We start from the raw sequence: 288,358 nt of genomic DNA on the forward strand, positions 1-288,358 counted from the left end.
TGAAAAAAGACTTTCCCAAGTGGAAGGAACTGAGTGAGCAGAAGTTCTGAGAGGAGAAACAGCCTTCCTTCTTCAGAGAGGTGGCTGGTATTTGACGGTGCCTTTCTCATGCACAGGAAACTGGATACTGGGGTGGGGGGCGGGGGAGGCAACCAGCCCACCTGCGGAAGGGCTTAAGTTCCATGCCAAAGATTCTGTACTATTTAGTCCACACGTGGCCATTGAAGGGCTTCAAGTAAAGAGAAGCTGGAAATAACCTGGTTTGGAATAGCAGAGCAAATTCTCCCCGAGGTAAATACATGAACCCAGTTAATGCACCTTCAGACACATAGAATTATCAGATTTAGTTCTCCCTTTTCCTTTGGTGCCAAACCTCATGCAATGGTTGCACTGTGGACCATTCTTTCTCTATAGCAAAGGTAGCAATTGAAAGCCTGAAAATTTCCCAGAGGACAAAGCTACACTTATAACTATATCTACTGTGCATCCAGTCAGTGAATAGGAAGTTATCAACACAAGGGATGGATTACCCTCAGCTCTTGTTACTTATTAGAAAGCAAATTCCTCCTATTAACCAGAAGGTGACCCTACATTTGTGAGGAAGATTTTCTTTTCCTTTTTTTTTTTTTTTTTTTTTGGTAGAGTCTTGGTCTACCCCAGGCTGATCTGGAATTCAGTATCTAGTCCCAAACTGGCCTTGAACTCACGCAGTCCTCCTTCCTCTGCCTCACGAGTGCTGGGATTAAAGGTGTGCACCACCATGCCTGGCCTGAGAAGGATTTTCTTAATGTGTATTGGTTACTGGGTCTCCCAGATGTTCATTCATTCACTCTTCCTCAGTGTAATTTTACTCACTACCTATGGTGTGGGAGGCAACACTGAGTATGCGATCACTTGTACACAAGACTGCAGACCCCAGTGTCTTTAGACTTTCATCCTGGAAAGGAGGTATAAGCATATAGGTCAATCTGTAAGAAGCTGTCAGGGAGTGATTAGTGTTATGAGGAAAAGGGACAGGGGAAATGGTAGAAAAGAAGGAGAGGAACCTCCTTGGTCAGGTGGTCTTGGGATGCAAATATGATGAAATCATGGATAGTCTCAGTTTTGAGAAATGACACGTTCACTTTGCATTCATTCTTGGTACCTCTGCAGTGGAAAGGAAGGGAATTTTGGGAAAGCAGTTGGTTAACTAATTCCTTTTCTTTTATTTAGGCTATTTAATTTAGTTTACACTTATATCTTTAAAAAGTGTCATATAAAATATATATTAATTTAGTAATGTACTCTTTTACTAATTATATGAAAGTTTGGTTTAAATTGTTCAATTTAATCTTCACTGTTGCTCCCTTTATCATTATCAGAATCTCTTTGTGACTCGTCCTGTGATAATGCTGGCCTTCTTTCCCTCAGCCAAGCCACAACTACTTTTTCCCTTAATGAGCTCAATTCATTGCATTTTCCAAAAGGTGTCTGCTGGTATGCAGTGTAACTGTATGTAGAGACTTGTAAAGTTAGCTTTGAAAGGCTACTTTGCAAAGATTCATCGATTGCAATACAAAAATAAAAAAAAAAAGTTGCAGTAAAAGTCTTTGGCTCTTTTCTAATCACTTCTTACGCACTACACTTTCCAAACGAATTGACTGGGGTGACTTCATGACTTCACCAATCCATTCTCAACGGAGTCCCAAGAAGAATTCATCTTCTTTTTAAGTTTAAGTAATTTCTAAATTCAGTATTTTGTAGGCATATAGTTGAAAGTCAAGGAGCTGCACAAAATTATGAAAAACAAGTGCAGCCAGAAGGTTTGTTGTGTCATTTTATCATTTTCACATAGTGGCTTTCCAGAAAAAGGTAAAATGGTGGTGACTTTTTTTGAGTATTTGCATATCTCTAAGGTTGTTTGTTTGTTTGTTTGTTTTTTTTTGGTTTTCTGAGGTAGGGTCTCACTCTAGCTCAGGCTGGCCTGGAATTCACTATGTAGTCTCAGGGTGGCCTTGAACTCATGGCAAGTGCGGGGATAAAAGGCGTGCACCACCACACCCAGCTTTTTTTTTTTCCATTTTGAGAAAAGTTCTCACATGGTAGCCCAGGCTGGCCTGGACTTCCCCTGAAATAAAGCAAGAAACAAATTAGTCTTCCTGACTCATCTTTCCAAGTGCTATAATTATAGACACAAGCCTTCATACCAGAGTGTATATGAAAATTTCAAAAACTAATTTTATTTTACTTTCCTACCCAACTGATGACTTGGAAAATCAGTAACTTTCTGCTTTCTTCAGAGATCAGTTTCCCTGCCATCTATAAACGGATAGAAAGTTAGAGGCCATTCATTGGGTGAGCTGACACGTGTGTGAGGAATCAGTCCTTGAAGCCCCAGGTCTCCACACCTCCATCGGTTATTCCACCAGGAAAGTCTCTAGGATGAAAGAAGGAAAATTGTCCTTCTGAAATCCATCCACAGTATTTTCTACTTAGATTTGCAGAGACATTTAGCATACCAATAACTGGGGACTAACTCCACAATGCACGACCCATTTACATCAACAAGGAGGGTCTAATGGGAAGGGGTAGATCATAGATGAGCCTAAACAATGGTACCAAACTGCCTGTATTTGATGAAAAGAAAACTAATAAATCAAATTAAAAAAAAAAAAAAAGCCAGGTGTGGAAGCAAGAGTTAAGAGGATCACCATGAGTTTGAAGCCTGAATTTCAGGTCAGCCTGGACTAGAGTGAAACTCTACCTCAAAAAACAAAAATAAAAACAAAACAAAAAAAAGACCCAAGCTAGGCGTGGCACATGACTTTAATCCTAGCTGTAAGTTTAAGGCCAGCCTAGGACTACATAGTGAATTCCAGGTCTGCCTGGGCTAGAGTAAGATCCTACCTTGAAACACAAAGCCAAACAAAAAGACCTTTTACAAAGGAAAAGTCATCAGAGACACATCTTGTGTATGAGGACAATCTACTTGGTGTAAATGTGTTCCTCCACTATGCCGATCAAATGATGGATCCATTCAGAGTAAAAATTAATTTCCGGGCCGGCCAGATGGCTTAGCGGTTAAGCGCACTTGCCTGTGAAGCCTAAGGACCCTGGTTCGAGGCTCGATTTCCCAGGGCCCACAGGATGCACAAGGGGGCGCATGCATCTGGAGTTCGTTTGCAGTGGGTGGAGGCCCTGGTGCACCCATTCTCTCTCTCTCCTCTCTGTCTCTTTCTGTCACTGTCTATTGCTCTCAAATAAATAAATATCCCGAAAAATTTTTAAAAAATTAATTTCCGTCATCTCTAATAAATTTTCTTATGTCATTTTTAAATAACTAACCACCCTATCTGTCAACCAGGAGTTAGGTTTTGGATATTGACTCCTGTACTGGTTCCCAAACATTCATATCCTTTTCATTCTTGTTACATCTTGAGGTTTTCTTTCTTTTGCTTCATTTAACTACTATAATATGACTTGGCTATCAAAAAGAAAAATTCACACAATCATCTCTATCGATACAAAGTGGCATTTAAGAAGATTTAATGAATTTTCTTGTTAAAAATAAAAATCAGGGCTGGAGAGATGGCTTAGCAGTTACGGCACTTGCCTGCGAAACCAAAGGACCCAGATTCTATTCCCCAGAACCCATGTAAGCCAGATGCACAAGGTAGCACATGCATCTGGGGTTTATTTGCAGTGGCTAGAAGCCCTGATATGCCTATTCTCTCTTTTTCTCTCTCCATCTCTCTTTCTCTCTCACAAATAAATAAATAAAATAAAAATTAGTAACAAAACACTCACTCAACAAACTAGAAGAAAACATCTGCAGCCTGATAAAGATCACTGTGAAAAATTCCTATCTTGTCTGGGTGTGGTGGCACATGCCTTTAATCCTAGCACTCTGGAGGCTGGAATCACCTTAAGTTCAAGGCCAGCCTGGGGCTCCATTGTATTCCAGGTCAGCCTGTGCTGGAGTGCTAGAGTGCTATCCTACCTTCAAAACAAAGCAAACATAAAACAAAATTAGGGCCTGGAGGAACGACTCAGTGATTAAAATGCTTGCTTGAAAAGCCTGATGGCCCAGGTTCCATTCCCTAGTACACACATAAAGCCAGATGCACAAAGTGGTACATGAATCGAGTTCATTTGCAGTAGCAAGAAGCCCTGGCATGCCAATCTGTCTCTGTCTTTCTTCCCCCTCTGTGAAATAAATGAACAAAGATTAAAAGAAGAGAAGAGAGAAGCTCACTTCTTCCATCATACTCACTGATGAAAGACTGGCCTCTTCCCATAGATCTGCAATAGGACAAGAATAACCGATCTTGTCCCTTTTAGCCAATGTTGTATTGGAGAGCCTGGCCATGGCAATTGGGCAAGAAAGTGAAATAAAGGAATCCAAACTGGAAAGAAAGAAATGAAACTATTTCTGCTTTCAGGTCCCATGATGATAAATCCACTGAAAATTACAAAGCAAAAACAAAAAAATAAGGAAATTACAAGATACAAAAGCAGAAATAGTGGCAGATGCCTTTAATCCCAGCACCCAGGAGGCAGGGGCAAGAGAGTCACTGGGAGTTCAAGGCTAGCCTGCAGCTGCTGAGTAAGTTCCAGGTTACCTTTGGGTTACAGTGAGCCCTACCTCAAAAAAGAAATGTATTATGATTCTATAAATTAGCAGTGAAGAAACCTGAAAATGAAATTATGAAACCAATTCCATTTACTATACCAACAAAGACTAACATATTTAGAAATTTTTAAAAGAAGTACAGAGCTGGGGTGGTGGCTTAATGGTTAAGACACTTGCCTGTGATGCCTAAGAACTCAGGTTCAGTTCCTCAGTACCCACGTAAGCCAAATGCACAAAGTAGCACATGCATCTGTAGTTTGTTTGCAGTGGCTAGAGGCCCTGGCATGCCCATTTTCTCTTTCTTCTCTCTCTCTGTCTTAAATAAATAAATATATTTTAAGATTATTTTATTTTGTTTATTCATTTGCAAGCAGAGAGATATAAATAGAGATAGGAGACAGACAGAGAGAATGGGTGTGTTAGGGCCTCCAGCTACTGCAAATGAACTCCAGGTGCGTGCACCCCCTTGTGCATCTGGCTTATGTGGGTTCTGGGGAATCGAACCTGGGTCCTTTCGCTTTGCAGACAAACACCTTAACTGCTAAGCCATCTCTCCATCACTAAATCAATCAATCTATCTATCTATCTATCTATGTATCTATTGGTTTTTTGAGATAGGGTTTCACTCTAGCCCTGGCTGATCTGGAATTCACTATGTAGTCTTAGGGTAGCCTCGAATTCATGGTGATCCTCCTACCTCTGCCTCCCAAGTGCTGGGATTAAAGGTGTGCGCCACCATGTCTGGCTTCTAAATCAATATTTTTAAAAGAAGTACAAACATATTCTTAAAACCACATAGGTTTTGTTTGTTTGTTTTGAGGTAGGGTCTTGCTCTAGCTCAGGCTGACCTGTGTAGTCTAAGGGTGGCCTTGAACTCACAGTGATCCTCCATATATATATATGATCTCCATATATATATATATATGATCTCTCTCTCTCTCTCTCTCTCTATATATATATATGTATATATATATATGTATATATATATTGCTGCTCTCAAATAAAATATTAAAAATATTTTTAAAACATTTAAAAATAATATTGAGGGTGTGGAGAAATTTGCAGCCTCATATTTCTAATGGGGTTTGTAGAGGTGCAAACACTCTGGAAAAGACGGGCAGCTAAATATAGAGTGACCACGTGATTCAGAAAGTCTACTGTTAGGTATAGACCCACAGGAAATGGAAACATACATATACATATACAATGTGCTTAGAAATATTCTTTTTTAAATTTTTTTTAATTTTAATTTTTATTTATTTATTAGAGAAAGAGAGAGATAGGCAAGTAGAGAGAGAGAATGGGCATACTAGGGCCTTGGGCCACTGCAAACAAACTCCAGATGCATCTGGCTTACGTCCTACGTGGATCCTAGGGAATCAAACTGAGGTCCTTTGCTTTAACCACTAAGCCATCTCTCCAGCCCTAGAAATATTCTTGACAATATTATTCCTAATAATCTAATATATAAATTAATGCCCAGCAAATGATGACTGTGTGAACAAAAGGTACATTTTCATTGAAAAATAAGGCAGGCATATAAAGGAATGATTTACAAAACATCCCAATCTTGAAAGCTTAAGGCTGAGTGAAAGTAGCTGGTGACAAAGACCATATGCCCTATGGTTCTGTTATGTGGACAATGCAGAGTGGGCAAGGCCATGGACAGAAGATCGGTGAGTTGGGGAGAAATGGGGCGTCATCTCAAGGGTATGAGCTTCTCTGTGTGGTGAGGAGAATGTTCTGGAAACGGTTATGGCGATGGTCACATAACTCATTGAAAGCTGCTGACCTATATACTTGAAGTGAGTGAATTGAATATATATTATATTTTGACAAAGGTGAAGTTTTTAAAGTTTCTAAAATGTTTTATTTATTTACAAGCAGAGAGAGAATGAGAGAGGGAAGGAGAGCACCGGGGCCTCCTACTCTGCAAACCACCTCCGTGCGCATGCCCCACTTTGTGCGTCTGGCTCTGCATGAGTCCTGGGGAAGCCGATCACTTTGCAAGCAAGAGCCTTTAACCACTGACATCTCTCCAGCCAAGAACAAGTTTGTACTGGTTCCTTTTGCTTTTCCGCCTGTTTTCTTTTGCACATTCCTAGAATTGTCACTGTCGCTTGCCTCTCGACCTTTGCCTTCCCTCGCTGCCCCACCTCGGAGACGGGATCTTGCTACGACTCTGCCTGGCTTTGTGCTCACCGCATGCCTACATGTCCCACAACACCCAACTGAAGCAATTGTTTGCTTGTACTCGTTTATTTACTCAAATATAGCCCACGCTAGCCTTGCATTCACAGCAATCCTCCTGCTTCAACCTCCTGAGCGCTGCAATGACAGACATGTATCACTATGCCCAGTTTATTATATTTTCAACTACTAAGTACATATCATCAATTTTGTGTGGCTAGGAGCTGGAGAATTTTGATATATATTTAAATACTTATTTTTTTAAAACTTTTTAATTTTTATTATTTATTTATTATTTATTTATTTGAGACAGAAAGGGGGAGAGGATGGGGGTGCCAGGGCCTCTAGCCACTGCAAATGAACTCCAGATGCATGTGCCCCCTTGTGCATCTGGCTTATATGGGACCTGGAGAATCAAACTTGGATCCTTAGGCTTCTCAGGCAAGTGCCTTAACCGCTAAGCCATCTCTCTAGGCCCCTTGATATGTACTTGAATAGCATCAGCCCAGTTGTATAAACTCCCGTTCCCTTCCTCCTCCCTCTCCTCCCCCTCCCCCTTCCCTCCCTCCCTTGTTGTAAATTTTAAAATGAGCTGTCACACTTCTGTCAGTTCATGTGCTGACATCAACATTGAATTTCTCAAGTAGTTATTTATGCAATGTTTAGACTGGCAAAATGAAATGGAGAGGTGAGGCAATTATCCATAGCTCCAACCCACACAAATCTGGTAAGTGCAGCAAAACGCTTTGGTCGTCCAGAACAATTGAGTTCTCTTGCCTCTGTCCTGAACATTTCATTGATTGCACAGTTCCCCATGTCCTTTAGCCTGTGTTCTGCTCACATCTGGCCTAGCCATTCTGTTCTGCACTCATTAGTTAACCATGAGGATTGGCTCAGAAAAATCAAGCTGTGAGGTTCTGTGTTCCTTGTAAAGTCTGAGCTCAGAAAAAAAAAAATTAAGGATGATTTCACCTGTGGCATTTTAATGGCCATGTGAGAGACGTCACAAGGCTAAAATCTCGCTTGGATGAAAAAGGGTTTATGCCATTTAGATTTGATATTGAAAGTGGGTATTAAACATTAAGCCCACCTGTACCACCAAGCTATCACATCGTGCGGGTCTTGTGTAGATAGTGTCAGTCACTGTGAGGTCATGAATCCCGCAGCCACTCTGTGTCTGGACACAGTGTACAAAGTACTCCTTCCCTGTCTCTGGCTCTTACGTTCTTTCCACCACTTCTGCAGTGGCCTCTGAACCCTGGGAGGGTGGCGGAGATGTCGCTCTCAGTGCTGCACCCACCACGGCTGCTGCTTCTCTGCACTTCGGCAAGTTTCCAGTCTCCCCAGTAGTATTACCCACCCCGCAGCAGTCACCAGTGGTCACCACCATCTGAAAAGAGAAGCTTTTGTAACCAAAAGTGAGAATAGCACTATACATGGCATAAACATGAACGTTTAGAGGGAAGTTTTGATGGTCATAATATATGCATTTAGCCAGACAACAGGAGTAGTTTTCCCCCTAGGGCTTATGACCTCCCCAGCCATAGGCTTTTCATTAGGTTCTCATTACCAGGCAGGAATTCCCTCCCATGAAGCAGGCATCAAATCCAGTCAGAGAGCAATTGGTTACTCTCATACCTCACCTGTGGGCCCTTCTGACCCGGCCAATAGTTTGTGTAGCTCTCAGGATCCACTGCTGGTTAAAACTGTTGGATGACTTGTCTCTGCCAGAAACCCGCCTACTTCTTTGGAGCAAAATGACAGTGAGCCAGCCGGGGGCCCTCAGCTCAGCTCCAGCTTAATTTCTCAGTGTCCTGCAACCAGAGCAGGTGACGTCTTCAGAAGTAGGATGTTAACAACTAGTTCTGATGGGCAGCCAAGAGCCTTGGCAGTAGCTTGTAATGTCTTAGGAGTACCAGGGTCCTCTCTGACCAGCAACCTACTGGGAGATATCCCACCTCTGGCACTAGGATTTTCTTTAACAACCTCTGGCTTCTGGGTGGAGCACTATCCACCCCACAGGGAACTTCTGCACGAGCCTCTCCCTGCCTCACTTTAGACCAGGCCGACCTGGAGCTCGCTCTGTAGCACCAAGCTAGCTTCAAACTCAATTCTCCTACGTCTGCCTCTCAAGTGCTAGGATTAAAGGCATGTGCCACCACTCCTGGCACTAAATTTTATATTTTAATTAGCTAACAAAGAAATAGGTTTCCATATGGCTTATTCATAATGAAAAGATAGGAGGAAGCTAGCTCCTTTTATACAGTTTCAGGTAGAGACTGAGGTCCGGAGAGAGCCGGGAGATTCCACCCCACATGACATCTCTCCCTGACACAAACTGAAATTCATGGTGCAAATGGAACTTGTGTCTGATCAAGATTGATCCGGCTGCCCTGGGGCTGCTTGAGCAGCCGTGAGTGCCAGGGCAAGAAACCCCAGGGAGAGGGCTTCAGAAAACAGCTCACCTATTTGTCAGGAGGATGGGTTAATAGCGCTTGTGAACGATCGGGAAGAGGTACGGGTCATAAGGGGATTGGTTAGTACAAAGGTCCAGCTGACGCCCAACTAGCATGTAGGGAGTTTCCGGGTGAGTGGGAAAGGATCACGTGGTCTAAGTGGCGGAAAAGGTATAGGGTGCGGGTCATACAGGGATTGGCTGAGAAGGCTTCTGGCTGATATCTTATTAGCATATAGGGACTTTCTGGACAAGCTGCAACAGGTCACAAGGCTCTGGGGAAAGTGAAACCTTCAGTCTTATCAGGATGTCCAGGCACCTTGGGCAGGGGGAGGGAGCAGCCTCATTCCTGCCCAAGATCTAGGCAACCTCCTGGGGAGCCTGCCGGTCTCCCCTGCTGCAAGCTCCCGGGCCTGGGGCCCTCAGCCTTGCTGGACAGCACCCCATGCTGACCACAGTCTAGCGTGCTACCTACATAGAGGGCCCAAATGGGCTAGCTCTGGGATCCGCCCTCCCAATCTACAAGCCAACTGGGTCTTTCCTTGCTTATAAGGGCTGCCCTCTTCTTCCTGAGGCTAGCTCACCCCCCACTCCTGCCCTCCCCTCTGCTTTCCTGGCTCTGCTCAGCATTGCCTGCCTCTCTTTGCTCTGGTCACAGGGGTATGGATACGAGTTAGTCTAGCTTCCCCCTTACCCAGCCTGCCTCAGTGGGAGGAGAGCATAACAGTTTCTTGGTCTGGGAGAACTTTTTGTTTGCCCATGCTTTATAGTTTGGAGTAACTTCTCACTTTGATCAGGATTTCCCTCTGGTCTCTGAATCTACCACATGCTACTTCCCTTCCACTCTTGATCTGTCACTGGGTGCTCTCACTAACTCTAGGCCTGCTTCCTGTGTGACTTCTTTAAACTTGGGGTAACCATGAGTGTAACTCTCTTCATTACTCTTTTCTCCTCTGAATTTCTTGGTCTCTGCTTCGATATTTTTCCTTGAGCCTCATGGGAAAGCACGTGGCAGATGCCATGCGTGTTCTAAGTCTCTCTACATATATACCTAAGTTCTGCCTTCCACATGCTTCAAGCTCTACTCTCATCTCTCCTTGAAAGCCTCAGTTTCTCTTAAATGGGCTTTATGCATTCCCCTCCACGTGCATCTGTATTCCAGTCTTTCCCAAAAATCCTCAATTTTTCTTAAAGGAACCTCGTAAACTATGTAGTGTGTTCCACATGAGAGTGTGATTCCTACTTCCCATGTGTTTGTGACCTTGCTCCAGCCTTCCTTCCTAGACCCCAATCTCCCTTAAACACACACACACACACACACACACACACACACACAAAGTTTGTGATTTCTCCTTCAATAAACTTAATAATTCATAATTTATCTTTCTTGAGTTTGTCTTTTTCAATTTTTTGTTAAAGGTAGGACAGAACCCAAACTTGGGTTTCATAAATTTGGAAGAACCTTCATGAAACCCCAAATCCTCCATCAATAACATAAATTCTTTAAAAAGATATTTATTTACTTACTTGTACATGTGTGTTGATTGGGGTGGGAGTTGTGTGCTGAAAAGGAACACCCATCTGGCTTTATGTGGTGGCTGAGGAAATGAACTTGGGCCAGTAGGCTTTGTAAGCAATTGCCTTTAACCACTGAGCTATCTCTCCAGCTCTATAAAATTATTTTTTAAAATTTTATATATATTTGCAATCAGAGAGAGATAAAGGGCACACTAGAGCCTCTAGCTGCTGCAGATGAACTCCAGATGCATGTGCCACTTTGAGCATCTGGCTTTTTGTGGGTACTGGGGAATTGAACCTGGATTGTTAAGCTTTGCAGGAAATGGCCTTAACCATTGAACAATCTCTCCAGCCACCCCCATATAAATTCTTAATATGTTTCTAAACAAATCTGAAGATACAAGTTTCATAATCCATCTCATAGTGTTCGTTATTGAATAATTGTTAGTCATGTACTAATGTCAGGTTTTACTTACTGATTCAGTCCTGCAAGAGACTTTGGAAGTAATAACTGAGTTTTACATTTCAACTTAGGAGAAGTTAATTCTTAATACTATAGCAGTTACCTGTTCATTGCTGGGACAAAACACCCCATCAAAAGCAGCTGGAAAGGATTTATTGCAGGCTTATAGTTTTGAAGGGAAATCTCATCATGTTGGAGAAAGCATGGCAGAGCAGAGGCTGGCCATCACATCTTTTTACATCAACTGGGAGATAGCAGTAAGCAAGTAAGTAAGCTTTGGCAAGGAGGGCTTGGGCTGTAACACTCCAAGGCCCCTTCCAAATGGCACACCTTCTCTAGCAAGGCTCCACTTCTCAAATTGCCACCATCTGAGAACTGAGTATGAGGCTTAATTGCAAACACATCAGGCTGTAAGTAACATTTCCATTCAAACCACCACAATCACTAAGGAGTAAGTTGCAAAATCATGCTAAAGGCCTCTTCGAATGTAAAACTAAGAGAAATGGAAATTATCCTTTTTACTATTGTTCTAAGGTTAAATTCCTAGATAAATGTTGGACAACTATGTAGAGAATGTCATTTCAGGAAGGTACGGAACTCTTACAGTTTCTGGCTTTGCAGTTTATGAAGTAGGGCTTGGGCCTTCATGACCTTTAATGTCCTTCCAATGCTAGGCTTTTGCAGTTCTAAGAATTGAATGTTAGCTGCCCTTTACTAAACTGCAGTACTAAGTAGTAGTGGTACTTCTCCTGTTTCCTCCTCCTTCTCTTCCTCCTCCTCCCCTTCTTCCTTCTCGTCCTCTTCATTGCTTTTACTTTTGTTTTTCTCCCTCTGCCTCCTCCTTTTCCTTTGTTCTTAACAATGGTATCAAACACAAAGCCTCAGGCAAGCAAAGCAAAAGACAAAAACTTAAAAAGGTAAAAGAACATGTTATGTTCTTGAATCGAGTGTTGAGCCAGGCGTGGTGGCGCACACCTTTAATCCCAGCACTCAAGAGACAGAGGTAGGAGTATCGCTTACAGTTCGAGGCCATCCTGAGACTACATAGTGAATTCCAGGTCAGCCTGAACTAGAATGAGACCCTACCTTGAAAAACCAAAAAAAAAAAAAACAAAAACTTGAAACTAGAGAGATGGTATTTGCTTGCAATGCCTAATTGTCTGGGTGCAATTATCCAGTACACACATAATCCAGATTCATAAAGTGGGACAGGTGTGGAGTTTGTTTACAGTGACAAGATACCCTCATATGCCCATAGTCTAACACCTTTCCCCCTGCCTTGCAAATAAATACATAAAAATATAGTTTAAAAGAATCTTAAAACATTCTTCTGGGAAAAATTAAGACTTCTGTGTGTACAAATGACCCAGAATTTTATCTCTATCCTCCAAAAGATATTATGTGTACAGTCAATATCTAAATATATGAATATCATTTCCATAATTTCATCTCATTTAAATTTCTGCATGCCCAGACTCAAAATGTCATACTAAGCCATTTCTCCAGCTTGAGACTGCCTCCAGGTTCAATTCCCCAGGACCCACATAAGCCAGATGCACAAGGGGGCGCACATGTCTGGAGTTTGTTCGCAGTGGCTGGAGGCCCTGGTGAGCCCTTTCTCTCTCTCAAATAAAATAAATTAAATATATTTTTTAAATTATAAAAAATGGGCTGCAGGGATGGCTTAGAGGTTAAGGCATTTGCCTGCAAAACCAAAGGACCCAGGTTCGATTCCCCAGGACCCACATTAGCCAGATGCACAAGTGGGCGCACGTGTCTGGAGTTCGTTTGCAGCGGCTGGAGGCCCGGGTGCACCCATTCTCTCTCTCTGCCTCTCTTTCTCTGCCAAATAAATAATTAAAAATAAAACATTGTTTTTTAAAGTGTAAAAAATAAACAAGGTATGATGGCACACACCTTTAAATCCAGAACTTGGGAGGCAAAGGTAGGAGGATACTGTGAGTCCAGCCAACCTGAGACAACATAGTGAATTCCAGTTCAGCCCGAGCTAGGGAGAGACCCTACCTCAAAATAAATAAATAAATAAATAAATAAAAATAAATAAATCCTCCTTACAAGAACTAATTAATTGTTTTAAGACATCTCATGTAACCCAGGCTGGCCTCAAACTCACTATGTAGTTGAGGATGACCTTGAACTTGTTCTCCTACCTCCAAGTCCTACGTGCTGGAGTTACAGACACATGCCACCACGACAAGACCTAACTGATTATAAAGAGCGTGCATCTTCAGTTCATTGCTGCAGGCTGCTCCATGTTGCTGGGGAAAACATACACCCAGACATAGTTTCTGGGAGGAAAGGTTCATTTCAGCTTGCAAACCCAGGAGAAACTGCACCCATGGTGGAAGAAGCTACAGAGAGAAAAACTGCTGCAAGTAAATACCAGCGAGCCAGCGTGAACCAGCGGCCAGAGTGCACACCGCTCTCCGCACACCTTTGGGCTGGAATCCAGATCAACCGCCAAGCCCGCCTTGGGGCTGGATTCCCCGGCCTGCTCCCAGTGACACCTCTGCCAGCGAAATGGCTGGAGACCCGAGTTACAGGTTTTCATTTTAATAAAACACCTGAGTTGGTGGGGCCCTGTATTCATACTATCACATTCAAACTACCACAACTGTCATCCTTCCAAAATGGCTTTCAAAGGAATTAACTTTATTCCTGTTCTTTTTTTTTTTTTTTTGATCTACAAATGACACAGGTCAAAGACAGTTTTCTTTCTTTCTCTCTTTCTTTCTTTCTTTCTTTCTTTCTTTCTTTCTTTCTTTCTTTCTTTCTTTCTTTCTTTTTTTTTTTTTTTTTTGGTTTTTCGAGGTAGGGTCTCACTCTAGCTCAGCCTGACCTGGAATTCATTATGGAGTCTCAGGGTGGCCTCGAACTCACGGCAATCCTCCTACCTCTGCCTCCCGAGCCACCACGCCCGACCAGTTTTCATTTTTATTTATCTATTTTTAATATTTTATTTATTTTTAAGGAGAGAGAGAGGGTGTTATAGTCACCTCCGAGTTGCTGGGACAAACTTGGAACCACACAGTTTAGGGGCGGGAGGGTTTATTTAAGCCTTCTAGACGTAGGGGCAGGAGAAGCTCTGCTTCCGCAGGTCCGAGCGGAGAAAAGGCAGCAGGCAGCACAGAGCAGCCACACGGCTGGAGAGCCCAGACCTGCCCGGCCCGCGCCGCTCTCTGCACGCCTTTGGGCGAGGGTCAGATCCTCACCAGGTAACACCCCCGGAGCAGGAATCCGCCTGCTAGTGGGCAAAGAAGAAAACTTAATGTTAATAAAACATATGCATCTATCGGACCATATATTTATATTATTACAGTCAAACTACCACAAAGGGAGAGAAAGAATGGGTGCGCCAAGGCCTCTTGCCGCTGTAAACCTACTCCAGATGCATGAGGCACTTTGTGCATCTGGCTTTACGTGCGTACTGAGGAATTAAACTCAGGCCATCGGGCTTTGCAAACAAGTGCCTTTAACCACTGAGCAACCTCCCCAGACCAAGTCTTCATTTTAAAATAGAACTTTATGTTCTAGTACCTTAAAGCAGCACCATTGATTAAAGAAGCTTACCATCTCTCATGCCAGGCTAATGCAGTTCGTAAGACCAAGTATCCTAAAGAATGGTTTAAACTAACATGACTGAGATAACCTGGAAAGTTGGTATGCAAAGTCTAGTTGGGGGTCTTTCTCCACAGCAGTAATCCGAATGTCAGTGAATAGGCCCCAGAAAACAAATTTAAAAGCTGCTCAAAGTATTCTTAAATTCTTTTTTTTTTTTTTTTTGGCTTTTTGAGGTAGGGTCTCACCTGGAATTCACTATGGAGTCTCAGGGTGGCCTCAAACTCACAGCATTCCTCCTACCTCTGCCTCCCAAGTGCTGGGGTTAAAGGTGTGCGTGCACCACCATGCCTGGCTCTTTCTTTCTTTCTTTCTTTCTTTTTGTTTTTGTTTTTTTTTCTTTGTTTGTTTTTGTTTTTTTGAGGTAGGGTCTCACTCTAGTCCAGGCTGACCTGGAATTCACTATGGAGTGTCAGGGTGGCCTCACACTCATGGCAATCCTCCTACCTCTGCCTCCCAAGTGCTGGGGTTAAAGGTGTGCGTGCACCACCATGCCTGGCTCTTTCTTTCTTTCTTTTTGTTTTTGTTTTTTTTTTCTTTGTTTGTTTTTGTTTTTTTGAGGTAGGGTCTCACTCTAGTCCAGGCTGACCTGGAATTCACTATGGAGTCTCAGGGTGGCCTCACACTCATGGCAATCCTCCTACCTCTGCCTCCCAAGTGCTGGGATTAAAGGCATGCGCCATCACGCCCGGCCCCCGGCTCTTTCTTAAACTCTTAAAATCTCAGAAGTGTTGTCTTAAATTTTACATTAATGCAGCATTGAAAGTCATAGCCAGGAGGCTGATAGTTGGTTGTAATATAATCCACTCAGCATTTAAGTGTCCCTGGGTCCTCAACACGCGCACGTGCACACGCACACACGCATGCGCGCGCGCACACACACACACACACACACACACACACACACAGTACCTTTTACATATTTTTAACATGTCTGGCTCTTTGGCAGGTTATACCTAGATGCAGAGCAGCAGTTCTTTTTGATAGTTCACTATCAACTAACCCAACCCAATTTCTTTCTTTTTTTTCACTTAAAAATGTTTTATATTTATTTATTTGTGTGTGAGAGAGTGAGCAAGAGAGACACAGACAGAAAGAGAGAAGAGATGTGCCAGAGCCACTAGCCACTGCAACAAACTCCAGATGCATGTGCTGCCATGTGCCTCTGGCTTTCATGGGATCTGGGGAATCAAACCTGGGTCCTATGCTTCACGGGCAAGTGCCTTAACTGCTCACTCGAGCCCTTTAACTTTTTTTATTGATAACTTCCACAATTAAAGACAATAAACCATGATAATTCCCTCCCCTCCCCCCACTTTCCCCTTCACAACACCACTCTCCATCAATTCCCCTCCCCCTCTCAAATGGTCTCTTTTATTTTGATGTCATCATCTTTTTCTCTGTTATAAGGTTCTTGTGAAGGTAGTACTAGGCACTGTGAGGTCATTGTTATTGAGACCAATTGTGTTTGGAAGAGTACATGGTAAGCAGTCCTATCTTTCCTTTGGCTCTTATATTCTTTCTGCCACCTCTTCCACAATGTAGCCTGAGCCTTGGAAGGTATGATCGAGATGTTCCAGTGCTGAACACTCCTCTGTCACTTTTCAGCATTATGGTGTCTTTGGGGTCAACCTAGTGGTTCACCACCATCTGAAAAGAGAAGTTTCCCTAACCAAAAGTGAGGGTAGCATTAATATATGGGTATGGATATTAAGAAAAGTGCTTACAGGGCAGTTCAGTGAGCATAATATATGCATTTAGCCAGACACCAGCAAATGTTACACTCCTAGCACTCATGAACTCCCATCATAGGCTTTTGACTAGGTTTTCAGGCCTTCAGTCCAATTAGAGAGCAGTTGGTTTTCCCCATAACAGACATGCCACTATTGCACCTCTTGGTCATTTGGCCTGGCTGGACAAACTTAAGTCATGCAGTGTCCATTGATGTTTATCACCACTGATGACTTCTCTCTTCCATAGGGCTGCATGCACTGTAGCTTTTTCCAGCTTTCTGTCAGCTGGTCTATAGGGCGGAGGATTTCAAATCATCTCCAGCAAGATTTCTCAGTGACTTTGCAGTCCAAGCATGTGGAGTCTTCAGCAATAGGGTCTTACCATCTATTTCTGTTGTTAAACCTTGGCAATGTCCTGTAATGTTTTGTGGGCATCAGAGATCTCACTGGCCAAAAACTCACTGGAAGATATCCCATCCCTGGTACTGAAATTTTTCTAGTAACAATCTATGGCTTCTGGGTGTGCCATTATACAAAAATTAGGTTTCTACGTGGCTTATTCATAACATCTTAAATTTTGGTTAAACTCTCCCCCCAATACACACACTCTTCCTTTACTCAATCTCTTGCCCTGATTTCACTTAGTCCTTTTCACCCCCAGTAATCTGTTCGTCTACTTACATATATGCAATACCCTTTTCTTTCTTTTCTTCTTTTTTTTTTTTGTTTGAGGTAGGGTCTCACTCTAGCTCAGGCTGACCTTGAATTCACTCTGTAGTCTCAGGGTGGCCTTGAACTCATGGCGATCCTCCTACCTCTGCCTCCCAAGTACTGAGATTAAAGGCATGCGCCACCACACCCAGCTCAAAACCCTTTTCTTATGTCCTTGCCTCTCCTCCCTCCTTTATAGCCCTTTTCTAGCTTACTGGCCTTTGTTACTGATTTTCACTCCAACTCACATATAAGTCTATACATTTGTAGCTAGGATCCACATATGAGAAAGAACATGCAGCATTTGGTTTTCTGGGCCTGGGTTACATTACTGAGTATAATCCTTTCCAGATCCATCCATTTCCCTGCAAATTTCATTTTTCTTTACTGTTGAATTAAGTTACTTATTTAGCATTTACGTATATGTGATAAACATGTGTATGGGCACTTGTGTGTTTGCAAGTATGTGTGTGGAGGCCAGAGGGCAACACTGGGGGTCTTCCTCAGTTGCTTTTCACCTTTTCGTTTTTGAAGTAGGGTCTCACCCTAGTCCAGGCTGACCTGGAATTCACTATGTATTCTTAGGGTGGCCTCGAGCTCATGGTGATCCTCCTACCTCTGCCTCCCAAGTAGTGGAATTAAAGGTGTGTACCACCACACCCCGCCTCCACCTTATTTTTTGAGACAGGTTCTCTCACTTATCCTAGAGCTCACTAATTCAGCAAGCTGTGGGTATCCTCCTGTGTCAATCTCCCCAGCACTTAGATTGCAGGTGCATACTACCATGCCTGGATTTTATGTGCACACTGACTATTACGACTCATGTCTCCATGCGTATATAGCAAGCGGTTTACTGGCTGTTCCATCTTCCCAGCCCTTCACCCCAATTTCTGCCTGTGTTTGAAATGTTTGTGTCCAGGGCTGGAGAGATGGCTTAGTGGTTAAGGCACTTGCCTGCAAAGCCAAAGGACCCAGGTTCCCACTTAAGCCAGGTGCACAAGGTGGTACATGCAACATGGAGTTCGTTTGCAGTGGCTGGAGGCCCTGGTGTGCCCATTCTTTCTCATCTGCCTCTCTTTCTCAAAATAAAAATAAGCCAAAGTTAAAAAAAAATCTTTGTGTTCTGTGTCCATCATCATCATCTTCTTCTGCATGTGACCAGTGCCCCTTAAAATAGTAGAGGCACATTTTTCCCCCAAATCATGTTGAAAGTAATTGCAAATGCAGTTTGTGGGCTACTTTTCACTTTCTATTTTGCTTGCATATTGTTCTAATAGCTCCCTCCCCTCAGCGCTAAGGAGGTAATGCTCTGAGTTTAGTTTGCAGAGAATAGCTTAGTTGGGTAGTTACCCTGAAATTATCTGGGGTTCATCTCAGGTGAGCCATCTCTTCCTCCCAGCACAGAAGTGACAGAAGAGTCTCAAAAGGTCAGCCTGCCCTTCTGTGGCTACATCTACAATGCATTTTGAAGTGCCTGTCAGCTATACTGGAAACTGTAAGGACGAGATGCAAAGAAATTTACAGCTCCCATTTCTCCCAAACAGACCACTACACTGAACCAGAATGGTAGTGTAGTCTTAGATGCACTTGTAGAGACAGGAAAACAGCAGCCCTAGCTAGTCCCAAATACTGCCAACCCAGAATGCCTCTCGTTATCTTAAGAAATGCCTTTACATTTTATAAATCACATAAAAATAATAGCCATGACATGTGTAGGACTGAGCCAGGAATTTTTTTTTTTTAAAGTAGACCTTTCCATGCACAAAAGAGAGAGGAGAGGTTTAAAATTCTCTTAAAAAAACTTTAATTAGGGCTGGAGAGATGGCTTAGTGGTTAAGCGCTTGCCTGTGAAGCCTAAGGACCCCGGTTTGAGGCTCGGTTCCCCAGGTCCCACGTTAGCCAGATGCACAAGGGGGCGCACGCGTCTGGAGTTCGTTTGCAGAGGCTGGAAGCCCTGGCGCACCCATTCTCTCTCTCTCCCTCTATCTGTCTTTCTCTCTGTGCCTGTCGCTCTCAAATAAATAAATTTTTTAAAAAAACTTTAATTATTTGCAGGTTTGTGTGTGTGTGTGTGTGTGCGTGCGCACACTCATGCATGCATGTATGTATGATGGGGTCTCTTGTTATTGTAGACAGACGCCAGGAACAGGCACCCCTTTGATGCCTCTGGTTTCATGTGAGTGCTGGGGAATTGAACCCTGGCTGTTGAGCTTTGCAAGCAAATGCCTTTAATTGCTGAGCCATCTCTCCAGCAGCCACTTTAAATTATTCAGTTTCTGGCATGTCAACATTACCAGATAACTGAATGTTTTTCAGTCATTTAGATATTCAGACAATCGTTAAAAATCCCATATATTCTGAAACCATGCTACTTTGTAAGACATGAAACATACTAAAAAAAATTATTAAAATAAATATATTGCCCTCAACTTTTACTACGTAATTGCTGAAATTGTTCTCTCTTTGGTCGTTTGATTTATCCAAGCCTAAAGACATGTTTTCTTTCACTTATGGAGATGATAATAAAGTTAAAACATGAAATTTAAGAGCATGCTTTTTGGGGGGTTTGCTCTGTATTGACTATTATTCTGAAACCATCAGGTCCACAGATTTAAAGGCTAAGCACTGTAAATCATTTCATTGCAAAGATATTTATGTATAACCATGCCCAAACAGTTATTCATAGACTTGGCTACAATATGTACATTGCCATTTAAATCTTATTAATAATCATAAAAACTCCATCCAGGCAGTTGCTTACAGATCCTTGTGGAGCCTGACCACTTTTGTTTGTTTGTTTTTTCTGAGTTCTAACTCAAAAAGTGTGAGTCCTTGTTGCCCTTAAAACAAAGAATCTACAAGGGGTAGACAAAAATCCCCCAAGAATTTGACACTTCAACCAATGACTCATTCACATCTCTGGAACCCAGACTGATTGTGGGCTCTTTTGGTTCCTCCCTTCCCCCAGGTAGGGTCTCGCTCTAGCCCAGGCTGACCTGGAATACACTATGTAGTCTCAGGCTGGCCTCAATCTCACAACAATCCTACCTCCGCCTCCTCAGTACTGGGCTTAAAGGCATGCGCCACCATTGTTCGTTTCTTCCAAATTTTTTTTAAAAACTTTATTTGCTTGCTAGAGATAGAGAGGGAGAGAGAGAAAGTGAGTGACTATGGGTGCGCCACAGCTCCTGCCCCTGCAAACAGGCTCCAGCTGCGTGCCCCACTTTGTGAGTCTGATTGGATGTGAGTACTGAGGAACTGAAGCCTGGTGGAAGGCTTTGCAAGCAAATGCGTTTAACGGTAGAGCCATCACTTCAACCCCAGACTCATTGTTCTTCAAAGTCCCAGAACCTGCTGTTATAATGGCTGTGACCCCTCAGGATCCACCCAGCAGAGTCTCTGAAGAAATTTGGGGCATATATTCTGTTTTCAGAGTCAGTACTGCCAAGTGATTATCTTTCTTTTCATTTTTTCTTTTGCCCTCATTACTATTCTCAGTCCTTGTCACTTTCCTGGAGGTCCTGTGTGAGGAGTAAAGTGGAAGAAAGAGACCACTTCTTTCAAAAGTTGAACTTGGATGCCGGGTGTGGTGGTGCACGCCTTTAATCCTAGCACTTGGGAGGCAGAGGTGGGAGGATCACCGTGAGTTTGAGGCCACCCTGAGACCACATAGTGAATTCCAGGTCAGCCTGAGATAGAGTGAGACCCCACCTCAAAAAAAAAAAAAAAGCTGAAGTTGGTATTTTAATCAACAAAAGGCTAAGACTATAAAGAACATTTAGTAATATGGTCACACCAAATGTTTGTGTTTAAATCAACTTAAGGTTTTGGAGTGCTCAGCAACACACATTGACAAAAAGAACAAACTAGCCTAATTATGAAGAGAAACTTTTATGTTTTTAGTGAGGAAACAAAATGAGAAAAGAATTGACCTTGATATTCCATTCCACTTCAAAACAGCTTTGACACCAGCCATGTGGTGTGTGCCTGTAAACTCTGGAGGCTGAGGAGAGAGGATTGCCATGAGCTGGAGGCCAACGTAATGCTGTCTTGATCACATGCAAAAAGACAAATAGGGCTGGAGAGATGGCTTAGTGGTTAAGCGCTTGCCTGTGAAGCCTAAGGACCCTGATTCGAGGTTCGATTCCCCAGGACCCACGTTAGCCAGATGCACAAGGGGGCACACGCATCTGGAGTTCGTTTGCAGTGGCTGGAGGCCCTGGCGTGCCCATTCTCTCCCTCCCTCCCTCTCTCTCTCTATCAGCCTTTCTCACTCTATCTGTCCCTCTCAAATAAATAAATAAAAAATGAACAAAAAAAGACAAACAAACAAAACCCAAGAAGTCTTTTAGCCTTAAAAACAGAACAGCAAACAAAATCCCAGGTGTGATGGCTCACATCTGTAATCCTAGCACTTGGGGGGCTGGGTCAGCCTGGACTACAGAGTACATGCCAGGTCAGCCTTGGCTGCCAAAAAAGAAAAGAAAAGGGGGCTGGAGAGAGGGCTTAGCAGTTGAGGCGTTTGCCTGCAAAGCCAAAGGATCCCAGTTTGATTCTCCATGACCCACGCAAGCCAGATGCACAAGAGGGCGCAAACATCTGGAGTTTCTTTATAATGGCTGGAGGCCCTGACGCACCCATTCTCTCTCTCACTCTCTCTCTGCCTCTTTCTTGCTCAAATAAATAAATAAAATATACTTAAAAGAAAAAATATAAAAAGAAAAGTTTATGTTACATATTAAACTTGGAATTAAATGCTTTTTAAATGCTATTAAAATTTCATCTTGGGGCTGGAGAGATGGCTTAATGGTTAAATGCTTGCTTGTGAAGCCTAAGGACCCCAGTTCGAGGCTCGATTCCCCAGGACCCACATTAACCAGATGCACAAGGGGGCGCACGCGTCTGGAGTTCATTTGCAGTGGCTGGAAGCCCTGGAACGCCCACTCTCTCCTCTCTCTCTCTCTCTCTCTCTCTCTCTCTCTCTCTGCCTCTTTCTCTGTCTGTTGCTCTCAAATAAATAAATAAAAACAAAAAAAAAATTAAAAAATTTTTCATCTTGGCTGCTGGTTCAAACATTTTTTTTAGGAAAACTTAACATAAATGGTAGTCTACACTGGCATTGTGTATTAATAGCAAACGGAGTCTTTGAATTGTCTTGAAATTTTGCTGAGTGGGCATTTGAGGGGCTATAAATAGTATTTGCCTTCTTTGCTCTTCTTTGCTCTATCCTCAGTGACACCAGTATGCAGTAGGTTTGGAACACTGCCTCAGGTGTGAGCACTGCTAAGACGCCACAGCTGGCCCTAAGAGGGTGGGCTGCCAAGCCCCCCTGGGCTGCAGGGCTGAGGTCAGGACCCACGCCTCCCATCCTGCTCTGGCTCATTGGTCTGCCTCTCTTTTGGACGGTTTATTGCATGTGCTGAATCTTCAGATGCACTGTAGACATGCATTCCCACACCATGATAACTGATTTTCCCCATCAGAGAAGGTTAGGAAAAGAAGACTAAAATCTGGGAGGTGAAATGCATATGGCTGGAATGTCCCCCCTGCCCCAGCTGTTAAAGATTGAAAGTTAGTTTCCTGCTGTCCTTGGTGTGGGGGATGGGGCGAGAGGGAATCCTATAGCTACAACTCTTTATATAGGCCAGGGCGGGCTCAAGCTTTCATCAGTCCTCCTGCCTCAGCCTCCTAAATCCTGGAATTACTGGCATGTACCACCATGTCTTAGTCTTCCAATAATTCATTTAACGATTTTTCTTTTAGGTAGGGTCTTAGCCATCACAGATTAACATTGAATTTGCTATGTGGTCAAGGATGACCTTGAACTCCAGATTCTTCTGCCTCCACCTCCTGATAGCTGGGGTTTCGGGGATGTACCACTGAGCCTTGTTTACGCAGGGCTGGGTATGCAACCCAGCGTTTCTGCTGTAGTTACCTTCTCACTGCTGGCACCAAGCTCCTATGGGAGGAGAGTGCTTATTTATTTACTTATTTATTTACTGGCTTGCAGTCCCTGTGGGAAGCTTCATGATGGCAGGGAAAAGCTTGGCATGAGCAGAGGCTGGACATCACCTCTGCCCCAGCGGGTGGACAACAGCAGCAGAGTGAGCTGAGTTCTGGCTATAACACCTCTAAGCTCTCCCTCAACAACACAGCTCCTCCAGTAAGAATCCAGTTCCCTAATTGCCACCAGCTGGGAACAAAACATTCAAAATACATAAGTATATGGGGGACCCCCAATTCAGACCACCCTAACCCACCCATTCCCCCCAAAGCCTGTTTCTTAGTCAAAACTTAGCAACTCATTTAGCACAAAGCCTGGTAATAGGAAATCTTTATTTATGTACTAGTAAATCTCTCTCTCTCTCTTTCTTTGCTTTTGTTTTGAGATGAGGTCTCAGTATGTAACCCAGGCTCCCAGGCTGGCATAGAAATTGCTACTATATAACCCAGACCAACCACAACCTCAGAATCAGCATCACCAGTGCTGGGACTGTATGCATGCTTTCCCTTTCTCTTCAGTACTCAGTAAAACTTGAGTAAACTCCTTTCCTCTGTGTGAGCTTTCCTTAGCTTGTTTAGGCCAATGATGTTTTTTATTTATATGTTCATTAATTTGCCCACTTCCATAAGAAATAGTGAGAGCTCACAAAGTACTCCCTGCCAGTTATTTTACATTTGATTTCTTTTTTGCTGTTGTGTTTTGTTTGTGAGATCTTACTATGCAATCCAGGCTGTCTTGAACCTAGAAATCCCTCTGCCTTTACCTCCAAGTTTGGGGGAGTGTAGGCCTGTGCCTTCATACCAGGCCATATATCTGATTTTTTTTTTTGTGCTATAAAAACAAACATCACAAGAATTTTCAAACAGCCTTTTCTATTTGGCATTCAGTAGCTTTTTCCCAGCAAAAAATAATTATTATCTTGATGGAGCCAAACCCCATTCAGATGTCTTTTGTCATGTGACACGTTAAGTCTGCCTAAACTTTTGATCTATAATGTAGTCATTAATGAACATAGGAAACACAGAGTCTTTAAAATGCAAAATCCTTGGCCTTATTTCTAAGAGATTCCAATGAACTTACTGGGAAAAGGGCCAGGTCTGCAGTCTTTTTTAGGCTCTCCCTCGAACTCTCTAACGCGTTGTCAAGGATGAGAGCCACGGGAAGGGAAGGAGTGCTCGAGGTCAGCACTCTACTTTGGTGTCAATAAACATTTAATGAGATTTCTGGCTGCGGAGTATTGTGGGAGGCAAAGAAAAACCTCCCCCCCTCCCCACCCAGCAGAAGGATGAGGTGATAAAAACTTCTTCATTTTCTTTCCAATTTAAAAGTTATAAAAGTAACATAGTCTTCTTGTAACAACTCCACAATATCATACAAGATGAGAATTCCATTTTCCTCTTATCTTACTCTATTCCCTTTCCTCCAGAAAGTGAGAACAGCTATCAGTTCACTGTGCATATGTCCAGTTTGTATTCTATTTAGTTGCATTTATAAGTATCCATACTTTGACACAATAGGTTGATTGTGAGTGCGCATTTGTAAGACATAAAAATACATTCACTGATAAACGGGAAGTTCAAGGGAAAGACATGGAAGTAGCAGAAAGGGTTAGAAGGTGAGTGAAAGGTAGCGCTTCAAATGCTGAGAAGTGAGCCACCTGGTGGTGCAGCCTGCAGGTGTACCTACCCAAGAGACGAAGGCTTGGGGATTGCAAGTTCAAAGCCAGCTTGGGCTACAGAGTGAGTTCAAGTTAGCCTGGACAACTTAGTGAGATCCCATCAAAATAACAAGCACAAACAGGGCTGAGGAGATATCTCAGCAATTAAAGGTTCTTGACTGCAATGCCTGATGGCCTGGGTTTGATTCTTCAGTACCCGCATAAAGCCAGGTGCACAAAGTGGTGTATGTCTAGAGTTTGTTTGCAGTGGCAAGAGGCCCTCCTGCACCCCTCCATTTTCATTCACTCTCTTTTCTCTCTCTCTCTCCTCCTCGATCAAATAAATGAATGATCAAATGCATGAATAAATAAATAAACACACACATATGTTTTAAAGAAGCACAAGAAGGCTTGGGAGATGGCTCAGAAGTTAAAGCTTAACAGCCAGGGTTCAATTCCCTAGTACCCATGTAAAGCCAGATGCACAATGGGGTGCATGCATCTGGAGTTTGTTTGCAGTAGCAGGAGGCCCTGACACACTCATACTTATTCTTTGTTTCCCAAATAAATAAATAAATAAAATTTTTTAAAAAATTTACAAAGAGGGCTGGGGATAAAGCTCAAGTAGAGCCCTTAGCTTAGCAGATAGGAAGTTTTTAGGTTTAATTCCTAGTATTTCAAAAAAGAGATGACAACGTATATTTTGCATTGGTTAATATTCTTTTCAAAAAATCTATTATTATGGGCTGGAGAGATGGCTTAGCAGTTAAGCGCTTGCCTGTGAAGCCTAAGGACCCCGGTTCGAGGCTCGGTTCCCCAGGTCCCATGTTAGCCAGATGCAGAAGGGGGCACACGCGTCTGGAGTTCGTTTGCAGAGGCTGAAAGCCCTGGCGCGCCCATTCTCTCTCTCTCCCTCTATCTGTCTTTCTCTCTGTGTCTGTCGCTCTCAAATAAATAAATAAATTAATTAATTAAAAAAAATCTATTATTATTATTGTTGTGCATGCATGCATGTGTGTGTGTGTGTATGCGTGCGTGCGTGTGTGTGTGTGTGTGTGTGCATGCATGTGTGTGTGTGTGTGTGTGCGCGTGTGCATGTACATGGGTGCTCCAGGATCTCTTGCCACTGCAAACAAACTTTACATAGGTGGCTAGGAAGTTGAACTGGGTTGGCAGGCTTTGCAAGCAAGTTCTTTTAATCACTGAGCATCTCCTCAGCCCCCAGCGAGTATTCTTTATGTTAAACTTCTCTTAATGCATGAAATGTAATAAAAAGTTATGTATTTATTTTTATTTTGTAAGTCTTAAATTTAGAAAAAAATGTAAAAGTTGTAGTTCTTATGCACCCTACATCAGTTTCCCCTATGATTTCATCTTACCTTAGCAGATACATTTGTCACAATTAATGAACCAATACATTATCATTAAATAAACCCTTGCTTGATTCAGAATTCTATAGTTTTTGTTTGTTTGTTTGTTTTGCTTGCTCTCTAGCCCAGGCTGACCTAGAATTCACTATGTAGTTTTAGAGTGGCCTTGAACTCGGCATGATCCACCTACCTCTGCCTCCCAAGTGCTGGGATTAAAAGTTTTTACCTAATGTCTTTTCTGTTCTAGGACTCCATGCACACTATTATATTATTACTATGTTTAGTCATTATGTCTTTTTTCCTTTTCCTTTTTTTTTTTTTTTTTTCAAGGAAGGGTCTCACTCTAGCTCAGGATGACCTGGAATTCACTCTGTAGTCTCAGTAGCCTCGAACTCATGGTGATCCCTCTGCCTCCTGAGTGCTGGGATTAAAGGCGTGTGTCACCACACCCAGCTGATTATATCTTCTTAATGGTTGTCTCCAACAGCAGCCCAGACTTTCCCTGTTTTGATGACCATGACAATTTAGAGAAGCACAAATCTTTGATGTCATTTTGTAGCATGTCCCTCAAGTAGGATTTGACTGATGTTGTTTGATGATTAGCCTGGGGTTATGAGTTTGGGGGAGGAAGAGCACAGAGATATATCATTCTCTTAAAGCCACAGGCTGTGATATTGTCCTTGGTCTCCTGGCTGAGGTAGTGTTTGTCAGGTTTCTCCATGGAAACTTTCCCTTTTCTTCTTTCTCCACTGGAAACTTTCCCCTTTTTCCTTTTTCTCATTCTTCTTCTTCTTCATTTTTCATTCTGTACTCTTTGGAAGTCTATATATATAGTGCACACTTAACGAGAGGAAGTTATGCCTTATATCTTTTTTTTTTTTTTTTTTAAATTTTTATTAACATTTTCCATGATTATAAAATATATCCCATGGTAATTCCCTCCCTCCCCACCCCCACACTTTCCCGTTTGAAATTCCATTCTCAATCATATTACCTCCCCATTACAATCATTGTAATTACATATATACAATATCAACCTATTAAGTATCCTCTTCCCTTCCTTTCTCCACCCTTTATGTCTCCTTTTCAACTTACTGGCCTCTGCTACTAAGTATTTTCATTCTCACACAGAAGCCCAGTCATCTGTAGCTAGGATCCCCATATGAGGGAGAACATGTGTATGCCTTATATCTTTATTTTGAATTCTTCTGCATGGAAGGACTCAGCAAACTGCCCCTAACTGTCAGTCCCAGCAGTATGCTGAGAATTCACTTCCCGATTTTCCAGAAAAGGAAGCAAGGCAGCGCTGTCACCCAGGGAGACAGGAGGGGGTTTGAGAGCTTAAGACTCAGATCAGGGTCTTGCTGAGCCTCGCGCGTGGCAGCTGCTTTAGCCAGTCTAGTCAAATCTGCAACATACAGCTATGGGTGTGGTATAGAGGGAGCGCTCCCAGCCACAGGGGAGGAATGAGCTAGCAACGAAAGATTACCTCAAAGGAAGACTGAAATCATCGTCTGGGCTCCAGCAAGCTTGAGAAGCCCCTTCGCCCTCTGACCCTGCCGCCTGTAGCACAGGCGATCTCTCTCTTGGGCCAGCCCCACTCTCTTCCTGAAGATTTCCTCGGGGCACACCCCCCAGTCCTGAGGACACTTAGGTTTCGAGTTCACAGTTCATCACAGTTCACTCAGGAGGTGCACACAGGCGATCGGACCTTGCTGCACATGGTTCGGCCTCAGCTGTTTTCCTGAACCTTGGTGCAAACCTCCATGAGCTCATAACTCTTGCATTTTGGATACCGACTCAGCACTACGTGGATGATGTCAGGCTCTGCTGCCGGCACCAGGGCGCCTCCAGCCGCTGCAGTTGAGCACCAGACGCGTGTGCCACTTTTGTGTGCATGTGCAACCTTGCACACGTGTGTCACTTTGTGCGTCTGGCTTATGTGGGGTCTGGAGAGTTGCACATGGGTCCTTAGGCTTCACAGGCAAGCACCTTAACTACCAAGCCATCTCTCCAGCCCCTAAAGTAGATTTTTAAAATTACTTGTTTCTTTATTTTTGTGTATGTGCATGTATGATATTGCACGCGTCTTCACGTGTGCCTATAGGCACAATGGGAAATCAGAGGACAACTTTTGGGTGTCTCCTCTCCCTTTCACTTCCTTTGAGGCAGAGTCTCTTTGATTCTTACTGTAGTTCTTTGATGGCCTTGCTGTGGGCTTCTGAACTTACCAGGAACTTTTTCTGTCTCTGCCTTCCTTCTCACATCAGTGTGCCACATGGCTTTTTGCTTTGTGACTTCCGGCCTGGGGATTAAACTGTTGTACTCAGGCTTGAGCAGCAAGCACTTTATCTGCTGCGCAAGCCGCCCAGCCCTGTCTTTCCCCGACCATCTCCTTACAAGTGACTTTTCATTCTTAGGCTCGGTAGCTTTTCATGGGCCACGTCTCACCCTCAAGGTGCCCCCTCTGTGTCGCACTTTAGTTGTGCTAATCCCTTGCGGTCACCTTGTCCTTAGCCGCTTTTTGCACACGTTTCCTTGCCAAACAGTGCCCTTTTCTCACCATTCTCGCCTTTCTGCTCTTTTACCATAAACCTACCAGCAGGGGGCAGTGGCCATGGCACACGCAGCCTGGATATTGTATCATCTTTAATTTCTTTCCACCAAACACTTTAGTCCATTACTTTTGAATTCATCCTCATTCAAATTTTCAGGGCATTGGCAAAAGAAAAGCACACTATTCTTTGCTAAAATGCAACACGAATGGCCAATAGCTCAGTTCCTGATAGAGCACTAGTCTTTTTTTAAAAAAAGTATTTATTTATTTGAGAGACAGAGAGAATGGGTGTGCCAGGCACTCCAGCCACTGCAAACAAACTCTATATGCATGCGCACCCTTGTGCATCTGCCTTACGTGGGCCCTGGGGAATTGAACCTGGATCTTTTGCCTTTGCAGGCAAGTGCCTTAACCACTAAGCCATCTTCTCCAGCCCAGAACACTGGTCTTTTGCAACTTCATGAGCGCAGTCCTCTCTTTCCACACTTCGGCTGTGTTCTGGTCTTCTGAACCAGCCATTACACTCTGCTTCTAGTATTCTAGGGCTTCTCTAGCCTTCAAACTCTCCCCAGTCACTCCACAAAGCAGTTTCACAGGCCTCCGGCTCATATGATCAGGTTTCGCACAGGAATGGCTCCACTCTTTGGCACCAGTTTTTTTTTTTTTTTTTAATTTAGTTATTCTTCTCCTACAGGTATGGATGGAGAGATGCCTCCCTCTACACTCCCTCCGATCGCAGTCACACAGCAGTGTTAGTTTCTGTGTTCCTCAGGGAGAAAAACTTCCACTAAGGCATACGTTGGGCAAGTAGCAAAAGTTTCTTTTTGGCAGGCAAAAGAGTGAAAGTGGAAAGTGGAAAGCGAAAGTGGAGAGCGCCCTGGGTCAAGCGACAACTCCAGGCTGTCGCCTCGCGGACCCATTATGTCCTGTCCGACACTCTTCCTGCCTTGCCACTCCCGAAGCAAAAAAAAAGGAGTTGAGCCCTTTCTTGAAATGGGTGGAGGGTTTTTTTTTTTTTTTTATAAATTTTTATTTATTTATTTATTTGAGAGCGACAGACACAGAGAGAAAGACAGAGAGGGAGAGAGAGAGAATGGGCGCGCCAGGGCTTCCAGCCTCTGCAAACGAACTCCAGACGCGTGCGCCCCCTTGTGCATCTGGCTAACGTGGGACCTGGGGAACCGAGCCTCGAACCGGGGTCCTTAGGCTTCACAGGCAAGCGCTTAACCGCTAAGCCATCTCTCCAGCTCAGGTGGAGGGTTTTTTAGAAGCCATCCTTACCTACAATTCAGTCTGTGACAATGAGGTCCATTAGGCACAAAACGATGTGCAGCAGCTTAACTCCCTTGAGGTTGAGAGGTCATGACGGCCAGGGCAGCGCTGCCCGGCCCGTGCGTCTCAGGGAGGGAGGGCTCTGGTGTTGTCCCCCTTCTGACCCAGTTACCTTAGCTGCTGCTCACACCAGCTAGAAATCTTCTTTTGTATCATCCTCAGTGTTCCCAGACGAGTCGTTTTAATCCCAACATTTGTCTTAACACTAACAATTACTGAGACAAAATACCCGATAGAAGCGATTTGTGGGAGGAAAGGGTTATTTAAGAGGATGCAGTCTTCATGGCAGGCTGGGCATGGCGGTACAGCGCCACGGTGGCCAGAGTGCAAGGTGACTGCTTCACATTGGGGCAGAATACATGATTTTATTACTTTTATTTTATTTATTTATTTATTCATTCATTCATTCATTCAACAGAGAAAGATCGAGCGCGCGCGCGAGAGAAACAGAGAAACGGACGCGCCAGGGCCTCCAGCCACTGCAGACGAATTCCAGCTGCTTGTTCCCGTTCCCCCTTGTGCATCTGGCTAACGTGGGTCCTGGAGAATCGGTCCTGGGTCCTTTGGCTTTGCATGCAAATGCCTTAACCGCTAAGCCTCCGGCCAGATTTCATTCTTTCTAATACTTAAAGGATTCATTGCATGTTATCTTTCATTGCTTCTGCTTTGATTATACCACCAGAGGGCACCACTTTCCTGGGATTTTTTTTCTGATTGTTGCCCATATTATTTAGTGAGTCAACCAAATCAAATATGAAATGATGTTCATTCAGGACGGCTTTTACTGCAAAACTGATTGATGCCTAATAAACTAAGCACTCCAGCACACCACGTATGTCACCGATTTAGCCTATTTTAAAATTTTTTATTTATTTGCAACAGCGATAGAGGGGAAGAGGGAGAGAGAAAGAGACAGAATGGGCACGCCAGGGCCTCCAGCCACTGCAACCGAATTCCAGATGCATGCCCCACCTTGTGCATCCGGATAATGTGGGTCCTGGTTAATTGAACCAAGGTCTTTTGGCTTTGCAGGTAAATGCCTTAATAGCTAAGCCATCTGCCTAGCCCCTCTTTTGTCTATTTTTAAAAATTGGGTCATTTTCTTTCTTTTAAAAAAAATTAATTAATTTACTTGAGAGAGCCAGAGAGGGAAAGAGGCAGAAAATGGGAGAGAGAGAGAGGGTGTATGTGTGCCAGGGCCTCCAGCCACTGTAAACCAACTCCAGATGCATGCACCACTTTGTGCATCTGGTTTATATGGGTCCTGGGGAATCGAACCAAGGTCCTTTGGCTTTGCAGGCAAATGCCTAAGTGCTAAGCCATCTCTCCAGTCCCTCATTTTCTTAATGTTGTGTTTTATCAGTGACTTGAAAAAACTATAGACTTCAGTTGGAGATATAGCTTAGCAATTAAGGTGCTTGCCAGCAAAGCCAATGGACTCAGGTTTGATTTCTCACTACCTATGTAAAGCCAGATGCACAAGGTTGCATATGGATCTGGAGTTCATTTGCAGTGGCTGGAAGCCCTGGCATGCCCATTCTCACTCTCTCTCTCTTTCTGTATCTACCTTTCTCTCTCAAATAAATAACTAAAAATATTTTTTTAAAAATAGACTTGAGCTGGAGAGATTTCTCAGTGGTTAAAGGTACTTAATTGCAAAGCCTAATGGCCTGGGATTGATTCCCAGTATCTAGGTAAATCCAGATGCACAAAGTGGCACATGTATCTGGAGTTTGTTTGCAGTTGCAAAAGACCCTGGCATACCCATTTTCTCTACTTGCAAATAAATAATACATTAAAGTTTAGAAACTACAGACTTTAATAAGTGCAGAAATGCATGGGGAAAGATGTAACAGCAATAACTAAAATATTTCGATTTTTGGATCTGTTTTTTGCATGCATGTACAAATATACCACTGCAATATATTTGAAATTAGTGGCATTCAGCGATAACTACCAAAACCCCAGTGGATCACAAATGGTCCCTGCAGAGTTGCTGTTTATAATATTCCATTCCAGATGCTTCCCTTAAATTTCTTTGTTTCAAACTATGCTGGCCTTTCCCCTGTGCCTGTATGCATTTCTTCCTTGAAAATTCACTATGATGTCAAGCAATGAAAATACTATATAGCAAGATTTTCTGAAAAGTCTATCAGTTTTATCAAAGATTTAAAAAAAGTATATCCAAAACTTCTTCTAATTTGTATGTGTCTTAATTACAGCTTGCTGTAGTTTTGGATTTTGGTAGTCACCAATAACTGTGTCTATGGATTATGTCTTTACATATTACCTGCTTATAGGCTTTTTTTTTTTTTTTTTACAAGGTAGGGTCTCACTCTAGATCCAGGCTGGCCATGAACCCACAGTGATCCTATCTTTGCCTTTTGAATGCTGGGATTACGGTATACACCACCATACTCAGCCTGATTGTTTTGTTTTTCTTTCCACCCCCTCCTTCCCAAGATTCCCTGAGCCTTGGTGCCTGTGCTTGGTGGATGTCCAGCTCTCAGCAGCTTCTGGATTTCCCCTTTGGTGCATTTGCATGTCCTCAGGGTCTGTCTCCATCACCCTGGCCCAGGTTGTCAGGCTCACCATGGAAGCAGCTCTCTTGCTCATCTCATCAGTTCCTTTGGTTTCATCTGGGCCCTGGCTGATGCACGAGGGATGGCTCATCTCCTGCCAGGGAGTCAGCTCTCCTTGTCTTGTTGAGAGATTTTGGTTGTCCTCAGTTCTCATCATTTTCTGAAAAAGAAAAGCAGATTAATGGCATTCGCAAGACCTTGCTCCAAGCCTCTCTTGGGCTGGCCTTGCCCTCCCAGGCAGCCACCCAGGGATCTGCTTATAGTTTTTTGTGTTTTATTTTTAATCTTTATTTCTGTGTTTCTCAAATAAACCTGGCTAGAACTATGAAAAATTCCATGAAGTTGTTTGTCATCCTTGTGCCGGGACCAAGCTCAACTTTCCTGTATTGTTTCAATTTTAGTATGCATGCTGCTGAAGTGAGCAGCTGCCTGTAATTTTTTTTTTCTTTTTATTGACTATCTCCAGTCATATACACAATGCACCCAGATCACAGTTCTCTCCTAATTATCCTTCCTCCCATATTTTCTCTCCACGGAATCCCCTCCCCCCTTTTTTGAGGTAGGGTCTCACTCTAGCTCAGACTGACCTGGAATTCACTATATAGTCTCAGGATGGTCTTGAATTCATGGTGATCCTCCTACTTGTGCCTCCTGAGTGCTGAGATTAAAGGTGTGCGCCACCACACCTGGCTGTAGCCCCTCTTCTTTTGCAGGCATCCTTCTCCTCTCATATTTTGAGATCTTATGTAGGTAGTGTCAGCAACTGTGAGGTCATGAATTTTAAGGCTGATTTGTGTCTGGAAGATAGTGCTCCATTAATATTTTTAGGTGGATTTATATCATCTTGCTTTTTAGTGTTTCTTGTGTTATAATGTATATATTTTTGCATCTTGGATTAAGTTAATGCTTGGATTTTCTAGCTAGCTGGGTATTCTTAGCTGTATCAATTGATTTGATGTTAAATATTTTCAGGGTAGGAGCTTAAGGTGTTAGATGTGGCTCTTAAGACTCTGAGAGTATCTACAAAGATGTTCTTAGGGGTTGAGTTTCCCTGCTATGGGAGTATTCAAGTAGGCTGAGTGGAATAAAACATAGGTAGATTCTAAAAATTAACTAAACACTGTACCCATTCAGTCAAAAACAGCCCCAAGTATGTATGCCAGAGTAGTTATTATAACAACCAGATCCTCTATCAACACAGAGGTTAAGATTTCTGGTCTGTTGAGGGATCCCAGTCAGCTTGTGACCAAGTGAGACGCTTCCCTGGTGCAACCCCAGTTACCTTGGATGAGTTTGGTTTCAGTCAAGTTGCTGCCTGGGTCGTCAGGCTGCTGTTCTGATTTCTGGAGCTGGGCACTGGCTTTTCCTACGGGGCAAACCAAGCCTGGCAACTGTGGCCCTGTAGATCAGCACCCCCGCTGCTGGAACTGCTGCTGCTTCTGGGTCTGCCGCTGCTGCCACTCCTGGGTCTGCTGCTGCTGGGGCCGCTGTTACCAGTGCTGGAGCCGCTGATGTTGCTGCCGAACTCTGCTCCTGCTTGGGTCCCGCTGTTGGCGTGGCCGGGTCCCGGGCTGCTGTTCTGTTCGCCGGAGCTGGGCTCAGGCGGTGGGGGGGGGGGGGGGGAGCCGCGGCTGCTCTGGTTCTCTCGCTGCTCCACGTGTGCTTCTACCTCGCGGTCTGCTCCTCCGCTGCTCGCTGCCGCTCTCCCCTCACGTTTCCTGAGCTGCGGAGAGCGCGGTGTGAGGGGAAGCACCCGCACCTGGCTTTTCCTGCAGCTGGAGGCGAGTCTGGCAGCTTTCTGGTGCACCGCCACTGTGGCGGTTAGCGGAGCTGCCCGCGCTGCTTTTGCCGGCCTGTGCGGGCTCTGGATGCTCTGGATCTCTCCTACTTCTCCACTGTCGCTTCAGTTTCCTATATACCTCACTTTTTAGTAAAAATGTGTATTTTGCTGAGGTTTTTTGGTCTTTTTTCCCCCCAGGCTGCTTTGGCGTGGTACCTACGCCACCATCTTAACCGGAACGAAGATAGTGCTCCAAAGCACTTCTTCCTTTGGCTCTAGTTTCTTTCTGCCACTTCTTCTGCAATGGTCCCTGAGCCTTGGAAGCTGTGACAGACATGTCTCAGTGCTGAACACTCCACTGTCACTTCTTAGCACTTTGATGAGTTTTGAGTTTCCCCAGTTGTCACTACCACCTGAAAGACAAGCTTCTCTAAGCAAAAGTAACAGTATATGGTCATATTTATAAATAAATACTTAAAGGGCATTTTTGGTGGGCATCCTATATCCATTTAGCCAAACAACAGTAGTAGTTCTCTCCTAGGACTTATGACCACCTTGGCCATAGGCAATTTTTTTTTTTTTTTTTTTTTTTTGAGACAGGGTCTCATTCTGTGGCTCAGGCTGGCCTAGGGCTCAGAACTATAGGATTTTTATTAGGTTTTCAGTACTTTCCATGGAGCAGTCCTGAAATCCAGTCAGAAGACAGCTAGGTTCCCCCATAACAGACTTGCTACCATTGCACCAGTTGGCACATTTGGTTTGGGTGGCAAGCCATGTAGCTTCCAGAGTCCATTGCTGGTTAAGACTACTGATCACTCTTCTTGCAGCACCATGACAGCTAGTCAACAGGGAGGAGGCTTCCAGCCCGAGCGTGTGGCATCTTCAACAGAAGGGTCTTACTGTCTAGTTCTAGTGGGAAACCAAGGGCCTTGGCCATAACCTGTATTATTTGGAGGGGAGGGAGCATTAGGAGCCTAAACTCACTAGAAGGTATTCTACTGTTGGCAATGAAACTTTCTTGTAACAATCGATGGCTCTGGACATAGCATTATCCACCCTTATAGAATACTTCTGCCCAAATTCTCTCGCCTTTAAATTTATTTTTTAACTATCTTTGTTTATGCTTTAAAAGTATTTTTGTTTATGTATTTACTTGAGAAAGAGACATGGGGTAGGTCGGAGAGATGGATTTTGGGCATACCAGGGCCTCTTGCCACTGCAAATAAACTCCATGTTACAGTTGAGTTTTGATTGCTGGTAGAAATCACCTGACCAAGAACAGCTTGTGGGAAAAAGAGGGTTTATTTTGGCTTACAGGCTCGAGGGGGAAGCTCCACGATGGCAGGGGAAAATGATGGCCTGAGCAAAGGATGGACGTCACCCCCTGGCCAACGTAAGGGGGACAAAAACAGTGGGAGAGTATGCCAAACACTGGCAAGGGGAAACCAGCTATGACACCCATAAGCCCGCCCCCAGAAATACACTGCCTCCAGGAGGCATTAATTCCCAAATCTCCATCAGCTGGGAACCTAGCATTCAGAACATTTAAGTTTATGGGGTACACCTGAATCAAATCACCACACTCCATATGCATGCACCTTAGACTATTCCTACCCACCATGTGGCTCTTCAATCCTTTTATTTCTTGTTCCCTTACTTGGAGGTAGGGTTTCACTCTATCCCAAGCTGACCTGAAATTCACTCTGTAGTCCCAGGCTGGCCTCGAACTCACAGTGACCCACCTACCTCTGCCTCCCAAGTGCTAGGATTAAAGGTGTGCACCACCATGACCAGGTTACTTAGACAATTTAAAAATAGATGTTACGTATATATTTTCAAGGAGAGAGAGAAATGAATGGGGGCGCGCCAGGTCCTAGAGCCACGCAAATGAACTCCAGACATAGGCGCCACTTTGTGCATCTGGGTTTATGCAGGTACTGGGGGATTGAATCCAGGCTGTCAGACTTTGCCAGTGTCTCTAGCTGCTGAGCCCTCTCTCTAGCTCTGCCTCTTACCATCTTGCTGGTCCTTTATCCGCAATGTTCCCTGAGCCTTGGTGGGTATGTTAGAAGTTTAATTTAGTGTTGAGATCTCTGTAGCCTCTATTCAGCTTTGAAGAGTTTTCTTTTGGGGGAAGAGGGAGGGCCAAGGGTCTTTATTTGGGGAGAGGAATGTGGGAGGAATTCTCCAGGGTCTATTGTCACTGCAAGTGAATGCCAGCCACATGCACCACTTGCTTATTTACTTATTTGCAAACTGAGAGACAAAGAATGTGGGAGGGGGGAATGGGTACACCGCAATCTAGCTCTGGACACATGCGCCACTTTGTGCATCTGTCTTTTTGTGGGTACTCCAGGCAGGGTCTCACTCTAGCTCAGACTAGCCCTCACCCATCTATTTGTTGTTGTTGTTCTTTTCTAGTCCAGGCTATCCTGGAACTCACAAGGATCCTCCGAGGTTCCTCAGCCTCCTGAGTGCTGGGGTTAAAGGCATGTGCTCTGCTTTGATGGTTTTTGGGTGACCACAGTGTCTGTCACAATCTGCTTGGAGCTGGCTGGCAGGCCAGTAGCGACAGCGGTGCTTGTGTTAAAATCTCCGCCTCCTCTGCAACGTCTTCTGGGCCCCGGCAGATGCAGTGGAAGAGATGACATGTCTAGTGGTGAGCAGTCAGCTCCTTTTTTCTTGTCTTACTGATGGATCTTGGATCTCTTCAGAATTCTCTGCCATACACCATCATTTTTTGGGAGGAGGGTGTGTTGTGGTATCTTGTGCCCATCCCCCGCCCCATTTCTGAGAAGACTGTGAGAACACAAGAAAGGGCCCAGCATTGTGCCTGAGTAAAAACTCAATAATAAACGCATTTATGTTTGCTAATTACTTTCGGTTACCAGGGATCAAGCTGAATCAATTCTGAAAGCACTCTAGCCTTTCCTCTAAAACCATCATCTAGTTTTTGTATATATTTGAATGATTCCGTCATTCAGTTTCTCTCAAGACATGGCAAAGGGCCCTGCAGCTGTTGCTTGGGCTGGACTGCAGGCCCTCCTTATGTCCAGCAGAACTCCCAGCCTGCACACGCGCCAGAACTTCCAGCAGTGAGCACAAGGGGGTGTGTTCTAGCTTTCCCCTGGTCAGGCTCAATTCAGAAGCTTGGTTTTCCTTTCCTTTCCCTCCCTCCCTCCCTCCTTCCCTCCCCCTCCCCTTTTCCTTCTCTCCCATTATCTTTTCCCTCCATATTTCTTTTTTTTAAGTGTTTATTCTTTAAAATTTATTTTAGAGAGAGTGAGTGAGAGAGAAATCGGAAGGTAGACAGAGAGAGACAGAGAGAGAGAGAGAATGGGTGCACCAGGATCTCCAGCCATTGCAAAGGAACTCTAAATGCTTGCAACCCCTTGAACATCTGGCTTATGTGGGTTCTAAAGAATCAAACTGGGTTCTTTGGCTTTGTAGCTGAGTGTCTTAACCACTAAGCACTCTCTCCAGTCCTCTTTTTATTTTTTAATTAATTAATTAATGAAAAAAATTTTTTGAGGTAGTGTCTTGCTCTACCCTAGCCTGACCTGGAATTTACTATGTAGCCTCAGGCTGGCCACAAATTCACAGCAGTCCTATCTCTGGAGTGCTAGAATTAAAGGCATGTGCCACCACTCCTGGCCATATTGCTTTTAATTTTGTCATAGTGTGTATGTACTGTATTGTTACATAAAGATATTTCCATACAAGTATGTATTCTCTGTTAGGCACATTCTCTCCACACCCCCATTTTGCCCCCCCTTTTATCTTCTCTTTCCCCTTTAGTCCCTTTTGTTTCCCACAGATAGTTTTATTTCTACTTTCATATATATACAGACATGATTCTGATGCTGTCTAGGTGTGTTGGGTTCATATCTCTGTCATTTAAAGAATTAAAGAGGCCTGGAGAGATGGCTTAGTAGTTAAGGTGGTTGCCTGCAAAGCCTAATGACTGGAGTTCAGTTGTCTAGTTCCCACATAAAGCCAGATGCACAAGGTGGTGCATATATCTGGAGCTCATTTATAGGGGCTGGAGGCCCTAGCATGCCCATTCTATCTTTCTCTCTTCTCACTTTCTCTGTACTTACACATGAATAAATAAACATTTATTTGTTTCAAAAAAGAATTAAGGGGCAGGAAAGGGTTTAAAAGAATAAAGTTTATTTCAAAGTTAGAGATAAAGAAAGCAGAGAGAGAACACAGATTCCTCATGGAGGAAATTCCAGAGCTGGAAGATTTGCTGCCCCGGAGGGAGCTGGATATTTATTGAATGAAGGAAGCCCATTCACCCAGAGTCAGCTGGCCAGCTTAAGCCAAGATGAAGGTGCAGGTCCCAGAAAGGCTGCAAAACAAGCCTGCAGGCAGGAATGCTCACTTAGGCCAAGAAGTAGGAAGCTGGAATATCACCATCTGCTGAGGGCCCTGTGTCTCTGTCTGTATGCGTAACCAACAAAACTGTCTAGCTCCTACTGTGTATCAACTTTGTGTATCTATATAAATTATAAGAAACAGATCTAAGAGAAACCATAGCATACTGGGCTGAAGACATGGCTTAGTGGTAAAGCTTAAGGACCCACGTTCAATACTCCAGTACCCATATAAGCCAGACGCACAAGGTGGTGCATGGATCTGGAGTTTATTTGCAGTGGCTAGAGGCCCTGGGATGCCCATTCTCGTTCTCTCTCTCTCTCTGACTCTCACAAATAACTAAATAAAAAAATAATTTTTTAAAAGAAATCATAGCATATTTGTCTTTCTGAGACTGGCTTGATTTGCTTAATGATTATCTTCATTTGCATCCATTTTTTATTCCTTATATTTGAAAAAATCCATTGTTAGGTCAGGACAAAAATGGAATCACAGCTGGAGGGCAACAGAGACATAAAGAAGTGGGTCACCCACATTCCTTAAAGAACCACCCAGCCGTCATCCCTTCCTTGCGTAACAATGCCCCAGGTCTAGGTTTCCTGCCCCCTTCTCTCTCAGGTCACCTGGTCACTGTTCTGGTCTCACAGCCTAGCTATGTGAAATGGCTGATGTAAAGAACAAAGGAGTTCCTTTCCCTTCCTCACCTTCCCCCAGCTGAAGAAGTCTACATAGCCCACTACCTGTATCTCAAAGTTGACTGTGCTCAGCTCTTGTGAGTCAGTCCTGGCAGCTTGTGCTTTTCCCAGAATAAAAGCTTCCATCTTTGCCTCAGAGTGGTCTCTGTGGTCTTGGTCACTCCCGAAGCTTACATGTACCTTCTTTGATTTTTTTTGAATACACTTACTTATAATCATTCTTTTAAATGTTTGTCTGGGATTTCATATGCGATTGGTAATTTGGGGGAGTTATGTTGCCTTTGTTTCTTGAGTTTATGTGTTACTTGTGCATCTGAGGCTTGGTAGGATATTGAGTGAATAAACAGAAAATCATCCTTATTCTTTCAGGGGAAGCATTTACAATGTCCAAGAGGACTATAACAGAACAGAGGTGGGTTTTTACTCTGTAAAACTAGTGTTTGGGGTACCAGGCTCAGTCTCCAGTACTCCCCTGAGAGGAGAAGGCCGTCTAAAAAAGTAATCACTATCAAAGCCCACTATGAAAACACAGTAATAGTTAAATAAAAATAATCACCCTTTAAGCGCCAATCATTTTGGGAAGAAAAGGAACACGTTGTACTGTGAGCAGTGAGATAACTCCTGGGGATGAAAAGCTAAACGCAGATGAAGCTAGTAATTTGCATTTGGCTGATAGAGGAAAAGCAGAGGAGGGGAAGTAGATGGAAGTGTGGAGGACAGTAGAGATTTGGGGCAGGAGAGATGAGGGAGTTTGGGCTAAAAGTAAAATGAAAGGAAACAGGTAAAGAAATGTAATCAGAAAACCTGAAACCATCCCAACTCTCTCAAAAGGCTAAGACAAAGATACCTGGCTAACCAGGCCGGCCTGTTTTCCCTGGGGAAGCCTATCAAACGAAAACTGGGGCCGGGCGTGGTGGTGCATGCCTTTAATCCCAGCATTTGGGAGGCAGAGGTAGGAGGATTGCTGTGAGTTCGAGGCCACCCTGGGACTACAGAGTGAACTCCAGGTCAGCCTGAGCTAGAGTTTGACCCTACCTCAAAAAAACAAAAAGAAACAAACAAAACAAAACAACAACAACAAAAAAGAAAACTGGGGGGGGGGGAGAAAAGGATAGAGGGGAAGAAAAAGAAGAAGAAGAAGAGAGAGAAGACAAACATGCACTACAGAGTCAGGCTGCTAAATTGAGCTGAGTAGTGAGGAAGGAATACGTGAATGGGGGAGTGAGCTGAGTGGGGTTCAAACACAGTCTTGCTGCCTGCTGGTTCCAACCTGTACTCTGGGTTTCCTTCCCAGGCTCCCAGATACCTGTCACAGTGCTGAGCTGTCTTTTGGATGGGGGGGCGGGGTCACAGACACTGGTTGTCAGTGGTCAGTCTGTCACAAGTCAGGCCATAAATGCTGGCCATGCTTGTGGGTGGTTCTTCACAGGTCAGGTCACACCTCTGGGTGCTCCTTCAGGAGTCTGACTGCACATGCAGGCCTTGGTCCTGGGCAGTTAATCCTTCCTAGGAAGCTGTGTCTATGTTCCCACATGAACTCTGCCTCTGTCAAGAAGGAAATTGGTTTTCTAAGTACAATTTTTAAAGCCTGGTCTTGGCCCAGAAAGTGAGTTCTTTGTTCTTTTACATTAAGGCTTACTGTTTTTATTTCATCACAGCCTGGACCATGTTCTTTCTGACTAAATTAAAAAGAAATTTAAAGCATGATTATAGACATATTAAGAGGGTTTCAAATATGCTATTTAATCCAAACAGTTTCAATGGATTCTCTCAGTCACGTAACAAAAGATAATTGATTACAACTAGGACTTGAATGTGTTCCCGCTCAAACACCGATTTGCTCTGATAACCACTGTAGACCCTTTCCAGGAGTCACTGCTAGCCTGCGATACTCCATTCCACCAACACCAACTGCCTTCTAGACGTTAGGAGACCGAGTCTCAGAGCTTTCCGTTGGCAGACAGGTGTGGTCCTGAGTCATTATGGAGACTGAACCCACCCAGAGCTCTCATCCCGCAACACTTCCAGAAGAGAAGAGAGAGGGGAGGAGACAGTCCTTGCGGGGGCTCCACAGGTTTGAAGCATGAACTCGGATTAGTTAGCTCTGCGAAGATGGAAGGAGGCTTGGAGGGCACTAGAAGATATGTGGACGCTTAGAGGCGAGAACTGCCCTTACGGCAAGAACAGGTATCTAGTTTAAAGTCCACAGCTTCTCAGTTTAGCCCAGGATAGAATTCTCTTCTCTCTTAGTGTTAAAATTAACCCAATCCCCACCGGAATTTAGAAGACCGCTGAAGCCAATGATTGTTTTGGGGCCAGGAAGGTAGCGGCAGGGCTCAGGGCAAGGAAGAGAGGAGGCTCTGAACCACCTTGTACAAGAAAGGAAAGATCTTAAAGTCTTCTGGTGAGGGCTGGAGAAATGACTCAGTGGCTAAAGTTGCCTGCTTGCAAAGTCTGAAAGCCTGGGTTTGCTGTCCCATTCCCCACGTAGAGCCGGATGAGCAAAGTGGCAGCATGTATCTGCAGTTTGTTTGCAGTGGCAAGAGGCCCTGGCGTGCCCGTTTTCTCTCTCTCACTCTTTCTCTCCCCCCTTCTTTCTCTGCATCAACGAACTAAATAAATAATAAAATTAAAAAGGAGAAATAGGCATGGGAGGGGAGGGTCTTCTACTACATTGGATTAAGAGGGAATCTGGTGTCTTTGTCAGGCGGTGAGGGTGACTGGGCCCCCGACAGTATCCTGGCAGTCTCCACTTTGCTAGAGATCAAAGTATGATCTGACTTCTTATCTCTTCCCTAGGTCTGTTTGTCCACGAACAACCTGAGCCCTCCTGGGAGGAAGGTCTTCTTTCCCAGGATTTAATCTTAACATTATGGTTGGTCAAGTTCGGCCCCTACAATTTAGCATCATGGCCCGCCTCTTCCTGAGACGTTTACTGAGGGAAGCAGAGAAACAGGGAAGGAAAATGAATGCAGCCAATACGGTGAGCCTGGAAGAAACCTACAAAAGAGAGGTAGAGGGGAAAGAAAGGAAAGTACAGAGAGCTCCTGCCATGTGGAGGGCAGGGGAGGGCAGAGAGTCCTGTGGGAGTGGGGGTCAGGGAGAGACTCACTAGAACCTGAGGTCCATGAGCGACCGGCAGCCACAAGAGAGGCTGCCCTCCCGGGTTAAACGTGTTTATAGCCTTACGGTGGTGGGCCCTACCTTCTGGCTCAGGGGAGCCAGTAAGAGAGCAGATTAGTGTGGGCCAGGAGCTGCCTCAGGAAGAGGCGGGCCATGATGCTAAATTCTAGTCAGATCATACTTTGATCTCTAGCAAAGTGGTCTTCCAGCTCCTGCCTCCACATGGGCCTATATGCCTCTACCAGCCTCCTCCTGCATTTGTAATCTCCCCCTAGATAAACTTAACAATTCATCATTTATCCTTCTCAGTCTGATTACTTCAATTCTTTGTTAAAAATAGACAAGAATTCAAAAGTTGGGGTTCGTATGCCCTCCCTGAACTCCAGAATTCCCACATCAAGGGGGTTTCTGAAATCTTTACACACATCACCCATTGTCCTAAGGTCACCAAACAGGAAGAGCCACTCTGGAAATGTTGGCCAGTAGATAACACTGGTGAGTTAATGCACCTTGTTCTCCAACCTCCTCTCACACATCAAGTATCTCTTAAAAAACAAGCCTACTAGGGTAACTTGATAGTGAATAAGACAAGACAGCAGCATGAATGGCGACCAAGGCCACCGTCGAGTAAGGGCTCCTTCCTACCTGACCTTCCTCACAGTGTTTCCTTGGCCAACAAAAAGGCTGCCCTTCCTGAGCTGGGTTCTTCTAAGCCTCCTTCCTGCTAGATTTCGCCATCACACAATATAGCATGACCATCCTCAGGGCCTTCAGATGAGAAGTGAGGTGGCTGAGCTGGCCTTTCTTTGTTTTTCAAGGTAGGGTCTCACTCTAGCCCAGGCTGACCTGGAATTCACTATGGAGTCTCAGGGTGGCCTCGAACTCACGGCGGATCCTCCTACCTCTGCCTCCTTAGGGCTGGGATTAAAGGTGTGCGCCACCACGCCCAGCTCTTTGTGAGCTTTGAATAGAAGAATGATCAAGCAAGGCAGGGAAGATCTGAGACCCGATTGATCCACAGTGCACACATTTTGATTTTCTCATACTCCAGGCTAGCCTGGAATTTGCAATGTAATCTTGAACTCGTGATCTCCCCTGCCTCGGCCTCCTGAGTGCTGGGAGTAGAGGCGTGTATTGCTACCACTTGCAATGGATGAAGATTTTTTTTTTTTTTTTTTTTTGGTTTTTCGAGGTAGGGTCTCACTCTGGCTCAGGCTGACCTGGAATTCACTATGTAGTCTCAGGGTGGCCTAGAACTCTCGGAGATCCTCCTACCTCTGCCTCCCGAGTGCTGGGATTAAAGGCGTGTGCCACCACGCCCGGCTTTGGATGAAGATTTTTTAAATGCTTTGAGGATCAATCTAGGTTGGCCTGAAAGCTGAAGTTTGACTGGTAGTCAAAGAGTTTGATCTCTGACCTAATTCAACTCCTTAATTTTACAGATAAAGTGACAAACTCAGAGAAGCTAGCGATTTATCCTATCTTATCAAAGAATCTATGTTCTTTTCACTTAGTCATCGCATAGCTGCGAAAATCAAGGGGATATATACTACAGTTACTGAGACAAGCATTTTTAACTTTAGTTAACTTAGTATTGGAAGAGTGCTGTGCTACTTGGCAATGTAGATGCTGAAATGACTTGAAAGTATGTGGCTTATACAAACAATGATTGTATGGGAATATCTAATGTGGAAAATGATCCTTATCACAGAGGAGCTAATGAGAAAACAGAGGATGTGCTAGTGTGGTTGCCAGGGGTAACAAGCAGGCCCTATGACCAGTGCTATCAAATATGCATAACTACAAACACAATGGTGTATTGGAAAACAGCTACAGGATAATGTTGCAAGAAATTCTGGGCAAGTCAGAATTCTATTATTTTTAAATCTAATAAAAGAAATGCATATGGATTTTACTATTAAATTAAGAAAAATGGTTCACTGTGACACGGAAAAGCATTAAGTTTGTGGATATGAATGAGGGGATGAAGAAACAGCTAATTTAGTGGGGGCTGCAAATTTGGGGCTAGTCAAATGTATTTGATGATCATTTCATCAAACCAAGGACTGAAAATATGTTGGTAACACTTAAAAAGGTGCTATTTCTTTGAATGTCCACTACATAGACATTCATGACATGGCAACATTTTTTGTGTGTTAAACTGACAGCCCAAGAGGAGAGCCAAGTGCAGACAGAGGTAGATGTCTAGCTTATTCATTGTCATTCCTGGCTCCCTTCCTGGCATTCAGAAGGCTCTCAGTAACTGTTTGCATGGTTGGCTTGATTTGACTTAGCTTGAATTGAAAAATCTGGCAGACACAGGAGAGCTAATTCTTATCCACATCCAGTTATGTCCTTTCAAGCCTGAGATCATTCCCTCTTCTCATACCCCATTTCATTTATCTAGTTGTAAACAGAGGGAGGGAGGGAGGGAGAGAGAGAGAGAGAATGAGAATGGGTGCACCAGGGCCTCTAGTCACCTCCAACAAACTCCAGACATATGTGCCACGTTGTGCATCTGGCTTTATGTGAGTACTGGGGAAATCAAATCCAGGTTGTCAGGCTTTGCATGCAAGTGTCTTAAGTGCTGAGCCATTTCTCCAGCCAACACACAACAGCCCATTTCAGTGCATGATTGCAGAGCCAACTCTTATCATCCTAGACCTCTGCAGGTGGTGCTAAAAAAGAGAAAGATCTAATTTTGCTCAACATCTACAAGTTTATTATTGAGACAGATTCCTGTAACAAAAGACAGATTTAAAAAAAAAATCTTATTTAGTTTAATTTATTTACTTGCAAGCAGAGAGAAAGAGAGAGAAAAGAGAGAGAGAGAGAGACAGAGAAAATGGCCATGTCAGGGCCTCCAGACTCTGAAAATGAACTCCAGATGAATATTCCACTTTGTGTATCTGGCTTTACATGTGTATTGGGGAATCGAGCCTGGGTTGTTAGGCTTTGCAGGCAAGTGCCTTAACTGGTGATCTATTTTTCCATCTCAAAAGATAGATTTGTTAGAGAAAAACAAGCCTGGTGTGGTGGTGCACAGCTATAATTACTTAAGAGGATGAGGCAGGAAGATACGAGGTCAAGGACATCTTGGGTTATGCAGCAAAGCTATTGAGTGTGAGTACTTATTGTGCCATAGCAGTCGCTTGGTAAACTTGTATCATGCCATGTAGGAGTGAAACAACGGAAGGCCGGGCTAGGGTCTGGGGTTAAGCAGTGTTTTAGCAAAGAATGAGGCAGGAAAAAAAAAGGCAGGCATAGACTTTTGAGTCAGGTAAGTATAGGAAGGTAAATTTATGGGCAGAAAGTTTGCTGCGAGATATATCCAGTCCTGCTGCCCCTTCGCCGATGAACAAGCCCTCCGAGGAATACTTTACAGTCAGTGTGTAAGCGGGAATATGGAGGAAGAGGGGGGAGAGACCGCAAGTCTTTCTGACTCTCTTTTTCTTTTTTTTTTTCCAAGGAAAGGTTTCACTCTAGCCCAGGCTGACCTGGAATTCACTCTGTGGTCTCAGGGTGGCCTTGAATTCATGGTGATCCTCTTATTTGTAGCCTCCCGAGTGGTGGGATTAAAGGCGTGGGCCACCACACCTGGCTCTCTCTTGCCCTCGGTAAGCAAAGAGAGAAGGCAGAGCTTCCTCGCACTTTGGTTTTCTTCAGCTCAATAATCATTTATACTTTTCAGAGAAATATTTTGCTCTCCTTTAGGAGAGACTTTAGGGATTTTTTTTTTTTTTTTTTTTGAGTCTCATGCTCTACCAACCAAACTAGCTGGACCTAAAGCCTATACTTTTAAGTTCAGTTTTACTTTTTAAGTTTTTATTTATGTATGTATATATGTATGTATGTATGTATGTATGTGAGAGAGAGAGAGAAAGAGAGAGAGAGAAAGAGAGAGAGAGATAAAATGGGTACACCAGGTCCTCTTGCCCCTGCAAACAAATGCCAGATGCTTGCTCCACTTACATGAGTGGCTTGGCAATTGAACCCAGACCAACAGGCTTTGTAAGCAAGCATTGTAACTACTGAGTCATCTTCCCAGTCCCCCAAAGCCTACACATTTATGAGAAGGTTGCACAGGATTCATTTATTATGATTTTCATATAGCCATAACAAGTATTAATAATATGTGATTTATAGTTGGCTGGGATTTTTCCCCAAAGAGCTCAAATCTTTCTTATTTCTTGCTGTGATATATTTGCACTTAGAGATGAAACTAGTAAACCCAAATATGCAAAATGATAGCTCAAACCTTTGGTTCTAGCACTCTGGCGAATTGCCTTGAGTCTGAAGCCAGCCTGGGCTGCAGAATGAGTTCTGTATAGCCCTGGGCTGGAGTGAGACCTTGTCTTTAAACCAAACCAAACCAAAAAAAGAAGCAGAAGAGCTTTTATACCATGTCTTGTTAAAGATAAAAGGAGGTCAGATATGCCCTGTGTCCACACTTACTTCAAGACTGCTGTGACTGTTCTTGCTGTTCAATAACCAGATGCAGCAGTCAAAGTCAATGAGGACATTAGGCTAACAGGGAAGCCTGGTCAAGCAGGTCCCAAGAGACAACAGGACATTTCTAAGGGTCCTACAGCTTTGTTAAGTCTCCTGTCTTCTTGGTTAGAGAGGCCATGGTGACCCAGTGTTGGACTCAACCAATGTGTCAAAACAGAGGAAAAGATCCTCAGTGCTTCCGAGGGAAGACACAGGGCTTCCAGGCATGTCAACAGATGGCACAGATGGTGAAGCCATGGGCTTTTCTCAGTTCCCTGAAGTCTCTCCTAAAGAATTGCAACTGAATATATATGTGTGTGTGTGTGTGTGTGTGTATTTGGTCTTAAATCCCCAGATACCCAGCAGGAAAGTATAATCAGAGAGTAAAATATGACTTAAAATCTTTGGGTGGCATAGCCAAGAGAATTTCTCTTCTTCATTCCAAAGGCTCAAATGATAAGGGGGCAATGGTGTGGAGCTGTGTGACTTTCGACCTGCTCGTGGTGGCCCAGAGCAGCACCTGTGCCATTGGCGAGGCTAGCTACTGTTCATGTATTCTTGACAATTCGGCTAATGTCTCATCTGCTTTACAAGATGCACAAAGGCAGATCCAGATCACACCGGACATCACTGTTCTATCTGCTGCACAACTTTAGAAACACATTTTTGAATCTTCACTCAGCTTTAAGATGCCAGATCAGTCATCACCCCAATTCTTCAATGACAGTTAGGGTTACTTCTTCAGCAGGGCGGGGGGGGGGGGGATGAGGCAGTTTAGGGTTAACAGAGCCCCTGAAAGTAAACTAAAAGTGGATGAAGGTGAGAAAATGTCCCCCCCACCTTTATCTCTTTTTGTCTAAAGAACTTCCCTCTCTAGATCTCTGATTCCCTAAAGGAATTCTCTCTTCCTAGAAGAGATAAAATTATACTTTCTTGAAGGATTAAGATTCCTGAGAAGATTGCTCCTTTCCCAGAAAACCAGATCCCTTACCTAGAGAACTAGTATTGAGTCTGTACAGTTTAGCCCCTGTCCAGTTCATAAAAGAGCTCAATCTGGGTCTCTGGGTGTGCTCTTCCACTCCCCAGAAACCTGGTTCCTGCCCCTTCTTGGGCAGAAGCTCTGTATTCTTTTCTCTTCTTAAACCACTAATCTCTTTCTGTAATCTCTATAGTAAAATCTTTGTAAACTTAAAAAAGAAGATGCTAGTCAGGCATGGTGGCATATGCCTTTGATCCCAGCACTCGGGAGACAGAGGTAGGAGGATTGCTGTGAGTTTGAGGTCAGCCTGAGCTAGAGTGAAACCCTACCTGAAAAAAAACCAAAGCCAAAACAGAACAACAACAACAACAAAAAGATGTTGTATTAGTCAAGCTATTGTTGCTGAGACAAAATATCTGACAAAAATCAGTTTAAGGAAGGATGGGTTTATTTCATTTACAGCTCCAGGTTATGTCCGTCATAGTGCCAAAGGCATGGTGGCAAGAGCTGGTCACATTTGGTACAACTTAATGTCATTGTACTATTATCTACAATTACAAGAACTTATTATTGGCGCTGGAGCAATACCTCAGGCACTTGCTTGCAAAGCCTAATGGCCCAGATTCAATTCCTAGCACCCATGTAAAGCCAGGCACACAAAGTGGCACATGTGTCTGCAGTTCATTTGTAGGGGCAAGAACACCTGTCTTCTCTTTCTCTTCCCCCTGTCTTTCTCTAGTAAATAAATAAAAACCTATATATATATTTGGTTTTCTGAGGTAGGGTCTCATGCTAGCTCAGGCTGACCTAGAACTCACTATGTAGTCTCAGGGTGGCCTCGAACTCTCAGCGATACTCATACGTCTGCCTCCCATGTGCTAGGACTAAAGGTGTGCACCACCACACCTGGCTAAAATATTTTTTAAAAAAGAACTACATGTTTTTTTTTTAACATAACAGGCTGAGAGCTGGAGATACAGCTCAGTAGTTAAAAGTGCTTGCTTGCAAAGCCTAATGGCCCAAGTTTAGTTCCCCAGTACCTACATAAAGCCAGATGCACAAAGTAGTGCATGTGTCTAGAGTTTGATTACAGTGGCAAGAGGTCCTAACATGCCCATTTTTTCTCTCTCTTTTTTATTAGTTTTTCGACGTAGGGTCTCACCCCCAACTCAGGTTGACCTGGAATTGTCTATGTAGTCTCAGGGTGGCCTAGAACTTGTGGTGATCCTCCTACCTCTGCCTCCCGAGTGCTGGGATTAAAGGCATGCCCCACCATGCCCAGTCTCTCTCTCTTTTTCAAGGTAAGGTCTCCCTCTAGCCCAGGCTGACCTGACCTGGAATTCATTATGTTCTCTCATGATGGCTTTGAACTCTGGGCGATCTTTCTACCAATTGCCTCCTCAGTACTAGGATTAAAGGTGTGTGTCACCATGTCTCAATCTCTCTCTGCCTCTTTCTCTTTGCCTCTCTCTCTCAAATAGACAAGTAACTTAAATATTAAATAATAAAACAATCCAGACCGAAGCCGGGAGTGCTGGTGCACATCTCTAATCCCAGCTCTCGGGAAGCAGAGCTACTACGATCACCAAGCATTCGAGGCTAGGCTGGGCTACAGTGAGTTCCGGGTCAGCCTGGGCTAGAATGAGACCTAACCTGGAAGAAAACAAACAAACAAAAAAACTGAGTTACTTGTATGTATATTAAAGAAACTAATAGGAGATTTGGCTATTGTTCATTGGCCTAGATGTTTATTTCTTTCTTCTTTCCTTTTCTTTTTCTTTCCTCTCTCTCTCTCTCGCTATCTCTCTTTTGTTCTGTGGTTCAATCCCAGGAAGTTGCGCACGGTAGGCAAGTGCTCTATTACTGAGCTATATCTCATCCCTAGGTGTTGTTATTTATTTGAACTGACTTTTTAAGAAAACTTTCTATTGACAACCTCCATATTTATAGACAACGTACCACGATTATTTAGATTGACTTTATTCTAATCAAATGTTTTCTTTAATTTGAACTTTCTGAATTTATAAAAATGAAGTAAGGTGAAGCAGGAACTTGCTAGTTAATTCCTTAAGATCACCACAGAGAATGAGGAAGGTTAAATCACCCCAAAGAAAGCTGACGGTGTCCACTTTCCAAACAGACTTCACTGCGCATCTTTCCTTACAGGTGTGTGGTCCTGTGGGAACCACCCAATCCTTCTAATGACTTACAGGAGCCACTGGGTCTTGTAAGTGGGCTCTACTTGTCACCACTCTCTCTTCTCTTGAAAGAGAGAGCTTCCTCTCTGCGAGCACACCCTCCTCCCTTCTTATCACTGTGGAGCTCACGTGGCACTGGCTTCATTCTTGTTAGCTGTCCCCTGTGGCCTTCCTTATCTCCCCACTAGACATTGCTGGCATTCTCCAAGGGCCGGTTCTTGCCCCACTGCTCTGGCTTCGTTTTCCAATCAGCCACTGACAATTTTCAAACCATACCTCTAATATGGACTTTCCCCCCTGGCCCATGACCTGAATGTCCAGCCACTTGCTGGGTATTTTGCTCCCAGCTCAAGCGCCACATGTTTAATATTGAAAAGTTCACAAGCTATTAATGATCAACTTCCTTCTGGCTGGCTTCTCCCGTGTTTTCCACTCTGTATCTGTTCAGTCACTTTGTTCTATTGATTTTCTGTTCTCATCAACGTACTTATTTACTTGCTACCAAATACACCCTGCACTTTCCACTGTAAGTATTATCACCTATGGCAGGGCATTCCTGCCTGCTCAGTGAAATATTCCAACAATCAGCTTTCATCTTACTAAAGTCTCTCTCAAGCACTCTGCTTTTCTGAATTTTCCTAGCAAAGGTTGACTTTTTAAAAAAATCTATATTACCAAATACCTCAAAAAGTGAAACATGCATATTCTCTTTCAGATGTGATTCTTACCTTCAAATGTTTATTTTTTATTTTTTTCAATTTATTTATTTTAATTTATTTGACACACAGAAAGAGGGAGACACACACACACACACACACACAGAGAGAGAGAGAGAGAGAGAGAGAGAGAGAGAGAGAGAGGGAGAGAGAATGGACACAAGAGGGCCTTCAGCTGCTGCAAACGAACTGCAGTTGCATGTGCATCTGGCATACGTGGGTTCTGGGGAATCAAAACCTGGGTTCTTTGGCTTCGCAGGCAAGCACTTTAACTGCTAAGCCATTTCTACAACCCAAATACTTACATTTGTATGTGAGTTGGAATAAGAGTCAGTAACAGAGGCCAAAAAGCCAGAAAGGCCCACGAGGGAGAGGAGAGAGCTTAGGGGAGGATATAGTGGGTGTGTAAGTAATAGGGCAGAATACTGGGGATGAAATGGTCTAAGTGCAATCGGGGAGGGAATAGAGGAGAGGGGTGGTGGTTTGATTCAGGTGTCCCCCATAAACTTAGGTATTCTGAATGCTAGTCTCCCCAGATGATGGCAGTTGGAAATTAAGCAATGTATTGTTGGGGGCAGGCTTATGGGTGTTATAGCCAGTTTCCTCTTGCCAGTGTTTGACACACTCTCCTATTCCTGTTGTCCACCTGATGTTGGTTAGGGGTGATGTTCATCCTTTGCACATGCCATCATTTTCCCTGCCATCGTAGAGTGCCCCTTGAGTCTGTAAACCAAAATAAACCCTTGGACCCCCAAAGCTGCTCTTGGTCGGGTGATTTCTGCCAGCAATGCAAACCTGACTGCAACAAGAGGAGATAGTCGGAAGAGGGTTAATCAGAACTAAAGGTGTTATGAATAAGCCATATGGAAACCTGCTTTTTTCCTAGTTAAATACTATATATGCTCAAAAAGAAAGTGGGGGCAGAGTGGCATATGGAGTAGAGAGAGTGAAAATGCTGTGCCCAGAAGCCATAGAGTGTTTTAAGAAAATTTCATTGCCTGGGGTGGTATACCTTACAGCAAGTTGGTCAGAGGCCTCTGATGCCCACACAACATTACAAGTTATTGCCAGGCTTCTTGGTTTCCCACCAGGACTAGGTGGTAAGACTCTAATGTTGAAGGTACTACATGCTTGGGCAGAAGATCACTGAGAAATCAAGGTAGCGCTTAGCTGAAAGCCTTCTTGCTGCGGACTAGCTGGTAGGATTCTGGAAAGAGCTATGGATCCTGTTGGCTGAGAAAAGTCACCATTGGCTTAACCAGTAATGGACCTGCAAGCTCAACAACTGGCCAACCAGGCCAAATGTATCAACTGGTGCCATGGTGGCATGTCAGTCATATGGAAACCAGCTACTCTCTGATTGGATTTGAGGCCTATTCCATTCATGCCTGGTATTGAAAACCTAATCAAAAGCTCATGACTGAGGAGGTCATAAGCCCTAGGTGGGAAGCTTCTACTGTTGTCCAGCTAAATGAATATATTATACCCATCAAACTTTCCTCTGAATACTTATGTTTATGCTTGCTTATGGTGCTGCTGGTGGTATTTCTCTCTGTGTGGACCTGTGAAAGATGGCCAGCTTCTTTTGCCATTATGGAACTTTCCCTGGATCTCTAAGCCTGAAATAAATTCCTTTCCTCCTATAAACTGTGTCTGATCTGGAGGTTCCTCCTAGCAATGTGGAGCTGACTACGACACAATACCACAAAGGTAGTTCAGCTTGCAATTCTGTTACTCCTTAAATTGGCTCATTAGGCACAAATAATTTCCTTTTTCTTCTTCTTTTCTTTCTTTTTTTATTTTGTCTTTTCCAGGTAGGGTCACTATGTAGTCTCAGGGTAGCCTCGAACTCATGGTTATCCTCCTACCTCTGCCTCCCAGGTGCTGTGATTAAAGGCATGCGCCACCACACCCAGTTCCTTTTTCTTGTTTAAAATATATTTTATTTATTTATTTATTTATTTATTTATTTATTTATTTATTTGAGAGAGAGAGATTGAGAGAATGGGTGCACCAGGGCCTCCAGCCACTGCAAATAAACTCCAAATGCTTACGCCCCCTTGTGCATCTGGCTTACATGAGGTCCTGGAGACTTGAACTTGGATCCTTTAGCTTTGTGGGCAAACGCCTTAACTGCTAAGCCATCTCTCCAGCCTCGTTCTTTCTTTTTTTCTTTTTTGTTTTTTGAGAAGTGTCTTGCTCTAGCCCAGGCTGACCTGCAATTCCCTCTGTAGTCTCAGGGTGGCCTCGAACTCATAGCAATCCTTCTACCTCTGCCTCCCAGGTACTGGGATTAAAGGCGTGTGCCACCACGCCCGGCTGCTTTTTTTTTTTAATGGGCGTTTCATAATAGGGGCTTTAACTCTAGCTCACTTTGTAGGCCCAGGCTGGCCTTGAACTCAGAGCAATCCTTCTACCTCTGCCTCCCGAGTGCTGGGATCACAGCTGTGCCCCACCACACCCAACCCAATTCCCTTTTTCTTCTAATATATTTTGTATAAGATGTCTTTTCATCCTGAGTAATTGAACAAAAGCAATACAATAGCATGATAAATACAGGAAAGGAACCCTTTTTAAATATTTTTTTTTGTCTTGTTTATTTTTTACTTATTTGAGAGCAATAGAGAGAAAGAGGCAGATAGAGAGAGAGAGAGACAATGGGCATGCCAGGGCTTCCAGCCACTGCAAACAAACTCCAGATGCATGTGCCCCCTTGTGCATCTGGCTAACGTGGGTCCTGGGGAATCGAGCCTTGAACCGGGCGGGGTCTTAGGCTTCACAGGCAAGAGCTTAACCACTAAGCCATCTCTCCAGCCCCAGAAACCCTTTTAAAATATGGGTTTGCAAACACTTTTCTCTTTATGCTATCATAGGTATAGTTAAGGTCTGCAGGGTGTGTGACTGTATCTTTTGAGTAAGTGATGTTGCACAGCACACCACCGTGCCTCAGTGACTACGTCTGCACACGAGTGAGCAGTTGGGCGAGGAAGTTCTGCTGACCTTGGGCAGGTCTCGGTGGGCTCACTCGTGTACCTGCTGTCCGCTGCAGGGACAGCTGTGCTGATCTTGGCTGGCCTCACTCCACATCTGGGCCTCAGAGCAACTGGGCGGACTCAAGCTGGCCCCATGTGTTCTCTCGCTAGCCAGCAGGCCGGCTCAGGCTTGTTCTCTGGGCAACGCAGCATCCGAGTGAGAGCCAAGTGGGGACATGGCTGTTAAGATACACATACTCAGAATTGCCCAATTATCAATTTTCTTCTCAAGTGGCTAAAACAATCCCAAGATCTGTCACAATTTAAGGATCATAACAATAGGCCCCATCTTTTTGTGGATGAGCTACAAAGTCATCTTACAAAGGATATGGGAAAATGGATGGTGGGGAGGATCCTAGCACCCTTTGCTATTGCTCTATACCAGAGTTAGTCTGGGCTGCAGTGAGACCTTGCTTCTAAGTAAATATATACTTGTATGTTTTTACTTAGATGCTAATAGTGCTGGGATCAGCACTATTTACCAGTTGCACAATGTTGAACAATTTCTTCAACCACGCGGAACCACTTTTCCTCAACCGGAAAGTATGTATGGTGATGGGGGAATAAAGTCATATATACAAGGTCTGAAGGTGGGTCAGGCCAAGGGGAATTTGCCTCATTTTTTTTTTTCATATTCCACATTTGATTGGGAGATGAGACCACTAATATTTCCTGTTTCTCATTCTACATGCAAACTCGTGTTTCTCGTCTACGTATTTCTTCAAAAGGGTCTTAGATTTGTTTGACACTCACTCCTGAAGCTGAACGGCAGTGCCCAGCTCGGAAACCACAGATTTCACTGGCAGAGCAGGGTGAGAAGTGAGACTGTCGGGGCTCTACCGAGAATTGCTGATTCCTAGGGTGTAGCTCATATACACGGCTGGACAGATCTCCCGGAACACAAACAGCAGAGTGGTTGGTGACGGCGCTACATCACTAATACCGGACAACTCATTCTGCAAAGGTTTTTAACATTCCTCTTCAGTAGGCGTGGAGGAAGGGAAAAGAAGACAGAGGAACTTCCTCCTGGCCGGCAGCTTATGTCCGGGTGTTTGTATCTACTTTTTAGCTAAAATTTATTTAATATTATGCATCAACTACTGTGATCAGCACTTTGCAGCTATATGTGACACTTAATCTTCACAGCAGTCTTATGAGAGAGGAAAATAAATGAAGAAAGTGAAGTTTTGAGTTATGTGACTTGACCGAGGTCACCCAGCAAGCAAGTCATGGACCTGGGCTTTGAACTCAGATCTATTTGATGCCTAAGCTTGCTTTCTTAATGATTGTGGCTAATGTTGGGAAGGAGGGAGGTTTTGTGGAGAAATTAGGATGCTTATTTTTAATTTTAGCTTATTATTTTTTATTTTACTTTATAATTTTATCATGAAAATTTGAAACAGAAAAATATTGAAAGGATTATATTGTGTCCCGGTACCCAGGCGGTGAGGCAGGAGGATCACCATGAATTCAGAGTCAGTCTGGGCTGCAGAATAAGTTTGAGATGAGTCTGCGCTACAGTGAGACCCTGTTGCAAAATAAATATATAGTGAGTATTAATATGTTTTTACATAGATTCTAAGATGCTAATCTTACTATATTTGACTTATTTCATAACTACGTACCATACCTCTTTCTAACCATAAATTTTCTCCTTTTGTCTTGGATTTCAAAGGAATTTTCAGACTTTAATAGAAGTTAAAATTTTGAGTTCTTAAAGAAATTTTTATTGACAACTTCTAAACTTACAGACCATAAACCATAATATTTTCCTCCCCTCCTCCATTTCCCCTTCACAACTCTGCTCTCCACCATATCCCCTCCCTCTCTCTGTTAGTTTCTCTTTTTATTTTGATGTCATCATCTTTTTCTCCTATTAAGAGGTTCTTGTGAAGGTACATCTAGGCACTGCTAGGTCATGGATATGGAGGCCAATTTCTGTCTGGGCAGATGCATTGTAAGGAGAGGTGCCCTTCCTTTAGCTCTTACATTCTTTCTACCACCTCTTCTGTAATGGACCCTGAGCCTTGGAGGGTGTGATAGAAATGTTTAAGTGCTGAGCACTCCTCCATCATTTCTTCTCAGCACTATATTGCCTTTTGGGTCATCCCAGCGGTCATTGCCATCTGAAAAGAGAAGCTTCTCTAACCAGAAGCATTAATATGTGAATATGAACATTAAGTGTAGTGCTTTCAGAGCAGTTTGGCGAGAGTAACATGCATTTTTCCAGACAAGAGCAGGCTTTATACTCCTTAGGCACATGGCCTCCCCTACCATAGGCTTTTGATTAGGTTTTCAGTACCAGGTATGCATTCCCTCCCATGGAGTGGGCCTCCAATCCAGTTAAGAGAGCATTTGGTTTCCCCCAGAGCAGACATGCCACTATTGCACCCATTTGGTTATTTGGCCTGTCTTGCCAAAACGTGAGGCTTCCAGTGTCCACTGTTTTCACCACTGATGACTTATGTCTCCCATAGGGCTGCATGTAGTGCAACTTTTTCCGGCTTTCAGTTGGATGGTCTACAAGGAGACAGTTTTCTGCTCAGCACAACTTGATTTCTCAGTGATCTTGCTGCCCACACATATGAAGCCTTTAGCAATAGGGTCTTACCATCTGTTACTCGTGGGAAACCACGGGCCTTGGTAAAAGCCTATAATGTGTTTGAGGCAGCAGGGACCTTCCTGGCCAACAACTCACTGGTAGGTATCCCTGGCACTGAAAATTTTCTAGTAGCAATCTATGGCTTCTGGAGTGCCATTATCCAAAGAAGTAGGCTTTCATATGTCTTATTCAGAATATCTTGAATATTAAACAATCCTCCCCCACCCTTCTCTTATTCTCTTCCCCTGGCCTCACTTAAAAAAAAAAAAATATGTATATACATATATATATATATATATATATGTATATATATATATAATTTTATTTTTGTTGTTGTTGTTGTTTTGAGGTACAGTCTCACTCTAGCTCAGGCTGATCTGGAATTCACTATGTAGTCCCAGGCTAGTCTTGAACTCATGGTAATTCTCCTACCTCTGCCTCCTGAGTGCTGGGATTAAAGGTGTGTGCCACCATGCCCAGCACTTAAAATATTTTTAAAAATATTTTATTTATTTATTTGAGAGAGACGAGAGAGAGAGAGAGAAAGAGAGAAAGGGAATGGGTGCACCAGGGCCTCCAGCCACTGCAAACCAACTCCACATGCACGTACCTTGTGAATCTGGCTTGTGAGGGTCCTGGAGAATTGAACCTGGGTCCTGTGGCTTTGCAGGGAAGTGCCTTAACTGCTAAGCTATCTGTCCAGCTCAGAAGTTGAAATTTGGCTTGGGTGTTGAAATATGTTCTCAGATTTCCACAGACAAAGAGAGAGAGATAGAGAGAGAGGGAGACAGAAGAAGGGACCGTGTAGGCATGGAAACCGTTTGGGAGATATGACGCAAGATGATCTCATGGCACAAGAAGCCCGGGTCAAAGGCCGCAGCTCAGCAGCATGATGATGACTGGCGCATAGCATGGCTGGATGAAAGAGGGCTTTTCTGGCCGGAAAATGAGTTCTATTTCAGTGAAGCAAATGTGGATAAAGGGGAGCCAAATGTCATGTCACATGAATGCAATCTTAGCGTTTAGAGGGCCGAAGCAGGAGGATTGTGAGTTGAAGGGCAGCTACATAGCAAGAACCTGTCACAAAAAGCAAAAGCAGAGAAACAGAAACAACAGTTTCCCGTGGAAAGAATGCTAGGCAGAGACTGTCAGGAATGTTGTTTGTATAGACAGCGTGCAGGGAGAACAAAAGAAAAAAGTGGTGAAAACATGGCAGATCTAGTGGTCTATGCATGAGGAAAGATGAGGCTGGAGAACAGAGACAAGAAAAGGTAATAAAAGAATTTATTTATTTATTTATTTTTGGTTGTTCGAGGTAGGGTCTCACTCTGGCCCAGGCTGACCTGGAATTCACTATGTAGTCTCAGGGTGGCCTCTAATTCACGGAGATCATCCTACCTTTGCCTCCCAAGTGCTGGGATTAAAGGCGGGCGCCACCACGCCCAGTAGTTTTGTCTTGTTTAAATTCTAGCAACATGGGTTGGAGAGATTTCTTAGTGGTTAATGCACTTTTCTGTGAAGCCTAAGGACCCAGGTTTGATTCCCCAGTACCCACGCAAGCCAGATGCATGTACACATGCATCTGGAGTTCATTTCCAGTGGCCCCGGGGTGCTTTTTCTCTTTCTCTCGCTAATAAATAAGTAAAAATATCTTCAAATTCCACAAAAATATTTGCTAATCTAAAATTCAGGGTGAGAGACAGAGCTTCCAGAATGAGTGCACATTCATATTCTGCCAATGGTGACCTGGTTCAAAAATGTACCTGCCAAGTTAGAGAGATGGCTTAGAGGTTACAGTACTTGCCTGCAAAGTCTAAGAACCCAGGTTCAATTCCCCAGAACCCACATAAGCCAGTTGCACAAGGTGGCTCATGCATTTGGAGTTGGTTTGCAGTGGCTAGAGGCCCTGTGTGCCCATATTCTCCCTCACTCTCTCACTAATAAATATATAAAAATAAAATGTTTTTAAAAATGTACCTGCCACTTTGGGGTCATCAAGTTACGATGCAGCACCCACACAGTACAACCTCATGGCTCTCTCCCGTCTTCCTGTTCCTTCACAGGCATGTTTGACAATGTCTGTAGACAATCTGAGTGTCATGACTAGGCGGGTTACTATTGACACCTGTTGGGAAAAGCCGAGCTGCTGCTCAGTCCTCTGATATGCACAGGGCAGACTCACAACACAGACTTATCAGGACAAAATATCAGTAGTGCAGAGAGTTCGAGACTTACCTAATTAGCACAGGAGCTAGGACAAATTGCTGCTCAATATGTTTAAATTTTTTTTTTTAAGGTAGGTCTTACTCAAGTCCAGGATGACCTGGAATTCACAGCAATACTCTTACCTCTGCCTCCTGAGTGCTGGGATTAAAGGCACGTGCCACCAAGCCTAGAATTTTTTTTTTTTTCAGTGTATTGTGTACGTGGGTGCAGGCGTGCATGTGTGCAAATGCATGTATGTATGTGTGCATGTGGAGGTCAGAGGATATCCTTAGGTTCTGATCCTTAGGAAAGCCACCCTTTTTGGAGATGAACTCTCTCATTGGACTGGAGCTTGCCAATTGGGCTCTACCAGCAGGCTAGCAAGGCTCAGGGATCTTCTTGTCTCTTCCTCTCCAGCTCTCTGATTACAAGTGTGTGCCACCACTCCTGGCATTTTTGAAAAATTTTTTTGTTTTATTTTTATTTGAGAGTGACAGAGAGAGAAAGAGACAGAGAGAGAGAGAGAGAGAGAGAGGAAGAGAATGGGCTTGCCAGGGCCTCCAGCTATTGCAAACAAACTCCAGACGCATGTGACCCCTTGTGCATCTGGCTAACATGGGTCCTGGGAAATCGAGCCTTGAACTAGGGTCCTTAGGCTTTTCAGGTAAGCGCTTAACCACTAAGCCATCTCTCCAGCCCATTCCTGACATTTTTACATGGGTTTTGGGGACTGAACTCATATTTGCAAGGAAAGAACTTTACTGAGTGACCTATCGCCTAAAGGCCTCAATATGTCTTGTGAATGGTATTAATTACATCATTTAAAATTTTTAAATTTTATTTTATTTTATTTTCTATTGACAACTTCCATAGCTGTAAACAATATCCCATGGCAATTCCCTCCCTCCTCTCACTTTTCCCTTTGAAACTCCACTGTCCATCATATCCCCTCCCCCTCTCAATCAGTCTCTCTTTTATTTTGATGTAGTGATCTTTTCCTCCTATTACAATGGTCTTGTGTTAGTAGTGTCAGGCACTGTGAGGTATTTTGAGGTATTATATTTATGTGTGCGTGTGTGTGTGTGCGTGCACGTGTGCATGCATGCGCGTGTGTGTATGTGTGTGTGTGTGTAGGCCAGCGGTCAACGTTGGGTGTCTTCTTTCCTCATTCACTCTCCACTTTTATTTATTTATTTATTTATTTGGTTTTTTGGTTTTTCAAGGTAGGGTCTCACTCTGGTCCAGGCTGACCTAGAATTAACTATGTAGTCCCAGGGTGGCCTCGAACTCTCCGTGATCCTCCCACCTCTGCCTTCCCAAGTGCTGGGATTAAAGGCGTGCACCACCATGCCCGGCCACTCTCCACTTTTAAATAAAATGTTTTTTGCTTGTGTATGTATGTGGCATGCACACATGTTATATGGGTGTGGGGTGTATGGGAGTGCAGGTGCAGTGGAGGCCAGAGGTCAACTTTGGGGGTCTCCCTTTATTGCTGTGCTCTTATTTACTGAGAATGGGTCTCTCACTGAGCCCAGAGCTGACAGACTCAGCTAGTACTGCCAACCAGCTTACCCTGGGCACATGGGTCTGCCTTAACCCTGGGCATGTGTGTCTCTGCCTCTCATCCAGGCATGTGTGTGTCTGCCTCTAACCCTGGCATGTGTGTGTGTCTCTGCCTCTAACCCTGGCATGTGCGTGTGTCTGCCTCTAACCCTGGCATGTGCGTGTCTCTCTCTAACCCTGGCATGTGTGTCTCTGCCTCTAACCCTGGCATGTGTGTGTCTCCCTCTCACCCTGGCATGTGCGTGTGTCTGCCTCTCACCCTGGCATGTGTGTGTCTCTGCCTCTAACCCTGGCATGTGTGTATCTCTGCCTCTCCAGAGCAGAGATTTGGGGTACAAGCCACCATGCTTGGCATTTTACCTGGGTGTCTGGGGTTTTCGGTCAGGTCCTCATGTTTACACGGCAAGCACTTTTCCTATGGAGCCATTTCTCTATTCCCTATTTCCTCATTTTTATAAGAAATCTGAAGGGATAGGGCAAGAAAGTGTTCTAAATTTGTATCGCTACAAGGTGGTAGAAATAAATTTACTCCAAATTCAACATCTTTCAGTTATACCATGACTCCAGGAAGGAGAGAAATGGGTTTAGGTGGTTCCATGGTTTCAGGCCAGGCCAGGGTAAGCAAGAGGACCAGCATCAGGGACCAGGACGGGAAGGAAACACTTGAGAGCTGCCGGGAAGCCGAGAGAAAGTTGTGATAAGTGTTCTAAAACTTGAAGTGGTGAGGTGGGGAGGCCGCAAGTGAAAATATCCACTGGGTGTTTGGTGACAAGACCAGGAGTTCAGAGGAAGGTCACCACGGCAATGCCATGCTATTGACAGCAGGTGTCAGCTACAGTGATGAAAAGAGGGACGATGAGGGTTTGAGAAAGAACAGAGAAGCTGAACTCGAGGAAAATGCTTACAGAAAAGAAGTGAAGGGGGAAGGAAGGAATCAAGAAATACAGTGAAGGAAGCAGGATCTAATCGGGGAAGGTGATTCTTCAGGAAAGAATCTGAGAAGAATTTTACTATTTCCTTTTCCAGGTATTGTTCTAATTCTGTGTAGCTGATGGCAGCCAATGTTCACATTTCTCTTTGGTGAATCCACACATCCTTGTTTGATTTAGTGACAGGAACAAACAGTTCTTTCCATAATGGATATACCAAAAGCCACCATGCTTCTCAGAATTTCATCTGGAAATTAACTCCACCAAGTTGTGGGGCAGTATAATTTGTGTTAACACACTTGTTAATTATTGGCTACAAATGGTGAGAATTTGCCCAAATATTCTGTGCCTGCAGGCCAGAATAACTCAGACAATACTCAGCTTTGCAGAGGAAAGGAGAAAGTTGGATCACAGCTATTAATGGCAGCTGAATGTTTATAACAGCTGATCATATTAGCAGAAGGTCATTTAATTAGTAATGATATGATTATAGTGCCATGTCCCTTGTTAACAAAAAATAATCCAATAACCTTTGATAAGCCATGGTAAGGAAGAATTTTTTGTGTGTGTTGGAGGAAAGATCACTGACTGGTAGAGGGACCACTGTAATGGGGTCTTGAGCTGGGGAGAGAGATAGGGTTCAAGTGTGAATAGAACATGTATGCATTATATTTTTCTAGCCAAGGAACAGGGTGGGGTTCAGAGGATTGAAAATTACTAATAAGAAACATTGGGAGTAACGAGATTATGGCTAAGCCATCGGTATTAGTCAGAGTTCTCGAGAGGAACAAAGTGGATTGGATGAATATACATTATAAAGGGGATTGATTGGATTGGCTTATATAAGAACATGGACTGGGCAGTCTAGTAATGGCTGTCTGCAGGCTGGGGAGTCTGAGACCTCAGTGGCTGCCCAGTGCATGAGGCTGGAGGCCTCGGCAGTCTCAGTTTGGCACTGAGGGCCCAGAGGATTCCTGGAGAGCCAGTGGTCTTCAGTGCCTGGTGGAAGGCTGAAGAAGCTGGGCTCCAGTGTCTTCAAAGGGTAGATGTGCCCACCAACAAGCAGCCAGGGCAGCCAGGCAAAAGGAACACCCTTTTCCTGGAACCTCTTTATATGTAGGCTGTCTCCCAAGGGCTGCACATTCTGGGAGATGGCTTTTTTTTTTTTCCTTCAGATATTCCTTCTAGAAAAAATGTCCTCACAGACCAGCCTAGGCGGCAGGACTCTTACTTGATTCCCAATTCAATCAAGTTGATTTGATTAATCAAATTAAGTGTCATATCAACCTAACAGGATTCTTGCTGAAGACAGGCCTGAGTGATCAGAGGATAGTGGAGGATTGGTAGTCTGGTCAGATATGGGGAAGGAGGGATTTTTGCTCGACTGATTTAAAAAGTTCAGAAGTGAAGCCAGGCGTGGTGGTGCACGCCTTTAATTCCAGCACTCAGGAAGGCAGAGGTAGGAGGATCACCAAGAGCTTGAGGCCACCCTGAGACTACACAGTGAATTCCAGGTCTGCCTGAGCTAGAGTGAGACCCTACATCGAAAACACCAAAAAAAAAAAAAAAAAAAAAAAAAGTTCAGAAGTAACAATTAGTTAAGCCAATAATCTTTGTCACTACTTATAACAGTATGGATTAAGAATTTTTACATCTTTGGGGTTGGGAAGTGACTCAGTGAGTAAAGTGCTTGTTTTGGAAGCATGAGAACCTGATATTGGGCCTCCCCAGCACCAGGTAAAATAAAAGCCTGGGTGTGATGGTATGCAGCTGTAATCTCAATGCTGGGGATGTGGAGGCAGGGGACTCCTTGCTGGATAGCTTGTGGAATTGGTGAACTCCAGATTCAGTGAGAGACACTGTGTCAAACAACAGGGTGGCCCTGACTGTGGTTCTCATCCCAGTGCTCAGAAGTCTGAAGTAGGAGGACCAAAGCCAGCCTGGGCTACAGAGTTAGTTCCAGGTCAGCCTAGGCTAGAGAGACCTTTCCTCAAGACCCACAAAACATAAAGCAAAACGTGTGAAAAGTGATTGAGGAAGACATTTGATGGTGACCCCTGGCCTCTGTAGGTGTGCACACATGTACTCCTGCCCTTGCTTGCGCGCGCGCGTACACACACACACACACGCACACACAAACATGCATACACATACACACACACCACAGACAAGTACACATGTAAACACAAAAGAATTTGTGTGTGTTCCCCAGCTCTGAGGCATTGCAGTAAAGTGCTCTGATAGTCTCGGTTAAACCCTCACAAGGGTCCAGAGATGCCGGTTTCGTTGTCATCATCCCCACCGGCCTTTGTGCAGATGTTTAGGGTCAGGAAAGCTCCACATCTGGGCTTCCTTCCTCGGGGCAGCCCGCCCAGTCCCTCTTCCGCACTAGGCAGGGCCCAGCCACCAGTGCTTCCTCAGCCTTGGAGTGGGGGCACCCCACCTTTCCGAGGGGCCCCGTCCTATCTACTTTGCACTTACAAGCCTCAAATACTGAACTTTTGATGCTTTTAAAGACAGGGGCTTGCTCTGCAGTGTGGGCTGGTCTCAAAGTCACCATCCTCCTGCCTCAGCCTTTGGAACGCTGGGATTACAGGCCTACACCACCACGTTATCAGTTCCTGAACTCTTAAAGGTTGAAACTCCCGTCAGAGGGAACAGGCGGAGCGAATCTGAACCCTCATGACCGAAGCCACCTGGACATGCACTTGATGAAATCAACCAAATGTTTGCTTTGGGCGCTCTCTGTTCGCCGCCCTGAGGGTGGCTTATGCAAAAGCCGGGGAGAGGAGTTTGTCCATGCTTAAGACGTTTTAAAAGAATGGGTTGTCCTGTATTATTTAAATATTTATTTGCCACCGAAAACCGTGTTTAACTGGGAAATGTTTTTCTGGAACACTTTCCAAGCTTTTAAACCTAAAGACCTTCACAGCTGAGCATTCAGGGCTGGCCCTGCATTTACACAGGCTCATTATCGATGCTCATGAATTCATTCACACGGGAGGGCAAGGGGAGGGTGGAGACGCTGGAGCCAGAGGGCAAAATGAGAAAGGACTTTACTAGCCCTTTTGGGTTTTGTTCTGTTTGTGCAGTGTGGGGACCCCAGCATCCGGGCAATGTTACTGAAGCCCTGTATCATTGCGCCACACCCTCAGCTCCTCCAGTGTTTTGTATGTGTGTGTATTGGTGTGAGTGCACACGAACTCACTTGTGTGTGTGTGTGTGTGTGTGTGTGTGTGTGTAATCCCAACATCTAAAAGGTGGAGGCAGGAGGATTGGGAGTTGGAGGCCAGCCAGACAAAACAAAAACAACCAAATCTGATCCATGAGGTCTTATTCTCCAAATTTCCAAAAGCCTTATTTTCAAACCTTAAGGTGCATCAGAGCCACTAAGGATTCTTGTGAAAGTGAAAACTGTGAATTGGAGAGTTACATTTCTAATAGGTGCCTAGTGGGTCTGTTGCCTCGCAGGCCACCCTGAGTAGCAAGGGTGTAATGTTGAGTCCCAAGAAGTTGGAATTGGACGTTTTCTGTTCGGTGGCCTTGTTTCTGAGGGACAGAGCTTTCCCGGAAGGAAGGTTGGCCTGAGACCCTCCGCAGAGAGGCGGGTAGGCGCCCTGCCTTGCAGGTTTTAAGCCGACCAAGAATACTGGAGCCTGTACCTCCTCTTCCTTCTCTGAGCAGTACCTGCGGGCGCTACTGCTACCTTTTTTTTTTTTTTTTTAAAGATGAAACAAATGCTCAAAAAGTTAAACAGAGATCACTCAACGTCGTAGTGTGGGCTTTGCAGGAAAGTTGAGTCCAGGCCCATTAGGACGCTTGAAATCAGCGCACTCGCCCTTGGCTGAGCCGAGCAGTGGTCAGCTGGGACCTGGCGGGGTCGGGATCCCGGCCAGGCCCGCGGGAGGGAAGGAGTCCGCTCGCCTTCTCCCGAGCTTGCTCTTTAACCCCGCCGGAGCCGGGCACCGGCTCCCGCGCGCGCGCTCGCTCTGGACGCGCACCTCGGTGCCCGGGGGCGGGGGTGAGGGGGACCGGGCTGCAGTCACCCGGCCCGAGCCTTACGTAACCCGAGGCGCCCCTCCTCCAGCCCGCGCCCCTCACCCCCGGGCCCGAGAGAGATCCCCGGGATAAATCCCCTCGGCCTTCCGGGCACGGAGGCCGGCGGGGCTGGAGAGCGGCTGTCTTAAGCTCTAGACGCCGGGATCTTCCCGGGACCCCCGCGGAGCCCCGGCGCCAGCCCCGCGGAGTGCCCCCGGGGTGGGGGGGAGTCCACTCGCCGCCCCTGGACGCGAGGACCCCGCAGCGTCTGCGGCGGGGACCGGGGCTACCGTGCCGGGACGCGTCCGCCCGGGGGCATGTCGGCTCGCCACCCACAGGGCTGCAGCCGTCCCCGCGAGGTGAGGACCGGGGGGACCCGGGAGGGAGGGCGGGATCCGGGCGGGCGCAGCAGGGCTGCGGGGCGCCGGAGCTGCTGGTCCCCCGCCGGCGGCCCCGGGTTCCCCACCCATTGCCCCGGGCGGAGGAATGCTCCGGGCGCCCGGGCTTCCCGCCTTGGGACTGGGCAGCTCAGGTGGCACCGGCATCCCCGGAGGCGGGACGGCGGGGCGGCAGAGCCGGCTTGGGGCTGCGGGACCCGGGCCCTCCCCTTCTCGTTCAGCTCGGGTCGTGAGTTCGCGACCCTGAGTGTGCACACCTGTTGGGTCCGAAGGGATCCACGTGCCCACTCCTCGCAGAGTCTGTGTCGCGTGGCATCCGGGCTGAGTTTCTGGGCAGGTGGCTTTGATTTCCATCTCCTGCGGTGTCCAGATGTTTCTCTGGACGTTCTGTGTTCGTTGCTTATTTTTACTACTTCCCCAGAAATATTCATTTCCCCTTCGTGGTCTATGAAAAACACACCAGCTTTCGACGGTTTTAATGAGTTTACACTTAATTTCTTCGGTGACTTACTATCCGCTAAGAAAAGCCGAGATGCCGGTAGCGCCAACTCACGATTCTATTCGGAACCGGTCTCTTCCATTTGGACCAGCCTAAGTCAGTTTCTCCTACCTGACTTTGCTGAGTTGGCACTGCTGCCCAGCCAACTTAGCCCCAGAGGAAAACCTTCAGGTCTGCCAAGTTCAAAAACACACTGTCGCTACAGGTGTCAGAGCTCACTAGCTTTGGGAACCGTCCATGGCTGCCCGCATTATCTTCTCTGTGGGACCCTCCCAAGGTGCCCAACGTGACCAGAACCATCGACTGGACTCGATCGCTTATAATCACGTGATCGTAGAATTGAAAGCCGTTTTAAAATTATCATCTATAAGATTTAAAGCCTTCATTTTAGAGTTTGGGAAACTCAGATAACAGGTAGGCAAGGACTGGTTAATTCACACCCTGAATTGAAAGTAGGACCAACACTGAAACTCGGGCCTTCTTATTGCCTCCTGGGGAAGTTTGGAAGGAACTTGGCGTCTACGCATTTTGAACAAAAGTGATACTAGAATCCCCTAATCATACAATTATGATTTTTTCTGTTTCATCGCTTACTTATTTGAGAGAGAGACAGAGGGAGAGAGAATGAGTGGGTATGTCAGGATCACTTGCTGTAAATGAACTACAGCGGCGTATACCACCTTGTGCATCTGGCTTTACATGGGCATTGGGGATCAAACTAGGACTGGCAGGCTTTGCAAGCAAGCACGTTAGCTGCTGAGTCATGTCCCCAGCCTTGCCTTGTTTTTCATCTAGCTCTAAAAACCGGCAATAGTTTTATCTGGTTTTAAAACCGAAAGAGATGACAGAGTTTGATTTAGTCAAACTGCTTTTGTAGCATAATTGTTAAAAACAGGAATTTTGAAGGCTGATGTAGTGTGATACACACGTGTAATTTCAGCACTCTTGAGACAGAGGCAGAGGTTTTTGGGAGTTCTGGGCCAGCTTGGGCTACATAGTGAATATCAGACCAGCCAGAGATAAATAGCAAGATTTTTTTTTTTTTTTTTCTTTTTGAGGAAAAACAAGGCTGGAGACATGGCTCAGAGGTTAAGCCTGCAAAGCCTAAGGACTTGAGTTCAACTCCCCAGTACCCGTGTAATGCCAAATGTACAAGTTGGCACATATGTCTGCAGTTTGTACTGGCTGGAGGTTCTATTCTCTCTCTTTCTATCTGCCCCTTTCTCTCTCAAATAAATAAATAAGTAAATAAAAATAAAGCATTAAGAAAAAAGAAGAAAGAATCCTTTTTTGTTTGTTTGTTTGAGTCAGGGTTTCACTGTAGCCCAGGCTGTCCTGAAACTCACTCTGTAGCCCCAGGCTAGCTCCAACTCAGATCCTCCTACCACAGCCTCCTGAGCGCTGGGATTAAAGGCTTGTGTGTCACCACACCAGAATCCTTAATTTTAATTTTAAGTGGTATTTTAGAAGAAAAGTAACCCAAAGGTGGGCATGAGTCTCCCTGCACTGGTCCTGACAGCTTCTCTTGATCCATGCTCTTTGTGGTGGTGACTGAGCAGAGCTGAGGGCATGAATTTGAGGTGAGGACCTGTGTCTGGCAAAGAGGCCTTTAGGAGCGTTGTATCATGACCTATAGCATAACTCATGACAACTTTTAAGGGATTTAAAAAAATTTAATTTTATTTATTTGCAAGGAGAGAGAGGGAGAGAGAAGAGAGACAGAGAGAATGGGTGCACCAGGGCATCTAGCCACTGCAAACAAACTCCAGATGCTTGCACTACTTTGTTCATCTGGCTTTATGTAGGTACTGGGGAATCGAACTTGGGTCATTAACCTTTGCAAGCAAGCACCTTAACCACTGAACCATCTCTCCAGCCCTTTTAAGGAAATTTTAGAAACTGATTATATTGTACCGTGGTAGTGCATTGCATGTTTCATGGGTTGCAATTTACTTCAATCCAACAGATATTTATTCAGCACCTACTATGTGCCCAGTGCTTGTCTGAGCACTTGGGATTTGTCAATGAACAAAACAAATCTCATGGAGCTCACATTACAATTCATTCATTGGTTTTTCCCCAGGATTGTCTTAAATTGTTTTGCCTACAGAAGGGAAGCCAGCAGAAATGTTCTTTCATCCTCTCAAACCCATGATTCTGCTGTCTGCTAGTCGTGAGAAACAAACCACCCTCAAAGTTGCCTTGACGTTTATGAACTGACTTTCAGAATATATGGTCAGCAGTCTCCACATTTGATTTACTTAAGGTCAGTTTGTAGTTCATTTCTCTTATTGTGGGGACATCAGTGTTGTGACTAAACTTAGGGAAGCATGGGAGGATTAATCCTTTGAGAAGTGTTCATGCTGGAGGCTGTAATTGCATTAGCGTGTAGATATAGCTGGCTTTTTATTTATTTATTTATGCGGAAGGTACTCTGTTTTTATTTTGTCCCCCACTCCCCTGTGCATTCACAGTGTACGGTGTTGTGGCTGTTGGTAAGCCTCTCACCATGGTAGTTTTCCTGTTTGAATCAGACATTCCAGTTTTAAGCATTCTCTAATTCCCTTCCTTGCATTTTCTTTAAACAGCACATTTTACAAGTTCAGGCATTTTTTTTTTTAAATAATGACTTATCAAAATGAACTTGGCAGTTTTTTTTGTCATCTGATGCCAAAAAAGAAAAAGAAAAGGAAGTGTTCAGTGTAGTGTTTGGGATTATTTATTCATTCCTCATCTAACCAATTGTTTTTACTTTTAAAAATGGCCAAATTGGAAGCTATTTTATTATCTTTTTAGTAGCTTTAAAAACTCACCGATTACTTGTATAATTTAATTCAGTAAAACGAAATCCACAGTTGAAAATGTCGGGGGATTTTGGAAGCAAAGATTCTGTCTCTGTTTTTTTTTTTTTAAATTTTTATTAACATTTTCCATGATTATAAAAAAATCCTGTGTTAATTCCCTCCCTCCCCCCCACTTTCTCCTTTGAAATTCCATTCTCCATCATTTTGTGTCTCTGTTTTTAATTTGCTGTACATAAAAAAGACATCAAGAAGTGTCATTACCTAACAATGTCAAACACTTGGGGAGGGTCATGACTTCTGATGCCTGTCAGGCGCTCAGAGCAGTTGATCGCTTTCTGCATTCAGTCCTCCCTTTGCTCCACAAACTGTTTATTCCTCCTTCTCCAGCTGTGTAGAGGCTGGGGCGGGGCGGGGGTGGGGGGGGGCTGCTGTCAGGGTGGTGCATATCATTGATTAACTATTCAAAAGCTCACTTTTGACTTGTTGATTTAATAAATATTTATCAAACATGTGCCCCCTAATAATTATTTGTGTAAAGATTGTGTTTTGGGCTGGAGAGATGGCTTAGTGGTTAAGCACTTGACTGTGAAGCCTAAGGACTCGGGTTCGAGGCTGGATTCCTCAGGACCCACGTTAGCCAGATGCACAAGGGGGCGCACGTGTCTGGAGTTTGTTTGCAGTGGCTGGAGGCCCTGGCCCACCCATTCTCTCTCTCTCTCTGCCTTTCTCTCTGTATCTGTCGCTCTCAAATAAATAAATAATGAACATCAACAACAACAAAAGATTGTGTTTTGGATATTTCTTTTATTGGTGGCAGAAGGTGATTAGAACCAACCTCTTGAAACAGCTTACAGCTTGATCTGGAAGAAAAGACATTTCAGGATTAGCAGTTAGCATTGCCATAGGAGAAATGTACTGTGGAAAGAGAGAGAGAGAAAGAGAGAGAGAATGAGGATGAGAATAAATACAGGCACTGTGAGGAGTTAATGGTTAGGGAAGACTTTACTGAGACCATATCTGAGCTGCTCCTTGAAAGATGAGTAACATGATACAGTGTTTGTGGAGGCAAAGGCATGCACTGTCTTTATGAGAACATATCCTTGCTTTTCTTTTGTGAAGCTGGGGATTGAACCTAGGGCCTTACACATGTTAGGTAAACTACCACTGAGCCCTCAGCCCTACTTGCTTCTTTTTAAAAAATTTTTTTTGTTCATTTTTATTTATTTATTTGAGAGTGAGAGGGAGAGAGAGAGAGAAAGAAGCAGATATATATATATAGAGAGAGGGAGAGAATGGGCATGCCAGGACTTCCAGCCACTGCAAATGAACTCCAGACAAGTGTGCCCCCTTGTGCATCTGGCTAACGTGGGTCCTGAAGAATCGAGCCTCGAACCAGGGTCCTTAGGCTTCACAGACAAGGGCTTAACCACTAAACTATCTCTCCAGCCCACTTGCTTCTTTTTGAAGACAGAAGACGTTTTTAAACCCCATTTGAGACTGTGCTATGTTGTATAGTAAACATAACTCTTCCGTATCCTTCTCAGTGCTTCCTCTTTCCTGGAAAGTGAAGTATTGACCAACACTTAAACGACTCATTAGACTAACCCTGGAACACATATTGACTGTTGCAGAACACACTGCGTATCCCCGTAGTAAGCTGGTATACTATGCTCTTTCTAGTTTGGGCACATGCTCACAGTGCTCTTTGCTCACATTCTTGTTTATGCCAGTTATACTAGTTACTATTGTTTTGCAATTAAATAAGTATCACCTAAAGTAATTTAATGCCGGGGCCAAATGAAGTACCCTTTACCTGCGAAAAGTAAGTCGATTGGCAGATGGGCCTCGGTGTTAGCCACCTTCATAGGTAATCCCTGAGATAGCTAACTCACACAGAGAAAGGTTGATTTTGCCTCAGGTTTGGAGATTCTAGTCCAAGACCGAGCGAGGGTGCGTGGTTGGGAGCCCAGAGCAAGGAAACCGTTCATCTATGGAAGCCAAAATATAGAGGTAGGAAGGGTGGAGCCACCATACCTTTCACAAACAATATCTCCAATTACCTAAGGATATTTTATAAGGTCCTACTTCCCAAGGGTTCTACCACCTTCCATTAGTGCTATGCTGGAGACCAAGCTTTTAACTCAATGGATCTTTGGGGGAACACTCAACATCCAAATTACCACAGTCTGCAAAAGTAAGCCACATTAAGAAAAAAAAAAATAAAATCAACTCCCTCTATCTACCTCTGTGTGTGTGTGTGCCTCTCTCAAAAAAGTAAATAAATAAATAAAAATATATTTATTTAAATGTTAAAAAAAATCAACACATGAGCCTTGAAAACATCAGGTGAAAGAAGTTGATGCAAAGGGCCACATATTATATGATTCCATTGCATGGGACTCAGAAGAGGCGAATCCTGTAGAGATCAAAGTAGTAAGGTGAAGCATTTTTTCTTTTTCTTTGTGGGGGAATGACTGTGTTTTTGAATTAGATGGTGGTGATGCTGCTTGCAGAAATCATGGATGTACTAGAACCTCATGAACTATATACTTTAGAGTGACTGTGCAAAAGCCTGGCAGGCAGCTAGTGTAGATCGTTTGCCTAGTATGTACCAGGCACTGGCTTCCATTCTTAGAGATGTAATAAAAAGATAATCTGCAGTGTCATGAGTGGGGCTTAGGTGCTGTGAATTTTATCTCCATGCCTTTCAGCTGCTTCCCCATGCTCTTCCTGTCTGCCCGAGCTTGGAATACAGCTTGGTCTTTGTTTCTCTGGCTCCTCATTCATATTGTCACACAAAGAAAACTTCCAACTTGCTGTCTTGCTCTGGAACTGCATATTATCTCAGTTAATAAGGAAAAGACAGTAAAACTTCCAAAAAATGGTGACACAAACAACAACTTAGATACCGTCCCCTATAATGTATTGGGAGAGTACAGGAAAATTATCTAGAAGGATCTCGCAGTCAGCTATTTTACAAGCTTCATTAAGGTCATGTTCCACTTTTTTTTTTTTTTTTTTTTAAGAAGTAAAAGCAAGAAATTTATGTGTGGCCGGGTGTAGTGGTGGCTCATGCCTTTAATCCCAGCACTCAGGAGGCAGAGGTAGGAGGATCACCGTGAGTTCAAGGCCACCCTGAGATGACATAGTGAATTCCAGGTCAGCCTGAGCTAGAGTGAGACCCTACCTTGAAAAACCAAAAAAAAAAAAAAAAAGAGAAAGAGAAAAGTTTAGGTGTGGTTTAACCAAGAAATACAATGCATAACTCCAACCATGACTCACTATCTGAAAATGAGTGAATTAATTTATATTCACTTATGTAACTAAAGCCAAAATAAGATATTTAAAATACTTGGCATCAACTTTTCTACTTTGTTCTGGTGACTTGCTAGCTGCGGCAGAGCGCTTCTGAAGTTCCAACTCTGTATTTTCCCATATATCCTGAAAATAGCACAGACTTTGGCATCTGCATGATGTTTCCTGTTTACGAGCCCCTTATGGATAGATAAGTTTTCATTTACAATTACATATGGGGCCCCACCCAGCTTCCATAAAAGGTACCAACAATTTTCTCACCAAACCCTCTGTTTTGACTGCTTGGTTTCCACGTGTACCCAGAGCCACAGCGTGAAATGTCAGCCACACCAGCCCCTAAGACTTAACACCGAAACCGTTAGCAGGCTATAATTTTTCAATATATTCCTGAGTCCAATTCATCCTTTGTGATTTATTTGACACACTACAAGCTAAGGGTGCGAGTACTTATTTTGGGGACAAGTGGTTTTGTTTTTGCAATTCTGCGTTGCTTGATGAAACACTTTCCATGGAAATGAGCTCATATTAATCTATTGAAACCAGCTGTATTTCTTGAAATAGTAATTTTCATCTCTCAGAACGTGTTAACTTCAAAACAGCCCTATTGTGGCTGGTTTGGAGGAACCACTGAAAAACCACAAACTTGCACTCAAAGCTAACTTGAACCTACTTTAAGAAACAATAGAGTGTGGCTTCCTCAGCCACATATGGGTCAGCCAGGCAGCTACTAAAAGCCAGTCTTAAGTGCTAGTATTCAAAAGTTCTTTATTTTATGTTATTTTATTTTTGGAGGTAGGGTCTCACTCTAGCTCAGGCTGATCTGGAATTCACTATGTAGTCTTAGGGTGGCCTCGAACTCACGGCAATCCTCCTACCTTTGCCTCCTGAGTGCCGAGATTAAAGGCGTGCACCACCATGCCTGTTTTTATTATTATTTTTTATTTTCAAGACAGGGTCTCACTCTATCCCACACTGACCTGGAACTCACTCTGTAACTTTAGGCTGGCCTTGCTCTCATGGTGATCCCCTACTCAGCTAAGACTGAAGGTTTGCGTCATCATGCCTGGCTTGAGTACTCAATAGTTCTAAACAGGGTATTTCAGATCACAGGTATGAACGGTATCAAAAGGGGGTTGGGAGGATAGCTCAACCATTAAGGTGCTTGTTTGCAAAGGCTGGGCTCGATTCCCTAGTACCCACATAAAGCCAGATGCACAAAGTGGCACATGGGTATGGAATTTGATTGCAGTGGCAGAAGGCTCTGGCATGCCCATTCTCTCCTTGCAAATAAATAAATATTTTTTTTTTTGAAGATGAGGCTTGTTCACATTGATACTTGACAACCTTGTATTCATAAGTTCATTGATTCAATACTATGTCAAGAGTTGTTGATACTGGCTATGCATTAAAATCATCAAATTAAAATAAAAAAGAGGTCACACGCAGGCAAAAGGTGGCTATGGAGGGCTGGAAAAAATGGCTTGACAGTTAAAGTGCTTGCCCATGAAGCCTAAGGACCCAGGTACAATTCTCTAGGTCCCATATAAGCCAGATATACAAAGTGGCACATGTATCTGGAGTTCATTTGCAGTAGCTAGAGGCCCTGGTGTTCCCATATTCTCCCCCCTACACTTCTCTGTCTCTAACAAATAAATAAAAATAAAATTTAAAAAATCTGCTAGGGAGGGATGAAAATACAATGGTCTCACCCTAAAAGCTTCCCATTAAAGTGTACTGTGGGACACTCCTGACTTCAACCAACTGGTACATTCATGACCCCACAGTGATTACCAATACCCCACTGGTGAGGGTCCTTAGTGGGAACATGATCAATTTGCAGTATGTTCATATATTAAAGTTCCTAGTAAAACTTATAAAAAAATTCCCCCAAACTTCCCATCCAGTAGGTCTAGGGTAAGGCCAGGGCCTCAGTAGTTTTTAAAGCTCCTTTGTGAAGATCATGTGCAGCCATGGTTGAGAACTATCAGTTCAGATGATTTTTTAATAATCATGCTTTTTCAGAAAAAAAACAAACAGCTATTATGGTATTTTATAAACATGCCTATTAAAATTAAATATAATTTTTTCTTCTTTTTACTTTTTTGAAAAATTCATTTTCTCTACACCATGCTCTTTCTTTCAGGATATGAGAAGTCTTGTCCAATGGTTGGATGAATTTTCACTGATTTCTTTTACCCTCTATGGAATTCACTAAATTTATGTTTGTGTGATGTCAAAAAAACTAAGCTAAACTTATCAGCTTATGTTCTGTTGCTACAACAAGAATACCCAGTGCTGGATACTCTGTAAAGAGAAGACGGTCCATTCAGCTGATGGCTTTGGAGGCTGGCTGTTGAAGGTCAGCTGGCATCAGCAGTTTGGTCTCTGATGAAGACATGCTTGGCGGCATCCCGTCGTGGTGGTTGGCGTTTGGGTGGGAGCGCATGTGAGAGAGGAGGGAGAGGTGACACGCAGGCCGAAAGCAAGCCAGAGAAATATTCAGGGGCCAGGCTTGTGCTTTCCTAGCCATCTGCTCTTTCAGGGACTGACTTGCTCTTCACCTCCTGCCTTGATCCTGTCCAAGGGCGCCCGTGATCTAGCCTCCTTCCATAGCCCCATCCCCGAAAGGCTTTACTCTCCTTAACACTGAGCACACATGAACCTTTGGGGTCAAAGCACATTTAAGCCACAGCACCAGCAAAACTGGCAGAATTGGTTGAATTAATTGATAAACCTTTTTCTACCCCTCATCTATTTAGTGATTGTTTTATCACAGATATATATATTTTTTAATGTTTTATTTATTTATTTGAGAGAGAAAAAGAGAGAGAGAGAGATTGAGAATGGTTGTGCCAGGGCCTCTAGCCACTGCAAATGGACTCCAGAAGCATGTGTCACTTTGTGCATCTGGCTTATGTGGGCACTGAGAAATCAAACCTGGATCCTTAGGCTTCACAGGCAAGTACCTTAACCACTAAGCCATCTCTCCAGCCCTGTAGACATATATTTTTGAGAATAATAATTTGACCTTTTACTCTATAACAACCATGTGTACTCTGCAAACTTTAAAAATATGTCCTTCCATCCTGTTTCCTTTTTTTTTTTTTTTTAACTCCTGAGGTAGGGTCTCACTCTAGTCCAGGCTGACCTGGAATTCACTGTGTAGTCTCAGGGTGGCTTTGAACACATGGAGATTCTCCTACCTCTGCCTCCCAAGTGCTGGGATTAAAGGCATGCACCACCATGCCTGGCTCTGTTTTTGTTTTAAATATTTTATTTATTATTTACTTGCAAGGAGTCACACATAACATGAGAGAGAGAGAAGGAGAGTGAGAGAGAGAGAGAGAGAGCACACATTAGCACATCAGGGACCCCTCCCCGTATGGATGAACTCCAGATGCATGCAAAACTTTGTGCATCTGGCTTTACATGGATACTGGGGAATCACACTGGAATCAGGCTTTGCAAGCCTTTTAACCATTGAGCCATCTCTCCAGCCTTTTTCCATCTTTTTTGAGACAGGGTTTTTCCATACAGGATGGGCAGGCCACAAATTCACTATGTAGCCTAGGCTGACCTTGAACTCGTCATCCCTTTGCCATCTCCTCAGCGCTGGCGGTACAGCTGTGTGCCACCATGCCTGGTTTTGCTCTATGTTTCTTTAAGTTGATTCACTAGTAAACCCTAATCAACAAACATCTCTGGACCCTTTCCCTTTCATTTGGTTATAGCAAAATGCATTTTTATTATAAGATAGTACATATGTGTACTTACATGAGAAAGACAGACGTTTAAATCTTGTTCTTTGTGACTTCAGCAAAGCTGGATGAGCTGTAAGTTTTTACCTGCTAGTAGGTGTTACTGTCTTTGAGAAAATGTGCTGAGGTGATTGACATGGAATGTGACAACTGACTAGGTGGACTATATATTTAGTTCTGAGTATTGTAGAGCTAACCTTGGGTCTGGGGTGTCAGTCAGTTGTACAATGTGTGCCTAGCATTCATGTGCTTCTGGGTTTGATTCTAGAACCACAAAACAAAACTAAACAAACTAGACCAAAACAGAATAGATTGATGAGGGGAAAAAGCAAAAAAACTAACCATATCTTTTTTATTTCACTTATTTTTTACCCTTTCACACATGTATCTAATGTATTTGATCTTATTCTCTTTAATACCCCTCTCCTTCCACTAAAATGCTTCTTCCCAATTAAATCCTATCCTACTTTCAATGCCCCCCTGTTTTTTCTGTTGACCCATTTTATTTATATTAGGTTGCTTGCATGATTATGAATGGTGTGGTGGTTTGATTCAGGTGTCCCCCATAAACTTCTGAATGCTAGGTTCCCAGCTGATAGAAATTTGGGAATTAACACCTCCTGGAGGCAGTGTATTGTTGGGAGGTGGGCTTATGGGTGCTATAGATAGTTTCCCCTGGCCAGTGTTTGGCACACTCTCCTGCTAATGTTGTCCATCTAATGTTGGCCAGGAGATGATATCCACTCTTTGCTCATGCCGTCATTTTCCCCTGCCATCATTGAGCTTCCCCTTGAGTCTGTAAGCCAAAATAAACCTTTCTTCCCACAATTTGCTCTTGGTAGAGTGATTTCTGCCAGCAATGAGAACCTGACTGCAACAGATGGGAAGTTATTTATTGGCATAAATTACCATTGAAGCACATGACTCCCTCTCTCCAAGCAGCTATGAGCTGCCGATTGCTGCTCCAGGAGATGTGGGGTTTGGAGAGGCCTTTTCCCATCCATTATTAAATGTTGACCAGAACCCACAGCTACCTTGAGTTCATGAGTGCTATAGCTGTGTTGTATTCAGAAGACAGCATTGTGTATCTCTGCTTCCTTCATTCAGCTCTGTCTTGCACTAGATCCCCTCAGCCTTGGAGTGGGTGGTTTAGATGTCCTATTTAGTAAAGAGCACACAATAGCCGCTTTTTTTTTTTATTAACAACTTCCATGATTGTAACTAATCTCCCATGGTAATGCCCTCCCTCCCCCCACTTTCTCCTTTGAAACTCCATTTTCCATCATTTCCCCTCCCCCTCTCAATCAGTCAGTCTCTCTTTTATTTTGATGTCACCATCTTTTCCTCCTATTATGATGGTCTTGTGTAGGTAGTGTCGGGCACTGTGAGGTCATGGATATCCAGGCCATTTTGTGTCTGGGGGGAGCACATTGTAAGAAGTCTTACCCTTCTTTTGGCTCTTACATTCTTTCTGCCATCTCTTCCACAATGGAAGGTGTGATAGAGATACTGCAGTTCTAAGCACTCCTGTCACTTCTTTCCAGTACCATGATGCCTTCTGAGTCATCCCAAGGTCACTGCCATCTGTAAAGAGAAGGTTCTCTACCAAAAGTGAGAGTAGCATTAATGTATGGGTATGAACATTAAGAGAAGTGCTTACTGGGCAGTTTGATAAGCATAGTATATACATTTAGGCAGACAGCAGCAGACATTACACCCATAGGGCCCATGACTACCCCAGTTGTAGTTTTTCAGTATCAGGGATGTATTCCCTCCCATGGAGTGAGCCTCCAGTCCAATTAGAGGGCAGTTGGTTTCTAGCATGACAGATGTGCCACTATTGTACCCGTTGGCTCTTTTGGCCTGGCTGGCCAAATATAAGGCTTTCAGTGTCCATGTTGAGTTTCTTCACTGATGATTTCTCTCTTTCCCATTGAACTGCATGCAGAATGGCTTCTTCCAGCTTTCTGTCAGCTGGTCTACATGAGCTGGTTATCAGCTCAGTTCCAGCAGGATTTTTCAGTAATAGCCACTTATTCTTGACAATTTTGCTAGCTCTGCATTTCTGTGTTAACCTCTACCCATTTCAGAAAAGAACCTTCTACCATTGAGGTTGAAGAGCAGTACTCATCTATGGGAACCAATATAAATATTTAGAAAGCAGTTTGATATCCTGTCCACTTAGCATAGCAATATTCATAGGTCCATTTCCCCTGCTCCCTCCCCTACATCAGGGCCTATGTCCCTAGCCACAGCATTTGGTCAGGTTTGTAGTACTAGACATGAAATCCCCCCTAGAGAGCATGCCTCAAATCCAATCAGAAAGTGGTTGGGCTGGGCATGGTGGCGCACGTCTTTAATCCCAGCACTCGGGAGGCAGAGGTAGGAGGATCACCGTGAGTTCGAGGCCACCCTGAGACTACATAGTTAATTCCAGGTCAGCCTGGACCAGGGTGAGACTCTACCTCGAAAAACCAAAAAAAAAAAAAAAGAAAGTTGGTTACCCCCACAACAGTCATGCCCCTATTGCACTGATGGGCACATCCTGCCTGGCATGTTGGTTGTGGAGTACATCGTGCTCACAGGTGGATGGGATTGTTGATGCCTTTTCTCCCCCAGCATCCTGAATAGTGCCTTCTGGCATGAAGAAAGCTAGGCATCATGGAGGAAGCTTCTAGACCAGTTCCATCTTAATTTCTGTAGGGTCTACACCCATGTCTTCCACTGTAGGTGTTTTCCATCTAGTTCTGGTAGGCAACCATGAGCAATGAAGTAGCCTATATTATTTGGGACCTCTGTAGCCTCCTTGATCAAAAACTCATTGAGAAGTTTCATCTCTCATCTCTGACATGGGTACTGGGGATCAAATTTAGGTCCTCATGTTTGCATGGCAAGCACTTTTACCTGCTGAGCCATGCCCCGGCCCTGCTTTCAAACTTTGTTTTCATTTTTCTTTTTGAGGTAGGGTCTTGCTCTAGCCCAGGGTGACCTGAAGTTGACTACCTGGTCTCAGGGTGGCCTCAAACTCACAATCCTCCTACCTCTGCCTCCTGTGTGCTTGGATTAAAGGCATGCACCGCCATATCTGGCTTAAACTTTATTTATTTATTTATTTATTTTTGTTTTTGTTTTTCAAGGCAGGGTTTCACTCTAGTCCAGATTGACCTGGGATTCACTATGTAGCCTCAGGGTGGCCTTGAACTCATGGTAATCCTCCTACCTCTGCCTCCTGAGTGCTGGAATTAAAGGCCTGCGTGACCACGCCCAGCTGCCTTAAACTTTTTATTGACCATTTTCATACAAGTTTTGAGTGTCCCTAGTAGTCACTGCCATGTGTACAAAGAAGCTTCTCTGACTGAAGGGGAGAGCAGCACTGGTCTGTGGGCACGAACATAATTACGTAGATATAGCCAAACAGCAGTAGTCGCTTCCCTCCTGGGGCCTGCAGCCTTGTCATGGTCTTCCGCCAGGGTTGCAGTGCCAGCAGTGAATTCCCTTCCCTTCCCTCCCATAGAGTAGGACTCAAATCTGATCAGAGTGCAGCTGCTTATCCCCTTAATAGTCACACCACTTTTGCACCTATGGGCACACCTTGCCTGGCTGATCGCTTATGGAGCTCACAGAGCCCCCTGTTGACTGGAACTGTGGACTTCTCTGCGCAGCAGCTGCATAGTACTTTCCAGCACTGCATATGGTGAGCAGAGGTGCTTCCAGCTCAGTTCCAGGATGATTTCTCAGTGTCCTGCAATCAAAGCCTGTGGTTGTCCTCAGCAGTAAGGTCTTGACTTCATGGTCCTTGAGTGGTGGGCTTTGGACTGTACTTTGCAGATTTCTGAGTTTCACGAAGCCCTTTAGGAGCTGTTCTAGGAATATGGTCTGGGACGACTGGGAACTTCCAGTTTCTGGCTCAGGGCTTCTTTCTGCCGTCCCCTGAAACCCAGGCAAGTGTGCAGTTTCTGATTGCACACACGGGATTTCCAAGAAAGGCTTAATTTAAACAAAGGATTCTTAGCTCAAACAAGTTTCTCAATGGGGCCATGTGTTTCTAAGTTTCTGCTTTCTTTTCTTGATTCAATTTGGTTTCTGTTCTGGCAGGGCCTGTTTCTAGCTACTGTTGTGTATTTGTGTTGAAAAAGCTCAGGTAGACCTTAGTATTAATGAGTGCAAGCTAGCACGTGTGGGGAGTGATGCCCAGTGAGAGTTAGATGTTCAGGACACTAGACTGGAAATGATCGGTGGGGAGATGACTCTACTCAAGACATATGGCTTATGAGCAAGTGCTTATAGAGACGAGAGCCAGGTCAAATAGGAAATCGGGGAACAGCTATGCTGGGCTGGGTCCCCTTCTCTGTCCTTATGTTAACTTGGTGCAATGTTTTGGTGAAATATGTTCACTTTTCATATTTTAATATTTTTTGGGTTTGTTTATTTTCAAGGAGAGAGAGAGAGAGAGAGGTGGGGGAATATGGGCACATCAAGGCCTACTGGGGAATTGAACACAGGCTGTCAGGCTTTGTGAGCAAACAAGCACTTTAACTGCTAAGCCATCTCTCCAGCCCATGATTTTATTTTTTTAGTTGACCATTGTGGTATTTTTCTAATACAAAATAATGTGCTAAGTAGTGTTGTAGCTTTCTCACTTTCTGAATTGAGACATAACCCCTGGCTCCGTGTCTTCATTCCTCCCTGCGGAACTGGACTGTGACGGCTGGGCTCGAGTGAGGTCCCATGAGGTGAGGTAAGCCCCACTTCTCGTGTATTGTGACTTGTGTTTCATTGACCCAGAGTGTGACCTAGACTGTGCTAGTCTTCTCTTCGGACAATTAGTGGCAAGTTTCACCAGATACCAGAGGCAAACAATTAAAAACTTATCAGTCGTTTAGAAGTCAAAGCAGTGGTGATAAGGGTCTTGGTATTTACAGTGTTCCAGGGACGAAAGGAGCAACCTTGTGCTAAAGATGAAGCCCACATGTTTCTTCCTTTTTGCTTCTTTTTTTTTTTTTTTAATTTTTATTAGCATTTTCCATGATTATAAAAAAATCCCATGGTAATTTCCTCCCTCCCCCCCTTTCCCCTTTGAAATCCTTTTTGCTTCTTTCAGTTGACATCTTTATCTACTACATTAAAGAAGATAAAATCAGACAATTGCATAGTCTTTTTTATTAGAGATGAGGATTGTACTAAAATTTCAAATGAAAATTTTATTTTTGTAGTTTATTCATTCATTCATTCCGTTTTTCTTTTTTTGAGGTAGGCTCCCATTGGAGCCCAGGCTGACCTACAACTTACTCTGTAGCCCCAGGTAGACTTCCTATCTCAGTCTCTGGGTGCTGGGGCTACAGGCATGCACCATCATATTCGGCCATTCATTCAATTTTTGTGAGACATGGTCTCATGTATCTAGGCTATCCTTGAACTTGCTATGTAGTTAAAGATGACTTGAACTCTTGGTTAACCAGCCTCTACCTCACAAATGCTAGGATCGCAGTTTTGCAACACTGCACTTAGTTTTAATCATTTCTGGAGATCAAACCTAGGACTGCAGGCTAAGTAAGCACTCTGCTAATTGAACTAAATCTCCAGCCCTGGAAAGTTCAATATTCTAATGAAATATTATGACTAAGCTATGTTATGCTAGCGTTGAGTTTACCGCCCCATTAGTCGGATGCTTATTGAGCAGCCCAGATACTAGACACTGAGCTGCTGCTGAAGGCTGAACTCTTAGGTAACGCAACGTCGCGTACCACTCACCAGTCTCCCGATGAGCCTCACTCTTGCCTGCTGTGGGAGTTCAGGGCCTGAGGCACTTCAAAACTTCCCAGGTTGCTCAAGCCATTATGGATATGTAGGTTTTCATCAGGTAAACATTGTGGGCAGTAGGCACTGAGTCGGAAAGGAACACTGTGGTTGGAAGCCCTGCTGGTTCTCCACAGTGATGCTGATGCGTAGGGTACGAGCTAGGACACTAGAAAAGACCAGAGGGCATGCAGTAGCCAGAGCATTTAACGACTGGCATATCACACCAACTTCCCGTTTTGCCTTGGGAGCTTCTAAACAGAAGGGTTGGGTGGGGTTCTAAGATTAATTTATACTTCGTATGGTTGACTGAGTGAGGTTCAAACATACTACCTAGGAATCTGTTGAATGGGTACAGATGGGAAATAAGGTGAGTGCCTCACAGTTTGACTTTATTTATTGATATTTATATTCTCAGTGCCCTGTGGGGCATGTAATAGAGAGATCTGGTAGGTAGTTTGGTATTCCCGGCAAGGAGTCCGCATTTGAGCATCATCTACTCATAGGGTTCGTTGAAATGCCATGGCTGGATGTGATTGCCAGGGGGAATGTAGAAGAAAGAGGTAATGAGTGATATGAAAAGTGGAGGAGAAAGCCAGGCTGTGCACCCACTGATCCCAGCCCATGTCTTGGTCATTACTCTATTGCATTATACTCGTCTAGCTTGTGTACGTCTTTTTTTTTTTTTTTTTTTTTTTCGAGGTAGGGTCTCACTCTGGTCCAGGCTGACCTGGAATTAACTCTGTAGTCTCAGGGTGGCCTTGAACTCACGGTGATCCTCCTACCTCTGCCTCCCAAGTGCTGGGATTAAAGGCGTGCGCCACCACGCCCGGCTTTTTTTTTTAACCCCTGGGCCAACTTTGAGGGCAGGGACTGTGCCTTATTCACAGCGTCACTGCCATTGTACAACTTCCCAGCGTGCCATCTGCAGGTGTGTGCGGTTTCTCTTCTGTGAGTATTGTGCCCCTGAGGAGAGCTTCCAGTGGGCCTGCTTAACTTGTCTCTGTGGCCATCATGGTACCTGCTCTGGCTTCAATATGGCTTGTCCCTGCTGAAACACATGCTGGAAAGGCACTCCTTGTTTGAAATACAAAGAGGTGGACTATGTGGGATCTTCAGGATATGACTAGAGCTTTGCTTTCAGGAAGATGAATCTGTCGTACAGTGGATGGGTGAATGGGTCATATCCAGAGTGAGTCTGCTGCAGGTCAGTTTGGCTAGCTCTCCATATCCCACCTCTTGCCATGAGGGGCCCTGGACTGCCTCAGGATTCTGCCCACAAGGAAGTCATCACCAGATGCAGCCTTTTGACCTTGAACCAGGCCCGTGAGCCAAAACAGACTTCTTTTCTTTATTAAGTTATAATCTGCGGTGTTGTGTTATTAGAAACAGAAAACAGACTTAGCCAGTTCCCTGACTGTTGAATATGCTTGTTGAATAAATGGCACAATATTATCATGAGTGGTCGGAGAAAGTGAATCTGGTATAGGAAGGTAAAAAGCGGGGCCCATAGGAAGAAGGTTAACTTGGAGTCTTCTGTCATGGAAATCCCAGAGACAGTTTTCAACAATGGGAGAGAAGGGGACAGTGCTGCAGAGAGGTCAGTTAAGAAGGGTGATGGTATAATCACTGGAAATGAGGAGTCACTGGTGACAGTGTCAGAAGCAGTTTGAGTGGCTCATAAGGGAGGCAGAAGGCAAAGCCCATCCCACTGAGATGTGGGGGGGGGGGAGGGAGGAGGCTGGGCTTGCACAGGGAAGAATTTAACGGTGATGGGCGATGAGGTTGAGGGGAATCGTATCTCTGTGTTCTCCTTCTCTTCCTTTCTTTCTCACATTCACCCTTCAACCTATGAGAAAAGGTTGGGTCTGGAGAGATGATTCAGCAGTTAAAGGAGCTTGCTTGCAAATCCTGACATTTCTGGTTTGATTCCCCAGAACCTATATAAACCAGATGCACACAGTGGCACATGGGTCTGGAGTTGATTTGCAGTGACAAGAGGTCCTCTTTCATCTCTCTTTCTCCCTCTTTGCTTGCAAATAAGTAAGTAAAAATAGTTTTAAAAATTATTTAGCTTATTTATTTATGAGAGAGAGAGAGAGAGGTAAATAGAGAGAATAGGCATGCCAGGGCCTCCAGCCACTGCAAGTGAACTCCAGATGCATGCTTCACTTTGAGCAACTGGCTTATGTGGGTTCTGGGGAGTCGAACCTGGGTCCTTAGGCTTCGCAGGCAAGTGCCTTAATTGCTAAGCTATATTTATAGCCCAATAAAAATATTTTAAAAAGAGACACTTGAGTAAATTTACATGCTGAGACCCAGTAAAAGGCCCAAGAGAGCTGGGATGATGGCTCAGTGAATAAAGCACTGACTGTGGAGGCTTGAATACCTGAGTCTCGATCCCCAGACCCCATATGAAAGCCAGAAGCCACAGTAGGCTTCTGTAATCCCAGCACACCAAGCGCAAGAAGGGAAATGGAGGCAGGAGAATTACCTGGAGTTTTGCAGATGAGCCAACCTGGAGAAAACAGCAGTGAGTAACAGGATAGAGAGCTCCTGCCCCAAATGAAGTGGAAGTCTAGGACTGACACCTGAAAGTTGTCCTCTGGTCTTCACATGTGCACCATGCCACACGTGCCTGCACACACACACACACACACACACACACACACACACACACACACACACCCCAAAACAAACAAATTTTTAAAAAAAATTTATTACTTGAGACCAGTGGTGGGGTGGAGAGGGAAGGGGCACGGGAGGGGGGGGGGGAATGGTTGCTCCAGGGCTTCTAGCCACAGCAAACAAACTCCAGACGCATGGGCCACTTTGTATATCTGGCTTACATGAGTCGGGGGCGGGGGAATGGAACCGGGGTCTTTTGGCTTTGCAGGCAAGTGCCTTAACCGCCAAGCCATCTCTCCAGCCCAAAAATAACATTTCTAAAAACACACACGAAGAAGCACTTTATTGTAACTTTACCATATATAAATAGTTTAGGTCAAATCTGTGCTTTTTGGCAGCTGAAAGCCATGTCCCTCCCCACCACAAATAAACATTTGTTAAAAGGAAAAGGTCTGAGTTCAAAGCATAGAAAAGAGATAGGAAATACAAAAGAACAAATCATTCTTTGAAAAAAAAAGAAGGATGTGGGTCTTAGTTGACTGGAGGAATAAACTGAAGGAAAGGAAATGGAGGAGGAAAACCCCAAAGTCCCAGATCTCTGTATAAAATAGTAACCAGTGGGTTTCGGTTACTTCCTACTTTCTAAGGATTATTAAAATCACTTTCCATATGTAACTCATTAAATTCCTATGGCAACCTTGTGAAAACAGAATTAATTATTTAAACTTTAAACTAAAGCCGGTGAAACAGAGATTAAGCCTGAGGGTATGTAGTTACTAAGAGGCAGAACCAGAATACAGAGGTCTTTTTGTTTTGTTTTGTTTTGAGGTAGGGTTTCACTTTAGCCCAGGCTGACGTGGAACCACTCTGTAGTCCCAGGCTGGTTTAGAACTCAGTGATCCTTCTGCTTCTGCCTCCTGAGTGCTGGAATTAAAGGTGTATGCTACCTTGCCTGGCTGGAACTATTTATTTATTTGGTTTTTCGAGGTAGGGTCTCATTCCAGGCCAGGCTGACCTGCAATTCACTATGTAGTTTCAGAGTGGCCTCAAACTCATAGCAATCCTCCTACCTCTGTCTCCTAAATTCTGGGATTAAAGGCATACACCCTCATGCCTGGTTCTTTATTTTTTAAAAACATATATTTATTTATTTATTTGCAAGAAGAGAAAGACAGAGAGAATGAGTTCACCTAGACCTCTTGCCACTACAAGTGAACTCCATGTGCTGTTCTGTATAGCTGACTATATGGGTACTAGAGAATTGAACCTGGGACTGCAGACTTTGCAAGTAAGCTCCTTTAACCACTGAACAATCTCTCTCGCCCTCTCTTTTGTTCGTCTTAAAATGAGAACTTCATATATGAATGTACAGTAATTTGATCATGTTCCCATCCCATTATTCTCCTTTGCCCCTTCTTCCCAACTCTCCATTCCCTGAGGGCCCTTTCCATTCAAGATGTTTGTTTAATTTTGTAATCCTCCATTCTCCGTCACCATGTCAAAATGTTGATGGGCTTAGAAATTTCCTTTGTAATATGATGGAGAATGGAATTGCAAAGGGGAAAGTTAGGTGGGGGGAGGGAGGGGATTACCATGGGATATTTTTTTATAATCATGGAAAATGCTAATAACATTTTTTTAAAAAGCCAAAAAAAAAAAAAAAAAAGAAATTTCCTTTAGTGTTGAGCTCTCAACAGACTCTTTTCTGCTTCGACGAGTTTTGAGTCTCCACAGAGGACACCAAGCTCTTAACCACGGTGCTATGTGGCTGGAAACAGGGAGTACTTAGAATTTCAAATAGCCATGGGTAAGGAAGGGATACATCACTGTGTGCTGAGTCATGGCACCCAGCACTTAGTTCCTGTTGGAATTTATAATTTGCTAGGTTGGGAGATTTCTGCTAGCAAAATTGGCCTTCCCAGTGCAGGAGATAAAGGTTGAGATATTTGGATTAATACTGAATCAGGGAATGGTTGCTTGAGGTGGAGGCGCCAGCAAGAGAGCCAAGTGATGGACTGTGAGTTCTGGGCTTGAAAGACAGGTAAAAGCAAACAGGTCCAGCTGAGGGGAGGGACAAAGAAGCACAGCAAAGGGTCCACAGGCTCAAGTTGAAAGCCAAGTGCGTCAGGAGTTACAAAGCTCAAGAGTTGTGGAGGATGAGTTAGACAGGGGGTACTCAATGCTCACAACAACCTTAAATTTCAGAAGTGAGGATCTGCAAGTCTGGTGGTAGGTTGACGGTACGGCTTTGTAAGTATGTGGCTGACATGGGCTGCAGGTAAATCTCATGAGACACGAGATTTCACAGTTGATGATCACAGAGGGAAGGGCAAATATAAATGCTAACTACCTTGGCCAATCAATGGAGGATGCCTAGTAGCTGTACGTGCTTGTGTCGACTTTAGAATGTCGTAACACAGGCACGTACGGCTATAGGGAAAGATATACAGGTTAGCTGGGATTTGGCATATGATAAAAAAAAGTGGCTGACGGGGTTGGAGAGACAGCTTAGTGGTTAAGGAGCAGGCCTGCAAAGCCTAATGACCAGGGTTTGATTTTCCAGAACCTACATAAAGCCAGATGCACAAAATGGCATAAGCATCTGAAATTCCTTTGCAGTGGCTAGAGGTCCTGGCTTGGCTATTATCTCTTCCTCTCTGCCTATCTCTCTTCTCTCTCTGGGTGCAAATAAATAAATAAATATAAAAAAGTGCTTGATAGTATCAATAAAACTTGTCAAAGCACAACTGAGTAATTTGCATTTTTCACTACAGTTTGTGAAAAAGAACTTGAAACATGAATTGGCAAAGCAGTGCATTTCACGGGTATCTTGGGATGCCATAGCCAAATCGTCGTCATTGCTCTGAGAGGAGAAGACAGTGTCCTCTGATGATGTCTCCCCCCTCTTCTTCCCCAGCCCCTTTCTTTTCTCCTGGCAATGTGCAGTAGACACTCTCTGAGCCTAGAGAGGCAGCTGAAGACCATCCGGCTTCCAGCTGTGCACTCTGTTAGAACTTGAGGAGGCAGGGTCATGGGAGAGGGGGCCAGCCGCCTCAGGGACGCGCAGGGTGGTGGCCTCGCTTCTATAATTAGCTTGTGATGGGAACACAGCGGTACAGACCTTCTGAGGGAAGAGCGCATAGCCCCACATGTGAAGCTGCGACAGACTGTGTACCAGGTCGGACAGCTGAGTGACATGGGCCGAAGATGCATCAAGTAGGATGTCTGGGGATGCAAGGCACAGGAACCCCGACTTAGGCAGGCTTGCATAAAGGCAAATCATGCCCTCATGCAGCGGGAAGCCCTGGAGGAGAAGGGCTGGACCTGGCTTTGCTTTTCTGTGAGTCTCTTGGCTCCGTCCCTGTCATGTACCGTTTCATGGACCCAAGATGGCAACAGAAATGCAAATACAGGGAATTCTTAGTGTACAAGAAGGGCCTTTGCCTTTATGTCTCCTTAGCAGTGAGGAAGCCTTTCCTGGAAGCTCCAAGAAGTCTTTGCTCAAGTTGTTGGTAAGAACTGGGGCATTATTCTTTCCTTAAGTGAGCCTATCTCCTATAGGAGGAACAAGATCACCACAATTTTTTCTTGTTTCTGTTTTTCTTTTTCCTTCCTTCCTCCCTCCCTCCCTCCCTTCTTTTTTTTCTTTTGAGGCAAAGTCTTAGTATGTAGTCTAGTTTGGCCTTAGCTTCAAGATCTTCCTGTCTGAACCTTCTCAGTGCTGGGGTTAAAGCATATGCCATATGACTACCATTATTTGTAAGCATTTTAAAAAATTATTTGCAGAGAGAGAGAGAGAGAGAGAGAGAGAGAGAGAGAGAGAGAGAATGAATGAATGAATGGGGTATGCCAGAGCCTCTTACCCCTCACATGAATTTCAGAGGTATGTGCCGCTTCATGCATCTGGCTTTACCTGGGAATCAAACCCAGGTTGTTAGGCTTTGCAAGTAAGCATCTTAATCACTGAGCCATCTCTCCAACTCCATAATTCTTTATTAACCATTTTGAATGGACCAGATGTTAGAAATAAACTGCAAAGTCCATGGTAGAGAAAAGGCCAAAAGACAAGTTGTGAGGAGCACCCAGCCCCATCCCAGGGAACGAACTCTGGGTGGCAATCAGACCCCATGTTCTCAATGTTTTGCTCAGTGTGAACCTGAACAAGCCACCGCCTCAGTGAGCCTCAGCTCTCTCCCAGAGGATTGTTGTGGGGTATGGAAGTGCTTTACATAAGTCCTGTTATACAAATGTGAATTGTTTAAATAATGGCAACAATTCCATTCACTAAGCATTTTGAAGGTCCAGGCAGGTGCTAAAGGGCTCTCTTTTTATTCTCTTTCTACTTATGAAACATTATGGAGCCATGGACATCTTAGGAGAACTCTGCTAAAGGCGTTATCTCCTGCCTCAGTGAAGCTGAGGCTCAAGGGTAGGGGCGGAGGTCAGCTATGCGCCCTCTCAACCAGGGCCTCCGCTTCCTTCTCATGTGCCAGAATAGAGGCAACTGGCTGTGTGACGTCAGTGCATTGCGCTTTTCTACCTCTTGTTGTCTTTTGCTCAGTAATTCAGGGGTCAGTGCACCAGGTGTGCACGGTAATATTGGATGCTGCCAGACAGAGTGATGTACACCTTTAATCCCAGCGCTTGGAAGGCTGAGGAAGTAGGACCGCCACGTGTTCAAGGCCAGCCTAGGACTAGAAAGTGATGCTTTTCTTTCCATTGTTACTCTTTTTTTTTAAACTATGAGTTATTTTTATTTTTGTGCTTTTGAAAAAAACAGCTTAATGAATGCTTATTAGGTATTTAGTTATTTCGTATCTCATTGACCCTCATAAGGAAGTCAAGCCTGAATTTTTATTGAATTGAGGCATAGAGGCTGAGCAGCCCATCAGTGAGACATGAAGTCAGGAACCAAGGCACATTAGTTTTTTTAAATTTTATTTCATTTTACACATTAGTTTTTTGATGCTGCACATTATCTTGTTTTAAGTGTAATTGTGATGCAAACTCTTATGTGCTTATTCTAGTTTTCTTAAAGAAGAATCAAGTTTTGAGCTTATTATTCATGTATAGATTGACTAAGTGGTCTCCATGAAGTTTTTTTTTTTTTTTTTTTCCGAGGTAGGGTCTCACTCTAGCTCAGGCTGACCTGGAATTCACTCTGTCGTCTCAGGGTGGCCTCGAACTGTCGGTGGACCTCCTACGAGTGCTGGGATTAAAGGAATGTGCCACCACGCCTGGCTTTCTATGACGGTTTGAACGAACATGACATATTTAGGCTGTTATTTTTGGACTACGCATTTTCTCTTTTGCTGATGCTTTTTATGCATGCATGTATGTGTCGTATGCTTGCATATGTGTCGATGCACACCCACATGTGAGCAAGCACTTGTGCACCCGGAGACTAGAGGTTAATATTGGTCGTCTTCCTCAGTCATTCTCCACCTTGTTCAAGATAGGGTCTCTGGGGTTGGAGACATGGCTCAGCAGCTAAAGTGATCACTTGCAAATCCTAACAACCTGGATTTGAATCCTCAGTACCCACATAAAGCCAGATGCACAAAGCAGCACATGCATCTGGAGTTTGTTTGCAGCAGCTAGAGGTTCTGGTGTCCCCATTCTCTCTGTCTCTCTGTCTATCTCTACTTGCAAATAAGTACATAAAAGCATATATATATAAGATAGGGTCTCTCAAGGAACATAAGGCTAACCAATTCAGCTAGGCTAGCTACCCAGTAAGACCAAAGGATCTCTGTCCCCATCACTGAGATCATAAGTACATTTCACAATGTCCAGTATTTTATATGGGTTCTGGGGATCTGAACTCTGTTCATCGTGCATGTGTGTCAAGGACTTTACCCACTGAGCCAACATCCCAGCCCTCTATGATATTTTTATGTGACTGGGATCCTAAAATATTTCCATAAAATTCAAATAGTTCTGATACTATGTAACCTAATGTTTTCTATATCTCCCTTGCACTGATAATTAAAAAAAAAAAAAAGATGTTTCTATGATTCAGCCCATACTAGATTTTAAGGAAACCCTCCCTTATTGGTCTCTTCCTACTAATCCACTGTGTTCTGGTGAGAAGCTAAGCTTGAGCATCTTAGTGGGAGTGTCTTCTGGGGCTTCTGAGCTTGCTGGAAGCCTGACTCCCAGACATCTGCTTTCCATTCATAGTTCTGGCTCTCACGCTGGGACCCTTGCTATATTCTGAAACGCTTTGTGACTAAATTGACGGGAAACATGAAATGGGAGCGTCCAGGTTTTTGCTGACACAGGACGGATATGTGATGTTTGTTGTGGAGTTGTGGTAGAGGGGCAAAGACTTCCATTCAGATGACGCAATGTCTCATACTGTTCTTGCAACAGTTCCTAGAGCACACCACATGTCTAACTCTTCCTGCACCTCCACCTCCACCCCAAGACATGCTGATGCTGAAGCGCCACAGCAGAGGATAGGCAGAGCCAGGAATTCCCACTGTTCCCATATCTGTCCTCTCCTCCCCCTCCTCCTACCCTTCCTCCTCCCCCTCCTCCTCCCCCTCCTCCTCATTTCTACTTTGAGGCAAGGTCTCGCTCTAGCCCAGGCTGACCTGGAACTTCCAGCGTTCCTCTCACTTCAGTCTCTCCAGTGCTAGGGTTATAGATGTAAGCCATCATGCCTGGCTCTAAATAGATTAAACAAAACAAAACAAAACATAGTTGTGGTTGCAGTATATATAATATAGAACCTGTTAATGTCTAGTTTCACCTTTCTCCAAGACCAAGATATACTTTTCTCCTTCTCATCTTAATGTTTCTGACATAAGAAGTGATTAGTCTTAGGTATATATATATGTATTGGTTTTTCAAGGTAGGGTCTCACTCTAGCTCAGGCTGACCTGGAATTCACTACATAGTCTCAGGGAGGCCTCAAACTCACAGTGATCCTCCTACCTCTGCCTCCCAAAGGCTGAGATTAAAGGCATGTGCCACCATGCCTGGCTAGGTGTTTATATTTACTAGAATAGCTTTTCTTAGTTTTTTGTTTTTTACTTTTTTGAAGTTGTTTTTAAGTTAGTGGGATAACTTATAATTTATGTTACTTTTTTAAAAAATATGTATTTATTTGTAAGCAGTTAGATACAGGGAGAGGGAGAAAGAGTAAACAAACCCCAGATGCATGTACCACTTTGTGCATCTGGCTTTACATTGGAATTGAGGACTCAAACCTGGGTAGTCAGGCTTTGCAAGCAAACATTTTCACCACTGAGCCACTTCCTCAGTACCCAGTTTATGTTACTTTAAGATTGTGGGAATGTGACAGTCAGTCCCTCGTGAGGTCATTTGAACAATAGCCACAGCCTGATAACCTGCTTTGTGATCTGTAAAGCGCTACATGAACATACAAGATCAGAAATGGCTGGCTATGTTGCCAATTTTTCCTTTTTTTTTTTTTAAAAAAAGTATATATGTATGTATTAATATATGTGCATGTATGCCAACTTGCATATACGGAGGCCAGAGGACAACTTCAAGGTGTCTGTGCTTCACCTTCTTTGAGACGGAATTCCTCGTCACTGCAAACAAACCACTGGACCACAGATGAGTGCCAGAGTAGCTGGCCTGCAAGCTTTGACACTCCTGGTTCTGGCTCCCGTTGGCATAGGTGTGTTGGAATCACAGATGCCACTTTGCATCCAGCTTTTATGTGGGTGCTAGGGAACTGAACTTTAGCTGGCGCACTTTGAAGCCAGCTCCTTTAACTGCTGAGCCACCATCCCAGCTCTGTGTAGCCAGCAGAAAATTCTTGACTTAGAAAGCAGCAACAGTCTTCTATACTATCAAGCTGATGTTCTGGATTATAAGAATGTCTATTCCTAGTCTGTCACTCCCCTCATTGCACTCAATAAACTATCTTCATTTTGAATTAAACATGTACCAGAACCATTTGAATGGGTCTTGAACTAAACCTTAGCATAAATAATTTTCTTCCTATGTATTGAGTGGATTCCTGGTCCTAGCTACCAGGGTAGCTACAAAAGTCTTGTTACCTTGAATAGACTGTTAATACACAAAGAAGTGCTGTAATTCAAGTGGAAAACTAAAATGCCAGTGAGTGCCTACAGTATGCCAGGCAGCACAAGGGGATTAAAACAACTACTCAGAAAACTCTGTTCTTGCCTAGGTGGAAGTCAGTGTGGAGACAGCAAGGGGTGAAGCCTAGGTACTGAGCTAAAAGTTTACTTTTCCATTACTTCAATCAATTTGCCTTAATAATTGGTCAGAGAAGGTTACAATCTGGCAGGAAACTTGGTGAGAACAGCACCCTCTGCTCATGCCATTGTTTCCCCCTGCCATCACTGCAACAGTAAAGTGGTACCGAGCAGTGGGATTGCTGCTAGACACCTGACGGTGTGGCTTTGGCCTTTTGGAGCTGATTTTCAAGAGGAATGTGGAAGGATTTGAAATTTTGGCTTAAGAGATGCCTTGCAGTGCTGTAAGTACAGCTTGATGGACTATTCTGGTTAGAGTTGAAAAACCTGAATGCAGTAAGAACTATGGACTGTGAAGCTTGACTTATGAGCATGAGAAAGAGCTTTGCCTAGACTGGGCTAGCAGTTTGTGTGGGAAGCTTGCTGTTATGCCTGTGTCCTGAGAACTTGTGCAGGGCTGCTTTGCGTAGAAATGAACTGGTGTGAGCAGAGGGATATGGCACAGGAAAATTAAAATCTTTGGGCCTAAACTGCTGCCCATTCACCTGCAAATTGTTTGAGAGATTAACAACCTTTGAGACTGGGCTAGCTGATCTGCATTGGGGCAATAGGAAGAATGTCGACTTTTTTGAAGAGGCCTGAATGCTTAAGAAGTATTCTGTTTTTTAAAGTCTGCTTTATTCCCCCCTGGATTAGCAAATTGGCACCCTACCTGGTATTGTGGAGTATAAGAATGCAGGAAAGAGAGGGTCATTGAGTTTGCAATGTAGTCTTGTGTTTTGGAAATGGCCATGGGCAGTGTGAAGCAGGTTTGCTGGATGCCTGCATGGAGACCCCATTGGGCCATGAGGATGAACTGTGGCTTGCAGTGGAGACCCAGTGGAGATGTGACCACGAGATGGCTGCTAAGGAAAGTTGCTGGCCCCAATGAAGTTTCCCAGTACTGTGAGTAAGTAGCCTCGCTGGAGGGGCAGAATTGGAATGCCAGAGACTTGTTGCTGGTTAGAACTATCGGACTTGGAGACTTGTCATTGGCTAGAGTTGTTGGACTTGGAGCTACAGAGTTTGATGTTTGCCCTGTTTTAAATCTTGTATTGGTTGAATATTTTTTTTTGCTATGCCCAATGCCATACTTTGCAGTGTGAATGTTTAATCTGTGTCATTATGTTTTTTTGGGGGGGATTATTTTGGTATCATGGCTCAGTTTAAAGATCTTAGACTATGGGGATATATGAACATCATTGGAACTGATAAAATTTATGGGAACTTTTAAAGTTGGATGAATGCATTGCATTTTACATCATGGATGGTTATCAGTTTGTGGGGACCAGGGCAGAGTGTGGTGGTTTGACTAAGCTATCCTCCCATAAACTTAGGTTTCTGGATGCTAGGTTCCCAGCTGAGGGAGATTTGGAAATTAACACCTCCTGGAGACAGTGTATTGTTGGGGGCGGGCTTATGGTTGTTATAGCCAGTTTCCCCATGCCAGTGTTTGTCATACTCTCCTGTTGCTATTGTACACCTTGTGTTGGTGAGGGGGTGATGTCCACCCTCTGCTCATGCCATCATTTCCCCCTGCCATCATGGAGCTTCCCCTCGACTGTGTAAGCCAAAATAAACCTCTTTTTTTTTTTTTTTTCCCACAAGCTGCTCTTGGTTGGGTGATTTCTACCAGCAATGGGACCTGACTGCAACACCATGCAAACAAGATCATAGGTTGTTTGCATTCTCAGAAGAAGTCTCATCAGCTATATGGAGCAAGTTATCTAACACAGCATTTAAACCAGGAGTTTAAAGGCAAGTAACTTTGGGGCCCACGTGTGAAGTAGCTCTCATGACACTGTCAGAAGGGCTTGGACTGTGGCCATGGGGATGCATAGCAAGGTTCATTCACCGATCAGCAGATGCTTCAGTTCTGTTCTAGGTGCTAGGCATACGTCAGTGGATAAAATCCACTGATGAAATTCTGCCGCCTTGAAATTTACATTCTAATTTTCTCTCTTAGAAAACAGCTAAGCCAGAATTATTTCTATTATATTACAGCAGCTATACTAGAATTATCTCTCCAGTATGAGTAAATGTGCCAATCACGCAGGTGTGATGCTGTAAATAAACCACACAGGCTTTCATTATGTTAGCTTTTTCACATGGCGAATATTTCTGGATAGACATGATTACTGTAGGAGAGCACTATTCTTTTTGCTTTGCCTGTCATCTTTATTTGCCAAATAAGAATTATAAGTCATTACTGACTCTACAAAGCAGTGCCTGTTTCTTGATTCCAGTTCTGATGTCCAATAGAAATAAAATAGTATTTCAAAAAATCTCATTTTTTCTTCCATGGGACTGATCATGATGGCTTATTGTGATTAATTGAGAATAGCTTCATGTGGTTCAATGGCTGCAATTAGTGGATCCTGTGGCTGTGACCCAGGTCATAGCTCTCCAGGAGATTTCACATGAGGAATGTTCTTTAGGCCTGGGGTTCTTTTCTTTTCATCTTTAAAAATATATATTTTATTTATTTATTTGAGAGAGAGAGAATGAGTATGAGCACCCGAGGGCCTCTTGCTACTGCAAACAAACTCCAGATGCATGCAGCACCTTGTGTGTATGGCTTTACATGGGTACTTGGGAATCAAATGCAGACCAGTAGGCTTTGAAAACAAATGCCTTTAACTTTTGAGCCATCTCTCCAGTCCCAGACCTAGATTTCTGTGTATTTCTTGTTTTGTTTGTTTGTTTCAGAGGTAGGGTCTCACTCTAGCCCAGGCTAACATGGAACTCAGTCTGTAGTTATAGGCTGGCCTCAAACTCACAGCAATTCTCCTATGACTGCCTCCCAAGTTCTGGGTTAAAGGCATGTGCCACCATGCCCGGCCAGACCTGAATTTCTAATGAGTGTTCAGACACAGCTTTCTACAGTGTTACTCTGATGAGGTCACTGCAACGACAAGTAGGGAAATATGCACCTACGAACCACATGACTTTTGTTTTAAAAGTTTTTATTTATTTATTTGAGAGTGACATACAGAGAAAGAATGGGCGCGCCAGGGTTTCCAGCCACTGCAAACAAACTCCAGACGCGTGCACCCCCTTGTGCATCTGGCTAACGTGGGTCCTGGGGAATTGAGCCTGGAACCAGGGTCCTTAGGCTTCACAGGCAAGCGCTTAACCGCCAAGCCATCTCTCCAGCTCCACATGCCTCTTTGACCTTGTGGTAAAATGGGGATTAGGAGCACTGGGGACTGTATTCATCTTTCATTCTCATTTATTTATCTAGTTATGCACATGCCTGCACAGAGACCAGAATCCTTTATTCTGATGAGACAAGGTCTCTCACTTGAAAGCAGAACTTGCAGATTTAGCCTAGCTTAACCCTGGGATTCATGCCTCAGTCACTTGTGTGTTGGGATTACAAGTGGCTATCAAGCCCACCTGACATTGTCTCCCATGTTAACAAAGAAATCTGGAGAGTCTGAAAGAGGCAAAATTGATCAGTGTCGAGAGAGAGGAAAAGCAGGTGCCTAGCAGGGTCCGGAACCCAGGCACTCTTGTCTGTCTGTCTTGGGAGGCTTTACTGGTTAGTAGGGTATTAAGGGGAGGGATGTTTGTGACATGAATTCCCATTTCAGGAACTTCTTCACTTGTGTACCTGACCTCTCACAGTCCTGGATTTTGGGATTTTTCCATTAGTGGAACTGGGGGGTTGTGCCTTTATCTACCAAAATTGCTTTCCAATGCCTAATGGGTGTCTTTACATGTTTACACAGCCCCACGGGCACTATAATTAGTGGACTGAATATTTTTCACCAGACATGTATGTTTTAGTCATAGTCACTGTCAAAAGTTAAAATTGGGGCTGGAGAGATGACTCAGTTTTGAAGGAATCGGCCTGCAACGCCAAAGGACCCCAGTTCAAGTCCCCAGGACTCACGTAAGCCAGATGCTCAAGGTGGTGTGTATGTCTGGAATTTGTTTGCAGCAGCTGGAGCCCCTGGCGCACCTGTTTTCTCCTCACCCACTCTCTGCTTCTTTCTATCTCTGAAATAAATAAAATATTTAAAAAGTTAAGATTACAACAAATAGGTGACAGATTTTAATTGACTTTATGTATGACTCGAGAACCAGACAGCGTTTCATTCTGTAAACTGAAGTATGTGTTCTGACGAGTCACACAGCACAGACTGTTTTCATAGAAACCATTCGTAGAGAGGGGCCGGGGAAAGCAGGAACAGAACAAAAAGCAGACTGGTTGCTAGGAAATTTTTATTTGTCTATTAATTAATTTATTTATTTATCACAGTGCTAGGGATTAAATTTAGGGCTTTGTATAGGCTGACCACGCACATACACATTCTCAAATAGATAAGGGCCCCTCATTATTGAAAGTATGGTCCCTGGACAGCGGAGCCCGCACTTTGAGCTTCTCGAAGTGTATGCGTCAGGCTCTGTCCAAAGCTGTGGAACCTGTGTCTCTGTGAATACGTAGTGCCCACGACAGTCTCAGAAGGTCTGCTCTATGATTTCAGTGACCAGCTGTGCTCCGACCTCTAAGCACACATCTTATGTCTGTCTGTTTTGTATTGCTCGTAACAAAATTCCCAAGACTCTGTGATTTATAAAGGAAAGAATTTACTGGACTTAGGAATCTAGTGGCTGGACAGCCTAAACAACATGACCCTGGGGTCTTACAGGGTACCCTCGGCCATCACAGCACGGTGGAGGAGTGAAAGGGGAAGAGGGCATGTGTGAAAGAGGCTACATGTGTGGGGGTGATCTTGACCTTATTTTATAACAACCTGCTTTCATGGTAACTAACCCTCTCCCATGAGCCCTGACCCACTCCTGTGAGATCAGCATCAATCCTTTCCAGAGGGCAGTGCGCCCCCATGACCTAAGTATCTTCCACTAGGCCCCACTTGGTAATGACACCACCTGATAACACTACAGCATTGGGAACCAAGCTTCTAGCACATGAACCTTGGGCTGGGGGGGGTGACAAACAAAATGGTGGAAAAGGCCAGTTTTCTCTCCAGGACTCTAGTTCAGTTTACCCAGTAGTCTCCTGATTGTTCACTCAGAAGTTTCTTTAAAACAGGCCTATCAGAGTTTATCTGGACAATTTGCCAGTCTTGATATGTTTCCTATTGCTAACAACAGTACCACAGATTGGGCAATTTATAAAAAAAAAATGATTGTGGCTCATGGTTCTGATCCAAAGTCAAGGGATTACATCTGGTGAGGGTCTCACTGGCAGAGTCCTGTGGCAGTCAGTGCGGGCATCATGTGGAAAGACTGGTCATGACTGGTCAGGACTCCCTTCCTTATAAAGCTATTAGCATTCAACTCATCAAAGAGCATGATATGTCTGTCCTGATCTCTTCCCCTATAAAGCTGGCAGTAGTCAGTCAAAGGTCCTGATGTCTTTATCTAATCCTAAGTATCTCCCAAATGCCCCATCTCAAAACTCTATTGTTAGATTGTTTTCATCCCCTTAATACCTTAAAACAGGGAGTAAATTTGAATGACTGAAGGCTACAAACCATATGCAAATCAGCTTGACTTTGTTATTCCCAAATGTACTTCTTTTCTAAAACATTTTATTTCTTTATTTGTAAGCAGAAAGAAAAAATATGCAAGGGTCTCCTACTAGTGCAAACTCTAGATGCATGTGCTACTTTGTGCATCTGGCTTTACATGGGTACTGGAGGATCAAACCCAAGACATTAGGCTTTGTAAGCAAGCACGTTTCCACCACCAAGCCATCTCTCCAGTCCCTAGAATAGGCTTCTCTTTTGGGGGCAATCAACAAAAGCTAGGGTCTAGCAAGAAACTGACTTTCTGGTCCACTTAACTGTATGGCTATATCAAATGGTTCCTTTTGGGTTACTCCAAGCTCATAGCTGGTGTCCTCTTGTCTGGCCAGCCCACTGTCCAGCAAGCTTGCGCTGTGGTGCTCAGTGCCCCAGTCAGCGTCCTGTTAGATATTGTAACTATTACCCATCAAGTCATGCTCCATTAAGAACACTTCTCACTTTTCCTCCATAGTGAGTTTCAAAAGTCTACCAGCACTTTATGAATATTTATTATTCAGTGCCAGCTATTGTATTTGATATCAATTATTAAATACATTTCAGATATAAGTGGTTAATATATTTTTTTCAATTTTAATTATTTTCTTTTCAAAATTTTTATTAACATTTTCCATGATTGTAAAAAATATCCCATGGTAATACCCTCCCTCTACCCCCCTGCACTTTCCCCTTTGAAATTCCATTCTCCATCATATTACCTCCCCATCTCAATCATTGTACTTACATATATACAATACCAACCTATTAAGTATCCTCCTCCCTTCCTTTCTCTTCCCTTTATATCTCCTTTTTAACTTACTGGCTTCTGCTACTAAGTATTTTCCTTCTCATGCAGAAGCCCAATCATCTGCAGCTAGGATCCACATATGAGGGAGAACATGTGGCACTTGGCTTTCTGGGCCTGGGTTACCTCACTTAGTATAATCCTTTCCAGATCCATCCATTTTTCTGCAAATTTGTATCTTCATTTTTCTTTAGCGCTGTGTAGAACTCCATTGAATAAATGTGCCACATCTTCATTATCCACTCATCAGTTGAGGGACATCTAGGCTGGTTCCATTTCCCAGCTATTATAAATTGAGCAGCAATAAACATGGTTGAGCACGTACTTCTAAGGAAATTAGATGAGTCCTTAGGATATATGCCTAGGAGTGCTATAGCTGGGTCATATGGTAGATCAATCTTCAGCTGCTTTAGGAACCTCCACACTGATTTCCACAATGGCTGGACCAGATTGCATTCCCACCAGCAGTGTAGGAGGGTTCCTCTTTTTCCACATCCCTGCCAACATTTATGATCATTTGTTTTCATGATGGTGGCCAATCTGACAGGAGTGAGATGGAATCTCAATGTAGTTTTAATCTGCATTTCCCTGATGATTAGTGACGTAGAACATTTTTTTAGATGCTTATATGCCATTCGTATTTCTTCCTTTAAGAATGCTCTATTTAGCTCCATGGCCCATTTTTTGATTGGCTTGTTTGATTCCTTATTATTTAACTTTTTGAGTTCTTTGTATATCCTAGATATTAATCCTCTATCAGATATATAGCTGGCAAAGATTTTTTTCCCATTCTGTAGGTTGCCTCTTTGCTTTTTTCACTGTGTCCTTTGCAGTGCAAAATCTTTGTAATTTCATGAGGTCCCAGTGGTTAATCTGTGGTTTTATTGCCTGAGCAGTTGGGGTTGTATTCAGAAAGTCTTTGCCAAGACCAATATGTTGAAGGGTTTCCCCCACTTTTTTCTCTAGCAGTTTCAGAGTTTCAGGTCTGATGTTAAGGTCTTTAATTCATTTGGACTTCATTCTTGTCCATGGTGAGAGAGAAGAATCTATTTTCATCCTTCTGCAGATATATATCCAGTGTTCCCAACACCATTTGCTGAAGAGGCTGTCTTTTCTCCAATGAGTATTTTTGGCATTTTTATCGAATATCAGGTGGCTATAGCTACCTGGACTTACATCTGTGTCCTCTATTCTGTTCCACTGATCTACATGTCTGTTTTTGTGCCAGTACAATGCTGTTTTTGTTACTATGGCTCTGTAGTATAGGTTAAAATCAGGTATGGTGATACCACCAGCCTCATTTTTGTTGCTCAGTATTATTTTAGATATTCGAGGTTTTTTGTGTTTCCAAATGAATTTTTGGATTGTTTTTTCTATTTCCATGAAGAATGCCTTAGGAATTTTGATAGGGATTGCATTAAATGTGTAGATTGCTTTTGGTAAGGTTGCCATTTTCACAATATTGATTCTTCCAATCCAGGAACAGGGGATGTTTCTCCACTTTCTAGTGTCTTCTGCAATTTCTCGCTTGAGTGTTTTAAAGTTCTCATTGTAGAGATTCTTTACTTCCTTGGTTAGGTTTATTCCAAGGTACTTTATTATTTTTTTTTGATGCAATTGTGAATGGGAATGATCCTCTGATTTCATCCTCTGTGTGTTTGTTGTTAGCATATATGAAGGCTATTGATTTCTGTGTATTTATTTTGTATCCTGCTACATGGCTGTAGGTTTTGATCAGCTCTAACAGTTTGCTAGTAGAGTCTTTAGGGTCTTTTATGTATACAATCATGTCATCTGCAAATAATGATAACTTGATCTCTTCCTTTCCAATTTGTATCCCTTTTATGTGTGTCTCTTGCCTTATTGTTATGGCTAAGACTTCCAAAACTAAATTATATAAAAGTGGGGACAGTGGACACCCTTGTCTTGTTCCTGATTTTAGTGGAAAAGCTTCCAGTTTTTCCCCATTTAGTAATATGTTGGCTGTAGGCTTGTCATAAATAGCTTTTATTATATTGAGATATGTTCCTTCTATTCCCAGTCTCTGTAGGACTTTTATCATGATGGGATGTTGGATTTTGTTGAACGCTTTCTCTGCATTTAATGAGATGATCATGTGATTTTTGTCCTTCAACCCATTTATATAATGTATTACATTTATAGATTTGCTTATATTGAACCATCCCTGCATCTCTGGGATAAAGCCTACTTGGTCAGGGTGAATGATCTTTTTGATATATTCTTGTATTCTGTTTGCCAATATTTTGTTGAGAATTTTTGCATCTGTATCCATGAGGGAGATTGGTCTGTAATTTTCTTTTCTTGTTCTATCTTTGCCTGGTTTTGGTATCAGGGTGATGCTGGCTTCGGTTAATACTTTTAACAGTGAGGAAAGATGATGTTTTCTGATTTCAGGGTTAGATTTTCAGAACATTGGTGTCCAAATTCCAGATCTGGAATTCCCATAGTGAGTCTGGAGGAAGGGCCATTAGGAATGTAGGGTGATATTTCATGTACTGCATCCACATGGGCCACACACTTGTATCATACAACATTTTGGAAGGGAATCAGAGGCACCCTAGCTGTCAACACTAGGAGATTGGAGGTCAATTATGCTACATTTATAAAATCAGATACTTTGCAAGTTTTAAAATGATCATAGAATAAATACATTATTAATATGATTTTATAACTTTTAAAATTTTATTTTTATTTATTTATTTGAGAGAGAAAGAAGGAGAGAGGGAGAGAGAGAAAGAGAATGGGCACACCAGGATCTCCAGTCACTGCAAATGAACTCCAGATGCATGCACTACCTTGTGCATCTGGCTTATGTGGGGCCTGAGGAATTGAACCTGGGTCCTCTGACATAGCCTGCTAGTGCCTTAACTGCTAAGCCATTTCTCTGACCCACATTTATGATTTTAAATATAAAGAAAAAATTAAGCATGGAAAGATCATAGTTTAAAAACAATTTATTTATTCATTTGCATGGAGAGAGAGAAAGAGAGTGAGTGAGCATGCAGGCGCTAGCTCCTCTGGCCACTGCAAACAAACTTCAGATGAATGTGCCACTCTGTGCATCTGGCTTTATGTGGGTACTGGGGAATCAAACCTGGATTGTTATGCTTTTCAGGCAAGTGCCTTAACTGCTGAGCCATCTCTCCAGCCCCATAGTTTTCCTTAAATATTTTTAGTTTATTTGCCAGCAGTAATAGGCAGAGAAAAGAAACAGATACACACACTGAGAGAGAGAGAGAGAGGGAGGGAGGGAGAAAGGGAGAGGAAAAGGATATGGATGTGCTAGGGCCTCTAGATAGTGCAGACAAACTCTAGATTCATGCACCACATTGTGCATCTGGCTTTACGTGGATGTTGGGGAATCCTCTTAGGTGGTTAGGCTTTGCAGACAAGTGCCTTAACTGCTGAGCTGCCTTTCCAGTACCCCCTTAATTTTTTAATTAGGGTAAAATGTGCAAAAGAATTTATCCATTTTTATATGAAAAATTCTGTGATATGAAGTACTGAATAAGAAAAGTAAACTGTTCTTCTCTGTAGTCTATTGTCCATACTTCACTTGTGATACCAGATATCTGGGGTTTTCCACATCAAGCAATTCCCCAGTTTTTTGGACCCATCTACTTGGAACCCTACAATTAAGCTCAGTTCTGACACTACCTACTTAGAGATAGTAAGGTACCCCAGGGTAAGAGCTCAGTCCACACACTTACCCACTTGCAATGCCAATGCCAAGTCAAGCTTGTCACCTACACTTTGACCAGACTAGCCACAAATCAGAGGCTGTCGTGTAAGGAAGTTCTCAACTATTAGGGATACACTTTATTTCCTGTGTTATTAGTGTACTACCAAGAACGTATTAAAAACCAGCCAGTTGAAAAGATACTTAGGTGAGATCAAAACAGTTCCAAGTGCAGCAGCTTCTCTTGCCTGTAAGTTTGGGGTTGCACCACCCTGTGGGTGCATTCTTGCTTATGTGCCTGGAAGCTCTCTGAACCCTGTCTTTTGAGTTTTGATAAAAGTGTAATTACTTAGGCATGATTGATTGAATTATTTGTCACTGGTGATTAAGTCAATCTCCAGGCCCTCCTTCTTCCGGGGGTAAAGGGGTGGGACTGCAATTTTCCAACTCTGTGATCACATGATTAGTTCACCAGGCAACCAGCCCCATCCTGAGGACCCCAGGAGTCCCCGGCCCTCAGTCATCTCATCAGAATGCAAGAAGATCCTTTAGGTTTCCAAGATCTTTATGCTTTTTAAAAATTCTAAGGGTTTCCAGGAAAACAGGGCAGGGACCAAGTATATCTTTCTTATTATGTCACCAAAACAATAATGTTGTTGTGCATCCACTACCAACATCCATCGCTGGAGCCTTTCCATCTTCCCACACTGAAATCCCACACCCGTCTGCACTAACTGCCGTTCTCCTCTCGCGCCAGTCTCTGGCAGCTGCCACTTTACTTCATGTCTCTCTGAGTTTTACTATTCTAAATACACCACGTTGCCACTGCAATCACAGACAATATTTGCTCTTTTGTGGCTGTCTTCACTTAGCATAATGTCTTCATGCTTCATTTATTTTGCAGCTATGTCAGAATTTCCTTCCTTAAAAAAAAAATATGAGTAATGTATTATGTGCTGGGCGTGTGGTGCACGCCTTTAATCCCAGCACTCGGGAGGCAGAGGTAGGAGGATCGCTGTAGTTCAAGGCCACCCTGAGACTACAGAGTGAATTCCAGGTCAGCCTGAGCTACAATAAGACCCTACCTTGAAAAACCAAATAACAATAATAATAATGATGATGTATTATGTGTCTATAACACATTTTGTTTCCCAGTTGTCTGTCAACAGCCATCTGGGCTGCTTCTACTTTGGGGCTGTTATGAATGATGCTCCTGTGTACGTGGGTGTGCAGGTACCTGCTTGAGCCCCTGCTTCCAGTTATTTTGAGTATACCCTTAGAAGCAAAATTGCCAGATCACATGGTAATTCTCTTTTTTATATTTTGAGGAACACCACAGTGTTTTCCACAGAGCTGCACCATTTCACAGTTTCGGTAGCAATGCACAAAAGTTCCAAATCCTAAAGGTCTTTGCAATGTACATAATTTCTTTTCTTCTAATAATAGTCTTTGTAATGAATGTGAAGTCACACTTGTGTTCTGTTTTTCTTTTCATGTGTGCATGTGTACAGTATGGGTGTGGTGTGTACACGTGTATGTGCACTGGTGTGCCCCCGTGCATGCGTGCAGAGACCAGACGAGAACATTGGGCATTTTTCTCTTATGGTGCATCCCTGTGTGTCCTTGAAACATGGTTTCTCCCTCAGTCTGCAGCTGCTCTCCATCAGCGAGCCCCAGCAACTCTCTGGTCTCCGCCTCCCGTGGACTGGGGTTACTGATGTGTGTGACCACGACTAGCTTTCTGTGTGGGTTCTGTTGGTCTCAGGCTTCAACCAGAGACCCTCATGTTCAAGTGGCAAGCATCTTAACTGTTGAGCCATCTCCTCAGCCCCATGATTTTAATCTTTAAAAGTTATATCTGGGGCTGGAGAGATGGCTTAGTGGTTAAGTCACTTGCCTGCGAAGATGTTCTACTCCCCAGTACCCATGTAAACTAGATGCACAAGGCGGCACATGTGTCTGGAGTTCCCATGCAGTAGCTAGAGGTCCTGGCATGCCCCTTCTCTCTCTCTCTCTCTCCCTCCCTTAAATAAATAAATAAATAAGTAAATAAATACATAAATAAATAAAATATAAGTTATGTATGTATAGGAAAAGTGCTCTAAAGTATTTCCTCTGAATACAATAGTGCTTATTATTATTTAAATGATTTATTTGTTTATTTGGAAGCAGAGAAAGGGAGAGACAGAGAGAGGATAGATGTGCTGGGGCTTCTTGCCACTGCAGATGAACTCCAGATGCATGTGCCACTTTGTAAACCAGGCTTTACATGGGTACTGGGGAATTGAACCCAGGCTTGCAAGCAAGCACCTTTAACTGCTGGGTCATCTCCCCCGATCTTATTATTTTTAATTGGCTTTTTTCTTGGTGTCTGTGCTTGTGTGCATGTTGTATGTGCATGTATGTGAAGATGTCCATGCTCTATGGGCACACAGCTGGAGGCTAGAGGAGGACGCCAGTTCTTTTGCTTTACTTCCTTGAGCCAGAGCCTCTCACTTACCCTGGCGGTCTCCATTTGCTGGTTAGACTGGTTGACCAGAGACCCCCTTCGGCCCTCTGTCTCCATCCCTAATAGTGCTGCGGTTACAGGCACATGTGACCACACCCGTATGTTTTTAGGTGGATGTTGGTCAAACTCAGGTCCTTATGCAGCCAATGCTGTTAACCCACTAAGCCATGTCTCCAACCCCGTGATTCTTATCACTGTCTTTTTGCTCTGTTTTCTCCTTTCCCTAAGAGCATGTGCAATAGAAAGATTCGGAATCAAGCTACTTCACTTTTGCCGTGGACAGCCATGCCCCTTTGCTTTGGCAGGGTGGGCTTCACGGGGGTCCGCACGCTTACTTTTGACTTCTGCTGCCCTGTCACGTTCCGTGTGTTGAGACCAGTCACGGTCGCCCAGGCGCTGAGGACCCGGCTGCCACGCGCTCCTCCGACCCGAGAAGCAGGAGCAGCGCTCCTGGCGGACTGGCCTATAGATGGGCACGTTAACCGGGTCCTCGCGCGCGCCTCTCTGCTGCCCTTGCCCACTTCCTCTCCACGTCTATCTTTGGCACAAAGGAAAAAATCTTTTCCTGTTTGTTCAATCACCAAGGTTTTGCTCAGTCACCTCAGTTAATCAGAACTGGAAGGAAAAGGTACTTTCTTCCTATTCTGTGAAACTCTAGGTTCTGTGATTTTTCCCATGAATTTAAGACCCTCACATCAGCTTAAAGAGCAGTAAAGTTGTACCAATTAAAAAAAAAAAAAGGTGCAAGAAATACTGTCATGGAGCCAGTTACTCCGTCTTAAACATGAGGACTGTCTACTTTCTACTAGCGTAATTCATTCTTTCTTGACAGTTGCTGCGCGTGACGCTGCGCAGTCTGGGTGGAGACTTAGAACGCGCACCTTCCGTGTGAGCTTGCTGAGCCAGCAGGTGATGAGGATGGGCCCAGCTACTTAAGGGCTATTTTGTAACTAACTAAAAGAGTAGACAAGGTTTATTGTTTTAACCAAACATCATTGACCTTTTATGGGGATTTTGTTGTTTTCACGTAATTCTGGCTGCCACCTTTCATCCCAGCACTCAGGAGGCAGAGGTAGGAGGATCACTGTGAGTTCGAGGCCACCCTGAGATTACATAGTGAGTTCCAGGTCAACCTGGACTAGAGTCACACCCTACCTCGAAAAACCAAAAAAAAGGTAGAGGAAAAGAGATGGTTGAAGCCACCTGAGTATGTGCTATCAGGACTGGTGCTGCTTTTTGTGCAGACCAGGGAATGAGGAGCTAGACCATCATGATGAGGGCTTGTGGGCCACTTAGTGGCGAGGGCTTGAAGCTGCGGAGAGACTCTGGTGGGAGGCTCAGGAGCATTTGCTTCCTAGCCATTTCATACCCGCCTTTCCCCGAGCGCTTCCTCCTCAGGTCCAGACTTCTTCCAGGAGAAGCCTGTGGGATAGGCTTTCTGTCATCTTCCTCCCTTGCTTTCAGCCTTTTGGAACCGAGGCTCATCCTCCTGCACTGTCTCTTCTCGGGTCACCTGTTCTTACCCATCACAGAGGCCCTGACTAGTACAGGCCTTAGTGGCCCAAATGGGATCAGGACCTTGCAAATTCCACTGACAGCATCTTTCTCCATCTCACTGTGGGCTTGTCCTCTCCAGTCACAGAGGGTATCAAGTTTACCATGATGTCTGAGTTTGGATTTTTCAACTTTGCAAAAGTGATGTGCAATCAGTACAAACTGCAGCTCAGATTTGAATTTCAAACTTAAAAAAAAAACACCTTACTAATTTATTTAAGAGAGAGAGAGAGGGAGATGAGTATGGGTGCATCAGGGCTTCCTGCTACTGCAAGTGAACTCTGGATGCATGTGTCTCTTTGTGCATCTGGCTTCATGTGGGTGCTGGGGAATCGAACCAGAGCCATCAGACTTTGCAAGCAAGTGCCTTTAACCGTTGAACCATCCCTCCAGTACTGAATTTCAAATTTTCCTCAGGCTTGGACACACTCTTCTATTGGGTAGTGGCAGAGAGCCACAACTCCGAGTCAACCAGTGCCCACCACGGAGGAGAATCCATACTCCACAGTGTCCCTGGTTGCCTGTGATTTGGGCACATAGAACCCATGTGTGTATATGTGATATGTTCAATTTTATTATTATTATTATTTGGTTTTTCGAGGTAGGGTCTCACTCTAGCTCAGGCTGACCTGCAATTCACTATGTAGTCTCAGGGTGGCCTCAAACTCACTGTGATCCTCCTACCTCTGCCTCCAGAGTGCTGGGATTAAAGGGTGCACTACCATGTCCGGCCAAATTTAATTATAAAGTGGGTGTTGTGCTAGGTTATTTTGCCCAGCTGTGGTCTAGTGTTAGTATTTGGGATATGTTAAAGGGAGTCTAGGTTATAATAGGATGTTTCAAAGTTTAGGTCTATATTAGATGTATTTTTGACTTATGATGTTTCCCTCCCTCCCTCCCTCCCTTCTTTTCTTCCTCTCTCTTTTGCTCTTACCTTCTCTGTTTCTTTCTTTTTCCATATTAGGTGAGCCCTCAACTACTGAGCTATGCTTCCAGCCCCTTGACCTACTGTGGTGGTCTGGCCCCCATAGACTCAGGCGTTTTGTTAAGATTGAGCTTGTAACTTGTGTCTCCAGTGGAAGGAGCCCTTCCGGGGAAGAGGTCTGTCACTGGGGCTGATCTTGAGTCCAGCCCTTAGGTGTGAAAAGAACAGTTGAAGCTCTGGCTCTGGTGTTTGCTACTTGCTGCAATCCTGTCTCTCTGCTTGGATCTGTGGATGCGAGCCTGCTTCTGATGGTGTTCTCCTGGATTCTGTAAGCCTGAAATAAACTCTTTCCTCTGCTAAGCTGCTCCTGGTCAGGTGTTTCCCAGCAACAAGAAAGTACATGGAAGGCCTATGATATTTAATTTTTTTGTGTGGATGCACCAAGATGTATGTATATACTGTGCACACTGCCACCTCTCTTTACTCATCTGACCCCCTGACATTTTTTTAGTCACTGCATATGACTCACCTGTCTTTGTCTCTTCTTTGTTTAGGTACACTTGGAACTCTGCAGGTCTCATGTCTTTCTGGACCTCCCCTTTTCCCTCCTCACCCCCATAGTGTGCATTAATTCAGGTTTCATCTGCTTCTTCAGGCTGAGCATCCACATAGAAAAGCAAAGAACCTTGAAGAGTACAGTCTTCCACAGGCTAATAGGATTTTAAAGACATCTTTTATAATCTAGAGTAGGATTGGAGTAGCAACTATGGATAAAAAAACATCACCTTGTGTGTTTTCTTTTTTGTGTTAGAGTGAGTTGCCTCCTATTTATTTTTGTTTATGTTTATTTATTTATTTGAGAGAGACAGAGAGAGAATGGGTGCGCCAGGGCCTCCAGCCACTGCAAATGAACTCCCCAGCCACTGCAAATGAACTCCAGACGCGTGTGCCCCCTTGTGCATCTGGCTAAGGTGGATCCTGGGGAATTGAGCCTCAAACTGAGGTCCTTAGGCTTCACAGGCAAGCGCTTAACTGCTAAGCCATCTCTCCAGCCCCTTGCCTCCTATTTTTTTTTTAAATTTTTTGTTTTATGTTTATTTATTTATTTGAAAGTGACAGACAGAGAAAGAGGCAGAGAGAGAGAGTGAGAGAGAATGGGCATGCCAGGGCCTTCAGCCACTGCAAACAAACTCCAGACGCATGTGCCCCCTTGTGCATCTGGCTAACATGGGTCCTAGGGAACTGAGCCTCGAACCAGGGTCCTTAGACATCACAGGCAAGCGCTTAACCGTTAAGCCATCTCTCCAGCCCCTTGCCTCCTATTTTTAACAAATAAAACAAAACTCCATTTATATAATGATGCTAATTAAAGACCTACCACTTTAGTAAGGTATATTTAATATAAAAAGAATATAATACAAAAATCAATGCCAGTTACAAGAGAAATAAATTTTTGACATATTTATTATTTATTATAGCATCTGTGATATGCAAAGGAAGCACTGCCTTATCCTCTTAATGCCTGGTGTTTTAACTGACCAGGGTCTGCATTTGAAACCATTTGCTGGAGAGAGATGAACTAAACATCTAATGTCACAAGATGAAGGAATCATGTGGTCCTGACCTCAGGATGTAATTCTGATAGTAGATAGAACACGATTTCCTTGTACTTTTTCCTCCCTCTCTCCTTCCCTCCCTTTTTTTCTCTTTTCTTTCTGTCTCTTTGAGACAGAGTATCACTATAGCTCAGGTGATCTGGAACTTACTCTTGTAGCCCAGGATAGCCTCAAACTCAAGGTGCTCTTCCTAACTCAGACTAGGCCTCAGCTAGTGAATGTACCCACAACCTGGTTCTGGGTTGTCTTGAGAATATTTCTGTGGGCCCACTGTTGCCTGCATTCTAGCTTCAAATGGTCATTTTAGTGTATAATACCTTTCCTGCCCCTGAGACAGATTTTTAAATATTTTTAAAATTTATTTTATTTATTTGAGAGGGGGGGGGAGAGAGAGATAGAGATAGAGAGACAGAAACACGGGGGATGGGCAAGCTAGGGCCTTTAGCTGCTACAAACAAACTCCAAACCCATAAGCCTCTTTGTGTATCTGACTTACGTGGGTCCTGGGGAATTGAACCTGGATCCTTTGGCTTTGCAGGCAAGTGCCTTACCTGGTAAGCAATCACTCCAGTCCTTGTGGGACAGATTTTAAATGATTGAGCACCTGAGCTATGTGAGCAGCCAACCTAGGTGAATTAAAAGCAGCAAAATAAAGACAGAATGATCTTCATTTTCAGCTTCAATACACATTTGTTGTTGGTGGTAGGGCTTTTATATGCTATGCATGTTCTTGGAATCCTGCATCAAGTAAGATAGGGAGGAGTCCCTTCATTATGGAGTGTACAGTGTCATGCTGAAGAGAAACAACGAAAAGCAACAAGTGTTCAGTGAAGTGAACAAGCCTAACCCAGTAGACGGCCACGAGGGATGGAGGGTGGAAGCATTACAGTCAGTGTGGTGGAAAATGCGTATTTCAGATACATTTGAGTATTGGAATAAAGGAGATGGCTTTGTGAAGACAGAACGTATTATAGGCAAAAAGAGTGGTGTAAAGACCCTGAGGCAGGAATGAAGTTGGCATTTGCCGAGAACAGAAAGAAGGCTTGGGAGGCTGGTCCATTTAGACTGAGGGAAAGAGAGGTATGGCAGGAGGCGAGGTTTGAAGACTTGAAGGGGGTCAGGTCCTTCGTGGTACTGCAGACAGGGGCAGCGCTGTGCAGGCAATGTGGAAATCACTAAAGAGTTTTAAGCAGGGCTGGAGAGATGGCTTAGCGGTTAAGCGCTTGCCTGTGAAGCCTAAGGACCCCGGTTCGAGGCTCGGTTCCCCAGGTCCCACGTTAGCCAGATGCACAAGGGGTGCATGCGTCTGGAGTTCGTTTGCAGAGGCTGGAGGCCCCGGCACGCCCACTCTCTCTCTCTCCCTCCATCTGTCTTTCTCTCTGTGTCTGTTGCTCTCAAATAAATAAATAAAAAATGAACAAAAAAATATTTTTTTTAAAAAAAGAGTTTTAAGCAGTGATATACAGTCCAACAAAGAGTGCTGCCTTCTACTCAATTTTATGTCTTGTTTAATCTAAAAACGTCTTCTGACATGTGTCACAGTACCTGCTGTAAGAATGCTATTGAAGGAGCTGGAGAGATGGCTTAGCGGTTAAGCGCTTGCCTGTGAAGCCTAAGGACCCCAGTTCGAGGCTCAATTCCCCAGGACCCACGTTAGCCAGATGCACAAGGGGGCGCATGCGTCTGGAGTTCGTTTGCAGGGGCTGGAGGCCCTGGTGCACCCATTCTCTCTCTCTCTGTGTCTCTGTCACTCTCAACGAAATAAATAAAAATAAACAAAAAGAAAATTAAAAAAAGAATGCTATTGAAGATGTTACTGTTATGTTACAGGGTTTCTATGAGGAGTTGAGAATTAAAGACTGCAGTGTTCGAATCCCAGCACCAGTGGAATTTGTAGAGATAGTGAACCCACTCCCCCATGCAAGGTTTGAACACCCACGTGACCTTCAGTGAGTTGTTGACATATTTCTGTTTTCCTACCTGGAAGACGGTGCTTTCCTGAGCGCGGAGTGTTGGTGACGGTCTGTGGGCTTTCCCCGGAAGCCTGCCTCAGCGCCCTCTCGTGCTTGCTGCTCACACCTAGGCTGGCAAAGTAGAGGTCATGTGGAATACCTCTCTTTAGCTTTGATGGAAAGTACTAGTTTTTCAAAGTAATTGTACCAAAGTTTCACTTTTACCAATTGTATGTGAAAGTACTCTTTGCTTCCTGTCTTTACCAACATTTGCTATTACCATTGTGTATGATTTCTTGATATGACTCTGGTGTGTGTGTGTATTTCATTAACATTATATAAACACATGCATTTCATAGTTCTTATTAACATCTTGAATTGGTGTGAGAAGTTTGTAATTTTGTGCGTGTGTGGTTTAGGTCGATGTGTGTATGTGTTCATGTGTGTACCACTTATGTATGCAGGAACACGTGCTCCTTCCTCTGTTGCTCTCCCCCTTATTTATTTATGTTTGGTTTTTCGAGGTAGGGTCTCACTCTAGCCCAGGCTGACCTGGAATTCACTATGCAGTCTCAGGGTGGCCTCGAGCTCATGGCAATCCTCCTACCTCTGCCTCCCGAGGGCTGGGATTAAAGGCGTGTGCCACCATGCCCGGCTTTAAGTATTTCGTTATAGCCAGGAGGCTATTCTTGTCTTATTTTTGCACCATCCTTGGTCTATTTGAACTTATTAACTGCAGAACTTTTCTTGAATTTTCCTTCATGTACTTCCCGTCCTCCCAGGCTCTGGATTGTTCTTGTTTCCTCTGAGTTAATGTCTTTTATGAATTGCATATCCTATTTAATATGATAATTAATATAATCGCTAATTATGTTAATGATTGACTTCTTAATTACTTGATGATCTTTGGTTGTCCGTTCATCTCCGAATGAGTCACTGAAGGCTGAACAGAAGGCGAGGCGAGTTGGCAAGTCGTGTGGCTGAGCAAGAGCCTTGCAGAGAGTTACTGCGTGTGGTTGAGTCACACTTCCAAGTTTCAGGATCTCACTTTGGCCCACTTCTCCAAAGACATTTTTGTATTTACCCAACCACTGTAGGCCTGGCTATAAGTGTTCTTGGGGTCACATGGGGCCAGGTTTTGGGACCAAGGGATTGCACCAGTGAGCATGGTGATCCACCTGCTTTGGTCTGGTGCTTAACCTTGCTTCACTAACCCCATCTGTATCTGATCCAAAAAAACAAAATAAAACAAAAACCAAATCTGGAGCCTTTTCACAGAGTAAATCCATAGCAGCTTGCTTCTAGAAAGGAAGGCTAATTTTGGAGGGTTGTGAGTGACAGGAATTGTTTAAAACTTCCCATCAACTTTATGTTTAGCTCATCTCAGAGTCACTGTCTTTGAGATTCTCTGTTCTTTCATTACTGGGTCTTTTCTTGGTGTTGCAAGTAATATACATCTTATTACTTCTTAGTAGAGCCTACCTGTCATTGTTTGAGCGTCTGTGCAAAAAGGAATGAACATGCGTTTGTTTAGACCACAGAACGCTGCCAGAGCCACCGTGGAGTGGGAGCTCGGAGCCTGAATTCTGTGTCTCATCACTGTTCCCTGTCAGATAGCATCTGCTCATCCACTTCTCAGCAACTACAGTTTCGGTGACATCTTTTGTCTGCTGTCATCCTCTCTCCTGTTCTCTTTCTCTTGTGGCTTATTTTCTTCCTTTCTATTCCTTTATCTGTGTCAGATTATCAGGGAGCAGAGGTAAATGTGTTTAATATGCTAGATTGGGTTGGAAGTCGAATGTATCACAACTTGTCTAATTCTCTGCTAATGGCAACTTATCACAAGATTTTCCAGTTACAGATAATGCTCCTCTTCAAAACATATGGGCATTTTGGGGGAGTGTTACTATCTGGCAAATTCCTAAATGTAAAAGTATTGTGTTAGAATACATTTAATCACATTTAAAACTTTTGACAGGTGTTACCAAATTAAAAAAAAAACCAGTAAACTCTCCTTCCAACAATGTAGGAGACAGAACACATTTTTTAAAATTGATAATTGGCTACATGTGCCGAACCAGTGGATTTCTTTGCTTGATTTAAAGCATGTCCTCTCGTTTATGATCTTGGTAGGTTTTCATGTTTGTTATCTAAGACACTCAACACTAAGCATACTGTATTATAGTTTTCTGAGAAAAAACATGTGGTTCGTAAGTCATTTAACTGGTTCGTTGGCAGATGTGGAGCCAGTGTGGTGGCTTCGGTTTTATTTGTTTTGGTGTGCTCGTGGGGGCTCACAACCCCTCAATTTCATAGATACTTTTAATTTCAAGTTTTACCCTTAGGGAAACCAATGATTTTGTAACAGTCTGCTTTGACGAAATTACTTTAGGAAGAAGCCTTCATTTGTCTGTTTCTGCTACAAACTCATTTTCCTGATGGTCCTGCTTCTGACATGGCTGCTGACTGATGACTTGGTTGTTTGTGCAAAAGGGGTGACACTGCATTTGTTTAGACCTGTGAGACGCTGGGAAAATAGCTGTGGGGGGGGGGGCAGGAGCTTGGAGTGAGCTAGCTTAGAGTTTGCATTCTGCCTGAGTCACACATTATTACTCACCTTGGACAAAATAGAAGAAAGCTCAGAGCCATGTTGACAAGACAAGAATCACAATGCCTTTAAAAGCAACTTCCAAGGGTACAAGTGACAGAAATCAAACTCAGCATGACAAAATCCATAAAGCAAATTCATTCACTCACCTTAACAGAGAACTTCACAGGTGGGACCTAGAATGAAATTCAGCTGTTTGAACAGTTTCAGGAATATTTATTCCCCCCCCGCCCACTCCTATGCTTTCCTGAGCTGGCTCAGTGGAGATAAAATTGGCCACCAGTAGCTCTATGATTACTTTCTGTGATGTGGGAACCTGTGCAAAGAAGGTACTTCCTCCTAGTTGTTCAGTCAAATGTCCCTGGGCTGTCTTATTGGGCTAGCTTTGTTTATAAAGCTCTCAATGAATCATTGTTTCTCACTGGCTAAGCCTCTCCAGGAACATGTAGCTGGTGCTGGTGCTCAGAGGAAAGGCTGGACATTGGGCTCATTAGCTTTCTCTGCACCTTCATTTGATTGTACTGAAGCTTCATACAGCATTTGTGAATATAAGCTCCATGGCTCTATACAAGAAGTAAGTTGTCCATTTTGTTTTGGGCATACTCTAATGACTAATTGATACAGGCTTACCTATACATTACTTATAGTTAATTTTTGCATGTTGTGTTGATTGGCTCGTTCCTATTCATGTATACATAAGTATTATTATGTCAGGCTATGCACAATAAAGGATGGGTTCAAGAGAAGACTAATAGCAACTTTTAGTGGAGAATTTATCACTACATTTATATCTCATTTAAAATGTCTTGGCCAATGAAGTAGTCCTGGAAGACTCTTAAATCTTGGTGTGTAATGATGATGCTCACTTACCATATATATAGCTTTAAAGCAATGAAATTGATCATTTCTTGTAAATATGACCCCATGAGCAAAAGAAGCCAGCAGGACATGGGGACATGATGTTAGCCTTAAAGTGGGAGAGCGTCTTCTTCCAGGTATTTCCTCTGTCCTTGGCTTATCTATTGTGATATTAACTGTGAATTAATCTAAACTTTTAAATGACTATATAGTGTTTGTATATATATATATATATATACATATATACATTTAATTGACTATATATAGTATATATAAAGTTAATTGATTACATATAGTGTATACATATATATATAAATTTAATTGACTATATATATGAACACACAAAATGATCCAAATTCCTTCCCACCAAATCCTTTGTTCCCCTTTCCATTGAATGCCTTCTTCTTTACAACCAGTCCCTCTTCCATGTTTTTTTGTTATTTTTTAAATATATATTTCATTCATTTATTTTATTTTTTTCTCTCCCATGTTTAAAATTTTTTAATTTTTATTTATTTATTTGAGAGAAAGAGAGAGAGTGAGAGCGAGAGACAGAGCCAGAGAGAGTGCTCCAGGGTCTCTAGCCACTGCAAAGGGAACTCCAAATGTATGTGCCACCATGTGCATGTGGCTTATATGGGTTCTGGGGAATTGAATCTGGATCCTTAGGCTTTGCAGGCAAATTCCTTGACCACCAAGCCATCTTTCCAGTCCACCCTCTTCTATTTTTATGATATCTTTTCCCTGATCCTGTTATGCAGGTTTGTGTAGGTAGATTCAGCCACTGTGAGGACAATGAATATCAAGGCCACTTTGTGTCTGGAAGACCTTATGGTAATACACTCATGCACATCTTTTGGCTTTTATATTCTTTTAAAAAAAATTTTTAGGGCTGGAGAGATGGCTTATCGGTTAAGCGCTTGCCTGTGAAGCCTAAGGACCCCCGTTCGGGGCTCTATTCTCCAGGACCCGCGTTAGCCAGATGCACAAGGGGGCGCATGCATCTGGAGGGAGTTCGTTTGTAGTGGCTGGAAGCCCTGGAGCTCCCATTCTCTCTCTCTCTCTCTCTCTCTCTCTCTCTCTCTCTCTATATATATATATATATATATATATATATATATATATATATGCCTCTTTCTCTGACACTCTCAAATAAATAAATAAAAATGAACAAAAAATTTTTTTTTTAAATATCTTATTTTTATTTACTAGAATGAGAGAGGCAGATCAAAAGAGAAAATGAGTGATCCAGGGCCTCCAGTTACTGCAAACAAACTCCAGACGCATGCACCACCTTGAGCATCTGGCTTATGTGGGTTCTGGGAAATTGAACCTGGGTCCTTTGGCTTTGCAGGCAAGCACCTTAACCACTAAGCCATCTCTCCAGCCCAGGTCTTACATTCTTTCTGCCACCTCTCCCTGTGTTTTTGAAGGTGTGATAGAGGTGTCGCCCTTCGTGCTGAACTAAGTGTCGCTGTCACTTCTTGGTAGCACTTTGGTGATGTAACCGGGGTCCTGGGGTTTTGGAAAAGTCCTTAAACTCCAAACCCTGAGTTTGCATCTGTTTTTATCAAAGAATTGGGATAAACAGACTGCGACGGATAGCTATTAAACTGTTACATTTATTCAGGGAGGTCAGGGGACCAAGGAAAAGTCTGCAAGCTGAGGAAGGAAGAATCAATACACCCAACGTGCTCTGAGAGCCCATTTGGGAGTTGAGCATGGGCCTGGAAAAAACATCGAAAAGGGATGTTACTAGATTTAGAGTGGAACAGAAAAGAAAATACAGAGAGCTCCTGGCATGTGGGGTCTGAGTCCCCCCACCTCCAATTTCAGCCCATTTGGGCTGAGATGAGGGGGGGGGGGGCTTACCAGAGCAGAGGTCTGGGAGTTCAGGAGAGGTGAAAAGCCAGCAAGCAACCCTTCCCACCTGGTAAGGATCTACTGACAGTCTTACTGTGGTGGCCTTTATCTTCAAGATCAGGTGGAACTGAGGGAGAGCTGATTGGCCCGGACTGGCGTGGCGCATGGGGCGAGAGAGCTGATTGGGTGAGAGTGCGGCAGACCCTGAATCACGGTTCTGCTGCTGCTGCTGCGGGGCCGCTGTGTGATGTGGCTAAGAAGTCCGAGGAGCCCTTGTGTTCCAAATGGCAGACGGAGATCTGTTTCTCTTTCATGAACCTTTCCCTTACTATCTCACCAGTTCCTTTCAGTGAGTTTAGAGTCACACCAGTGGTCACTACCATCTGTAAAGAGAAGCTTCTCTATAGAAGTGAACATAACATTAATATTTGGACAGAAACATAAGTATTTAGAGGGCAGTTTGGTGGCCTAATATATCCATTTAGGCAAACAACAGTAGTAGTTTCTTCCCTAGGATTTATAACCTCTCCGGCCATAGATTTTTGATTAGATTTTCAGTAGCAGGTGTGTATTCCCTCCCATGGAGTGGGCCTCAAATCCAATCAGGGAGCAATTGGTTTCTCCCATAACAGACATGCCACTGTTGATTGTATCAGTTGGCACATTAGGCCTGGTTGAGGGTGAAGGAGTTTGGTTCCTAGGTCCTGATTAGCACTTCTATAGGAATAGAATTAATTCAGAAATGAAAAGAAAATTCTGCCAAGCAGGGTAGTGGTACCACAGGGACGGCGAAGAGCTGACTGTCAGATCCTCTTTTGATAATAATGCATGTGTAAATGTCTTATTGATAGCCCCTAAATAAGTGCTCAAAAACCATAGCTGTCATTAGGAAAAGGTAGACCTGTAGATTTAAAACACTCAGTGATCTTTCTGTGGTATTATCACAGGCATTTCCTTTAAATACCCAGTTAATCATTTAGATGTTACTTCCCCCAGAGAAGCCTTGTTACTTTGCCCCAGAATGGCCATACTTAGCCAGAGAAATCTGGCTGCTTGTGCAGACTCTATAGAGCCCATGGCTTTCTTCCAAATCACTTGTGAAAGCCATCCCCGGTGGCTGGCTGTCAGACTTTTGGCAGTCCATTGTCAACGAAAGGGTATGCATGTTCCTCCACAGTTTCAGATTTCATTTCTTTCACAGTTTCAGATTTGAGTGTGTTTTCACTTCTAAGGATCTGTTCCTTTCCCATCAATTCCATACCCCTCTTCTAGAACAGCGTCTACTGTTTCCTCTTCTTTGATCTGCTAACTGCAAATGCAACTTTTTCCTGAATCATAACTAGAAATACAAGCAAGCTATTCAGAAAGCCCTTGTTTCTGTGGAGTTCATTCCCTTGTGTTTTTATATTACTTCAAGCAGAGTCATATAATTTACTTATGTATTTGACTTTTTTCATTTTATTTTATTTTATTTATTTGGAAGCAGAGAGTGAGGCAGACAGTCAGACAGAGAATGGGCATGCTAGGGCCTCTAGCCATTGCAAACAAACTCCAGACACATGTGCCCCCTTATGCATCTGGCTTACATGGGTCCTGGGGAATTGAACATGGGTCCTTTGACTTTGCAGTTAACCATTAAGTCTTAACTGTTAAGCCATCTCTCCAGCCCCCTCATTTTATTTTCTTAAGCACTGTGTAACACAGGCTACATAAGATACCAAATGAGCTTCCTGCAGAAGAGATGACCATAATTAGTTGTTGTTGTTGTTGTTTTTTTTAAATCATTTGGGGAAGTGTTCTGCAAACACTTAGACATAGTGATGTCTAACTCAGGAGCTGTGCTTTCTCTCCTGCTGCACTGATGCAGACGACGGCATCCTTTCCCCCTTGCCTCCATCACTGAACATGTGCACACATGCATGGCTACTCGGGCCGAGCAAGCTCCCACGCTGGAGGCTGATTTCAGAGAGAATCTGGAGCTACATCTTGGCATGGTCACTGTATTCTACAGGGTTCTTTAGAGGAACAGAACCAATTTAATGAACTGTATTGAAAGGGAATTTATTGGGTTAGTTCACAGCAGTCCAACCACAGCAGTTTGCAGGCCTGAGAGTCAAGGGGCCTGGTAGCTGCTCAGGCCATGGGGCTGGATGTCTCAGCAGTCCCCATCCCATGCTGAAGGCCTGGAGGTGTGCTGGAGAGCCGCCGCTCTTCAGTCCACGCTGCTCTTCAGTCCACACTGGAAAGCAGCAAACAGCACTGGCAGCCAGGTGGGAGGGAGGACGGGTACTTTCTTTCCCAGAGCTTCCTTAGATAAAGCGCCCCCCCCCCCCCAAGAGAAGCCAAGGAGCTGCCCACTCTGGGGGAAGGGCTCACCCTGGGGGAAGGATTCCTCTTTTAGTTAATCCTTCCTGGAAACAACCTTAGAGACCCACTTATGAGAAATGTCTGTGGATTTCTAAACAGATCAAGTTGACACAGACTTAACCATCACAGTCACCTATATCAAAACCTGCTCCCAGGCCCTTGTTGATCAGGCCTGATCCTCATTGGTTTTATGAGCCTGAGTCTCTCCTTCCCTAACTAAGGTGAGGAGATGTCCACTTCTCAGTCTTTGTGAAGCCTTTCTCCTTCTTTCCTCTCTTTTCTCCCTTCCTCTTCTCTCTCTCCTCACCCCTTTCCTCTTTTTTCTCGCTCTGTCTCTTTCTCCACCCCTCTCACTCTTTCAATAGGGAAATAAGTAACCCATACGGGGCTCTCACATATAACCTTGGTCCCCCTTAGTGCCAGGCAGTGAATTCAACCATGTAAGACTCATATGATCTTCCCCAAGTACTGAACAGGGAACCCAGGAACTACTTTGGCTGAAGGTACAATGCTCAAGATGTCTGCTTCTGCTTGGGTTATCTTTCATCTTGAGAAAATCTGCTTTCATCTTTTTTTTTTTTTTTTGAGATATGCTCTCACTCTGGCCTAGGCTGACCTGGAATTCACTATGTAGTCTCAGGGTGGCCTCGAACTCACAATGACCCTCCTACCTCTGCCTCCTGAGTGCTGGGATTAAAGGCGTGCACCACCATGCCAGGCTTCATTAGTTTTTTTTTCTTTTTTTAATTTTTATTTATTTATTTGAGTGCGACAGACACAGAGAGAAGGACAGATAGAGGGAGAGAGAATGGGCGCGCCAGGGCTTCCAGCCTCTGCAAACGAACTCCAGACGCGTGCGCCCCCTTGTGCATCTGGCTAACGTGGGACCTGGGGAACCGAGCCTCGAACCAGGGTCCTTAGGCTTCACAGGCAAGTGCTTAACTGCTAAGCCATCTCTCCAGCCCCTTCATTAGTTTTTATTGAAAACATTCCTACTCCATAGAGATAGCTTTCCAAGGAAATATCAATTCCTAAAAGTTCTTCTTTTATCCATTCAGAGCCATGCTGAATTAGGCTCAGCATACTTGCATCTACGTGGGTCTGTTTTACAACTGTGTATCCTGGTGTGTCTTTCAAGACTGTTTTGGCTTCCTCTGATGTGTACCTTTGGTCTACTTAGCCTGCTTTCTTTTCTGCACATGAGCATACTGTGCTTACTGGGGCTTCTTTTCCATGACTCATTTTTCTCTCAGATTATTCTTCATCACACCTGTGGCATTTTTTTGTTCTCCTTCTCAGCCCTGTGCCGTGACCTGGCCTGAATGGGTTTTTCTGCCTTCCTGAGTTTGTCTCCCCCCAAGCCTGTTGAAGTGTCTAAGGCTGCAGGCAAAAGAAGCTGGCGAAACTGGTGTGAGGAAAAGGGGAACTCGTGTGGCATGGTTCGCACACAGGAAGAATGTAGTCAAGAGCTTCAGGGACGCTAAGGCAGGAAGAGCCTGGAGACTTCAGGTGTGGCTGACTTTAAGGCTTGGGAACCACAGCAAACAAGCCGCATCCTCTCGCCATCTCTCCCTCTCTCCTTCTCATTGATGCTACCCGGTTTCTTGTGCCAGGACTACTATCAGAGTTTCTCAGTCTTGCTACTATTGACATTTTGGGTCATACAGCTATTTTAATTTTATTTTTCCAGGGATTTCCTGTGCCTTGTAGGATGTTAGCATCATTTCTGGCCTCTGCCCACTGAGTGCCAAGATGCACCCTAATTAGCATTTGCAATGCGAGATTGTTTGCTCTGATGTGCGCCTGCCTATTTGGTTAGGCTTCTGTTTTTCTGCACATAAACATGCTGTGCTTACTGGGACTTCTTTCCCTGACTCATTCTTTCCCCTGACTCACACCCCACTTATAACCAACACCATGTCTCTACGCTTTGTCAAATATCCACCCGGGAGTCAAATTGATCCTGCTTGGGAACTACGGGTACATATGAAACTGCTCCTGTGCTCTGTTCCTGGTTCTTCTGTGTACAAGGCAGAAAACGGCACCTCAGCCCCAGGTCCCAAGTACCTCCCAGCTCCAGCCTAACTTGGTTCTTTGGGATGAGCTACGGAATCTTGGCTTTATGCATCAAACATTAGATCATGTCCCTTTTCTGGGGTAGACATTATCCTGAATCCCTCAGTCCCTTCTCCATTCAGCAACAAGATTTCCAATTTGTGTGAAAAAAGCACTCAAAAATATTTTTTTAAAAGAAGCATTACTCCTTAAGCAGACTATTTTTACAGAAATGACACCTCAAAGGTTTTGGAGGGGGTACAGAGCAGGGTGAGAGCACGCGCTTTGGGGTCCACACTTACTGAGCCATCGCCTGCCTGCTGCCACTTGGACAGGTGACTTGGTCTTCTTGTCCCAATTTCATCATCGTCAAAATGACAGTAATGAAAAAAACAACAAGAATCCTACCAATATCTAACACTTGTGCATCACTTATCAGATGTGCCAAGGTATTGTTTTAGTGCGTGGATAATTACCTTGTAAGATTCTCATACCTGTGAGTCTAAACTTCTGGAAATCCTAGGACTAGGTATTTAGTCATCATTTGAAGAGGGGGTTTTTGATACCGAAGTACAGATGATTCTACAATAAAACATAAGTATCACTAAGAAGATAAAAGCTCTTAAGTAGCTTAGGTCTTGCTACCAACTAGGTACACTGCCAAATACGGAAAAATTGTTTTCAGGAACTTTTGGAATTTTCCATTTGTATAAAATCTTTCATCTTGTAGGTGAGGAAAACAGGTTCAGAGAGATTTAGTCATTTGACTAAGATTACATAAGTAAAATACAGTTGAGATTTAAGCACAAGCATTTTCATGTCCCAGAATTGTGCTCTCGGCCATAGTTCAAACATCACAGGGTTTCTGTGAGCACTTGAGGAGTTAACAAGTGTGAAACAAGATCAGGACAGGGCAGGCGGTGAGACCAATTAAGCATCAATAATTATTGTGCTTTAATGCATTCTAAGAAGTCACAGTGATTTACTGTCATCATGGTCAGCAGTTCAGTGACCCACTCAGTTCATTAAGTCAGGGCTTCATCACCTCTCGTGGACAGCTGATCTCAAACACCATCATCTTCCTAAGCCGCACTGTAGTGGCCGCGACTGGCCTGGAGACGCTAGGCTGTACCCACTCTGCAAACTGGTCCAAGAGCTAAGGGAATCTATCATGGACTGAATGTATGTGTTCTTCCAACTTCATATGCTGAAATTGGAGTGTCTGAAGAGGTAATTAAGGTTAAATGAGGTCATAAGAGTGACCCCCTAGCCTGATAGGATTAGTGTCCTTAAGTCTCATTTTGTTTTCTGTTGGTGAACACACAATGTCTAAACTTTGGTAAGCTATAAAGAAAAGCAGAGGGCTGGGGAGATAGCTCCATGGATAAAGGAATCGTCTGGCAAGCACAAGAACTTAGGTTTGATTCCCAGAGGAATGATTTTAAGAGGAATGTGGTGGCATACACCTATCATCCCAGCTCTGAGAAGACAGAGAAAGGAATATTTCATAAAGCTAGCCTAATTGCTGAGCTCCTGGCCAATGAGAGAGCCTGTCTCTAAAAGAGTGGGCAGCATTCCTAAGGATAATGCTTGAAGTTTCCTCTGGCTACCAAATGCATGTGCACTTACACATATGTATGGACACACATATACACAAGCACATACATGTGTTCACACCAAACAAACAAAAAAGTTTATTTTGGCTCATGGTTTTGGTCCAAGCTTGAGAAGCCACACTGACAATGGTCTCCTGGCTAGCTGTATCCTGAGACAGCACAGGGTGTCACGTGATAGTCTCCTGCCTGGTCTTGTCCTAAGATAGCACAGGGTGTCATGAAATTCAAGACAGAAAGTGTGAGAAAGACCTATCCAAACTGGTTTTATAGCAAACACATTCTAGTAGCATCCCATTAAGCTATTAGTCCATTCATGCCATTAATGGACTAATCCATTCACAAAGGCAGAGCCCTAATTGTCTCTTCAAGGTCCCAACTGGTCCCACCTTTTAAATATCCTGTAATGGGATCAAAATTTGAACATGAGAACCAGAGGAAACTATAGCGCTTCCTAAGAAGGAAACAAATTTTTCTCTCTCTCCTCTTCATATGCATTAAGGAAGGCCATGTGAGGCTATATTCACCAAGAACCGAATTTGCTGGTGTCTTAATAATCATGGGCATTTAGCCTACAGAACTGTGAGAAAATAATTTTCTATTGTTTTAGCCCTCCAGTGGGTGGTATTTTAATTTTAGGGGGATGCTATTTTGAGATAGGTTCTTATGTAGTCCCTGGGATGATAACAGTCTTATTTGGGGTGACATTGAACTCCTGATATTCCTATTTCCATCTTTTAGTACTAGGTTATAGAAGTGTTGGGATTACAAACCTGCTAGCCAGTTTGTTATTTTTGAGGTACTAGATGTAGAACTTGAGCATCTAGGCATGCTAGACCAGCAGTCTACCAAGTGAACTGCATCTCAGCATGGAGTCTGTTTGTAATAGTAGCCTGGGTGTCTCATGTAGGCCTAGCTTAGCAGTGGAGAAGCTCTTTAAGAAAGTAGGTCCATGTATGCCTGACATAAAGAAACTGACTCTTGGGGTCCTTTAAACCAAGCGTGAGCCCCCTGCCCCTGAGAAAGCACTCATCTATTATTGAATGGCAATATCAGCCATATTTGGGAAAGAAGCAAGAAGCTTTGTCTTTAAAAAAGTTCTAGTGTTACTCAAAGGAAGGAGCTTAAGGGCAGGGGCTGGTGACCTTTGTAGGTCTGAGACACATGTACGCACCATTCACAGTTGTTACCACTCTGAGCCCATATGCAGCTTTCAGCATTTCTGCAGATATTAATTGTCTCCAACATTGTCCATTTCCAGTGGTGGTCCTGGGTCTAATCACCACATCTTATACATGCATGCATTGTTCTGGGCCAGGACCATAACCACGTCACTGGGGAGGTGAAATAAAGGAACATGGTTTAAGATCATATCAGCATGTCTAACATTCTTTGCAAATATTGATTTTCTAGTGTGGTGGTTTGAATCACATGTCTCCCATGCTTGCTGAATGGTTGGCCCCCAGCTGGTAGCAATTTGGTAGGTGAAAGCTTGATGGAGGAGGTGTGTTGCTAAGGGTGAGCTTTGAGGTCTTCTACCTCGCGGTCTCTCCTCCGTTGCTCGCTGCCGCTCTCCCCTCACGTGTCCTGAGTTGCGGAGAGCGCGGTGTGAGGGGAAAATCCCGCACCTGGCTTGTCCTGCGGCTGGAGCCGAGTCCGGCGGCTTTCTGGTGCGCCGCAGCCGCCTCCGCGGTTGGCGGAGCTGCCGGAGCCGCTTTTCCGCCTGTGCGGGCTCTGGATGCTCTGGATCTCTTCTACTTCTCCGCTGCCGCTTCAGTTTCCTATACACCTCACTTTTTAGTAAAAGTGTGTATTTTGCTGAGGTTTTTTGGTCTTTTTCCCCCCTAAGCTGCTTTGGCGTGGTACCTACGCCACCATCTTAACCCAAAGTCAGCTTTGAGGTCTTTAGCCCATAGCTTGCCAGTGTTAGTTTGGTTTAATCTTCTGCTTCTCCTTTCTACCTGCTGGGGCAGAAGAGATATCCAGCCTCTGCTCCTGTCAGGCTTTCCCCTGCCATCATGAAGCTTCCCCTTGAGAGTAAGGCAAAATCAAAAGCTTTCCTCTCATCAGCTGCTTTTGGTCCAGTGTTTTATCTCGGCAAGTAGAAGGTCACTAAAACAGAAAGTTTGTACCAGTGGAGTGGGGTCATTGCTGCTAGAAACCTGGGGGTGTGTCTTTTGGGTTTGTAGAACTGATATGTGGGAGGAATTTAGAAGGACTTGAAATCTTGGCCTCAGAGATGCCTTGCAATACTATAAGCAGAATTTGATGGACCATTCTGGTCAGAATTTGAAAGACCTAAGTACAGTAAGAACTGTGGACTGTGAGGCTTGCCTTATGAAGGGAAAAGGAGCTTTGTATAAACAGGGATAGCAGCAGTTTGTATGGCTGTGATCTTCCTATATCCTGAGAACTTAAGCAAAGCTAAATTTAAAAGTAATGGCAGAACATAGAGCAGAAGAATATGGCACAGAAAGCAACGACTGTTCTGGGAAAGAGACAGCAGTCCCAGCCAGCTGCAATTGTTTGAGACATTGCCACCATTGAGACTGGACCAGCTGTTCTGAATTGGGACACATGGAAGAATGCTGACTTGTGAAAGCAAGGAGCCTGAATGAAGAATGCTAAAGAAATTTTCCTACATTTGAGTTGGCTTTATTCTCCCCTGGATTGACAATTAGGCAGTGAAGTCCACTTGGTACTGGCTTTGGAAGTGTAACAAATGCAGAAAAGAGTTATTTGATTTTCAATGCAATTCTTTTAGAGATGGCCATTGGGATATGTGAAGCATTGGACTCCCTGCACAGAGGCCTGATGGAGCCATGAGAATGAACCCTAAATTGCAGTGGAAACCCTAGGAGATTCCAGGACTATGGTATGACCACCAAAGAGAACTGCTGGTTCAGGATGGAGTTCTCCTGGGATGTGGGCAACCCAGCAAGAGGGGAAGAATTATAACCCCAGAAGCTTCATCACTGGTTACAGATGTTGGACTTGGAGCTTGTTGGAGTTAGTTCTTCATTCAAGCCACCACAGAGCAACAGGATTGAATGTTTGCTTTATTTCTTTCTAGTCTTGAAATTGGTTCAGTATTTCCTTGCTGTGAGTGTTCCAGGGCCTCCAACCACTGCAAATGAACTCAGACACATGTACCATCTTGTGCGTCTGGCTTACATGGGCTCTGGGGAAGGAAACCTGTAAGGAACATCTAATTGAATTTTGTCTGGGGTTGTCTGTAAGTGAAAATTTTGTAGTGAGATTTGTAAACCTTTAAAAATAACTAGATTTATTCTTTGAGTGGTTCTTCTTTCAGTGAGATATATAAGTACTGGGAAATTTCTGTCTAGTAGGACGTATTGCCTTATTTGCTCACCAGTGACAGAAGGCAGACTGTTGAGCATACCTTCAGGAAAATCTTTCCATTGAAAATGAGACATAGAGGCTTGATTGTTTAGGGTGGGCACTGACAGCAAGTTTTTATCATCAGGTTTAAGGGGGTAGTGAGAAAACAATCTTTTAAGTCATTAACAATAATATGAGTCAGGTGTGGTGGCACACACCTTTAATTCCAGCACTTGGAAGGCAGATGTAGGAGGAGTTCTTTGAGTTTGAGGCCAGCCTGAGACTACAGGTAGAACCCCAGGTCAGCCTGGGCGAGGGTGAGACTCTGCATGGGGGCGGGGGGAGGAGGAGGAGGAGGAGGAGGAGGAGGAGGAGGAGGAGGAGGAGGGGGAGGGGGGGAGGGGGGAGGAGGAGGGGGGGAGAAGGAGGAGGAGGGGGGGGGGAGGAGGAGGAGGAGGAGGAGATAACATGATAATCTTGAGGGACTATGGCAGAAGAACTCCAGGTTGAATAGGTCTAAAAGGATAAAGGTGAGTATTAACTGCATGGAGGTCTTGTGAAGATCATTTACCAGACTTTCAGCAAAACTGCTTTTATTTATTTGTGTGTTTGTGTTTGTGCGTGTGTGTGTGTGTGTGTGTGTGTGTGTGAGAGAGAGAGAGAGAGAGAGAGAGAGAGAGAGTGGATGAGCACACCAGAGCCTCTTGCTTTTATAAACGGCCTCCAGATACATGTGCCACTTGGTATATCTCACTCTACATGGCAGTAGAGACTTGAACCCCGCTGGCAATCCTTCCAAGCAAACACTTTTAAGTGCTGAGCCATCTCCCTAGTCCCCATTTCCCAGGTTTTTTCGGAACGCAAAAGCTGTGAGTATTCTAGTTACTGAAGGATGGGTCTATGTGGTCAGCTTGAAGTTCCTCTTAGTTGTAGATGTTGGTTTGTCCTCCTTAATTGGCCACTGATCCAGCCACATGGGGAGACTTTCTACCCAAGAAAGTTTAGGTAGGTGCTCAGCTACAGAAATGGCATAACGCCAGTGAGACAGAAGATCTCTGCTCCCAAGGGAACAAGGTAGAGGTGAAATATAGGGCTGAAAGATGGCGGTTTTATTTTGAAAAACTGTACATAAAGTGTTGGCAGTTTGCAGAGGATTGCTTTTGCCAGCAATCCATGAATATGTAGAACAAGAGATTGACTACCCTAATTGAAAGGCCAGGATTGCTGAGCTACAATAGAAATGTCAGCACCTGTGTCAATAATGCCCATTGCTGGAACATGACTGACTAAAACTGTAATATCCAGGTTAGCAGGAGACGTAGAGTGAGTTCATTGGGCATCAAGAGGCCCTTGGTTTTAGCAGTTAATATCAAGCTTTAGGGAGGGGGCTTGAGATAATTAACAATAATAATTAATAATAATTAGTTGAGTTAATTAAGAGATGAAATTTCCTGATGTAAATGAGAATAAATCATAACCTAAATTTAACCTGTATAATCTGAATCAGTAACATTGGCCAAACTAAAATTTCTGTTATAGCTGTGTTGGATTTTCCTAAAATTAAATCAAAGCACCCTATAGGAAGAGGCCTTCACACTCCTGTGAAACTTCTTTTTATTTTTCCAATTATATCTAATTTTTACATCTCCAGTTACAGATAAGTCTGATTTTGTGGCCTTGGTGGCAATAATTATGTCCTTTGTTGGTGGGGGGCTGGCTGGTTGGTGGGGAGCACTGGGGTTCTATGCCTGAGATGTAGGGGGGCTGGCTTGCACCATCTCGTTGCCTGTGGCGCTCATTTTCCCATTTCCCTAGATCAGATGACCTTGTTTATCAACGTTAGTTCAGCATTGATTTGCCCAATGAGAGCCTTGTTTACATTTAGTATGTTTTCAAAGGGGGTTATCAGATTGGAAACTATTAGGTTCTTTTTGTTCATACTGTTTTTGGAAATGGCCTCCTTTTCCACACTTTAAGTAAGTAGGGGCCCATAGGGCTGCTCCCAGACTCCAAGGAGACTCATGTTCCTCCGTGCATTACATTACAGCAAGCTTTAGTCATGTCAGCCATCACACGAGGGGATTATCACTACAACTGTACTTACCTTCTTATTGCTGGGACAAAGCCCTTGACCCAAAGCAGCTGATGATGAAAGGTTTTAGTTTGGTTTACAGTCAAGAGGGGAAGCTTCAAGATAGCAGGGGAAGCTTGGCATGTGCAGAGGCTGGACTTCACCTCTGCCACAGCATATGGAAAACAGAAGCAGGAGAGTGAGCCAACCCTACCAAGAGGAGCACGCTATAACATCCCAAAGCATGGCCCAGCAACGCACCTCCTCCAGCAAGGCAGGGGTATTGTTGGACAGTTTGAGGCCAGCCTGGGCCGCATGGTGCGTTTTGACTACCCTAGGCTTGAAAAACAAACTGGGGGCTGGGAAGATGGCTCAGCAGTTAAAGGTACTTGCTTGCAAAGCCCTCTAGCTCAGGGTTAATCTACTGGATACCCTTGTAAAGCCTGATCCAAAAAGTGATGCAAACATCTGGTTCTTTGTTTTCAATGGCAAGAGACCCCAGTATGCACATGTGTGCATACATACAAGTGAGAATTTAAAGAAAAAAAATCTGAAACTATTTAGCAAAACTCAAGATTTTACTTATTTTTATCTTGAAAAATATCAACTTCTTATCTCCGAACCCCCAATGAGACCATTTTGTCATCATCAGCATTTTCTCAAGAAGTTTATCAAAGAAACAAAAATGATTTTCTCATGTGGGCTTAAAATGCCAAGAGAAAGAACATTGCCTGAGCGTCCCATGAAGTGTAGTTGTCCTCGAGGGGACGTGTTCCTTCCAGTTATTTACTCACCAAATATTGCATCACTTTGTAAGAGGAAAGCAGTTTAGAAAATTATAATGAAAGGCCATGCTATGAAGTAAGCTTATTATTTTGCACACAGACTCATATGTCTGTGCACACATGTATCCCTGCCAAATAGGTCGTAGACAACCTTAAAATATGATAAAAAAAAAATAAAGCCCCCAAGTCAGTTTTTGTTTCATTTTTTCATTTCTTTCTTTATCTTTTTTCCTACATTGCTTCCTTCCCTCCCTTCATCCCTCCCTCCTTCCCTCTCTCCCTTCTCTCTCTCTCTCTGTGAATATTTTAATAGATGTCAGGTGCTTTTCCATGCATTGTGACATTTAACTGTAGTTAAAGCTTATTTCAAAGGAACCAGGTTACATGGCAGGGGAGATTCAGAGAGCTAAGTTGCATGTCCAGAGCAAATAGCTAGTAACAAAGTTGTATTCCAAGACATGTATCTGACCTTGTGCCACGGAAATGGTTTCAATGCACTTGAAATATAGTGTTGCATTCATATCCCAGTGAGCTTTAAAAGCTTCAGAGAACAGTTTTATAACTGAGGTGGGCACCTTTAGAATTATCTAGAAGTATTCTCCCTGAGGAATGTGGTACTCTTTCACATTTCAGAAATCTTTTGGAGCCATTCTATGCACCTGTTTACAACCACTGCGCCATGGCCTAGGGCCCTCTTCTAAGCCCTTCTCAGAATAGTTTTTTATTCCCAGATTCAGAATACATACAAATGACTCCACAGGAAGTCTTTGAATAGGGAATGGTGGTTGGTCTTTTATAGTTGATGAAGTACTCTCAATTTAACTATTATTCTCCAACACCGTCCTAATTATGCATTGTAATAATGATAAGATGTTGAAGTTTAAATTCTTTGTCCTGTAGGTCAGCTTCATGCCCAGCTCAGGTCCACTTCAAGTTCAAGGCAATAGAAATTGTGAAAAGGGAGCTGAGGATGAGGAGGTGGCTCCGCAGCTAAAGGCCTGTTGACCCAGGTACAATTCTCCAGCATTCCCATAAAGCCAGACATAAAAGGTGGTGAACATGTGCATACATACAAATAAATCTAAAAATAATCAAGAAGATAAAATGTAGAAAGGGAAGATAGCTGTGGGAGGGATTACATGAAGAAGTATAAAAGGTGGACTTACTCGTGAGAGCTGGAGAGGAGTCAAAAATGTTTTCTAGTATACTGAGTTAAAAATGATGAAAGCATTAAAATTAAAAAAAAAAAAAAACATTTACAGAAATGTCTAGCCAGTGGTTTTCTGGACATGTGTGTTTGAGGTACATTCTAGGTTAGTCGAGACATGAACCTGCAATTTGAGAAAAGGATGAGAAATAGAGACGGTTTCAACAGAGAAAGAGAAGGCCAATTTCTCAGAAGATTACATTGTTTTAAAATATATTTTATTTATTTATTTGAGAGAGAATGAGCGTGAGTGAGCGAGATGGGCATGGTGGTGCACACCTTTAATCCCAGTACTTGGGAGGCAGAGGTAGGAGGATCACCATGAATTCAAGGCCACCCTGAGACTACATAGTGAATTCCAGGTCAGCCTGGACCAGAGTGAGTCCCTACCTTGAATCCCCCCTCCCCCGAGAGAGGGAGAGAGAGAGAGAGAGAGAGAGAGAGAGAGAGAGAGAGAGAATGAGAATGGGTCCACCAAGGCCTCCTAGCCACTGCAAACTCCAGATGCATGTGCTACCTTGTGAATCTGGCTTTACCTGGGTACTGAGGAATTGAACCTGGGTCCTTAGCCTTCACATGCACGTGCTTTAACCACTGAGAAATCTCTCCAGCCCCCCAAAAGATTTTTGTATTTGAAACACTGAGAGATCTGAGTCAGTAACTTTTGAGACAACGTAGTTGAAAGAGGAGGCTGAGCCTGGGTTCAGGGCTTGGCCACGGCTGTCTTGCACACAGCACAAGCCGGTTTCTGGGTGACATGGTCCCCAGCTATTTCCATTGCCTCTCTAGGTTCCCTGTCCATCCAGTGTCCACCCTTTTCTCTGCTCTAGGAAGATGGCAGTGAAGACAGCATCAACTGGACTTGCACAGGGTTCGGCTATCTCCAGCCTGGGATATGGAAGGCAGGAGGAGCCTGAGGTTCATACATTCATTTTCTTTGCCTCTTTTCCTGCAGGCTGGCTGCTCCCAAGTACCTAAGGCCTTTTACAGTGACACTCCAGTGCTCCAATAGATGCTCTCTCCTTTTGCCTTCTTAGGTTTTGTACTGAAGACAACGATTGACATTACTGTCCCCTTCCTGGGATTTTATTAACAGTGTGGACCTTTGTAAATCCTGTCTTTGTGGAAGTTTCTCCCATTCCCTGTGTGGTGGACTGAATGTGAAATATCTCCTGTAGCCTCATGTATTTGTGAGTAAGCCACATGCTCAGTCCCCAGCTGGTGGCAGTTTGCGAGGTAGGGCTTTGCTGGAGAAGGTATGCTTGTGGAGATGAACGCGGAGGTTTATTAGCCCGGCTCCAGCCCGTGCTTAGACTACTTTCACTCAGGTATGTGACAGCTTCCTGCTCTTGCTGTACTGTCTTTTCCTTGGTGAGACTGCTTTCAAAGTCATAAGCTGAGTCAGTCCTTTCCTTCCATCGGCTGCTTCTGCTTGGGTATTTTGTCCCAGCAACAAGAACAGAACTACAACTCCCTATTTCCTACTGGGCTTTGTAAACCAGCATGGACTCCTGCTCCCCACTTGTCCACAGGCTTGGGGAATATGGCGGTGAGTGCCTCAGGCCTAGGAGACAAAAGAATTAGGCCACTTAGCACAAGGAGCACGCACCCATATGTAAATGCGTATGTTAGTCATATAGTATCCTACACAATCACCATGATTTTTCTGGTGTATGTAGTCATTAGATAAAGTATAATTTATTTTAACATAGGAAATGCATTTTATCAGTCATCTTTATGTTTTCTTAACAGATAACTTGCATTAATACAACTGTTGGCAAGTTAGCTAAGGATATATTTTTAGATTGTACTCATGTGGAAAAAACTGGGAGCTAGTTGTAAGACCTTTGTTGTTAAAAGTCAACAGACTTCTCTGGGTCCAAAATAGAGGGTGGGATCAACTGATTCAGTCATAAGTAAAGATGGCCACCCAAAACTGAAAAGAATTTTTATAAATTACTTCTAGCACTTTCATTTCAAGGAAAACACTTAGTTCCTGAGTCTTGGGGCAAAAATAAAGAAGTGCACCCCATTCTCAGCCTTGGCAGCACCTTGTCCTTTGAGTGACCTGCTGTGTGGCGCAAGCAGCGAGCAGAGTCTACGGAACACAAAATAAACATCTCTGAGGGCCTGTGGAATTTGATGGCCTGTGTAACGCGGGGCAGACCTCGGGCCTGGCGCCAGGCTCTGTAGGTGAGCCCTCCCACGGCCCACACTCCACTTTGCAAAAGAAAGGGAGTGGCCAGACAGGGCAGCGAAGCTCCCTTTGCTAGGTTTTCCCTGTTCTGTAGCCAGGGCCTGCACTTACCCCTGTGTTCCAATGAGATGTAGTCAAGACATAAATTCTGGAAAGGTTGGGGAGAGTGGATAAAAAGAAAGGATAGGCTGCAGAGATGGATGGCTCAGTTGTTTAAGGTGCTTGCTTGGAACACCTGCCAGGCTGGGTTGGGTTCCCTGCTACCTACGTAGAGCCAGACACACAAAGCGGCCAAGGCATCTGGAGTTTGTTTGCAGGGGCAAGAGGCCCTAGTGTACCCTTACTTTCTCTCCCTCTCTCAAATAAATAAAAAGACCAGAAAGAAAAGACGAAAGAAGAAGGAAAAGATGGAAGAAGAAAGAAACGATGGGTGATTTCTTGTCTTGTTCTTCAAACTCCTACACTACTTGCCCATGTGACTTGAGAAATGTTCAGGCCTAGAGCACTGGGGGACGTTCATCCATGCAATGCTTGCTGAATGCCCTCCAGCCATTGACTTGGGCATTCTTTCTCTTCCAAGCACCAGCTCTCTTCAGTGCTTCATAATGCATGGGAGTAACTTTTAGCCAGTGGAAGTACTTGACTTGTCCCTCCTGCTTCGACAACGTGGTGGTGTGCAGTGATTGTGGACCAAGGAAAAGGCTGTGGTGTAGACAGGCTGCACTGCGCTTCAATACCAGCTTTTCTTTTGACCAACAAAAGACTGGGTGAAATGTACATCAGCCCCCACCCCCCACCCCAGGTTCTTCTCTGAAGCTAGGAGAGCTCACCTGTAACCCGATCTGACTTAGTAACTCCATACCCTGTAAGAATGTGCATCTGAGTAAAGAGGCTGCAAGATCATTGAGTTCCACAGGAAAATTATTCATTGAAGTACATAAATAATTGAGCACCAACCCAGGCATTGTGCTGGGCACTGAGGCATTAAACTGGATGTAGTTTCTCTTCTCTCTCCCCTCTATATCTAATGAACTATAGCTCAGAACTACTCCTTATAGTAAATGTTCTTCCAAATAAGAGAGAAGTGAATGTAGTTGCGAAAACTGATCATTTGGGACAAGCTCTTGGTTATGAACTGTGCCGTCAAAAACTTAGAAGCCAGCCTTTGTCCAACATTGCCTGGAACCCGTGGCTCTGTGGGTCAGGATCTGAAAGGGTGGGGAAGTTTGCTTTCCTCTCTTGTATCAATCATGAGTTCTACCTTTTCCTTCCTTGCTGTAGCCAGGTACCATGTAAATCACTCTGATGTTTATTCTGGATCTTATGTGAAATATTCATATGCTCAAAATATCACACACAGCGTAGAACTGGGGGCACTTCCTTAGCAAAGATCAGCATTGCAGATTAGTGTCCAAAGGTCCCTGACAGACATCCAAAAATTGCTGGTTGAAGTCACTAATTATTTACTTCCTTGTTACCAGCATCTGTTTGAGGAATAAATAGAGAGGAGCAGAAGGAAGGAAGGAAGAAAGGAAGGAAGGGAGAGAGGGAGGGAGGGAAAGAGCAAATCATTAGCTTTCCTTCACCTCATAATTTTTTCATAATTCATGTGCACTATCATTGAGCAACAAAAATAATGAAATTCATTTGCAGTTGAAGGTATACCTAAGACCAACCAAAGACTCCAAACTGTGGACAGCGATAGCTTGAATCCTGGCCTGACCCTATGCAAATTTGAGCAGAGAGATTTTATCATGTTTTTAAAATACATTTCCTCCTATTTCATCTCTTTTTATATGTAAATGTGCCCCCCAGGAGAGAAGGCTGGAAAGCTTCTACCAGCTGGACACCTTGCTACACTTCTGTAATGGCTTTGCAGAAAAATGTTGAAATTCTCTTAGAACATCCTTGGAAAATGGCCCTTTAATATACTCTAATAGACAAGAGTCCCTCTGAGTCTCCTAGCCAAAGGCCAAAGTGTTATATGGGGCCCTAAATACTGGTTGGGGTAGGACCAAATGTTTGTCGCTGGTAAGAGGAAGTACAAACTATCAAGTGACTGAGAAGCAAGATGTCTTCTCCTATATATCCACAAGAGGCTTCCAATGAACCCAGTTTATCCAGTACCTCAGTGTGCTGTTCCCGGGGCTGAACAGAATGTCACAGAGGTGACAATCACATCACTAGTGCAGATGGAGCGCAGAGGCGGGTAGAGAGAGCAGTGTGCCGCGATTAAGTCTTGCACAGGCTTTGAGATTGAGTCTGGAACAGTCAGAGTGTTGTTACTGTGTCCATAAACCTGGAATGAATGAAGATCCTATGTAATCACATAGATCAGAAACTAAAGACCCTTACGACTTCAGTGCACTGCTCTAGCTTGATCTGAATTGTTCCCTAAAAGCTCTCATGTGGAAGGCTTGGGTTCCATTGCAGCAATCTTCAAGAAGTAAGGCTTTGGGGAAACAATTGCATCTTCATCGTGTATGAGTTCACTGATGAATTCAAAGCTTCATGGGGTGGTGGAGGCTTTAGGAGGTGGGGCTGAGGTGAAGGAACTAGGTCACTGGGGTGTGTCCTCCAAGGGTATATTTTGTCCCCGGCCCACTCCCTGCTTGTCGTTCTCCTCCCATCTGCCCTGGCTGCCAGGAGGTGAGCAGCTTTGCTCCGCCGCCCCCTTCCCGCCCCCACGGTCTGCCTCAGCACAGGCCCCGAAGCAAGAGAACTATGCAAGCATCTACGGAAACCTCTGAAGTTGTAAGTCAAAAAAAAAAAAAAATCCTCCTTTTAGCTGGTTTTTTTTTTTTTGTCCTCAAGTATTTTAACACAGACAGAAAACTGAGTAACACATGCTCCCAAGTAGTAACTGCGATTACTGTTATCATTTTGTGGCTTTTTCTGCGGCCCAGAGACTCGAGGTCTGAGAGCTGCCCGGCACCTCTGCGACAGCGCGTGCGACTGGGCGACGTGCTGGTCACCTTCTCGTTGTGACAGCTCATCTTCTTGCTTCATGTCTGAGGCTCCGACCTCCCTGATGAATACTGATTTTCATATTTCTTTCAGCTGAGTTCCAGTTGTCTGCTATTTATGCTTTTAATATTTCTTATGACTTGAGGGAATTTTCCCAGAAGAGAACAGCAGACATCTCATTCACTTGTTAGGAGTTTATTCCGTCCTCACTCTGTACCAGGCTGTTTGTGTGACTGGCAGTTTGGGGATAGTGAGGAGAGCTGGAAGAGATGGTGTGGAGATGGATCCTGACCTGTGGAGAAGACTTATTAGTGATCAGTGCTCTGGTTTGAATATGAATCATACCCCAAAGACTTATACGTTTAGCTGATATTATCATGAACATGAGGTCCTTAATGATAGTTATTAATAACCTTAGCAATAGTTTCACCTACTGATAAATTGATAGCTGAATGAGTGAGGAGGAGATGGAGCCTGGTTGGGGAAGCGGGTGACTGGATATATGCTTCGCTGTAGAGCCAGCCAGCCAGGGACTGAAACTATGAGCCTAGCTCAACCTTTCCTTTGATTCGTTTTTGTCATTTGTCAGTGACACAAAAAGCTGACTTAACATAGTCAGAGACCTGACTTTGAGGAGTCAGCACCCTTGTTTCATAAATTAGGAAACAGCAGCAGAGAGGAATGATTCTGTCAGGGCCATACCACTCAATAGCGCCACTTGGACACAGCCTTGAGGTATTTCCACATTTCCTAGCTCAGCCTTTTTCCTCTTTTGTGCTGCAACCCAACTTACACAGTAAGATACTGCTAAAGGCTGAGGCACTGGGGATAGGAGGGACTGAGGAAGGAAAGCAATGGAGAGTCCTGTTCAGACCTTTTAAAACACAAGGTTCCAAAATTACTCTTTCCTTTTAGCTGTTTGCTTAATTGGTTGAGGTAAGAAATCTGTAGGTTACTACTGAGTATGACCTTAAGAAAAGCTCTGGCTGGGCATGGTGGCACGTGCCTTTAATCCCCAGCACTAGGGAGGCAGAGGTAAGAGGATTGCTGTGAGTTCAAGGCCACCCTGAGATGACACAGTGAACTCCAGGTCAGCTTGGGCTAGAGTGAGACCCTACCTCACCCCCCCCCCCAAAAAAAAGCTCTGAATCTCCTTTGAACAAAGTTGAGTAGCGTGACAGAGCTCCTGTGACCATGGACAAGTGGAAAATTGCAGGATCAGAGCCAGGTTACTTTGGGCTTCCTTAGCCCTCCAGTAATGATGCAGGATTTGGGGGTTCAGGAGGTGTTCCCTAGAATTTATGAACCCCAAGTTTTGGCTTCTTCCTACCTTTCATAAAGAATTAATAAAGACTGATTCAAGAAGGATAAATTTTGAATTATCAGGTTTATTTACAGCAAAATCACAGACTGCAGGATTTAGGAAATATGCTCTCAGGTGGAAACACTGTGTAGTTTATAAGCTTCATTTAAGAGAAATTGAGTTTTTTTTTGGGGGGGGGGAACTGGAGTAGAGCTGCAAAGTCATGGCAAGTGGAATCTAGGAGCTTGTGTAGGGAAACTTAGGAGGAGTCCGCATGGCATCTGCCATGTGCTTTTCTGTGTAGGGAAGGTAAGGGGGAAAATGGAGAGGCTCAAGGAAAAATGAGAGGGCAGATATCAAAGCAAAGACCAGGAGATACAGAGGAGAAAATAGGAGTGAAGAGGGTTACACTCACAGTTACCCTGAGTTTAAGGACATCACACAGGGAGCAGGCCCAGATCTTGAAAACTGACTTATGTGGTAGATCTGGAGCGTAGGGCAAATATGCACATGGTAGATTCAGAAACCAGAGGAAAATTGTACATGTGATTAAAGGGAGAACTTACCCCAAACTATTAAGCAGAGGCAAGCAGTAAAGTTCCCCCAGACCAAGAAATAGCGTTGTTCTCCCACCCAGCCACCCACTCAGCCAGGCTGGGTGACGGGGAGGCCAGACTCGCATGTGTCCTTGCAGCTGAAGGAAGAAATGCAGAGCTGACAGCAGCCGAGCCAGGCAAACAGTGGAGCTGAGCTGAGTGGGGTGGAGTCCAGCCAGGGGAAGACCTGATTGGTTTGTAGAGAAGGAGGGCAGACCCTAGAACCAGCCCACCTGGGCCATCTGTTAAGGGAGCATGCCAAACTGTGGGCAGCAGGGCCCTGAGATCACTTTGGATCAGACAGGCAGGGGTTCCATTTCCGCCCAGTTTCATTCTTGTGTCGGGGCAAGGTGTCATGTGGGGTGGTATCTCCTGGTTTTCTCTGGGCCTCATTCTCTAACTGAAACTGCCCCAAAGGAGCTAGCTTTCTCCTATCCTCCTTCAGTAGCCATTTCTTGTGCACTGCAGTGTCTGACCTAACATCCTGGTGGCTTATGATCAGGTAAACCTTTCTGAAATGTACTAACAGACCACCAACTTTCACCAACTAAAACTCTAAGAACGTCATCAGCTAACATCTGAAGCCTATAGCAGAGATTTCTCTGCTTGGCACTAACCCACCTACCTGATATTTCCACCAATATATTTGAAAAGTGCCTTGGTTTATGACTCTTTTGGTTTGTAATGATATAACAATAAAAATCTTAATACATAGGAACATGTAATTTTGGATAAACTGAATCTATGTATCCAGGCCATGGTCACTCATATTTGATTCCATAATAATCTCTCTTATTCCCTTCGGGGTGATGGCTGTGTTGTTTTGCATTGATGTTATGGTGCCTGAACATGGGGCCCCAAGGACAAGCTACTTCCTCTGTAGGATTTTCTGGGATGGAGCCAGGTACCCCAGCATGGGCCCATTTGTACCCAACTCTCCCATATTGTTTATGTCTTTAGGGGCATCTGGGTGAATTCATTCTGCATTTCTGACCTCCATTGATTTGGTAGATAGTCCATTTGTTTACTCGTGTTTTTTTTGGGGGGGGGTTCAAAGTAGGGCCTCACTTTTTAGCCCAGGATGGCCTGGAATTCACTGTGTAGTCTCAGGGTGGCCTTGAACTGACAGAGATCCACCTACTTCTGCCTCTGGAGTGCTGGGATTAAAGGCTTGTGCCACCATGTCCTGTCCATTTGTTTATTCTGAGCTGGTTTTAGGATAACTTTTTTTGTGTGTGTGTGTGGTTTGCTTTCAAAGTGTTTAGTCTAAGGTATCTTTTGTTTATTTGTTTTGAAGGCATTTTGGCTTATGATCATTCAGTTTGTTGTTTACTCTCTGGTCTTTATGGGTATTTTGGTTTCTGATTTCTGACTGGTTTGTTCCTGCTAGGATTCATCTTTTTTTTTTTTTTTTTTTTTTTTCCTGAGGTAGAGAATTCACTATGTAGTCTCAGGGTGCCCTCAGACTCACAGCTATCCCCCTACCTTGGCCTCCAGAGTGCTAAGATTAAAGGTGTTAATCATCACACCAAGCAACTTTTCTTTTCTCTTACTACTGGGTCAATATTTAATTCAAAGGTTAAGGGAATGTTTGGGGGAAACACTACTTTTTGGTACTCCATCTGGTTTGATAATTGTGGGATGAGGAAACCTAACCAAAATAAAGTTTATGGTTCCCACAGTGAGGAACACTTGATCCTAAATTGGGGTTCATTTTTAGTTTTTGGCATATGAAACTAAAGTCCTAGGCAGTGCCATTTTTTGGAGAAAGAATCATAAATGGGAATCCTGTCTTAACTAGAATTTAAAAACCTCTAAAATGATTAACTTGGTAATTTAGAAACTAGTCAGTAGGAGTTCTAGAAATTATATCTAACTTAAAAGAGATTAAAATAAATAAAAGAGTAATAAGAAATCTCGAGAGTTATGTCAGAACTAAAGATGAATTCTGAACAATCTAACTCTTCTCAACCCCTCTCATCATTCTCTGACCTTCTCTCTTCCTTTTCTAGTTCCAAACAGAAGAAAATTCTTTATCAAAGGGAAAGATTGTTGGGCTGGAGAGATGGCTTAGAGTTTAAGGTGTTTTCCTGAAAAGCCTAAGGACCCAGGTTCAATTCCCCAGTACCCACATAAGCCAGATTCATAGGTGGTGCTTGTGTCTAGAGTTTGTTTGCAGTGGCTAGAGACCTTGGCCTATACATTCTCTTTCTCTCTCTGTCTCTCTGCTTCTTTACCCCCTCTCAATTCAATTCAATTTAATTAAAAAAAGATTGTTGTAAGATAAAGCCTAGAGGGAGAAGATAGATCACATACTAGGGCTGAGATATAACTAAGTTTATAGAGTGCTTATCTAGCATGCATGAAGCCCTGAATTTGAACCCTACCATTACATAAACCAGGCAAAATGGCACAGGACTTCAATCTTAATTACAGAAACTCAGGAGAAAGATGGGTTCTTTTAAGCAGTTTTAGTGTGCTTTCATTCTCTGGAGTACTTTTCCTTTGTCTAACCCTCATGCTTAAGACTGTATTAAAATATCTTTGAAAAAAATATTTTATTTATGTTTTTTGAAAGAGAGAGAGAGGGAGGGAGGGAGGGAGAGAGAATGGGGGTGCCAGGGTCTCTAGCCACTGTAAACAAACTTCAGACACATGTACCACCTTGTGCACCTGGCTTTATGTGGGTAATGGGGAATTGAACCTGGGTCCTTTGGCTTTGCAGGCAAGTGCCTTAATCACTAAGTCATCACTCCAGCCCATCAAACAATGTTTTTCTAAAGCATTGTGAGTAAGTCTCTTTACTGCTTCTGCTCAACTATGTTACTAGCTCATATGGTATCTTGGTATCTTTGTTTCTGGTTTTTTTTTTTTTTTTTTTTTTTTTTTTTTGGCCTGGCTAAAACCTCTTATCATGTTTAATGAGTGCCCCTGGCATTGGAGATAAGAATCTGTAGCTGCCCAGTTCTGTTCCTGGGTCAGATGGGACAGCACATGGCTTTCCAGAGAACATCAGCATAAGGGCTGATCCCCCCAGATGTCCTAAGCCATTCTCTTGCCCCCAGGAGAACAATTCAAGAGTTCATGGCAGAGCTACTCCTCGAAAGAATTTTCTGGGGCTGGAGAGATGGCTTAGCAGTTAAGTACTTGCCTGTGAAGCCTAAGGACCCGGGTTCGAGGCTCGATTCCCCAGGACCCACGTTAGCCAGATGCACAAGGGGATGCATGCGTCAGTTTGTTTGCAGTGGCTGGAAGCCCTGGCACACCCATTCTCTCCCTCTCTCTCTCTCTCTCTCTCTTTCTCTCACTCTCAAATAAATAAATAAAAATGAACAAAAAAATTTTTTTAAAGAAGAATTTTCTGGATCCAGAACACATAATAATGGCCATTTCCCTCTCCTAACCTTTCCCAGCCTATCATTTCTGCTCTTACCTCATCTGTTCTGTGAAGCTGATAGCCTTAGGCAAAGAGAACACTACTGTACCCCTCCCAAATGCTGTTTTTAGCTTCAGTTTGGAGGAATTCTAAAACTTTCTTACTACTTACGTTGCTAGCCAGTCTTCTTGTGAGACTGACCTGTATTTAATCTGGATCCTCACTAGATATTGTTTTGGTATGTGTGGGTTTTTTTGAGGTAGGGTCTCACTCTATCTGACTAGGAGCTCATTTTGTAGTTCCAGGTTGGTCTTGAACTCATAGAGATCCTCCTACCTGTGCCTCCCCTGAGTGCTTAGATTAAAGATGTGTGCCACTGTGCCTGGCTCTCACTATTCATTTATTTTTTTCTTTTTTTTTTTTAATTAAGCAGAAACTTTGTATGGATACATCATGTGTTGGTACCATCATTTCCTTCTGCCCTGACCCCATTCCACTGTGGGCCCTCCTCAGTGGGATTGCTGGTATTCACCATGGGGTTGTGGGTAATGAATTGTGAGAGATGCAGTCATTTTGTGTGGGGCAATACCTTAGGGTATTCCCTGCCACCCTGAGGCTCTTACTGCCCCCTCTTCTGAAAACTTGCCTGAGCCTTAGTGGGTATGTTTTAAGTCTACTTTAGGGTTGAGCTCTTAGCAGCTTCTAGATTTCTCCTTTGGTACTTTTTGACTGTTCTCAGGTCCATCTCCATCACCCTGGCTGAGGTTGTCAGACTTGCCCATGAAGCAGCTCTCCTGCTCATCTCTGTGGTTTCACCTGGGCACCAACTGTTGTGCGAGGGATGGTCCATCCCTTGATAGGAAGTCAGTTCTCTTTTCTTGACTTGTTGATAGATTTTGGTTGTCCTCCGTTTTTGCTGCCTTCTGATAAAGGACACATTCTCCAGCAGAGAGCGAGGTAAGCATAGGTCAAAGGGATAAGCATAGTGAATTTACAGAGATTTTGGTGGTGTAGTCTCTCTTTTGGCCAAAGACTAGTGGGAGCTTCTAACTGGCCTCCATGACCTTGGTCTCCATAGGATTCTGACTTGGTTCCCACTTCCAGCTATGGGGTCCTTTCCACTGAGTGGATCTCTTAGCCAGTCATAGAACCACTGAGTACCCTCTTAGGCTGGGTGTCACTCTTGCACAAGTGTGCACATGTCGTCAGGCTGGTTGCTCTCCTATGGCAGTGTCCCTGCTCGCTCACAGCACTTGTGTCCACTCCCCTGCGCTCAGCAGCTCATGTAGCCATTTCCAGCATTGTATGGACTAGCCATCTGGGAACTGGCCTCCTTCCAGATTCCAGCCAGACCTTTTGATGTTCTCTGTTTTGAATGCTTGGTTCCCAGCCGATGGCAATTTGGAAGGTGGAGGCTTGCTGGACGAGGTGTGTTATTTCTACCTGCTGTGGCAATTTGGAAGGTGGAGGCTTGCTGGACGAGGTGTGTTATTTCTACCTGCTGTGGCAGAGGTAATGTCTAGTCCCTACTCATGCCATGCCCCTTGAGACTAAAAGCCAAAACTAAAACTTTTCTTCCACCAGCTGCTTTTGGTCACATGCTTGACCCCAACACAAGGAGGTAACTACAACACCATGTTTAGCTAGATGCACAAAGTGGTACATGTGTCTGTAGTTCATTTGTAATGGCAATAGGCCCTTGGACACTGATACACTTTCTCTGAAATAAATAAATAAATAAATAAATAAATAAATAAATAAATAAATAAAATCTTAAAATATATATTTAACCAATATTTAATGTAAAGTTTTTAAAAATGTGCTATTATAAATAGATATAATAATATGAAATATATATATACACATACATATATATATGTGTGTGTGTGTATATATACATATATATACACACATACACATATATATACATATATATATTATATATATATGTATGTATGTATGTATGTGTGTGTGTGTGTGTATATATATATATATATATATATATATATATATATATATATATATATATTTATTTATATTACATAAAAAGAAAAAGCCAAGGTGGGACATGGTGGCATACACCTTTAAGCCCAGAACTTGGGAGGCAGAGGTAGGAGGACTGCTGTTAGTTCAAGGCCAGTTTAGGACTAAAGAGTAAGTTATATTTAATTATATTTGTGAATTATATTTAATTTTAAATATAATACCCCTTGATTAGCACTGAGACAGCTCTATCACACCCTCCAAGGATCAGGGACCTTTGCGGAAGGGGTAGCAGAAAGAATGTAAGAGCCAAAGGAAGGGGAGGAGTATTTTGAAATACTGTCTTCCAGATACCAAGTGGCTGCAGTGTTTATTACCTCACAGTGGCTGCTGCTCTCTACACAAACCTTGTGTACTAGGTGGGGGGAAATGATGATATCAAAAGAGAAGAGGGACTCGTTGAACAGATGGGATTCCAGGAAGGGACGGAAGAGGGGTGGGAAATGGAGCGTGATGGGAGGGCATTATGATCATGGCATATTGTCTATATTATAATGTCAGTAAAACACTTTTGAAAATTCAGAAAACATAGTCAAATTATATGTCACATGTAGATGTAATGTCAGATACAGAAAACAAAGAAAAAAATAGGCTGTTACCTGCCTACCTGGTGTTTTCATCAATATATTTAAAAATTCGTTGGCTTATGGCTCTTTCATTCTCTGACTATAAAACTTTCATAAACTTGTGAATACGTTGGAACGTAGATTTTAGGGCAACCTGAATCTGTGTTCCTGAGCCATGGTCACTCATATTTGGCTCCAGAATAAACTCTCTCTTGTCTCCTTTGACGTGAGAGCTGTGTGTTTCACATCGACATAATGAAAGAGCAAACTTCAGTGAGGACACCAGGAAGGAGCCTCACAAAGTGAGTTCTGTACTGGAAGGTTACTGAGTCCTAGAAAGAACTTGTTGCAAATGATTAGATTTTTCAAAGCAGAGAAGAGTAAAATTGGGACTATGTTACAATTTATGCTATGAGAAATAATGTTAGAAGGACATTCTAATCTAAAGTTTCTTTCAGAAAATTTTTTTCTGAGATTCAGAAGACAATTACACTTTAGTGGTTGATGTCCAAATACAATAAATCAGAGGCTTATTTAGTAAAATGAAGAATTGCCTGATGCTTCCTTTGTTTGCAGTTTTATGTGGACTGGTGACTCAATAAAAGACGCTGTATTTGCCTCATATCAGATGTGTTAATCATTTACAAGAATGCTCAGTTGGTATTGTAGGGGACTGCCAATGGCGTCAGCCTCTCTAGGAAACTAGGCTTACCTTCCCTAACCTTTGTGTTGCTTATGAATATATATATATATATATATATATATATATATATATATATATATATATATATATATATATATATATATGCTTAAATGGCCTGGTTTTAGAGAAACTCACATATATGGAACATAAGCACATCTTTACACCCACCATGTAGGCTCCCTCCTGCCTTCATTTTGTCATGGCTGTCTCATGAATAGATGCTTAAGCTTTATATATATTTATTATATGGACATTTTGTTGACAGAAATGCCAGTAGGAAATTTGAAAACTCCAGGGAAGATGTATAAGTGTACTGCCCAGTGTTTGCCACAGCTACCTGTTGCTATTTGTATTTCATTGTCAAGGGACCCCCTTTACTTCTCTGAGCTTTAACATCACCATTGTGGGGAAAAAAATAGCATTCATTCTGGAGGGTTGTAAGGATCAAGTACAGGCACACAGGACAAATTAACAGTACTGCATTCAAATGTTTACATAGGGGTTGCTTTGCCTTCCCTGGAGTCCTATGATCATATTTCTTGCTCTGTGGTTTTACCCAGATTGTATCTTACTTACAATAGACTTTTCCTTATGATGTCACCATTACATCAATACTAGGATAATTATTTAAATTTTTTACATTTATGTAATTGTATTTTTATGATTTCTTCACTGATTGGTTTCTGTTAAAAAATTACTGTCATGTATTCATTGCACATAGTGATGGGCTTCATAAAGGCATTTCCATTCAACTATGTCATGTCCTTTGAGCATATTTACTTCTCATGCCCTCTCTTTTCCCTTACTCTTCCTCCAGTCCTCTTCCATCACCCGCGCTTACTTACCCTTCATGTTATATATGTTTATGAATGTAGTGAGATATATGATGTTATATATCTGCATTGGCTCAATCTTTTCTTGCTATGCCCAATGCCTTTTTTGCAGTGTGAATGTTTACTCTGTGCCATTGTGTGTATTTGATCTTACAAGCTCACAGGAGGCACACTAGAGAGATACCTGCACATCCATGTATATTGCAGCACTACTCACAACAGCCTAGTCATAGAACCAACTCAGGTGTCCATCAACAGAAGAATGGATAAAAATGTGGAATATATACACAAGAGTTTCGTTAGCCATAAAGAATGAAATTATATTGTTTCCAGGAAAATAGATGTAAGTGGAGATCATCTATTAAATAAAATAAACCAGACCCAGAAAGACAAATACTGTGTGTTCTCTCTTATATGTAGGTCCTAGATTTTATATACTATTGTAGTTATCTTCTTGTTGCTGGGACAAAGCACTCAACCAAAAGCAGCTGATAAGAGAAGTGTTTATTTTGGCTGTCTCAAGAGGAAGCTCCATGATGGCAGGGAAAAAAGCATGGAATAAGCAGAGGCTGGACATCACTACTGTCATAGCAGGTATGAAACAGTAGCAAGAGGGCTGGAGAGATGGCTTAGCAGTTAAGTGCTTGCCTATGAAACCTAAGGACCCTGGTTCGAGGCTCAATTCCCCAGGACCCACTTTAGCCAGATGCACAGGGGGGCCCATGCATCTGGATTCCTTTACAGAGCCTGGAAGCTCTGGCACACCCATTCTCTCTCTCTCTCTCCCTCTCCCTCTCTCTGCCTCCTTCTCTCTGTTACTCTCAAATAAATAAACAAACAAAAAATTAAAATTAAAAGAAACAGTAGCAAGAGAGAGAGCTGAATCCCAGCATGTGGAAGCTGGCTATAACACCTGTAAGCCCACTCCCCATAACACACCTCCTCCAGCAAGGCTCTACCTCCCAAATTGCTGTCAGCTGGGGACCAAACATTCAGAAAACATGAGTTTATGGGGAACATCTGATTCAAACCATCACATTCCACCCCTGGCCCCCCAAGATTCCCTACCATAAAGATGTAAAACTGCACTCAGTTCAACTTTAAAAGTCCTCATAGGTTTTATCAATCCCAACACTGTTCAAACATCCCCATAGTTTAAGGTCTCTTATCTGTGATCTGGGAAGATCAGAAGGGAAAGAAAGTATGAAATGTGAATATGGTTGAAAGACATCACATACTTGAATGAAAATGTCTTTATGAAACCCATCACTATTTACAATGAATATATACCAGTAATTTTTTTTAAAGACCATAAAATTATAATTGCCCAGCCATCGGAAAAGAGAAGCTTCTCTGACCAGAAGTGAGAGTAGTATTGATATATATTACACAAATTAATTTATGTTTAGAGGGCAGCTTGGAGGCCATAATATATCCATTAACCAGACAAAAGTAGCAGTTTCCCTCATAGGGCTTATGACCTCCTCAGCCATAGGATTTTGACTATGTATGTGACATGAATTCCTTCTCATGGAGCAGGCCTCAATCAGAGAGCAATTGGTTTCCCTCAAAACCAACATGCCACCATTGCACCAGTTGATAAATTCCATCTGACTGGCCATTGCTGGTTAAGACCATTGATGAGTTTTCTTCCCAGAAGGCTGCACAGGTCTTTCTAGCATCCTGACAGTTAGTCAACAGGAAGGGTGCTTCTATTAATTGAATTTTTGTTCAAAGTAGGGACTCACTGTAGCCCAGGCTGACCTGGAATTCACTCTTTTGTTCTATGCTGGCCTTGAACTCACAGCATTCCTCCTGACCTTTGCCTCCTGAGTGCTGGGATTAAGGTGTGCGCCACCACATCCAGGTAACTGGACCTTTTATATTTAGTGTTTTAGTTCTTTGTATAATGTATAACCTAGATATTAATCGTCTGTTAGATGTATAGTGAACAAATATTTTCTTCCTTTCTGTGGCTGTTTTCTCATTTGATTGTTTCCTGTGCTGTGAAGAACCTTTTAAGTCACATGCCATCCCATTTGTTAACTCTTTTAAGATTTTTTTCAAATTTTTCAAACCAGGGCCTCACTCTGACCCAACATGACCCAGCCTTGAACTCACAGTGATCCTCCCACCTTGTTCTCCTGAGTATTAGGATTCCGAGCATGCACAACCATGCTTGGCTTCTCTATTTGTAAATTCTTGGTTTTATTTAATTTATTTTTATTTTTTTACATTTTGGTTTTTTGAGGTAGAGTCTCTCTGTAGCCCAGGCTGACCTGGAATTCACTATGTAGTCTCAGAGTGACCTCAAACTCATGATGATTCTCCTACCTCTGCTTCCCAAGTGCTGGGATTAAAGGTATGGGCCACCACGCCTGGCTCTTGGTTTTATTTTTTGAACTACTAAAGTCATTTGCTGAAAATCCTCACCTATGCCTATATCTTGAAGTGATTTCCCCATATTTTCTTTTAACACTTTCAGAGTTTTAGGTCTCACATGGAGGTGTTTGTGGTAGTTTGAAGGTGAATGTATGTTTCCTATAGCCTCAGGTTTTTGTTTTTTTTTTTTAATTTTATTTATTTGAGAGCGACAGAGACAGAGAGAAAGCTAGATAGAGGGAGAGAGAGAGAGAGAGAATGGGTGGGCCAGGGCTTCCAGCCTCTGCAAACGAACTCCAGACGTGTGCGCCCCCTTGTGCATCTGGCTAACGTGGGACCTGGGGAACCGAGCCTCGAACCGGGGTCCTTAGGCTTCACAGGCAAGCGCTTAACTGCTAAGCCACCTCTCCATCCCAGGTATTTTTGATTAAATTTAAACTACCTGCTTAAGTCTCCAGCAGGCTGCTGGAGGAGGTATCACTGGTGGCTGATCCTGGGGTCCTGCCCTAAAGGTGTTTGGGGACAGATCTTGATTCCAGCCCAAAGCTGTTTGAGTTTGTAGTGCTGGCTGCTAGGGTTTCCTCTCTGCTTCCATCTGTAAAAGGGAGTGTAGCAGAAAGCTTCAGGTTCACTGAGATGAACTTTCAGACCAGGCACAGTTATGGAGGAAGGGATTTATTGAAGCTTACAGATCCAGGGGAAGTTTCATAATGGCAGAAGAAGCTGGCCTGCCTTTACAGGCCCAAACAGAGAGAGAGAAGGGCACAAGTCAAAAGGTCAAAAGCCACAGCACACTTCAGGAACTCCAGCTGGGCACACTTTGCATATCTTTAGATTGAAATCTGAAACCCACCACCACAATTTAAGATCCACCCAGTGACATTGCCTCCAGCCAGGTAGCCAGCAGATGCAAACTAGAAACAAACAACTGAATATATTGGGGGCCATCTATTCTATTGAAACCACCACAGGGAGCTAGCTTCTTCTGCCATTGATGGAACTTATCATGGATCTGTAACTTTAAAATAAATCCCTTTCTCCCATAAGCTGTGTCTGGTTGTATATTTATCCTAGCAATGTGGAGCTGACTACGAGATGTTTGATCCATTTCTAATTCATTTTCATGCATGTTGGGAGACATATCTAGTTTCATTCTTCTATATATGACTATCCAGTTTTCCCAGCAGTATTTGTTAAAGAAGCTATCTTTTTGTCAGTATTTATTTTTGATACCTTTGTGAACATCAGGTAGCTATAGCTGTGTGTGGAAAATTCTGGATTCTCGTTTCTGTTTCATTCATCTACACCTCTGTCTCTGTGCCAGCACCGTTCTGCTTTCGTTACTGTGCTTAGTAACATAACTTGAAATCGAGTATTGTAATACCTCCAGCACACTTCTTTTTGTCCAGATAGCTTTGGTTGTTTAGGGCCTTTGTGTTTCCATATGAATTTTAGGATTGTTTTTCTATTATTTGTGAAGAATATCATTAGACTATCTTTGGGGATTGCTTTTGGTAAGACAGCCATTTCATTTTTATGTATTACATTTTGGGGGGGGGGGTTCGAGGTAGGGCCTCACTCTGGTCCAGGCTGACCTGGAATTAACTCTGTATTCTCAGGGTGGCCTTGAACTCATGGTGATCCTCCTACCTCTGCCTCCCAAGTGCTGGGATTAAAGGTGTGTGCCACCATGCCCAGCCAGTTCCACATTTTATAAGTAAAAAGCAAATTTGTGAAAAAAATGTGGGAATGTTGGAAAAAGGACAATCAACTGAAATAAATTAAAGGAGAATTATCTTGGCTCAGCAGAGGCAAAGTAAAAGTTGTTGGAACATGATGTTTTTGTAAATAAATGTAGCATTTTATTTTGTTATGGGCTTGCTTCTTACATTACCATTTATTGGATAATAACCTCACTTTCAATGTACAGTGTACATTGTACAATGATATGCTTGTTTTAGTACTTGAAAAATCATACAAAAGAGACTTTTTGTGCCCATATTATGGTGCAGGGAGTATACTTAACATATAGTTTTAAAGATACATATGTATACAAATAATACTATAGCTTTGGAGATATATAATACTGTAATCATAAGAGTATATCCTTCATTCATCTTCTGCATAGTATTCACGAAAGTTTGAAGCATACAACTTTAAAAAATTTTTTTTGTTTATTTTTACTTATTTATTTGAGAGCAACAGAGAGACAGTAAGAGGCAGATAGATAGAGAGAAAATTGTCATGCCAGGGCCTCCAGCCACTGCAAACAAACTCTAGACGTATGCGGCCCCTTGTGCATCTGGCTAACGTGGATCCTGGGGAATTGAGCCTCTAACTGGGGTCCTTAGGCTATACAGGCAAGCACTTAACTGCTAAGCCATTTCTCCAGCCCAAAGCATACAACTTTTATATAAGTTTCACTGGCTTCTCTCTTAAGTTGTATACAGTTTTGGAATCTTCTTGCTTTAAAATTATACAATAAATATTTATGTACTATAATAATATATCATAGTTCTCATTTTATAATATGTTCCAATTTATAATTTCAGTGTTTTAAAATTCATCTCCTTAATGTGTCATAATTCCTGAAATACTTTTGTGCTTGTCAGCTTTCAGTTCCTGCAACAAAATGCCTGAGATAACCAACTTATAAGGAGGAAAAGTTTATTTTTGGCTCATGTTTTCAGCGGTTTCAGTCCACAGTCACATGGCTTTGTTGTGTTGGGCCTGTACAGCCCAGTACCTGACAGGGGGAATACTCACCTCACGGCAGCTGGGAAGCAAGAAGAGGGAGCTGAGCCTCAATGTCCCCTTAAGAGTACTTCCTTAAGGACCCAGCTTCCTTCCTCTAGGTGCCTCCTTCTGAATGTGATGTCCATCATTTTCCAGTATCTCTAGGCTGAGGACGAAACTTCAATACACCTGTCGGAGATATGTTTTAGACCTTTGGGAGATATCCAAGATTCAAAGAAGTACATTTGATAGATGACGCGCACGAGCCACATAGTGAGTGAGCCTCAAAATCACTCAAGTCCAGTTGTGCGAATAAAATGGAAGCAGGCCTTCGTGAACGTGAGACCTAAAATACTATTATTATGTGAAAGATAGGAAGAGTGTCTCTTTTGTCTCACGGTTTTGGAGGTTTCAGTCCTGGGCAAATGCACTGAGACAGGGCATGGAAGGGCCTCTTGCCACTGCAAGTGAACTCTAGATGCATGCACCACTTTGTGTGTCTGGTTTTATGTGGGTACTGGGGAATTGAACCCAGACTGGCAGGTTTTGCAAGCAAGCCCCTTTAGCCACTGAGCTATCTCTCTAGCAAAATGTGAAGAGTAGTTTCAGGCTGGGCACGGTGACTTGTTTCTATAACCCTAGTACTCAGGAGGCTCATGTAGGAGGATCTCTGAGCATCTGAGGCTAGCCTGAGCTGCAGAGTGAGTTCCAGGTCCGCCTGGGCCAGAGAGAGACCTTGTGTCAGAAAAATAAGCAAAGCCTGGTGAGGTGGCTGAGAGGTTAAGAATGCTCACTTTGTAAGAATGAGGACCTCTTGGGCTGGAGACCACCAAGTTCAACTCTCTAGAACTCACATAAAGAGGAGCTGGCTTGGCTTCTACAGTGGAGATGCTCAGTGACACAGGAGGTCCTTTGATGCCAGAGGGAGTGGTCAGTGCTGATGTATAAGTTTGCACAACACAAGGCCAACAGGATGTCACAGCTTGAGCTCTTGGTTATTGGAAAAAGAGCTAGCAGAGAATTGTCTTGTCATGGCCTAACTCTAACCATGTTGGTCACATCCTGCCATATTGTATGTATTTTGAGGTTTTATATTTTGAGTGTCTCCCAAAGATCAAGTGCTAAAGGCTTGGTTCCCAACCAGTGGTACTTTTGGGAAGTCATATGGCCTCTGAAGCAATGCCTAGTGGGAAATCTTCAAGTTACTGGGGACATGGCCTTGAATGGGATTGTAGGTCCTCGGTCTCTTTCTGTCTTTTATTTCCTGCTCATAAAATTTTGCTCTGCTCTACTACCCCCTCACATAGGAGAAGAAATCAGTGTTTGTCTAGGATTGGAACCTTCAAAACTGTGAGACAAAATAAACCTGATTATTTCCAGAATGTGTTATAGTGACTAACATGGTAGTTGAGCTCAGTAACTCACATTGATAAGACTAAACACTGCATGGAGGTGATGTGCAGTTGGATATGTCTACCAAACATTACTGAATGAGGAAGCAGATGACTTTGGATTCTTCTGTGGATGTAACAGATTTTACTGGTTCTAACAATAATTAAAATCTACTATTACCTAACAAGTCAGTGCAGCTCTCAAATTAGTGAGGTTGGAGGTCAGTGGCATCATTAGGTCCATGGTTCTGTTCATTTCCAGCTCTGTGGTCTTGTGTCTGTTGACTTTGGATACATGTAGATACCTTGGTTATTAAGGTGCTATCATTCCAGGTATCATGCCCAGATTCAAAATGTGTAGGGAAAACAAAGGTTTGTTTCTTTCCCAGTATTTTCTCAAAAGTAAGGAGTCCTCTAGGAGGGATTTCCTCTCATAGCTCATTGACTAAAATTACCTCAGACCCCAACCCTTATCACTCAAAGACAGAGGAAAGGGGGACCAATCATAACCCATCCATGAAACAATAGACTAAACCACCCTTCCCTGAGGTACAGGGCCACTGAAAAGTCAGCCGGGGTAGTACCTAACAAAAACAGGGTTAAGACAGAAAAAGAGTGGGCTGAAGTGTGGATTCTAAGCTGGGAGCCAACTCTGTCTGCTATGCTAGGCTATGTATATGAAAGCAAAACTGTAATTGTGCCTGGTCTTATTACTAAGAGTCTTTAATTTGGTAGGAGAAAGTAGTAGACCATGAAAGCGACTTATCTATTACACACCTATGCTTTGGAGGGACTGATCCCAACACTCCAGTGTGCTCAAGACTCCTTTATGGCTTTGTTCTGAACCCAGACAAGATCCCATGGCTGACCCAGTCAGTGATCTCCAGGCACGTTTTAGGGAAATAGCAGCAGTCTCATTTTATAGTTGCAGTAAGTTGCGGTTCACATCTTCCTTTGAGTGAACAACCAGCATAGTTATATGCATAGGGTTAAATAAATGTCTTTATGAGTCCATACAAAGGAATAGGGAAATGTAGTGGAATCACACAGGACATTGATGAGGAAAACTGACCTTGCAATTGGTCCATAGCTTATATCCTATTTATGATGCTTAATAGTGTTCATGATAAATTAATAATAGCAAGGAGAGAGTATTCAATCCCTCTCACCTGTATTTCTTTATCTGTAAAATAGAAGTAACAATATCTATCCTGGTCATAGTGGTTAAATGAGATAGTGTCTCCAATGCTGCTTAAGAGCAGGTTGGTCTGGGAAAAGTCCTCTGTAAATGGTAGCTCTATAGTATTGTTTTTACCATACCTCAAATCAGTATTATTAAAAAAATATTTAAACGTTTTTTATGAGAACGAGAGTGAAAGAGTGAGATAGCAAGAGAGAGAGAGAGAGAGACAGAGAGGGAATTGGCACACCAGGGCCTCCAGCCTCTGAAGTCGAACTCCAGACACACATCTACCATCTTGTGTGCATGTGCAACCTTGAGCTTTTGTCACCTTGTGCATCTGGTTTGTGTAGGATCTGGGGAATTGAACATGGGTTCTTAGGGTTTGCAGGCAAGTGCTTTAACCACTAAGCCATATCTCCAGCCCTCAAATCAATATTTTAATTATTATTTAGTTTCTAAGCCAGGGGGTAACAGTATCATTTCCAATGGTTTTTTTTATTCACAAATCAATAGGCTTACTGTTTATATGAAACACTTTTGATGGAATTAAAATAACCCTCAGTTGTCCATTTGCTCTCCTTTTGCCCAACTTCCCATATTCACAGAATGACTACTAAGATGAAGAGGGAGGATTGTAGCTTTAAAGTGAGCCTCCCTAAGTGGTGTGTGTGAGGAGCACTTTGATCTCATTACTTTTGCTCCTCAAAGTTACAGGAAGCCAGTTTTCTCCTGTGGCTTCAAATATGTACTCCTACCATAGCCTATCCCGATTGTCTTGAGAATGCTGTAGTCTTTACAAAAAGCTCAACACACAGCTTATTAGACTGTTTGGTTTGCTTATAAGATACATCACAAACAGTGCACACTTTGTCATACTTGAAATGACGTTTCATTTAACTAAGGTTTAATTTTTTTTCTAGCAAACAGTAAAAATCTATCACCAATTGGGTTGTTCTGGGTTGTTTGCTCACCTATCTTAAAATATTTTTTTTTTCCCCAGAAGTCATGGGTTATTAAATGAAAATCCCAGTGCCCAAGTGTGGGATCATTTCCTATGAGCTGTTAGTCAAGCTAAGTCCCAGGGGCCCTCAAAACCATATAGACCATTACTACTGCTCTTGATTGCCCACCAACACTGAACGATAAGACCCTGTTGCTATGATACAATACATTTGGATTGCAGGACATAGAGAAATCAGGCTGGAACTGAGCTAGAAGCTTTCTCTCTATTGGGTATGTTCCATGGTGCTGGAAGGGGCTATGTAGGCTGCTGGAGGATAAAAGTCATCAATAGTCTTGCCCAGCTGTGGGCACTATGGGCAACAGTACTAACCTACCAGGTATGCAAGATGTACTTATTTATACAAAAGTGGCAAGACAGCTTTATTATCCCTTCCAAGGCTTAGGAAACAATGAAGAAGAGGGAATGGAAAGAACGTAAGATCCAGAGGATGGTGAGGAGTTATGTAGAATGCTGTCTTCTGGACATGACCTAACCTTGGCTCTCATGAACTTATAACAGCTATGGTTACCTACACAAGACTTGCTCATGACTGGTTCTGTCAGTGTTCCATCATGGAGGGAGAGGGGCTCATGAGGAACTATTAACAGTTAATGGTTGCTTGGGAAAGGAAAGACGTATGCTTCAGTGGTGTACCTAGGGGTATGTTGCCATGTAACACCCCACCACCACCACCACACACCAGCTCATGCAAGAAACCCTAACTAAATTTAGTGGGCTAACAAAAGAGACATGAAGGCCAAAGGGGAGCTAGTTGGAAAGAAGAGGGGTGGAGGGGCTCAGCAGGAGTGAGGAGGGAGGCGGAAGAGAGGGCAATGAAGGAGACTGTGATCAAAATGCATACATTGAAGTTACATCACCTTCATGCCTGAAAATTGTCAATGAAAATACACTACTTACATGTGTGAACTTTGTGCTAAATAGAAAATGCTCTAAAACAATCAGAACATCCTTGAAAATGCCAAAGAAGTTCCTGTAAGACTGCCACTTAATTAATTAGGATATCTCAACTTTTGGAATATAGAAATTTCAAAATATAAAGGCCCAAGTGCAACCAAAACTCAATTATCGGGGGCTGGAGAGAGGGCTCAGCTGTTAAGGTGCTTCCCCAGTACCCGTGTAGGATGCACAAGATGGCACATGCATCCAGAGTTTGTTTACAGTGGCTAAAGGCCCTGGTGCACGTATTCTCTCTCTCAATTAAATTAAATTAAATATTAGGTTATTTTATTTTTTTAACAAAAACTATCTTTGATGTGCCAGGTAGAGTTGTGAGTGCCCAGAGCAGGAAGGGCAGCTCCTCCAGTCATGCTGGGACCTGGCATTCTTCTGTCTTGTAGCTCTGCCAGCTGAGAAGTGAGGTTGGTTCATGCAGTTGAAGCTGTGTCAGCTCCATGAAATGGGCCAGTCTCTTGGGAAAGTGGTGCCAGAAATCCTGGAAAAGTACCTCTGCCTTTGATGCAGCACCTGTTACTTCTGTTCTCATTCCTTCCACCTAGATAAAACTGCTGCCACCTTGACCTCAAGAACAGATGGAAAAAGTGGCATCAGAGTGATGGCTAAGATCCAAGAGGTGCTGTGATTTAAGAGAAGGGAGATAACTCAGTCAGTGAAGTGCTTGTCTGCAAACACCAGGTCCTGAATCCAGATCAGCAGCACCCACGTCAAAGCTGGATGCGGCTGTGTGCACCTGTAACCCCGGCACTGGGGAGGTGGAGACAGAACAATATTTGGGGCTTACATGCTAGCTAGTCTAGGTGACTCAGTGAGCTCCAGGTGAGCACCAAAAATATGAGGTGAGTGCAATTGAGGAAACCATGTAATGTTGACCTCAGCACCCCCTACATGCACGTGTACCTATACACAGGTGCACATTCACACGCATGCACACTAACACGCACACATACTCACTGAAAATAAAAGAAAGCAAAAGAGGAGAGTTTAGGTATCAAGGACAGCTAATAGTCTTTACCATGATCCAGTATCCATAATTACAAAGTCATATTAAATGGGAGAATAATAATTTCTTTTGAAGTAAAAAAAATCAACTGTGGGACATGACAGAAAAAATATATGTCTCTTTTTTTTTTATTTCAGATGGACAGTAACCCATGTGCCAGGTAGCATTCTATACCAACTTTGAATGCCAACGAATGTTACTGGGCAGTAAACTCTTCCAAGACCATACCTTGCTGCTGGCCTAACTTGGACAAGAAGGAAAATAGAATTGAGGCCATGGCAAAAATGACTAGAACTGGGTCTGCCTCCCCTCCAGATGGAGGCTGGGGCTGGATGATTGTGGCTGGCTGTTTCCTTGTTACCATCTGCACCCGTGCAGTCACCAGGTAGGAGAAGTCTCTTTGATTTGTTAAAGATGGCCTGACATTTCATGTACTCTAAATCTGCTTCATTCTGTTTCTGAAATCATCAATGTGAACGTGTGTGTGTGTGTGTGTGTGTGTGTGTGTTTCCTTTGACTGGTCAGGTATCTTTTTCTTTGAAAGATATGATACTCCTGAGTATATTGGTGTCATTCATAGCATCTGATAGATGTTGGGAAACTTAGCAGCACATGGACGTTTCAGAATCAAGTCTAGTGGGTAGATTGTCCAGACATTTGTTTACAGAAGCAGTTCTATAAGATATGGAGGTGTGTAATGAATATTCATTTCACCCTGCATATCGCACCTATCTTAATATGAATATTTACTTTAAGAATATCTTATTTTGCGGCAAACCCCCTGACCAGCAGGATAAGAACGACCAGCAAACGAAGATCCTTCTTGATCACACTTTATTGGAGAGCCTCTTGGTTAACAGGAAAGCTGATGGCGAGGGGCGCAGGAGTGTAGCTGCTTTTATAGGGCAGAATACTACGGGGCGCCTGCTGATTGGCTGCCATAGGCTCACCCACCCACAGGAGCCACGGGATAGGCTCGGGACAAGATGCGTCAAGCGCATGCGCAACCTCAAGCAAGGTTGGCACCAAGGCGTTGCCTAAATAAGGAAATGTTTACCTCAAGACTGGCAGGAAGCCAGCGCCATCTTGTAATGGCATTTGCATTGGCTCCCTACAGTTCCCCCTTTTTTATTAACTTATGGCATAGCTCAGGAAAAATAGCCACCTTCCCGATCAGGTCCACACCTCATGATGTGTTGACCGATCAAGGGAAGAAGTTCAACCTCCCCTTCCTCAGTGCAATGGGACAGATCCCCTGAGAGTGCAAAGGCAGCGGTCAAACGAAAGCTACCACATCCCTGCCCATCCTCGTGCAATGGGTACTCTGAGACCCTGAGGGTGCAAGGGCCAGGGGAGCTATTTGCCTTTTAAAGCTGACAGCCAAATTTGGGGGGAGGAACCACTTTCCAAGGCAGCGAGCGCTTGAGAAATGACCATCTTGTCTCTCTTGGTCTGGGTTCGCAAGCGGCAAACCAACCAGAGGCAAAGTACGCATCCTCCCAGGCAGCACACCAGGAACATTCCCACTCCTACCCATTCCTTAAAATAAGAGAACATTCTTTAGATGGGAATTTAGGGCTGTCTGAGTCTCCAGGGCCACAGTAGTGGAGGAGGCCAAACTATTGAAAGTTTCAGCAGTCTGTACCAAACTGGCCATGGCCACACCGGCTGCTGTGGCAGCAGCTGTTATTGCGGCCACAGCCGCTATCACCACTGCCGTGATACCAAAATCTCTTTTTTTGTCTGAATAGCGATAGCATGCTGGGGGCCTCTACAGGCACGGGGACCCACCGGGGCACCCTAAGGACCATAGCATACTAAGAACGAACAGAAACGGTGGATGAACACACGCCGGCGCAGGGGCAAAGGAAGTATTCCTCCCACAGCCATGTCCAATGTCATTAACACCCTCTTCCACTTGATTCTCCGTATGGAGGGTCCCGGGCACATTATTGCAAGCTACAAGTCCTCCTTGTAACAGTACAAAGGGTGTAAAGTCTGTGCAGCTGCCATTTGTTCCACATAAAATCCACTTTGAAAATGGAGTTGTAAAGAAGCGAGGGAAGACCGTGGCAGAATGGAGCACCGGCATAGGTTTGGGAAAGGTTGACAGAACACCCCAACGTGGCTCTCCTTTAATGGATTCCAGGCACAGGAGGAAGATTATCCACAAGACCTTTATCATCTCCGCCCTGATGGACCTTACTGTCTTCTGGACCCTCCTCCGGAGATCGCTTGACTGTCCTCACCAGCCAGGCTGGAACCCAATGAGGAGAATCCTGTTCCTGTGGAAAAACACAAACAGCTCCCCTGGATCTTATTAACAAGATCCAGTCCTTTTTATTTATTATCTAAGACATAGAAAGGGCAAGTTCACTGCAAAATTAAAGACTGAAGTTGTAAAAGAATATTAGACACCAGACTAGCAGAGCGAACAGAAGCAGCAGTCTCTAGGCCAGCAACCGCATTAGCCACATATAAGGAATCCGTAAACAAGTTAAAAGAAGTAGAGAATGTCTGAAAGACCTCCAAAACAATTAGGCATTCAACAATTTGAGGGGAATCGGGTCTAAACATTCTTACTATAGGTCCGAGCCCTGCTGTAATAATCCTGCACAACAACACAACGGAATAATCTGCACCTGGTCCAAAATCCTTGACAGCCTGAACCAAATCCTTTAGTTGTTTATAGGGAACTGGTTCATGTCTCCTTTGTTGAGTTACTGGATCCTCAAAAACGGGAAAAGCGGAGGCCAGCCGCGACCAGGTTTTTGTTTTAATGAAGCGGCATGTGTCCCCAGGGGAGTTATAGGGTGGGGGTGCAGAAGGCTCTATCGACTGTAAAGGACCACACCCTTGGCCTTGAGGCCCCTTTGTCAGTAAAGGGCGTCTAGGCAGGGACCTATATCACTCTTTTCTATAACAGGCGGTGGCCTCTAGTCTTTCCTCTTCCCCTATAAATAATTTCTTTTCTTCCTCCTCTGCAGAATCGGAGCTAGCCTCCTCATCTGTGTCAAGTACATTTAAATGTGTAAGCTCCTCAATGGGAGGGTAGAGCCTGTCAAAGGCTCCTTTCTCCCCCTCGGGGGGGGGGGGGCAATTATAGATTTCACCTGTTTCTCTGAGCTCATCTTTTAAACTTTTATCTTTGTTTAATCCCTTCTTTTTTATTTTTTTTCTTTTTCTAGGCCTAGTTTTTGACTCCCCATTTGAATCTGACTCAGAAAGGCTATCCTGATGCCTTGCGAGAACTTCCTGTCCCCTTCTAATAAGTTCCATGTGGTTTTCTTTACTTAAGCAAGAGTGAATCAGCCACCAAAACGGCAGTGTACCCTTACCAATTCTGTCCTCTGAGTTGCCCATGTTGCGCTCACAGCAAACGACAAGGACAATAAACCACACAGGAATGAAAATAACAAGGATCAGGTAGGGATCTAAGTGAAAAAACATCATGACTGGGGATGACTTACCGACGTCTTCCTCTCCATGTGTCAAGTTCTGGATCCTCTTCGGCCCCTCGCCTGGTGACCACAAAGCACCCGGCGTCCCGGGATTTCGGCACCACTTTGTGGCGAACCCCCTGACCAGCAGGAGAAGAACAACCAGCAAACGAAGATCCTTCTTGATCACACTTTATTGGAGAGCCTCTTGGTTAACAGGAAAGCTGATGGCGAGGGGCGAGGGGCGCAGGAGTGTAGCTGCTTTTATAGGGCAGAATACTACGGGGCGCCTGCTGATTGGCTGCCATAGGCTCACCCACCCACAGGAGCCACGGGATAGGCTCGGGACAAGATGCGTCAAGCGCATGCGCAACCTCAAGCGAGGTTGGTGCCAAGGCGGTGCCTAAATAAGGAAATGTTTACCTCAAGACTGGCAGGAAGCCAGCGCCATCTTGTAATGGCGTTTGCATTGGCTCCCTACATTATTTTTATTTATTTGTTACAGAGAGAGAGAGAATATGTGCACCAGGGCCTCTAGCCACTGCAAATGAACTCCAGATGCATGTGCCACCTTGTGCATCTGGCTTAAGTGGGTACTGGGGAATGAAACCTGGGTTAGTAGGCTTTGCAGACAAGTGCCTTAGAGCCATCTCTCCAGCCATAGAAATATACTTTACTAAACGAAAAGATTTTATGTTTTTATAATAAAATTCAAACAAGTTGGGACTGTATAACATAAAGCATATTTTTCCTCTCACTTTCTGAATCTTGGTTTCATTACCTAAAATTTAACCTCATGAATAACTTTTTTGAAGTGGTCAAAAAATTAGACAAAATAAAACAAGAATTTCCCATAATTTTTAATTAATATAAATGCACATTTCTTTTATTTATATCAATAGGGTCATATTTGACATGCTGTATTGAGTTTTTCCCCATTTCCTACTATCTTGCAGTCCTTCCATATTAGCACACGTGGTTTCACCACACTGGAAAATCAGGGCTTAAAGTTCCACCACATGGTTCTGCCACAATTATTTTAATTGATGGACATTTTTCTTGTTTCTTTCTTTCCTTCTTTCTTTCTTTCTTTCTTTCTTTCTTTTTTTTTTTTTTTGCTGTTACTCCCTATGTTTATTAGTGCACAGGTTATTTTTTTATTTTATATTTTTCTTTAAAATTTTTTTTCTTTGAAACATCTTTTAACATACATGTATATATTTTTGTCAGTTTTAAGAATCACATGTGATGTCTAATTGCCTGATATTCTAAGGCTCTATGCACAAGTTGGCCACTTGACCACACTTGAAAATTTGGTTTAAATATCCAAATAAAACTATATCCCAGGTCTGAGACTTATTTTTACCTAAATTTTCTGAGTTTGGTTAACTTCATTAAAACAAATATCTAGAGTCCTCTCGAATTTTTGCAGCTTTTTTGAGCTCTTTTAACTATAGCTGGTTCTTATAAAGAATCACTTATGTCAGGTGTTGCACACCTTTAATCCCAGCACTTGGGAGGCAGAGGTAGGAGGATCGCCATGAATTCAAGGCCACGCTGAGACTATTTAGTGAATTCCAGGTCAGCCTGGGCTAGAGCAAGACCCTACCTTGAAAAACCAAAAAAACAAAGGCTCACTTACTTTAGCTGACCACTTGTTTCGCATTTGTTGGCTTGCTTTTACGTGTGCTTCACTGGATTAAATCATTCGGCTGTGTGGTGGCTTCAGTATAACATGTCCCCCATGACTCGTGTGTTGGTAATTAAGCCTCATATTTAACCCGGGCTGGCGGGGCCTTTGGAGATGAAGTGTTTGGGCAAGCACCACTTGCCAGTGCCATGAGCTCACGCTCCCTCTTCCTCTCTGCTGTCGTGATGATGGGATGTCCAGTTGTCTGCTTCTGCTCTGCTCTTCCTGGCATGATGAAACTTCCCCTTGGAACTGCAAGTGGTAAATAAACCCTTTCCTTCATATGCTGCTTCTAGACAGGAGTTCTGTCCCAGCAATGAAAATATAATTGCCAAATGTGTCATTACACACTGGTTTTAACCACTAGTTAACAGAGCAGGTCAGTTCCTGAATTGCCTTAGTGAGTAATGTCATCAACCAAAGAAATATATTTACCAAGCTGGAAACCCTGTAGTCACCAGGACAGAATGCTAGAGCAGAGGGTTATGACACGGCAAGCACGGTGACACTTTGCATGAACTCACCTCTGAGAAAGCCATGTTAGGGGCTCAAGAGATGGCTCAGTGGCTAAGGTGTTTGGCTGCAATGACTACTGGCCCAGGTTTGATTCTCCAGTACCCGATAAAGCCAAATGCAGAATGGCTTATGTATCTGGAGTTTGTTTGCAGCAACTGGAGGCCCCAAAGTGTCCATTCTCACACCTCCTTGCAAATAAAATTTTAAAAATGACTTTAAAAAAGAAAAAAATATGAGAGCCATTTTATAAAATGATGACAGGCACGAGTGATGTTTTGTTTTTACACTGTTTTTCCTTTTTTTTTTTTTATGTAAAGTCTCACATTAACCCAGGCTAACTTGGAATTCACTATGTAGTCTCAAGGTGGCCTCAAACTCAGGGTGATCTTCCTGCCTCTGCCTGCTGAGTGAGTTCTGGGATTAAAGGCAGCAGTTTTATGAAGAGAGCCTATCAAACTCTGAAGGAAATGAAGAGATGTTTGCTACTGCTGCATGACCCAACACATTCTGAACGATAAAGCTATGCTTACAAAAATGCTTGTTTTATAAATAAGGAAAACGACTCTGAGAGATTAAGGAGCTTTATCAAGAGCTCAGTTTCCCACTGTGAGAATCTGGAATCAGCCTCCTGCTGTCAGTCTGTAATACTCCTACAACAACAGTCCAGAGTGAGGTGCCCTTGTGCATGCTCCCAGTACAATTGGGTGTAAGATGGTTCCTGGGCTTGAAGGGCTTACATCATGAGACTCCTGCATATGAAAAGTTGGTCCTTTCCCTTCTGAGATCAGATATGAAGTGACATCATATTCTTCCCATACTTCATGAAAGTCACATCATGAAGAAACGTAGATGCGGTTAAATTTTTTGCCTCTGGCTAAGGTGCTCACATGTTCAGAGAGAAGCTTAGGTCCTTGATTTTCACACACTAAACTTTAACTGATACCATTACTGACGTCAGTTAAGAAAATTAGCAAGTGTTTTCAACACAGCAAGAGTTTTGTTTTTTAAGTCACAAGAGACAAACACATTAGGTTCCTCAAAATGATTTAGAAAAGACTATGATTTATAGTTCCCAAAATATCTTATCATCACCAGGAACTCTTTCTTTTCTATTCCATGTTTTCAGCATGTTTTCGCATGTACTGTCCATTGATAGTTCTTTCTTTCTCTCTCTCTCTCTCTCTCTCTTTTACAACATACTTCACATCTCTACCTGATTTAGCCACACGTTTTTCTGTAGGAGATATCATCCAGTTTTCCTCTTATCTCTCCCATTTATAATTCTTTTTTTTTTTTTTAAGGCAGGGTTTCACTGTATCCCAGGCTGATCTGGATCTTACTCTGTAGCCCCCCGGCTGGCCTCAAACCCACTGATCCTCCTACTTCACCCTCCCAGGTGCTGGCATGCACCACCACACCCAGCTTCCTTTATAATACTTGAAGTTGCTATTCAACCATTTTCACTTCCTTATATATTCCAGGCACCTCTGCTACCAAGTTTGTTTCTCTCTCCTTCTCCCCCTCCTTTGTTTTCTTCCTTCCTGTCTTCCTGTGAACAATTTTTGAGCATCCAGCACACGGCAGGCACTGTGCTAGGTATTTGAGGTTCCATGTGAGATGAGACAGGCACATCTTTGCTGTTCAGAGCCGCAGTCTGGTGGAGAATACAAATGCATGGCATGTGTCACGCGGGGTGGTAAATCCCAGCATGTAGTGGAGGAGCCAGACTCCAGTGTTCGGTTGTAATGGGGTAGTCAGGGAAACCTTCTTTGAGGGCTGGATTTATAGCTTGAGACAAAAACAGTGAGGGAGGTTGGAGAGCATCCAAGAAAAAAAAAAGGCTTAGAAGTGCTTAAAACATGGGTGGAGCATTGCAAGAAGTGGGAAGTCCAGTCTAGCTCTGGCTGAAGTAAAGAGCACCTCAGTGAGTAGAAAGGAGAAATGACATAAAAAAAAAAAAAAACAAAAAAAGAAGGGTCAGCTCATTGCAGTCTCGGCCATCAGGCTGACGGTGTGAGATGCCAGGATATTTATGTGGTCCTCAGGTCTCTCTGACCGCTCTGGGCAGAATGTGCCAAAGGCGGCCAAGTGTGAACTCAGAAACCCCAGCCAGGGTGCTGTGAGCCTCCATCCAGGAGAAAGGCGCTGGCATGGACTAAGACTGGAGAGGGCTGGAGGAATCTGAGAGCTCGGGGAGAGGTAGAGAAAGCAGCGCTTTGGGACTGGTTTGCTCCGCTGTTCTCAGCCAGGCTGACGTTGGTTTCCAGGGCACATTGGCCAGGTCTGAGCCGAGGCTAAAAACGCTGCTAAGCGTCCTGTCCTGCGCAGGGCAAATCCCCGCTGCAAAGGAGTCTCTGGCCCACAGCGTTGCTTCTGCAAAGAAATCCCGGGCAGCGGGTGAATGAAGCGTTTTGATGACAAAGCTATACCCAATGACTCATCTTTTACTTACCCGCAAGACTGAGTGTTCAAGAGAAAACAATGGATATTTTAGCCCTAGATTAGCCGTCTGTCAAACGTTAGGAAATGTAAGAGTTTTGCTTTTCAGTATGTAAATATTTATTAATGAGTGTCTTTCAAGTCATCTGATTGGGGAAGGAAGGCAGCACGTTAGGATTCAATTCCATGTTCACTTACCTTTTGTATAAAATGCCTGCGTTTTGTTTTTCAGATGTATCTCAATTTTTTTTGTGGAGTTTCAGACGTATTTTGCTCAGGATTATGCACAAACAGCATGGATCCATTCCATTGTAGATTGTGTGACAATGCTTTGTGGTGAGTATTATTTACAGGACAGACGATTCCTGGGTATTTCTGAACTGTGTATGACAATCACTTGCAGGGTTAAATGACACTGACTTTCATTGCCAGTCTTCTGAGAGGAAAGACTATGTTAAAAGTTAGCTAAGATGGGCTGGAGAGATGGCTTAGCGGTTAAGGTGCTTGCCTGCAAAACCTAAGAACTGGGGTTTGGTTCCCCAGTGCCCATGTATAGCCAGATGCACAAAGTGGCACATGCATCGCAGTGGCTGGAGGCCCTGGATCACCCGTTTTCCGTCCCCCACTCTCTCTCCTTACAAATAAAATATTAAAACGAAACTCCAAAACAAAACAAAAAAAAGTTAGCCAAGACTATATAAAAGTAAAAGATTAATTCTATCTGCAGCCAAACCTGAGCAGACTTACTCTTGAATTTAATGGTCTTGTCTGATGCCAGATGGAAGAGTTCTAAGTACACAGGAAGGGACACACACCATTTCATTCATGCATGCAGAGACAGGCTACTGAGCATCATGGAACTTAAGCCATTATTTGGGTAGTCATTTAGCATACAGACTATGCTTGGCTTCTGGCTTCCAAATGCTGTGGCCTTCACATTATCTCTGGTCAGCCATGCGTAACAGGTTTTGGATAGCACTGTGAGCCATTTCCATAGGTCTACATAGTGTGTGGCAGAGGTGTCACCTCACATCTCAAGTCTTGACTTTCTTCCTGCTCTGTCTCCAGAAAGTTCTAAATTTGGCTGATAGATTTTATCGTTTCATACACGAACTCTTCATGTTTAGAGAAGTACTGGGGAAAGATAGGTTTATGTAATTTGCAGCTAACTATGTTCACTATGGCTATGATTACATTTAAGAGACGACAAGCATGCTCTTTAGGACTTGAGAGGGTGTTGTAGAAATTCATGGAAGCCCACATTGCATCTTTATAGTAGAGATGATAAGTAAATTTTTCTTTTTGTAAAATTCAAACCAGTTACCAAGTTGATTTACTAGTGAGTTTTGAAGACTAGATTAAGTCAGAACAATTAGTCTAGTCTCACTTAATCCTTTCCTTTAGATGAGTCCTAAAGGTTTTAGAAAACTGTTTTTTTTTTTTTTTAAATCTCCTCAGGCATGTTTCAGTGGCAAAAGGGAAATACTATATTGATCTGTAATTCATGATGTCACCTGACTCTATCTAGGTGATTTTTAATTACTTACTTTAAATTACATTATTTTATATTTTTCTTCTTATTTATTTATTTATTTTGGTTTTTTGAGGTAAGGTTTTACCCCTATCCTGGGCTGACCTGGAATTCACTATGTAGTCTCAGGGTGGCCTAAAACTCACAGCGATCATCCTATCTCTGCTTCCTGAGTGCTAGAATTAAAGACCTGCACCACTACACCTGGCTTCTTCTTATTTATTTTTAATGAAATGTTTGATTAAACAAAATAGTTGGCACTAATTTTTAAATGTATATGCTTAGGAATCAGTTAAATTGTTAAATTGAATTAAAGTTGTGTGCCACCATGCCCAGCCTGAGTTATATTTCTTTGATTGGAAGGAAGTTGAGGGCAGTTATAGAATGAACAGTAGATTTTATGAGGCTAAGTTTACTCTTTCAACTGATAAAGAGGTCATCATGGGTCAAAAAAACATCACATATTTGGGTTTTGTGGCCTTTTATTTTTCTTCCTTTCAGCCATCACTGGATTTTCAAGGTCATGTTATTAGTCACAGAATTTGTATCAGCAGGCCAAGAAACTATATTTGTCTTTCTCCAAGAAAACACATGACTCATTTCCCACACTGTTATCTTTTGGAGAATATTTGTAATTTCCCATGGAGGAGTAAAGGATCATCACTGACCAATATGGGCACAGTGACTATAGGCTTTGAGCAGGGTCACAAACAGTGTGCTAAAATTCTACGCAAGAATGGGCATGTTATACACATTCACCACACACTCACCTGCTCATCAGGTCATGGACTAGCAGAACATGAAAACTTACCTAGAGAAGGACTGCAGAGTCACGGAGGGACACCTGCTCAGGAAAGTAAGCCTGCTGTGTGATAGTGGGCACTATTCATTGAGTTTAGTGTACACTGTCTCATTGAGTCTGTTACAGATTATAGTAAAAAAAAAAAAAAAAAGCATGTCTCACTGTCCAGTAATTATTACCTTGGCATTCTTTTTTTTTTGGTTTTTTGAGGTCTCACTCACTATGTAGTCTCAGGGTGGCCTCGAACTCATGGCAATCCTCCTACCTCTGCCTCCCAAGTGCTGGGATTAAAGTCGTGCGCCACCACGCCCGGCTCTACATTGACATTCTTAAAAATTCAATATATTTTCAAGAGATTTGCTCATTCTAATTCTCCAAGAGTTAAAAATATAACCAAGCATGTTTTAGATAGGAGACAGTGAATTGTTAACCAAGTCTGTTATACACATTTGAGTTTCTGATTTTAACTTGGACAGTACAAAAGTGATTGTATTAGAGATGCCAAGTGATTCAACTCTTTTGATCATGTTCCTAGGAATACTCATATCAGCACAAGCTTTTCCTTAGAAAAAAGTGCATATGCCTTCCCCACAGTGCCTCCGAGTTCTCTCTCCATGAATAGCTGTGATTATTACTGTCAGTGGTGTGTGATCAATATCATATCAAACATCCTTGTGCCAGTGACATGAAGTTTAGAGAAACAGTAGATTCCCTGTCTGAGAAACACCCCATAGTCCTGGAGTTATATGCCTGAAATAGGACGGGAATAGAAAACAGCGCTGAGATGGAAGTGGACATGTTTGTGTTACTTATTTTCTGCGTAACCTTGAACAGGTTCCTTTTTCCCCGGGTCTCAGTTTCTGAAGCTATAAAGTCAGTGGGGTGGAATGGATGTTTGAGCGGTTGCTGTTCTCTGCTCTGACAATGTGATACCCCCACTTTCACAGCACCTTCTAAGACTTTCTGTGGACCCCATTTATTTTTGCTTTAATTTTAATTTTATTTGACTATATATATAATCAAAATACACCATATATACACATATGTATATCTACATATGGTGTATTTTGATCACAATTGCCCTTTCTTGTGCCTTTCCCACTGGGCTCCTCTTATCCTCAGTGAGAGTCCATATTCTACTGATTGTGTGTGTGTGTGTGTGTGTGTGTGTGTGTGTGTGTGTGTGTGAAAGAGAAAGAGAGAGAGAGATTGAGTTTAATTAGGGTTGCTTACATGAGCGTTGGTTGGGGGTTATTTACCGGAGCTGTACAACTTACCAGTGGCTACACCACAGAAGAGAATGGTTTTTTCACCTCACCCAGAAACCATTGACCTTCAGAGCCTTTATGTTGACTCCATTCATTGCTGTTTTTAAAGCTCCACTTGGGAGTGTGGTCAGCAACCACCTGTCCTGTCAGGCGGGAATCATGCTGGGCGGCTTACTTGCTTCTACTGGTTTCATCCTGGCCTCTTTTGCCACCAGCCTGAAGCACCTCTACCTCACTGTGGGAGTTCTTACAGGTAAGAACACTTGATTCTTATGGGTTCGGGAGGGGTACCCTAAGTTTATGAACCCCATTTTGGGTCCTGTCCTATTTTTAAAAACGAATTGATAAAAATGGACTTAGGGTGGATAAATTATGAATTATTAGGTTTCCTTAGGGAGAAATCTCAGATGGTGGGATTTATTTAAGGGAAATTGGTCTGTAAGAAAAAGTTATAAGCATGTAGAAATTAAGAAGCACTCACTCATGTGGAAAAACACAGCGTGGTCCCTGAGATCCATTTAAGAGAAATGGCCAGGGCACGGCCATAAACATGTGGAAGATAAGATCAAGTGGAGAGATTTAGGGGAATCACGTGTGGAAGGCACAGCACCCATTGAGAGTATCCCCATGGAGGAAAGTTAAAAGTGGTGATGGTCTGAACATAGGAGCGAGTGCCAGGCAGTGAGAAATGGGTGGTAAAGAGAGTTATACCCATGGTTGCCCCGAGTTTAGAGGAATAACACAGGTAGCCAGCCCGTAATTTAGGGGAGATAGCCACATGGTCGATCTAGATTATAAGGGAAAAACACACATGGTACCAGAGACCAGAGAAAAATCACACTTTGTAAGTAAAGGGAGAATTTATCTCAAAGTGTAAAGCAGAGACAAGCAGAAATTTACACAAACCAAGAAACTACTCTCTTTTCCCCCCACCCAGCCAGGCTGGGTGAGGAGGGGAGCCAGTGGCCTGTATCCAGACAGAGGTCCCCGGAGCAGAGCCGCCTACAGAATAGCTCTACAGGAGTCTTGTGGGATGTCATAGCCACCTCGTTTCCAGGTTGTCCCTGGGTGGGCTACACGGCGTCCCGGCACTCACGGGCTCCTCCGTCTCCCAGGTCTTGGATTTGCACTGTGTTACTCCCCAGCCATTGCCATGGTGGGCAAGTATTTCAGCAAGCGGAAAGCCCTGGCCTACGGGATTGCCATGTCAGGGAGCGGCATTGGCACCTTCATCCTGGCTCCGGTCGTCCAGCTGCTCATCGAGCAGTTCTCCTGGCGAGGTGCGCTGCTCATCCTTGGGGGCTTCGTGTTGAATCTCTGCGTTTGTGGTGCCTTGATGCGTCCGATCACCCTGAAGGAGGACCACGCGGGTCCCGAGAACCAGGGGTGTCGGCGTCAGAGAGCAGACGGCGCGCGGACGCCTTGCTACGCGCCCCTGGCCGAGGAGCGGGCGCAGCGGGGCCTCCGCCGCGCCCTGCAGCGCGAGTACCGCTTCCTGCAGGAGCCCGACTTCGCGGTCCTGGCCGTCTCCGTTCTGTTCATGGCTTACGGCTGCAGCCCACTCTTTGTCTACTTGGTGCCTTACGCCCTGAGTGTCGGCGTGAGTCACCAGCAAGCTGCTTTCCTCATGTCCACGCTTGGGGTGATCGACATTGTTGGCAATATCACGTTTGGATGGCTAACCGACAGAAGGTAAGATCCTTCCAGGGGCCTCTGTTAAGTTGCCTTGAGCTTCCGCCCCAACCCCCTTTCACCCTCCCTGTTTAATATCTCACGCAAACCCTTAAAGTTATTTTTTGGTATCTGAAGTCTGATTTTTCTGAATCAGACATTGGCCGACTTTTTCTGTATGGGAACATAGAGCAAAAATTTTTTTGGCTTTGAAGGCCACATGATCTTTGTACATGCCAGGAGCTCTGAAATGTCTGTGTGCACTGAAATTTTAATTTCACTTACACTTACAACTGTTATATTTTACAAAACATTATTCTTTTGATTCCCCCCCCCAAACCATTTTAAAATAAAATATTTTAAAGAAAGCACCACTTGACAGGTAAGTTCCAAAAACAAATGGTAGGTTGGATTTGGTCTCAATTAGTCCATCCGAATCTCGCATCTCAAGGCTTTAGGGGAGTGAGTCGGTGTAAACTGCACAAGCTCAGAGTGCAGGTGATGGATTTCATTCCATCCTAAGACAGATCAGACCCTGGGCAGCATAACTTCTGGATGGGTGTTGTGGTTCTAACCTCTTTGGACCTCTCCAGCAATGGGCTCACATGGAGAGAGGAGCAGAATCTCGCTTCCTAAGGAGCAGATACAGTGTAGTCCACTGCCTGCAGCAACACTTTTGTGTTTGATGATGAAGCAAATGCGTTCATTATGTTGCAGGCTTGAAGTCCAACGTTTCAGGAAATCCCTGACAAGCACTCAACTGTTTGGAGGGAAGAGTGCAGGCTATGTCTAGTTTCCTAAATGAAGGAACCTTCACATTTCAGTTATGACCTAGAAAGATATCGTCTCATGGCTTTTCACAAACTACGTCTTTGGTAATTAGTCAGGACTCAGCTACCCTTCTCTAGTGTTATGAATATAATCTTGAGAGTTTATTTCACACACACACATTGTTTTTTTATTGGGGTTGGGTTTCACTCTAGTCCAGGCTAACCTGGAATTCACTATGTAGTCTCAGGGTGGCCTCGAACTCATGGTGATCCTCCTACCTGTGTCTCCCAAGTGCTGGGATTAAAGGTGTGTGCCATCATGCTAGGCCCCACTTTTATTTTTGTTTATTCATTTATTTTTGACATGCAAGGGATAGGCCCAAGACCTCATGTCTGTTAGGCAAGCTCAGTGAGCCACATCCTCATCCCTTCTATATTTTATTGATTTATTTATTTGAGAGAGAAAGAGGCGGGAGGGGGGGAAGGAGAGAGAATGGGCACACCTGGGCCTCTAGCTACTGCAAACAACTCCAGATGCATGCACCACCTTGTGCATCTGGCTTTACGTGGATACTGGGAAATCATACCTTAGGCTTCATAAATAGGGCCTTGGGTTTTGCAGGCAAGTGCCTTAACCAAAGAGCTATCTCCCCAGCCCACTATATTTTAGTTCAAGATGAAGGGGAGGAGCAAGGGAAATCTAGCTGCACATTGACTAACAGGGAAAAAAAAAAGCAGCCCATTGTAAGTCTGAAAGAGGCATCAGTTAGTCTGAGTCATATAAGACCTAAGTATTTGAGCCAGCTCTGCCCTTATTAATCCCGTGACCCACAGAAAAATCTTCTAACCCTTAAATCCTCAAAGGTTTTCATCTGTCAAATGGGCCAGTGCAATATTTTTCTGACATCTTCATACTATTTCATGAGACTCAACTGGGGCTCATGGTAGAAAAAATGCTTATAAGCTGCTAGGGCTAAGATTACACACTCTTGCAAATAATTGGTATCATGGATGAGGTTGCAGTTACAGAGGAAAAATGTAATGGAAGTACCCCTGGGGAGGACTTCTGTCCTAGTGTAAGACAAGACCTTCATCTATGGCAATGAATTTGATGTCTTCATATTCCAGTGTCACCTTTGTATCGTCACTTGGACTACTGAGCACCTGTTATGTGTTAGATGCCAATGATAACATAAAAGCATCCAATATGGTGGATGCCTAGAAAAGATTCATCCCTTGGTAGCCACATTTTATTTCCGAAATCTCTTTAGGTATGCTGAGGCAGGTAATGGCTGCAGTTACCTTCTCGTTGCTGGCACAAAGCATCTAAGCAAAAGCACCTTGTGGGAGGAAAGGGTATATTTTGGTTTAAAGACTTGAGGGGAAACTCCATGATGGCAGGGGAAACTGGTCTGAGCAGAGCCTGGACATCACCTCCTGGTCAATATAAGGTGGACATCAGCAGAATGTGTCAATTAACACTGGCAAACTAGGGGCTAATAAGCCATCAAGGTCCACCCCTAGCAACACATCTCCTCCAGCTCCAAAATTGCCATCAGCTGGGGATCAAGCATTCCAGAACACATAAGCTTATGGGGGACACCTGGCTCAAACCACTACCACTATCTTCTAACTTTGTAAAGAAAGAATTTTAGGTTAGTTAGTGGAATTGAAATCTTTCACACTTCATGTTTTAGAGCACATATCTCGCCGCTACAGCATGCTTCCTGGGGAGATAAATTCTTGCACTTGCATGCAGCAACAGAACACAGGGATGATAACATACAGTAGGGAGCCATCTGTGTACATGACTGCAAGGCTTACTGTTGTGTGGCGTGGTTTGAAAGCTCTTTTACAGAACTGTACATCGTGCACTCATTCCTGCTCTCCCAATCCACAGGTGTCTGAAGAGGTACCGGTCTGTTTGCTACCTCTGTGCTGTGGGACTCGATGGGCTGTGCTATCTCTGCCTCCCCATGCTTCGGACTCTTCCCCTTCTTGTGCCTTTCTCTTGTACTTTTGGCTACTTTGATGGAGCCTATGTGACCTTGATCCCAGTGGTGACTGCGGAAATAGTGGGGACCACCTCTTTGTCATCAGCCCTTGGCGTGGTTTACTTCCTTCACGCTGTGCCATACTTGGTGAGCCCACCCATTGCAGGTAAGTTTGGGAGTCCACTGGCCACTCCTGCCATGTCGATGCAGAAAGAGCAAACACACATACACACATAGTGAAGGCTTGGTGAGATTTGGGAAGGAGTAAAGAAGAACAGGGATCTCACAAGCCACCAAAATGCTTTTGGTCTTACTACATTCTTGTTCATAAGGTTTTCCTAACCAAGTAGAGATGTCAGTCTAACCAAGAAGAAGTCCCAAATGAAACACTCAGTTCCATTCTGTACTATTGATAGAAGCGATGGAATGGAGCAGCTGTTCTGACTTCTCAGTAAGTAGGGCACATGCAGGCCTGTTTCCCATACAGGGCAGTAGGTGGGGAGGCCAAAATGGAGAGTACTCATGTCATGGCGCAGTGTTCTGGAAGCCAAGAAAAGGAGCTGGGTTCTATATGTTTTCATTTATCATTTGAAAATACTAAGTTAAAATTTTGTCTAATTGAAAAGTATAGTTTAAAAATGTGATCTATGTGATTTAAGGCTGGAGGCAGCCAAGATTCAATTTTCATAGTACAGAACCCAACTGATGAGCGCTTAATCCGGTGCCGCTGCAGAAGAAATGGGAATGAAGCCCGGAGGCCAAGAGGAAATTTTGAAGAAAAAGAAAAAAAAATCAACTGGATTTACCATATGGGAGTAAAGGACTTAGAAATACTGTCTTGGCTTAGAGAAATAAGCTTTTGCCTAAGGAATTAAAGTTTAGATATATTGACATACTGAAATAAAGTGGTGACATTTTTCAATAGAATATTTAAGGATGCAATCAATACTTTAGAGGGAAACCTGATTGAAATATATAAATTTGGGAGTCATCAGTTAATGTATCTAGAATGTTTTATAAACTGTAAAGTGCCACAGACACTTGGGGCAAGATTAATGAAATAATTTGACCAACTTTAAAAATTTTTTAGAGCTGGATGTGATGAGTTTGAGGCCACCCTGAGACTACATAGTGAATTCTAGGTCAGCCTGGACTAGAGTGAAACCCTACCTTGAAAAACCAATAATAACAACAACAATAATAAAATTAGAAAATATTTTTAGTTATTTATGAGAGAGAGAGAATATGGGTGTGTAAGGGCCTCCAGGCACCGCAAACAAACTCCAAACGCATGCACCACCTTGTGCATCTGGCTTACGTGGGTCTTGGGAATCAAACCTGGGTCCTTTGGTTTTGCAGGCAAGTGCCTTAACCACAAAACAATCTCTACAGCCCAACTTGACCAACATTTCTTGAGCACATTACACAATTCAACAAATACTTACTAGTTTTGTAACATGGCACTGTGGCATAACAGGAAAGAAAGCAGAATCTCTTCTTTCTGGAGCAGATTCCTAGACCAATGCACCGATATCTCTGTTCCCTGAATTTCTCTCGTGGCCTTGTGAAAATGCAGATTCCTTGGCTGAGCATTCCTTGACTGTTTGGGGGTGAATTCTAGCAGTCTACTTCTTCAGCCATCTTTCCGGTGGTGCTCAAGCACTTTAAAGACCGAGAGACTTTTCCAGATTACCCCCTGCCAAAATGAAAACTAGGAGAGCAAAATGGATGTTTGAATACAGACAAGAGAGAAATGAACCCATGTTTGTCTAGAAAGAGGGAAGAGGGGGTTTGTTAAGAAAGGCATGCTTTCTGCTATTAGCTACCAAGCAAGCGCCTTTAACCTCTGAGCCATCTCCCCAGTCCTCTTAGCTGCTATGATTTTTTCACGACTCTGACAGTGCTAAGGCAGCAAATGAGGAAAAGTTGTGGCCATTTGGCTGCTGCAGGTGAAGACTCCTCCTCTGTTTAAGCCCTGTGATGTAGCATCTACTACATCCTAGAACTTTCTTTTGAAAACTGGAAAATGTTTCCACATTGCCACACTCCACAGTCAATTTTAGGGTCTTCCAACTTTTAGCAACAGTGTCATTCTTTTGTTTTTATTTTTATTTAATTTACAACTTCCATGATTATAAACAATATCCCATGGTAATTCCCTTCCTCACCCCCCCCCACTTTCCCCATTGAAACTCCACTCTCCATCATATGCCCTCCCCCTCTCAATCAGTCTCTTTTGTTTTGATGTTATAATTTTTTCCTTCTATTATGATGGTCTTATATACATAGTGCCAAGCACTGTGAGGTCATGGATAGCCAGACCATTTTGTGTCTGTGGGAGCATGTTGTAAAGAGTCCTACCCTTCTTTTAGCTCTTACATTCTTTTTCACCACCTCTTCTGCAATGGACCCTGAGCCTTAGAAGGTGTGATAGAGATATTTCAGTGCTGAGCACTCCTCTGTCACTTCTCAGCACCATGGTGCCTTCTGAGCCATACCAAGGTCACGGCCATCTGAAAAGAGAAGCTTCTCTAACCAAAAGTGAGACTAGCATTAATATATGGGTATGAACATTAAGAGAAGTGCTTACTGGGCAGTTTGGTGAGCATAGCATATACATTTAGCCAGACACCAGCAGGCATTACACACCTAGGGCTCATGATTACCCCTGTTGTAGGTTTTCAGTATCAGGGATGTATTCCCTCCCATGGAGCAGGCCTCCAATCAAATTAGAGGGTGGTTGGTTTCCCCCATAACAAATGTGCCACTATTACACCCATTGGTTCATTTGGCCTGGCTGGAACACTATCATTCTTTAACATGTCACAAGACACAAATGAAATTGGGATTACTGGATCCATTTTTTTTTAAAAGTCTTTTTGCCTTCATTTGGCACATGAGATATTGTATTCATTAATGGAATTCAGGGCAGGAAGATTTCTTATTGTAATACTTATATTACTTACCTTTAAAATGATGACTTTCACCAGGTTTGATAGTACATGCCTTTGATCCCAGAACTCAGGAGGCAGAGGTAGGATGATGGCTGTGAGTGAGTTTGAGGCTAGCCTGAGATAACATAGTGAATTCCTGGTCATCCCAGCTAGAGGGAGACCCAAACTTGGAAAACAAAACAAAAAAAAAAAAAACAAAAAAAAAAAACAAACCACAGGATGATTTTCCATTCAGTCTCTTTGATGGGGTACTATAGAAATCCAGAAGTAAATCATGTGATAACTAAACTATTTGAGATAGTTTGAATGGCAAGAAACTGTGGTATTTATCACAATTTCTGCATGCCAGTTTGACCATTTGAAATAGGTGAGAAATGATACACTTTCATGGAAGGTTTTCTTGCCATATAAGATTTAGTTTGGAAGATTTTTTTTTTTTTTTCCCCCGAGGTAGGGTCTCACTGTAGCCCGAGCTGACCTGGAATTCATTAAGTAATCTCAGGGTGGCCTGGAACTCACGGTGATCCACCTACCTCTGCCTCCCAAGTGCTGGGATTAAAGGCACGCACCACCACGCCCAGCAAGGAGGAAATTTTTTTATTGACAACTTCTATACTTACAAAAATAAACCATGATATTTTCCTCCCCTCTCCCACTTTACCCTTCATAACTCTGTTCTCCATCATATCCCCTCCCTCTCTCCATTAGTCTCTCTTTTATTTTGATGTCATCATTGTTTTCTCCTACTATGAGGGTCTTGTGAAGGTATTGCTAGGCACTGTGAGGTCATGGATATGGAGGCCAGTTTCTATCTGGGCAGCTGCATTGTAAGGAGTGGAGCCCTTCCTTTGGCTCTTACTTTCTTTCCACTACTTGTTCTGCAATGCACCCTGAGCCTTGGAGGGTGTGATAGAGATGTTTCAGTGCTGAGCTCTCTTGGAGGGAATTTTTTTGTTTGTTTGTTTGTTTTTGTTTTTGTGAGGTAGGGTCTCTGGCTGAGGCTGACTTGGAATTCACTATGTGGTCTCAGGGTGGCCTTGAACTCTGGGTGATCCTCCTATCTCTGCCTCCCGAGTGCTGGGATTAAAGGCGTGCGCCACCATGCCCAGAAACTTGGAGGGAATTTTTAAAGAAGCTTTTTATTAATCATAATAATCGCCTGCCATCACAGTGGTATCCCACCATTCTCTCATCATTGTGGCCCTTAGTTAGTTTGCATGTCATATAAGCTGGTTTTCCTGAAAATTTGAACTTCATGTAGATACTGAGATTTGTTGTTGCAACAAGAGACAAAAATCAAAACAAGCCCATCACCACAGCCATATGCACTTAGAAGTATGCATTCACATATGTGATCACATGCTGCCCCTGATTCTAGCCAGAGCCCCAGATGCAATGGCCCAAAGTGCAACCGAAACTGGATTTCAATGAACAGCTTTGAAGCCTGTTATGTTACTTAAAACAGTGTGTGGCTGCTGGGAATCTTACTAGCATTTTCCATGATTACATGTGCTTAACACAGTAGATAAGCTTCAACAATTTTATGTTTAAAGTCACAGGATACACAATAGTAATCTGAATCTTTTCTGCCAGATTTCACTAATGCTGTTGTCTGATCATGAAGTCCATAGAGTTATGCTAAGTACTGAATGACACTTATCAGTTCATTTTAGGAGTTGCCGCACAATACTGTTTTTGTTCAAAGCTCTGGTGGTGGGGCTGTAATCTGTTGCTATGTGAATGATTAGGTTCGTAAGTAGGTATGCACCTAACTGAAGTCTAAGCCAACCATGTGATTTCACTGTTGTTTGTCACAGGGTGGCTGGTGGACACGACCGGCAGCTACACCGCAGCATTCCTTCTGTGTGGATTTTCTATGATATTTAGTTCCCTGCTGCTTGGCTTTGCTAGGTTTGTAAAGAGGATGAGAAGAACCCAGCTGCAGTTTCTTGCCAAAGAATCCGATCCTAAGCCACAGCTATGGACCAATGGATTGGTGGCCTACTCTGTAGCAAGAGAATTAGATCAGAAAGATGGGGAACCTGTGGCTACAGCCGTGCCTGGCCGCAACTTCACATGACCAGTAGCCTGGAGCCTGGCAATCTTCAGGACTGACGGAATTGAGGTGACCATATGGTTCACATTTTTGAAGTATTTTATTTTGGCAGAAGTATTTCCTTCCAAGAAAATTATTAGTACTATTTTGTAAGCATATTTGTAAAGGGGAAGTAACCAAAAAAAGAAAAATGAAGAAAGCTAGAGAAGCCTTGAGTTTGGGATCTGTACTCACCATTGCGCTTACATCAACTGTGAAGGACGGATACCGGTGATATGAGTACGTGTATTTAGGGGTGACTTCGGGCGTAACCAGAGCAGAGGACACTCAGCAGTAGGTTGGTCATCCCAGAGTCTCTATCCCTCCGTCTTCCCTCCTCAGTTAGAAGTGGAACAGAAACACTGTCACGTAGGCTTGGCTACCTGTGCTGTTTGCAGAAGAGGGTCACCCTTGCTGTGCTGGTGGGGAGTGAAGAAACCAAGACTGCTTCATGGCTGAATTTCCAGCATATTTTTAAATATACCAATTAAGAAACATTTGAGAATATTTAAATGGAAATGATTTCAATAGAAAGAGATTGTCTTTTACTTCCCCCTTAATCTTTCAGCTGGCCCTTGTCTCTGCCAATGAGTAGGTATCATTTTGAGAGTCCAAACAATTATGAGATGCTATGGTTGGAATGGATTTTAAAAGGTAGCTGGTAGGATCTTCTATTTGAGCCCATCCTATTGAAACAGCTATTGTGCTAAGACTGTGTTTCTACCACTCATGTGTATCTACCACGTACTTACTGTCAGTTTGACAGAACACATTCAGTCATAGAGCAACCTCTCCATTTTCTGTGAAATCCCAACACATCCCATTTTTGCTTTTTCAGGAAAAAAAAAAGGTTTAATTTGAACTGCAGACACATTCCTATTAGGAACAGAAAAATGTTGACAGTATTCCAATAGGGCAGTAATTGAATTCCTGAATCAGCAGGCTTCTGTGACCTTTTTTTTTAGATCATTCATCAGATTTATCATTGCCCAAAAGGAGATTTGGAAACTGAAAACTATTATCCTAGAGATTCTAAAAATGAAATTCCAACCCCTATGCTCAGCTTTGGTTAATAATTGGAAGCCCATGTCACTGCATTAAGCCCTGCTTTTCTGTGATTTGGGGTCGTTTCTGAGTATTTAGGTTAGAAGAGGAGGACATGGAGAAGGAAGGGAATTGCCAGATCTCCCAGTTTACCTGCAACTGACTCACCTATCCAGAATTAGATCTTGAATCTGAAGTCCTGTCACACCTGTCACTAAGGACAAGTTAGGCTATTAAAAGGGGAGTTTATTTTTTCAAGAGTTAAAATGCAGACTTCAAGGAAATATTTTGACTCCCAACGGCCATTTAACCCCCTGTTCCCTCAACAGGCCTCAGAAGTGCCTTGCCAGACTTGCTGGGAGAAATAACAAAAGAATAAGGAAAATCCTGGGTTAGCTCATGAGGCCCTGATTAAACTGGATTACTTCGCAACAATCATGTTACCAAACTGCTTTCATAATTTTTGATCTGATGGGAGGAAATTTTTTATTTGATGGGAGGAAATGTAATATTTCATTTATGTTTTCCAAAGAGTAATATGAATCTTATGTTATCTCTTTACTTAGTTTTAGAGTTTACTTTTCAATGCATTTACTTTGTTATTTGCAGGGTTTTTTTTTTGTTGTTGTTGTTTTGTTTTTTTTGTTAAGTAGAAACTTTGTATGGATACATCATATGTTGGTACCATCATTTCCCTCCTCCCTGCCCCCACTCCAAAAAAGATTTGGGGAACATATGTAAGAACTCAAAGTTAAAATGAAATTATGCAGGTTTGAAGTAGCACTTTACCTTAAACTTCATTTAAAAAATCTTAAAATTGAAAGATTTTTTTGAAATATAAATGTCTGTAAATATTTATATTTTGTCATAGTGATGATCACAGTAAAATTGTATGTGATTCTGCAATATAATTTCTCTAAACTGTCAGTATTTATGAAAACTAGCATAGTGACCAAAGATTTTAAAGATCTGTATGAAAATATTTCCTATATTTTCACCTTATACATGTGTAAATTTGCATTTTTACTTTTTCTCTTGGGGTAGCATTTTAAGAAAGCCAGTAAGAAAAGCGTAGATCTTAGGGTCTACGATTTTGGCATCTACACAAAATTTTACTGTCAGTGTTCCATGCAATTAACTGTTTGTTTTAAAACTGAGGCTTTTGTGGGAATGATGTATTTTATACAACCAAGAATAAAATTGTAGTGGAATTATTGAACATCTTAAATATTTGTTTATGTCTCATAAATTCTACTCAGAACTAACTGAATAGAAGACAAAATCGTCTACTTTTAAAGATACAATGGACCATTGGTCCCTCTGTTCAAACTATAATTTTATTAATAGATCAGCTGTATGTGCTAAGTTTTTTTCTATTTCAAAGGCAAAATAAAATGAATGGTCAACATGTTTGGAACAGATTTTTCATTTAGATGAGGGATTTGGCTATGCTAAGAGTGGCCCCCCCTGGATAATACCAAAATGAAACTTCCATACTTACTTGTCAACTGTGAAAAGTTTTGAGTTTTCTTCCATGGAAGCCAGAGCTTCAAAAGCACAGGAAGCCAAAGCCATAAGACATTGAGCAGTTGTGCAGCACTGCCCTCTGTTGGCCATAGTGAGAACATCAATTGGAACATCGGCCGCTTCCAGAAGGGTTCTCACCATGGCCAGCAGAGGGCATTTCAATCTGTGACTGTTTTCCTGATCTAGCCCCACTCTCTACTGGTTATCCAACCTACATTTACCCAATTCCTCTTGGGGTACACATATCAGGATAAAGACACCAACCCTAGCCCCTGTTCATTTTCCATTGTGAATCCTAGCCATATAATAACTGATTTAGTATGTGCATGTGATATGGTATGTGTTGGTAAACCTATATCAGCAGTCACATTTTAGAAATTGCTGAAACCAAATTATATAGCAGAGTGGGTTTTGTGTTGATTAGGACACAGAAGACATCATGTTTATTATACTATATACAATTATGACAAATCCAGCGATAAATTTACTTTAACAATATGTAATGCCTCTAAAATTGTGAGCAGGTGCTATGATTTATAAGTGTAATTACCTTCAAAAGAACATGCAGCATGTTAAAATGAAAGATTCTTCTCTTGAATGAAACAAGTTGATGGATTTGGTTGTGCATAGGTGGATCTGTGGCTGAATGTAAGGAAAGAAGAGAAGCAAATTGCTGTTTTTATTATTTTTTTTAACAAGCAGAGGAAGGTAGACAGAAGCTAAAAAGACAGAGAGAATATGTGCATCAGGCCCTCCAGCCACTGCAAACAAACTCCAGACACATGTGCCACCATGTGCATCTGGCTTTACGTGGGTACTGGGGAATCGAACCTGGGTAATTAGGTTTTACAAACAAGTGCCTTAACTGCTAAGCCATCTCTCCATCCCTGTTATTTTTTTAAATTACTTTTAGACTTTATTTTTATATTTATTTGAGAGGGAGGGAGGGGGGATGGGCACACCAGTGCCTCCAGGCCCTGCAGATGAACTCGAGACCCATTCACCTTTTGTGCATCTGGCTTACATGGGTCCTGGGGAATTGAACTGAGGTCCTTTGGCTTTGCAGGAAATGCCGTAACCACTAAGTTATCTCTCCAGCCCCTGCTATTTTTTTTTTTTTTTCATGGAGAGATTAGATTATTTCTTGTTCTATAAGGATAAAGTTAGGCATAGAGATCAGGCCAGGCCAATAACATTGGGATGATGTACAGGGGTCAAGAAATGGTCAGGAATACTCCCCTCCCCAACACCTCTCTACTTTCTCTCTCTCTTCTTTGTTTCTTGCTTTTGTCCCCTCCAACTCCTCCCTCTCTACATCTTTCTCTCTTTCAGGAAAGCAAAGGTTATGTAATGTTAAACTGTAGAGTCTTATTTCTCCTGAAACCTCAATAAAGAGTTATTTTTAAAATATGTTATTTATTTATTTGCAAGGAGAGAGAGGGAATGGGCACATCAGGGCCTCTTGCCACTGCAAACAAACTCCAGTTGCATGTGCCATGTTGTGCATCTGGCTTACATGGATACCGAAGAATCAAACCCAGGCAGGCAGACTTTTCAAGCAAGTGCCCCTAGCCACTGAACCATCTCTTCAGGTCCTCAGTAAAGAAGTTTTAATATACAAATGACAAAAATGGTTTTACTAAACATTTGTTTTGGAATTTTTTTTTGAGGTAGGGTCTCACTCTAGCTCAGGCTGACCTGGAATTCACTCTGTAGTCTCAGGGTAGTCTTGAACTCATGGCGATCCTCCTACCTCTGCCTCCTGAGTGCTGGGATTAAAGGTGTGTGCCACCACGCCTGGCTGTTTTGGATTTTATATTTGATTATTTTTATTTTAGCAAGATTGCTAGAATTGGTATAGTATGCACAAGGGAAAGCATGTTGAGGCCGGAGAATTAGCTCAGTGGGGAAAGTGCTTGCTTTGCAAGCATGCGGACTTATGTTTGATTCCCAGTACCCATGTAAAAACCTTCCTGGTGTAAGTAGTGGAAGAGGTAAGCTAAGTCATAATTTCTGAAAACACACTGGGAAAGCCTTTCTGTTTGAAAAACAATGGAATTTCCATAATTGCCTGTGAGATAGGCCCAGACAGGACTAGGCTGGAGCTTGCCGTGTAGCCTAATGGTGAGCTCAAGGCCAGTGTGACACCGTATCCCAAGAAGATGTTGTAGTTTGGATGTGTGTGTTCCCCCATGGACACAGGTATTTTATTAAAGCTTGTCTCAAATTGTATGGCTGGAGATGTTGCTGGGGATGGATGCTGGGGTCTAGCTCTAAGGTAAGCATGAAACTGACAAAAAAAAAAAAAAAGTGGTAGCTGTGGGGGTTGGGATCCTCCTGTGTGTATGGCTTGATCTCAGAGAAAGCTAAACGTAAGGAGAAACTACATCTTAGTGGTCCAGCATACCTTGACCAAGAGGAGCAGAAGGCTGATGGGGAAGGTGAAGCCCAGGGAGAGAGGTGAAGCCACACTTGAACCAAATTAATAACTTATCAACTAGGGGCTCAGAGCTACTTTCCAGAGCCCAAGTTTTAGAGACTGAAGGCAAGCCAATGGGAGTAGAAAGTTATTTGATTATTAAAAAGAGCATCAATGAGAGAGAAGGGAGATGGAGAAAGAGTGCAGAAAGGGCACATGAAGGCCTCTTGCCATTGAAAATGAACACCAGGTGTAGGTGACACTTTATGCATCTGGTTTTACGTGGGTACTGGACAATCTAACACTGACATTCCCCAGGAAGGGCCGGTGGGATTTTAAGGGAGAAGCGAGGTTAGGTTTCATGTGGTTATTACAAAAGCTAGAGCACACTGATTTCCTTCCTCCTCCCCTCCCGTCTCTCACGTACACCTCCTTCTCTCTATCCTTTTTGATTGAGGAATATGAATCATCCACATTTGTCATGTACAATGTGGTGTTTTTTTGTTTTTCGAGGAAGGGTCTCACTCTAGTCCAGGCTGACCTGGAATTCACTCTGTAGTCTCAGGGTGGCCTTGAACTCATGACGATCCTCCTACCTCTGCCACCCAAGTGCTGGGATTAAAGGCATGCACCACCATGCCCGGCACGACGTGGTGTTTTGAAGCACATATATGTTGTGGAATTGGGTGGCAGCCTGACGCTGGTGGGTGGACGCATCGGGCATGTATGCTTCTTCCCTAGGACGAGCTTAGTGCGTGAACTGTACCTGGGCATCGCCTGCCAGAGTTAGCTGTGATTACTCAGTGCGTTACCAGAGGTAGAACAGCAGGTGGTAGCAGTGTTTTCAGGTTTCAGGCAAGTGTGTCCATCCATGCTTGCCTGCCAGAGTTCTCCCATGAGGCATGGCTTGCCCCAAGCCGTATCTCATACTCATTATTTTCTTGGACTCTAGTGAGGTGTCATTATAAAAAGAGATGCTGAGCATGTTAGCTAATCACTTTACAAAGGAACCTCTCAGTTCAGGGCGAATGTGGGGATATGTACATGGCATTTCTGTGTATGTTTCCAGTAATCAGATACATTTTTTTTTCTTCAGTTAAAGTGATACACAAGGTTGGAGAGATGGCTTAGCAGTTAGCCTGAAAAGCCTAAGGACCTAGGTTCAATTCCCCAGTATCCACATAAGCCAGATGTACAAGGCGGCCCATGTGTCTGGAGTTCGTTTGCAGGGGCTAGAGGCTCTGGTGTGGCCATTCTCTCTCTACCTGCCTCTTTCTCTCTTAAACAAATGAATAAATGGACAAATAGATAAATAAAATATTTTAAAAAGTGAAACATAACACAATATTTTATTTAACAAGTAAATTTGTCTTAATAAGCATGAAACTGCTAGAAAAGGAGTAGTTCTGCTGGGGTGGGCCTTGTGTGTGTGGCTTGATCTCAGCAAATGAGAAAGTTGAGAATAAACTACATCTTTGTGGTTCAGTGCACCTTCATGCAGAGCAGAGGAAGGACAGTGGAGAAGCTGGAGCCCTGGGAGAGGAGGAAAATGCAATCGAAGGAGGTGTTCAAGTAGAAATATAGGCATTAAAAGGCGAGGCCTGGGTTGGAGAAATTTTTAGCATTTAAGGCACTTGCCTGCAAACTCAAGGAACCATGGTTCGATTCCCCAGGACCCACATAAGCCAGATGCACAAGGGGGCACACGCATCTGGAGTTTGCAGTGGCTGGAGGCCCTGGCATGGCCATTTTCTCATTCTTTCTATCTTTATCTGCCTCTCTCTCAAATAAAAAAAATAAATAAATAAAAACATTTTTAAAATGGTGAGACCTGTACATATACACTTGCTCTTTTCTATAGGGAGAGTAAGAGAAAGAAAGTTCACTTTCTGGGGAGGGAGCTACCCTAAATTGTGAGGGGTCCCTGTGGTGTGTTTACAATGGTACTTTGTACATTTACTATTGACTTTACTTCTTGCTAATGTTAAGATTTAATTATTGAATTTAAAAAGTCTTCCCAGGGGACGGGAAGAATGTCAGAGCCACATTTTGGGTCATGATATACAGAGACATTTATCATACCAATAACTGTGGGCTAACTCCACAATGCATGACCCATATACCTCAACAAGGAGGGACCAATGGGGAGGGGGTAGATCACGGATGAGCCTAATAATGGCACCAAACTGCCTGTACTTGCAGAATAGAAAACTAATTAAAAAAAAAAAAAAACTTGAAGAAAGAAAAAAACTCTTCCCACCCTAGTTCTCGATGTTTTGATCTTAATGTTCAATTTTTTAGTCAATTGCTTTCATAATTTACAACATACTTAAAAGTTAACTTTTCTTAATTTTTTTTTTTTATTTATTGATTTGCAAGCAGGGAGGGACCTACAGAAAGAGACAGAGAGAATGGGCTGCAAATGAACTTGAGATGCACGTGCTACCGTGTGCATCCGGATACAGAGGTATTGAACTGGGGTTGCAAGACTCTTCAGGCAAGCACCTTAACTGCTGAGTCATTACTCCAGCCCTAAAGCTTAAATCTTAATTCATCAAGTTTTAGCTGTTTCTCTTGTTTTCTGTCTTTTTAAGGGTTTGTGTTTCTACCCTTTTTCTTTTTTAACTATTTTGTCCATCCAAATCCATGTGTTGGAAGCTTAATCCCAATGCAGCAGAGGTAAGAAGTGGAACGCATTTACCTCACAAGAACCTTGTGCTGATGAGTGCACTGGTGCCCTTATAGCCAGGGCTCTTAGTGGTGAGCATTTCTTTTGCTCCTCTGCCATGTGAGGTGCACAGGCCTTTCCCTCTGAGCCTGAAGCATTCAAGCATCATCTTGGCAGCAGAGCCCTGCCCCTTACCAGATGCCAAGCCTCTAGTGTCACCATTGTAAACTTCTAGCCTTCAGAGTATTAAGAAATAGTTTCTGGGCTACAGAAGATGGCTTAGTGGTTATGGTGTTTGCCTGCAAAGCCAAAGGACCCTGGTTCGATTCCCCAACACCCATGTAAGCCAGATGCACAAGGAGGCACATGCATCTGCAGTTCGTTTGCAGCGGCTGGAGGCCCTGGTGTGCCCATTCTCTCTCTCCCTCTCAAATAAATAAATAAATAATATATATATATTTTTTAAAAAGGAATAGTTTTTGATCTTTAGAAATGACCCAGTCTCACATGAAAGCAGAAGAGACCATATTGAGGAGAGAGTAATGAGGAGGAAGAGTATGGGAGAATAGAGAATGCTACAACAAAACCCATCACCTTGTATACTAATTAAAAAAAAATTATTAAAAATTTACCCACTATCAGGTATTCTATTTAAGCAGCACAAAAAACACTGAGACTTACTACTGTCTTATCCCTTTTCTCTCTTCTTTTTTTTTTATCCCAAGTATTATTAAGGTCCCAAAGATTTATAGTCCATTCCTTAATCATAATTATTGATCCAAAAAGTTGAAAAATAGCAGGTGGCACTTCCATTCTGTAAACATGGTTTACCTTACAGCTATGGACCCCTCAATTCTTTTCTTTCATTAGGCAGTAAGTTTGGTCCAAGTTAGGACTAAACACCTGAGAAATTTATTAAGAGAAATGCCCATAGGACAAAATGGGATAGGCATAGGGAGAGATGCAGAGAGCAGTCTCACTGTGACGCCAGTCGGCCCACAAGTGTAGGAGAGACAGAAGGAAGAGAAGTGTGAATGCATCTGAGGTGATGGTACAATTTAAGGAAAATTTGACAAGGCTGGGAGAGTCCTTTGAGCTCAAGTTGCCTGTCAGCGTGGTTTTGCATCTGTCAGATGTTTGGTTCAGTATCTCTGTCATGCAGGAACACGTGGGCCCTGGGTCCCCAAAGTGCCACAGCCTCCCAGAATAGTTAGAAACCAAAGGCTCCAACACAGGAGCCTACGGGTGCCATTCAAAGCATGGGGCACCCTAGCAGTGTCAGATGTGTGAAGGCGGCGGAGGTGGAAGGGGGAGCAATCTTTAGGGGGCGCAGGGGTAGTTCTCGGCAAGGTAAGCGCTCAGACCCAGCCATCTGAAAGGCGAAGGGCCGTCGGGGTGCCTCACAGCGAAGGCGGCAGGAGGCAGGCCCGGGAGAGGGAGGAAAGCCACTCGGTCCAGGAGCCAGACCTGCAGGCAGGAGCCGGGCAACCCCGGGAGCGTGGGAGGGTCGCGACAGTCACCGCTGGCAGCGACCAAGAAGCGCCGCGGATGGAGCCGGTGCTCCCGGGGATCTTCGCTGGCCCTCCTCACGGGCCCGTGAGACTCGGACAAGGGCGGGAACCGCGGCCACGGCCCCAGGCCCGCGGGCCGCAGCCCGGCTCGCAGCGCAGCGCAGCGCCCGGAGCTCCCGGGAGGCGGCGGCGGCGGCGCGCATGCGCGCTTCCTGCCAGCTGGGGCTGCAAACCGACGAACCCCAAGCGAAATTCCTCTTCGGAAATGAAAACTCAGGATCCCGTGAGACCTCTGAGGCTTCCTGGTTCTCTCTTTGCCACTGATATCTTTGTAAAAATTAAATTCTCCCCTGGACCTAAAGTCCTGCATCTCTAATAGCGGTCACCTGAAAGGATTTCAACAGTGAAGAGTAAGCCTAAAGCCAGAAGCGAAAGGCCAAGGGCTGCATTGGCCCTGATTTTTTGAGGAAAGGAACAGCTAAAAGAAGAAGAGATCCTCTGGGGGGAAAGGTAAGCATGTGCTAAGTAAGGGGGAAAGAAAAAAAAGAATACACAGTAATGCAAGGAAGAAGATCTTTGCAAGAGCAATTTCTATTGTGTTGTGGCACCATTTCCTCTGAACTGAAGCATTCCCTCCTGGAGGGAGCGGGAGCCTCACAGGACTCATGACGCTAATAAAACAACGTTCTGGGAGCTCAGAAGGTTGTAAGGTTCACAAAGCCCTTCCCCAAGGTTATATAAACTCTGGGATGAAGCTGAATTAAAGTTGGGCTGAGAGCTCCCAGGTAAAGTCTCAAAATAAGTTGTCTTTATGCTTCCAAAATAAATGGAAAAAGTTCAGTGGGAGGCCTTTCTCCAGATACTGGGGAGGGGAGAAGGGTTGGATGAGATCTCAACGGAGGTCTCCTAGTTCATGGATTTGACCCAGTCCATCGAACTTCCCACATAGGAGTCCTGTGTGGAACCATTTAATCAACTTTCTCTTGGACACTGGCTTTCCTTATTCAGTATTAGATATTAAAATAGGCAGGGGTGGGGACTATGAACTCTAGTGGGATCCTGGAGGTATCAAGGGAATAACCTGTAAGGAGCTTCAAGGGAAGGTCAAGTTGGTCTCCCATTTAAGCATTGGAATGTCATAAAATAGTTTCCATTGCAAGCTGGAGTTCCCAGTACCATTTTTATGCTGTGTGGCCTTTGTGCAAACTAAATGATTGACTAACTCTCTCAGGATTATTGGGCCCACAATTCTCTCAGACCATTCTTTACAAATATAGCTTTGGGAAAAGAACAACAAATTAAATAATAATTGCCTCCAAAAGTCTACTACACAAAGTTAGGACCTGAATTCTAGGCAACAGGCATTCTGAAAAGGCCTAGCACTTACTGAGACATATCCCCAGCCCTTATGTCTTCATTAGATCTAGACACAACTATCACAGAACTATGCGAAGGAGTTCATCTGCACTGTTGAGGTATCTACCTATTTGATCCAGCTACCTTCTTTTAAAAATCATATAAAATATTCTTCCTTATAAAATGGCCATTGAAAGAAGGGAGTCTCCTATCTTTCAAGATATTTATTGTTAATAAAGTCCTTCCCTCCCTTCTTCCCTTCTTTCTCCCTTCCTTCCCTTCTTCCCTTCCTTCTTTCCTTCCTTCCTGACTTTTTTTTTCTTCATCACTGTTACAGTGTCTTTCCATTCATTGACTTCATTAGGCATCAACAAACTGAAACTTCTGGGGTTACATTAGGAGTTTCCTTTGCTTGAATATAATAAACCTGGACTTAGCATGGATACATTTGAAGAGGGGATACAGGTGTCAAGCAAATAACCTAACAGCTTATTCCCAACACCAGTTTCACTACATAAATACCAGCTCTCATGGATCAAGGTGACATGTCCTATTGACCTAGGAGTGAGTAGCTTTGCTCTCTGTGAGCTCAGCTGGAAGGGATTCTTATCCAGGAAGCAGCAAAGAATTTCCATTATTGAGCCTTGAGACAATCCACAAGGTTGGTTGAGGAATGTATGCATCAAGCTTTATTTTATTGGAATTAGAATTTCAGCAAAGACAGAAACAGAAGGCAGGCTTAATCACAGACAAGAACAGCACCCTACTGGGAAAGGGTGGGAGCAAGAGAGGGGTGACTCTACTGAGGATTGAATTAGGGAGGTTTAAGTGTCTTGGGGTTGACACTACCTATAACTGAAAGTGCCCTAACTTGGTTGATGGTCTAATTGAGAACTTTTCAATAGTATCGGAGTTCCTTCGTGTTGAAGAAGGAAGAGGGCAGGCTGATCCCTGAAGCAGTCATTAGTAACTACCAACCTCAGTGTTTCTGACTGGGCTTTCATAGCTATGCAAAGTTAACCATACAGTTCCCAAAGCAGAAGACTTCTCCCTCACTGTAGAAATGAGTAACTCCCCCATATATTGGTGGCAGCAATTATATGCATGTTGTAACTTTGTCTCCTCCAGTCCTCCTAGTATTACATAAGCTGTTTATGCAGTTTAACATCTTCATACAGACATGGAAGGGATATCTTTTTGAAAGTCATCAACAAAATACACTGAAACAGTTGGTGATTTAGCAAATTTTACTGAATATTTGTTGGTTTGGTGAGAAGGAAAATATATCACATTAACATCCAATAAGTCAACAAAACTGATGAAGCTAAATATGTAATTTTCAGTTTACACATCTCAGATAGGTTTTACTTATGTTTCATTCCATAATGAACAATAAGTCTTCTTAGCTTTGAAGGAATGCCCAGCAGTGAGGGTGGACCATGGTATTCTACACTTTCTTTTTCTAAACACTATTTTATTTATGTATTTATGTATTTATTTATTTATATTTATAAGAGAGAGAGAGAATGAGAATGGGCATACCAGGGCCTTCAGCCACTGCAAACGAACTCCAGATGCAAGTGCCCCCTTGTGCATCTGGCTTATGTGGGTCCTAGGGAATCGAACCTGGGTCCTTTGGCTTGGCAGGCAAGTGCCTTAACCACTAAGCCATCCCTCCAGCCCAACTTTCTTCTTCTGTTTTTAGGGAAAGAGAGAGAGAGAGAAAATTGGAATACCAGGGCCTCAGCCACTGAAATCAAATTCCAGATGCTTGCGCAACTTGGGCATGTGTGACCTTGCACTTGACTCCCTTTTGTGCGTCTGGCTAATGTGGGATCTGGACAGTTGAACATGGGTCCTTGAGCTTCACAGGCAAGCTCCTTAAGTGCTAAGCCATCTCTCTAACCCTACACTCTCTTTTAACCAACCCCCTTACTAATTTTTATCAAACAGGCAGGATGGACTACTATGTCCAAGACCCTGGAAGAGTGCAGATGGAAGCTGTTCATTGCAAAGGCATAGTCATAAGGAAAATGGTTCTGGTTAATCCAGCACCAGACAGGTGACCTCAACAACAGGGATTATCTATGAAGGGAAGTGTGGTGGAAGAATGGAAGAACCTTCCAGGCACAGGATGGAAGGGATGAGAGGGACTGGTAGGTAAGGGAAACTGTAGTTCCATAACTATTTATAACATAAGCAAGTCACACATTTGAGGAACTTAGAGAAGCTGGTTGGAATATTTAGTCATGAGTAATCAACTCAGCAAGGGTGACCTGTAGACCTTTCAGAACATAGGGTTCAGTTTACCAGTGAGCCTCAGAGCCTTCTCATAGCACAGCAGGGCCTCCTTCACTTCCCCTTTCAGTTTGTGGACAAAACCTAGGAGGCTGATGCTTTCCACATTTTCTTCCTGATGAACACGCCTTGTAGCCAGTTTCTCCAAAGCATTGAGAAGTTTCTTCCCGGCAAATGACCTTTCTTCTACCTTTAGACCTTTCAAAAAGTGAGTGATTGCTTTATCTTCTGATTTCAACTGATATTGCTGGAAACAGCCATAGCGGTAATGAATCTCTTGCTGTATGTGATCAGCAAGGTTCTTCAAGTTAAATATTTTCTGGAAAGTTTCCTCTGCTTCCTTGTATTGGCCAAGTTCTGCGTGCATTTCAGCCAGGCAAACATAGGCCATATCCAATGTGGGCTTTAATGTTAAAGCCTTTTGAAATTCACACCTAGCTCGTTGTGCCCATTTCTCTATTTCATACTGCTTTCTGGGATTCTTGTTAGTGGCTTTCTTTACTTGGATCAGTTTTGCCCTATAGCAAAGTCCTCTTTGGTAATGCAAGTAGCCAGAGGAGGGTGTTGCTTGTGAGGCCTTTTCTAGGCAATGGAGAGCTTCATCTAGGCAACCTTTCCTTCGATAAAATTTGGCTGCATAGCGAAAGACATAGGCCTGGCAGGATGTGCTGCTCAGAGCTTCTTCAAGGTACTTTGTTCCTTCTGATTCCTGGTGTACATCCTGCAGCTTCAGAGCCAGGAGAGCTTTGATGTATGAATCATCTGGACTTAGTCTGACAGCCTGCCTTAGAGGTTCTAGAGAAATAACATTGTCATCATCATAATCTTGGCGATAGGCAGTGATAGCATAGCCAGTCCAGCACTGAGGGCATTCAGGCTTCACCTCCAGAGCCTTTGCAAAGCAGGCCATTGCTTGCTTATAATTCTGCCCTCCACACTTCAGCAAGGCCCATCCTTCCTCACAGTCCATCTCAGGACACTCTACCCTATAGCGAAAGGGACTTTCAAGCTTCTTGCAGGTGTCTTCTACCTTGTCCAGGTAGGCCTGGGCTTCTGTCAGACTGCCCATGTGGTAATGTACCCAGGCATAGTTGCCCCAGGTCACCAGGCTTAATGTGTCCCGCCAGTCGGCAGGCTCTCTCTGGATCAGGTCTTCAGCATCTTTCAAGCTCTGCAGGGCTTGCTCGTGCTGGCCATTCAGATCTTTCACATAGGCCAGGAGATTATGTACCCCCACATTGTGTTTGACATCCAGGAACTCAATCTGCTCCAAGATCCTGTTTTCTAAATCAGGTTTGTCAGTGTCTTCAAATTTCAGCTCCCATGTAAAGGGACATCTCAGCTGGGCCAGACTTTCCTGGATCTGATGAACATCCGCAATCTCACTGTTAAATAAAAGCAGATTTTGTTATGTGAGAAATCGTCAGAAAGACAATATGCATGTTAGTCCTTGAAAAAAGTCTAATATTTACCTAGATATTTGTCACTCTTTAGATTTGTAAGACCTTATTGGACAGTGAATATATTTAGTTGTGCACAAATGATGATTCAACATGTTTTAGGCAGGTAAGCATTCTGTGCTTCTGAGTACTTTTTATAAATTAGGAATAACATTAACCAGACTTTGGTTTAGCAGGAATTTGTGTGTGTGTGTGTGTGTGTGTGTGTGTGTGTGTGTGTGTGTGTGTGTGAAGGGCTTGCCCTGTATGATAAACCCCATAGGAGATTCCTGCTATATTATTAGAATTGGAAACCAGAGAGAAAAGCAAAACTGCAGTGTGGCAGTTACCTTCTCATTCCTGAGACAAACACTAGACCAGAAGCAGCTTATGATAGGAAAGAGTTTACTTCAGTCTTCCTGATACAAGTGGAGGCATCATCATTGCTGAGGAAGCTGATTCCATTCTCTGCAGTAGAGACAGCAGACAACAGGCGGTGAGCTTGATCAGCCAGAGCTCAAACTGGCATTCCAAGATCTACTCCCAGTGACATGCTTCCTGCAAGAGAGCTCCACCCGCTAAAGTAGCAAGTTTAATTTTATCAAAATACCTAAGGCTATATTAAATATATCTTGGCTTTCAAACCACCAATTTCACTCCTAGCCCCATAGACTCATGATAATCTCACAATACAAATTGTACTTAGTCTACCTTCAAAGGTACCCACAGTCTTTACCATATTTAACATTGTTCAAAAGTCCAAAGTTTCATCTGAGAGTCAAGACTGTCTTTTAACTGTGAGTGTTGTAAAATCAAAACCCATGTTACATGCCTCCAACACATAATGGCACACAGTAACCACTTCCATTGCAAAAATGCATAATAAGGAGACACTGGATTAATGCAAAATCAGTAACCAGCTGGTAAACCTCAAACACCTGCACACTAACATCCATAACCAGTGACAAATTCTCATGATTTTCAATTCCTTCCCTCCAGCTGGGCTGGGCAGCCCAGGGAAAACTCCATGCCCAGCCAGCAACTCTCTTTGGCAGCCATACCACAGTCCTAGTACATCCAAGTCATCTTTGAGCCTACATTGCAAACCACAGTTCATCTTAATAGCCACATACATGCCTTACTTGGTCTCCACAGAGGGATTTCAACTCTGTTTCCCAGTGCCTCATCTCAGCAGTAGTTGGAACATATATTATCTCCATATAATGTTGCCTTACTCTTCCCCCACACCAGCATTTCAACAACCCTGCTACGCATGCCACATCTCAGTGGCTCCTGTTCACCTTCATACAGTGGCCTTACTGGTACTCCACACAGAGACTTTAACCCTATTTCTCTTTTTTCAGGAGCCATTTCCACAAAAACAAACAAAATTCAGTGTTTAGGGCACAAATGAACCGGGACACCACTCCATGGGACACTTCAAGGCCCTGTTTACATGCCAAGATCCCTCTAGTAACATTGCCACATCCGAACCTGATACTTGGAAAACTGTATTTCTGGGTCCCCGAGCACTCAAGCCAGTTCTCTCATTTTCTTTTATGTGAGAGCTATGTATTTTGCATCAACACCTTTAAGCCTGCTAATGCATGGATAACTGCCGAATACCTTCTTTCAAATTCATAATATTAGTATCTGCATTGTTAATTTCTTTTGGGAATTACTATAATAACTTACGTAACACTTTTCCAACTGTGAATGGCACATAGTATTCAAACAGAAAATCAATGATTAAAAAAAAAAACAACTGCTATGATTAGGAGTTACCAAGATTCATTAGAAATCACAGAAAAATCCCCATAATAGACCTTTATGTGAGCAATATGTGATGCTGTCCTGCAGAGAACCCCAGCTCAGACCATGGAAAGAAAGATCAAGGATCAGGAGGCAGCCAGGCTTGCCCAGGAAGAGGCAGTCTGTTCACCTCTAACCTTGTCAGCCCTCCATGGAAGCACTACACCTACAAAGTGACCCCCGAAGTTTACAGAGGTTCACTATGAGCTGGTTCCCCAACTTCCCCACAACACAAACATGCAAAACACCTTGAATGTGGCTTATTTTATAATGAGGCTCCTGTTTTTCTTCCATGGTGAGACTTGAGGAGAAAGAAATGCTCCTATATAGATAGTGGCTCTCCCTTCCATGGAAGGAACAGAGAGCTTAGTGGAAAACAATGAAACAATGTGAGAATTGGGAAGACTTTTGTCCTTCCTAAAAATATTTTCAAATTCCTCCCTGTTGTTTGAGCTAACCTTGGTTTCCATAGGCTTATTCTAAAAAAAAAAGAAAAGTGCCTACATTAATAAAACAGCTTATGTTTGTGTATCAGTGTAGCCTTGCATGCACATGTATACAATACACATTCCTTGCTATGAGCAGGTACTTAAATAGAAGTGCTGGATATCTTGACCTTTCTGGGAAGAATCCTTTCAAATCACAGGGATAAACCTTTGCTAAAGCATCAAACATAGTGGCAGAAAGGCAGAGAAATCCTTACCCCATTGTTGCTGTGAATTAGGAAGCAGTTCTGTTCTGTTTCCAGCAGTACAGGCTCCTCGGAGGTCTGGCTTCTCTCTTGTGGATTTTTATAGGAACTGAAAAGGCTGCCAACAACACTGTGGGTGTATCCTTCCTTTCAGCCGTTAGAAACTGAAACTAGAAAGTGAATACTGCTCTTGGAAAGTGAAACTTAAAGAGTTTTTGTTTGTTTGTGTGTTTTTCAAGGTAGGGACTCACTCTAGTCCAGGCTGACCTGGAACTCACTCTGTAGTCTCAGGGTGGCCTCAAACTCATGGCAATCCACTACCTCTGCCATCCTAGTGCTGGGATTAAATGCACGTGCCAGTCATGCCCGGCCAAAGATGTTTTTGTTCTCTTTTCAGAAATGGTTGAGGGAAGGCAGTGGAACAGGTGTGCTGGTGGATACCATGCTCCCTTTCTCATGGTCAGGGGGATTTCTGGTATTAGGAGAAGATGGTGCAAATTCTAATAAGCCAAAGAGACATGTTGTATTCACTTCTGAAGAGTCAAACAAACATTAATTCACCCCAGAATGGGCAATGACAACAGACCGGTCTCCATTAATGAGTTTTATAGCTGGAAACAACTGTCTAAACTGTGGGTCTATTCCTTGCTTTCAGCAGTTAGAAATTGAAATTAGAAAGTGAAAGCCAACCTGGCAAATTCCTACTCTTGGAAACTGAAATTTAAACAGAGATGTTCTTGCTATCTTTGCAAAACTGGCCGGGGGCCAAGAATATCTTCTGTTCAGGTGGATTCCTGGCAGTATGAAAAGTAAGTTTGGGCAATTTCCAGTGAACCAGTGAGACAATTTGCCTTTACTTCTACTTAAGAGACATTAACATCTATCTGTTCATCCCAGAATGGGCTTGCACGATAAGCAAAAGTCGCCTGCCATGAGTTCGTTGCTTACTTTACAGGAGCATGGGTACATCCACAACTGTTCAACCACTGTAAACATCCTGTCGAAACAAGGCATTAGAGAGGAAGTACAGTTAGGGTAATTGGACCCCTGAAAGTTAAAAAGGGGGGAGAGTGCCCTGGCCAGCGGGGAGTTGAACAAGGACTCGGGGAGAAGCTAACCTGAATGGGGGGAGGCAAACAGACACAAGAAGGAGACCAAGCTAGGTATTTGTCAAGGTCTCAAAGTTTATTTTTACACATAGGTTTTTATAGGGCTGTAGGGGGAAGGAGTCATAATCAGGCCAGAGATCACAGGGTTACTGGTTAAATGCCATTTCTTTGTTTCTTCATCAATTACCGGCAGCACCAGGAGAGGCTATCACCCAGGTATAACGGCTTCTTCATTTCTGGTAATAGATCATTAGATGAGGAAATAGAAATTTAACTTGTTGTGGTGGTTTGATTCAGGTGTCCCCCATAAACTTAGGTGTTCTGAATGCTAGGTTCCCAGCTGGTGGAGATTTGGGAATTAATGCCTCCTGGAGGGAGTGTATTGTTGGGGGTGGGCTTATGGGCGTTAAAGCCAGTTTCCCCTTGCCAGTGTTTGGCACACCCTCCTGTTGCTGTGGTCCACCTTATGTTGGCCAGGGGGTGATGTCCACCCTCTGCTCATGCCATCGTTTTCCCCTGCCATCGTGGAGCTTCCCCTCGAGCCTGTAAGCCAAAATAAATCTTTTTCCCACAAGCTGCTCTTGGTTGGGTGATTTCTACCAGCAATGCGAACTGGACTGCAACACTTGCTATATGGCGATTTCTGTCAACATGGCTGAGGTTTGGTTCATAGCTCCCAACAGGAGAGAAAGTCTGCACTTGTTAGAAATCAAAGATGATCTGGCTCTTGTCTAGTTCCCAAGACCTGTTTTTCCACAAACAACCAGGACCCCTCCTGGGAGAGAGGTCTTTCATGGGATTTAAACATTGTGGCTGTTCAAGCTCAGCACCTGGAAAGAGACCCTGGCTTTACTCTTCATGGCATCCAATTTGGGTCCATCATTCACTGCTTGTGTGAACTTGCATCATTTCTTCACCTGGGAGGCAGAAGTAGGAGGAGGCCACCCTGAGTCTACATAGGGAATTCCTGGTCAGCCTGGGCTAGAGTGAGACCCTACCACAGGGGTCGAGGGGTGGGGGACGTGAAGCAGTGTGTTGTAGGGTTCTTATGAGTCTTAAAAAAATTTTTTTTTGTTTGCTTATTTTTACATATTTATTTGAGAGCGACAGGCAGAGAGAGAAAGAGAGAACGGGCGCGCCAGGGCTTCCAGCCTCTGCAAACGAACTCCAGACGCGTGCGCCCCCTTGTGCATCTGGCTTACGTGGGTCCTGGGGAATCGAGCCTCGAACCAGGGTCCTTAGGCTTCACAGGCAAGCGCTTAACCACTAAGCCATTATCTCCAGCCCCTTATAAGTCTTTTTAAACTCTGATATTCATGACAGAGTTAAATGAATGTTAAGAGTTGAAGTGGCAAGGGAAGGCACATAGTAAGATTCTCAGAATTCTCTCTTCCCATCTCCCTCTCTCCCCTTCCCCATCAGACCCGGCTCCACTAGGCCTGGGATCCTGGAGTCACATTCTGTTACAGTAATTTAGTTTTCAAAGAAAATTGTCTTTCTCCCCTCCCCTTATGCCCAGCCTAGTGTGGGGTCTTAGAACCTCTACCTAGTAATTGACTTTCTGAAGCTGAGCTGACCTGAGAAACAACTTCCTTCCAGGCACCACCTACTGACTCTAGTTAGAGCGAAAATCCAGTCTTTCCTCCCACAGGCAAGGTTTCCAGCCCCTCCCCCTCCCCTTGAGAAAAACTCACTCCCCCTACCCCACCCCCACACTGCACACACTAGGAGGCTCAGAGTCCCTTTCTCTTGCTTTGAACCTCATTACTGTCTTTTGTGATATAAAATAAACCCTCCGACCCCAAAATACCTATCAATCCTCTAGGTCCAAATCCAAACTGACAGCTATGAGATTGCCAGGCTCACCAGATAGTAGGAAGAATCGCTTTCTGGGGAACACAACGAAGCCTGTTTCTGCAGGCCCTGGCTGGGTCCCAGGGAACCTCTCCCCATAGAGCATTGTCTAGGTGACTAGAGAGTTTGGGTCCTGGGAGGGTATAAGGAAAGCGTGCGGGAAAAGCCAAAGAGAGAAACAGAGGGCAGTAGCCTTCCTGTGGAATAAAAGCTGAAACACTGAGCCAGGCTTGGGTTCAAGCTTATAAGGAGGATCCCTAGAAAAACATAGTGGGCCAGGTGCAGGTCCAAAGGGAAGTAGATAAGGAACTGTAGTTATTTGTGTCCATGCTCAGATTAGGCTTCTTTAGCAAGAATTGTCTAAGGGTGAATGTCTTAGATGGTTTCAGTCCCTTCAAAGCTTTTAGTCTTAAGGACAATAATTAACTGTTTAGTTCCCTCTAGTTTTCAGGGAGCATCATTAACCCTTCAGAGGGATTAGATTCCATACAGATGCAGGAGATCCCAGGCCTCTGGTCCCCAAGTTTTTTTTTTTTAATTTTTATTTATTTGAGAGAGCAAGGGAGAAAGAGAGACAGAGAGTGTGTGTGTGTGTGAGAGAGATAGAGAGGGAGAGAATGAGCATACTAGGGCCTCCAGCCAATGCATACGAACACCAGATGCATGTGCCAACCTGTGCATCTGGCTTATGTGGGTCCTAGAGAATTGAACCGAGGTCCTTTGGCTTTGCAGCCAAATGCCTTACCTGCTAAGCCATCTCTCCAGCCCGTTTTTAAAAAAATATTTTATCTTATTAGAGAGAGAGAGAGAGAGAGAGAGAGACAGAAATAGGCAGGTAGAGAGAGGAAGAGAATGGGTGCACCAGGGCCTCCAGCCTCTGCAAACAAACTCCAGATGCATTCACCACCTGTGAATCTGGCTTATGTGGATCCTGGGGAGGCAAACCTGGATCCTTTGGCTTTGCAGGCAAGCACCTTAACCTCTAAGCCATCTATCCAGTCATGGTCCCCAAGTTTTGAGTCCTTGTCCAAGTCAACAAAGAATTAACCACATGGACTCAGAAAAGTGTAAATTATGAATTATAAGGTTTATTGTAGGGAGGATTAGGATTCAGAGGAGAGGCTAGCAGGGAAGCCCAAGCCAAATGAAGTTTTCTTCTTTCCCACTGGGAAGGGAGGGGAGGGGAGAGAAAGTCTCCCCTCATTAGGGGAACTTAGGTAGTCAGTCAGGAGAGATACTGAAACAATCTCTGGTAAACAGACCTAAGGGAAGCCATCTTGGGCCACTCAGCCATCTTGACATTCTTAAGGAGCCATCAGAGATTAAAGATTAGCACAGAGCATTAATTACAAGAATGAGGATGTGATTCCATTAAGATACCTGGCATTTGCTCACACCCTGAGGTCATGATGTCCTGATATTTGGTATCTCATGCCTGGTGCTAACTATACAAATTCTGCTTTGTAAACATGCTTGCTTGTTCTTGCTAAAGACAGTTGTGAGGCAGTAATGGCTGAGGTGTTTTCAGATCATTGTAAAGGAATGTGGCTTTTGCCTTTAAAAACTCATTATAAAAGTAGAACGGAGCTGCTCTCCTCCTTGCCGTGAGGGGACAGTTGCCGGCCAGCTAATAATGGCTTGCCCCCGACCCTCGAGACCAATCTAACATAGGGTGGTCGAGGAGGGCTGCAACCTGAAAGAACGGGCAGGAAAGAAGAAGGAGACCAAGCGGAGGTTTTGTCAAGGTCTCGTTTAATGTTGGATTTTTTAGCCTTTTTATAATCAACCAGCAGGTAGGGAAATAAGGGGGGAAAAGAGGGGAGGGGTACAAGGAAGGAGGAAGTAGGGCCACCTGGCCGTAATCTTCTGGAGCATCTTCTCGGAATCTCTCTTGTGAAGTTTCCCAGAGCAGCTGTTTGTTCTCGGGGGAGGGGCTGCATGAGAGCGGCTAGTTCTCTTTTGTCTTTAGGGTAGCCAGGTCATGGTCTCTGACAATGGCTCTCCTTTTAAAAATCTTTATTTGGGTGGTCTTGGACTTGATTTCTGGTCTGGAACTCGCTATAATGCCCAAAGAGGGAACACCCAAGCCTGTCGCTTCAGCAGAAGCAGAGTTCAGTGTCTGATCCAGCCTATTTAGTCAACTCTCTCCTGAGCCAACCTGTAAGCTCAGGCCAATCTGCTCTCTCGCAGACTCACCTGAGCCTAAGGCCAAAGCCCACCACAATAAAATCATAAAAAGATCCTTACCAGGTGGGCAAGGCCTCTTGTTGGCTTCACCTCTCCTGATCATCCAGGTCCTTTCTCTGGTAATCCAGTCCTCCTGGGCTGAGATGGGAAGACCTTGACCCCTACTCTGACGTGGACTACCTACCCTCTCCTGCTTTCTACATGGGAAGAACTCTCTGTATTTTCTCCTCTTTCCTTCTTAATCCAATAAAGTCTCTCCAAGTCTTACCCTCTGGATTTAGTCCTTTAAATTCACAAGACTCTGGGATACATTAAACTTGTTGGTGTGTTGGTTTGTTGGCGTATTGACAAGGATCCCCAACCCTCCCATTGCTCTCACACATCTGGGAAATGCAAGTGTGTGTGTGTGTGTGCGTGTGTGTGTGCTTCTCAGCCTTGTTTTATTCAATTCATTAATTACAATTAGAAACAAACCTAGGGTTGGAGTTCAAGGACTTTCCTGGACCCCAACGTGCTGTTACACTGAGACTACCTTGAGAAAGAAAATCATTATTATATTATGGAAAAAAATGGGAAGCAGTTTTCCAGCTGTGAGCATGACTTGGGGTATTTCTACTGCTGTTTTCCCGCTTGTCGGAAATCTGGCTTGCTTTCTCTTCTTGCTGGATGTTAACATCCACTGTCTCTAAGCTGAGGGGAATAAATGGTGTGTGGCATTGGTGGTGTCCAGACAGGCAGATGAGCCTCCCTTCAGATTTGGGACTCTCTACCACACCCCCCACTTTCCAGGGTGCACACTGGAATCTCAGGATGCCTGCCTCATTCCACCCTGCTGGGATAGCACGTCCTATTTGATGTGAGCTCTCCTCTGGGGCCAAGCTGGGATGGTGCCAGGAGGGAGATGCACGGATTTGAGCTTCCCAGACCACTCTTAAGGCTGACCTCCCAGAGCTTGGGAGCTTGTTCTGCTGAGCTGAGGGGGTGGGCTCTCATGTCCACATGGAGGCCTGAGAACCAAAAGGCAGCTTGCCCGAGTGTCTTCTAAGTTTCTTTTTTTTCTTTATTCCTTTTTCCATTTCAAGCCATAAGACACTTGGTTGCCCATGGGGGTGATAAGATGGAGCTCTGACTCCTGCTCTGGGCTCTACGCCTCCTGTGGCCCTGACCTCTGCCCAGTTCAACTGGAGATTGGAGGCTGCACCTCTGGAGTGCAATGAGCCACCAGCCCTAGACCACAGGTCTCTTGCAGCTGGAATGAGGGGGAAATGGAAATGCCCTCAGCCAAGCCACAAGCCTAGGCATTTGGCAGGAAAGGTTTCTTCAACAGGCCTGAGTTCCAGCCACATGCCTCTTCCCCCTATGGAGCTGAGGCCTGCCACTGTGTCAATTGGGTGGGAGAGATAACCATGCTGTCTCTCAGGAAATACAGAGACACAATGGGAAAAGACATGCCTGATGGTGCTTGCTGACTGCTGAGATTTTCTGCCAAAGTGCTCTTTGACAAATATATCCATAACTGCAGGTATTATGAAAAGTAAAATGAGCTAGGTCTGGTGGCACAGGTCTATTTTCCTAGCTACTTGAGAAGCTGAGCCAGGAGGATCACCAATTCAAGGCTCCAATGTGATAGCCTGACCCCACATTAAAAAAACACACACATGGCTTTTAAATATTTTTATTTTTATTTATTTCTTTGAGAGAGGGAAAGAGGCAGAGAGAGAGAGAGAGAGAGAGAGAGAGAGAGAGAGAGAGAGAGAGAATGGGCATGCCGGGGCTTCCAGCCACTGCAAAATGAACTCCAGATGCACCACCTTGTGCATCTGGCTTACGTGAGTCCTGAGGAGTCTCACCAAGGTCTTTTGGCTCTCCAGGCAAGCACTTAACCACTAAGCCATCTCTCCAGCCCTCTACTCTTTTTTTAATAAATTGTTGTCACCTACTTGCTGCTAGGCCAAACCACACAGCTAAAAGCAGCTGATGAGAGAAAGGGTTTATTTTGGCTTATAATGTCAGGGGGAAGAAGCTTCGTGATGACAGGGGAAAGCATGGCAGGAGCAGAGGCTCGGCATCACCTCTGCCTCAGCTGGAGGAAAACAGCAGCAGGAGAGTGAGCTGAACTGACGCTGGCAAAAGAGGGACCATTAGTCCTTAAAGTCTGACCATAGGAACACACGTCCTGCAGTAAGGTTCACCTCTCAAGTTACCGTCAGCTGGGGACTAAGCATTCAAAATATGAATTTATGGGGGATGTATTATTCAAACCAATGCATAAATCTTCTATAATTTATCTTTCTGTGGGTCTACCTGTGCACACCTCCTTCTTCCATTTCAATGTATGCTTTATGTTAGGACCCTGAAAGACTTAGAGGGTCACTGCACCTTTTTCATGTTCCTCTTACCCTGGTGTCCACAAAGATTCCTTTATTTGCTTTTCACTTACCTATGTGTTTAATTGGCCTCTTGGGGATGGTTTGGGAAGCCTATCTTGCTGTTGTTGCCAGAGCCCAGGCTCTGATCCTAACAACTCTGGTAACATCACCACAAACTCCCACTGCACACTGGATGACAACTTAATGGAAGTTGCATCATGGAGTTCTACCTCCATTTGACCTTCCACTTCCTCTGTCCTCTAGCAATTCCTAAAGTCATGTATAGTCAGAGAGGTTCAGGATGGTGCAATGGTTGGGATTTCAGGTAAAGAGACATATGATGCCCCACTTTCTACTATGGAGTGATTAAAGCTTCATTATAATTACCACAGACCTAGTTACCATGTTGCTGTTTTGCTCAGTTAGTTGCCATGGTCACTGGACCAAGGGCATCTCTGCTCCATGATGACATAGGATGATCATAAGAAAAAACAAGGGCTGGAGAGATGGCTTAGCGGTTAAGCGCTTGCCTGTGAAGCTTAAGGACCCCGGTTCGAGGCTCGGTTCCCCAGGTCCCACGTTAGCCAGATGCACAAGGGGGCGCACATATCTGGAGTTCATTTGCAGAGGCTGGAAGCCCTGGCGCGCCCATTCTCTCTCTGTCTTTCTCTGTGGCTCTCAAATAAATAAATAAAAAATAAAAGAAAAAGAAAAAACAAAGTCATTCTACAACATTCCATGTCTTTTCTCCCACAATTACATTCTTTCTTTCCCCATTTCCAGAATGGTCTCAGCCTTGGAAGTGGCAATATGTATACAAACCTTATTCAAGTAATGGGCCACCATGCCACCAAAAGCATCCTTCTCAGCAGCTTAAATATCTATGTCCCTTCACATATAACAACCAACCTCTGTACAAAGAGTCCAGTCACCTCCAGGGCTGAACACTGGTCTATGCGCAGGAGCACAGACACTCACACAGCATTTTGACAGGCATGTAGTAGCAGTTTTCACAACACAATAGCAGTTGCTCCCTTGCTGAGGCCTAAAACTTCCCCAAGTGTATGTTTTGGTTCTGGTTTAACAGTACTAGACATGAATTCCCTCAAAGGGAGGTGGGCTTTATATACAATTATGAAATTATTGATTCAACTTAGTGCACCGTCAGGTACATCATGCCCAGCATGCCAATTGTATAAATAACTGTCTGTAGCTAAATAGGACTCTTGGTAATATTTTCTCATAGCTTTGGAAGCTAGAAATTCTAGAACCTGGAGCCTGTCCATTTTAACTTCTTAGCAAATGCTCTCTTCCTGGATTACATATGGCCATATTCTTGCTCCATGTAGTCTTTCCTGATTGTTCTATAAACTTTGAGAATGCTGGTGTTACATTGTCTTAGTGTAAGAAAGAAGACCAGCCCTGCAGAAGTTAAACCTCACCCTATGTCTTCACATAGCTTTATACCCTACCTCTGCTTTTATCACCCTAACTCTAAATACCATTATTTTGAGAGGAAGGCTTCAGCCTATAATTTGAGGAAGGGACACAACGTGGGTGTGTAAGTATAGAAGAATATCAAGAATGCTTAATGGGGTAAAGGATATTTTTGTTTTGTTGTTTCAAGGTAGGGTCTCACTCTAGCCCAGGCTTACCTTGAATTCACTATGTAGTCTCAGGGTGGCCTCTAACTCATGGCGATCCTCCTACCTCTGCCTCTGCCTTCCATGTGTTCAGATTAAAGGCATGTGTCGCCACACTTGGCTTAAAGGATATTCTTAAACCAATGTTGGGTGCTACTAGAAAACCAATGGAAAAGAAGTGGCATACTTGCCTTATACTGTATATAATAATTCACTCCAAAGTGGTAAAAACTTAAATCAAAGACAATAAAAGTATACAACATCTTGATGAAGACATAAAGAAAAATCTTCACAATATTTTTGACAACTTTTTTTTTTTTTGCTATCACAGCAAAATCCGAAGACACAAATTGGTTTTCACCAACATTATGAGCATTCAAATGGTATATCAATGAGTGATCAATGGTAATAAAACACCTCTGAGAATTACAGAAAATATTTATGATTGTGTATATGATGAGGAGTCCATATCCACAACATATAAAGAATTCCTAAAATACTCCAACAAAAACATAAGCAACTCTATTAAAAACATAGCTGGAAAATGAGCAGACTTTCTATAATGCCGAGTCACAAAGGAACCTGTAAACACCCAAAACAGACTCAATATCATGAGTCATTACAAAATAATGAATCATTATTCTCACTCACCAAATTATTCATCCTGGAAAAAAAGAAAAGTGAAACTAGAAAATCACTGAGGTCTACTATGTGGAGAAGTTGGAATTCTCACATATCGCTGGCAAGAATGTACCAAGTCATGGTTGCCTTAGAAACACTTTGATGGTTGCTCAAGAAGATAAGTATAGAATTGTTGTAAAACCCATTCCTCTGATTATATGCCTGGGTATATTGCACAAAATAGTTAATAGCAAACAAACAAAAAAACCATCATGTACATGTGTGTTCATAGTAGAAATACTGACAATAGACAAACGAAGAACACCAATGTCCACAATTGGCATGGTGACTAAAGTGCAATATATACACAAAATGAAATATTATAGGATGGGCTGAGGAGATGACTCAGTGGTTAAAGGTACTTGCTTGCAAAACCTGCTTACCTGCTTTCAGTTTCCTAGTACCCATGTAAAGCCAGACTTACAAAGTGACACATTCCTTTGGGTTTGGTTTGCATTGGCAAGAGACCCTGGCATGTGCCTTTAACCCAAATCTAATCCAGTCTCATTTGGGATGGGTACAAGCAATAATTTAGCAGGGCTTCCAGCTTCCTCTTCAAGTTTTTCTGGGCCTACAGAACCAGGTTTGGCTGGCCCCACCTAGGTCACCTCTTGGGTCCACCAATCAATTCAATCAATTGAGTCTCTCCCTTGTACACCTGGTTCTGATGACAAGACACATCAAAATTATCTGATATGGAACCTAACCACATGCGTAAACTCCCTTTTCTTCACCTTGGTCCCCTGTGTCTGTGGTTCCACCTGAACAGAAGCATGTATCTCTCTCTTCTCTCTCTCTCTCTCTCTCCCCTCCTTCCCAATGTAGCTGGGAATGAGCAGGCATTTTGTTTTGCCCAGGCATTTTCCTGCTTGCTTCCTACGTGAATTAGGTTTCTGGATGGTTTTCTTCTTACTTCAGGTATAGAATCTTTCTTTCAGCAGGGAGCCTTTACTATCCTACCTCTTAGATTTTTCTGATACCCTACATGAGTTTGAAGGAAAATAGGGATGTGGTAGTTAGGATGTATGTCCCCCATAAACTCAGGGGTTCTTTCTGATTTTTAAAATTTTTTTTATTTTTATTTATTTGAGAAAGACAGAGAAACAGGCAGAGAGACAGACAGAATGGATGCATGAGGGCCTCCAGCCACTGCAAACGAACTCCAGATGCATGCACCACCTTATGTGGGAGTTGAGCCTTGAACCAGGGTCCTTAGGCTTCACAAGCAAGCACTTAACTGCTAAGCCATCTCTCCAGCCCCTCAGGTGTTTTATTAAAGCTTGTAACTTGGGTCCGTTAGAAGAGGTGTCACTGGGGGTAGATCCTGGGATCCAGCCCAAATGTGTGTTGGGACAGATCTGAAACCAATCCTGTAAATGTATGAGAACAGTCTGAGCTCCAGGGCTCTTGATGCAAGTTTGTGCTTGCTGCTTTTTTTGTTTTTGGCTAGTTGGTGGCAGCTTCTCTCTCTGTGTGTATATTAATGAATGGGAACCAGCTTCTTCCACCACTGAAGGAACTTCCCTTGGATTTGCAAGATGAAATAAATCCCTTGCTCCCACAGCACTGTATTTGGCTGGGTGTTGGTCCCAGCATCATGAAGCTGACTACTACAAGGGATCTCTTGGTTTGGGCTCTCATGCTGTTCTCCACGTGCATGTGCCTTCTCCAAGGCTTTCTCTTGGAGATTTCTCTATCTGAAGGTGATTTTCTCCATTCTCCCTCACCCTATCAACCTGAGCAAGGAGGAGATAAATCTTTCAGCTAGATATCCTTCCTGGATCCTATTTTTCCCTAAAATACTCCTCATAATTCACAATTTACTCTTCTCTGAATCCATTCTTTTTAATTACTTTCTAAAACAGGTAAAAACCCAAAACTAGGGTCCACAGGCCTGGGATGTTCAGCATTTTTATAAAATTTTATTCCTCCCTAGACCCAAAATTCTACATCTCTTATACATATTGAAATTCAAATAAAAGCATTAAAATGTAAAATCAAATTAGCATGCTCACTAATGTCACAAAGTACTATGATCTCTATTGGGTAGAGATAGTTTAACAATTTAATAAACACTTGTTTACACTTCAGTGTAAATACTCTTTGGACAGTCTTAGAATTTTAAAATCTAAGATCTCCCCACTTTGGTTTTAAAATAGTTTCTCTTTCTTTAGCAGATGCTTAGTCTATTAGGTTAATTAAGAATTTAAAAGATGAAAGAATTTTGAAACAGATTCAGAAGGAAGGTCTAAAGCAGTTTTATCACAGTTGGAGATTAAAGGGTGTCAGTTTTGGCCACTCCCTGGGAGAAGGGAGGTACATAGGAGGAGAGAATTCTGTGGCTTCCAACTTAGAGATAAGCTTCCAAGCAGGGCCATGAGATATGGGTCTTCAGAGACAGAGAATTTCACTAGAGTTTTTAGAATATGAGCCTGGATCCTGGAGATCTAATAAGTTAGGTTCAGCTACAATGAAAGAATGACTTTTTGGGGTGTGGAAATAAATAGGTGCTCAGGAGCTTCCTGATAGAAGGGGCATAGAAAGGCCAGCATAAGCCAGAAGTGGGCACAAGTAAGGGCCACACAATGAGGGCCAGCGTGTCCTTAAAGAGAGCTGTCAGGGGAAAACCTGCATTTATCATCTCATACATATGCATGATGAGATGCTAAAAATTATGCAGTGTATCACTTGTGTACATACAGATCTTCCAGCATTATATAATACCCTATCAATTAGGGTATGGATTCACCCCTTTCCTGTCACTGGGGATTGTTCTCCACTCCTCCATCTAAACTCACAAAAATAGCCTCCAAAAGAACACTCGGTCATTTATGCTTTCTGGAGCCTGCTCTCATTTTGTGGTGTGTAGTCTATGCTTTTACACTCACTTTTTGTGAGGGAAGGGGGAGGAATGATTTCGAAGTTGGGTCTCACTCTAGCTCAGGCTGTCCTGGAATTTACTAAATAGTCATATGGCGGCCTAAAACTCACAGAGTTCCTCCTATTTCTGCCTCTGCATGATAGGATTAAAGGCATGAACCACCTTCCCCTGCTTTGTTTTTTATATTTTGCTCTATTTTCACCATTACTACTACTGTTGTAGGTAGGCAGTCATTGGGATTAGAAGCCACTGGAGGACAGGCCACACTGCTAGTTCCCAAGTTATCACTGAAAAGTGAAGAGTTACTTGCTTCTGACCAGAGGAACAAAGTCCTCTGGTACTGGGTTGAACCTGTCTATCATTTACCTGGTCAAGTAAGTATGTCTCATTTACAGACATGCTAAAGAGGTGGGCAGAATAGTTACCCCTAAATATCTTTCTTAAGGGCATAGTATAGTTAAGTCCACGAGAAAGTCCTTGTTCTTGGACTCTCTTGGAGCCTATTGGCTTTTCTGAGTTCTAACTCAAAAAGAAAAAAAAAAACATTAACTTTCCTCCCCGCACCCCCCCCCTTTCTTTTTCGTTTTCTGGATGACAGACCAACTCCTAAGTATGCTTGCCCTGACTCTCTGGAGCTCTGCCACTTTGTTCTCAATATATTTATGCCTCTTCAACCCTTTGTCACAAGACAAGGAACTTGAGAGTATGAAATTCTACATCACTACTACCTTGCATAGTGTTGAATTCATTGTTTGAGACACAAATGAACCAGGACACCACATCGTGGGACACTTCAAGGCCCTCTTTACATGCCAAGATGCTTCTGATAACATTGCCACATCAGAACCTGATACTTGGGAAACTATATTTCTGGGCCCTGAGCACTCATAGTTGACTACCAGGCCAGCTCTCTCTTATTTTCTTTTATGTGAGAACTGTGTGTTTTACTTCAACACCTTTAAGCCTGCTAATGCATGGATAACTGCGTAACACCTTCTTGCAAGGTCAGTATAATATTAGCATCTGAAGGTGGGCATGATGGCGCACGCCTTTAATCCCAGCATTTGGGAGGCAGATGTAGGAGTATTACCGTGAATCAAGGCCACCCTGAGAGTACATAGTGAATTCCAGGTCAGCCTGGGCTAGAGTGAGACCCTAACTTAAAACAAAACAAAACAAAACAAAACAAAACAAAACAAAACAAAAAGGCATCTGCTTTGTTAATTTCTTTGGGGAATTAGTGTAATAACTTACATAACACTTTACAACCCAGACTGGCACATACTATTCAAACAGAAAAACTGATTTTTTAAAAACATCTGTCATGATCAGGAGTTGTCAAGATTAATTCGAAATCACAGAGAAATCCCCACAGTAGGCCTTTATGTGAGCAGTATGTGATGCTGTCCTGCAGAGAACCCTAGCTGAGACCATGGAAAGAAAGATCAAGGATTGGCAGGCAGCCAGGCTTGCCCAAGAAGAGGCAGACTGTTCACCTCTAACCTTGTCAGCCCTTCATGGAAGCACTGTCAGGACGGCAATATTAGGTACTAGGGTGCTTTGAACACAAAGTGCCCATGGCCACACCTAGCTGATATCTAACCCAAAGGTACGTAAAGCACTTGAACTCCACCTGAGTTCCCTGTTGTTTGTTGCCTGGTTATGATTGCTTGTTTATGGTGCTGGGTGGTGGTTTCTCTATCTCTGCTTGGATTTGTGAAAGGGAACCAGCTTTTCCCACCATTATGTCACTTTTCCTGGATCTGCAAGCCTGAAATAAATCCCATTTCTTCCATAAAGTATGTCTGGTTTGGAAGTTCATCCCAGCAATGTGCAGCTGACTACAACAATGGGTTAGGCAAAAGTTAATTCTCAATACCCAAAAGGCTGGATACAGATAAAATAAGAAAGCAAGATTAAAGATTTTATTGTCAGTCATTACATATTACCCTGGGCAAGAAGGGTAGAAATGGCGAGCATGTGATGAACTAAGAACAAGTAAGCATCATGTGGCCTTAAAGCCTTGCGTCTAATAGTGATTACTTACAAGACCTACGGACTAAGAAGCCTGTGTGACTAGGACGAGCAGGGGAGAGGGGCATGAGAAGACAACTCCTTAAAACTGTGGTTTAAAGCAATGAGCAAGGCCAGCCTGCTCAGCAACGCCAGGCTTGGGGCCCCCACATTTCCAGCAGCCCCTTCCCCTTCACTGCCACCATTCCATGGCACTCTTATTTCTCTTTTTTGGAAGTACGGGAGGAAGAAAGGAAGGTTCTCGAGAGTGGCACACTTCCTCCTTGCTTGTCTATAGGCTCAGTATTTGCTGACAAGAAAAGGATGTCTGGGTCCAAAAACCTGTTCCCTAGAAGATGTCTCATTTATAACACTCTGTTGCTTGCAGACCTCCATCCCCCTTGTGATTTATTTGTTGTGGAAATGCCGTGAGTACCGTGCATTTGGTTGAGATAGGCTTTTAACTACACTCTATAGTTAGTGTTTCACCTCTTCCGTCTGGGTTGATGCTTTGCTTATAGGAAACTACTCTGAGCAGGTCTGGGCATGGATGCTTGCAGGCTGCCCGTGCTGCTCCTGCAAGCGGAAGTAGCTTTCGTAGAGCTGTCGCTCCTCCTCGCTGGGGAGCTCCTGACTGAAGGCCATCTGGTAACACCTTTCTGTTTCCTCGAACTCACCGCGATCAAAGCAGAGGTACTGCGAGTTTGGCTTCCCTTCCAGAGCTTTCTTCATGTACTCCACAGTCCACTTCCTCAGCGCTCCAATCAGCTCTCCTCTGCCACTGGCCTCAGATTCCCCTGCCTCCTGCATTTTCTTCACCTTTTCCCTGTGGATGTACATAATGTAGTAGTAGAGGTGGCTGTTGTTGGCTGTGGAGTCTAGTGCCTGTAGAAGGAGCTCAATAGCTTTGTCCAGGTCACCCTTTTTCCTGTAAAACTGGGCTGCCTGTCGAAGGACGTCCGTTTGGCCAGGAGCCACCGCCAGGGCCTCATCAACCAACCGCTGCCCTTCAGCTTCCTCTTTCATCTTCTGCAGTTTCAGGGCCAACAGAACTTTGACGTACTGGTTATTGGGGCTCAGTTCGACGGCCTGTCTCAGAGCACTGACAGGGAATTGTTTCTGGGGTTTGCCATCCAGACGGTACGTGGCAATTGCCAGCCCTGCTGAGAACTCTGGGTTGCCCGGCTTCTCCTCCAGAGCCTTCTCAAAGCACACCTTAGCCCTTTCATTCCTTCCACACTTTAGACGTGTCCATCCTTCTTCACAGTCCAGTTCAGGACACTCCATGCTGTAAGGATTGGCAAACTTCTCGCACACCTGTCTCACCTTTTCAACATACGCCTGAGCATCAGTGAGTCGGCCCATGTGATAATAGACCCAGGCATAGTTTCCCCAGGTGACCAGACTTCTGATTTCTGCCTGCTCAGCTTGTTCTTGCTGCAATAACCCTTCAGCTTTCTCCAAACATTCTAGGGCTGCCTCGTTTTCACCATGGAGATGTTTTATGTAGGCCAACAAGTTGTACATTGTAGCTTTGAACTCAGCATTTAAAAACTCAATCTGGTTATACACTCTATAGTCCATATGAGTTGAGATAGTTCCTTCTTTGAATAAGTTCCAGGTGAAATGGCACTTTAGCTGTGGAAGGATTTTCTCCAAGGAATTCCTGGTGATCTCGCTGTGGATAAAAATACAATACAATGGTTACTATGACAGGCATCTGCATCCTGTGCATCCTGTGATTGTTAATTTTAAATGTCAACTTGACCAAGCCCCAGGATATTTCAAAATAAGCCACCTTCTTGATGATGTTGTACTCTAACCACAGTGTGAGCCACAGGCTCTAGGAGTTCACTTTTTGGCAATAATTTCCAATTGCAAGTTTCTCATGCCTGAAATTTTCTATTAAACATTCCTACCCCACCTATCTGCCACCCGTTTCTTCCTTTCTCTGCTCATGTTCACACAGAGACAATGCAAGAGGTATTCTATACCTTTAAGGATGGGGAGACTTGGAGGAGAACATCACATCTTCAAGTCAGTAGTTCTCAAACTTACTGTGTATTTGAAGAACCAGAGGTCCTTTTTAAAAGTTCGCCAGCCTGAACCTTACTTCAGATCTACTCATTCAGAATTTTAGAATGACCAATAATTTATGTTTAAAAAATATTTTATTTAATCATTTATAAGCAGAGAGATAGTGACAGAAAGATAGGCAAAGAGAGACACAGAGAGAATGGGTGTCCTAGGGCCTCTACCCACAGCGGATGAACTCCAGATGCATGTGCCACCTTGTGCATCTGACTTACATGGGTACTGGAGAATCAAACCTGGATCCTTAGGCTTTGTAAGCAAGTATCTTAACCACTAAGCCATCTCTCCAGCCCTAATAATTTGTATTTTAATAGAACATAAATTGATTAGGGTGAAGGGCATAAGCATAGCACAATTTGAAAGATGAACATTTTTTCTGTTCCTAATTAATTGGGATGGGGGAGATCTAGAAGGTCAATAAGAAGAGACCCAGAAGGACAGCTTTCATAATTCTGAAAAAGAGGACTCCAAGTATAAAGGGACTAATTAGGACCTGGAGTTTTGCAATGCCAAATTAATTGTGGACACATTTGCCCAGAAGCAAGCCAGGGGAAGATAAACATAAAATAGGGGCTTAGGAGATGGCTCAATGGTTTAAAAAAAAAAAAAAGCCAAGGAGAACTGGGGAAATGGCTTAGTAGTCACTGCATTTGCCTGCAAAGCCTAAAGACCTGGTTTGATTCCCCAGGACCCATATAAGCCAGATGTACAAGGGGGCACATGTGTCTGGAGTTTTATGAAGTGGCTAGAGGTCCTGGTGTGCCCATTCTCTCTTTCTATCTGACTCTTTCTCTCTCTAAAATAAAATAAAATAAAATAAAATAAAATAAAATAAAATAAAATAAAATAAAATAAAAAACAAAGCCAGGCAGGAGGGACGGCTTAGCAGTTAAGGCATTTGCCTGAAAAGCCAAAGGACCCAGGTTCGATTCTCCAGGTCCCATGTAAGCCAGATGTACATGGTGGTGCATGCATCTGGAGCTCATTTGCAGTGGTTAGAGGCCCTGGCGCATCCATTCTCTCTCTCTTTCTCTATCTCTCCTTCTCTCTGTCTCTAATAAATAAATAAAAAATAAAATAAAATAAAAAACAAAGCCTGGCAGCCAAGGGATTCAATTCCCCGGCAACTCATGTAAACACACACACACACACACACACATACAACACATAAATTTTAAAAAACTTTTTTATTTAAATAGCTACAAAACAGCCTCCAAATAATGGTTTAGTCTTTTAAATGTAAGAAACTAAGGCAGGAATGGAGGGACTCTTTCAAGTCTCAGCTTTCACTGACTGGATTATGCTGAAAGGGCCCCAGCACGTGATTCCTCTAGGCTCTGACAAAGTGCTGCCCTTTCCCGGTCCCCAGCTCTTACTTGTCGGTGGCCTTACTCTTCCTGACCCTGCAAAGCAGAAACAGACTGTGTTGGTTAAACTTGATGGGACTTAGAGTTACCATGGAAGCATATCTCTGAGTGTGCCTATGAGGGTGTTTTCAGAAAGTTTTTGCAGTGAATGTGGGTGGCACCATCTCATGGGCTGGGGCTCTGCACTGAGTAGAAAGGAGAAGCGTGCCCAGCGCCAGCGCGCACTGCTCTCTGCTTCCTGACGGCAGGAGAAGCCAGCAGCCACACCTTCGCCACCAGGGTGAACCCCGGCCCCTCAGACTCTGAGCTAAAATCAGGCTCTCTTCCTTTAAGTGGCTTCTGTTACATGTTTGGCCACAGAAATGAGAAAAGTAATGAACACAGAAATACAGACACAATAGGGAAATTGGCAAGGCAGGATATAATTGAGTTGGATACATGCATATTTAATCACTACATACATACTTAAAGACTTAACTGAAGAAGTGACGGGGAAGAACGAGAGTTCATCTGTGGGGAGGAGGGAGTGAACACACAGACTGTGCCAAGTATACTCCCAGGATTTTCCCCCCATTTTCAGTTTGACACTATTTGGGGGAAAGCATTTTAAGCCTCTTCTGTCCCTACAGAGCATCCTGATGTGGACTTCAGGTCAGCACAGTCCAGAAGGCCTCCCTCAGACCTGCTGTGATTGGAGGCTTTAGATACACCCAAACACAAGACAGCAAAGTCTCCTGTGTGGGCTGGCCATCAAGGTGCCTGAAAGGTCCTGGCTTTCTGGTCAACCACATTCATGCAGACACAATTAAAACCAAGTATCACGAGCCCAATATTTAGGAAAGGGAAACCTGAAGTACTTAGCAATTAATATTTTTCATCCTATCCCCAAATACATCTTGCTTAATATTTGTAGCCCTTGGTGATGAGGACAGGGTGGCCAGTCTCTTTTGTCTCACTCTCTGAGTGGTCAGTAGTATCTTCCATCACTGGACAATCACCTCCTCAGTCTTTCCCCGTAGGTGTATGCAGGGAAAGGTATCTTCTCCTCTTGGCTCTCCCTAAGGTTCTACCATTAGTAGAACTCTAGCAGGCACCTTTGCATTTATAAAAAATACGTTTTACTGAGATTATACTTTGCTTACCATAAATGCACGTATCTTAAAGGAATAATTTCATGATTTTGGCAAATACCTCTGCTTAGGTAACATACAGACCCCTTAGAGATTATTTCTGCCACCCCAGAAGTTTCCTATGTGTTTGCTTTCTCACTTTTCCATCATGTATCACAGCAACAAAGACAAGTTTTGATGCTTATTTTGAAGTAGGGTCTCACTGTGGACAAGGCTGAGCTGGAACTCATTCTGTAGCCCCAGTCTGGCCTCAAACTCACAGCAATCCTCCTGCTTCAGTCTCCTGAGTGCTAGGATTAAAGGCATGCACCACCAAGCCCAACTAAATTTTACACTTGAGATTTGTTTTCTTATAAGAAACATAAGAACTACCCATCTGTTAAGAATTGTTTCTTCCACTTCCTTCCTTGAAGTGATCAAACATCCCAGGTCTATAAGAGTTGGGTTTTCAGTACTGATTCCATCTTTCATAGTATTTGCTGAAAAAGTGAACGTGTCTTTTGAAAATCCTAAGGAAAAGCTCTTGTCTTGGTTATTTCAAATAACACAACAGAAAAGCCCATTTCAAACAATTCTGTTAGGTATAGTTTAGAGGCAGCAAATTTTGTTCCTGGATGGATCTAATAATCCTGTCCAGCCTCCCTTTTAACCCCAGCACTATTGCCACCTAGCGACCAGTCCTAGAAATAGTAGGAGCCTGGATATATACCTCAGAAAATGTCTCAGAGGTAAAAAGGAAAGGAACAAACAATAGAAGTACAAAGTGCTCCAGCTACGGTGAATCTGTAAGCAGCCGGGCAGCTGAGGAATGACCTGCAGGGTGCTGGGCCCCACTGCACTGACCTCATGATGGAGAGAGGATTCCTGCTCCTCTGAGATGCCGCTGCGGTGTTTCTCAGAAATTGTCCCAGTGGCCCCCAGAAGACGTGCAAGTGGCTATATAAGGAGGAGCTGGTGGGAGGGACGCTTCAGCCGATGCTTTCCTCCGTGTTTTGAGAAACTGTCTTTGAGAAAGGAAATGGAAACTAGAAAGTGAAACTAAGTCTAGTCAATCAGAGGCGGAAAGGGAAAGCGCCCGCCGCTGCCCCGCCCCGCCACCGCGCTGTGCTTAGACCCATTGCTGAGACGACCTTGGAGGGCAGGCTCCCGCATGTCCAGGGTCCTGGCAGTTCATCTGAGAGGGAAAAGGCATTTTTAATAAAACCTCCAGGAGGTTCTGATGTAGGACTTTGCAGGACTCCACTTACTGTGAAAGAAAAACTGTTACAAAATATTTTTTTGAAAGAAACAATGGTAGTTTCACCTTCTAAGTTCACTTGTGGGAGACAATTTTCACTCTGGGTTTAATTCTGTGTTCATGTTACTAGTTGTGGGATTTTCCTGGAGTATAACTGAACCTATGTTTCTATTTTACTCCATACTAAATTTAAGAAGCAGACAATAGGAGAAGCTGTGCGTTGTTTAGCTCTCTGAGGTCTGTGGCAATAATTCAGTTCACTGAGCTCTCAAATGGAAATAGGGGGCTGGAGATATGGCTCAATGGCTTCTTTTTTCAGATAGATGCAGATCCTAAGGAGAAAGCCACCCCATCATACCTCAAAAAGGCCCCAACCGAAACTAAGGAAAGTTGGTGAAACAAGCAAAGGTGCTGTTTTCCTGATGAACCGGATACCAGCATAAAAGGGAAGGAGACCAACACAGAGAAAAATCAACTCCTACCAAATCAGAGAGCCAGAGCCTCAGAGGCCCCCAACACCTCATCACTGAAGCAGACCAAAAATGAACCCCATAGCTCAGGGAAATTTTGCAGAAGAGGGGGCAGAAAGAAAGTCAGAGCCACATGTTGGGTCATGATATGCAGAGACATTTATCATACCAATAGCTGTGGGCTAACTCCACAATGCACGACCCATATACATCAACAAGGAGGGGCCATTGTGGAGGGGGTAGGTCATGGATGAGCCTAATAATGGTACCAAACTGCCTGTATTTGCAGAATAGAAAACTAATAAATTTTTTTTAAAAAAAAAAAAAAAAAGAGGAAATGATCTGGAAGGGAAGTTAAGGAGGGAGGGGAGGCCAGAGTAACTCTAAGCTATGGTGTACAGAGTTCAGATATACAAGCTCCCCCTTTGAACAGTTTGGTTAGCTGCGAGTCATACGACCAATGCCTCCTTTGGGAACATACAGAGTGCTATGGACAGCTTCTCATTGCTGGAATGAACATCCACACCGGACACAGTTTAGAGAAAGGGATGTATTCCATGCTTACAGATCCAGAGGAAGTTCTTTAGATGGCAGAAGAAGCAGCTTTCAAACATCTGAACAAAGAGAAACCACCAGACATCCTGTGAAAACCAAAAGCAACAAGCACACAAGCAGCAGGGACACCCCAGAATTTAAACTGCTCCTGTACACCTTTGGCCCAGAATTCAGATCTGTCCCCAGTGACACCTTAGGTCTGGACTCCAGGATCCAGCCCCAGTGAAACACCCAGCCAGACGGCTGGAGATCTAAGTCACAGGTTTTAATAAACTACCTGAGTCTATGGGGAACACACATTAAAACTTGCACACAATGATTGGCAAAAAAATGAAGACTGAGAACATTCAGAATTGGTGAAGGTGCTGCGAATGGTCGTTTTCATACATTTCTGATGGAAATAATGATTCTTTTTTTTAAATAGTTGTATTTATTTATTTGCAAGGGAAGAGAAATAAGGAGAGAATGAAAATTGGTGTACTAGGGCCTAATGCCACTGGAAATGAACTCCAGACACATGTGCACCTTTGTGCATCTGGCTTTACGTGGGTACTAGGGTATTGAACCCAGACCTACAGGCTTTGCAAGCAAGTACCTTTAATAGCTGAGCCATCTTTCTAGCCTAAAATAATGATTTCTTCTTCTTTTTTTTTTTTTTTTTTTTTTTTGGTTTTTCAAGGTAGGGTTTCACTCTAACTCAGGCTGACCTGGAATTCATTCTGTAGTCTCAGGGTGGCCTTGAACTCACAGCGATCCTCCTACCTCTGCCTCCTGAGTGCTGGGATTAAAGGTGTGCGCCACTACGCCCGGCTTATGATTTCTTATTAATACCTACATGAATCAACTCTTGCCTAAATTTGAATACATTATGTATAACATTTTCATGTTTTAAAGTATTTTATGATATTTTAGTAAATTGTTAATTTTCTGAACAACTAAAAAATACATTTCATAGTTTCATGAGTGCTTTTATGCGTCCAACTAAGAGACAATATATTTTGTTTCCCCATCATCAAAAGGTATGTGTACATTTGTATTTTGATGAAATACTTGAGGATAAATTACTAAATTTAATTCCCAGTCATTTCTGGGAATGTGTCAGTCTCTGTCATCTGAGGGAAGTGACTCAGAGGTTCTGGCTGGCAAGAAAGAACAGCAGCAGCAGTTTTGAGTGGGTGTAGCCTAGAGACCAAGATCACTGACAGCAAATGATCTCAACGGCCAGTTGAGATCAAAATGCAGCGAGAGATATGTCAAAGTAAAGTAAGCAGATGTCAAGAGCGCCGGCACAGACTCGGCCACGACTGGCAAGACCAAGAGCTGGAGCTGCGGCCTTGACACGTTCTCCTGTAGTGAATGAACCTTACACTAGACTGTGGAGTTTGAGGAACAGGTGAAGAGCCCTGACCTAGAAACACTCAAACAACAGTGGCCCTGTGGAAGAAGAACCCGTGACAGGTGGAATCTGGGTGCACGCCAGCTGGTGCTCTGCACCACCCAGGAAGGGGAAAGATGCAGTTAACAAAGAGAAGTCACTGGGCCACTAGAGTCAGAGCTTGAAGATCTCTGTTTTGGACTCCAAAATGCAGGATTACAAAGATGAGCAGCTGACGGTATTATGGCTCCTCACCACTGGCTGCTCTTACCGTGCTCCTCCATTTCCATTCTGGAGCCCGTCACCAGGGAAGGCCCTGAACTCCTCAAACGTGCACGCTGCGGTGGTGAAGAGGCTTGCATCTGAGCTTCCAATCGGGTGATCATGCCATTTCCACCATGTGCCATTAACACCTTTTGATTTTTTGGACTTTTGATTCTCCTGGCCTTAAGAAGAAGCTTTGGGATACTTTATTATTTTTCTTTGGAGTGTGTGTGTGTGTGTGTGTGTGTGTGTGTGTGTGTGTGTGTGGTATGGTGTGTATGGTACATGCATGTGTGTGTGCAAATGAGTGGGCCCCATGCACCCACATGTGGAGGTCAGAGAATGTCTGAGGTCCTCATCTATCGATTTTTTTTTTTTTTTTTGGAGGGAGCACTAAACCCAGGGCCTTGTGCTTGCTAGGCAAGCACTACACCACTGAGCTAAGTCCACAACCCCCATTGCTACTTCCACGTGTTTCCTTGAGATATGCTCTCTCACTGAACCTGGAGCTGCTATTTTTAGTCAGATTGCCGACCAATGGAGCCCAGCCATTCTCTAGTCTCTGCAAGCCTCTGTACTGGTATAGCCCTGATTGGCCATGCCCAGCTTTTGACAATAGTGTCAGGAAATAAAATTCAGGCAGTTGCAGGCCCTCTCGGGGTGAGAGTTCTTACCCACGGAGCCATCCTCCTGGCCTAAGCGCCGGGATTCTTTCAACGCAGAGCACTTTCTGGAATGACTAGCTGTGAACAAGATGGTACAAGAGGCTGGGAGAGTGACTGTCCAGGAGGGATGCCTGAGCTCTGAAGCGCCTCCTTCCTCGTCACGTGTGTCAGTAGCTGCTGCCTTCCATGCCACAGCTGCAAGAGCATTGCAGCAGCCCCTGGGCCAAGTCGTGCTGCGTTGCTGGATCTCCTGCCGCAAGTGTGGCTGACTTTAGCGCACCGTGGGCCCCTGTTCTGGGTACCTTGCCAACTTCTGCTCAGCTGTCAGCTATTAAATTACAGCAAGACCTTTTTCATTTTTTTTAAGCAAAGCTTATTTAGTTCTTTAGTGGCCACAGTGTACAGTGACTGATTAGTTCAGGAGTTGGGTTTGTCATGGATGTTTTCTGTAATGAGGATGCCTGAACACCATTTCTAGGACTCATGTCAATTCTGACTGATGGAGGGGGCTGGGAGCAAAGCCAGGGTTCACCTGGTCTAATGGAGAATCTAGAAAGCACAGGGCTGGTAATATATTATGTTCCTACTTATTCCCTCCTAGACACACACACACACACACACACACACACACACACACACACACACACACGGTGTATGTGGATTTGTTTTTTAAAATTTTAATTTAATTTTATTTATCTGAAAACAGAGAGAGAGAGAGAGAATAGATATAGAGAAAAAAATGGGTGCATTAGGGCCTCCAGCCACTGCAAACAAACTCCAGACATATGTACCCTTGTGCAGGTAGCTTATGTAGATCCTGGGGAATTGAACCTGGGTCCTTTAGCTTTGCAGGCAAGCACCTTAACCACCAAGTCATCTCTCCAGCCTGTCATTTAAACAAACAAAGCCAAAAAAACAAAAACAAAAAAAACCTTTTCTGCTCTGATCTGCAAATGTGTAGGGCAAAACACAAGTAGGCTGAATACTTTGGCATTTCTAGTATGCTAAAAAGGTGACATGCCAGGCTCCCCCAGCAGGTAGTGCTGAGGAAGGACCAGGCCCACTGGTTGCTCCCAAGGGGTTGATGAGGAGGATGAGTGTCGACGGCAAGGAACACACCACCAAGCTGGGAGTCTCATTGAAGCAGGAACTCGCTTTATTGTTATAAGCAGTTACTTATATAATGTTGAAAACGAGGGTGGAGATTTTAGGATGGGGGTGGGGAGAGGTAAGGGCCAATAGTAAACTTTTGAAATGATTGGCCCAAAGCGCACATGCATGGGGATTCCAACTCCTATGCGGAAGAAGCAGGCCAGAAGCTATTAGGCATCTTGCTGAGTCATAGCTGGCCAGAGGCAGATCACCAAACTTTAGCTAGGCTCAGGAAGTTCCACTAGGCCTCATGCCCAGGCCTTTCAAGGCCCAACATCTCCCCCTTTTGCTTTTGTAAGAGCATTAGTTACCATGGCCCCATCTTAGGTTGTCCCCCTCTGGGGATCTTACCTGTTACTGGGTACTATGTGTTTAGCTTGCTGAGAACCCACTCCATGTCTTAGGTTGTCTCAGTCAGTTTGAGATCTTACCCGTCATTGGTCACATGGAGGGTGGAAGAGGTGGCAGTGGGTCATATAAGGAACTTAATTCCTGAGTTGCCAGCCTGTGATAATGTATCTCAACCTGATAGATTTTTATTGCTTCTAGCTGCTGGTGAATGAATTGTGTAATTTTGTTAATTACACAAGGCCCAACAATGAGGAGAAGGAGGGCCCCGAGTAGAGGGAGGAGGTAGGGTAAGAAGACATGTAGGCCCGTCCATAGTGGGTTGTTCTGGAGGTCCTGCTGTCTCTTCTCCAGGTCCTCTTGAAGTTTTTTGATCTTTTCCTGAATAATTCCTGATCTATTGGCATAGAAACAGTATTTTTCCTGTAAAAACAAGCATATGCCTCCCTTTTTGACCGTTAATAGGTCTAGTCCCCTCCTGTTTTGTAGGACTACCTCAGCCAGGGAATCTAGCTGTTGTTGGAGATCAAGGATAGTGTTGGACATGGCTTTTATGACATTGACCAACTGGAGAGAGAGCTTTCTGTGGAGATGGACTGCCATACCCATCCCAGCTGTCCTGGTGGCCACGCCTGCGGTTATTCCCAACCCAACGAGTAGGGTCGTATGGGCAACTGTAGTTGTATTATTGGTGATTACTGCAAGCACCAGGGAGACCCAGATCAGAGGCAAAGCCAGCAATCCTCTGCAAGGGAGGGAATTTTTTGGTTTAGCAGGGTGAAGACCATCTTAGGAACACTCCTCAGGGATCGGAAACTCCCTGGAGAAGTGATTGTCAGTGTCCCCTTGCTGGCATCCAGATGGGTCTTTTTTCATCTTGAGGGAAGACACATTCAAACTCTCTCCCTGCTGTGAGGAGTGGGTGTGGTCCTCCTCAGGCCCCAGTCAATTAGTCTCTCCATCTGACCTTAATCGAGCTGTATGTGACAGAGGATGACCAATGTTTTTGGAATGGAGACATTTTTTCATTTCTAGAAAAATTTAAAATATTTAAGGTGAATAAAGCTTTCTTTAGCTGATCATGGGTGGGTAGTGATTCCCCCTTTTGTTTTTGTAATTGTGATTTAAGTGTTTGGTTATATCTTAGCTTAGCCTTGAGGGTTATATGGAATGCCCGTGGCATGTGTAATTTGCCACGTCTGGAGGAAACTTGTAGTTTTGACTTACAAAGCAGGGGCCATTGTCCGTTTTTACTTGATTGGGCAGCCCGAGAGTGACAAAACATTGAAGCATATGACTAATGGCATGTTTAGATTTCTGCCTGGCATGTGCAGATGCCCCACAGGCATGGGAGAAAGTATCAACTGATGAGAAGATAAAGCCAAAAGCCACAGCACACTTCAGGAACTCCTGCTAGGCACACTTTGCATATCTTTAGATTGAAATCTGCAACCTACCACCACACCTTAAGATCCACCCAGTGACATTGCGTCTAGCCAGGTGGCTGCAGAATGTAAACTACAAATAAACAACTGAATACCCACAGTGTTGACCAATTTAAGATATTAAGACCTGTAAAATCAAACAAGTTAAACACTTAATCTAAAGCCAGTCTCTGTGCCTGTAATTTTAACTTGCTTGAGGTTTTCCAGCTTAAAACCTTACATCTCTCAGTCCAATATCTCTAGCCAAGCACATCAGTCCATTACAAATTTAACCTTGATCAAACTCTCTGGGCCCAGGCAGCAGGATGCAGCCAGGCCTTATGCCAGTTCCAACAAAGTCCTCTGTAGTCTTTCCTACCCCTTAGAAAGCTCATAAGCCAAGCCTTGAAGTTCAATGCTGTCTGCACTTAGCATTCTCAGACTCTCATCAGAATAGTCCATAAAATTTGGCTTACCACTCCAGAAGACATCTTCAGTTGCAAGCACCAAGTCCATGCCTATTCCTCCAAAACAAAGGTTTCAAAAGATTAACATCCACATGGTCAGGTTCATCTCAGTCCACTCCTTGGTACCAAGTTCTGTAGCAGACAGCTTCGGGTTCACTGAGATGAAATTCCAGACCAGACACAGTTATGGAGGAATGTATATTTATTGAAGCTTACAGATCCAGGGGAAGTTCCATAATGGCAGAAAAAGCTGGCCTACCTTTACAGGACCAAGCAGAGAGAGAGAATTACAAGCCTAAAGGTCAAAAGCTTCACAGTGTGTCCACTAGGGATGTATGACCCGTTCAGCAATACAAAAGCCACAGATGCAGCATGCCGGTGAACCAAAAGTGAAAGGAAAGAGAAAGAGAATGAAGAGATGTTGACAAGCAAGTACAGGTTATAGAAGCAAAGTTTAGCACATTAAATATGAAGACTGCCTCATAACTGATGAGGGTATGCTCATCCGCACACCAATTGACCTCCTTAACAAGAATGCCTCTCATAGGGCACTAGTCTGCTGGGTCCCCATTGCCCCACGTTGGGCACCAGATGCTGGGCTTCTCTGGCAGGTAGTGCTGAGGAAGGACCAGGCCCACTGGTTGCTCCCAAGGGGTTGAGGAGGAGGATGAGTGTCGATGGCAAGGAACACACCACCAAGCCGGGAGTCTCATCAAGCAGGAACTCACTTTATGGTTACAAGCAGTTACTTATATAATGTTGAAGATGAGGGTAGAGATTTTAGATTGGTGGGGGGAGAGGTAAGGGCCAATAGTAAACTGCGACGTTTGAAATGATTGGTCCCAAGCGTGTGTGGGGGGGAATTCCAACTCCTATGTGAAAGTAGCAGGCCAGAAGCCATTAGGCGTCTTGCTGAGTCATAGCTGGCCAGAGGCAGATGGCCAAACTTTAGCTAGGCTCAGAAAGTTCCACTAGGCCTCATGCCTGGGCCTTTCAAGGCCCAACAGTGATAGAGAGGTGATTTTTATTAGATTAAATCTCCATGAACTCTTTGAGAGCTACACACAGGACTCTAGAAAGTTCTCAAGAATTTCCAGCTTCAGAGTGGAATAGAATTTCTATTTAGAAGTTTTATTCAATTCAGAAATGACACGAGGGCTGGAGAGATGGCTTAGTAGTTAAGGCACTTACCTACAAGCTCAAAGGACCAAAGTTTGATTCCCTAGGATCCACATAAGCCAGATGCACAAGGTAGAGCATATGTCTGGAGCTTGTTTGCAGCAGCCAGAGGCCCTGGGGTGCCCATTCTCTCACTTTCCAACCTCCCTCTCTCAAATAAGTAAATAAATAAATAAAGTAAGTAAGTAAGTAAGTAAAGAAGACATGAACTCAGCACACTATTTCTAAAACAGATGGGATCTTAACCAGGACTCCAGGTGTGGAGTGTTTCATTCAGCTTTTGCTTATCTACCTTTGCAAAGTCAGCCTGAAGGGTACTAAAGAGGAAAGGCAGAACTATTTGGCATTAGTCTCTAGTTGGAACCCACCATCCCTAAGTTGGCCCCCAATGCTGATTATACATATGGGAGTGAGACAAGACTTACCTTGGGGGTTTAAATGCAAACAGCAAACCCAAGCTCGTGTCTGCTTTAACTCAAGACTGAGAAGGATTATTTTTGTGTATTATTTTAAAAAATATTTTATTTATTTACTTATTTGAGAGAGAGGGAGAGGAAGAGGCAGAGAGAAAGAGAGAATGGGCGCGTGGCCTCCAGCCACTACAAAGACGAACTCCAGACATGTGTGCCTCCCCTGTGCATCTGATTTATGTGGGTCCTGGGGAATTTAACTGGGGTCCTTAGGCTTCACAGGCCTTAACCACTAAGCCATTTCCCCAGCCCTGAATTATTAGTTTTATTCAGGAAGGAAAAGGGAGAGTCTGCAGACCAAAGAAAGGAGAATGGCAGGGGCTGTTAGTCTGAGAACCAAAGGGTGAGGAGTAGAAATATCCACATGACCTAAGGGCCCACGTACATCTTTTCCCATCCTGGCAGCAGCTAAGCTAAGGCAGGTTTTATTATTAATTACTAAGCTGCCAGAGTGGGAAGGTCAAAACCTTACCGGTGGCAGAAACCTCAGAGGGTGAGAGATGGACAGCTCAGGAGCTGGAAAAGATGTAAAAGGCCACCAAATGCCTGTGACCAGCGAGGCTTCTTGTTTTGGGTCTGAGGGCAAATGGGGAACAAGTCAGCACACCCGAGTCCAGCATCTGGAAGGGGTGGGCTTGAATGAGCACACCTGAGTAATTCCAGCTCAGTAGCAGCTACTGCAGATAGCAGGGTGGATGCGTGAGGTAATTTCCCTCTCAGGAGGGATGCTAACACAATCTTCATGTGTGTTCATGATCAGGATTGCAATAGTCTCAGTCTTCTGGTCTCCAGAGATGCTTGCTGTATGAGTTAATTAACATGGGGTGGTAATACGGTTTGGATAAGGAGTGAACCCCACTAAAGGCTCACTTTTTTTTTTTTTTTTTTGGCTTTTTGAGGTAGGGTCTCACTGTAGCTCAGGCTGACCTGGAATTCACTAAGGAGTCTCAGGGTGGCCTCGAACTCACACCAATCCTCCTACCTCTGCCTCTCAAGTGCTGGGATTCAAGGCGTGTGCCACCACGCCTGGCTAAGGCTCATGTTTTAAAGGCTTGGACCCCAGCTAGGCTCTCATCATTCAGTGGTAATTGGATCATGAAGATTCTGATCTAATCAATGTATTAACCCACTGATTCATTACTTGGTGGCATTACTGGAAACTGATGGAAAGTTTTAGGAATGGAGTCTAGATAGGAGAATCAGGTCACTGAATTCTTATACTTGGGTCAATATCATATCTGAAGCCATCGTCTGTCTCCGTCTATCCTTATTGGCCTCTGTGCGATGGGCAGATTGAGGGAGAAATCCCCCTACTTCTGGGAATTCTATAGTTAAGAAACTTAGAAACTGTATGGCTGGCTTGCAGACTTAGAAAGTACACAGGTGACTGGAGATCGGTTGGGGCTCTGAGTATTCCAGCTCTGTGAGTTCAGCCAAAAGCAGCGTTGCCAGGGAAACTCAGTCGTGGCTGATGCCTCTAATGCTTCTCTGAGATTAGCTTGCAGGTCATGCTTATCTGTCCTTTCAGCTCTTCGTCTTTCAATACAATACTAGTTACTACTAAACTTTCAATAGACGATCAATTAGTTGGGACGCTTTCAGTTACAGGTAGGGATATCTCCAACATACTTAGAACCCAAAATTCAGCCCTTAACTGAACTTCTCACTTTCTGGGTATCCCATCCATGCCAATGGACGCTTGCTCATCTGATATTTCTACCTTTACTGGATCTCTGAATCCTGTTTAGTAAAGCCGGTAACAATTGTCCCTCTCCTGGCTTGTGACTATCTCATAGGCCCAGAATGATCATGCTTGAGCGCACTCCAGGCAAGGACTCAGCTCACCAAGAGAACTGTTTCTCGCCTCCTGTTTCAAGGTCTCTTCCAACATGCCTTCTGCTACCACAATCTCAGACACAAATTGCACCAGTTCACTAACCATGAACCGTAATCTCTGAAAGAGACCCCAAATAAATCCTTGTTCTTTGAAAATTGATTCTCCCCAGTATTTGTCACAGCAAATGAAAAACTAACACAAGGATAAAGAAATAGACAAATAGATAGATACATCATGCTGTAGTCCCCAGAAACTGGGTCTGAGCTTGGTGGAGCAAAAGAGGGTTACAAGCAGATGCAGAGAACTTTTCCACTGAGAAATACTAAGTATTGTTTGAAGCCAAGATGAGGGTAAGCAACATTGCTTTTAGTCTTTCAGATACACCCTGGAGTGGTTCACAGATAAATGAGTTTGCCATCGTGGCTGGTGGTGTTGGGAGTTTCCACTACGAGTCTCATGGAAAACAAGAGTGATGCTGGGGCTTCTTGCCTCTTCTGATGCTTGCTAGGAAAACTCTGTAGCATGGATTTGGATTGTCCCAGGGTGAGAGAGACATAAGATTAAGTCAGATACATCCTCATTTTATCAGAATAGAGGGCAGAAAATAGAAAGAATATGATTTAACAGATTTTAACACAAGATTTAGCAAAAGATTTAACAGAGAAGATAGTAGGGAGCCCACTGTCCGGGTGGGACCGAGCTTTAGTGTGTGGGGGTGCAGGACGGCAGTTGTCTAGCACACAGAGAAGCGGCCACTAAAGGCCACAGAACATTCTCCTGCTACTTCTAGGTGGTAAGGTTAGCTAGTCTTCAGTATTTTAGTTTTATTTATTTTGTTTGTTTTATTTTTATCTATTTATTTGAGAGCAACAGACAGAGAGAGAAAGAGGCAGAGAGAGAGAGAATGGGCACGCCAGGGCCTCCACCCACTGCAAACGAACTCCAGATGCATGTGACACCTTGTGCATCTGGCTAACATGGGTCCTGGGGAATCGAGCCTCAAACCGGAGTCGTTAGGCTTCATAGGCAAGTGCTTAACCACTAAGCCATCTCTACAGCCCCTAGTCTTCAGTATTTGAGTCTAGTTAATATTCAACATAATATTTTGATTATTAGTAGTTGAGTCTAAAATAAAGTAAGCAAATTTTCAGTAAGCCAGAACACTGATCCAATGTTTTGTTATAGGTTTTTTATTAGCAGTTTATGGATTTTACAGAAATTCATACTGCACAATCTGATGAACTTGGATGCACACATTACTCTTTTTAATATAGAAAATAAATGATACAGGAGTTAGAATTTTCAACTTATCATTCTTGAATTTTTATATTTTAACTACTTAATAGAAATGTTGGTATACACTTAAATATAAAATCATGCTGGTAGACAAGTAATTTTGAGTAAGTGGGTGGCTAATGATCTCATAGCTAGAGCAGATAACCATGTTTGTTCATACCTGCCTTAATGTCTGTGGTGTCCAATACCTACTTAGAAAATTCCTCTTATCAATTCTGTGGTGTTGCTAAAGACTTTTATATTTGAAAGAAGTGCTTATATCTCTTAATATGCAACATATTTGATGGAAAAAATCCTCACCCTCCAATATCAATGCCATTACCTTCCACTGGGCCCTTGGTCATCAAGCCATTCTCCCACTAAGCCACTTTCCTAGCATTTCAAACATTTTAAAGCATTTTAAAGAAAGCGTTCCTCTGATAGATAAGTTGTCCATATCATAGCTAAAAAAATAAGTAAGTTCCTCCTTGCACAAAAATAAATCAGCATTCCACTGCTGTCTCTTTTGCTTACTCTGTCCATCCCCACTGCATTTTGCACACACATTTTAAAGAAGTGTATACTTTATACTCCAAAACAATGTATGGATTCCTATTTCTTTCTTTTATGGTTTATTAAAATTACAGTGAAGATAAAGTTGAGGCTAAGTTGCCCTACATGCTTATGGGAAGTCTGAATTGTAGTTGCGTGACTTTTTTTTTTTTAAATTTTTTATTTATTTATTTGAGAGCGACAGACACAGAGAGAAAGACAGATAGAGGGAGAGAGAGAGAATGGGCGCGCCAGGGCTTCCAGCCTCTGCAAACGAACTCCAGACGCGTGCGCCCCCTTGTGCATCTGGCTAACGTGGGACCTGGGGAACCGAGCCTCGAACCGGGGTCCGTAGGCTTCACAGGCAAGCGCTTAACCGCTAAGCCATCTCTCCAGCCCATGACTTTTTTTTTTAATGCAAGAGATTGAAAGCGTGTGTGAGAGAGAATTGGCACTACAGAGCCTGTAGCCACTGCAATCAAACTCCAGATGCATGCGTCTCCTTGTGCTCATGTGTGACCTTGCACACATGCGTTACTTTGGGCGTCTGACTTACGTGGGGCCTGGAGAGCCAAACATGGGTCCTTAGGCATCGCAGGTAAGCACCTTAACTGCTGAGCCATCTCTCCAGCCTGACTACATTGCTTTTTATAGATGTGGCCCCTCTATATTTGATCTGCTCTCTGTTCTCAGTTTTCAGGATTATGTTGCTACCTCAGTTAATGGAATGCCAGAACTCATGTTGTATGGGATGCTCGATTGAGGACTGGCTAGGAAAAGAGTAGAAAGGAGGTGAAGGTAGGGAGGGGGAGGGATGACAGGAGAGAAGAAGGAAGAAGGGCAAGACGATCCTAAGCAGGTTTTGTGGTTTTGGTTGGAGACAAGGTCTTGCTAGCGTGGAGCTCACTGTGTCATCATGCAGCCCATGCTCATCTCAAACTCCCAGCAACCCTCCTATCTCAGCCTCTCGAGTATTGGGATAACAAACTGGAACAGCTGCATCTGGCTCTTCATCTTGTTGATGGACATCTTAGCATGTTATCATCGACATAGGGCCAGCCTGTGAAGAATCGAAAATAACTGCAAGGATAGAAACTCAGATGTGAGGGATAGATATAGCCGCCTGACATAGACATAAAAACGAGCCCAACATGGCCCTCCACCGAGGGTGACTAAAGGAATGCCAGTGTGTGTTGTATGCCCATCGGGTCCCTCTCTCAGACTCCACCTCCCCACCCCAGTCTAGCAAATCAGTTGCTAACACCTGGCCCAGTAGGGTCCCTGCATAATGGTGACAAGTGTCACGTGCATGCTTATTCCGTGTAGTTGTTGAGTAGCAACTCGGGGTGAGGTTTTCAGCTCCCTCCGAGCAGTGGTGCTGGGAGACCATGCCCCTTCCCCCCCCCCTTTTTTTTTCAAGGGAGGGTCTCACTCTGGTCCAGGCTGACCTGGAATTAACTCTGTTATCTCAGTGTGGCCTCAAACTCACGGCGATCCTCCTACCTCTGCCTCCCAAGTGCTGGGATTAAAGGCGTGCGCCACCACGCCCGGCATGCCCCTTTTCTTCATTCCTCTGCCTCATGTAAGGGCGCTGCAGGGTGGAGGCTTTCAGAGCCTGGTCCCTGTCAGAGTTTCCGTCAGCCCTCCTTTGCTCATCTCCCGAAGAAACATCAGGACATGCAACGCTTTAGGATCTGAGTCATTTTTAGAAAGCCGCCCATGGGCAATTTTCTGGAGTTTGTATTTCATTTTTTCTTTTTCCTTTGATTCCTGCTTTATTTTCATACCCTCCATAAAATGGTGAATGGCCTCGTCTTCACACTTCATTTGGTACAGTTGAAAGTTGGCGTATCGCAGGTGGAGCAGCTGTTTCGCGGCAGGAGCCAAGGGCTTGCTGAATTCTTTTTGGAAGTAATAGTCTGCCTGTTCGAACTGATCCGCCATAGCGTAAAGACCAGCAAGGTAGCTGCACACGTGGACGAGAGACCCGTTGAGCTCATGGGCCTTCTTTAAGTGACACACAGCTCGCTCTACCAGGTCCACTGATTTCTCTCTTTCCTCACTTATTTCACTTGCCCTTATGTTCAGCCTTTGCAGGACTTTTGACCTATAGAGGCACCCGATATGGAAATGCACGTAGGCATTGTTTGGCAAGCACTCTGAAACCTTCCCAAGCAGCTCAATGGCTTTGTCCAGGACCCCTTTCTTCTGGTAAAACTTGGCTGCCATGCGCAGTACATCTGTTGCATCTGGGGCTTTCTCTAAGGCTTCTTCAACGAGCCTCTCGGCTCTGTCGACTTCATATGTCTTCTGAAGTTTCAGAGCCAAGAGGACTTTAACATACTGGTTGTCACCGTTCAATGCAATGGCTTGCTTCAGAGGCTCAATGGGGTCCTGAGATGCTGGCCTGTAATCCAGACGGGAGATCGCAATGGCCCATCCCTCGGTGAATTCTGGGTTCCTTGGGCTCTTTTCCAGAGCCTTCTCAAAACACACCTTCCCTCTTTCATTTAGATTTTTTGTACACTTCAACCGTGCCCACCCTTCCTCACCGTCAAGCTCGGGCCTCTCGATCCTATAGGGGCTGGCAAATTTCTTGCAGACCTGTCTCACCTTGTCAACATAAGCCTGAGCTTCGGTGAGTCGCCCCATGTGGTAGTAGACCCAGGCATAGTTTCCCCAAGTGACCAGACTTCTGATTTCTGCTTGGTCAGCATACTCTCGCTGGATGAAGTCTGCTGCTTGCCCTAAGCATTCCAGGGCTGCCTCATTGTCGCCTTGGCGTTGCTTCACGTAGGCCAGTATGTTGCATAGTGTGGCTGTAAATTCACTGTTCAGAAACTCATACACGTTAAACACCTTGTCCTCAAACTCATCCAAAGATTCTTCTTCCTCTATCAAGTTCCAGGTGAAATGACATTTTAGTTGCTGTAAGCTGCTCTCCAAGGATGTTTCAGTGGCCTTGCTGGAAGGAAAAAAGGAAACACAGTCACTTTGAGACATCCAATGCACTCATCTGTCAAGAAAAGGGATCAGTTTCCTTCTAAGTGATTTTACCCTAAAACTGACCAAAGAGCATGGTGTCTTTTCCCTTCTTTCAGTGTTTTTGTGTGGATTCTAATGCCTGAATGGGGAAGAAAGTTTGTGGTGTCTAGGCAGATGAATCGGAGTCAAGAGAGTGAAGGAAGTGAGGCGGTCTGGGCCTGAGCTCTGGCCAAGTGTACAGGGACTGACACCAGCACCGATTCCAGCTCATCCATTTAGTGTTTTTTTTTTTTAAATTAACATTTTCCATGATTATAAAATATATCCCATGGTAATTCCCTCCCTCCCCACCCCCACACTTTCCCATTTGAAATTCCATTCTCCATCATATTACCTCCCCATTACAATCATTGTAGTTACATATATACAATATCAAGCTATTAAGTATCCTCCTCCCTTCCTTTCTCTTCCCTTCATTTAGTGTTTTTTAAAAGAAGCAGTAAGATAATTCTTCTTCTTCTTTACACTTACCTAATATTTACCATTGAATTCTGAAAATCTTTATAATTTTCTATTCTTTTGATATTCTACTGTGCTAATTATAACTCATTTAAGATCTCTGAAGTCTAAATCCATTTTATCTTCTTAATTTTCCTTTTAAAAGGTAAGTTGCTTCCTATTTCCTCATGTTACCCCAACTTTTAATATACCTGTAATGGGTGTTCTTTGTCTAAAGAAGCTTTTTGAGCATTTATCAAACTAGTTTGATCCTCTTATTTTACCTCAACTTTTGCTATTGGATTATTCAATCTTAACCACTTAAATCCAATTTTCAAATATTGTTCCTTTTTAGCTGATTTCCTATGTTTTTAAAATATTTTTATTTTTTTATTTGAGAGAAAGAGGAGACAAAGACAGAGAGAAAGAGGCAAACAGAGAGCAAGTATGGGTGTGCCAAGGCCTCCTGCCACTGCAGAAATCCAGAGGCATGTGCCACTTTGTGCATCTGGCTTTACCTGAGTACTGGGGAACTGGACCTTAGCCATCATGCTTTGTGAGTAAACATCTCTTAACTGCTGAGCCATCTCTCCAGCCCTTCCTCTGTTTTAGAGTATTTTATATTTTACTTTTTAAAAATAATTCTTAAATATTTTTATTTATTAGCCAGGCACGGTGGTGCATGCCTTCAATCCTAGCACTCAGGAGCAGAGGTAGGAGGATCTCTGTGAATTTGAGGCGACCCTGGGACCAAATAGAGAATTCCAGTTCAGCCTGGGCTATAGCAAGACCCTACCTTGAAAAACAAAAACAAGACAAAAATTATTTATCTGTCAACAGAGAAAGAAAGAGAGGGGGGGGGGGACACAGAGAGAGAATGGGCACACCAGAACCTCTTGCCATTGAGATCTCCAGATGCATGCATCACCCTGTGCATTTGGCTTTATGTGGGTACTGGGGACTCAAACCCAGGCTGGGTGGTGCATGCACCACACCTGGAGCAAGGAAGCATAAAGAAGCAGAGAGAGGGGCCATAGATTGATTTACAAGAGGTGGAGGGGAAATGCTCTGTGAGGGAGGGGCCTTAGGTGATATGCTGAGACAGAGGCTGGGGAGTGGAGAAGGAAGGAGAGGGGGCGTTCCCTCTTCTCAGCTCTCAGTTATTCTTAATTACCTATTACCATACAGGAGTTTACTCCACAACCCCAGACCAAGGTACAGCAAACAAGCAAACCCAGCACAGGAGTCCTTGGAGTATTGTCTATTCTTGGTTTTTTTTTTTTTTTTTTCATATTATCTGTCAGCCTTTTATCAGCAGCTGCACATTTTAATATTACAGTTTCTGACATATGCAGCTGATACACTTTCTGGAAAGCTGTAAAAATGACAAGGATTGCTTTGTTATTAATATATACATTTACATGTGTTTTTTTTTTTTTTTTTTTTTTTTTTTTTTTTGAGGAAGGGTCTCACTCTAGCCCGGGCTGACCTGGAACTCACATTATAGTCCCAGGCAGGCCCCAAACTGACAGTGATCCTCCCATCTCTGCCTCCTGAATGCTGGGATTGAAGTCGTGTGCCACCATACCTGGCTTTCAAAATATTTTTATTTATTTGTGTGTGTGTGTAATATCATGGCTCACCATGGCTTCCTACCACTACAAATGAACTCCAGACATATGAACCACTTTGTGCATCTGGCTTTACATGGATACTTGGGAATCCAGCCAGGTCCATCAGGCTTTGTAGCAAGCACCTTTAACCACTGAGCAATCTCTCCAGTCCACACAATCACTTTTGAACTATATCAACTGTCTACTTGACTCTTCTTGTTTATTTTATATAGCAAAATGTTCAGCCACACATCTTTTGGTCCAGGGTTAGGAATTCCAGACTGGAACTGAATCTGAGAGGCGGTGGGGTTTTAGCTACAGCCAGTCCTGTGCTTGGAGGATGCTGGGCACTCTGGGCTCTGATGGCAGCCATGATGGGCAGGTCTTGCCACACTCCAGATTGTGTGTAGTGTGTTCTGCAGAATGAGATCTATTGCAATACGGGGAAGGCACTATGTCTACGCCCTCCCTCCGTGAGCCAGTGTGCTATTCTAGCCAGCATGCATCTGCTTTCATTTGTCGTGGTGAGAGACTCGGGCTTGCATGCAGGCGCGCGCGTGCACACACACACACACACACACACACACACACACACACACACAATGTGCAAATAAACATTTTTTTTCTTAAAGCAAATAGAAAGAAACACTGGCAGTAGTTTCTGGGAACAACCCTCCTTCCTTTCAAATCTCCAGGCAGAACTTAGCAAACAGCAGCCATTGTAACTAAGTCCAGGAAAGGGGTCAGGCGCAAGGATTCGAAAAGTAAGTGTTGAATGAATCAACATGATTTAGTAGGCTTGCGCTCTGATCTGCATTTGAAAGTAGGATCCATTTCTGAATTGGGAATCTCTAAGGGAAATTATGTCTTTGCTTTATTTTCTTTGGTTATAAACCAGAACAATACTGCTTCCAATTCATAGTCACGATGGGATTAGGGTAAGGAAATGCCTGACACCTAGTATCTAGATGTCAGCTTCCATTATAATGAACAAGTAAAATCATTAACCAGAGATCAGAGCAAAAGTGGCTGGCTTAGTATCTTGCATCCTAATGACCTCAGCCTCACCTTGAGACCTATGTTCAATCTGAGCCCATGCGCATGAGGTTACATACAGGAAGATTTCCTAAGCACAGGAGTTCCTCAGTGCTTTACCCAGTTTATAAAAGGCAAAGTAACGGGATAGCGATTATGTCTACTTATAAAATGCACAATTATATATTTGCAGGACAGAGATGTGCACTATGTATACTTATGTGAATTCCCTTTGAGCAGCACTGCACAGGGCATCCAATTTCACTATTTGTCTTAGTCTTTTATCTTTACTCATGAGAGAAGCTGCTTCCTGGACTCTGCTTAGTCTCACGAGCCCTAATGCAATGCTAAGGCAAATGAAGCAGTTAAAGTAATATTCACATCAGCAGGAAGTGGAATTAGTATTCTGAGTACATCTTTAACAAGAAAGAAAGTAACTCTGAAAAATAACACTTTTGTTAAATAATACTTTTTTTAAAAAAAAAGAAACCCTCAATTTCTTTCAGCTAAAAGAAAAAGAAGTGGAACAGTTCACAAAAGAATCCCCCAGATGCTCTTTCCCTGAAGCCCCGGGGCCAGATTAGGCATCTGTCTCTGCCCCTTTCTTCTCTGACCCCAACTCAGCTCCCAGTGAGTGTGTCTGGAGAAGCCCTCAGGAAATTGGCCTCTTGATATGTAGAACGAAACAAATGAGCTTCATTATCTCCAAAAATCTGTATACAAACATTTACACAGACCTCACTGTGCTTGGAGGCATGGTTGCTGAAAATTTGAATTTGATAGCAAGATGACTACAGTACCCTCTGCAGCACCAGAAAGGGAGAGACTCACCTCATGACTGCAGTGAGATTCTCAGCTGTGCTCAGAGCTCAGTTGAGGCTGCTGTCCTCTTCAGAAATTGTCTCTCTCTGCCTCTGGGAGTGCTAGGGATGCATATATAGCAGCAACTTCTGAGCTGGTTTCTTTTCCTGTTTCCCTGAAGCTAACGTTACAAAACAGAAATTGAAACTGGGAAATGAAACTGATGGGACTCTTTCTTTACAGAGGAAAATGAGTTGAATAAAAACCAAAACCTTCAGGGCTCAGCTTTGGGCAATGAGTCAGTTGGAAACCTGCCTTCCAGTCTCACTCAATAATAAAAAGTTCCAGTCCTACTTATACCTTCTATTATGTATGTATAGAAATGTACTTAAACATACACAAAATGCTAAGATGGAAAACTAGGAATGCTGTGAATTTGGTTTTGGGATTTTTGAGTTTGCATTAAAAACTGTTTAGTAGAAATGTTGGAATTATGAATAAAGGTGCTGGTTGGGGTGAACAGACAGGTTTGACTCATAGTCAGTATGCTCTGAAGTGCTGACAGATCTAATTACCCTTCAGAAATTTCCATGGCCAGTGTCTTTGTAGTGCTGCCTCAGTAGAGAGTCATCAACTGATCTGCTGGCCGGTAAGCGTGCTCCTGTGTGGTGGTTTACAGAGGATAAATGGGAGGACAATTAATTCACTTCTGTTTTTGGAAAAACCTCCTTCAGTGAAAGTTCTGATTGTTCTGCCTGCTACAAATATTACTGTGCTTATATTTTATATTATTTTTTATTTTGAGTATATACAAGGGCTACTCCTTTCTCAACCAAGGTTAAACGAGTGGAGGGGCTGCTGTTCTCAGAATGGAAGAATGCCACCTTGAAGAGTTACTCCAGCTATCAGCTATTAGGTCATGCATTGTGACCAGCAGCCCCTAACATCAGAATTACATGGAAACTTGTTAGGGAAAGTCCAGGCCCATCATGTATGACTGAGCCCAAAAACTCCCTTGTATTTAATAAGCCTTCCAGATAATCTCTTTTTTGTTTTTGACAACTTCTATACTTACAGACAATAAACCATGATATTTCCCTCCCCTCCCCCACCTTCCCCTTCTCACCTTCACTCTCCATCATATCCCCTCCCTCTCTCCGTAAGTTTCTTTTTTTAATTTTTTTAAAAATTTTTATTAACATTTTCCATGATTACAAAATATATCCCATGGTAATTCCCTCCCTCCCCACCCCCACACTTTCCCATTTGAAATTCCATTCTCCATCATATTGCCTCCCCATTACAATCATTGTAATTACATATATACAATATCAACCCATTAAGTATCCTCCTCCCTTCCTTTCTCTTCCCTTTATGTCTCCTTTTCAACTTACTGGCCTCTGCTACTAAGTATTTTCATTCTCACACAGAAGCCCAATCATCTGTAGCTAGGATCCACATATGAGAGAGAACATGTGGCACTTGGCTTTCTGGGCCTGGGTTACCTCACTTAGTATAATCCATTCCAGGTTCATCCATTTTTCTGCAAATTTCATAACTTCATTTTTCTTTACCGCTGAGTAGAACTCCATTGTATAAATGTGCCACATCTTCATTATCCACTCATCAGTTGAGGGACATCTAGGCTGGTTCCATTTCCTGGCTATTATAAATTGAGCAGCAATAAACATGGTTGAGCACGTACTTCTAAGGAAATGAGATGAGTCCTTTGGATATATGCCTAGGAGTGCTATATCTGGGTCATATGGTAGATCAATCTTTAGCTGTTTTAGGAACCTCCACACTGTTTTCCACAATGGCTGGACCAGATTGCATTCCCACCAGCAGTGTAGAAGGGTTCCTTTTTTTCCACATCCCTGCCAACATTTATGATCATTTGTTTTCATGATGGTAGCCAATCTGACAGGAGTGAGATGGAATCTCAATGTAGTTTTAATCTGCATTTCCCTGATGACTAGTGACATAGAACATTTTTTTAGATGCTTATATGCCATTCGTATTTCTTCCTTTGAGAATGCTCTATTTAGCTCCATGGCCCATTTTTTGATTGGCTTGTTTGATTCCTTATTAGTTAACTTTTTGAGTTCTTTGTATATCCTAGATATTAATCCTCTATCAGATATATAGCTGGCAAAGATTTTTTCCCATTCTGTAGGTTGCCTCTTTGCTTTTTTCACTGTGTCCTTTGCAGTGCAAAATCTTTGTAATTTCATGAGGTCCCAGTGATTAATCTGTGGTTTTATTGCCTGAGCAGTTGGGGTTGTATTCAGAAAGTCTTTGCCAAGACCAATATGTTGAAGGGTTTCCCCTACTTTTTCCTCTAGCAGTTTCAGAGTTTCAGGTCTGATGTTAAGGTCTTTAATCCATTTGGACTTAATTCTTGTGCATGGTGAGAGAGAAGAATCTATTTTCATCCTTCTGCAGGCATATATATCCAGTTTTCAAAACACCATTTGCTGAAGAGGCTGTCTCTTCTCCAATGAGTATTTTTGGCATTTTTATCGAATATCAGGTGGCTATAGCTACTTGGGCTTACATCTGGGTCCTCTATTCTGTTCCACTGATCTACATGTCTGTTTTTGTGCCAGTACCATGCTGTTTTTGTTACTATGGCTCTATAGTATAGGTTAAAATCAGGTATGGTGATACCACCAGCCTCATTTTTGTTGCTCAGTATTATTTTAGATATTCGAGGTTTTTTGTGATTCCAAATGAATTTTTGGATTGTTTTTTCTATTTCCATGAAGAAAGCCTTTGGAATTTTGATAGGGATTGCATTAAATGTGTAGATTGCTTTAGGTAAGATTGCCATTTTCACAATATTGATTCTTCCAATCCAGGAACAAGGGATGTTTCTCCACTTTCTAGTGTCTTCTGCAATTTCTCGCTTGAGTGTTTTAAAGTTCTCATTGTAGAGATTCTTTACTTCCTTGGTTAGGTTTATTCCAAGGTACTTTTATTTATTTATTTTTTTTTGGTGCAACTGTGAATGGGACTGCTTCTCTGATTTCATCCTCTGTGTGTTTGTTGTTAGCATATATGAAGGCTACTGATTTCTGTGTATTTATTTTGTATCCTGCTACATGGCTGTAGGTTTTGATCAGCTCTAGCAGTTTGCTAGTAGAGTCTTTAGGGTCCTTTATGTATAGAATCATGTCATCTGCAAATAATGATAACTTGATCTCTTCCTTTCCAATTTGTATCCCTTGTATGTGTGTCTCTTGCCTTATTGCTATGGCTAAGACTTCCAAAACTATATTAAATAAAAGTGGGGACAGCGGCTTTTTTATTTTGATGTCATCATCTTTTTCTCCTATTATGAGGGGGTCTTGTGAAAGTACTGCTAGGCCCTGTGAGTTCATGGATATCAAGGCCAATTTCTGTCTGGATAGTTGCATTGTAAGGAGCTGTACCCTTCCTTTGCTTCTTACATTCTTTCTGCCAACTCTTCCACAAGGGACCATGAGCCTTGGAGGATGTGATGGAGATATTTCAGTGTTGAGCACTCCTCCATCACTTCTTCTCAGCACTGTGTTGCCTTTTGGGTCATCCCAGTGGTTACCACCATCTGAAAAGAGAAGCTTCTCTACCCAGAGTGAGAGTAGCATTAATATGTGAATATGAACATTAAGTGTAGTGCTTTCAGGGCAATTTGGTGAGAATGATACTTACATTTAGCCAGACAAGAGCAGGCTTTGTACCCCTAAGGATCATGATCTCCCCTGCTTTTGATTAGGTTTTCAGTACCAGGCATGTATTCCCTCTCATAGAGCAGACCTTCAGTCCTATTAGAGAGTAGTTGGTTTTCCCCAGAGCAGACATGCACTCTTGCACCCATTTAGTCATTTGGCCTGTCTGGCCAAACTTGAGACTTCCAGTATCCACTGTTTTCACCACTGATGACTGCTATCTCCCGTAGGGCTGCATGCAGTGCAGCTTTTTCCAGCTTTCAGTTGGCTGATCTGTAGGGAGAAGGTTTTCTGCTCAGCACCAGCTTGACTTTTCAATGACCTTGCCACTCAGGCATGTGAAGTCTTCAGCAATAGGGTCATACTATCTGCTTCCAAGGGAAACCAAGGGTCTTGGCAATAGCCTGTAATGTTTTGGAGGTAACAAGTACCTCCCTGGCCAACTCACTGGAAGGTATCCCATCCCTGGCACTGAAAATTTTCTATTAACAATCTATGGCTTCTGGGTGTGCCATTATTCAAAAAAGTAGGCTTTCTTATGCCTTATTCAGAATATATTAAAATTTGATTGGTCCTGCCCCTGCCCCCCCCCACCCTTCTTGTACACAATCTTTTTTTCTGGTCTCGCTTAGGCCTTTTCACTCCCTGTAATCTGTTCTACTTACATATAACCAATACCATCCCTTTAAGTTCTTCCCTCTCCTCCAGCCCTTACAGCCTTTTTCTAACCTACTGGCCTCTGCTATCGAGGAGATGTAAACGGGTGTTTGTCTAACCTTAGGGAGCCTAGAGGAGATGTAACCCAGCGTTTATTTAACTTTGCCTTAATGGCTTAACAGCCAGACCTTAATGGCTTAACAGCCTGGCTGTGTCAGTCTTAACAGCCTGACTGTAAACTGGCCTTTTGCAAAAGATAAGCTTCTGCAAGCAGTCTGCTGACCAAAATTTCTAATTGCAAGCTGGATGGACCAGCTTTCTAACAAATTAGTCAACTTAAGAACAGGCCCAGGCAAAATGGAGAGGCTTTTGCTCTATGGCTCCAGACATCTCCTCCCTTCTTTTACACAAAAGAAGGGGAGGCCTGCTATTCAGTGATGGGCTTTTAACCAACTGGGGGAGCAGTGACCTGACTCCTCCCATGGGATATCTTTTTTCCCACAATCTTGGCCCTTGGTACCTCTTGGGGAGGGGAGGCAGGGCCTATGTGATAACAGTTATGGTACCAACCTCCATGCAAGTCAGGTTTTTCTCTCAGGGAATTCAGAAGCGGTCAGAAAGGGACCTTCCCTTGCGGTGCTTTGCCTCACACCCATGTTGGTGCCCATACCACACTCATTTTATTGTGAGCTGATATGCATAGGTCTGAATCCTATGCAGCTCCTAAAGGAGGGGAGTCACCTGGCACATAGAAGCCCTGATCAATCAGGTCCAATCGATGATAGTGTATTTGGATGGGCTTGGAAAGGGCACTGTCAATCTGTTGTTTAATAAAACCAATGAGGCGTTTAAAATTCCATGGGCCAAAAGAGACCAAGAGCAGGATTCCTACAAGGGGTCCTAGCAAAGGTAGAAGATAAGGCAACAACCCATTCCAGGCACCCCAGAAAGGGTTGTCAAACAGCTCCTGTCATCGTTTCTCAAGCTCTTCTTGATGTTTTCTAATGTGATCTCGAACAATTCCTGACTTGTTGGCATAAAAGCAGCAGCATTCCTGCAAAGTTAAACAAATTCCTCCCTTGCCTGCAGTTAAAAGATCTAATCTTTGTCTATTTTTTAAGACTACTTCAGCTAGAGAATCAACTTCTTGTAAGTCCTTGACTGATTCATATACCAATTTTACATCATCTGCAAGTTGTTGGGACAACTTTGTATAGGAGTGGAGGGCGACGCCCACCCCCGCTGACCCAGTGGCAAGGCCACCAGTTATCCCCAGCCCTATGATGAGCGGTATAAATTGGCCTGCTGTGTGATGACGGGGAGTAGAGCTGTCAAAGCTGGGAAGAGGCACAGGCCAGTCTCCAGGAACAATATCTACATCAGGCAGAAGGACGGCTGGGGCACAAAGTCCAGTCCAACTTGGGGGAAGAGCTCAGTAAGCCATATTATTTCCACAAACTAAGGTTTTGCCCTTGTCAAGGCATACGGGACTTGTGACATTAATTATAGCAGAACAAGAGGTAAAAGAAGCAAGTCCCACAACTATGTCAAAAGAATTGTTCTGAGCCTCGCTAAAGAAGCAAGTGGAGAAGTTAAATCCCATAGGTTGGACCTTAAAGGGAGTCATTAAGATGCATTCCTGACTATCTGAAGTGTGATGGGAAAAATTAAAGGTGGAAATGGCTAAAGGCCAAGAGGTTCCCAGAGCCAAGCACAGCCAGCAGTCCTCTGCCAAGTGGGGATTGGTAGCGTTAAGCGCAAGGTGTGTAGCAGAGATAATATCAATGGTCTGGGGGTCTAATTCTAGCCCTTTGGGTTTGGGGAAGAGGAGGGGATGATAAACTACTTTGGGGATCATAGAATCAATTATGGTTCGAACTTTTTCTTGCACCATAATTTCACGAACCTGATCAGTGGGCCCCCGTCTGATACATGTACTGGGGCTACTTTTGGCCAGCAGGTGTTCTTTCCTGGAGTAGCAATGCAATTGGCCTTGATTAGATGTTGATTTTCGAACACTTGGAGATTAAGAGACCAATCACCCTGCAATGTTCCCCCATATGTACAGTGGGGAATAGCAGTAAAATACTGCACTCCATCCTTTTAACACTCCTGGAAAGAGTCATAGCATATTGCATTCATCTGATTTATGTACTCACATTCAAGTGGGCATTTGCCATCCATAAGTGGGGGCTGTGTCTTTGGTTTATTGTAGCAAACCCATGACTGGGGGGCAAAGCCAGTCTTCACATCTAGCTCTTCTAGGTTCTCCAGCGTACCAGTTTCCTCGGGAAGATGAGTAAGCAGGTTCTCTCCAAGTGCGAGATGTGTGAGGTTGGCAAGGTAGGTGACCCATGCCTCTGGGAAGAGTGGTCAACCAGTTGTTTGTCAAGACTAATTTCTGTAAGTCCTTAAGATAAGCAATTTCATTTGGCAAGGATTCCAATTTGTTCTCTTCTATATCCAACTCTCGTAATTTCCAAGACTGTGGGGAAGCTTCTTTAGAAGATTGTTTGATAATATTAGAAACTCAAGAGAAACAAGACCAGATACATCCTTGGGAGTCTTCGTGAGCTGATTAGTGGCTAAATTCAATTTCACCATACTGGTTGGATGTGAACTGATTGTCCTTCATATTTAGCTTACTTAAAACTTTTGCTCTGGAGAAAATTCCAAATGGTATTTTGTTGATTCGATTGTGTTCCATGTTGAGAGAACAGATGGTAGAAAACTGAGATGGGCCACCCACTGGATATAACTGGAAGCAATTTCTCGCTAAGGTCAGACTATTCAGTATTACAAGGCCAGATAAAAGACTCTCAGGTAAAGTAGAAATGTTATTTTTCTCTAAATGTAATTCTTCAAGTGCACTGCATTTTGCTAATGATCTGGGTATTGCTGACAATCAATTGTATATCAGGTCAAGACGATTTAAATTGGAAAGGTTTCCTATAGTGTCTGGGAGGTCTAGGAGTTCATTGTGCTGCAAGTCAAGGTTGGTTATCTGTGGACAGTTTCCAATCTCCAGCGTAAGGACATGACATAATTCACCAAGTTCAGCAGGTGGTTGTTTGATTTTGTTCTCTCGAATGCTAAGTGCGCTGAGTTTTGGCAGGTTTTTGATGTCCTTTTTGACAGTTATATGATTAAAGTGAAGGTAGAGAGCAGTGAGAGAATCTGGCCTATGCACAACTGAAGGGATGTCTCTCAGTTTATTATGCCGTAAATCAAGCATCCATGGCTTCTTCAAGTTATCAAGAGAGTCAGGGAACCTGGTTAGTGAATTTCCACTCAGAGCCAGTGTCATGAGATTTACTGGACAGCCCACCTCGGCTGGAAGGGACTGCAATTTGTTACTGTATGAAGAAAGTTCTGTTAGTTGGGCCAACGCTTTGAATGATGATGGCAGTATGTGTATAGACCTTTTGGATAAGTACAAGCACCTTGAGTTCTCCTCCTGGCATTGGTGAAGCTCCTTAGTTACCTTGGCATTGCTGGATTTTTCTCTAGTCCCAGGTGCTGGATTTAGCCATCTGATCACATTATCAACTAAAAAAGCCACCCCTGGCTGGGCAGCACTGGAATCCTTCTTTCCATCTTTTGCATCTTTCCCTTTGGCTTTAGTTTTCTTTTCTTTACTTTCTTTCCCAAAACCTGCAGAGGCTTTTGGATGATGGTACTTGGGGATCTTTCTCTTTAGAGTCTTTTTCTTTTCCTAAACTACTTCTCATGGTTACTCAAGGTTGGACAAAACACTATGTGAAGTCCTTTTATTTGTCAGCAATCCAAAATCAAAGATGAAGAGACAAAGATCTACGTAGTCAAACAGTGTTGGCATGAAGTAATCAGCACGGAGTAACATCCGCCTGCTACTTGTTGGATCAAAACATACTATGACCATTTCTTTTTTTTTAACATAAAACTATTTATTTATTTATTTATTATTTATTATTTATTTATTATTTATTTATTTATTTTATTTATTTATTAATTAATTATTTATTTATTTATTTATTATTTATTATTCACCATTATTTACAACACAGTAAACAATATACAGCTGGATAACATTCTGATACTACAAAGTTATTATCCTGGGTTCTGCTGAATCAGTGACCCAAATACTGAAAAGACTGAGCCTCCATGTGAGGAATGAGTCTGGGTAAAGCAGCATGCAGGTCAGGAACTCATAGTATCAAGTGTTGTGCCAGCAGGCCCTAAACTGCCATTTCTAACCAGGATCACATCTCCATGCATTGCCTTAGAAATTCTAAGAACTGTGATTTTTTAGTACAGATTTTAGCTTTCAGCACAGGAATGACTTCATAGAGGAGCTATACAAGTCTTGTTCCATTAACAAACTGGGATTTGTCTAATTTTCCTGATTGAATGAGGAGTTAGTTGGTTAGTAAAAAAGTTTTGCAAATATACTATTGAATTTATGTGAGGGTATAGGTAAGAATTATGATGTGGCTGCCTTTTAAATTATCCAACCTAAACTCTCCAGTAACTACAGAATCAATCATCTAATTTCAAAGGTCATGGCTTCAGGAAAAATTTGAACTTAATCTGAAGTGATTTCTTAGGAATTCTTAGAATAACAGCTCATCATCCATCTTTTTTTGGGGGGGAGGGGGATGTGTGGTAGGGGGATATTAAAAACAAAGCCACTTACAGTAAGTATTTTATGCACACACACACACACACACACACACACACACACACACAGAACAACAAAAAAACTAACAGAATGGTCCTTCTTCACACCAGTTAGAATTAAGTTCTGACTGGAAAATTTCCCCTAACATTTAGAAAAAACTATTTTCCAATGCAGAGGAAATATACCATGGTATCAAATATTCTACTGTTAAGAAGCATCTATGGGGCTGGAGAGATGGCTTAGTGGTTAAGCGCTTGCCTGTGAAGCCTAAGGACCCCGGTTCGAGGCTCGATTCCCCAGGACCCACGTTAGCCAGATGCACAAGGGAGCGCATGCATCTGGAGTTCATTTGCAGTGGCTGGAGGCACTGGCATGCCCATTCTCTCTCTCTCTCTATCTGCCTCTTTCTCTGTCTGTTGTTCTCAAATAAATAAATAAATAAAAATCTTTATTAAAAAAAAAAGAAGCATCTATGGAAAGCCCAAAGTAACCCGTGCTGTTGATGCAAAAAGTAAAATAAAAAAAATTCTGACAACTGTCAATATTTTCAAAACCAATGTATCAAACTTGATCTGTATTACAATGTAGTTATTTTTCACACCAGTAATTCAAAACCCAAGACCAGATTTTATATATATGTATAAATACATATAAAAACAATGCAAACAATTATTGAGCTTCATCTTCTGGACAAGAGTGCCAAGTCAGCCTCTCTTCCTAGAAAGTGATGATGATCTGAGGACATTTCATGTTCGCCTCCTTCACCAGCACCAAGTCGGCCTCATCGGAGTCCTTCCATTTCATGAGAAACATCAATTCCCCACTGCTGTCTGTGGCACCAATCATGCGTTCAGGATCAAGACCTCTGGCAAAGCCTCTGGGTTTGTCAGCAGCATCTGTTTTTCTTCTTTGGAATTTGGTTTTTCCTCTTTTTGACATAATATGACCTCTTGGAAAGAAAATTCAGGATAACTTATTATTGAAGGACGTCTTCCTCCCAGATAAACATATACTAGGTCCTAGTTAACTTGGAGAGAAAATATTCTTCCCAAAATATCGTGTGCATATTTGTGATGTACTTCAGTTTTCCTTCCTCCCTGCTTCCCCGGCCCCTCTCTCCCTACTGATATGGAAATTTTGGGTGTATTTGAGAATGCTGGACCCTTATCTTGGTTCTCGGGTGGGCAATAACTCAGGACTAATGAAGGAGAGACAGAAACAAGTGAGCTTTTCATAGGCAATGAGCAAGGGACAGAGGCCCAAGGAGGATGTGGGTGTCACCTTGCCTGCCCTGGAAGGACTAGAGCATGCATTTGACTCAGTCTCATCAAGACGGTGCAGTACTTCCTGCTTCCTCTTCAAGCTTTCCCAGGCCTGGAGCACGAGGGTGGGCTTGCCCCACCTGAGTCAGCCCTGTGAGTCAACCAACCAATCAGGTCTCTCCCTTATACACCAGAGACTGATGACCAGGCCCACCCTGACTGCTTGTCTGACCCATATGGAGGAGGCTAACCATGTGTGTAAATCTCTTGGTTCCTTTTCCTTCTCCTGGTGCCTGACTCTCCTGGTTCTTGCTTTCGTAAGCGCTCCCCTTTCCTGGATGGCTGGGAAGGGGGAGGATTTCTTTTCTGCTGGGTGTTTTTTGCTTAGGTTCCACATGTGTCTTGTTCTGGGTGCTCTCTTGCCTAACCATGTGTGTACATCTCCTTCCCTTGGCCTCCGTTCACTCTCTTGGTCCTTGCTTCCTGGCCCCTGATGGTCAGCCTGGCTGGGAGGTGGAGGGCTTCTGGTTCGCCTGGGCATTTTCCTGCTCGCTTTCTACATGTAATTTGTGTTTGGATGTTCTTCCCTTGCTACATTTGTGGTTTCTCTTTAAGCTCTGAGTTCTTTAGAACCTCTTAATCTTTCCTGACCCCCTATGGTAGGGAATCTTTTGACTTGGGCTTTCATGCTTTGCTCTGTGTGTGTGTGTGTGTGTGTGTGTGTGTGTGTGTGTCCAGACATTTCCCTATGTGAGGGAGACTTTCTCCATCTCACCTCCCACTTCCCAGCCTAAAGGGGAAGAAAGCCTTTTTTGGCTTGGGGCTTCCTGCTAGCTTTTCCTCTGGATTCTAACTGTCCCTAAAATAAACCTTATACTTTATAATTTACCCCTCTCAGAGTCTGTGTTTTCAAGTCTTTGCTAACTTAGAGAAGAACCCAAAAGCTGTGGTCCACAGACCTGGGCTCTCCTCCATCTTTATGGAATTTACTTCCTTCCTGGACCAAAGATCCTATATCTGTAATGTCTCAGTGGCCATGGAAAACTCCCACTGAAGTCCACTGACTTACTGGACTTATAAATTCAAAGAATTAAAATCCATACATCAGATGATAAGGCTCATATTTTATTGGATAGAATTTATCTTTTGCAAAAGGCCAGTTTATGGTCAGGATGTGAAGCCTGGTGCAGTCAGGATGTTAAGCCAGTGAGGCAAGATTAGATGAACACCTAATTACATCCCCTCTAGGTTTCCTGACAACTCCTTGCCCTGGCCACGTCCCCTTCTCCCTACCGTCTTAACCAAAGTCAAGAAGGGGTTTCCACAAATGAGACGCCCATCTTGAGATGCAGGTTGGATCTTTTTTTTTTTAATTTATTTTTATTTTTATTTATTTATTTGAAAGTGACAGAGAAGAGGCAGATAGAGAGAGAATGGGCATACCAGGGCCTCCAGCCACTGACAATGAACTCTTGACACATGCACCCCTTGTGCATCTGGCTAACGTGGGTCCTGGGGAATTGAGCCTTGAACCGGGGTCCTTAGGCTTCACAAGCAAGTGCATCTCTCCAGCCCCCAGGTTGGATCTTTTATTTGAGCTCCCCTGGTGGTGTTAGACTTTGGGGAAGGGGCTAACTCCTTTACATTCTTTCCTCTTCCAGAAGAGTAAAAGATAAAACAGAGGCACTTAATCACCTCTTCTGTGAGGATTAAGAGATGAGAAAAATAGCTGGACTCTCCCTTCTGATATTTCTGACCTGCAGTAAGGTGGAATGACCTAGCTTCTCCCCCAGTGGGCTCAAAGACATCCCTCCTTTGACTTTTGAGGTCCTGCCACCCCCAAACTGCCTCACTACCACCTTTCATTTCTCCTTTTCTTCCTTTGAACACCCCTATATACTCTTGCGCTTTTATTTATTGACATTGAATTATATCTTGGTGGCTCAGTTGTACATCACTTACCACACAAGCGTGGGAAGTGGAGTTTAAGGCCCCAGAAGCTACGTGAAGCTGGGTGAGCTGGTGAGTGCTGGATATCCCAGTGTGGAGAGGCAGGGACAGGAAGATTCTTTGGCTTTGCCAGAATCAGTTGAGCCCCAGGTTCAGTGTGAGATCCTGTCACAAAAAATAAGGTGGACAAAGATTGAAGAAGACACTAGACATGGACCTAGAGACAATACATTCACTCACACTCACGCGCCCAATGCATAAGAATACACGTGCATCACACACACACACACACATACACACACACACACTAATGTATATCTTAGAGATAAATTTCTGCAGTTTTTATTTAGAACTGCTTTACTATTACTGAAATAGCTACATGCCTTTTCATGTATGAAATGTGAAAATCGAATTAACAAGTCCTCTATAATGAATTAATTTTTGTGTTGTTTTGGTTTTGTGAGGTAGGGTCTCATGCTAGGCCATGCTGACCGCAAACTCACTCTGTAGCTCCAGGCTGGCCTCAAACTCACAGCGATCCTCTTACCTCTGCCTCCTGAGTGCGAAGACTAGGGGTGTACACCACTATTCCTTGTCGGGCACAGGCAGGACCCTGGGTTAAAGCAAACCTAAGCTGTCTGACACGAAGGCCCCAGGCTACGGAGAGGTTGCAGCAGCCTGAACTACTGGTCATATCTCAGGGACCAGACCTGCAGGGGAGCTCCTCCCCCCATTCTAGAGGATTGCAGTGAGCCAGGATCCTCTCCCCATTCTTGGGGGTCATAGTGAGCCTGGATCCCAGGACAAAATCTCGGATCCTGAGGTCAGCAGGAAGTAAGGCCACTCCCTCTCCAAGCATGGGATACCTGGACATTCAGATAAGGCTTTGCCCATAACCCTGTGGCCTTTGACCAGTTGCCTAGGAAACTCCTTATATGGTATCAGCCAGCACCTTTGCACAGCCCCTCCCCCTGCCATTGCCTACGAGCTGGAGTGAATGTCCCCATATGCTAATTAGGCATCAGCAAGCAACCTTGTACATCCAATCCCCTTAGGACCCTTGACTGCTTATAAACCTATTTCCCTGACAACAGCTGTTCACTGAAACTGCCTCCCAAGAGTGATTCTTGTGCACTCACCACCATGGTTGCCGGGGATGCCTTTGGGGGAATCGTGGCTGGGCCCCAGGGACCCATAAAACCTAATGAGTTATTTTTGACCTTTTGGTTTTTTTAAATTATTTTTTATTATAAACAAAACATCATGAAGGTCCATATTCATATCTTTGCATTCCATGTAAATATTAATAAGAATTGGATTGCAGGGGCAATGATTTTGGTACATTTAATGACCACACATATTCCCTCCTTCTATATAGTTTATAATCTTTTTGCTGTTTTTTTTTAATTTTAAAAGAAATTTATTGCATTTACTGTAAAAAAAAAACAAATGCAAATGGTTCCTTGCCATAAACAATGTATGACATTCAAATCTGAGTTATAAGATTTTATTACGATCTCAAATAAAATATGGCAATAACAATACACGGTTCACACTATGAAACTGGACTGACTTCATCCTGAATGCATTTGAATATATGTTGAACACAACTTGAATATTCGATATGTACTGTACTGACAGAAATTCTGCTATAAATTATGTGGAACACACCCGTTAAATATGTATAATTGCTGTTGTTGTTGTTTTTTAAGCTGTTCTGTCATTCTTTTTTTTTAAATTTTTATTAGCATTTTCCATGATTATAAAAAAAATCCCATGGTAATTCCCTCCCTTCCCCCGCCACTTTCCTCTTTGAAAGTCCATTCAATTGCTGTTGTTTTTTGAGGTAGGGTCTGACTCTGGCCCAGGCTGACCTGGAATTCACTATGTAGTCTCAGGGTGGCCTTCAACTCATGGTGATCCTCCTACTTCTGCCTCCTGAGAGCTGGGAATAAAGGTGTGTGCCACCAGACCGACCCAGCATAGTTTATAATCTTAACAGTGAATGATAGGTCCTATTTTCTCAAGTCTTTGCTAGTACTCACCTAGAAAAGACTTTTTTCCTACTGACCTGAAGCAATCTCACAGTGCTGGCTTACATGGCATCTTGCTTTGTATATGAGTGACATGGACAATCCGTTCATATTCATTTTCTGTCAGTCCCTGGCCATTGCATCCTTTACCATTAGGCTGATCTCTTCTTGTTGACTTAGAAGAAATATCTCAGCACTGAATAAATTATTTCTTTGTTTAGTAATGTACTCAATCATTATCTTTAGGTTTGTCATTTATCTTTTGATGTTTTAGGGTTTCTCCCTCTAATATAAATTTTAGTGTACTTGAATTTATTGTTGGTCATATTTAGGAGCATTCCAGAGTATGTCATTAGTCATGGTGTTTTCTTCGAGGCTGCTTCACCCAGCTATCTTCCTCCCACTTCTTTGACAGCTTTTAGAAGGATCAGAGACAGGAGAACACTAACACGCTGGCTATCAGGATTTAGCTAGATGGGCTTCCTTAGGAGGCAAAGGGAATTCTCAACTGGGGCACTGCCCCCAGAGAAATGCATGTTGATTGTCAGTTCTGGGGAAAACTCTGGGTTTTCTGGGGAAAACTGTGGGTTTCTCTTCCAGAGCCTTCCCAATACATACCTCAGTCCATTCCCAATACATTTCTCCACTTTTGCAAAGCACTTAGTCTTCGTCGCCTATCTCAGGGCATTCAGTGCCCACCTTATCAGTATAAGCCTGAAGTCTATCCATGTGATGATAGGGTCAGGCATTATAGACTTGGCCTTGGTGACAGAACTTTGCTGCTTGCTATCAGAATTCCAGAGCTGCCTTGTACTGGACTCTGTGGTGCTGCACAGAGGTAAACAGACTGCACATGACTGCTTTGAAAGCTCAGATACACTTATTTATTTACTGAAGGGTTCTGCCTGCCAGCACTGCCCAGACCCACTCATATCAGCCAGAGGGCTAGAAAGGAGATTTTGTCCCAGTAGCCCTGTGATGGGATAAAGTATGCACTGAGAATTAGCTCATTCAAGTTGCCCATCATGAGCCATCTGACGATGTACCTAGGATGGCAATGTCACTGTTCCATTTGATTTATTTTGCTGAGCTAGCTTTTAGGACAGATTCAAGAATTGAAATACCTAAAATATTTCCTATATCTGATGCCTACATGACCACCGTTTTCCTCTGATCCTTGAACAAGTTCCCCAGAGACATGAAGTTCCTACATAGATGGAGAGCAACTTGGAGCAGGTGAGAAACATGACCAACAGAAGCTGCATTCAAACCCTACTCACAACAATAAAGGGAAAGCTTAAAGCCAGAAGGTGAGCCAGTACAGCAAATATGGCAAGGATCATTTGTACCATCTAAAAAGCTGCAACAGTATAGTAAATTCTGGGTGCTCAGGAAGTGGTTCCAGGATCCCAGGCCTAGCAGAGCATTGTCTGATGGAAAGGGGGAGGTAGAGAGATGGGAGAGGAGAGTTCTAGGAATCTTTTTTTTTTTTAAATTTAATTTATTAGTTTTCATTTCAGTGAATACAGGCAGTTTGGTACCATTATTTAGGCTCATCTGTGATCTACCCCCTCCCATCAGACCCTCCTTGTTAATGAAAATGGGTCGTGCATTGTGGAAGTTCCAGGAATCTTACTATAAGCCTGTTTAAAGGATTCATAGAAACCCTGTGACACATGCACTGCTTTTCTTTACAGGTGAAGAAATGATGCAAGTTCACACAAACAGTGAATGATGGACCCCAACTGGATGCCCTGCAGCTTAAATCCAGTCTTCCTGCTTTGACCATGTTGCATAACCTCTCTTGTATCTTCGCCTTTTCTTCTGCCAAATGGTCACATTTCATGTGGATATCATGTGCAACTGACTTGGTGAGTCCTACAAATCCCTAGGGAGAAATTCTCGGTCTTGCCAGCTACTGGTACTGCTGACACCAGGGGCAGTTCCGAAGCCTTCCAGGTGCAGGGCCACTTTCAGATTTCCAGCCCTCTCATGGCTACAGTTCTAATCTTCCTCCTAGTTATTTTTTTAAATTCTCTTAAACATCCTTTTCACATACTTCCTCCAAAACATTCTGTCCCAGTGGAATTCCCAAACAGGAAGATGAAGGCTCTCTCTGCTAAAATGTCCTTTTCCTAGAGCCGGAAGTCATTGCAGCTGAAAGTGGGTCGCCATGATGACCTTCCTCTTCATCTTGCAAATATGCACACAGGTGGTATGAGTCTGAATCACCCAATGGAGGTGTAAGAGCTTCCCTGGAGAAGAGGGTCTGTGGACAGCAGCTGTAGATCCAGCCTGCTGGTTTTCATGGCTTGTCTTTGGGTTTTAGATTTGTCTAATCAGCCATGACAATCCCATTTTTAGCTAATTACTAGCAATAACTCTATTCATATATACCTCCCATTGCCTCTACTTCTAGTTGAACCTGACTTACAAATATGTATAAACTAAGGATGTTCATTGCAAGATTAATTATAGCTGCTCAAGATTTTAAATGAGCTAGATGATGTTGTTACAAAATAGTTAAAGGATTGAATAAAAAATTAGTGAGAAAGATGATTATTAAATTATTTTATTTATTGAAAGAAGCACAGAACCAAGGAAAGGCATCCACATGGCTAGAGGTCCCCCATGGAGGGCCTGGAAACAAAAGAGAGAAAAAAAGTTCAAGGAGCTCCTGCCATGTCAGGAGCTGGAGGGGATAAAGAACCCATGTGGAGAGTCAGGGCTGAGGGGCCTCCCCTCTGCTCAACCCAGCTGGGGAAAAACTCACCCACAGCTGGAAGTCCCCAAGTGGTTAGAGAGCGTGCCCTCTCCTTGCAAAGGTCTTTATAACCTTATGGTGGTGGGCTGTCTTCAAGCTCAGGTATACCAGAGGGAGAGCTGGTTGGTTAGGGCTAGAGGCTAGCCATGACACCCAGTTCCAGGGACTGAACTTGACCAACCACAATGTTTAAGTCCAGTGAAAGACCTCCCTCCCAGGATGGGCCCTGGTTGTTTGGGGAAAAATAGGTCTAGGGAACTAGGCAAGAGACAAGAAGTCAGATCATACATACATACATACATACATACATATATATATATATATATATATATATTTTTTTTTTTTTTTTTTTTTTTTTTTGAGGTAGGGTCTCGCTGACCTGGAATTCACTCCAGAGTCTCAGGGTGGCCTCAAACTCACAGTGATCCTCCTACCTCTGCCTCCCCAGTGCTGGGATTAAAGGAGTGCTCCACCAGGCCTGGCTTAGATCATCTTTGATTTCTAGCAAGTGCAGACTTTCTTGCCCTTTTTACTCTCAGGGGTCCAGTTACCCTAACTGTACTCCGTCTCAAGTTGATAATTACTCAATGAACTCCCTCTTCAACTCACTGAAAAGGTAGTTTGTAAAGACTTAGATAAACAACGAGGATTGTATGGAATGTAGCAAAATTTGGAAACGCAGAAAGATCTAGGTGGTATTGACAAAAGCAGAGGAAACCAAACTGGGGCGACTAAAGATACAATTCCACTCGGAAAGCATTGCAGAATTGTATGCGTGTGAAAGAAGTTTTATGGTAAGAAGCCCAGAGATAACGGCTAAAATTTCAGAAACGAAGGACTACCAATTCTCACGCTATTCAAGGACATAGTTGCCGAGGTCCAGCCTCAGTGGGTTGTGGAACTTGCAGGGAACGTGTGGAGCCGGCATCTGAGGAAATGGTGTGGACCAGTGGTTCAGGTGAAGCACGCTGGACTCGGAGCACAGCTCTGCTTCTTTATTTGTACTTTTACAACACATTATTTTTGTTTTTCAAGCAAGATATAGCAACTTATTCATGCGGCTTCTATTCTCTAAGAAATCTTGCACAATATTTTCCTTGGTTTCCCCTACTTGTGCTTAACTCATGAACCTCTTGCCTCATCGACATTCTGTTAACATCTTAAACAAGAAAGTCAAAGATTGCAAGCTGGTTAATATCTCATGAAAACTAGCCAAGAGCCCTGGCAGGTAGCTCTTGTGATTATAAGGTGATAGACATTTTTGACCTCAGAAAGGACTGTGTTATCCACTCTACACATGATAACATCTTGTGGCTTGAATAATAGTATGTTTCTCTATTTCTAATCCAGTACTGATTTACTTGTCTATGACCTTTCCTTGTTGCTTCATTTTACAGTTTGGTCCTGACCTTGTAAGTCTCTCCACAAAAGGAAGATTTTGATACTTAATTCTTTTTTCCATCTTTCCAGACCATCATTACTCCATTAATGTATGCCCCTGTATATGGTAAAGGTTGATCTATCCAACCAGTGTTTTGCATTGATGTCTTTTCTTTAGGAGCCCACCAAACTCTACTGTTAATTCTGAAAGTTACATATTCTGTTTTACTTCCTTGTGTGGGTACAACCCAATTATTTGAAAGATGTTTACTTTTGCTCTCTAGCATTTCAGGCTCCTTTTCTAGTAAGTCGTCTGTAGGATCAGGAAATGTGCCCATTAACTCCTGTAATCATCTTGACAACAAGAATTTTCTTGTAAGCAATGTTTCTTGGGAGCATTTGGTAAGGCATGTGGCCCAGCATTGCGAGGACCTTGTCTCGTTAGGAGAAATATACATTTGTGGTGTTGAGAAACTTTGTTCATTCAAACTAGCCATAGTTTCAGGATCCATATTCTGTTTAAACATTACAGCCTCAGAAATTTCTGCAGAAACATTCTTTGCCTGTTCAATCATTGGTGACTGTGTAGACGCATCTGAATTGGATCCCCTATTACTACTGAGAAGGGGGAAATGAAAGCAAAAATAAGCAACAGTATACTTACTATAATCCCAAGAAAGAGATAGCAGTAGCGCAGACTGTCCAGCAGCAGGCATTCTAGGAGGTCGCTGAAAGACCTGCCGGCTTTGCCAAGGGAAGTCTCGGATTCTGCATTCTGCAGCTTTGCAAGACATCAGCGTCGTCCTCCAGAGCCTACGGCTGCAGCTGCATGGCCACCGCCACATAGTGAAATAATGAAGCTCTCACTAAAAGAATTTTGACTCTGCCTTTGGAGAGTAATAAACATGATGGGGTAGAGGTGAATGACTATTCTTGCACCTACTTTACATATTGTTTTTACTTATTAAAGGATATGCATGTATAAATTTGATTATGCTAAGAAATAAGAATGAATCAGGACTGGGATGGGGGAAAGAAGCAAGGAAGGAAGAAGGAAAGAGGAATGGAAAAAGGAAAAAAAGGGAAAAAGTAAAAGGAGAGAAGTAAATTGCAGCATATCCATATCTTGCAATATTATTATGATATTATCAAGAAGTTTTACTAAGATGGAAATTATAATGTATTGCTAAATGAAAAGATGATGAGTTGGGCATGGTGGTTCACTCCTTTAATCCCAGGACTCAGGAGAAAAGGGTAGGAGGATCCCGTGAATTCAAGGTCACCCTGAGACTACATAATGAATTCCAGGTCAGACTGGGGCTAGAGTGAGACCCTATCTTGAAAAAAAAAAAGGAAGAAAAGATGAAGCTAAATATAATACACACCCTCAACTTATAAATTTTTCCACAGATTGGGGATTGTTTTATGTATGGTGGCGACAAAGGTCAGTATTCTATGAAATTATTTTCATTATTTACACTTGTATTTTAAAATGTTTCTCTAATGCTTATAGTCCCCCCCCCCCTTTCTAAAGACTTTTATGATTCTGGTGGCTTTTGCTTCTGAAAGACCACTGAGGTTAGACAAAACTGAGAGGGAGTGAGTGAGTATTAGGAATGCCTCATTAATGCCTCTGGAGGCTCTGGGGATCTCGGAAGACATAGACGCTGGTTTAGTAGCCCGCTAAATTCGGTGTAGTCTCTACTGGATACCAGTGCTGAGCTCTGACCAAGAGGTATACTACCTTTAAAAATTACAGTGAAGGTCTGGGGAGAACGCTCAGTGGCTAGAGGTGTTTACCAGGCTTTAACTCCCAGCACACCCATAAAGCCTGGTGCAAGGTGGCACCTTCATCTGTGATCCCAGTGTGCCTAGACAATGGGAGGCAGAGCCAGGAGAATCCAAATCTCATAGGTCAGACTCATTTGTAGCAGTAAGAGATCCTGTCTCAGAGAAGGTGGAGCACAGACACCTCAAAGTTATCCTCAGGCCTCCACATGCATGTGGCAGCATGTATGCACTCCCTCTTACACACACACCTACAAGTTGTCTGGAGAAATTTTTCCCTGAGATGTGAACCCATGACTACTGGCCCAAACTAGGACTCAAATGACCTACCCAAGTGCAATTACACCAAAATCAGTTTTGCTGAATGTGGTAGCTTGAATGGATGTCTCCCATATTCACAGTTTCGTTAAAGCTTCCTAGATTCCTAGCTACCTAGCTGGAGGAGGTATCACTGGGTGGTCTGGCCCTAAGATATAAATGCTGGTAGTGGATTTGTAATTCCAGCCTAAAGATATGCAAAGCACCTGGAGTGCCTGAAGATACTTGTTTATGGTGTGACTTTTGGGTTTTTTGGCTTGGGGCTTCTCTGCTTGGTCCTTTAAGAGGCGGCCAACTTCTTCTGCCATTATGGAACTTCCACTGGATTTGTAAGCTTCAAAAAACTTCCCTTCCTCCATAACTGTGCCGGGTTTGGAAGTTCATCTCAGCAACCTGAAGCCGCTATTGCAGTGAACCAATGAGTTTGCTGAGGTAGCTTGAGGGGCTGGTTACTGGAGCGTGGATGAATCAAGGCAGCCCTGTCATCAGAAAACCCACCCCAGCAGAGGCGCTGACTTGCCGGGCGCTGCGGCTCTCCAGCGCACTGCGCCCTCCAAAGGCAGCGCACGAGATCGCAGCGTCTCGGGCACCCTGCGCCACTTGTGTGCAGCTCAGCACAGCAGGTGGGAGTTCCCCGAGAGCAATTGCTTATCATTTTTATAACCTCAGGAAGGGTCTTTTCAGTTTTTTTGTTTTTGTTTTTTTAAATTTTTGTTTATTTATTTGAGAGCGACAATGAGAGAGAGAGAGAGAGGGAGAGAAAGAGAGAGAACGGGCGCGCCAGGGCTTCCAGCCTCTGCAAACGAACTCCAGACGCGTGCGCCCCCTTGTGCATCTGGCTAACGTGTGTCCTGGGGAATTGAGCCTCGAACCGGGGTCCTTAGGCTTCACAGGCAAGTGCTTAACCGCTAAGCCATCTCTCCAGCCCTCTCTCAGACTTTTTGACTTCTTGACTCGCTTCTCCTCTCAAGAGGGAATGCCCCTTTTGGAAAGTGATCATGTGATCTTTTAAGTTTCAGTTATTCCAGACATATTGACCTCTTGATTCCTTCCCCTCTTAAAGAGGGAATATTTCAATTCAGAGGAATTTGCTAATGCAACACAAGTATAAACACACAAATAAATGAAAAAACAACTTTAAGTGCAATGAAATAGACCTAGACTCCTGACTTCCTTTGAAATGCAAAACAAATGCAAGAATCTGCTTGCAACCTAACTGCAGAAAATTTAGTATGACAATGGAACAAAACAGATTTGTTCCTTCTCTTCAGCTGACGACAGGTAAAATCTTTCCACTTCAGATTCTGGCTGCTTCTGGCTAGGAGTTTTCTACAAGCTTCCCCCACAGAAGCCTGCATGAGAATGGGAGTGTCATGGAACTCAAAAGTGTCTAAGTTAACCAGAAACCGGAAACAGAATTTCTCTGGATTACAGTATATTAAATATCCAAACAGTTACCAAAATTCAGCGCATTAGAGAATCTTTTGAGATTTTCAAAGACATTTGTCTCAATGTCACAGAATCAATTCAAGAAAGAAAAAACAAAACAAAACATAACAAAACACCCTTGACTTCATGGTCTCAGGCCAAAGGTGGCTGTTCTCTCCTGCAGTGTTCTGGCCTAGGCTGTTGGCTATTCAGAAATCTGTGTAAACAGATCGCACCATCCTCAGGGGCGGATTCAGTGCTGTTGAAGACTACCTGTGTGTATTTGCAAGCTGAAGTGGAAGCTAATCTTGGCAGGCCAACAACTTCCAATGCCTTGACTTCTGGCTCTAGGAAAAGGACATTTTAGCTGTGAGAGTCTTGATCTTCCTGTTTGGGAACCCACACAGACAGAATGTTTGGAGGAAGTATAGGCAAAAGGCATTTAAGATAGAAAAAAAAAAAAAATTACTAGTGTTGTGCCAAGACCCCTGACCAGGAGCCAAATCCCCCAGTCACCCAGGAGTCACCCAGAGAACCGCCACAGAAGCCGAGACACTCGAATGCAACAGCAACAGGTTTTTTTTCTGCAAGCCTAGGCCTGGGCTCTGTCCCCACAGTCCGGCACAGCGGTAGTGAGGGAGAGAGCTCCTTTCTTTTGGGGGAAAGGGTTCATATAGGAATTTGAACAAAGAAGTAGGGGATAGATACATGATTGGTTGATTTGGTTGATTTAAACAGTTCTGATTGGCTTGGGGTTTCAGCGGGCAAAGTTGGGGGCAGGAGCTAGGGGCACTCCAGGCAGATGAAGTCATCTCCATTGTCCTTGAAGTGGAGATTCCTCAGTTTCTTATCTAAGCAGGTGGTCAGAGGCTGGAGCCCCCCCTCCCCAGTGGAGTGTTTCTGCAATGTCCTTGAAGTGGAGATTCCTCAGAAACGTTAGGGGGAAAGGCAGCAATTAAGCAAGCAAAGTTTACAGAAGCAAAAGGTCAGCACATTTGCCCCCCGCCAGCGGGGAGTTGAACAAGGACTCGAAGAGAAGCTAACCTGAATGGGGGGAGGCAAACAGACACAAGAAGGAGACCAAGCTAGGTATTTGCCAAGGTCTCAAAGTTTATTTTTATTTTTATTTATTTATTTATTTTGGTTTTTCGAGGTAGGGTCTCACTCTGGCTCAGGCTGACCTGGAATTCACTATAGAGTCTCAGGGTGACCTGGAACTCACGGTGATCCTCTTACCTCTGCCTCCTGAGTGCTGGGATTAAAGGCGTGTGCTACTGTGGGAAAACCCCCCCCCCAGGGGGTCCCCACGCTCTGCCCGGATAAGGTGACACCCCAAATCACTCACTCACGAGAAGTGGTCTTGATGCAAACTGCAAGAGGATTTTATTCCAAGCGCGCTGGGGCCCACAGTCGTACACCGCACAGGGGTAGAGGACTGCAGAGCCCCGAATGCAGGAATGGGGTAGTTTTTATAGGGTTTTTAACAAAGCCTGTGTATTAGACCAATCATTATTTAATATCAGGAGCCCCTGCAGGGTGTTAGCCAGTCAGTTTGTGCCACCCCACAGTTTCTAAGCCAATTAGTTTACTTTGCTCAAGCCCCTCATGGACCAATCACTCTCTCATGACTATGACCTTGGTGGTCAGCATTTGCGCAGGTCCTTGGGTGGGAGTAGCAGAGTATGGTACCAGTCTCCTGTGACCTTGGAGGTCAGCACTTGTGCAATTCCTTAGGTGGGGGTAACAGAGTATGGTATCAGCCTCCTATGACCTTGGTGGTCTGAGGCAGGCTGCTACAGCCTATGGTGCGAGTTACAAAGGCTTACAGTGTGGGCTACTAAGGCTTACAGTGTGGGCTATTAAGGCTTATGGTGCAGGCTATTTACAGAAACTAAATAAGTGGTCCACTTTATTACTCATTTCCCATCCCTGAGGGCTATCTCATGCCCTTTTTTACCTAGTTTTATATTAGGAGTGGGCTCTGATACAATGAGAAGAGGGATTCTTTACTTGCTTCTAACAGAGAGTAAAACCTGGAGTTTGAGGTATGCAGGTGGCCCGCTTAAGCTCCCTTTGGAGCGTGATAGTATTTCTGAGCTTCTGAATTCTTGGGCCTTTCACTACCACGCCCAGCTCGAAGTTTATTTTTACACATAGGTTTTTATAGGGTTGTAGGGGGAAGGAGTCATAATCAGGCCAGAGATCACAGGGTTACTGGATAAATGCTTTTTCTTTGTTTCTTCATTAATTACCGGCAGCACCAGGAGAGGCTGTCACCCAGGTGTAACGGCTCCTTCATTTCTGGTAATAGATAATTAGATGAGGAAATAGAAACTTAACTTGCTATATGGAGGTTTCTGTCAACATGGCCGAGTGTTGGAGACGAGGAGATGAGCCCTGAACAGATCTCTGCCCTGAGATAACTTCTGCCCTGAGCAACTTCCGACCTTTCCTCATCCCCCCACCCTGCCATACCTAACTGATTCCATCCCCTCACCCCGCCACACCTAACTAATTAACATCCTGCCTGCCTGCAGAGACGTGAGAACTATACCGTGAATTCTTGGAATAACTGCAAACTGTCCTAGGCCAAAAGCCAAGAAGATTCTGTAACTTTCCACCACCTGCCTCCTCCAGGCCCCCCCCCCCCAAGACCCTAACCCTAACCCTTAAAAAGGCCGCTGTGGCTCAATAAAATGGGACTCTTGACAAGTGTACATTTGCTTGAGTCTCTTCCTCTCTCTCGCCCATCTTATTTCAGGTTAGGGTCCCCCTTGCCCCCACGAATAACGAGGTCCTGTGGGTCGGGACAGCCGAGGTTTGGTTCATAGCTCCCAGCACACATTGGCCGGCTAGTTCTCTATCTAAGTCAGGCCTGGGCCTCTTTTTTTTTTTTTTTTTACTCAAAATGGCTATATTTAGTCTGTCACTAGAAGGAGGATTAGAAATCCAGCTATGATGGGCTGCAGAGATGGCTTAGTGTTTAAGACACTTGCCTGCACGCCTAATGACCCGGGTTCTATTCCCTAGTACCCACGTAAAGTCAGATGCACAAAATGGTCTGGAGTTTGTGTGCAGTGGCTGTATCTGGAACTTGGGAACTGTTAACCACCACTAGTTAGGTGGTGGGAGGGAGAATTTCCCCTCAGGGATTTGTAGGAGTCACCAAATTAGTTGTACATGATACCTGTTGTGCCCAGTTCTCGGCGCCTCCAGTGACCACCAAGGAGACCCAAACACGTATGCAAAGGCAAAGAGCTTTATTTCGGGCTTAAGCTTGGACTCTTGACTTCACCAACGCAGTGGATCCATACAAGAGCCCTGAGCAGCAGGAGGGCAGGTTTTTTATTCAGATTTGAACAAATAAGTAAGGGAATGGTTACACGATTGGTTCTAAGGGGGCACGCGCGGGGGCATTTTTGGTTACTTGCTTAACTCTTGTCATCAGACCTCTGGTCAGGAGATTGTTTGCAGACTCTTAGCTTTTGCAAGACACCAGATATCCTGCGGTTAGGTATTTCTGAAGGGTTCTGGGGTAGGGGCTTCCCAGAAGTCTGAAGTCTGGGTGGTGGGGGGTGCTGCATTTAAGCAAGCAAGCAAGCAAGGTTTACAGAAGTAGAGGTCAGCATGTTAGCCAGTTAGTTCCTTATCTAAGTCTATTTTAAAATGTCTGTACTGCTGTCTGGCTTTAAGCAAGGCTGTAGAGACCAAGTATATATTTTTTAATCTCTCAATACCTACACAAAATATGACCATTTTCCAGAAGAATATGAGAAGACCCAAGAGAGGTTATGGAACATGACCAAGTCAGGAAGACTCTGGATTTAATCTACATGGCATCTAATTTGGGTACATCTTTCACTGCTTGTGTGAACTTGCATTATTTCTTCACCTGTTTTTTTTTTTTTTTTTTTTTTTTTTTAAGCAGTACATGTGTCATAGGGTTCTTATGAGTCTTTTTAAACTCTGATATTATGACAGAGTTAACTGAATGTTAGAGTTGAAATGGCAGGGGAAGTATGATGCTCAGAATTCTCTCCTCCCTCTCTCCCCCCACCCCCCATCAGACCTGACTCCACTAGGCCTGGGATTTTGGAGCCAAGTTCTGTTACAGTCATTTAGTTTTCAAAGAAAATTGTCTTTTTCCCCTCCCCTTATGCCCAGCCTAGTGTGGGATCTTAGAACCTCTACCTAGTAATTGACTTTCTGAAGCTGAGCTGACCTGAGAAACAACTTCCTTCCAGGCACCACCTGCTGACTCTAGTTAGAGCAAAAATCCAGTCTTTCCTCCCACAGGCAAGGTTTCCAGCCCCCCCCTTGAGAAAGACTAGCCCCTCCCCCAACCCCCCCCCCACCACACACACAGAGGTTCAGAGTCCCTTTCTCTTGCTTTGAACCTCATGACTGTCTTTTCTGATGTAAAATAAAACCTCTGGCTCCAAAATAACTGTTCATCTCAGAGTCCTCTATTTCTAAATCCAAACTGACAGGTATGAGATTGGCAGTTGGAAGAATCGCATTCTGGGGAAAACAACAAAGCCTGTTTCTGCAGGCCCTGGCTGGATCCCAGCAAACCTCTCCCTGTGGAGCGTTCTCTAGGTGATGAGAGAGTTTTGGGTCCTTGAAGAGATTAGGTTTCGTAAAGATGCAGGGGACCCCAGGACTCTGGTCCCCAAGTTTTATGTCTTTGTCCAAGTTATCAAACAACTAGCCATGTTCAGAGAAGTGTAAATTATGAATTCTAAGGTTTACTTTAGGGAGAGTTAAGGTTCAGAGGAGAGGCTAGCAGGGAAGCCCAAGCCAAAAGAAGTTCTCTCCTTTCCCACTGGGAAGGGGAGGGGAGGGGAGGGGAGATAAAGTCTCCCCTCATGAGGGGGAGTTAGGTAGCCAGAGAGATGCCAAGATAACCTATTCCATGTCTGTCTGTCTCTCTCTGTTTGCAAAAAATAAAAAAAAAAAAGTTTTAAAAAAAAAGAGAGCCGGGTGTGATGGCACACGCCTTTAATCCCAGCACTTGGGAGGCAGAGGTGGGAGGATCCCTGTGAGTTCGAGGCCGCCCTGAGAGTGAGTTTGAGGCCACTCTGAGAGTGCATAGTGAATTCCAACTGGAGTGAAACTTTACCTCAAAAAAAAAAAAAAAAAAGAAGAATGGCTTTCTCAGGTTTCTGGCACTGTGACCCTCTGGCTGCTGTCATGCGGGTCCTTGACCTTGACTGCCCTTCATATTCTTTGACTAAGGAGAGGGAAACTTCAGAAAGAGCCAGGATTATCAGAAATGTGATCAAAATGGCAACATAGCATTTCTTGACTGTCACACTGGAATAGCATGGTGCTTCTAAATAACCTTTGTGCTACAGAAAGCAAGGCCTAGACACCGTAAAGCAGAATCAAGGCCTCCTTGATCCCATCAGGACAGCAGAGATGGAGATACTATTTTTGCAAAAATGACCATAGAGTTAAAGACACCATATAAATAAAAATTGTAAATTGTGTTTTGGTTTTTCTTAGAAGATGAATGAATTACAGAAACCACCTTGGCCTGGTGTGGTGGCGCAAACAGGTAATCTCAACAGTTGGGAGGATTAAGAGTTTGACACTGGACAGGGCCGCATAGTGAAAATCGGTTTCAAAACAAGACTTTATTGCCACTTATGTCTAAGCCCAATCATAGCTGAAGCAAGTTGATTTACCAAAAGAGGTAAGGCAATATTTTGTCTGTTTCTCTGTATTTTTCTCACAGGCTGAGGGGAGATATAGGGAAGCTGAAAGAATCCATGTTTCATCTGTTGTCCATTTGCCGATCTTCATGGATCCATCCTTATTCATTCATAAACCCACTCATTATTCATTCATTAATTCACTCTCAATGCTTATTGAATTCCAAGCAAGTGTTAGATATCATTCCATGACTCCATGTTCTGAGGCTATTTCAAGTGAAAAGAAAGTCAGGAAATATCTATTGATCCTGTGAAGAAAATGATGCAATTAAGGGTAAATATTTCTAAAGGACAGTCAGGGGCCAAAGAGAAGAATGCACTCACACCGGCTAAAAGTCAAGTTGGAGACTATTCCAATAGTAGTGAGCAAGCAACAGAAGTCAGTATCCTTATGCTTCCAGCATCTTTCAGCTATGGATACCATGGATTACTAACTGTTGAGGTTTGAGTAAGAATTATCCCCCAGAAGACTCATATGTTAAGGCTCTCGCCGCTAGCTGGTGGATCAACTTCTTGAGAGGTAACTGGCTCAAAAGAGTTTGAACCTATTTAATAGATTAACCCATTGATGAATTCATAATTTGATGGCATTATTGCAGAGTGGTGGAAACTAGAAGGTAGAACCTGGCTAGAGGATACAGGCCACCATGGATGCTCCCTTGAAGAGCATGTCAGGTTAAGAAGTTTCTTATCTTCACGCCCCTCTGCCATGATGTTTCTTGTTTCTGCCTTTCCTCATGCTAAAATACAATGGTGCCAGTCAGTCATGCACTGAAACCTCTGTGACGAAAAGTCTAAGACACAAGCCAATGAGAATGGGTTGGGCAGCTAGAATTTCTTCCCAGCCAATGAATTACCTCCCCAAACAAATCCCCTATCAAGATCCTCTCACACGCTTGCCTTGTGGAACTCAAATCGTACCTTCTTTTCCCAAATAAATTCTGTGTCTTTTGATCTCCATGACAATCTTCGTAAGTTATTCCCTACCCCTATTCCATGAACTGTCTTATATGTTCTGCAAATAGAACTGACATAGGTAATGGTTGCTTTTTGTTTAGATATCAGAAAATAGACTACAACTGTCCCACATAAAATTGTATGGTCATAAGTAAAGGAATTTTGCCTCAACCCTGGCAGTCTGGCTCCACACCAAGACCAGAGTGAGCTGAGGACCTTGGGCATACAGTTTAAGGAGATGCTCATTTGCAGAGTGGTAAAGTGCTGAGCTCACACTTGTGCAACACCAAAGGTGAGTACCTCTTTAAGTGTGCCTTAAGTGCCTGTCTCACCTTTCCAGCACTATGTCGTCTCAACCCTATCAAGAACTCACATGCTTAAACTCTTCAATGTTTAACCCACTTCAGCTTAACATTCTATGAAAAATAGCAGGATGCTCATACTGTGATCTGGGGTGGTATTACCACCAGAGAGTCAAAGATGATATAGAAATAGATAAAGTTATAAAGTAATCTTCATGCATTGCAGAGAGCTCTGAAGAAAGCAGAGTCAACTCAACTGATAGTCCTAGAACTAAAATGGGATCTAAGTGGATCATTTGGTGAAACTCCTATACATTAAAGACATTGAGGGAGCCAGAGAGATGGCTCAATTGGTAAGGTGCTTGCCACACATGCTGAAAGACCTGAGCACCCATGTAAAAGCTGGCTGTGGTAGCATGCAACTATAATCTTTCAACTGGAGAGGTGACCACAGGAAAATCCCCAGGGCTTGCTGCTCTAGCCAAGTCAGTGAACTTCAGGTTCAATGAAAGACCCTATCTCAAACAAACAAACAAACAAACAAAAAACAAAACAAAAAAACTAAGGTTGACAGCAATTGAGGAAGACACCTAATATAGATCTTTGGCCTCCACACTCACATGTGTACATCAACTGACACATACATGTATACTTTCAGACATGGAATTGCACACACATCACAAACATATGTACATGTCAAAAATAAAAGACATTGAGGTTTACACAAATAAAACAGCTGCTTCAAAGTGGCCACCAAAATTGGCAGAAATGAAACTAGGTGACTAGTTTTCTAACTCTCACTTTCTCTGTGTATGAGTCATGGTTTGGTAAGCTAAACAAACTTTATAGGAATTTTGTCTTATGTAATTGTGGGAGCTGACTCGGCAGTCTCTGATAAGTCTCTTATCTTCATGTCTGGTGTCAGAGCTTGAAGTCCACAAGGCAGACAGTAGGGAAGGGAAGAAGGTTATGAAATGGGGAAAGCAAGGAGAGGCTGGAGCATCCCAAGCATGGACCAGAACCCGTCTGCTTCCACTGCCTCCAATACCTCCTGCAGAAGAAGCTGAGCCTTTGTCATAGAGCTAAGTTCATACCTGGAATGGGTTGTGCAGATACTGAAGAAGGATCTAGAAGATTGTGGGATCATTGCAGGCCTGATATGACATGGAGTTGAGCAAAGAGATAAGTTACAATGAGCGGAGGGCCACCAAACACCCTTTAAGCATATGGATAAAAATGACTATTCATTCCCACCCTCCAAATCCAATGCAGAAAATGTCTCCTGATTCACTCTGACTGAGAAGGAAATGCTGCAAAATAGTTCAGCCAAGCCAGGTAAACACATTACAGAGCTCTACTTCTTTCCTCACTCATCAGGCACTGTCATGTGAGCCTTCTGGAAGTCCCTTCCAAGATGGAATGGCTTGTCATTTTCAAAAAAATGTTGAGGAATACAATGCATTCTTTATTTTAGGAATGATGGCGGAAGAAATAATACAGAACTATCCTCTAAAAATAGAAACATCTGTCAACAGATTATGTCCTTTGTCATCTTTGAGTGTTAGAAGAGAAAAATAACTCCCACAAGCATCTATCCCAATAGAAGCTACTGACTTCTCATCAGGTGCAGGAAAGCAAGTTCCTCCTGAGTCCTGCTGCCATCCTTTAGTCCCTCGTTTTGGTTCGAGAAGCAGGAGGAATAGCTGCCAGATTTCAGTGGTAATAAACTGGACCACGTATTGGGCAAGTGGGACAAGTTCTAGGATGCTGAGGAATACTTACGAAAAAAAAGTATTTTTTACCAAAAAATATATCCTTTTAAATTGGAATTAAGACATTATAAAGACATTAAAACATGACAGAGCTTGGTTTCTCGGACCCAATGTGGAAATCTCTCTCTTTAACTCGAGTCGCTTTTCAGGAACGAGCTGAGCGGAGACACGAGCATCTCCCTTCTTAGGCGTGCCCAACACCAAAGGTTCGGACTTTGCCACTGGTCCTCTTTACTGAGGTTAATCTGTCTAATTATCCTCAAATGGTTGATGACGATGGTACCCATACATGTTTCCCATTCTCACTTGGACATTAAAATGTAGGTTTTCAGAGTGGGAGAGTTGGCTCAGCAAATAAGGGTGCTTGCTGTGCAAGCACAAAGACCTGGGTTCTATCCCCAGCATTCCTGTAAAAACCCAGGCATGGCTGCGCATGCCTGTAACCCCAGCTCTGAGGGGCGCGGTGGAAGACAGCAGGATCATTGTGGCTTCCTAACCAGTCAGTCTAACCGGAAAATAAGGAGCGCCAGGTTTAGTGACTCTGACATAAGGAATTAAGGTGGAAGATCAAGGAGGACACCGAACATCTCCTTCTGGCTTCTGCCCCATGGGCATGGGGTGTGTGCCTCTGTACACACACACACACACACACACACAGTCACTCAAATACCTAGTGTATATACACCCACCCATATAGTATTCCTATGTCTTAACATGTTCCTCTGTTTTAGCTCTAACAGAGATAATTTAAAGTAACAAGTATGAATATTATCATAGCAGAATGCAAGACCAGAGACAATGCTTTATTCTAGGTCCTTCTCACTAACTTAAATTACATCTTATAGGGAACATTGAAACATTTTAATATAATAATAATAATAATAATAATAATAATAATAATAATAAATGCCCGTGTGGGCTTCTGTGCTTTCTTCTACAAGGATCCCTGTACACAATCTCTTGTGGTTACTGTAGGCTTACTTGTGTCACAAGGGTCCCAGGAAGGTGAATGATGGCAACAGCAGTGCCCTGGAGCAGGGCCCCCAAACTCTTTCTGGTGAGGGTCGAATAGTAAATATTCTCTCTGACTTTGTGAACAATAAGGCCAATGTCTCAGCTCTTCAGTTTTGCTATTGTGGAGTAGAAAGAGGGTCGTAGAGCTGACTCAACCAGTAAGAGTGCTTCCTGCAAGCTTGAGGATCTGAGAGGCCAGTGAGCACCAGAGTTTAATTCCCTAAGATTCATGTAAACAGCTGGATGTGTCCAAAGAAATCTGCAACCCCAGCCTTGTGGGGAGCCGGAGACACTAGAGAACCTGCGAGGCGCATTAACAATGGCAGCTCTGTGTTGAGAGAGAGGGGTTGTGTCTCTAGGAAACACGTGCTAGAGGAAGGACACCTGATGTTCTCCTCTGGCTTCTGAGTGTCTACAAGTGCATCTGTACCTATGTCATACAAGCACATACATGCACACAGCACACCATATACACCGCACACACACAGGAGTCACGGACAATACATGATCCCACAAAATGTTATTCACAAAGACAGGTGACTTGTGTGTCCTCTGGCGGCTCTTGTTCTGCAAGCTCGGGCATTCTTCCTGCTCTGTCTATAGCAAACAGCGTCCTCCTGTTACTCACCTAGCTTCTGCACGTTCCTCTTAGTTCCTCATTTTACATTTTTTATTTTCGTTTATTTATGTGCCACTTTCCAAGGTGTCAAAATTATTAGTAACATTTCTTTCTCTCTGAGTCTTTGTGGATATTTCAAAGACGCCTAAAATGAGTTTCCGGTAAATGGTCTTCTGAGCTGCTCCATCCCTGACAAGTTATTTGTGTTGCTTGGGTTGATCCCCAAGCAGCATATTAACACCTTGCGTCACCTCAAATATCCACCTCACACAATCGTACATAAGGCCACAAGTGCTCCTCATGTGATCCAGTTCCCTCATCTCTGGATTCTTATTTCTCGGAAGCCAATTCCCAGCCCTGAGCCCTCACCTTCCACCTTTCCTATCCCAATTTTTGTCCCACCTTGAATTCAGTCTTTAAAAAAATCCCTTATTCTTCCTAACTCCTATCAAAAGAGTTCTCATGCCGACCATCACTTCAATAAACAAAAATAATAAATCCAGTAATATACACATACACAACGCACACTAATATGCTAAAATAATTCCAGTCTTTCCAGTTTGGGGTGCATTTTTTTTTTTTTCTCAAATGAGAAACCGAAGGGAACCAGGGCTGTTTGCAAGTGTCCCCTCTGTGCAGAGGTGGATCTCTGGAGAGGGGCCGGCGCCCTCAGTGGATCCAGGACACCTGGGAGTCTGCACAGCGCCCCCCCGTGGTCGGGACCCGCAAACCCCGGTCACTTCCGCCCGTCCTTTCCTGGGCTCTCATTGGCCGCCCAGCTGATCGGAAAGGGGCGGAGCCTGCGCCGGGTCGGGCGGGAGGCGGGTCTGGAGGGCGCCGGGCAGCACCGGGCCCTCGCGTCGCGTCGCCCCGCGCCCGCGGCTTTGCTGGAACAGCAGCCCGCCTACTCAGAGCCTCGTCGGTGGGGGTGGTCGAGTGTGTGACTGGCACCTCCCAATCCATTTCGGGGCGTCCTTAAAGTGAGCCCCGCGTCCCTCAACTCTTTCACTCCGCAGCCAAAGGGGTGTCGGACGCCAGGGCAGGGGAGCCTGCGCCCACCCCTCGGCCAGGATGGGAGAACTTCGGCTTCCCGGAGTCCCGCTTGGAGTGACGCCCCACCTCCAGCGCGGCGGTCCTCAGCCTTCCCGCCAGGTCCTGCGGTGGCCGCCAGGGCGTGCCCTTCTCCCATGCTTTTAGCTTTTCTCTTTTTCCCACAGGCTCATAACGCTGCACTTAAGTTGACAGTTTGCCCCCCAAGTCACTTTCAGGACCCACAGTGCCCTGAAGTCCTCCTGACCTTTCCAGCCTGGCCTTGCGGTGCCCCAGGCTCCAGTTCATTGAGAATGCCCAATGCCCTTTGCATAATACAAGGCCAGATCCAATCCTTTGCTCAGCCCTCTTTTCTTGATAGTATTTAAGACAATTGTCCCCTGAAACAGATGTCTTTGCCTAGGGAGGCACTGTGACATTCTAAAAGGCGAGAAAATGCCTCAATGGCTCTATGAGGGTGGTTTCAGGTATTATTTCTAGAGTGGTAATTACGGTAGCGTCTCCGCGATGGGGAGGAAAAATAGGAAGAATCCCCTGGAATTTGTAATCTTGTCAAAAGTGAGGCTCCTAGGGACCACGGCAAAGCTGCGCCCCTCCCCCTCCCCTGCGACCACCGTGTTTATTGTTACATCTGGTCTTTCAGCCTTTCTTCCTGGTTTTCAGACATGTGACTGCAAACTTGCAGCTGAGCGTTGTGATGGATTGGGCTTTGTCTAGAGGGATTGGCTGGAGCATCTGCCCATGTCTGATGGAACAGCCTATGAATGCAGCATAGCCAGATAGTCTAAGGTGTGTGTGTGGGCGGGGGGGGGGGGTGAGTCTATGATGGAATCCAGAGAGGCAAGAACTTAGTAGGTGTTTAGGGCAAATGAGAGCAGAAATAATCGCACGAGAAGATAGGTCAGCAGATTAATGAGAAAAAGAAATTAAAGATACATGCAAGAGTAAAAAAGCAGGATTCTGAGCGTTGGTACAAGGGCGATCAGATATATAGGGGCTAAGAAGTGAAAGATGAGATGATATTAGAAGCAGAATTCAAGGACATAATGAATGCTTCCAAAGCAGATAAAATAATCAAATCACAGATTCAAGAAGCCTCATAACCTATAAACAGAAGAAACTCAAAGGTCTGGTTTATCATAAGAAAAGTCTTCCTCTCTGTGTCCCATATAATCCATCTTACTTTTCAAAATTATTTCTCTTTAGTACTGGGGGGCAAGGAGAGGCCATCAAATACTCATGAATGACAGCTGGACCAAAGGTTCTTGCTCCCTGGGAACACTGTGGAGGTGAGGAAGGATCATCAGGGAGCAAGCAAGAAAGTCCAGGACAAACTGGCCCTGATACCCTGATGCATGCTTTGTATGTAAAAAGCAGTCCCAGAGAGGAAGCAATGAGGAACACAATGAACCCCGATCAAAACGCTGGCTGGCTGCCTCTTTTGTGCCTCACCTGTCAGTGGGCATGTTAGCTTCTCCTTATAATGCCTTGACAAGTTTATACTGTCTTCTTCCCAAACATGTGGTTGTTAGGTGAGAAAGAATCCCAGGCCACAGCTTGCTAGGATTTCTGATGATGTGTGACCTAAAAGGGCTTACTGGAATTTACTAGAGCAATAATGGAAGCATGTTTATTTATTTAGTTTTGAGATAAGCCGACAGACTGGCCTTGAAAATTTTTTTTAATGAGAGGGAGATTAAATTGGCACACCAGGGCCTCCAGCTACTGCAATCGAGCTCCAGACATGTGTGCCTCCTTATGCACATGTGGAACTTGTGCGCTTGCGTCACTCTGTGCAGCTGACTTAGACTTATGTGGGACTTGGAGAGTTGAACTTGAGTCTTTAGGCTTTGCAGGCAGGTGCCTTGCCTGCTAAGTCATCTCTCCAGCCTGGAAATATGCTTAACATGTGAGATTAAGCTGATGTATGTATCGCTGAAATGGAATCTAATAAAGAATGCTTGTTGTACATTCCTCATGTGAGTTACCTGGGAATTTTGTTAATGTGAAGAGTCTGATTCTTAAATCTGCGGTGAGACCTGACTTTCTGTACTTCTTACAGAATCTCAGATGATGTTAGCATGCTGTAGACCACTGTCTAAAGCAAGGCTGTGAATGTTGGTGTAGGTAGACAGGTGCTAGGCTGAAGGAGGAACCCCACCTGCTGCTTCCCTGGTATCATTAGAAAGGGAAGAGCATAATTCTCCTGATCTGGGGACTTGGTGGATGGAGCCTGTCAATCCCTCATCCAGACCACTCTCACCTGCAGACATGCTAAAAAGTGTTAGGGGAAATAGTCATCCCTTTAATGGTAATGTTCTGGAGCCTCCTCCCAAAGCCCCTCCCTTGAAGAAGTTGCTCATAGACCCTAACTGCAGAGCTTGCCTGCTTTTCTGAGTACTAACACAAAAAGTGTACCCGTTCCATCTTTCCCTTTTCTTTCTCTTTTTTGGGTGTAGATGGAATTTCTAAGCATGATTGCCCTGACACTTTAGGGCTTTTCTACCTTTATATTAGCAGCCCACACAGGTGGTCTGGCAACACCCCCTCTATTCTGGGGAACCCACTTTCTTGGGAGTCTTTCTTTAAACTTGTTGTTGACAACTTCCACAAATACAATCATGGAATCATTTTCTGAATTTTCTTTAATAAAATCTACTTTTACCCTCCTCACTTTCTTGTTCATATATCCTCTTAACTTCTTTTCAGCACATGACATGAATTCAAGAGCTTCAGCCATTTGGACAAGGAAGGCCCCGTTGCTCTCAAAATCAGCCACATTGGGATGGTCTGATGACATCTGAAGAATGGAGGTATGCAAAGTCAGTAAATAAATTAAATAAATACATAAAATAAAAGCACATTTGGAAAAGCTGACATTTGGACAGGTTAGCAAAAGTTATTGAGATTCCACAACCATATTCATTATAGGGTCTCATGGGAACCTTGGAATGTGGACAGATAGAGACCAGGAGAGATAGATAGAGATAGATATATTCCAATAAGTGCCGAAAGAAGAATGGAGAGACCAAGAGAAGTTCTGGACTGCAGAGTCTAAGGCTGGACTCAGGGCAGTGGGGAAAGGATCGTCAGAGAGACCCTGTCCCAATCCTGTATTGCCTATATGGTGATTTGCAGCATTAAGATGGTATGTTCTGAGTATTCTTTCAGAAAATTTGGCCCTGTGGTGTTTGTGCTAAATGCACCATGCTTGCCCATAGAGACTAGCAAGGGTATGTAAGTCCACAGCATCGGACATGTATAAACAAACAGGCAATGGTGTGCTTATTATTATCTCATCTACATCAGAGTCTAGCTGGGCAAGCAAGGAAGAGATAGGCTTAGGAAAGGACCACCCCTTCCCACCATTGCACTCCATCTCAAGTGGGTCTGGGATGGAGAAAGTGAGGAACTTGGAACTGACAGTGGAAAACCCAACAGGGCACTTGTCTTGCAGTCAATATATGGGCTTGTGAGGAGGGGTAGGAAGGAGAGCTCTGAATCAGCATGTTAGAGGATAGAAATGGGTGGGCGAGGCTGTTCCCTGATGGAGGTATCCCAGAAAGTCCAACCTGGTCAATGTGAACCAGCATCAGGTACACAGGTTAGAGTGGGCATGGGGGGGGGGCAAGAAAAGGTGGGGACGGCAACAGAGATCCTTCTCTGCTTGGGGGTGGCTGGAATTGAACTCAGCCAAGGGACTCTGTCACAAATTGAAGAGGTTGATTTTCTCTTTTTCTAAGAAACCAGCCTCATCTATGTTTTTAAAAAAGAAACCTTGAAGAGCCACAGACTAGATAATCTTGTGCTGTGTGGCAGTGTAAAGTTTTGGCTCACACATGAGAGAACTTTTATTTGACAACTTCCAGCAATGAGGGAAAGGTGAGGAAAAAGAAATGAAAGGAAGTTACCAAATAAAGGAGTAGGCTAACTTCTACCATTTGTATCCAGGATGCAACCCCCCCCCCCCCAGCTCCCCATCAGATGTTTGTGCGCCTGAGTCTTGCTTCTGGCAAGTAGAGGGATCTTTAAGAGGTGGGATCCAGAAAGCTGCTTTAGGTTTCTCACTTTTGTTTCCTTGCCATAAACTAGCCAAACGCTTCTTCCATACTAGATGGGCTGCCTCACCACAGGCCCAAAGCAATCGAGTCAACTCACCACGCACAGAAGCCTGAAAATGTGGGCTGGAGGGATGGATTAGTGGTTAAGGCATTTGCCTGAAAAGTCAAAGGACCCAGGTTTGATTCCCCAGGACCCATGTTAGCCAGATGGGGTGGGGCCATGTCTGGAGTTTATTTGTAGTGGCTGGAGGCTCTGGTGTACCCATTCTCTCTCTCTCTCTCCCCCTCTTTCTCTGTCAAATAAATAAATAAATATAAACAAAATATTTTTTAAAAAAGAAGCCTGAAAATGTAAAGCCAAAACAACCCTTTTTTAAAAATAATTTGTTGGTCCTGGCGTTCATTATAGGATGAGCGCAGCAGCAGGTACAAAGGACACCTTGGAAAGTTAATTCTGGGTCTTTCCAGTCCATCAGTGCCATCCATAGCTGCTTGTCTACTATGCAAGTGCTTTCAGGAATCCTTTACATCTTGCAAAACTTGGAAAGCCTGAACTTACTGTGTCTTGTTGTGAGATTGGTCTAGCAGACTATAGTGGTTAGAATTTAGGACTAACTCTACTTTTCATATCCCCAGAGCTCACAGTATAATGGACTCCCTGTGGGAGAACCCATGCTGGCTTCCCAGGGCCCCTTTACTCCTTTTCTCCCCAAAGGTTCCAAAGATTTGGTCTATCCTTTACCATCTCTAGGATTCCTCTTGTATCATGAAATGAATGCAACAGACAAAAAGTGATTGTCTGCTCTGTATTTTATATCTCTGTGGTCTTTTTTATTAGATGATTAATTAAGCAAACTTTTACTGAAGCTTACATTGTGGTCCAGAAATACATTTCAACTGATTAAAGTCCAGAGAAATTATGGCACCAAAATTTTCCCTCCTCTATCACATTTAGATTACTATTTGATCTACATTTCTCATTTTTTTTTAGGCTTTGTTCCACATAAATTTGTGTGAGTTTTCAACATCAGAATTCTTAATTCTTTTGGGGGGAGGGGAGAAAAAGAAATCAAACCTCAGGCCAACAAATGTCATCAAATCCACTGGGACACTGTTCAAGAACAAAATCCATCTTAAGCATTGTTCCTTACAACAGGGCAAGTGCAAAGGTTAAGTGCTGGGCTCACCACAGAGGCAAACTGATAAAGCTGACAGAGAGCTCCTCGGTGAAACAGCCCATCAACAGCATGCGTAACACCGAAGTCAGAACTCTTCTAACCACTTGATTTCAAACCAAGTAGGTTCTATGTGTAGAAACACTAAAAAAAGGTGTTTCATTTATAAATACGGAAGGAACAAAACATCACTGCATCAATCCAGAAATTGTCAGGAAAAAATTGTGAGGACAACAGATACAAAATTTAGTCAACTTTGCTCTTATCTCAATTGCTTAAATCCCACAGTATTTGCCAATTAGCTAAAAGATGGTAACTCTAGAAAGCTGGCATTTCTAGTCTGCTCCCATCGAGTATTTTCAGAAGACTGTTATTCATTCCTGCACTCTGCTGTATGGCTCTCAGGGCAACAGTTCTCATTCTGGGCAGTCATTTATTTGATCATGTGAACGAAGACCTAAAGGAACAGGTAAAGCCAGACAGTCCACATGCATCACAAATCACACAACTTGAAGTCCGATGGAAAAGCCATAGTCTCTGTGGGTTTTTAAAGCCATAGGTCACCATGGGTGGGGAGGGGGGCTGGCGCTCGGCTCATGGAAGGTACTTGTGCATGTGCGTGCATTTGCATGTGGAGGCTAGAGGAGAACCTAGCATTGGTTCCTCAGGAATATCGCACACCTTCTATGAGACAGGGACTGTCATTGGTCTGTTGTTCACTTGTTAAGCTGGGCTGGCTGGCCAGCAAACTTCAGAGATCCTTCAGTGTCCACCATCCCAGCAGTGGGGGGACAAGTGTGTGCCAGTGTACTTGACATTTTTACCTGGGCATGTGGCATTGAACTCAGGTCTTCCTGCTCATGAGGCAAACACTGGCTGATCGACCTCCCCAGCCCCACATCCACATCACTGTGCTGACCGGGAACACCAACCAAAAATTGTGGATCTAATGTGATGGAGGAAAGTCAGAGGCATAACCAGATGGTATTAAGATATAACTGTGATTGCGTTCAGTTTTACCATATTGCATAAATGTTTGTAATACAGGAGCAACAAGCTCCCAAATCACAACCTGCCATGGAACGGTTTGGGAGCCATTGAGCATTGAAGACTTAGAGTCCAGCGGAAGTTTCTGCAGGGGGAGGCTGGGGATCTGAGAGGGAGCAGAGGTGCTTCCCACAGAGCACCACAGCTTTGTTTGTTTGTCGGTCTATTTGTTTGAGGTAGGGTCTCACTCCAGCCCAGGCTGACCTAGAACTTACTATGTAAGTCTGGGGCTGGCCTCAAACTCACAGCAGTTCTTCTACCTCAGTCTCCTGAGTGCTGGCATTAAAGGCATGCACCACCATACCTAGAAACACCATAGCTTTTCTTAGCAGAGTTTAAGAAGGTATGTTATTTGTTATTATTATCATTTTGATTTTCCGAGGTAGGGTCTCACTCTAGTCCAGGCTGACCTGGAACTTACTATGCAGTCTCAGGGTGGCCTTGAACTCACAGTGATCCACCTACTTCTGCCTCCCAAGTGCTGGGATTAAAGGTGTGTGCCACCATGCCTGGCAAGGTATGTTATTTTAAAATTATTTTTATTTATTTGTAAGGAGAGAGGGGGGAGAGAGAGAGAGAGAGAGAGAGAGAGAGAGAGAGAGAGAGAGAGAGAGAGAGAGAGGGAGAGAGAATGGGTGTGCCAGGGCCTTTAGCCACTGCAAACAAACTCTAGGCTCATGTGTCACTTGGTGCATGTGGCTTTACGTGGGTAATGGAGCATTGAACCGAGTCATTAGGCTTTGCAGCAAGCATTTTAACCTGTGAGCTATCCCTCCAACCCACAATGTGTTAGTTTTTTTACAGAATGCAAGAAAAATCAAAGTACACATCTCATTTTTAGTAAATATTCTCACTGTACATAATTTGTGGGAACAGTTAGTGTAGATGATGGGAGCAAGTCATGCAAGCATGTCTTCAGAGAGCTGTAGTAATTCCTTGTTTTGAACACGGAAGGATGCTGTGTACCCGGCACCTCCTCCTGAGCTCAGTGTGTCAAGGGGGTCAGGAAGTTCAAGGAGCAACCACCTGTCATCCTTAGACCATACCATTGACAACATCTCCCCTCTTTTGTTTGTGTAGCAGAGTAAACATGACTAGCTTAGGAACCAGCTTTTCCTAACAAGTTAATCATCTCCATCCCATTTGACAGACTGTGCAAAGCACAAAGCACAGTATGGTCAATGGAGCAATCACAGCAAGAGAGGAAAGGAGGCGTGCCTTAAGATATTTGAATGGATTTAATGATGTAATATCTCCTGCTATTCCGTCCCCAATTTCCTTCCTCGACTACTGGTGCTTTGGCATTACCCACAGTCAATATTTGACTTTGTGAGTTAAATATATCCAAAGACACATTATGAGAAGGGTCAAGTCTTAACAGGCGTGTTTTCACTTTTAGCCAATCATGTTCAGTTTCGTTATATGGCACCCTGGTCACACATTAAATTAAAATGACGTTGTAATCTAGGAGACCATCATCCATCTTGTGCTTATTCTCCTAACCATAATATAGAAACTTTTAATTGTTAAATTTCTCCTAATTTTTCTTTTAAAAAATTTATTTGTTTGCAAGCAAAGGTAGAGAGAATGAAAAGAAAGAGAAAATGGGTGCGCCAAGGTTTCTGGCCACTGTAAAGGAACTTCAGACACATGCATCACTTTATGCATCCAGCTTTATGTGAGTACTGGGGAATTAAACCTGGATTGTCAGGCTTTGAAGACAAGTACCTTCACTGCTGAGCCATCGCTCCAGGCCCTCTCATAATATTTCTTTTTTTTCTTTTTTATTTTTTTATTTTTAATTTATTTATTTATTTATTTGAGAGCGACAGACACAGAGAGAAAGACAGATAGAGGGTGAGAGAGAATGGGCGTGCCGGGGCCTCCAGCCTCTGCAAACGAACTCCAGACGTGTGCGCCCCCTTGTGCATCTGGCTAACGTGGGACCTGGGGAACTGAGCCTCGAACTGGGGTCCTTAGGCTTCACAGGCAAGCGCTTAACCGCTAAGCCATCTCTCCAGCCCGATCATAATATTTCTTGATCAATATGTTTCTGTGTTTCCCAAGTGTTTGCAAAACATTTTAGAAAATTTTGTATTGAAAAACAGTAAGAGTAATAAGATATTGGTGTAATATGTCTTTAAGAATAGGGGTAAACTGTCTCCCTTTTTGTTTATGAAGATTTTGTTTCAGAATTATGATGTGCCTTTCCACAATAGCTTGTCCTGTTAGATTGTAGGGGATACCTGTTACATGAGAAATATTCCAGATATTCCAGAAATCTCTAAAGTCTTTAGAAGTAAAAGCCCTAGGAAAGCCTGAAGGTTGTCTTATGCATTTAAGGATTTGTAACCTGACCAAGTACCTCAAGACTCAGTTTACCTATTGCACCCCTCACTTAGCAAGAATCCTATCTGGTAGAAGTGTTTTTAGGTAATGATAAACAAGAGAGAGAGAGAGAGAGAGAGAGAAAATAGGAAATATCCTTGTGCTGTTTGTGTCTCCCTTTCTCCATAGCCTATCACATAGCCAATCTGATCAGTGAGGGGCGTTGAAGACCCAAACCTGGCGTGGGTCTGAGACAGGGGAGCTCTTCCCTGAACTCACAGCCATCTTGCAGCATCTGTAAGCAGCGCACGACAATGTATTAATCATGAGAACAAGGAAAAGTTGTCAAAACAGAAAACCCAGCATCTTATCATGTTAGTTTTTGAACTATATTTTTAAACATGAACAAATATAATTAGGAGGGACAGAAAATGCTCAACTGAGCCTCTAAAACAGTCTAAGAAGCAGAGTTGGATTTTGGCACACACAAGGACATCTGTTTGCCTTTGTAGCCAGCATGAACAAGCACTTTTTGTTTTAAAGCTGAAATCCTAGGAGCCAGATCAACATCACCTCAAAATATATCTATGCACCTGTGTACATTTTTAGTGGCATAAACTTAACCCTCATATAGGAATTTATAGCAATCAATCTGCTGTAGAACATTTTGTTACCCATGACTGGTAGAAGAGATGGAGTTTAGAGAAGATATCCTAGACGGATTGATTGGCTATTGAAAGTTAAACATTAACTTAGAATTCTATTGAAAAAGAAAACTGAACGAGTAGGCAAGTCTGACTTGCAAGCTCACCATAGTATTACAAGCGGGCAGCTACTTGTAATTGAACTTGCCTAGCCATACTTTTTCTTCTGGCTCAATTTCCAGAGTCTTGCTCAGTCAGCCAGTTTCCCAGTCTCCAAGCCAACTACACAGCTTCTAAGTTTCAGAAGTAAGTATATAATTCCCAGAAGGGGGGATTTCTCCTCATTTCTTTCCTTTCATACATTGGTCCAACTTCTGTTGGGTATGGAAGTGGCAAGGTGACACAACCAGATCACACAGGCAGTGACCATGTGGTGTTGACCAGCTTAGCCAACAGGCTCATTTTTTAGGTCATCAAACCAAACATTTAGGGGCCAAATGGATTGCTTAATGGTTAGGGACTCTTGCTTTTTTTTTTTTTTTTTTTTTTTTTTTTTTACAGGGAGGAAGCAGGGTCCCTCCTTTTGTTGTTTTGGGTTAAAATATAGTCATCTACTAAGGTCCCTCTAGCCAAGGAAACTAACTAGTGCCTAGGGTTTTTATTTATTATTTATTTATTTTAAATATTTAATTAATTTATTTACTTGACAGAGATAGATGGAGGAGAGAGAGAGAGAGAGAGAGAGAAAGAGAGAGAGAGAGAGAGAGAGAGAAGGGAGAGGGAGAGGGAGAGGGAGAGGGAGAGGGGGAATGGGCGCACCAGGACTTCCAGCCACTGCAGTGAACTCCAGACACATGCGTCCCCTTGTGCATCTGGGCTAACGTGAGTCCTGGGCAATTGAACCTGGGCCCTTTGGCTTTGCAGGCAAATAGCTTAACTGCTAAACTATCCCTCCAGCCCATTCCTAGGGTTTTAATCCCCTCCCTCTCAGAGGCCACCCTAGCTGCTGTTGGGAAAAATAGGTGATCATCACTACTAACTGCTTCATGCTGAAAGGGGACTATAGCAGTCAGGGTTCCTCTGGAGGGCGGGCCATGTCAGAGCCCACGGTAGACCACTCTGCCCTGGTGCTCAGCTTCTGGGTGTTGGAGTGTCTCCTTGTGTTTTTTGGCATCAGGAGCTGCACATGAAGCACATATAAGGAAGCATGAGTAAGCAGCACTTTAGTGAAAGATTGATATTCATCTCAAAGTATAGGAGGTTTAATATTGTGAGGCAAGAATGGTCTGTAGCTATATTAGAAGTGACCAGCTTCTTTAGCGTTCCCATGAACATATACTTTCAGGACTTACAGGGCAATCCTAAGGACTCAGGTAGATGAAGTCAGACTGAGTGTGGTCTGACTATAGATGAGAGGAGATAAAGTCAACATTACAGTTAAGTACATGGTCTAAAAACTGACAGAATTATTACTTCCGGAAATGAAAGGCTTAATACACCTTTACTGTGAAGATCTAGAAATCTATTTCCAGAAGTGTTTACCAAAAGGCACAGTGGTGTCTGTTTTTATAGATGCTGTGAGACAGATGAACATTAGCAGATCCAGCAACAATTTTGTACAGTTGTCACTCTCATTACTTGACCTTTGGAACTAAGAAGTGAAATTTCCTGGGTTGTGATGTCTACAACTTTTAAGACATACTCTTCTTTCTGGTTCTATATTTTCTCTCTTTTTATTTTTTATCTCACTCCATGGAAGGTTGCCATGAAGCACATAGTGAGAGTAACTTTATTTGGTTTGATTCTTTGAACTGGGAAAACAGGAAGGGCTAGATGTTGGCTTGGATCCCTGAAGAGACAGAAATTTTTCTCTCCTCCTCTGGAGCTAGAGTTCTCTGGCTAGAGTCTTAATTATTTTGTCTTGTTCCAGTAAGTACCATTATGTACCCAATTGTTAGGTAAAAGGAAACAGAGGTGCCACATCCTGGGGAAGCATGACTATTTCTAGAAGGCTTAGAATTTTTTTAAAGTGCCAAATTGGAGTTCCTGAAATAGTTAATAACCCTCCCCCCTTCCCATATATTTAGCTTTATGGGCATGTAATTTCAAGTAACCATTATCACTGTTTGACACATGGCTGTCACGTGAGTTTAGGGGCACAGTGTTCCTTCATATTTTTTCTTTTTCTTTTTCTTTTTCTTTTTTAAGGTAGTCCAGGATGTCCTGGAATTCACTATATAGTTTCAGTGTGGCCTCAAACTCACAGTGATTCTCCTACCTCTGCCTCTCAAGTGCTGGGATTAAATGCATGTGCCACCATGCCCAGCTTCTTCATATTTTTTTTTTCAGACACTGTCTTGTGTTTATTCACATGGAGGAAGAAAGAGTTGGTACAAATAACAGACATTGCTTTAAATACAAATAAATAGTTCTAGTTTCTACAGGAAACAATTCTATATAATCCCAAGCATTCTCTAATTTCCTACTAAAAATAGAAGGCTATTGCATCAAGTTCTACTCCATCATATCACTCTGAGGAATTAAAGATAAAATGGTAAATTCCACATTCCAAGTCACCAGAGAAAACGGGAGACAATGCCTCTACCTCCCTGAACTATCCCCAAAGTGAAAGGAGAGTTACTAGTATCATAGATACATGTACCTAATATATTCTCAAAGTATTTGATATCTAAAGACAGCTAAAAGCCTGACCTTGGGAAAAGGGACAAGGATTTCTCTAAACCAGTTCTACAGACTCTAAAACCTCATTACACTGAGGTTTTTTGTTTGTTTGTTTTTCGAGGTAGGGTCTCACTCTAGCCCAGGCTGACCTGGAATTCACTATGTAGTCTCAGGGTGGCCTTGAACTCGTGGTGATTCTCCTACCTCTGCCGCCCAAGTGCTGGGATTAAAGGCATGTGCCACCACGCCTGGCACTACACTGAAGTTTTGATTCGGTGTCTTAAGCTCATGTACACCAAGGAAGACTTAAATTTCTATAATGAAAGTCTCTCCCTGTGAGGAAGCATGATGGTAAACAGTCTTTAATCACCGTGAATGGTACCTACAGTAACAAACAAAGTGATCTACCTAGAAAAGAAGCAGTGCTGCCTGATCAAACAGTTTGTCAAGCCTGACACCAAAATGTGCTGAATAAATACATCCCCAAGTCTATCGGTTTATGCATGTTTCTATGCAGGATGTCCAAAGAGGCAAAAATATCTAGGGAGATGCCTGTTTTATGTTCTATGAATGAAGGAGCATTTAAGTCATGCAGTCTTTCTGAAACTACACACAACACAAAGTGATTGGGATCTTGGTGCCAGAGTAGTGGCTGCTCTACTGGACTTCCTGTGTGCATTTTACTTTGCTTCTCATCCTGCACAAGAGCATCAGCTGCTTCTACTTAGACCTTACACTGCTGTTAGAAAATAATGTTTGATAGGGACCAATATAGTATTTAGGTTTTCAAAGAAATTTAGCTTTTCTATTTAGACTAACCATAATACACTTCTAGTTGGAACAATCTCATACTATGAAAACAATCTCATGCAATAAGTGCATTTTCAAAGTTCCACGTTAGTAATATTTGGTATATAGAAGGCAGAATTAGATTTAAAAAAATGATCACTATAGAAAGAAAGCTGATTTCTAAACAGAATTTCTGTCTGTTGATGTAAACAGTTTTAAGATATATACCATATATTTTCCTAATTGGGATTTTGAAACAATAAGCATAATTCTTTTACTACATTTGCTCAAAGGACCAGTTTCTTTTTGCCAAGAATTTTCTTTTTTAGTCCAACTGGAAGGATTTCCACTGTAAATTCTCAAACAGAAGTTCTAATACTGGTTAAAATCTGTCTCTCACTTCCTACCCTCTTTTATTTCTTTATGTTGAAAAGATGTGTACATAGAAAAATGCTCTATTTTTAGATGGATATTAATAAATTTGTTTTCCTGATTTAAATAACATTTTGTATGTTTGCCTTTTTCTCTGGCACACCATATGATGTTCTTGGAGTTTCAAACCCAAACAAACCAGCCAACTAGAGCATTTCAGTGTTCAAGTCACAATTTTGGACACAATCCTATTTATTCTGGATGATGTTCAATTCCACACATAGTTCAGGGAAGACACATCCATTAGAACATCCAAAAATGTTGTTAGCAAACTCTCTACATGTGATTGTGCTCTGTTGGATAATACAATTCACATCTACAAAGCACAAAGGCAAAGGAGTTCATGTGTGGAGACCAATACACTTTTACTGCTCCAGTAATTCACAACCATCATCTTCGAGACTTCCACGCTGTTCTAGAATAAGGAGTAGTCCTCTTTTTATCTGGTGGTTTAAAGTAGGAATAAACAGGTGCTGCTGGATATTCTGCATCAGGATTTTCTGCCATCATTTTCAGCTTTGCTTCAATGGCTTTTAATTTTGCAGTGACACTTAGGTTAGACTGAGTAGGCTCAGTGCTTGAGGATGGCTCGAGACTGATTGGAAGGATCTTATCATTCTTGTTATGGTCATATCTCTTTACTTGAGCATGTGCCCATTGCACCACCAGCTTCTTAGACAGTGCCAGCTTGCCATTGAGACACTGGGTGGCTTGCTCTGCTTCCTGCTTAGTCTCAAAGTTGACAAAACAGTACCCTCCAGGTTGGCCCTCTAAAGCACCTGACTTGTGAAAAAGGAAGTCAAATTGCTTCACCTTACCAAACTTTTGGAGGAGTTTCAGGAGGTGGTATTCTGTGATTTTGGGGTCCAGGTTGCCAATCCATAACCGGTGACCTTCCTGTAGAGAGCCCTTTGAAAGGATAGATGCATTTTCCAGGGGAAGAGGTTTAGTTTCTGCTTCCATCAATCTCTGCTGGCCTCGGCACTGTGCCCCCAACTCATGCCCCGAAAGCAGGTCCCGTCGCCGGGGGTATCTTCTTCATATTTTTAAGGGAAGTTAAAGTTGTATGTTTTATATGCACTTCTCAGATTTTGAACTATTGGACATTAAATTCAAATTTACAGAGTACTCAGATGGCCTTACTATGCAAGCAGGTGAAAGGCATTTGAAGGCCTCTGGGCATGATTCCTGGGTTGGGCATGGTGCCCAATTATGTTCATGTGGGAAGATACCAAGGCTTGAACTTATTTATCAGGTCAGGACAAGATCTTTAGTATGTGTCCACAGTGGTTGAAAATGGATAGCAAAGGCAATTATGTGCTGATAATTAATGGGTCCCTATTTCAACTAGTTTTAGAAATTTTTCTAGTGCTGGGATATGCCACTGCTAGTCACCATTCACTAAGTAAGTAGAATTATCTAGAAATCCCAGAAGAGCACAAGGAAGCAGCTCTGGCTTCCTCCTTCAGGGCAAAGCCAGGGGCATGGTTGTTTCCAGAATTTTGCCTCTCTCTCTTTAACCTGTTTTACTTGCTTGTTTGACAGTGTGCCAATAAAGATTTAATCAGATCTTACAGCAGGAATGAAAGAAAACATTTAAAATACCTCCCTTTGGAAGGGAGTGAAGTCACTAGAATTTATTTAGAATATAGAACTGGTATGTCTTGAACTCCTGAACATTGAAATGTGGGTAGTGGGGAAGGTCTGGGAGCACAGACACAGGTAATGGGCTACTGAGACACTTGGGTACTGAAGGTACTGAGTACCAGTCTGACTTCCTTGACTCCCAGATCTAGAACCAGCTCATCTTCTTGGGGGATTGCTTCCCCCCCTTATGGTAATTAAGGGTCAGACAGCATTCAGTTTTAATGACTGAAGATCTCTCCCCCTCTTCCCTCCGCTCTCCCTCCCTCCCTCTCTTTTGCTGAGATTGAATCTAGAGTCCCACATATAGTAGGCAAGTTCTCCAGCAGTAAGCTAATTCCCAGACCTTTTTCATTTTTTTCTGGGTCCAATTTATTTATACGGTTTTAAAAAAATAGTGTCTTGAGAGATAATTCACATATGATTCACTCATTTAAAATGAAAAAGTCAGTATATTTGCAGTTGTAAAACCATTAACTCAATTTTATTTTGTTTTTTTTTTTAATTAAAAATTTAAAATTCTTACTTATTTTTAACGTTTAATTAATGTGCATGTGGCAAGGCATGTAGGACCCTTGCTGCTACAAACAAAAACCAGACACGTGGGCCACTGGTTGTACTGCTTACTTGGGTGGCTTGAGAATTGAACACAGGCTGGCAGTCTTTGCCAGAAAGCATCTTTGACCACGAAGCCATCTTCCCTGCACTTGTTATTTACCTTTGAGGTATGGTCTCTAGCCCAGGCTGACTTTGAACTCCTAATGAAGCTAAGGAAGATATAAAACCTCTTCCTGTTTCAACCTTCTGAATGCTGAGATTACAGGCCCATTCCACTATACTGCTTGTGTGGTTCTAGGGGTCAAACCCAGGGCCTTGGGCCTGCACACAAGCACTGTGTGATCTGAGCTACATTCCCCATCTGGAACAATCAGCTTCAGAACATTTAACACCATTAAAAGAACCTCTTTACTATTTTATCCATGCACATCACTGTCCATGGGCAATCAGTAGTAGATTTTCTTCTTCTAGCTATTTCCCATAAATGGAACATTATTTTATGTCTAACTTTTTTTCACTTAACACTTAACAGTTGGGTGGCTTGAGAATTGAACACAGGCTGGCAGTCTTAACACCTAACATGTTTTCAAGGTTTTTTTTATCAGACTGCATTTTGTAAATTTTAGATTCATATTCCACTGAGTAAACACATGGCAGTTTATTCATCTTTTCTTCTAGACATTGGGATATTTCTACTTTTTATCTTTTTTTTTTTTTTTTTAAGATTTATTAGAGACAGGGAGAAAAAGAGTGAGAATGGGTGCTCCAGGGTCTCTAGCCACTGCAAACCAACTCCAGACGCATGTTCCACCATGTGTATCTGGCTTAACTGGGACCTGGAGAATCAAACCTGGGTCCTTATATTTCACAGGTGAGTGCCTTAACCACTAAGCCATCTCTCCAGCCTATTTCTACTTTTTTCTTACTAAAAGTAATACTCCTGTGAACATTTGGGTTTAAGTTATTTTTTATTTTTATTTACTTATTTATTTGCAAACAGAGATACACAAAGTGGGTGCACTGAGAGAGAGAGAGAGAGAGAGAGATGGAGAGAGAGAGAAAGGGAGCTTCAAGGCTTCTAGCCACTGAAAATGAACTCCAGACACATGTGCCACTTTGTGCATCTGACTTTTTGTGGGTACTGGGACTCAAACCCGGCTCATTGGGCTTTGCAGGTAAGCGTCTTTACAGCTGAGCCATTTCTCTAGCCATGATTTGTGTTTTTATGTGGACCTATGGTTCATTTCTCTTGAGTCTATACTGAGTAACAGGTCAACCTCATATTTAGCCCTTTAAGGAGCTGCCAGACTATTTCCAAAGCAGACACAAGATTATGTACACCCACCATCAGTGTGTGAGTTCCAACTTACCCCTCCCCTCACCAACATTAGCTATTAGCTGCCCTAGTGGGTATAAAGTGGTATCTCAGTATAATTGCAGTGTGGTTTATAAGAGCAAACATCTTTGTAAGATTTTTATGGATATCAGGCTAAGTCAGGGATACGCGGACATCAAGCTAATTCACGACAGGGGAGTCTTTGCACAAACGAAGGCTGAGGACATGGAAGGCTGTGCACCTTGGGTGGAGTATCTTGAAGGCAGCAGCTCACAGCTTCTCCAAAGATTTCCTGATGACATGATCGTGAACCAAACAACTCAGAAGTGTGATCTGAACTGATAAGCACGAGGCAAGCAATTCAGGGTCTATATGGACACACGAGTCATTCAATTCATGATTTGTCATATGTTGATAATTACAAACAATCTTTCAATTCACCTCTAGCTCCCCACAGTTTTCTATTGATGAACCCTAAATAAAAGCCTTGAGCACAGTCAGTAACGAGTTCTGTCTCCTGGGAAACCCCAACCCTCCTTTAAATCATATTTGTGTGCTCATTTTGTATTTATCCAAACACCGCTGGATGCTGTAAACAAGTGGCATCCGGATAAGGGCATTATAATTCAGGAGGCATGAAAAACCGAGGAAACAAGAAGAAATGAAATGAAATAAATAAAACAAATAAAATAAAATACAACGAAGGGGTGCTCCGCAGCAGAACCGTGAGTAAGGGGAATTCTGTCTTGGGGCAGTGTGGCTCAGCCAGGGTCACACGGAGCAGTCATTATCCACAGGTCAGAAAGGGTATATTAAGGTGCTTTGGCACGTGTTGAAATCCTCAGGGGCTCACGTCTCATAGGAAAAGCTCTTGGAGCTTTTGCAGACAGGAGCTGAAATTGATCTTTATTTTCCTGACAATGGCACGGGGGACCTGGCACTGTGGGATCAGGTGGGACAGAGAATAAGACAGGCTGGTGAGAAGGGCGCCCTCCACTGTCAACCCTCTCTGGCAGTACTGCTCCCGGACCCAGGTCCTCCTCCTGGGGGAACAAGCTCCCCCCTTTCCCATTGAACAGTTTCTGTGAGCCAGGACCACCCACCTTGCCTGGGCCCAAGCAGAGGACCAAGCCCTCTTTCACTGCGCCTCAGCAAATAGCGACTCCGCTCTTTTTCTTTCAAACACGTGTTAGATGATTCTGCTTATTTGTTTCTATGGTGCATGGCTTTTCAGGTGGGATATAGCATACGTGCTCACCCCCCACGTATGTCTAACCAGTCTCCTACCCTCAAGAGAGCCACCCGAGACCCAGCAAGGCAGCACAGTCTCCATCTTAAACAAGAATTGGCTCCTCTCCCCTAATCCTTCCCCGGCTGTTATAAGAGTAAGACATTTTCACCTGTGAAAATTTTCCCGCCTACTTTTTAGCTCTCAAAAACAAATGGAAAATTATCTGCTATCATCTGCATAAGTAACTTCGCTGGTGATCTTTTTATATTACTGAGTATTACATCTCAAAAGATGTAAGGTTGCAACTTAATTTTCTTAAGGGACACCCAGGATTTATGTATTTGTCATGTGTGTCCGTGATGTCTTTCATGTTTGTTTTTGTATGTTGTCTTGTCAAAAAGTAGGGAGTAACCATGCAGAATTCAAAATTTATAAAACTTGTGGCTACTTTTTTATTATTCTTAAATTTTCTTTTAATATATTTTTGGTATGTCAACTTAAAGTGTGTATGTGTGTGAATGTGTTTTGGTGAAATATTAAAAGGCCTTATAAGAACATGTTCACAAACTTGAATAATCTTAACTTCTTAAAACCTTTATAAAAATGTTATTTTTCAGGTTTGCTAAATGTTTCATGAAACTTTAAATGCTACTTATTTGGGTGATGTAATACTCTTTGAAATCACAAGACAAGTTTCATTAGGTTATGGAGGTTAACGTTAGGTGCAAAAATTTTGCGAATGATTTTCTTCCAAAGCAGGTTTTATAATTCTATTCCATTTTCCAATTATCATAGATAACAAAAATAAAATATCCAAGTATCTCTAAGCATATACTGAAGGTCCTTTAATTATATTGATCACGATGTATTTCTTTTTCAGACTTAGGGACAAATACCAAATTTAAAATTTTATTTTATGTACTTTTGGAGATTTTTATATTATTTCTTTTCTCAGTAGAGGTTACAGAAGATAAAATTCCGGAAAACAGTGGTATTCAAGAATCTGGGTAGACTTATTGGTATATAACAAAGATGGCTTTGTTGCTAAATCTCAAACTACTATGTTATATTTTTTAGATCAATTTTAACATACAGTGTAACATTAAGATATAAAAATTGCCTGTTTATTGTGCTCTCCTCCTTCAAAATAGTTTTGTATAAAGTCTAAATTTTGTTTCATTTCTATTGTCATATCTGTTCAAGGTAAAGATTTAAAAGTAAAGATCAGGGCTGGAGAGATGGCTTAGCGGTTAAGCGCTTGCCTGTGAAGCCTAAGGACCCCGGTTCGAGGCTCGGTTCCCCAGGTCCCACGTTAGCCAGATGCACAAGGGGGCGCACGCGTCTGGAGTTCGTTTGCAGAGGCTGGAAGCCCTGGCGCGCCCATTCTCTCTCTCTCCCTCTACCTGTCTTTCTCTCTGTGTCTGTCGCTCTCAATTAAATAAATAAATAATTTAAAAAAAAAAAAAAGTAAAGATCAAAAATAGCCAGACCTGTAAGGCTTTAATTCCTACATTTAAAAGAAACTTTAGGGGCTGGAGAAATGGCTTAGTGGTTAAGGCACTTGCTTACAAAGCCAAAGGACCCAGGTTTGACTCCCCAGTACTCATGTAAGCCAAATACACAAGGGGGCACATGGAGTTTGTTAGCAGAGGCTGGAGGTCCTGACACCCTCATTCTCTCTCTCTTTCCCTCCCCCTGCCTATTTCCCACTCTCTCAAATAAAGAAAAAATTAATTATTAAAAAAAGAAAATTTAAAATATTTCTATGAATTGGAGGCAGGCTAAAAGGAGTTTCAGTCAACCTGGAATAGAGTTAGATCCTGCTTCAAGTTTCAACCTTCCACAGGTTTGTAGATGGGGACTGGGGAAATAAAACAAAAATTAATCTACACATTTTTGCCAAGCCATATTGAGTTATTTTTTCTACTAGGGACATTAGTATCTAATTATACAAAAGAACCAGGTTTAAAAACATTTTTAAGGTACATCATTTCTATAATTGTATAATGTATTTCTTTGTGGTTTTGAGTGATAGACATTAAGTAAGCAAATATATGACACTTTCAGTGGCAGTTATATTGTCCTTTCAGTGGCTTAATTTAAGATGATTATTTTACTTCCATGAGCACATAATCTTTTTTTAAATTGTGTGTTGGTTTTTCACTCATAATTGATTTAATTTAAAATATTTAGATTTATTGGGCTTTTGTAAATTAAATGCAGTCTTTACCTCAAAATGCCTGCTACAATAATAAATGGCTTCATAAACCTAGCTACAAACAATATATAAGGTTACACCAATATTTAAGAACACAAGTTATGGCAATATATCCATAATTTTTTCCAGTTAACTGTTAAATTCTTGTCCAATATAAAGGGTTGATTTATATGGACAGTATGATTTGTTGTTTTTTTTAAACCTATCTGCAGCCCTTTTTTATTATTTGGTTTATTTTTATTTTTATTTTTTAAATACATTTTTATGTATTTGAGAAAGAGAGAGATAGACACAGAGACAGAATGGGCACACCAGAGCTTTCAGCCACTGCAAACGAACTCCAGACACATGCACCACCTTGTGCATCTCGCTTACTTGGGTCCTGGGGAATTGAACCGGGATCCTTTGGCTTTGCAGGCAAATGCCATAACCACTAAGCAACCCCTCCAACCCTATTGTTTATTTTTTAAGGTAAATAGTCATACAGATAAAGCTATTTAGACAGATGTTCTTTTAAAACATAACATAATTAAAAATTTAAGCAACAAGGGTAACTAATCTTAATTGAGATTTTATTTTACAAGTTACTATATTCAATTTAGTTTTACAAAAAGTCCTTATTGCTTACTGATCCTCAGAACATGCTGGTTCCTGCTTCAAGCTTTTATTCTCTCCCTCTGCTGTCACCTGGAGGGTGTTGTATGACATTTTATTTTTTCTATAGACATAACGTAAAACCATCTTTAGGTAAAAAACACCATGTAGCTCCTAGAACTTTAACACAAAATAATATAGTGATACAAGGTCTATAGTAATGGTAATAAACTCTTGACAACTCCATAATATGGAGAAAGTAAGGTCACAATAACCTCATGTGAGTTACAATTGTTCCCTCTCATTTGCCACTCAATGTCAGAGTTTTCCCAAAGACAAACTAATAATGATAATAATGACGATGATGATTCTATGATAATTATTTGATCTTAAAATTGACAAATGACAGGGCTGGAGAGGTGGTTTAGCAGTTAAGTGCTTGCCTGTGAAGCCTAAGGACCTCGGTTCGAGGCTTGATTCCCCAGGACCACGTTAGCCAGATGCACAAGGGAGCATACGCGTCTGGAGTTCATTTGCAGTGGCTGGAAGCCCTGGTGCGCCCATTCTCTCTTTCTCTGTCTCTGCCTCTTTCTCTGTCTGTCACTTCCAAATAGATAACTAAACATAAAAAAACAAAAACAAAAACAACAACAACAAAAAATTGACAAATGACAGTTTTTAAAACTACAGAATTTATTTGGCCTTTTTTCAAAAAAAATTTTTTATTTATTTATTTGAGAGTGATAGACAGAGAGAGAAAGAGGCAGATAGAGGGAGAGAGAGAGAATGGGCGCGCCAGGGCCTCCAGCCACTGCAAATGAACTCCAGATGCGTGCGCCCCCTTGTGCATCTGGCTAACGTGGGTCCTGGGGAACCGAGCCTCGAACCGGGGTCCTTAGGCTTCTCAGGCAAGCACTTAACCACTAAGCGATCTCTCCAGCCCTTATTTGGCCTTTATAGTGGTCTTTGTGGCTAAGGGTGTATGTATATTGTCTATACTATTATACAGTAATGTTGACTCATAAGTGAATAATATTCATATAAATTAAACATCAGTTATGTTCTATATCACCAGCCACTTGTTATGCTGTTCTGTATTTATGTTTCATGTAGTTTGTTCTCATGTGTAATTTTAACTTACATCCATTAAATCCATT

At 43.4% G+C, this 288,358-nt stretch overlaps 5 protein-coding genes, 1 non-coding gene and 1 pseudogene across 14 annotated transcripts; 1 reads left to right on the top strand and 6 right to left on the bottom strand.

Moving 5' to 3' along the window:
• Positions 1-33,141: 33,141 nt before the first annotated feature.
• LOC123458333 lies at positions 33,142-33,248 on the bottom strand. The gene has a single exon (XR_006635609.1). It is a non-coding gene; the product is annotated as a U6 spliceosomal RNA (small nuclear RNA).
• Positions 33,249-65,585: 32,337 nt separating this feature from the next.
• On the top strand, positions 65,586-177,668 carry Slc16a12 (solute carrier family 16 member 12). Of its 8 annotated transcripts, XM_045141880.1 has the most exons (9): positions 114,683-114,772; positions 125,719-125,829; positions 130,053-130,162; positions 155,754-156,001; positions 163,934-164,037; positions 167,412-167,555; positions 168,418-168,994; positions 171,644-171,903; positions 176,509-177,668. In XM_045141880.1, exons 4-9 carry the CDS (start codon positions 155,892-155,894, stop codon positions 176,769-176,771), a joined length of 1,458 nt encoding a protein of 485 aa, XP_044997815.1. In that variant the 5' UTR covers positions 114,683-114,772; positions 125,719-125,829; positions 130,053-130,162; positions 155,754-155,891; the 3' UTR covers positions 176,772-177,668. The 8 variants fall into 8 exon arrangements, with proteins under 8 accessions (XP_044997816.1, XP_004653074.2, XP_044997818.1 ...); XM_045141881.1 differs by lacking the exons at positions 114,683-114,772; positions 125,719-125,829 and adding an exon at positions 65,586-65,913; XM_004653017.3 differs by lacking the exons at positions 114,683-114,772; positions 125,719-125,829; positions 130,053-130,162 and adding an exon at positions 65,586-65,913.
• Positions 177,669-189,107: 11,439 nt separating this feature from the next.
• Ifit1b (interferon induced protein with tetratricopeptide repeats 1B) lies at positions 189,108-193,643 on the bottom strand. Of its 2 annotated transcripts, XM_045155169.1 has the most exons (3): positions 193,564-193,638; positions 191,399-191,516; positions 189,108-190,994 (listed from the first exon to the last, which is right to left on the bottom strand). In XM_045155169.1, exons 2-3 carry the CDS (start codon positions 191,404-191,406, stop codon positions 189,599-189,601), a joined length of 1,404 nt encoding a protein of 467 aa, XP_045011104.1. In that variant the 5' UTR covers positions 191,407-191,516; positions 193,564-193,638; the 3' UTR covers positions 189,108-189,598. The 2 variants fall into 2 exon arrangements, with proteins under 2 accessions (XP_045011104.1, XP_004653073.1); XM_004653016.2 differs by lacking the exon at positions 191,399-191,516 and having other exon boundaries at positions 193,564-193,643.
• Positions 193,644-208,178: 14,535 nt separating this feature from the next.
• On the bottom strand, positions 208,179-213,893 carry Ifit3 (interferon induced protein with tetratricopeptide repeats 3). Its single transcript, XM_012947653.2, has 2 exons — positions 213,723-213,893; positions 208,179-209,966 (listed from the first exon to the last, which is right to left on the bottom strand). Exons 1-2 carry the CDS (start codon positions 213,725-213,727, stop codon positions 208,814-208,816), a joined length of 1,158 nt encoding a protein of 385 aa, XP_012803107.2. The 5' UTR covers positions 213,728-213,893; the 3' UTR covers positions 208,179-208,813.
• Positions 213,894-227,635: 13,742 nt separating this feature from the next.
• On the bottom strand, positions 227,636-233,181 carry Ifit2 (interferon induced protein with tetratricopeptide repeats 2). The gene is made up of 2 exons (XM_045155183.1): positions 233,112-233,181; positions 227,636-229,114 (listed from the first exon to the last, which is right to left on the bottom strand). Exons 1-2 carry the CDS (start codon positions 233,114-233,116, stop codon positions 227,758-227,760), a joined length of 1,362 nt encoding a protein of 453 aa, XP_045011118.1. The 5' UTR covers positions 233,117-233,181; the 3' UTR covers positions 227,636-227,757.
• Positions 233,182-239,551: 6,370 nt separating this feature from the next.
• On the bottom strand, positions 239,552-241,179 carry LOC101603467 (annotated as a pseudogene).
• A 38,595-nt stretch (positions 241,180-279,774) lies between these two features.
• LOC123455980 (probable RNA-binding protein 18) lies at positions 279,775-280,643 on the bottom strand. The gene has a single exon (XM_045137996.1). The coding sequence runs from the start codon at positions 280,581-280,583 to the stop codon at positions 280,011-280,013; it is 573 nt and encodes a 190-aa protein (XP_044993931.1). The 5' UTR covers positions 280,584-280,643; the 3' UTR covers positions 279,775-280,010.
• Positions 280,644-288,358: the final 7,715 nt, after the last annotated feature.

Source organism: Jaculus jaculus, chromosome 1, assembly GCF_020740685.1.
Source record: "Jaculus jaculus isolate mJacJac1 chromosome 1, mJacJac1.mat.Y.cur, whole genome shotgun sequence".
NCBI lineage: Eukaryota > Metazoa > Chordata > Mammalia > Rodentia > Dipodidae > Jaculus > Jaculus jaculus.

Excerpts from the sequence above, each read along its gene's own strand:
- Slc16a12 (XM_045141881.1), top strand. The coding sequence starts at position 155,892 with ATGGCAAAAATGACTAGAACTGGGTCTGCCTCCCCTCCAGATGGAGGC. Across the intron at positions 167,556-168,417 it reads CACTGTGGGAGTTCTTACAG|GTCTTGGATTTGCACTGTGT; the intron begins GTAAGAACACTT and ends TCCGTCTCCCAG. Across the intron at positions 171,904-176,508 it reads GGTGAGCCCACCCATTGCAG|GGTGGCTGGTGGACACGACC; the intron begins GTAAGTTTGGGA and ends TGTTTGTCACAG.
- LOC123455980 (XM_045137996.1), bottom strand. The coding sequence starts at position 280,583 with ATGGAAGCAGAAACTAAACCTCTTCCCCTGGAAAATGCATCTATCCTT.